The 288,358-nt window shown below is 38.3% G+C and overlaps 1 protein-coding gene and 1 long non-coding RNA gene across 4 annotated transcripts; one reads left to right on the top strand and one right to left on the bottom strand.

Moving 5' to 3' along the window:
* The first annotated feature begins 9,907 nt into the window (after positions 1-9,907).
* DLK1 (delta like non-canonical Notch ligand 1) lies at positions 9,908-21,558 on the top strand. Its single transcript, XM_071559390.1, has 5 exons — positions 9,908-10,286; positions 11,166-11,229; positions 11,657-11,787; positions 16,187-16,328; positions 20,436-21,558. Exons 1-5 carry the CDS (start codon positions 10,217-10,219, stop codon positions 21,172-21,174), a joined length of 1,146 nt encoding a protein of 381 aa, XP_071415491.1. The 5' UTR covers positions 9,908-10,216; the 3' UTR covers positions 21,175-21,558.
* A 66,028-nt stretch (positions 21,559-87,586) lies between these two features.
* LOC139672847 (uncharacterized) lies at positions 87,587-264,758 on the bottom strand. Of its 3 annotated transcripts, XR_011697991.1 has the most exons (17): positions 264,670-264,758; positions 254,801-254,904; positions 219,646-219,776; positions 218,151-218,265; positions 216,560-216,645; positions 208,234-208,404; positions 206,937-207,062; positions 195,570-195,672; positions 195,296-195,322; positions 186,620-186,678; positions 184,532-184,657; positions 183,025-183,163; positions 178,424-178,469; positions 178,187-178,344; positions 149,941-149,989; positions 148,730-148,824; positions 87,587-88,120 (listed from the first exon to the last, which is right to left on the bottom strand). It is a non-coding gene; the product is annotated as an uncharacterized lncRNA (long non-coding RNA). The 3 variants fall into 3 exon arrangements; XR_011697992.1 differs by lacking the exons at positions 254,801-254,904; positions 264,670-264,758 and adding an exon at positions 244,839-246,046; XR_011697993.1 differs by lacking the exons at positions 254,801-254,904; positions 264,670-264,758 and adding an exon at positions 222,577-222,666.
* Between the last annotated feature and the right edge of the window lie 23,600 nt (positions 264,759-288,358).

The raw sequence follows: 288,358 nt of genomic DNA, 5'->3' as shown, positions 1-288,358 counted from the left end.
TTGATGCCAGGCAAGTCACTAGAGCCAAACTACTCATGTGTAGCAATTATGTTTACTCATTATCAGGGTCTCTCACTTGAGCCTAAATTGATAAGGTGTTGTTTCATGTCTTTGAGAGCTGTGCTTTGAATATTTAATGTGCTAAATGCACTGAAAAAAGGTTTTCCACTAGCAACTCAGCTCAAGCAGGAACTGAGCTTTTTTTACTTCTTTTGTTTCTCAGTCCTCCAGATATAAAATGGATGTACAGGTGCTGCCTTATGTTACAGAGAGGTTCTGAAAATATGTTCATTTCTGTAACAGCATGAAAGTCTCAGAGAAAGTTTGATAACTCTGTCTTTAGAACAGGTTTTGAAAAATGCAAGGCACAGGAGCCACATGAGTAAAAAAACACCGAAAGCTATTTAAAAAGTTAGTACTCAATCAGGCAGATGTGCTATGAAAAGTAACGGTATTTAATGATATAGATTGCAGATGGAATTAGAAAGCATAATCGCTAAAAGCCAAATTAAGTTTGTATGAGGATCTTAATTCTTGCATTTCCCATCTGTTAAGGGCTTGACTTTTCAGTCAAAAAAATATAATAACATTGCACCTGTTTTTTAACATATTCTTGCTTTCTGCAACAGACACAAACAAATGTTGATACAATAAGAAAGGCCTATCCCTCACAGTCATGGGGATAGTCAACTCTTGCCTGAATCATCATAGTCATGCTATTTTGGTGGGTTTGTGTCCTCGTCTGTTGTACTGCTTTCATTACTGTGCTCTTTCACATTCACTCTGAGTAAGAGTGTAGCTTTCTATCTGTCTATAGAATGCCCCGTGCAGTCAGATTACAGTTGCAAGATGCAACACAAATATTGCAGCATCTTAGTATTTTACTGGGAGCCCATCACAGAAACAGGTATTTTAGAAATATAATATAAAAAGACAGTCCTAGACCTAAGGAATTTATAAATTTAAAATAAGACACAGCTATATAAGTAAGACAAAGAAACATTAGAAAGATACAAGCAGATGAAACAATAATAATAAAATACAGTGGTCATACTAAAAAAAAAGTATTTCTGCAGTTATGCAAACATGGTTGAAAGTATTGCTGTATCTTTTATATCAGACCTTCTTGCCCCTACTTTCCAGAGCTGCAGTTAAAGGGAGAGCTATTTATCCTCCTTGTCACGGGAGGCCTTTACCTATAGTAAGCATAATGCAAGCCAGTGATCACATAATATATTATAGATTCTTTGTTCTATTTCCAGTTCCCAAAGCCCTGTTGTGTCCACCATTTTATCACCATATAAAAAGTTGATTTCATAAGATACAACAAATAGGGACACTAGACCAAAATCTACATTATAATAATGGTGAACAATACTACATCAGAAAATTGAGTGATTCAGTGTTACTGCATTATGCAAGAGAGCAAGACTCAAAAGATTTATGACACATTTCTCTTTGAAGATGGAAAGGAAATAGTAGGAAAATTACACTTTTGAGCAAAATGCCTAATAATTATTGCACTTGGAAGAGAAATATCATATTTCTGCATGTTTTCAACATTCACAAACAATAAGTAGATGAGACATTTAATTAGCTCATAGAAGACCTATAAGAGTGAACAATGTATAGCTAGCACAGTCCATGCTAGCAGTAAAAATGACAACGTAAAGATATCCCTATTTGAAGCACATAAGCACACAGACCTTCCAGCAGATGATCTGTATTTCATATTAGTTCAGGAAACTGAAACTTTGCCCAGTTCTGACACAAAGGACTAGTATTTCCCTTGCCAATAGCCATCACTGGAAATTCAGAGTGCAAGGGAATTCTGTATTTAGTTCCAGTTTTTAACATGGCCTGTGCTGAATAGCTTGTTTTCTTTTTTTTCCTAATTTCTTTCTTCCTCTTTCCAAGTCTGTGGTTCACTCCAAAGGTAGCAATATAGTAAGAAGAAGAAAGAGGGATGCAGGAGACCTTACCATGCATACCTGACTTTACCATGAGTGTGAATTTGAACTAGTTACTTTGCTTTTCTCTGCCTCAGCTTTTCCAGCTGTGACATGGAACCAACCACAAACTAATCCAAAAGCAGGATCTCAGCAAACTCATTCCTGCTTGCCAAGTTATTTGTCTTCTTATGAGTTTCAAAAATCTTATCAGTCACGTCTGTTTTGGAGGGAAAAATCACAGCTAATTCAGTCTTGCCTTAGCCACCTCACTTAATCTTCACCACTAAGGAATGGAGGTGTTTCATGTACAATCACTACATTGTTGCTTAATTAATGTCTAGTTTTAATCTCAAACCTTGCTTTATAAAATCATTCCTATCACTGAGCATTGTATGTTAATACGTAATAAGTACTGGATCAGATTACTGGAGTAATTGATTTTTTTTCATTGGAAATCTTTCACTGAAAATTGTATTTCCAAAGTTATGGAATATCTTAGAACTGACAAAGGAATTACAGGGCAAAAAGTCTGGGTTTTATTGTACTTCCTGACTGCAAGTGTTTACCAGCATTAACAATTTAAAATACATTATTTTGGTACCACTAACAAACATTTTTTCTTCACTTGCAAATTCTTTCAAGATAAGGTTAGAAAGAATTAAAATTTCCTGGAAAATGCAGAGCTGAGACATGAACTAAAGCAAAGGAAATATGTTGTATATCTTTGTGAAAATTACTTTCTTGATATTACTTGTGTATAAGGCATTGACAATTTGCCAATCTCTATTTTTCTTGGCCTTGAAGCTAGACTAAGGAAAACAGCTTCTGGCTTTGGCAAAAAGGACTGCTTCTGGCATATACTGCTTTATTATTGTCATCAGATATTCCTTCTGGTTTGTCTACTTTTTAATTCTCAAATAATTATTTTTATGGCACTATTTGCTGTAAAACCTTATCTTCACATTTAAAACTGGAATGATACTCTTGAGGCAGTTCTTCATGTGTCCCTTGCCCAGAAGGTAAAAATATGTTGATAGAAAATACCAGAAATTTCATGAAAAATGACAGTTGTTGACTGATAATTATATAATATCCTGTAACAAACATTAAATAGACCTGGACAAAATGCAAGGTAACCATATTAATGCAAATAGAACTTAGTTTAGGTTTCATTTTCTAATTTAACAATATCATTAAAAAGAGCAATGAAAGCCATAATGGTAAGATGCCACATTTAAAAAAAACAGCAGCAGAAAAACTAATTAGAAACAATATGGAAAAAGAAAGAATTTTACATCATAGCTATGTTTATAATGTAAGAAGAGGGAACTTAAAAAGAAACTGTAAAATGGGACTGTGGCAGTTAACCTCATCTGGTTTCTAGAGTTAGTAAAGGCATATAAAGAAAACAGACATATAAAGAAATTCAAGCAAATAAATATATATGTTGGAAAAAGCTGAATAAAACCCATACAAACAAATAAACAACACAGAGTAGAGGAATGATCTGGTTTCTTTGTCAGAAAGCAAACAAAGCAAAAGCACAGGAAACTTTGCTGGTAATCAGCAGACAATGTCCATATGTGAATGTGTATAAATAACAACAATGGATCTATTAGGGTTTGTATAAAACGGAAGTAGACACAGCATCTTTCCTTAAAAAAGGCAAAAAAACCAGAAAGAACTAAGAGTGAAAATAACAGCTTGCTTCTGTAGCTGAGATCAAAAAATCAAAGACTGAAGAGCAGCTAGAGTTCTAACAGTCGTAATGAGTTTAGAAAGGTGTGTGAATTGTTTTTCACTTATTTTTTGCCACCTAAAGCCTCCATCAGGGCCAGTTCAAAACTTTAAAACAGCAGGCACCTTAAGTATCAGAGTTCAGGTTGAAACTGTTAGTATGAGAACATGCTAGAAGTTGCAGAGTGTAAAATTGTGTAATTTGTCAGAGTACCTTTATTTTTTACTGAAAAATGGTAATGATAATTTTATAAAAATATTTCTCCATGCATTTATTCTTCAGTTATATACCTCCATTATATCTGTTTGTTTTTCTGTTCATAAAGAGATATATTATAAAGACTAAATTTAAATGGATTCTATACATACTCAGAAATATATGGCAATGCTTTCTTTTTCTGGATTATCCATATGTGGACAATTTTCTGAAAGACTTGAACAGTGATTCAATGTTGAATTCCCCTCTCTCTGATGTGCAACCCTTGATGGCTTTCTTAGTATTTCAAATTCCATGTAGGTAAAACTAAGCTATTCATTTTGATATATATTTCTCTCACAGTGAATTGTCCATTTTTCTATATAAATATCCTTTCAGCCAGAAGACAGAATAATTTATTCTAGAAATTCAGAAAACCATAAGAACATAGTGTCTTAATAGAGAGATTGTTTCTCCCTCATTTGCTTTCACCCCTGTGTACACACAGTCAGCCCCTGTCCAGAAATGTAGTCTGGGATCCAGTTATATTTTGTGTAGGAAGTAAAATTATTTTTCTAGCCTCAGGCAAGTACTTAAAATATATTTGAAAATGCAATACTACTAACACATCAACAAAAATGTTCTGTTTACTGGCTGACTGTTAAGAATCTACATTCGCATTCATAGCACCAAATCTTTCACTTCAGGAAAATAAAGCATAACAAGATGATGTGATTTACCAGCTGAGCAGTATCTGCATCTCCAGGTTGGTGTAGCATGTTGGATATATCGGATATACTATGATACAAACTTCCTAGCTACTATTACATCTTTTAGATTGTCAAGCACCTTTTAGAAATTCCCGGGATTCAGGCTTTTTAACATCAGTTTGCAAGGGAGTGTTTGCCTAACCAAAATATATTGCAGGACCATAAATGACGGCTTTGAAAGGGACATCTTGGATAATCTAATCCAAACACCTGTTTCAAGCAATGATGGTTTATATTAGTTTCCTCATAAGTGTACTTAACCGTTCCTTAAAGACATCTAATTATTTTGCCTGTACTTAGATGATGAATTGTCAGTGTTAAAAGAAAATGTCTATATACACAGCCTAAATTAATCTTTTTCCAAATAAATTCTAGCCCTTTTTTCTATTACAAGTTTTCGCACTTCTGAATTTCCTGTTTTCACACATTATGATGCATATATCTTTTAGAATTTCTCTCTCGTTATACTAAAAAGTCTTCCCACGGTTCAAAAACTGTTGTTCAAGGACCCTCTCTATGTTATTCCATGCTTTAAGTATAGGCAGCTCACTATTACTATATAAAATTACAGTGATAGGCTTCCAGCTCTTTGAAAAATGTCTTCGCTTAGATTTCTTTAAATATATATGTATTCTTTTTGTAACAGCTTTGGATAAGATTTCATTTTTCTTTGCGTTAGTGACAGAATCATATATTCTGAATGTATTTAATTTTATTTTATGCTATGCTCCTCCAGTTTCTCATCTTTTGTGCTGTGAACACCAGGATGGAAAAAAACTACTAGAAGAATAAAGTTTTCTCCTGTTGTCTTGATTTGCTTTTTATGTAGCAGTTTTCTGACCCCATATTTTAATTGCTAAATTCTGTCAGAGTAATAACTTTGAATGTAGAATCTTACTGAATATTTCAAATTTCTACATTTATGACTCTTTCTTTACAATATCAAAGAAGTGCTAGACTTGATCGCAGGGATGGCAAAATCTCTGACATCCTTAAGACTGAGAGAGGGAAAATTGCATTCATTTTCTGATCAAGACTGCTACAGATGGTGGAAAGCTGCCCTAGTGATGAAAGTTTTGCCTCAGACTTCAGAGCAGCCAAGATTTCATGTAATGTACTTTCCAAAACAGCTGGCAGAATTCTCTGTGCTGTAGTAATTGGGTGATAGATAGCACTGAGCTACAGCTTTGACAATAGCTCGAGAGGGAGGCTATGAGGATTTTCAGTACTAGGAGAGGGAATGGGTTTGGCTTTAAGTCCTGCAAATTACTGCTGTATATTTCAGCTCTACACATTCTGGCTACTGTTCCAACAGGGAAAAATTGCCATGCTAAAAAAATTTAGTTTGGCAATCTCTAGCTCACTGTTGGTAGCTGCAACTTCTGTGTAGTGAAATCTGTTCTGTGCAGAACGAGTTTCTGGTTTGTGTACCCTGATGCAGATTGTGATGGATGAGATCCCTGTCTCCCCACAAGTAACTGAAGACATCCACCTGTTGCTTTTTGTGAGGGCAGAAATATGTGCCTAAGAAGGATATGGTGACAGCAGCAATAGTTTCATGTTTTTCTTGTCAGTCACCTGCCAGCACAGAGCACTGAGTCAGCTCACTGAGGAGCCAAGGTAACAGAAGTTAAGCTGGCATGGGGGGACAAATGCCACTGTGTACCTGGGACATAGCAAGGTGGTTACAGGGAATGGAGATGGAGGATGTTCTGCTCAACCCCAACAACCTTGAAGTTCAGTCCATCTGGTCCCAGTACACATGAGAATGGGACAGCTTAACAGAAAGAGTGAAAGGCAGTTCTCTAGGGTTCCAGGAGCATCTGAGGAGCTTTCTTCTAATGGACAGCACTACTCACAGAGTACAGTATGAAATACAAAGTTGGGAAACCAGTTGACACAGCCTAAAACTTTATGTCTGTGTATATTCATGACTACATCACTTCAAGGGAGAAACCTCTCCATTCATGATAATGTTAGAGTTTCTGATACACTCACAAAACATTCCTGCTTTGCCAGGGAGGTGGCACTGCCCTGTAACTGGTAATTTTCCCTTTCTCTTTGCAATAAGGATAGTCCAAAGTAATTAGTTATTTCTCCCACTCATGTGGAGATCTCACGTATGGTTTCTATAATATTCTGCTAATAGCCTTAGACTCTAGCCACCAGAGTTTGTGGGGACTTTTAGGAGCCCTTATACTAATTACTTGCATTGAGGTTGTTTTTACTGATGCAGATTCTCTATCTCCAGATTCTTGCAACAATGAAATAAAACTTCTCTCCAATCAAAGGGTGTTATATTGGGAGGCAAACAGGACATTGGGAGCACAAGTACTCCTAGCTGGGACAGAACATCAAGGATTTCTTGCTGTTTCTGCATTTTCAGACTTTGAAAAGTTGCTTGCATGTTGCTGACCAGAAAGTTGAAGAACTCTGTTTCTATGTTCAGTGTACTAAAAGAAGTTCTTTCCAAGTTAAATTTTCCATCTCAGTCTGCTTTTTCCAGTTCTCCATCCTTGAATATATTCTTTATTCCTATCTGAGAATGCAGGATCCTTCTGGGGCATTTTCTTGGAAGAAATGAAATATCATATTCGTTTATGGACAAGGATCCATAAAGAATTTTCTTCTGGATTCAGTTGGTGCTGTCAGTGCCTTGGATGATCTGAAGCCCCTGATTCCTGTAAAAATTTCCAAGGGAAATATCCCAAAGTTTCCATGGAACTATCTGTTTCCCAAGAATCAGACTGTTAGGAGATGACTAGACCAGCACTCCTCAGTCAGTACTGACCATTCCAGTATTTACACCTTGGATGACCTCTACGCCCAGACAACTATTACATCAAATTCTTCCCAATTTCTAATGTAAAGAGAAAAAAAAATAAAAAAAAATAAGGTTATCCTCAGTGAAATCACTAACATGTACCAGAACAGAGTTACTTTAATTTTCAAGACCTATTGTGAAGATGATGAAGATTTGGATCAGAGTACTTTTGGAAGAAAACAAGCTAAGTAAAAATGATTTACAGTTTGGTTTGCTCAGATGGAGGGAGGGGAGAGAAGAGAATTAGCCTGGATTTACAGAATGCTGGGGTTTCTGTTTTGAAATTATTTTTGGATTAGTATCTGGGCAGATTCTGTTCCAACAGACAGACTCGAACAAAAAGGATTATGACCTATTGGATATAAAAATAACAGGTTTTACTTATATGACAGTTGACGAAAGTAGTAGAGATGGAAAAACTAGATTTTCCTCATTTTCAGCAATCCAAGGGGCACCTCTGTGATGTGGAAGAGTAAAAAGCAGAGTTGCTATAAGAAATCAGCAATTTTTGGCACTGGCCATTATGAAATTGCACGTAGCCTTGTGAGAACAAGATTTTCCTAAGGATTTTTGTAAGATATCAGTTTTCAACAGTACAGCTCATATTCACTAATTAAATCAGAAAATAGAAATATGTGTCATCATATGTCAGAGTAACTATTTCCAAAGCAAATTAGAGCAGATAATTTGACATTGATGGGTGTATGGATAAAACCTATGAATTCTACAGATTCTCTACTGTTAAAGTCTGAAGAAAAAAGAATACAAGAAGAAATTTCTAGGATAGAAGGCAGAAAAATTAAAACCTTCCTTTGACTAGTTAGTTAAGCTAATGTAGGATTATCACTGAATATCACTGAAATCACAGAATGCTTGTTACTATTCTAACCACCTAGGTTACCTTTTGGTCAAAAAATGCAGGAAAGGACTAACATAAGGCTTTTACGCAAGCAAACAGAGAACTTACAACCTAAGAGAGGAATAAGCAGCCTTGGACCTATGCCAACCTGAGTGTGAACATATAACTAAGAAAGCCAGAATAAAAGCACAGTGAACAGACTGACAAAGAGCAGCTAATATTTACCCTACAAAAGCACAGGTTCATGGAAGGGCAGGGTAAAGGATTAAGTCATCATTGCCACTCCACATTTTCACTTCTCTAAGGTGTCATTGACGATACCTCAGCAAGTCTTGGTCTGGTGAGCTACAGCAAAAGCTGCGAGATGAAGTAATATTTCAGTGGTAAAAGGAAAGCCAGCCAAAGTACAGAGTCAGATAGGTGTTATGGGTTTGGCCAGGAGGTGCCTAAACTTAGGTTTTAAAGTTCAGCTAGGCCTAAGATTGTCCGCTGACTTGAGCTGGCTTAGAAGTTTTTTTAGCTGCTTTAGAAGTTTTTTTTTCCCTCTCCTTTTTCCTTTCCCCTTGGCTGGTAGGCAGGAGGAGGGATCCTTTTCATTCTGTCCTGGACAGTTGGCGTTTTGCCAGCTCAACCCAGGACAATAGGCTTATCTCAGATACAGAAACTTTTGGAGAGCTTTGAAGAAGCAGCATCTGAATCTCACCCCTTACTCCCAAGTGTTGTCTTTTAACCTACCCTTCATTTTCTACTCTTTCTGCCCTTCGCTTCCTCTATTCTCGATTAAAACTAAAAGACAGCATTACTAGCAGCAAACTTTTTCAACCTAAGTAACATCATTGTCTTAAGTACCAGTAAATGGGCTATCTGAAGCAAATGTGTGCTATGAAGTGTGTATTATTTTCAGTCAGGTAATCTTGAATTAGCCCACTGTAATTCTGGAGAAAAAACAGATGGCTGTATAGTTTTTTACCATGTTATAAGGATCTCTAGTTGCTTCACATAAAAGCAGACAAATTAGTAAATGAGGTCTGGTGAAAGAAAGCACTGCATCTTCAGGCAGAAAACAGGCCCCTGAGGAATCCTAAAAACCAGCAGAACTTCTTTAAAAGAAAACAATGAGCAAGAAGGAATACAAAGAATAAGAAATAGCCAGTCTATTTCCTTAAGGGACAGCGCAAAGGAAGAATAAAGAGATATAAAGGAAAGAGGCACAGTCACAGACTAAAATGCAGCATTTAAATTGCTTTGTGGTGGAACTAATGTTTCTTCTCGATCTGTTCTGTGGCTGCTAAAGGTAGCATTTTGAGGTGTTTAAGTGTGATCTTCTTTTAATTCTCAAGCCTCAGAAATATTCAATATTTTACCTTCCATGCTTTTGCTGGGTCTTTCCTGAAAGAGTTGGAGCTCTGATGCAAATGACTAAAGAGAGAAGTCTTTAGATTTCTGAAGACAAGCTTCAGATTAGCTCTTCGTGGACAGCCGGAGTAAGTTTTAAGGAAACCAGGGGCGTGCTTAACACTCCCTCTCCCAGCCACCAAACCTCCCTTCTCCCGCGCCCTTACAGAATTCCTCCCCTCGCCCGCGACCGCAGCAGTGGAGGTGCGCGACGTGCGCGTCTCCTCCGGCCGCCCCAGCGCAGGAGCGCGGGCTCGCAGCGGAGGCGTTGGTCGGGGGCTGCCTCGGCCGGGGACTGCCTCGCACCGTGGGCAGCTCCCTCGTCCGCGGGTGGGGGCGGGCAGCCCTCCCCGCCTTCTGTCCCTCCTTTCCCCCGCCCCGTCTCGCCGGAGCCCGGCGGCGCTGCGGGCAGGGGGTGCCGCTGTCTTCCCGGCCCCGCCGTCCGCCGAGCTCCCCTTGGGGCGGAGCGGTCCCGGCCCGGCCATGGGGCTGCGCGCCGCCGGGCTCCTCGGCTGTTGCTGCCTGCTGCCCCTCGTCCTCCCCGCAGCTCAAGGTAAGGCCGGCGCAGGGGGCGCGGACGGGGCGCGGGAGCTCGGCGAGCACCGAGCGCAGCGGGATCCTCTGCCACGGGAAGTGTCGCGGTGAGGGGAGGCGAGTTGGGAAAGTTTCGGGAGTTTGCCGAGTCCAGATGGGCAGCGGCGATGGCGGGAGCTCTCCAGCAGTCCCTCGAGGGCAAAGGGTTCTTCGATCCTTGCTCCGTCCAGAGATACTGGTGTCTTTGATGGGCTTTTCCTTCGCAGTAGACGGAGTGCGTTTCTCCTGCCACTGGCGTGTCCGTGGCTAACGGTGATATTTCAGAGGAGTATTACTTGATGCAAGTACCTACACAAACAAACACAAACTGCGACTGAGGCCTCTTCTCCTTACCTTGCGTTATTTATGCATGATTTAATAAAAGTGATTATTTTCATCACATGTAGGGTTGAAATTAATTCAACACTTTTTTTTAAGTTGTTTCAAATGGAATTTATTTTCTGAGTAAAGGTATTTTTGTGCCTCAAGTCGTTCTGAAACAACGCATTTGGAGTGTCATGTTGTGAGACATCCATAGATCAGCTCTGATGTTTCTCTTTTAAAGTGGTGTATAGGGATATTACATACACTTTGTGTATGCTGAAGTGACTTCGTGTTCTTTTGCTGTTGATTCTTTATGTCTTTTCACTTGCCTTGTAGAATGTAGGAACATTCTATAACATGTTCCAGATTAATGTTAATTTAAAATTTTGTATTTCAGAAACATGTTTGAAGAAAAAAACCCAGTACATTATGCAGTCTGTGTTCTTCTAAAACATCAGTAATGTGTATAGGGCATGATGTGATTTTTTTTGAGTGCTGATTTTTCTGGTTTGATGTTATAAATCTCTTTTTCCAGGTGTGAACTGTAGAACTGGCTGCCACCCAGAGAATGGATTTTGTGAATTTCCCAATGAATGCAGGTAAAAAGATCTGTCAGACAGGGCTATTATCACAGGAGTGGACAGCTTCAGTAATTCATAATTCTGGTAAAACAGATAGAAGCTGAAATGGCTTGCTGTCTGAAAAAATGGAACGGTAATGAAACAACACTTTATTAGAATACAGTAACTGGAATCACAGAGCATAGATGTCTAGATGCCTTTTTAATTTACTTTTTCCAGAATGAGATATTTACATTGTCTAGCGCTTTTTTTCTCACTGAATGAATTGGTTTTCTTTACATAAACTGCTTCTTGTATCCAAGAAGCATTGATTGTATTCTTTTGTTCAAATAATGCAATTTGGTATACAAAAGTTTATTTATTGTGCCTCAAAAATGGGAACATCCTTGTAATTACGTTTATTAAAAATAAACTATGTCTCTATCTTGTCTTTTATCTCTTTCAGGTGTCAACCTGGCTGGCAGGGTGCTCTTTGTAATGAGTGTGTTCCTTTCCCTGGGTGTTTGCACGGCAGCTGTGCCAAGCCCTGGCAGTGCATCTGTGAGGAGGGCTGGGTTGGCAGCCTCTGTGACATAGGTTTGCACATCCTTTCCTGTCCTTGAGCAAGTGAGGGGAAGCAGCCCCATCTGGTGCTGGAAACATGCAAAGTTCTTCTGGAGAACTAATTTAAAATACTGAATGTCAGCTCCAGATAATAAGGGGATCCTGGGCAGCAGCACATAAACCTCAAACTTTTATAATAATTCAGGCAGGACCATGCAGCACCTTTTGTAGCTGGGCATAGGTGTGAGCAAAGTGTAAACTCATTCTATTTTAAACATTGATTATCATGGTCAAGGCCAACAAATAACTGCTTTCTTGTCATATAAGGCCTTTTTACAGAAATACAAGTTGTCTTGTATACATTAACTAATTCAAAATATTTATTTTGCATATTATATATGCTATTTTCTTAATACTCCTTGAAAACAAAAACATTGTGCTTATTTCTTCCTTTACCTAACCCAGTTATGGTGCAGTGGAGTAACATCACTGTAGCTGAGAAAAAGGTCTACGTGAACAGGCTGCCACTTACCTCTGAGGTCTGAGGAGTAAGCAGAGATCTGTGTGGACTCTCTCACTCTTTGCTAGTCAGAATGAGCCAGCTTAGTGCATACAAGCTGAAGAATTAGCCATTGTTGAGCTAGTTTATTTTGGCTAACAAAGACAAATGTTCAGTCAAAGAGATCAGGGGGGACAGAAAACATGAGAACATTCAGGAGCATGCGCCAGTTCAACCCATGTAGCTGCAGCTGGAAGAAGACAGGTGTCCAGGGGCTCATTCTCTTTTCATGCCTTTCAGGCTTTTCTTAGTATATGGCTCATAATTTATAGAGCATTCCTGAGTTCTCCAATGAGTAGCCAAAGCAGTAATTAATGATAATGGTTTGAACTGGATAAGATTTTCAAGATGACGAAAAGACTCAGATGATTTTAGTTAGGTATTTCACATCCTTGCAGTGACATGGACTTTGGTGCAAGGTTCTCAGGTGCTCATTTACCTTCTCGTCAGGTTTTGCAGCTGTACTCACTGGCTGCACACATGATCATAGAGACGCATTTAGTTTAAAGCTACTCCTGTTATGTTTACAGGAGCTGTGGTAGCAGTGGTGACAAATGTGACTATAAACTCTCAGATGCTCTGGACACACCTCACATGCGCATTTATACCCAAGACAGCCACCTAGACTCAGTACAGTCAGTGAGGAGGAATGGATCCCTCTAGATCCTAGATGCTAGACAGAGCAACCTACATCTGCCACCTGAGGAGGCTCAATTCTGTTGCTTATCAGTGTATACAAATGACCACATTTTTAAAGGTACCGTCTTCTCAGCTACTTTTAAAAGCTCTAAGTGCCCAGGTGAATTTCTTAGTGCTTATATATCTTTCCAGTTCTGAGCCTTGCAATGTTACCCACTTGCAACTGATAGTTAGGGTGCAAAAGAATGCATTGAAAAATTTTACCTGCCTGTTTATGGAAAAATAATAATTTAATACCTATTCATAAAGTTACTCCTATAAAACCAAAAGCAGGTATCCCTTGCTTAAGTGTGGAAACTATTAATTTCTCTCAACACTGAGAGTCACCTCAGTGTTCTTTACTAATTTCAATCTAGATCACCGTGGAGAACTGCCAAGAATAGTCAGCCAAAAAGACATAACCATCTTTTCATCTGCAATGACATGTCATGTTGACAGTCTTTTATCTCAGTGGTTTTACCCACTCTAAGTGCATGGGTTTTCTGCAAGGGATCAAGAGAAGGGTGTTCTTGCTCCTCTTCTTGCTGCTGTAAAGTTGATACAAATTTTTATCCTGTTGCAATAAAGCACTGAAACCTCAAATGAGTTGATTACTCAGCCCTTGATCTCATCATCCCATGCCAAAAACATGATGTTAGTTTCCCGCTTGTATAAAGTCATTACAGGTAGCTACAGCTCATTTACAGGCACCATAAACTGAAACTTGATCAGGTTAGGAAAACGGAAGGAAAATCCCAGACTGGAAAAATGGGAGAATCTGAAGTTCACTGGCCACTAGTGCAAACACCTGAAGTCTTTGTTAAATACAGATGCAGCATCTTACTTACTTGCTAAGCATGGGAGTAAAAAATTATTTGGACTGGTGGTGATATCTCTTCTGTTTTCTAGAAAAGTTAATGTACATCTCCTTGTCTTGGATCATGGAAGTTCCTTTCTGCAGTAGTTTTAGATCCCCAAGTTGTTTGCTAATGACTCTTGTTTGGATAGTTGTTGCTTTTAGTATGGGCAGCCTGGTTCTCAGTTCAGGTCAAGAATGATCTTCTCAGTAATTTAGAGGCATGCAGGTTATAGATTGGGCTTGATCCACTGTAAAGATGTGGGGCAGAGTCATTTATGACTGTTATTGCAGTCACATGAGCAGACATGGAACTTGAGGAAAGAAATCTATGAGTTGGTCTTAATGTTAGCATTGCTGGTAACCTCTTTGCAATGGAGTGCACAAGCCTGTCTAACTGAATGCCATGGCACTTTCTCATCTTGTGGAAACACAGCCATGAACACCTGGAACCAGGCTGCATAGCACAGAGTTTCCCTCTGAAGCTGATACACACTGCGCAGTACAGGAACCACAACAAACACTGATCTTAACAAAAGGAAAATCAACTTAGTCAATTTATTTCCAGAAAAAAAATGACGGCCTAGTGAAAGTATATGATCCACCTTGCTAAATCAGATCTATCATCTTGTCACCCCTGGCTGTGCCTACACAGTCATTTTAGTGGTCCATAACCCCCTGCTTGAATCCGAGCCTCAGTTTGGCTAAAAAGCCAACATATGGTGTCAGCTGGGAGTATAATGTGCTACTTGTCCCTTGACTGCTTTGCAAAGGGCACATATGGGTAAACTGTCAACAGAGAGTTCAGGTGAAGCCTCTAGACATGCAAAAGGCAGATTAAAAATTCTGCTGTGACAAACTACTATTGAGTGTCTGTCCCTCATAAAAATAGTCAGTGATTGCCTCATGTACTGCAGCAAACTTAGTTTTAGGCAAATATTAATTAATTTACTGGTAATGTGATTGTGGCCATTCATAATATATGTGCAAACATAACATCTTTTTTTTAATTTGAATTCCCATCTCAGACTTGGTTATCACTTGAAGCAAGTAAGTCACTTAGTTGATGGCCTTTGAGAGGCAAAGTAGAGTAAAATAGAGAAAATGTGCTAACTGAGGCTATTTAGTAGTATGTTTTAAAGGAACCTGGTACAACCACCTTTTAAGTTGTGTTTTAAAATTAATTCCGTAACATAAATTACTGAGAGTAATGTATATATGTGTTTATATATATACATACCTACCTATATATACATATATTTCTGAGAGCTTTCTATCCTGCATCAAAGGTCATGTTTTCTCCTGCATCAGAGCATACATGCTATATTAGCTGCCTTTAGAGTCTGAGGAAACAGCTGGCAAACCACACTGCTCCAAAAAGGTTATTTAAGTCCTTGTGAAAATTGGAGCTTACACTCAAAGTGCATGCTAAGTTGTCTTGCAGTGAGAACAGTGTAATACATTAGGAAATAGAACATTTTAATCCAGGAAAGATTGTATGTGAAAGCTAAGGCTGTTGTTTTCCTGTGGTTAAAATATTGCAGTACCTCATGATATCATCTACATTTTATGTTATACTATGGGAAGTAAAATATAAATGCCCTTAAATCTCTTTTCATCCTCTTAGAAACTGTGTATGTGCACTTGGGTACGATGCATTAGATAACTTCCAGTCAGCACTTCTCTACAGCTGCTCCATTAGCTGGCTAAATACACACTTGTTTGTTTATTTAGTTTTAATTATTTCAAAAAATCAGTAATCATTTGAGTGGGAAGTGGCTCAGCAGGGAAATTTTAAAGAAAATGAGATGTGTGACTTTGGATCCAGACATCATACAACTCTTTCTTCTAGAACAGCTATGTAAGGTTGAATGTAGCCCAGCCAAAAGATGAATTCTAACAGATTTTTTTTTTAACTTGCTGATCTCTGGGGGTTTTGTTCATAAGCACATAATGATATGGACAGGGAGTGAGGAGAATTTCCAGTTCCTGATTGTTTTATTAGAATTCTGCTCATGAGAAGCCAAGATAGTGAAACGATGGCTAGACTGCATAGAAGTTATTTCTCCCATTCTAGTTTTTTATTTCTGTTATTATTTATTTATAGAATGTAGCGATTCAAATGTATTTTACAAGTGGCAGCTAGGAAGAGAAAAGCTGAAATTGCTTGCAATAGTTGAACTACCTGAACTCCGTTTTAACAGAAGAAGGAATAGATTGGAATTTATAAAATGCTGAATGAAGGACTATTAAAGCTATATTTTATTTGAAGTGTTGCATGCCATTTACTGACTCTTTCTCATTAGACTAATTGAGCCCTGTTGGGTTTTTTTAAACAGATATTCACCCATGTTCTGCAAAGCCCTGCACCAATAACTCAACATGCATAGAGACTGGTGATGGAGGATATGTTTGTCTGTGTGCCCAGGAATTTACAGGAAAAAACTGTCATCTCAAGAAAGGACCCTGCATTATTAATGGGTAAATATTGATTTCTGATGTGAATTTGAAATTCACACTCCTACTGACTAGTATTCAGAATTCTTTGCTAAGTGGAAATATCTCTGTACTAAAATACCTAATGCTTTGATAGTTGCTGATATTACTATCAAACTTTACAGAGTGATCTGTTAATATTGTAAAGATTTACAGATTATCAGTGTGATCTTAATGTGCACAATTTGAATGCTCATAAGAACAGTAGGCAACACACAAGCTGTCTGCACAAGAACATCTAGTCCAACAGCCTCTCATTTTTCTTAACTGAAAGGTAATGATATGCCCATAATTTACTGAAGGAGATAATCTCACTTCCATCAGAACAGGATGTGGGAGCCCATTGCTCTGCATTCTTTAGGAGAAGTGGTACATAAGGAACAGCACTGTCAGCAGTTTGAGGGAGGGAATCCTTCTGTTCTGCTCAGTCCTGGTGAGACACATCTGGAGTGCTCGGCCCTGTTCTGGGTTACCCAATATGAAAAGGACAAGGCCATACTGAAGTGAGTCCAGTGAAGGGCCATGGATATGATAAAGGGATGGGAACATCTCTCCTATGAGGAGATCCCGAGAGCAGGGTTATTTTGCCTTGAGAAGAGCAGGCTCTGAGGAACTTGTCCGTATATATGAATACCTGATGGGGAGAAGGAAAGAAGACAGAACCAGACTTTTGATATCACTGCTCAATGAAAGGGCAAGGTGCAATGGGCACAGACTAAAGAACTTTCAATGTACTGGTAGAACTGCTTTTAAAAAGGAAAACCTTTTGGTGAATTGGTGAAATCTACAAGTATTTACTGTCTTCTAGCTCATCAAAGATCTGATCCCATAAGCATACAGAATTCCCTCTCTGGTGAATACAAACTTGGTAAAACTGTGACCCTAAATCACAATTTTCCTTTTGGAAATGTCCTTCTTGCTCTCTAGCTATGTATTGATACCCTCTGGATCTCTTTTTGCTCAGTGATAATAATGAATATTCAGATCTAACTTATGCCTGAATATTCCTGAAGACTTGTTCACTCTCATTTTAAGGAATATTAACACCCCTCACTCTCTCTGGCATGAATTGCTATTCTTCTACAGCTTCATGTCAGTGGAATTTTTTTACCATTACTTTTAATTGGGAGATATTCACACAGTGCGGGGTTTACTTTCAGCCTCTAAGATAGCTACTCTGATTTGCCTATTTTTCTTCACTGACAATGAGGAAATGCAAGTTCCTTGAAAGTGCCATGAATAATATTCAAGCTACTTGCCTAATACAGGGGGTGTGAATAGCTTTCTCAACTTTTCATCTATAGCTCAAATATTTCAGTAATTCAATGTGAACATGTATCCCAACTATCCCAAAGAACAGGTGAGTTCCAGAAGTACAGCATAAACAAAATAACACAGATTAGATCCATGTACTTCCTTAAAATCCTCAGAGTTTTAAATTGCTGAAACTAAATTTGTGTGTTTGTACTCTGTGTTTGAACTGAACACTCATGAGCTAGTCTGGAAATCATGAACAGTTTTCCTTAAGGAAAAACATTCTTGAAACAGTGATTTTTTTTCCTATGAAGCTGTCTTTTTCAAGAAAATGAGCAGCAGGCTCTGCAAATCTGATTTTAGTTCAAGAAGACAACTGTTCTCAGCATAAGCACTCTATGTCTGTTAATTATTCACAGTCCACCAGAAACTTTCCATCCTGTAAAGGGACTGCATCAGGTGGTGTATTTTCATTCACATCTCAATTCCTCTCAGTTCCTCTTTACCTCAGTGGTGCTGTTAACAAAGTTGATATTACTAAGCATTACTGCTGGTCCCTTAGTTAATATTCACAGATGGAACCAAACAATTCACAAATCAAAGTGTTTGTTCTAGTCTGTTTATATCTATCTGCATTGATGACCTCTGTGTGATATTTTGAAGTTTTCCTTTGAAGCAGAGCAGTGACTAGTACTTTCTAAAAAGAAACAAGAGTTTCTGGAAAGCAAAGAATTGGTATGTACATGTTTCCACAATTAATCTTTCATGTGCCATGCCTTGCTGTGTTAAATGGCAAAAATGCAAAGCAACAGTATTTATTCAAGGAAATAAATATTAAGGCTTCATTTATTGAAATATATTTAAATTAGGCAAATCCAACTCAGCATTAACAATAAAGAAAATTTTCAGAGTGTTTTGTATTTTCTCTTAACTGCTTTTTATTTCAATTGCTCACATTTCTAAAAGCTTCAGAAAAAGTTTACATTTACATTCTCCAGTGATTTCTCCCCATTTCACTAGGAAGTAGTGAAATTCAAACCAGCCATGAAGGTTCAAACCTCTACACATTGTCATATTCAAATCAGCTGGTCCAATTTTCCAGGGGACCTGTACAGTAAGAGAGTGTGGCAAGACTCTCCAAGAAGTCCATAACCACTGAAACACTTTATAACTACAACTTCCATATTTTGCTTAATGCAAACATAGTGGCTGGCTACTCTGTTAAAATTCTTTATCACTTCAAGTCATCACTAACAACAGCTATGCCAAAGCCCATGGACTTTTCCTAATACTGTTTCCGGACTTCCAATATGTTCTTTTAGTAGCTTTTTTTCTCCCAGCCAACATCTACAGTGAAGGACAATACAAGAGGACAGAGTAGCTTATGTGGTAACAACAGAAAACAGACAGATTCCTCTACCACGATACTCACACTTGCCTGAGGATTGGCCACCAAGTGTTTCAGACCCCAGTGGAGCCAGAAGTGCTTGGAGTAATCTCTATCACAGCTAGTCCCAGAACAGTGCATGGGCATTTGACTAGCTCAGCCTTACTCTCACTACGGACCACTTGTAGTCAGGAGCTTATATGTCCTTCACAGTCATCTCATTCAGATATTAACAGATCTCTAAAATCCCTGTGTCCCCCCGTGGAAATCCGTAACGGCATGTTGCTACTGACCGCTGCATATGTGAAATGTCTGCATCCATGATGCTATGATATTCATTACCCCTGGGACTTTCCCCTGGAAATGTAACACTTAAATAACAGCTTGGACTCTCCAGCTATCAGCTGGTACTGTGCCGTATGTCTTCAGGAACACATAAGTATTAAAAAAAGTGTTGTCAAAGAGGCTTGTCCTAAGTTTTGCCGCATGTTTTCCATTTTTTCAAGGTAAGTCGTATAGGCTTTATTCATATATGATGAACTGCCATGAAAGTGGTGTTTAAGATTTATTTGTAAACCTGTGACGCAGGGACCCTTCACTGCCAGCAGGGACACATAAAGGACCAAGTCCAGTTTGCATAGATCCACTGAATTGATACATTTGTGCCAGTCAGTGGGTGGGCCTATGTTTTGGCATTATGCTCTCTAAGGCCCAATCGCATTGTAAAGGTAAAAAAGATCTCAGTTAATTTATGTCACTTCAAACAGAGTACCAGGGTATTAGTTATTACATTCTTCATTTGCAGAAATTCTTGGTTTACTATCGTCCTGCCAGCACATTTCCACTGCCTTTGCCAAGCCTGAAATTATTTATATTTTTTAGTATATCAAAATTTTTGGCTTAACAGCCATTTGTAAGAAAGTATCTGTTTGCTTCTAAATTTTTTGTGTCATGGAACACCAGAGAAGCAGAATAAAAACAATCAGCTTTATATCTAGCTGCTATGGCAGAGTGTTTCGCTCTGCCAATACAATGGATAGAGTATCTTTTGAATAATCAGGTAGAAAAGAAGCAGCCATGCTGTTCCTGGCTTTGTTCTGTCTGTCTGAATAGTTGCTCAGCTAAATAGCTCCAAGCACATGAAAACAGTGGGAAGCTTAATTTGAATAAATATTTGAAATCATTTAAAATCCCGTCACAGCTCTTCAGCTTGGATTTATATACTAGTGTACTAATCCTGCCTGAAGGGTCAGCAGAAGATACTATAATCTGTATTGACAAAGCTGTTGAACAAACTCATTCTTGATTCAACTTCATTGACTTTAGTGGATTTACATTTGGAATTGCCTCTTCTAAAGAAAACCAGCTCTTTTTGTTATATAAAGTGTTTCCTAATAGCTTCTTTCATTGGACATCAATTTTGTCTATTGTTTGTTTGTTATCTTTTCTAGCTCTCCCTGCCAGAATGGAGGAACATGTGTTGATGACAATGGTTTTGCACCCCATGCTTCCTGTCTGTGCCCTTCTGGTTTTGCTGGCAACTTCTGTGAAATTGATAGAGATGACTGTGAATCCAATCCTTGTGAAAATGGAGGAACATGTACAGATATTGGTGTGGGTTTCAGCTGTTCTTGTCCCCATGGCTATACAGGAAAGCTCTGCAGCAGCCGTGTCATATTCTGTGCTAGTGGCCCATGTGAGAATGGAGGTACTTGCAGTGAACATCCCCAGGGAGGCTTTGAATGCATCTGTAAACCAGAATTCATTGGTGTGACCTGTAAACATTCCAGCAAAAACACAAGTCTTTCTGGAGTGAATATAGAGACAAAACATATGCAGAATTACAAGCCACCTGCAAAAGCTCATCATAGATCAGTGCATCAACAAGAAATCCTGAAAATAACAGTGAAAGAAACCATCCAAAATGCAGATCCTTTTCTGAGTAGAAGCCAGGTGATATGTTTTGTTGTTCTGGGCTTGCTTACATGTCTTGTTGTCCTGGGTACAACTGGGATTGTGTTTTTTTCAAAATGTGAAATGTGGCTTGCTAATGCCAAATATAGTCATCTCCTGCGCAAGAAAAAGAACTTTTTTCTGAAGTCTAACAATGGGGAAAACCTCTCAGTTAATATTATCTTCCCAGAGAAGATCAAATTGACTAATTACACTAAGAACTACACTGCCATCTAGGCCCTTGAAAGCCAAGCAGCAACTTGCAACTTTTCATAGCAATATGTAAAATTTGTTGCCTGTGGTTGGCCTCAGTATTTGTGGGTATATTTGCTGTAAATTGCGCTGAGTGATAATGAAGAAATGTAATGTATCTGTCTTGCTAAAGATTTTTTCATTCCCCAGAATAAAAGGTAAAAAAAAAGGCTTAAAGAGCAAGAAATGTTAATTTTATTTCTTCTTAAGGCAGCTAATTTTTGTAAAATAAAAAGTAATTTACCACTGGAACTGTAATGCAGCCTTCTTGGCCTTCTTGTCTTGTGCATAGTTATTTGGCAAATATGGTACTTGTAAATTACTCAGTAATGTTTTTGTTTTTTTTAAATAAACAGCAGTTAAGGGCTATACTGGTTTATTTATTCATTTGTAAATGTTACACTACTGCAAAGTCCACGACGTGTCCCTGCTTAATTCTTCTGCTATATGCAATAAAGACCTTAGAGATTGTGACCAACAGGAGCAAATTCACACTGGTGTCTCACCTATTCAGTCGCTTTTGCTATTTTTATGTGCTTATAAGAGAGATTACTCCTTTTATGGAATCTTAGAGGTCTTTGGGGTACTGGTTTCAGGTTAGAGGTCTCTTACTTGAAATGCTGCTTCTATAAATTGTTCTATTTATCTATTTTAAAATGTTAAAAAGGTATCAATGTCTTTGGTCACACTTTCTTTTAGAGACCTTTTAGAGATTGAAAGAATCTGATTCTGACTTTTCTATAAATACTCCTTAAAGAACTCTGCTGAGAGAAGTATCCTTCATGCCTGTGTCATGGGGATAAATGAAAAGATATCATATGTCACCTGAAATAGAACAATTGCTTTTAATTCTTCACTTATGCTCTTTCTGTCACATTTCAAGGAAAGGACAAGGTTTTCAAGAACCAAAAGCAGCACTAGCAAACAGACAAGGGGTCATGAAAGCCACAGAATTGTCAGGGGCCTGAGGGCAGTAGTAAGTCAACCTCCCTGAGGAGCCTTACCTGGGGCTCTCGCCCACCTCCTACCCACAGGTCCATTTCAGGTCAACCCAGTGCTGTTTGTTCTAGTCTGACCTATGCTGTAGGGGTGCTGGTCTCCATCTCTGCCTGCTGGTGAACCTTGGACTGTCTACTGTAGGTAGCCCATCTGGTGGATGGACCCTCTGTGTCTGTCCTCCAGCCCTAACTCTGGCCCTATCTCCTTTTGCACCTGACTGGAGTCCATGGGCGGATCATGGACCTGGTTCAGCACTTGCTGCGTCTGGAACAGTGGATGGCCTCCATTACCAGCACCAGCTCTGGCAATGTGTTCAGCTTCTGTATGAGTGTGCTGCTAGTGGGGACGTGGGTATGTCCCACCCAGGAGCATGACCCTCCTCAGTCCCCCAGCTTCATTTTCTAACTGGTCAGCCTGACTTTAAATGTTCGCTGTAAGAAAAAGAAGAAAAGAAACAAGGGGAAAAAGAAAACAGAGCAAAACAAAAAACAAACACACCAAAAACAAAAAACAAAAAAACAAAACCCACAAACAACTAAATAATTTAGAACTGCAGCACCTAAAGGTATCTTTAATTGCTGTTAAGTAACAATTTATTTCCCCAGCCATCCTAGATAGGAACTATTAACAGCTTCTTCTAAGTTGTCTCATAACTGTGCTATTCTCAAATCCACTAACAGCTGCTCAATCAAAAAAAAAAGCTTTAAAGCACATACAGGCTATTAATTGCTATACATATGTAACAAGTTTGCTGTATTGCTGATAGTATTGGTACATACAGCCTTATAATGTAGTGCTGAAAGTGTTCAGATGTTGCTGTGGAAATTTGACTTCTAGAAAACAGAGTGAAAATTTTAAAGGAAGCAGATTCTCTCAAAACTCTTTTTGGGACGACAAATATTCATCAAACCCAGCAACTCTTCAGTCAGTTGTAGTGAAGCTTGAAGATGACTTAGAGCTCCAGATGAGTATAAAACCAGGTAAACAGAGTTGAATTTCACGCCATGAAACATGAGTCCCAGGAGTTGCTATATTTCTTTTAAAACAATATGTTTTAAACATATAATTCAGTTTTATGCATTTTAATGTAACCTATTCTGTGATTAGAAATATGTTAGACTCAGTTTGGAGACAGCTATCTGCTAGGAATCAGTGTTTACATTATAGAGTTGGCAGTACACTTTCACCTTCTCTTTGAGCAGAGTCTCCCTCAGCCCTTAAAACTTTCTGGTCCAGGCCAGAGCAAGACTTGAAGTAAAAATCTTTGTATTTTAACTATACAAAATTTAAGTAACTGTAATTTATATTTATTTGATGTTACTGATTTTTTTTGCCATGGTGACCTAGTTGGCAGTTCCTCCGTCATCGTATATTTTGTTGTATGTAGACAGGAAAACATTTTTGAAGAAAAGGTCATTTTCTCAACATGGAAAATCAGATTTCAACTCCCCATATCCTTCCCATCACTGGTGGCGTCAGTGAGCTATATAGAAGGCTGCTATTGTCCTGCTATACTCTCCAAAGGAAGTCTGGAAAAAGTAGTAGATGTTGTTAGCTTCTCTGTTCCAGAAAATAATTAAAATATGTATGCTTGTTTCTCATTTCTGTGCTGTTAATGTAGTGAATAGCTCCAAAGGTTTATGACCACATCAACCAAAGAGAACTGGGATAATAAAAAGATTTAAGTTACAGTGTTTGGATTGATAGCCTGCAACAGGTCTCCAAAGCAAGGAGTTTAAAACAAGCATTTTGCATAAACACTGACGTAAGAGCAAAGAGAAGACAGAGCATTGATACCATGTCAATTTTATGTTAATACTACAAATATTGATGGACAGAGAACAACATATCTATGATACTCATTGCCAGAGTACTGAGCTGTATTGCCTTGTCTCACCTTTCAGGTTCTCAATGCTGTCCCTTGGTCAGGCAATGATGTGGCTGAGACTCAAACTCACCTCTGTCTTACTGCCTGTGAAAGCAAAAAAATAAATAAAGACAACTAGGCTGAGGAATAGGTTGTGACAGCCAGACACTTTGTTAAACACAGTAGCTCCCTCTTGTCCCCAGGGTATGGGAGAATATATTATTATGTATTTTTATTTTAACTATCTCCCTTTGAACCACCTGAGCCTCTGTTCCTGATAGGTTAGCAAAGAAAAGACCAATATATGTTCTATAAATATCTGTTTTTTAGAGACAGGTTGTGGATGTTTTTCTAGATTGTTTCTTTGTTTTGGGTTTGTTTGGGTGGGATGGGTTTTCTGGGGGGGGGAGCTTGTTGGTTTGGTTGTTTTGGGGAAGGGGGATACTTCATAGCCATGATGGGGGAGAGGTCTGTCTGCTGTAAGAATAAAACAGAAGAATAACCACCAACTTCCAGACAAAGATATCTAAACAGAGAATACATGCATGGCTTTTGTTTATACTGCCATTTTTGATATCAGTCCATAAGCCAATAATGTATGCATTGTTTTTGATCAGTAAGTATTCTGTTTGTAAGTGCTAAACCACCTGATGATGATATATCTGCAGCAACCCAGCTAGTTTGCTCTCTGGAGTTGATAACCTGAGTTCTGTTTTCAAACAAATACTTACATCCAAGTGGAACATGATATTCCTGTTTAAAACAGACCTTCATCTTTTGAGGACCTGCCTGCAGGAAAATATACAAACCGTCCCTGAAGACAACAGCCCACACTGCACTGCCCAAGTACAATATTTTTCACAGCTATGTCATTCCCTCTCTAAGTTCTCAAATTTGCCTTGGCAAATTTATGAACCATTGTAACCTTAAAGACAAAACAATTTGCTACAAATACAGGACTGTCTCTTTTTAAAATTTTATTTAATACAGGAGTTTCCTGGCAGAACTATGTGCATGTGCATCCAGAGAACATTAAATCATTGCACATGTACTATACATACAGCGTGAATTTTCCAAAACACATTTCATTTACTATGCATTTCTTGTGAATGAGCCATGAACAAATCTTGCATTCCTGAATGTCACACAGCTAAGGAAAATATCCAGTTCTGCCTGGCTTAGATGAAGTATCTTGAGAGAAGGTTTTTTTAGTTGCTCAACCCATATTGGAGTCAGAACTTGAGGTCCATGGGCCAGTTTTGTTGCACCTTTGTGGCCTTTGAAAATTATATCAACAGAGAAAATGTACTGGGTATTAGATTTTGCTTTTGCAACATCAAGTAATATTTTGAAGTTTCTCCTAATTTTCTTGAAGGAAATGAAGATATGGTCTTTTAAAACTTTGCAAGAGAGGAAAAATGACCTTTTATAAAGGGAAACATTTCAGTCTCAAATATAAACCGAAATGTTGCTTGGGGATTTGAAGGAACCATTGAATTAATTAATTTTATTAATTAGCTCTAAAACTCAAAATGATCCTTGAGATGGTGAACCTGTACTGAAGCTCATACCTGAGTGTGGGTCTCAGAGTAGTTCATAGGAACACAATGACGAGTTTAGTCCTTATCCATTGCAATCCACACAAATTTGACAGGCACAGAACAAAATTTTTATATTTTCATGGTCTCTCAAAGGCAAGTCTGAGCAGCTTTAAAGATGCTAAAATATGAAGGTGATATAATGTAAAGAAGAAGGACTAATCTGATATAAAGAGGAGTTTTTATTAGGCCAAAAATGTTTTTATAATGTTTTGCCCCATGAAGCTTGGAGCAAAAATACTATTTTATACTTCATCTCTCTATCAACTTTCCTCTTTTAAAACGATGTCCATGCTATTAATTGCTGTCTTGCACTGTGTATATCCGCTTGATGGCAGCATTTGAACACAGAACCGTTTAAATCCCTTCAAACTGTTCCCTCCTCATTTTACATCAGAAAGTTCATAACCCGCTCCCAGCGATAGGTTATGGGGAAATGGCAAATGGAGAGAACAAGAACATGCCAGTAGTTCTTTGCTTGTAGGTAACCACTGCCCTTGACATGGTGAGCTGCAGCAAAACCACATGTGCAGAGAAAGACAGCAGTGTTTCTCCAGCAGAATTGCTGCTCTCATTTGGAATTCAACTCAGCGTAGAATTTAACCATTATTCTAACTTGTACTTGGCTCTTGATAGACCAAATGCAGACAGTATACACTTTTAAAATGTTCAAGGCCATATTGGATGGGGCTTTGTGTCCCTGCTCATGGTAGCAAGAGGTAGAACTACCTGATCTCTAAGGTCCCTTCCAACACAAACCATTCTAGGATTCTGTGACTTATAAAAAAACTACATGAATGAAGACATCTTAATTGAACAGTCACTGAGAGAAAGTTAAGAATATGGAAAGGAAAACCAATAAGTGTTTTACATAAATTCAGATAAATGAAAATATTTTGGTACACTAGTATACTCCTAGCCTCTCCTATTTTACTTGTCTATTTTTTTAACCCAAAAGGGCATGCACAGCAATTTGTCAATGATCTTATATTCATTCTTATGCTCTTCACACTGTGTGGTGAAATTTTCATTTGTCTGTCTCTGTCTTACTGACTTGCAAATGTGTTAAAATTGGAAAAGGGAAAATGCATGCTGACATTTTTAAAAATCTCTTTTGTATCAAATTCAAGGACAGAACCTCACTCAGCTTTCCAGAGCAGACACGGGCTTCTCCCAGCTTGCTGGGATTTGTGCATCTGCAACATTTTTGTCAAAAAATAGTTAATATTTCAAGAGGCTAAATAAATGCATAGTTGATTAGAGTTACTCCATTCTACCTTCCAGTTTTTATATTACTGGAAGTATTTGAAGAGTCCTGCATCTTATCATGGACAAGCGTAAGCTTTGAAGGGATTCAAGCCTCTGCTCTCACCTGTGTCTGGTTTTCTTCCTAACTAATGGGACTTGGAGGACTAAGGAGATCTGACTGATTTGGTGGCTGGGAGCCTGGATTGCTGAGAGATATGAGAGGCAGCCTGTATTCAGGGAGCATTGGAGCAGTCCCTGTAGTTTTAAGCCCAAGAAAGGGTTAGTGATGCTTCCTTACTGAGAGAGAACAAAGATTGCCTGGAAGCCAGAGATGAAAGCATAAGGAATCACGTGTGGGCTTGCTGTTGAGAAAGAGCCATAAAGGGACCAAGTCTGATGTGGAGCTCTGTTTGAGGGAGTTTTTCTTTAGACAACTGCAGGGCTGTTATACTATAAGAGATTAGGTCAGCAGGGGAGATCTTAGTTTTGTGCTTTATAGAGCATGTGCAAGGTTGCAGGAGCTAAAAGGGAGAGGCTGCAGTTTTATCAGGTTTGCTCTGCACAGCTGCCTTCAGGCCCAGTCCTGTTTTCCCTTTCAGAGAGCTGGAATTGTCCAATGGTTTCAGTGAAACTGCTGCTGTTACCTTGGGGTGTCGTCTTCCTTTTGAATATCAGTCCTTTTGATATTTGGCTCATTACTGCACAGATTCTGCACTGATCTCGGCTGGAGATTTTCTTTTTTCTATCCTACAGTCATGATCTTCACAAAAAAAAAAGTACTGGTGAATGAGAAAGGGTGCAAAAAATTCAGGCTGTCCCCCAGCCTCAAGACTTTCCTCTCCAGAGAATCCAGTAAGAAAGGTTAGAGATTATTAGCTCTGTTGACCAAGTTACAAAATTGTGATGTGCAAATGACTTTCCAGTAGCTCCCTGCAGTTTGTGAGTAGGTAGATCCAGGGCCATCTGTCCACTGACACCATTTTCAGAAGTATGAGTTTGGGGAGAAAGGGGCTTGTTTAACACTATGCATATTAGTGTCTCCAATCCATCTGTCTTTGAAACTAACTACATTGGCATGAATAAAAGCAAACAGAGTGCTGATAGAGCATTTAGCAATGGAAGATCATGCTCAAATCAATGCTGACATAATCCACTAACAACTTTCACAAAGGACTTCATGTTCTACTTACAGAGGCACACAAAAAAAGGAGAAGAAAATGGAGAAATAGCCTGGTTTAAAGAGACAATGGAATGGTGAGTCCAAGCATTTGCTTTGAGGATATGAAGGAAAACAGTGGGATGGTCTCCACAGAGTCCCATGGCAGAAGAGGAATGAAGGCCACCCAGTTAACCTGGAAACAATGAACCTCAAAGTCCTTGTCATTCTAGCAGGCGTGACTAGCTTGAGGCAGGGGAGGACATCTAAGTAGGTGGCATAGCTAGAAGAAGCAGGGAATTTAGGCTTCTTCCTTTCCTTCTGTTCCCCCTGAGATGTGCTGGTTAGATTTGCGATACTCTACCCAATTGCTTACAGGCGGCAGGGCATGTGTGACCACTACAAGATGACAAGGAACTGGTCGTCCTGTTATGGATGAGTGTCTAGCATCCATCTCACAGTTTAAAGAGAGGAAGGAAGTGAGGAGGCTGAAATGGGACTGATGATATTCAGCAAAGACTATCCTAAATGCTTGAGGTGTTGAAGGGCTGTCTGTATCCTGATGATGCCTAAAGCTAGGCAAAAATAGGGTTGTTCCATTGGCTAGAACCATGATGTAAGTTTTTCAAAAAAGCAATTGTAGATTAAAAGGATTCCTTGCAGTGCTTTCATCTATCCAGTCTTTGAAAGAACTTAATGTAGAGGAGACAAAACGTTGTTAAAGCCTGGGGTACAACTGTTGGAGCATTAAACTATCAGCCTAAATAGTTCTTCAGATGTATTAACGTAATAAACACTTAAATATGTTCTGTCTCTTGTGGGCACTGCTGAGTTTGCAAATGAGTGAGTTTCCACGGAAAAAGTTCAGCTAAGGCTGCCCAGAAACTTCTGCCCAATCAATATTTATGTTTTTTCCAACAGAAATATATTTACCTTGAATTTACCGTGAATCCAACTGATTATGTATCAATTAATAAATAAATAAATAGGAACATGGACAGTGTGTGCTTGAAAGTTTGCAAGGTGCTTTATCATGTCATGGCTGTGGTAGTGAGTGATGCTGTGACTAGGTGGTGCACTTGCTATATCATACATAGAAACTGCAAATAGAGTGATGATAGCTGCTCCTTATACAGGTATTTGTGAAAGCTCTGGTAATGATTACTGTGTGCGAACCTGTCTTCATGTTTGGGAAAGGATGTTTACAGCTGTGGGAAAAGTGGGGATTCTGAGTTTTGAGAACATATATTAAGAATATATTTCAGTATAATAAATGTAAACCCCATCTCCCCTGCAAATAGAAAAAAAAAAGAAACAAAAAAGAAAACTAACAATGCACTCCCAACACACCATAATATTTCTGTCCAATCATCCAGCAAGCCTTATTTGCTATTTGTGTTGTCTCAGTGGCACTTATACTATAAATCCTGCCTGTACTGAAACTTGTCTGACAATTGCCTTTCTATGACCCTGTGCTGGGGCTGCAATAGCAATGCCTGAAGCAAATCGTTGACATTCAGGTTTCCCCTACTTAGTATCTGGCTTGGGCTAATGTTAAGTCTCAGCAAAAAAACAGCTTGGTTTCCAAGAAGGAGAAGAGATTGTCTCTTCTACTTGTTATTTAAAAATAATAATCTGACAGTTGTGTTAAACTATTCTGAGGGCTGCTCATACACACTGGATATCCTTTTGACATGAGTTTTATTAGGCTGTCATGACTTTCTAGTTATTAATGCAATAGTTAAAACAAGTGTGAGGGGAGCAGATGCTAGGTTTATTGGAAACAACCATTCCGTGTAAATGTCAAGCCTTTTAAAAGTGGAAGTACCCCTCCTGCAGGTCAGAGATCAATCCTCACTACATCTTAGAGCTTCTGGCTGAAATATATTCTCTCAGAGATAACAAGTTATTGTGTCTTAACTGCCCTGGCTACAAGCTGCATGAAGCTGCCTATCCTGGAGCAAATAAAAAAGTAATTGGAGTTGTTTTGTCTTTCAGTGAACTCAGAATGCCTTGTGTTTGTTGTGAGCTGCCAGCTGTACATGATTACAGGATGCAGCTGCCTGTGGTGACCTGTTATCCTGCAGGAGCATGTGGTTCTCTGAGCCTGAATTGTGATAGACCTCAGATCCTTACTCTGAATTCCAGTGGCAGAAATGGGTATTTTAAGACTGTTAGACTGAAAAGCTTCATAATGTTTATTCAAAGTCTGCCTGAGATCCCTACTCGTGAAAAGGGCAAGTGGGAAGAAAATACATTTGCAGTTTGATTCAATTTTTGCAAGTGTGTGTATGTGTCTGTATAAAGATTTCAGGATAAAGTTCCTATTCTGAAATTAGAACTGAAACTGGAACCACAGAGGGCCCTAGGGTTGTGTTCTTATTTGACTGAATGCATTCTTTTCAAAGTTCAGTGAGAATATCATATGGTTGTTGGGATATGTAAGTTTAGTTCTTCACAAAGCACCATGCATCATCCGTAGGGCAAAGTTGTTTTGCCTTGGCACGCCACTACTGGTGAGGCTCAGAACTTTTGGCTGGAGCAAGTCTTCAGCAGTTCTTTCATTCTATCCAAGTGGTCAGGTTTTCTTCAACAACTACACTCTGCAGAGTCAATTTCTACTTCTGAGATAGCATTTTGATGTGAGGCAACAAAAAAGGAGCTGTGAATTACACTCTTTTATATATGCTAAAAAGTATAACTGACTGATTATTAAAAAAAAAGTACCAATTTTTCTTTGAAGCAGCATTACTAGAGGTTAGTCTTGCTGTGTTTGCTTTTTGGGCCTACAGGGAAGCTGGAGAGGGACACTTCATCAAGAACTGCAGTGATAAGAAATGGAGTAATGCGTTCAAACTGAAAGAGGGAAAATGTAGATTAGATATAAGGAAGAAATTCTTTACTCTGAGGATGGTGAAGCACTGGAACAGGCTCCCCAGAGAAGCTGTGAATTCCCCACCTCTGGAAGTGTTGGTAGATTAGATGAGGCATTGAGCAACATGACCTAGTGGCAAACCATTCTGTGATTCTTTCCACAATAACTGAGTTGCTGAGACTGGACTGTGGTGGAAGACTTTTCTTGGGCACAAGTATTTTAGAAAGATTTTTCACCAAGATCACCACAAAGGATGGGTGGTAGTGCAGGTTTAAGTTTTGAACTCTTTCTTTCTATGAAAAACTCCAATATAATACTGTTTTCATTTGTACTAGCTAGATCCAGTTGAAGCATAAGATAGACTTAGATAAACTACACTTTACTATGCACTGGTTTTGACTCTCATCCTGAATTCTGATCTGAGTCCCTTCTTTCATAAATAATACTGAAATTCTTTTAGAATAAAAACTTCAATTAACAAATGTCACCTCGTTCTCTTGGAAGTCCTGTGAAAGGGACTTACTTTTATTTTCCTCAAAATTAAAGAAATGATGCCTTGCCAGGGCCCTGACTTGTGGGTCTAATTGCTGCCATCAAGACCCTAGACCCAGGTCCTCAGCCATGGGACATGTATTTTCTATGGGCTAGGTTTGCTTCAGGAGTGATATAGCAGTATTAAGGCAACTACTAACTGTCCTCTGGAAAAAAGTCAATCTTGATCTCTCTCTGTCCATTATCTTAGAGCTGCTACTCTACTCAGCGCTTCTTGAACTACCAAAAGACATATATTCCATAATGACAGTTTTAAAAGTAATTTCAGAACTTTAATTCCTGTTTTCTCATTTGTGTACTAGTTTTTGTGTCTGTGGTCAGATGGTAAAACATACTGCGCAACAACCAGTGGTATTGCCTGCAGCTGAGTAAACCCTCTTTAAGCTTACTAAACCAAATTAAATGATGTTATGTTTTCCAGCAGGGATATAGACTCTGTTAGCATAAAAGAGTCAAAGGGCAGTTGATGATATGTATTTACCAGTGCAGGAGTGAGTTTGAGCTGGTAAAGCATATGTGCTGAGGAGGCTGAAGAAACAGAAGGTTTCACAGGGACAGGGAGGTGATTTAACTGTCATATTGTGAGAGCATGTGATCATTACTTTACTGGGCATGGTCGTTTGTCCTAGAGTCTTGATGAATATGTTAAATACTACACAGCACTAAAGCTCCAGAGATTCAAAACACATAATTAAAATAAAATAAAATAAAATAAAATAAAATAATATAAAGTAAAATAAAATAAAATAATAAAATAAATAAGAAAGTAAAATCTACTATGTAGTGCTGGCTGAGTGTTAAGCTGCATACTCAGGAGAGCGTGGAGGGGGAGAGTAGGGTAAGCTGTGTCAGCTCAGCACTGCCCCTGAGGCTATGAACTCCTTCCCTAGCTGGGTTTTTAGGTCAGGACAGTGCTGCTTTGATGCAGCTGTGCTATTTCTGCTTCCACAGCCTGTGCAGTCAGAGTGTGCTCCTCCACTCCTTCACATACTGTGGGTTACCCAGGCTGGCTGAGCTAGGGCTCCTGAGTCATTCGGCTTCCTTGAATACCACAGCCTTAAAACTGCCCTACTGAACCTAAGGAGAACCAGTGAAAGGCCAGTGAAAAAACTCAATTCTTTCTCATGTTCACATTCATTTACTCTCGTCTCTTTTTCCACAATTTTATCATTTAAAGTAAACTAAGCCAGTAGTAGTTAAATCTGAAAATCTGTGAAGTTTCTGTTCACAGGTGCGGGTATCATGAAAAATGCAAAGTAAGTAAGTCATGCCTGTTTTGACTGCCAGTAGACTGCTTTTACCTACGTGATAAGATTTAAATTGTGCAAGCTGGGAAGCAAGTGTATTTCTCACTGAGTGGAAGCAGCAAATGTTGATAGAACAGAGGACTCCTGAAGTAAAAGGACCCTCCATTTCTTAACAACTTTATGGAAGGTCTTTGAGGGAACAAAAGGGGGTGAACTCAGGTACAGCATCTGTATGGAAACATATTGTGGTACTGATGAAAATACAGTAGAAATACTTCTGCATGTCCAGATGTTTACATGAACACTGCACACTCAGAGCTCAGTTCTGCACCTTTCTGTAGTCCACTCATTCATTTCAGTTTCTTATATAGTGTTTTCTGTCTTCTAGACTAAATCTATAAAATTACACACACACACAAAATTCTTTTACTAATAGGTAAAGTTTTTAACAATGCCAACAAGAAACGAGGGTCAGTAATGATATTGCATTCATTCTGATGAGAGTAGAATATTAACTACCTTCGTTCTCTTTGGGCCTTGTCTTGCAAACCTTTTTGCGGTGTTATTATAGAAAAGATCATGAAAGATACCAGTTGCATTTACCACCTGGAGGGAGAGCATGGCAGTTTGGACATCCACCAACTGAACAGAAACTTTCCTTTGAACTCAGACAGATTTTGGTTGTCTTGAATTATTATGTTTTCTTTTGGTGCCAAGTGCAGGAGATATTGCAGAAGAAAATTAAAACCACAACCTGACTTTTTTTAGATCTCCATCTCGTTCTTGTGGACCAGACATCTGGCTGACCATCCAAGCATCTGGAAACTCCTGAAAGCATCTTCAGAGGTTTAATGTCAGGGTTTTTACAAGATGGTTTCTAATGGGCTGTGCACTCTTCTATAAATAACAGCATCATCAGTGTGTACACCTGCAAACAGGTATCATTGATCCAAATAAAGTGATAGTTGTGCCATTTTTTCATTTGAAATAAATCTCTGATTGGCTGTGTTCCCACTGACTGATTTATTTTGCCTTCTAAAGAGCTGAAAATTTTATTTTCTTATAACTTTCGGCTTGAGTGCCTGATAGCTTTTGAGAAAGGGGCAGTAGTACTGGGAATTTTATTTAGAAAATGTCCATATGTAATGAACAAAAATAATCTATGCTAATGACAACCACTCTTATAAGAAGAATTTGAAGTACATGTGGCTGTTTCAGCACTCCCCATCTCTCATTCTATTTAAAAATCCCTGGCAATATGTTCATCCCCTGGACAGAGGGAGAGGACAGACATTATTTAGCGAAGGGGCGGTTATCTGATTTCACTGACATTTAGAGAACATCAGAATCACAACAAAGCTGGGGTGAGAACTCTTCTGGCAATTACTTCAGACATACAAATTCAGTGCCTAATACTGATGACACAGAACAGATTTTCCTGTTTGTGTTGCTGAAACTTCAAAACCAGCTCAGAGCTGATTCTCTTTTCCCATCTGTACATACCTGGTAAACAAGTTGTCCAAACTTAGCCGGAGTCAAAAAGGAGTCTTATACGAGTGTCCTTATACAGACTTTATTTGAAGAGTTCAGATATTGATTTTATATATGATAGAGAAGTTTTCTAGTTCCATCTTACTGCTAAGCAACATTTAGAGTCTATTTACTTCTGTCCTGTTCCACAGGAAATCAGACTTACAGCAATCAAATTTTGTCCTCTAGGCAGTCAGGTGAGCAGAATTACATGCAGAAATCCTCAGAAAGGAGGATACATGCAGATAAACTACTTTCCCCCTTTATGTCTGTGGATCTTCACTTGTAGCTGGTCACAGAAGTCTTCAGCCTTGACTCTCTTATGTAGAACTAGCTCAGTGTAACTTGATCAAGGACCCAGTTTAAATATTCCTATTTGTCTCTGGAAATGTGTCTGAGGGTGGCAGAACAAAGTACCATGAACTGATAGCAAGAATAAAAACCAACAATCTTCAGCCTTTTCTGTTACCCTACCCATTCTACAGAATCTGCAGTTCAGCAAGTTTCTTGCCAGGGCCACCCTAGGTGATTTCAGGAATTCACACTAGCCAGTAAAAGACAGGTAGAGAAATAGCCACCAACTTAAGCCCTAGCAGTTCCAACACTTTCTCAAGAGATGTTGTGAAAAGGATTGCAGCAGCTGTGAGAGGGTACTGAAGGGTACTAATGGGGCATTAAGAATTCACTGAAGCAAGGGACTGATGGCCAGAAGCTCCAAAGATAAGGAGCCTTCCAGAGGAATCCAGAAGCCTTTTTCAGTCACCCTGATTCGTACAATAAGAAATTCTAGATGTAATTTCTGAAGGCCGAGCTCTTGCAAAACTGCAAATCTTCTGTCATAAAGTTAGACGAGAAATGTACTTGGTAATGTGGAGCTATTTGTGCCATCTGGCAGCTGTCAGCTTTCTCTATTCACTTCCCCCCTACTAATGCAAAACACAGAAACTGGACCTTTTACATCTTGGTCTGTGAAAAAGTTTGGTGTCTAGAGGCTTTTTAAGGCTAAACCAGTGCACTGTTCTGGTGCCTGCTATCTCTGCATCCTTGCAAACATTAATAATGATTTATCTTGGTCAGCAACAATCATATATTCCTCCTTTCTCTAATATTCCTTTATGGCAGTGTGTTTTCCAAGAACATTGCACATGTCCTCTTAAATACCTGAAATCCACCTCATACACTCCTTCAGAAGGATTTAACAAACAGCTGGTGTTTATCTCATTGCTATCTCCATTTTTAGCTGCAGTTTGCTGACCTCCGCCATTTTATCAGAGATTACATTTTTTTTTACTTTTTGCCAGAACACTTACAGCTATTCTCAAATCTTTTTAGTCAGTGCTGACACTTTGCTATAAGCCACCTGTGACATGAAATGATTAATTTGCTTGTTTTTCATTTGTGCTTTGTCCTATGATGAGGGGGACTCAGTCAGGCAGGACCTTCAAACAAAAGTGGAGAGGTTGTGCCTTCCCTGGAGGGGTCAAGTGGGCAAGGCAAGGCAGCAAGCATGAATAGCTTCAGCAAGTAGCCAGGAAACAGCCCTGTAGCCCTGCAGACAGACTGCTGACAAGGCAGTGAGAGACACCAGCCAGACCTTCACGGGATGGGAAAGACACAACCACTGGAGGGGGTGTTCTACATTTGGAATGGATGGAAACTAAGCTTGAAAAAACATTGTTCCCCAAAAGACACAGTGGTCAAAGAAAGTTTGGTTTATAAATGCCTTCAGCCTCTTCTGGAGCAACTAGATTTCTGTATATCTAAAAATGGGACATTATAAACCTAGTTTTTGCAGATAGAAGGTTATATTTTTCTCAGATATTTGTTTGGTTTGTCATTGTAAGGGTACAGACTACAGGGGAAACAAATCTGGACGTCCTTTCCTTAAAGCTCTTATTCTTGTGGGCATGGTCCTGCTTTGTAGCTCAAGTATGAGCAGGAGCATGATTTCTCTGGTGACATTGACTACTGCAGACTGCATGTCAGCTCCATGGAATGTGCCAGCATTTTCTTTCTATGAGTGTGGTGAGGCATTGGAAGAGGTTACTCAGAGGAGTTGTGGCTGCCCCATTCCTGCAAGTGTTCAAGGCCAGGTTGGATGGGACTTTGAGCAACCTGAACTAGTGAAAGGTGTCCCTGCCCATGGGAGGAGTGTTGAAACTAGATGACCTTTCAGGTCCCTTCATTGGAAAGGAACTTTTCTATGATTCTATTATTTCAATATAGTAAAAAAGAGTAAACTATGAGGAGCTGTGCAGAATAACATGCTCTGAATTGACATTTCATTGCTGGGATCATCCCTGCCTAGCAAAGATGCTCTGGTTCTGCTCTCTGGCGGCTCCTCTTAAGACAAAAGCTTTTGATGTTCATAATGTAAATTAAAATCTCATGTATTTCACAGACTGGCCTTACAGCACCTCTATTTGCCCTGAGGTGCTCAGCTACCTGGAAAGCCCAGCTCAATGCACAACTGAGCTCACTTTAATAGCTGGCAGAAAAAGAGAAATCTCACTGTAATTCTTCTCTGCAGCTACACATTGCAGACGAGAATAGTATAGGGCAAACAGTTGCAAACAAATCCCTGCTGTTTTGCAGCAGAAAGGTAAGATGGTGCATGAACCTTACTTTTGGGGAATTTTGCGCCTTTAGATTGGAAGTAGTATTCATGGAGCACTCCAGAGTAGTGAGATTTTCTGCATCAGGATGTCACAGTGCTGTGAGCATGCCTCACAGGCAATTGGTTGCCAACCCCCAGAACAGTGCCAGTTTCACAAATGAAAGATGTTGGTGGGGGTGCTGTTAACCACACATCTTAGGTTCCAAAAAATAACATATTACCTGGGTGAAGTCCATCTGCTGAAGCTGTAAAAATTCTGAGCTCTCAAAGGCCATAACAAACCTCACTGTGGAAACTTGATTCTCCACTATTCAAAGAAATTTTCCCTGTTCAGCACCTTGCCAAATGTCTACAAGGTTCTGGCTTTACAAATTTCTCTAAATTCTTTCTTTGTTCCATTTTACTTTTATCCTACTCCTCTAAGACACCAGGTCACTTCTGCTCATAGTAAATCCCATTTTTCCATTTTTAACTTATTTTTACATAGCTGTTCTCTGAATATTGCCATTTAATTGTAACACAGTATCATCTGTATTTCTGAACTAAGATCAGGACCCAATTGCAACACACTGTATGCAAATAGGGCGAGAGACAAATCATTGTCCCAAAAGCATATAAACAAACTATAATAGAGTGAAGGATAAGGTGGGAAGATGAACCACAAAGAGGACAAGATTTGGTTAACAGTTGATTGTGATTCAGGAAACAAGTCTGAGCTGGATAATTAGAGCTGCTGTCTTACACCCGGAGTCTGATGGCATGACCCCAGCCTTATCTACTAACATGGTGTGGTAGGTTTGAAAGCATCCCAAGGGTTGGCTGCATGCAGCATTATTTGAACCAAGACTGCAAATATGTCAGCTCTGATTCCAGGACTCCTCTCTAACACTCCTCTGTGGCTGTTTCCTCAAAAGCAGAACTAAAAGAATCAAGCTCAATAGAAATTATTTTATTCCGTTTCATATGTTTGCAGCTCCTACCTCCCAAGAATCTGTTCAGCTTGCTAAAAAATGAAATTGCTACAGATGGATATTTCTTTCAATTACTGTTAAAACATGTAACAAAGCCTCTGGCATGCCAAGAACCAAGCATCAAAGCTCAAGAGCTTACATATTCTATTAAGTGGTTTAATATTGTAGAGAAGAACAGAAAAATATAGTGTTTTGTTCCTCATGGTCTTCTTTAGGAGACCTCAGGAAGCCAAAAGGTTGCAGTTTTTCTGGTGTCCCTCCTCTAATATTAAAACACTTAATAGAATATGTAAGCTCTTGTGCTTTGATGTCTGGTTCTTGGCATGGCAAGTAAAATTCATACTGGTTTGATGATTTGGGGTGGTCTGTGGGAGATTATTCTCCCCTCCTGTTGAGATACCACAGGAAGTACAGGACTGGTGCACGGACTTTTCCTTTTTGTCATGGGTGTAGCTGCTACTTTCCCTTGCACTACTACTCATAACCTCAAAAACTTGTCATTCAAAGGGAGTAGCTGCAGCCAAGGTTCTACTCTACTCACAGCTTCTACTCTGCAACAGAAGCTTTCTATTAGGTAGACCCATCTGGGCCTGCAGAGTGATACACACATAGCACCAGAAATACAAAAAAAAAGCTGAAATTTCAATTCACTTTGACCAAATTTTATTTTTTCTCTCCTTTTTTTTTCTTACTCTGAGAAGTTTTGGTAATGATTTCAATAGTGTATCTTTGGTCCATCTCTCCTTTGAAAGTTGGCTTCTTCTCTCACTCTTATTGCTTTTATATCAGTACAACTTTAGGCATTTGGACACCTAACAAAGACTCAGAATGGTCTGCAGCCTGAAAATATGCCAATCTTTTCTAGTTTTAACAGCAGGAATAAGGAATAAGTATTTCTTGAATTCTGCCCTCCCTCTTCACCATCTCAACACAGGGCTAAATCAATCTCTCTTCAAATGCTTTGTGATTGCTATAATGAAATACTCTGGCTGTGTATTAGATGTGGAAACATGTTCTTAAGCCTTGTTTCTAATTTTAGAATGAGTCTTATGAAGGATTTCTATTCCTTGTTCATTTAAAATCTGATTTAATAGCAGTAGAAGAGGCTATTGAAGGAGATCATCAAAATACTCAGCTGAGCTTTGCTAAACCTGTGTTTCTCATTAACATGAGGGGAATAAATTGTTTGTGAAGTTTCTTTCTTTCCTTCTCCCATCTGCAGTCTAGGCAAATTCTTAGCTTGAGATTTTATTGATTTGGAGGAGTTTTTAGCTACACTATCAAGTATATCCAACAACAACAAGCATTTAGAACTCCACACATCATCCCCACAGCCTTCAAAAACTTGTAGACAAATTCTTGTCTGTGCCAGAAAATCTATGTTAATATCACACATCACAGATCACAGAATGACTGAGGTTGGAAGGACCCTCTGGAACTCATCTGGTCCAAGCCCCCTACTCCAGCAGGGCCCCCTAAAACCACATCCAGGCTCATTTTTAGTACATCCAAGATGTGAGAATCCATAACTTCCCTGAACAACCTGTACTAGTGCTCTGCCATCCTCACATTAAAAAAGTGTTTCCTCATGTCCAGGAAGCCCATTGCTTCTTATCCTGTCACTGGGTACCACTGAAAAGAGCCTGGCATTTTCTTCTTTGCACCATCCCTTGAGATATTTCTATAAATTGATAAGATCCCCCTGAAGACTCCTCCTCTCCAGGCTGAATAGTCCCTCCCAGCTGTCTCAGCTTTTCCTTGTTAACAGAGAAGCTCAAAACCTTTAATCATCTTTGTGGCCCTTTCTCGAACTCTCCAATATGCCCATGTCTCTCTTGTTATGCGAAGCACAGAACTGGCCACAGTACTTCAGGTGTGGCCTCACCAGTACTAAGCAGCAGAGAAGGGTTGCCTCCCTCAACCTGCTGGCAATGCTAATGCACCTCAGGATATTGTTAGCCTTCTTTGTGGTAGGGGCACCTTGTTCACTAACATTCCATTTGGTGTCCAGCAGGATCCCTTGGTCTTTCCAGCTGGGTGGCCCCCAGCATACATGCATGTATGGGTTTGTTCCTCCCCAGGTGCAGGGCTTTGCACTTCACTTTATTTAACTTCAGAAAGTTCCTGTTAGCCCATTTCTCCAGCCCGTCGAGGTCCCTGTGGAGTGCAGCACAACCTTCCGCTGTACCAACTGCTCCTGCCAGATATATGCCATCTGCAAATTTGCTGAGGGTATGCTCTGCCCATTATCCAAATCACTAACAAAGATGTAAAACAGGATCAGACCCAATATCGACCCCTGGTATACACTGCTAATTACTGGCCTCCAGCTAGACTTTGCGCCACAGATCACCACTCTCTGAGCCCAGCTGTTCAGTAAGTTTTCAGTCTGTTTCACTGGCTGTTCCATCAGTCCATATATAATAAGCTTCTCTGTGAGAATTTTATGGAAGACAGTGTCAAAGGCCTTACTGAAGTACAAACAGCCGGTATCTACTGCTTTCCCACTGTCTGCTAGGCCTGTCAACTCACTGTAGAAGTTTATCTAGTCAACCAAGCATGAATTTACCTTGGTGAATCCATGCTAACTACTCCTGATATTTTTCTCATCATTCCCATGTGTGGAAATGATTTCCAGGATTGGCTGTTCAACCAGGGATTGAGGTGAGGCTGACCAGCCTGTAGTTTCCTGGGACCTCCTTCTTGCCCTTGAAGACAGGAGGAAAATTTTTTCTGCATCAATTCTGTTTCCTCATAAAATTAAAAAAAAAATCCCTTGCTTTATCTATAGATGAGATTTGTAGAAGTAGAGCATGTATACCCAGAAGAGGGAAGCCTTTCATCCTCTTTTGGAACCACAGAGGTAGAAGTTGGTTCACACTTGTTGCTGAGTTAGTAAGATGCTGAATATGTGTGACTATATCCTGTCCTCTGGAAGGACTTATTTTCTTAGGCTTACCAGTAACAGCCATGGTTACAAGGCTTCAGAAACTGACTTGCAAATGGCAGGGGAGACACACAGGGACTTGAGCTTCTGAGAAGAGAAGGGTAACTGAAGATTTAGTGGCACAGTCATACTTGGTACTTGCTTGAGGTGGTAGGCAGAAAAAGTCTTAACTTCATAATCTGGAACATGAAGTCAGCTGAAAACACAGGAATCTATTTTCTTTTTTTTGTAAATGAAGAAAGTAATCTTGCATAGCATATCAAGAATTCTCAATGAGAATTACCTGTATTGTAAAACAGGAACACAAAATAGTAAGCTGTTACACCTGTAGTACCATATTTTGTAAGTTTTAAATGCTACAAAGTAAATAACATGAATTCTTTAAGACCCTTAGGTTTTTGTGTCTTTCAAGATAGTTTGAAGCTCAACAGTGTTAAGTATTTTGATATTGTTGTAGAAGAATGATGGAAATGAGATATTAGGGAGGAAAGATATTCAATGTACACTCTAGAGTGGATTATATTTTAGTACACTTCCTAGTGTACATATTAAACCCCCAGAATTTCCTGTGTGGTTGAGTGCTAGGACTGGTTATGACTATGGAAATTTTGAAGACATCCATGTACACCAGTGAATTATAATTACTGCTTCAGAATATTAATTAGTGAACATAAATATTTTAAATCATAACTTAGCAGCTTTTATGTTTGTTTTACCTGCTTCTCAGACTCACTAAAACATTTTAATAAAGCTTTAAAATTCCAGATTATAGGACTTTCATGGAGAAACCCTCAAAGCACTTCACAAATTCCATTCACAAAACCCTGTGGATAAAGATTATCCTCATTGTAGAAGATCAGTCAATTAAGAAATGGGGTTTCAATAATCTGCTTAAGGTAACTGTGGAGTACAACCCTCAGTTCTTAATTTTATCCCTTTTTCTAATAATTTCCTTTCATATCCTCATTTATTATTCCTAAAAATATGTTTCAAATGACAAGTGAAGTTAATTCATAAAATCTATAGAAGTAGATTTGAAATAAGAACCTTGTGTAGTGATATCTTTGTGTTCAGACCTGCTCTACTTTAGACTAGTGTTCCTGCAACTGTAGTTTAGGCTAAGAACTGCTCTACTTTCATCAGTTCACTTCCCTGCAGTAACTGCTCTTCTTGTCCATGATGAGAGTTCACATTAGTCAGGCAGTGCTGATGGACTCCAGTGAGGGAATAAGTGTTATATTCCAGGCTAAACATGTTCTTCGGTTACATATGTGTCTGTCCATCCTTGTTCTTTACTTGTTCTACTTACTCTCTCAAGTACAGATCTCAAACTTTTCACCTGCCAGCTACAGTTAATTTCTTCTGTCTCTCCTCTCACACTGTTGTTCTTAACACAATTTTGTTCCAGCCAGTGGTGTGTCTCCCTTTCTTTTCCATATCTGAGAAGAGAGACTTGATACGATTAAAGCCCAGCAATGTATTACTGTCATTAAAAGGGGAGTGGAGGATGGAATACCACCTTTTCTTCCCACAGTGTATCACAGCCTACCATGTCTGTAAATTCATCAGAGCAAAATCATCATTCAGTAATATTACCAGAGTAAAGCTTTGTGTATGTGATTGAATGAGACATAATATGCTGATCATAAGATATTCAAAAGAGGTACAGTAACCATGCCTTCTATTTGCCAAGATTATACATATCCTAAGCATAACATGGGAGCTGTGGCCACTGTACCAATGCCCTGGAGTACTGTAACTTTAAGGTGTCCTTAAATAACTTCCAAAATCAGCCTAGAAAGAATAAAGATCAGATAGAGAAAAAATTCCTATTATGTAAGACATTAGTATTCTTTTAGTCTAGCTTTTTTTGTGGTTGAGCTGAAACAAAAGAATACATATTTCCAGAGAAAGGAATTAAAAGAGCAGATTTTAATGTAGAAATGCAGCAAGACTAAATGGTCCTTAAAAAAAACATTCTGAAGAGTTGTACATGAGTTTTTGTAACCAATACCCCACATCCAGGCACTATCATGGGCTGAAAGACTTCAATATTTTATGTTTAAATATCGATGGATTGTTAAACATAGGATGTTACTGAATAGTCTAAATCTTTATGAAAACCCCTAGCAGCTTAACTCTGCTATCATTGCTGTTATTAGACAAAATGCTAGTATTAGAGTCCAAGGCATATTCCTCTAAGAACTGGATTCTGTTGCCTATATGTAGGACTTTGGTCTTCAATACTCCTTCTAAACTCAAGGAAAGAGTTATAAGGCCCTGACTTGACAAAACAGAAAAGCACTGTAAGATACTTATTTTGGTTTGCCATCTTCCAGGAAGGAATTTTGATCACATGATCAGAAGAACAATCCTGTTACCTGTGTGCCTAACCCCTCATCCCATCATAACCCCCCTCCTTCACCCTCAGATAAACAGCACTAACAACTCTGGGATGCTCACAATCTGCTCTGGTCTCAAAACTTTTTGGATTTTTTTTCTAGTTTCTTTGGACAGAAACATATTTAGTGCTGTAATTTGGAGAAAGTGTCTTATTGATTAAAAATAAAGAACAGTTCTTGATTCTCTATATACCTTGATTCATTAACTTGCTATATCTGGTCTCCTTGTCCGTGTACAAACATGTGCAAGGCTGCCCTAAGTAAGGACTCTGATGTGCCAAAGTACAGCATACCAGGCATTTAAATGGTAGAAACAAAATTCAGATTTTCTTTTTGGTGGAACTATACTTGAAAGAAAGATGGTATTAGTATTTAGAAGATCTGAAAGAGGCTGTATCTTCAGCAGGTGATGAAATTTTTTGGCAGAAAGCAAATAAAGAAAATATTTTCTTACATTAAAGAAAGGCTTGAGAGTTGGCAACAAGCTGAATTAAGAGACTCCCTAAGCTACACCAAACTTTTCTACTATAATTCTTCCATCCTCTAAGATTAACCATTTGAAAATCCAATTAGTCCCTCAATAATCATGACTGTTATCTAATGATGAATAAACCATCTGCAGAAAATATTGCAATCACAGGCACAGCTGTTACCATATGCTGAAATTTTCTTACATGACCTTGGTTGCTACAGTACCTACCAGCTGAAATAAGACGTGGAAATATTGCCAGCTTCAATTAGACTAGCAAGCTGTTCCTTTTCCAAGGCTGTTGAGGCACTTCAGCCATTAACATAAAACACAAACCAAGGCGTTATTACAGATTTTGATTACTCGTTCCTAAGATGAAGAGGTGAAATTCTGGAAAGAATTTCAGTTCATCCCTATTAATGTGGCTAAAAATAGAAAACTCAATACTTCATTTCAAAAGATCCCCAATTATCTGTTGCTTCTAGAAATGGAATCTTAAGCTGGGGGTGGGAAGGGGAGCAGGAAGCAGAGAGGCTCTGGCAATGATTTGCCTTGGGTTTATTTAGAACAAAGGCACAAAAGGGGATTTTTGGCAAAGAAATCTGGCATGTTTTTCCTTATTCAACAGGTAGGAAGTATGTGACCTTGTTTACTGTTTGTCTACCATGAGGTCTATTTCTAGCAACCTGAGACATTTTAATAAAAGTAATCCTTTAAAACGTTTCCAAATCTAAACTTCCAAACATGCATTTGTAGTAAGGAGGTGCCAGCTTCATTATGTATGCCTTTGTCAGGTAGTAAATATTTTAATCTGTTGGAGATTTTATGTTAGCCTTTCTAATACATGTAACCCTTTCTATACTACATTAACACTAAAAACCTGAACGTTGATATAAACCATAACAAGTCTAATGAAAGGCCAGGAAAGTTATTTTGCCTTGTAATTGCTTAAATCATCTATTCAGTTTAATGTAATACAATAAAAGGATAAAAGAGCTGGAGAGAATGAAGATTGTGGTTGAATTATAGTGCCTGGAAGCATTGCCAGACCTATTTGGTTTTATAGATTGCTCACTAACAGTTCAGTGTGTGATATCAGTATTTAAAATCCAGTTTCTCCAGTAAATTTTGTAGGATGACTAAGTCACATAGCCTTTTTTTTGCTCTCAGAATGCTGAAACTAACTTTGTAAGGGGGTCTGTGGTGAAGATAATGTCTCTTCTGACTCATTTTCCATGGACATTTTCTCATACCTACTTAACAAGTAATGGTTCTGCAAGCAGTCCAGTTGCTGAATTTATTCATTGTAATACAGACACTAGAATTGCTCATGGAATGCCCCATAATGATGTGATTTTTTTTGTTCCTTTTTCTATCTTCTAAAAACTTCTATCTGATCTTTAAAGGGCATTAAATATATAACCACAATTATTTCCATGACATACATATTTTTTACATGGTCTCAAAGGATAGAAGGGATGGTTTATACTGAGATATGGTCCAGCTTCTCAGTAGTTTTGGAAGAAAGGGAAAAGCAAAAATAATCAGTCACAGATATTTCCTGGCTTCTACCTACACCAAAATCTTATTTTTCATTCAACACATTTATGATTCTCCTCTTTTTCTCACCTGCAAAATAAACTCCCAATTTCTGTGTCAGTATCCCTTTAAAGCATGTTCCAGGTGACAGATTAAAGAAGCAGAAAATGTCTGTCCTGTGCTCAGACTATGAGCTCATTCACACAATGTGGTAACTGAACTACACTTTCTAAGTCTGTGCTCCAGGAATACACTAAAAGCACTGTAGGAGTCTCACCAATGCACCTTATTGTGTGTCCTGCTTAAAAAAAACAGTCCCACTTAGATAGTCAACAATTAATAGATTGTTGCTAATAATGTTTTGTAGTAAGAAAAACCCTGACTTAGGGAGAGCTTTGGGAGTTTTGCTACTGCCTTGCAAAAGCCAAGACTTTCCTCTCCACAATTACAATGGAATTATGCTGGTATATGCTTTTTACTCATCGGTAGTTCCTGTGATTAAAACGCACTAATTGATTATTTATAACCCAGGTATGTGGGCTTGTGTATTTGCAAATAAATCTGTAAAACCAAGCGTACTGACATTGAAATATTAAGTAAACTATATATTAACCTTAAAGCTATAGGAATTGATTGTAAACTCTTACAAATGCAACAAACTAAAACTGCAATTACTTTGTCATAGCATTTCAAGAAATCTGTATCCTTATTGCAAAGTGCACTTATCCTGTTTGTGAGGCTGTTGCAGAAATCAGTCCATGCCTACCTCAGTAGAGACAAAAAACTTCTGCCTGAGGTAGTCTAAGGTGATTTTTAATCAGAAGGGAATAATATTTTGTACATGTATGTTCCAACGCTGTCAGGGAGGCACAAAGTGGAAAAAACTCCTGAACTGTTTTCTATACATAGATGGACCAGCTTTTGGCACTTCTTAATACCTGGCCATTTGGGCTAGCACAGGGATGGCATCCAAGACCATGAAGACCTTTTCAGTCTTACGTTTCTAATTGCAATTAGTGACTATGTGTTTACAGTTGACAATTGGTTTTGCAATGGTTTTACAGATGTGTACCTTATCAAATTGCTTTCACCAGGCTTATGATGGAGGAAAAAAGCAAGACTGATCTATTTATAATATAATTTCAAGAGTTAGGACCCTTCTCATATGTGGTTGTCATTTATTTCAACAGATATCTGTAACTGTTTGAATGGCCTGCGGTTTTTCACGGATCATACGTATTTTAGGGTGATAAGTGATTTATGTTCTCCCTGTCCTGCTTATGAGAATATGGTATGCTCATCACCAGCATCTGTTTGAAAAGTAGTGCACTAGAAATTGGATCCAATGTTATGCTGATGAAGAAGATAGGATGTGAGTTACAAAACTGTTTTTTATATTTCCTTAAAACTCTTTCATTGTCTTTCTCGATAGTGTGTTGCCATCATGATGGCACCCAATTGTTTACTGCCTGAACCCGGCATCTACACTGCTGCCTCAGCAATCTTTTGTATTTGGCTGCTTCATAAAGTTATTTCTATTTGGGTGAAGAATTGGTTTCAAAGCATGTTCAGGATCTGTCTTTTCTTTCTGCATATTCCCTCCAATTCAACCATCTGTGCAAATTAGCAATTCTGAAATGCTTATTAGAGCTTTCCCCCTCCTTGATTAACACTTCCTGCATTTAATGAAGTCTCATAAATGTTCAGACCACTTATGTCACCTGACCCAGGTCTAAGAAGAAACATGATGATGCTGTGATTTGAGTCCCTTCAAACCTGGGGTTTTGAAGCACCCAAAACAGTGAGAGAATGGGAGACGTGCAATGTCAGGGTGTGACCTGGCAGACAGAATAAACCAGCCTGTGTGGGAGAGGTGAAGCATCCGCAGCTGTGTCTCAAATCCTGCCTGTCTCATGGACTTAGGCCTTGAATTGTAAGCATAGTTCAGAGGACACCATGAAACCTGGATTCACAAATCTGAGGCTTTCAGGAATGTAGGCAAGCATGCAGGGATTTAGCCTGAGGAGAGTTGTGAGTATAAAGGAGACTGAACATCAGGGCTGAGTGTGGAGGTGGAACAACACTGAGAGCTCCAGAAAGGGAGCTAAAATATGAACATGTCCATCAAAAATGTGCTCTGCAGAAGGACTGAGGGCTCAGAATCAGAGATGGGGGAGCAAGGGCCAGATTCTGATAGTCTCTTACTTAGCATTCTCCAATGTTGTTTCCTCACTCAAGGCTAGGACATCTGTTCAGACATGATACACTTTGAATAGTAGATTCATTTACCTTCTAAAACTATCTAGTCAAATCATACTTTTAGCAGTTCAGCTCGTGAAAATTCAAGTTCAATGAAAATGTGATCAAGCCTCAAATTGTTTTGCGATGCCAGATGCTTGAAATAGCCCTGAATCTTTCTTCCCTTCCTCTCCCTCTGGTAATACTGTGAAGGCAGGGGAGAGGAATGTATGGGTTCAGAGTAACACCGTAGGAGAGGCAGTACATGCAAAACAGGGGGACTGTATTCATAATTGGGTTCTTATCTACTTAGGAGCTTGGAGCATAACCCCAAGAAATTTTTGAGGGGGAGCCACTGTCAGAAGACAGGAGAGATCTATTTCATTCTTTATGTAAAAATCTCTTTAGACTCATTTTTCATTTGTGAATCTAACACTGCAGACAGTCTGACCTAGAAACATACATCTTTTATTTCCAGGTAGTGTAATTCCTGCTGACAGTTTGATTGCAAAGATCCACTCTGTAGGCCAGTGGTTCTTAATTTTATTTAATTGAATGACCGCAAGGATGTTTTTAGGAAGAAACCCCACAGACCATCTCTAAAGTGTTCCCACAATTGTCTTCATTTACAAGCAACTTAAAATTAGGGTAAAGTCTGAATGTTCCTTTATTACAAAATGAAGGTCTGGTTTCTTGGAAGTATGGGGAATATGTGTGGTTTCTTTCAAACTTCACAGACCAATGTATTAAAATCTACCAGTGATGCACAAAGCACTGCTTGAGAAACAAAACCCAAAGAGCTGTTGGAGATACTGTATTGGATGCAGACTGTATGATATCTTGGTTCCTAGGATGGCTGTCTAATGTATTAATGTGTTGATGCTCATGCTTAATCATTTGACTGCTCTCCCTGATGCATCTACTGAAAAGTAAGCAGAGTGAATTGTACCAGATAAGCAGCTTGTTGCTGTTGCATACACGAAATTTGGCTATTAACTCTCTTGTATCAACAGGCAACTGTAATTAACACTGGGTAAACTCTGAATTTTGGCAAGGCTGCCATTGCCAGCTTGGCAGACAGAGGGAGAGAGTTTTATAGCAACCATGTGAGAAAGTGCACAGATTTATTTCTCTCTTGCCAGCCTGCTCAATATTCTGAGATAAAAAGGCTCTTCACTGAAAAAGGAAATTAGGAATTGGTGACCCAGTACCTGTATAAAACTAAAAAGCTAACTCAAGCTCTATACCTTTAAAATTTAGTCACATACACCAAGAAAAGCATTTGACAGATGAAGAAACTCCTCTGTTGATCCTGGCAAAACTACTGCATTGACATGATAACTCTTCCTTAAGGTTCAAGTGCTTCCCCCTTGGAAGAAAATACCAACCAGATATCTTCTATGGCTGTCTTATATTACTGTTTTTCTTTTACACTGCTCATTCAGAAACTGATTAGCTTTGCACTTTCCCTTCCCTTGCTTAGGAAATAGATATCTAGAATTGTAATCTTCAGCTTTCTGTTTTGTACTTGTCAATGAATGTCAATCAATTTTATTTTCTAGAAATACTGGTAAGGTACTAAATATATATATTATTAGAGCTTATTTAAAATCATTGGGACAGCTGTTTTAGAACATAATTCCTTGAAAATCATTTTCAGCCTGAAAAGCAGGATTAATTAGCTTTGCCATGACCTACATAGATTGTTCGAAGTGCCTGATTGCTATCAGCCATCCAAGGAAAAAAGCTAAACAAATTGCACTTAGTTGATCTCACACAGCGAGCTTGGAAAAAGAGAGTACATTATTTACAAGGTAAAAAAAAATAACATGCTAGTGACATCAAACAATCTACTAACATCATCTGGCAATTCATTTGAATTTATATTCAAAGAAAGATATATTAGAACCTGAGGGACAAGACAATGGAATAAAATAAGATCACTGTCACTATGATAACCAGTTACTATTGACAGTCTCTGATGATTTTACTGTTGTCCGTGTGTCTGTTTAAAATGATTTTTTAGTATTAGTGTATGTAGTATGTCTCTTTCTGGTCACAGAGCACCTCTTTCTTCTTTTTTTCTTTTTTTTTTTTGTCTGATAGTCTCCAAGCAGCTCGTAACTTTGTAAACATTCTTAAATTCAGTCTTTTTTGTTGATTTTTTTGCTTCATTATACACCACAGACACACTTCACTGGGTTTGGGGCTCCACAATAATATGCATAAAGATTAATGAACTCAGTATGTGCAACACCTGTCCATTCTCTAACAGCAATAAATGATTATGGTAAAACTATCCAGTATGGAGATGGCAGAATATAGAAGGAAAAGGTATATCAAGTCTTTATGTGGACTGGACTTCAATCTCTTGTGCTACAGTATCCCAGGAAGAAAGGCTAGACAAGGTCACATTAGGAGACTGTCAGGGTGGCCCTGAGATCTGATACAGGGCCAGGAGAATTTGTCCTCCCATCACTCAGGTCAGCAAGGCTGACATAGCACCAGGATGGAGCAAGAATAACCCTTTAAGGAAGGAATGAGCTTCAGGATACACTGAATGCAAAGATTTGAAAATTCTGCATGTAGCAGTGGCCACAGGCAAGATCTCAGTGACCCTGAACAATGAGCCCATCCAAGTTTCACCTATATTATATTTCCCTCCTCAACTTTCTCCTCTAAACATTGCAGCGTTGCTCCATATGGCAGCTTCTCCATCATCATAGTCACTTTATTTGCTCTTATCTGTACGTTCTCTAACTCCACTCTGTCTTTCATGAGATGCAGCATCCAGAACTGTGTTCAATACTCAAGTGATGCAAAATGACACTGTTTTGCTCTCAGTTCACCTTTCCTGTGATGTCTACTGTCTTATTGAGTTCTTTGGGTTTTTTTCAGGCTTCTGATACCCACTGAGCTGGTAGTTGTGAAGGATTTTCAGTCATGTTTCCAAAAACTCCTTCCGGAGTTGTAGCTGCCTGTTCAAAACTCAGCATCACAGGAACATGGGCAAGACTGTTGTTCCATTGATGCCCAGCTTGATGTTTTCAACATTGCTGGGTTGAAAATCGCCTCCTCCTGACTTGCCCATTCACTCTGTTTGGTGAGGTCTTCCTGGGCATCTTCATTACTAGTGACATACGTATCTGATGATCTGAAAAAAATTCAATGTCAGCCACAAACATGCCACTTTCCCCAGGCATGTTCTTCTACAGGTAATTGTTGAAGATGATAAAACTATTACCACTCTTTTTTCAATAACAATATACATTTAAAAGAAGATCTATTTGGCAGCATATAAGGTGCACAATTCTAATGAAGACAGATCATATTCTGGATGTTTTGTTAAATTCTTATTGAATCCAGTTTGAACACTCCATGTGCAGCCATGAGAAGTAGTACAATACGGAATAAAAGATAATAAAAGATAATAGAAGACCTTTGTGAGCACTGTTATGAAGGTAAAGGCTCATGTCTCCAGACCACAGAGATTTTTCAGTACATCTGCCTTGCTTCCTCCTGCAATCTGCATGACATGTTAGTTTTTTTCACATGACTGAAAGGTACTTACAGAGAATGGCAATGGGTTTTGTCTACTGATTAAATCAGCAGAGAGAACCCAGGTTAGCACGGACTTTGTCACTAAAATCTTTTCACTACTTTACTCTTTATCCTCAGTGTTCACAAAGTTATTCCAGTGCTGCACCTCCTGGGGAAGTCAGAAAGCTTTGCTCCTTAACATTTGGAGGGTTCAGAGCTGAATATAAAAATGGTATTAAGTTACAAAGTAAAATAATAACAGCAAACGTTTCCCTGAGAAGCCAAGTCTAAACTGGATCCAAAATATGTCATCTCCCTTGAGCTCTGTGTTACATCTGTGATACCAGATACAAAACCCTTGGTAAAGCCTCTCTGAGTAACTAAGAGGCAAGCTGAAAAAGCCAAGGCCAAAGAAGATACAAAAATTACCCAGCCAAATACAGAGTCTGCGTGCAATTGCACAGAGACTAGAAGTACTAAAATCTTTAAGACTGTTTTTTGCAACTGTTAATAGGCAGCCAGCTTGGGAGATGACTTTGAAAAGGTAGGTGCTTGGTCCACTGGGGCTCCAGAGCTTCTGTCCTAGCTGTATCTGTCTCCTTCATGAATAAAACAAACTTTGCCTTCTGAAAGAAGAGAGAGGAGTTACCAAGAGAGAGTTCAGACCCCAAAGCTGTGTCTGAAAGGCACCAGAACTGGGATTCTGCAGTAAACACCATTAATCAGTCAGGATTCAGAGCAGCAAAGTTGTTTCTGCAGGTAAGCAAAAGAGGCACCCATCTGTTGCACACCAGCTCAGTTGCAGGAAGAGCTTGATTCTGGACTATAGCTCATTGATCTCATTTCAAAATTGATATGGGTAGGAGAAGTAATAGTCAAAACAGCAATTCTTTTTAAGGAAGACTGAAGACAGGCAATGAAGTAAATAAGGGCTGGCAGAAATTTATGCAAGCTGTGATTTTCCTATTCTTGCAGACAAGATGTGCAGATAAAGAAAAGCTTTTAATCAATGGCAGAATAAAACTTACTCCTACTCAGTTTGTTACAGTCTTGGAAAAACAACAGCTAATTCAGGTAGAGCTCCTCTTGTCTTGGAGCAGAAGGATGCTCCACGAAAAGATTTATTCCAGTCCTGTTTTCTGCGGCAATACTTCAGAGGAGTTACGAAAGATCTTAAAAGTTCACTCAGGAAAACTAAGTGTTTCTGTAGAATGTGTTAAATTTCATAATAGTTCGAGACACAAGAAGAAAATGCAACTCTGTGTGGTAGAATGAAAGCTCACTGAATGTTGTTCATTTGGAAATATCCTAGAGGGAATGCTATAATATAATTGGTTTATGGCATTAATAAGGAGAGAATTCAAAGGATGATTTTTGGCAGACGAGAACTTAACCTGGCACAAAACTTTGAAATTACCAAAAGTAATAGAAGCAGTACTGAAAAATTACAAGATATGTGAGTATAACACAGAGACAATCAAATTGCTTCAGTAAACAAAACATGAAGCCAGTTGGAAGGAACTTGCTCTCCTGAGGGTTGTTTCCATGTGGAGGAGCTCATTTTACATCAGGTTGTCAGCATAAAATGGCCCAACGTCATAAGTGCCTGAAGACGGAAGGCAAGGACAGGAATCATAATGGTGACTGTCAAGTAGCGTTTGAAACTCAGGGTACAACCCCTGCCAAAACAAAGGATAAAGGGGCTAGTGGTGGAGGGGGAAAAGGTTTACTTCTGAGAGAAAGGTACACATTCTAACACATGAAAATATAAAAACCGTGTTCAGACACTGTCAGTGGGAACTCTTTAAAGTAGGTCTGGAGGTGTCAACTGCAGAAATGAGTTCATGTCTATGACCTATCAATGCCCTACTGGGTGGAGGTCTCACTGCTCGCCCCTGGAATACATAAGTTTTGGTCATCTGAAGTCCAAGGCAAAGCCTGTTAGGCAGTGAGCACTCCAAAGAGCTAAAAGGTAATCACTCTTATTTTATGACAACAAGAGCATGTTCTCTCAGATGTAGAACTGGTCCAACTACTCGTAGATTAACAGTGGAAAACATGTCACTCTGCAAGGTCTTAGTTAAGGCAGTACCAGAGCTCGCAGTATTGACCATAATATATAAGGGATGGCTCTATGTGCCCCCTGGAAGAGACTGTTATGAGCTACCTCAGCCAGATTCCAGAGCAAGATTTCTAGCCAGGGGAATGAAATGGCTGAGGCAGAGAACAAAACTTTAAGGCAAAACACACATTTCAATAAAAACAATAGAAGAAAGTAATGAACAAATCTAATTCTGGGAGTTAAATGAAGCACTGTTAGCATTTAATAAATGCAAACTCTCTTTTTGACAAAACATTTGGAAGACAAGGAGAAAGGAGGGGGTGAAGGGCAGGAAAGCCATCAGTATCTAACCCACTATCAAACACTCCAAGCATGGTAATATATATAAAAATTCTGGATAGCTACCAAAATTTTTACTGGTGTGTGTGTATAGAACAAAAAATGTACAGGAGAATGGCAGTGTTGATCACTGAGACTTCTGTTGCTGTTAATGATAAAGAAGTGGACAATTTTATAAAGGAACATTAGAGGTGTTTTAATGGACCATTTCAGTTATTCACATGCTCTTGTTATTGTACTGCCCCTGTTATACTTACCCTACATACTTAAGTTCATGGACCTCCTGAAATGATGTTTTGATCCAGACTGACATGTTTAATTAGTGTATGCCCTGTGAATCTTTATTTCTTTGCTAATTTTGTTTGGGTTTGTTTTTTTTTTTAACTGAGATGGAATTGTTGCCAATGCAGCATTATCTGCCAATGACTTGTATGATGTAAATATTTAAGTCTGTGAAAGGTGCTCTTAAAATCTATTTATTTTCATTGTTTTGAAACTTCCATGTCTCCACACTCCTGTATAGAGGGAAAAGCTCAAGAGGTTTTTTTTTTATTACTTTATTGTTCATGTTTTTATAGAGATCTCCTTTCCAAGATAAAAAAATCCTTTCTTTGTAATTTCTTTATGTGAACGTTGTTCCAAACTTCTTGTTATCCTTCTTCTTCTCTATACCTTTCCTAGGTATACTTTACATATCTTAGTTCTAGTTCTACTGTATGGAATGACCAGATTTACACACTGTATTCAAAATAAGCAGCATTCTAAGCAGTGTATTGATATTTTGTCTGCTCCCAGCAATTCTGCAAACCAGTTCCTCTACCATGGAAGCCAATGTCAAGATTTCAGATTACTTCTCTCCTATGCTTTAATCCTGTTTAAGAGTTCCTGTGGCGTCTTGTTCTTTCATAAATAAGATAAGTACTCTGGCATATTCACTCTTCACAACTTCTCAAAATTCTGCAATTTTTTTTTGCCACCTTTAGTATTCTTTGCTTTTTCTTTGGTAGAATATATGCCCTTTTCTATTTCTCCCAATTATATATGACTTCCACCTATTTGGGAGGATGTATTTTTAAGAGATACTTTTCTCCTTAATTTGGCTGTTTCATGAAGCTGAATCCTTTTCTTTTTGTGGCTGGGTTTTCATTGAATGGTTCTGTTTTCATTGAATGGTTCTGTTTAATTAGTGCTATTCATTAACTGCAATCCTCTGATGTGGTGGTTTTAAACATTCTCCGTGCAAGCTATAAAAAATTTGTCCTTCTAGTTGCTCCTTTTTAGCTTCCTGTTAACTAGTTTTCTCCTGGTAATGTAGTTTTATTTAAAAAAAAAAAAGCTATTGTGCTTCATTTCCCTTTCCTTCAAATCAGTTCAACATACTTACATGAAAATATACCACAGTCATATTGCACTGCTCAATCCATAGATTGTGTTTCAGGGGGATTTTTTGTTTGTTTGGGGGTTTTGTTGGTTTTCGGGTTTGGATGGGATTTTTTTTAATGCAGATAAAAATTAATTAGCTATAAAAAGAAGGATTTCAAGAGCACTTCTTTTCAGAAAAAAAAAAGTCTTACTTGGAAAAGACAAAACCTGCCCTTTCATGTAAAGATGTAGATTTTTCTGCATGCAACATAAAGATACAGTTACTGCTCTGTGCACTCATTGTTTTAAATTGGGTTGACGTTAAGAAAAAAAAGTCTCCAGATGCCTTAAAAAAGTATAAAGATGTATAAAACATTGAAAGGCAGATGATGACTGCAGAGAACCACTGATGCCCCTAGGCAGTAGCTAGTGAGCAGAAAAAGCCTTGGTACACCAGTAGCTCTGACGTAAGTTACTCAGGAACCCAGGTGAAATGACTGATGCTTACATCTGATGTTTATCTTAGTGGAAATTATCAAAAGAGTTAAGTATAACACTTTTGACTTGGAATAGGGGAGTTACCTATGTTTACATTAAAACAAAACACAATTTATTACTATTTGATTGCTGTAAAGAGGGAAAACTGGATATCTCATATGCCTGCAATCCTTCCAGTACAATCATTGTCTTCTCATATTCTCTTTAAATTACATTTCATTAGTACTAAAGTAAATTATGGGATACTCCCTATCATGATTTGAGATTTGTCATATAATATTATGTACTGAAATTTTGCCAAAATCTCCTATTTTACAGTCCAACATAAACCCTCAGTCTGCTATGAGTACATGTTGTCCCTCACTCATATTTTTTTCTTGAGTCCTGATTTTGCCATTTTGGAAAATACTGACAGTGTAGACCATAAAAAGTGGAAATAATGTCTGAGTGAACATTTCAGGAGCACAACTTTTCCACAAGTTATATCATATACTCATTGTTCATTTTTTGTCCATATAAAATGTTTCCTGACAATCTACAACTTCAGGACCAAGACTAACTTGATTTATGGCAGCAACTGAAGCATATAATCAAAATTGAAGTCATAAGACTTGCATGGATTGTCTGTTTGGAAGGAGAAACAGACCAAGAAGTATTTGAAGATTTCTTCAAATTCATACAATTCACATCTGTGATGAAGTAAACACAGCAAGGAGCTTTTGCTAGTGACATAAATAGGATCAGATATGAAAGATCTGGATTTTAATATTCTTGGTACTTGAAAACACAAGGAAGGAGAAAATTTAGTCTGTAGATCATAAAATTTGAATTTAAAATATAGAATTGAAGTAAAAAATCCCACTTATATACATTATTCAATAATTACACTGAAAACTTTGCTTTATCTATGATCAGCTAACAACTTGTATAACTGTAAGGTATATGTTTCATACAGACAACAAATGATACATACAGTGAGTTATGATATATATCTTAGATAAGTAGGATGAAAATCACTTAAAGATGATAACTCTCAGAGGTTGTACACCTAAGTAAGGAGCAGAATCAGCAAAATTTATCAGATTACCAAATTAGACATTATGGTCAATGTGAATAAAGTGGGCAATTCAATTTTTTTTACTTGCTCTCTTGTGACATGGTTATGTAGAGGGTCAGAGGAAAAGATAACCACTCTTGGTACTGTACAACAGAATGATTTGCATGGTCCTGTCACAATGTCTTCTCTCCATGCTCCTTTTCACCCATGTATAAGAAAATCAAGATGTCAAGAACTTGAACAGCAGTTATTAAAGTCGACATAGATGCTCAAGTGAAAACCAAAATGCCTCTTTGTTACTAAAATATTTGATGTGTGCCTAAGCTTTGCAGTTCACCCAGCATATAGGATTGGACTGCAAGTATGCTAAATACTAGGCAAAGTACCTGTGTATTCTAGATCTCAGTTAGGTTTTGGTAGAGGAACCAGAGAAAAAGTACAGCGAAATTTTAAAATCAGAACATGCCTAATGACTAGTTCCTTTCCTTTATAAAATGCAGTTTTGGCTGCTGCTGTCATGTAAGATTAAGAGAAGTGTCCTTCAACATTGTTCTTCAGAATCTTTATTCAGGAGGTAGGAAATCTAGGAGGAAAAGGGAATAGAAATGATTATGAAGAATGATCAAATCTCAAAGTACAGGATGAGTTAATGAGAAGTCACATAGCAATTCTGTAGAATAAGAGCTAAGGCTGTTTTTTAATTACATCTACCTGAGAAAAGCATGAATGTGATGAAAGTGATTTGTTGTTGTATGTACTTCCTTGATTCTCACAAAATCACTCTGCTTGGATAGCAGCTGGTGGAATGGGACCTAAAATCCTGTCTCTGAGAACAATTTAATGGGCAGTTTTCATATTAATAAATATGTAGTTCACCAGACTAACCAGCAGAGAGCAACACCATTTAAATTTGAACTGAGCATGATATCTTGACCAACTAATTATTACATTACTGTGCATAAAGCTGTATAATGCAGTACAATAAATGTAAGGCTCTGTTACATTAGTCATAGCCACTCACTGCCAATGCATTCCGATGTAATGTCTAACCCAGAAAAACATGTATGCAAATCATCTGAATACTTGCTTTTAATTTGCATGATCTTGAGGGGTTCTTCTGAGGTTATGATGTATGGCAAACTTGTAAAATTAAACACAGATGTACTTTTATTTCACACACAAAATAACTCAAAGATTTGACAAGGAATTTGCACAAAGAAATTATTCCCTCTAGCCACCTTAAGGAGTCAGATGGTTCAGAATGAACTTAGTTTGTGCAGGGTATATTGGGCAAATAAAAACTATCTATCTTATCTGTACATTCTTCTATATCTGTTGGTGATAAAAATTTACCATCTCCTTTACATGGAAGCCCCTGAAATTTCCCGGTCTGGAATTACTCCGATCACTGTCTCGGTGTGGCCACTAGACAACAGCTACTAAAACTGTCTGCATATTTTAGGTTGGGGCATTGGTGAGGTGCTGAGTCCAGTCACCCCTTCAGTGGGGCTGGAGTCTAGGCAATTACTTTCTTGTCCTTGTCTCTGTTTCTTTCAGTTACCTAAAGATTTAGGGACCATCTTAAAATCCAGCTGTACCAAGAATGGCAGAGTAACAAGCTTTCCCAGATGGTGGGAAAGCCTCATTACTCTGGCACCACATATATCCCAGTATACAGGTTTATACTGGATGATGATGTCTCTGCCAAAGAACATTGTTAGCTAATGCTGCCAGTGAGCAGAGCATCTCTACCATCTCTATCTAATGCTGCCTGGGAGATGTCTTGGAACAGTTTCAAACTGATAGTAATAGCTAGTGTAAGATGGCAGTGAATTCCCTGGCAAATATAAAATTGGTTCTGAAGGAAGAAATCCTGAACTGTCTCAGTCATATAGTATCTTTAATGTACTTTTCACACATATGTTATTTTTCCACTGAGCCTCAAACAAAAACATTCAAGTACTTTAGGATGAAATTAAATTTTTTATCCTTAATCAGGTTCCAAAATGTCACAAAAATTAGAAAAAAATGTGTTTAACTGACAATGTAGTGTTAAACTTATAAAGTTAAGTGACTCATTGAGCATCTTACAGCAGCATAGTACATATATTATATACAGTGCATATAGTATACAAATACACAGTACAATATAGTACATATATTATCTTGAAGTAGAGGTAGGCAACAAATTTTCCATGAAAATCTTTCTGTTTTGCCAAATTAAACAGTTCAGTCTGTTTTCACACAGGTTCATCCTTAAAGTATTCTTGCTAAAAGGGATATTCAGAGTATATTTTAATTAGATATTGTTGAATATTTCCAGAAAGAGAATTTGAAATTGACACAGACTTGAGAGCAGGAGACTGATCCAAGAAATTGTGCTCAGCTAGTCAGGGAAAAGGAACTGTACCATGTGCCTGGACCAGTTACAGATTATAAGAGCTCAAAACAAATAGCAGACAGAAGATGTAGAGGTCAATGAGAATTAATTTTGTTTTTTCAAACAGATTAATTTCCCAAAGCATCTGAAAAAGTATGGAGAACTTAGCAACACAAAAACATTGAAATATCGCTGAATAAGTAACCTGCTTCAAAAGATCCTCCAGGCTTTCCTTTGTGATTCCAAAATCACCAGCATCCATTACAGCGGAGAGGATGTAATATACAGATTTAAAGCAAGAATGTCGGACTTTCAATATCAAGAAGTGTAACAGCACTGAGAGGAGGTAAAGAGTCATTAATCCCTCTCTTCCTTCCCGGTTGTTTTCTAGCCTGCTTGTCCTGGCATGGTTGAACAGTGAAAGCCAACTGAACTCAGTTGGTTTCCACTCTGATCTAGTGTAGCAGATGATGCCTGAGTACAAAGGGTGAGTGATAATGTCTTGAACATTTGGACTTATCAAATTGTTTCAAATGCAGCAACCAATTGAAGTGTCATATATTGCCAGGAGACATCGTATCTCATGTAAGTGTGGTATAGAATACTATTACACCAGATTTCTTTTGCAGCATTTCATGTGACATATCTTAAGTCATTCACTTCACTTGGACTAAAGTCAGTACACTTCCCTCATTACTTAATGCCACTGGAATTTATGTTACTTGCGTCTATGGGACTGAATACTCATGGGGAAGATGACAAACCTCCAAGTAGAAACTCAAGCCAAAAGCAATATTCCTCAAGGAGAACAAATGTGAACAATCCCTCAGAAAGGAAGGTCTTCTTACAAGAGAAGTTATGAATCCAATATGAATTGTAAGGATTAGAGAAAAGAGCTAAAATATTATAATTTCATGAATAGAGGGACTTTATAAGAGGCAGAAGACCCCTTTGTCTTCTCAGAAGATTGCTCAATTCCATCATAAACTTTGTGGCACTCTACCCAGTCGTATATGTCTTTTCCAGTAACAAGGACTAAGGAAAATGCAAAATGAAATGCATCTTTCCTTTCTCTTGTAATATCTCCTCTTAGGCTTTATCTTCTTATTTTTCACAAGAGCATTATTTAAATTAAAGAAGCAGTGACAAGATAAACCAGGGATTCCTTCTTTGCCACAAGGTGTAGTGCTTAGCACTCCTACTTGTGATCGAGTACAGTCCTGCCCTGCTTACTTGATATCTCCATTATGTATCTGCTTGTAAGGTACAAATTGCTATAAGATCCCATAGATTCAATCTAGAATGTAATTTTTCCAACAGCACCTCTGGCACTAAAGAAACATTAAGTCTGCATGACCACATACAGGACAAAGGCACAGTCTCTCCAGCAGGCTTCCTGCTGTCCATAAACAGCCAAAAAGTTTCAAGAATTGAGATACTTCTGTTTCTCACACATTAGCCTGATACTGACCGGTCCTTTTCATGTTTTTTAACACCCTGAGGTATCCAGAACCACATTTTAGAATGATATTGTGGTCCCAGTAGATGCATATAAGGAGATCTTAAATCATCCTCCTTAGAGGATCTGTAAAAACCTTAACTCCAACAATCATGGCCTTCTTGCAGCCCAGGTCACCTGTGTGTGGAGTTCTGGCCAGGAGACTGAGGTTGACAGTGCATCACAGTTGTCCTCTTCTTTGAAGACTTTACAATCCAGCCTGCTATATTGTCTATGCAGCTATCTTAGAGACTAATGTCTAGGTGCCAGCTGGGATGAACTGTGGGTCAACTCAGATGAACAAGGGCGCACAGGTGAAGAGCTGAAGGAAAGGACTGCGGTAGTATTTTCATTTCCAGGGCAAGGCATGAACATATCTTCTGTGAAGACATTAAACACTGCTGCTCATTACTTCTCAATCCTGGCCAGCCTCTGGAAGTTCTGGACTTTTTCTGATTAGGGCTACACAGCTGTTTCTAGGGACTTGATCCTCCCTTTGAAATCCACACACACCTTAAACAGAAGAGTCATAACAATCAAAATTAGACACATAAAGACCATAACAGTAAGACAAGCATACACCAATACTATGGAAAATACTTGCACAGTCTATATCAAGCTGCACCCCAGAAGCTGCCTGATACTGATGTAGCATTGCTGCATAGCAATAAATGGATTATTATCCCATGAACTTATCTAGAAGGCTTGAAAATGCTTTTTCATGTCTTGGAATTGTCTCCCCTGTATTTTGTCTTAGCACCACTGCTGAACATGAGAAGAAGACATACTTAATGGTAATCATATATTCCTTCACAACACATTTCAAAGTTCTAACATATTTCTAAGTTCTAGGTGAGTGAATTCTTTGGGAAATTTTTCCCTTTACACATTAGAGAAAATTCTTGAGCTGTGAGCTTTGATTTGGGAAAGTCAATAGTTAAGTATTCATCATGTGAACATGCATCTAGCAACTGAATGATCCTTGCATGCTGAAGAAATGCTAGGCACCACATAAATCTATAAAAGGGTTAGAGGGTTAGTCTTCTGGAGATATGAGCGTTTCAATCTAGAAAACAAAACCATCCATTTAAAAAGTGTACTTAATAATTAACAAACTCTTTTGGAGATTGGCTTTAATAAACATAGAAGGGTTCTGAAAGCTTTCTTTGTAAAATGGCATAATCTTCAAAATCATCCCACTGATTTCCAACAGTTATTTTAACACAGATGCTAATCTGTCATGTGCATCTTATGGAAAGATCTTCCTCTTCAATCAGATCTGTTGGCCTGCAAGCTAGTCATGGTCTGTTATGTCTTCACCTGTACTCTTTGACTGGAAGCCTCAGGATGAAAGATATTAACCTTCTTATGTGCCTTCTTGAATGACAGCAATAAAAATATGGTTGGAAAGCTGGTTGTAGCTACTTTATGCAGTCATTTTTGAAATAATTAAAATTCTAAAACCCCAAATAAGGTAAGTTGGAATACCATTTGTTGAACACTAATTTCTAGATGTCTGCCCACAAGAGAAAGAAAAGTCAGTTTTTGTATTTGTTGAACAGAAAATGTGGCATCGCAAAGACTATGAATTACATAGTGTTCTCCCTGAAAAATAGAATTGCATAATATGTTGTTTTACTACTGCACGTAGTAAAAAATCATTCTTAGGTCCCAAAGCCAGAAAAAACAACACATGAAAGGACAAACTGACTACAAGTTCACTGCTTTGGATATAAAAAGGTATCTGGCATGATGAAGTCTCTTTTAGTCCATGTGGTTTTCATTTGAATTGGTTCATGTAAGGTTCTTTCAAGAGGAGGAAAAAAATGCGATAAATCTCCTTAGGAATAGAGCTGTGTGAGCTTGGGAAACTCACTGGGCAAGCCAACTTCTTTTGTTCGCCAGATTCTAGGGGCACAAGAGCCTAATGAGAGCTTAATTAAAATTGATGTGAAAAAATTAAACACTTTAAAGTATTGTTTGGGGGTTTGCAGAGCTCATGCCAGTGAAAGTTGATCATTTTGTGGCTTTGGAATTTATTTCAATTAATTCGTTTTTTCATCTGCAGAACTCTCTATCTCTTTTCTTTCCATCTAAGAAACAAAGTAGGAAAAATGCTGTTAGGAAAGAGCTCTTCTCTCTGTTTTCCTCAGTTTCCCTGAGTCCAAGGAAGAGAATGTTTTAGTGTTCATGTCAGAGTTTAGATGGTCTTCCCCTTTCAGAACATTTTTCTACGTGGTCTTTTGCAGACAAGCATGAAATCATGCTGTGTGAGCTGTGAGCATATGTTCACTCACTCTACGCATCCTTGGACAGAGCACGCTGCTGAGCACAAATTGATATTTTCTGTCTTTCAGCAGGAGTTTTAGCTTGGGCTCAGCACTGTAAATGCAGTAACATGGCTTCCAGTTCAAGGCTGTCATACATCCAGCTGGCTCAAGTCTTGGGCAGAGAAATTTGTATTCTGCCTGCAAAAGACTATGTAGACATACTCAGATACTCATTCACATTGGGTGTGATCTAATGCCTCCTGGAATCAAGGATAGTCTTTATACTTCAATAGGTTTTGCAATAATCTTCCTTCAATGCCTTGCAGAAAGTATTCATCACTCAGAACTTCTAGGGACTTCAGGAGGCCTCATGATACTCAATAGCTAGAAGTGTTAGATTTTGCTATTTCAGTTCAGACATCCCTTTCATACAAAAATTAACACTCTTGTTCCAAGCGAATTTCCATTTTAGTGATGGATTTAGTGAGCATGAGCACCATGCATCATGTCAGTGATTCTGTTGGCACCTCTGCTTGGAGAACTTTGCACTCTGGCAAGTTCATGGACACCACTGAGCTCACTTTACCTCTAGAATTTCCTGATTAAAGCCTATTGTGCACTAGTGTAAATAAGGGCTGGGAATCAGTGGTGTTACATCAACCTGATGAACTTGAATAGTTAGACTTCATAAGGATATAAATATTATCTAGGAGATAGATAGATAGATAGATAGATAGATAGATAGATAGATAGATAGATAATTGATAGATAGATAGATAGATAGATAGATAGATAGATAGATAGATAAGTATACATATAAGGATATAAGACTCTATAAGATTGCTTGAAAGAGAAATGGCATCAGAAATTAGTGTATCTTTTTAACAAAACAGTTTTGTCTAACCCCTTAGAAGTGACACTATCCATAGGTACTCTAACAAAGTTTCAATGTCGGGCAATTAGTTCTCTATTTATTTTTATATCAAAAATATTTACTCAAGCTAGAACAGAGAAGTTCAGTCTATTGGCAATGATTTTTTGGTGTTGTTGATTTTTTTCATTTGGCAAAGGAAGCTAAAATAAACACTGCTTGTTTTGTTGGGGTTTTTTTAAATGTCTTCTGGTTTGGGGAGGAAAACACCCACTTCCTGAAGTGGTTAATCTTGAAAACACAATTTTGAGAACCCTCTGTTATAACTTTGTATTACAAACCAAGTAGAAAAACAAAACTATCTGAGAGGTGGAGCAACATGATCAGCTGGGTTTTTTTTGCTAAATTAAGCCTTTCTATGAGCCAGGCCAATGGATATCAGCTATCTCTGAACACGAATGTATCTGTGTCTCAAGGGAATATTATGGGTATTCTGATGAATAAGTCAAGCCTCTAGACAGCATAACAGAGACTATTTCTTACATATCGTTCCCAGGGAAACCAAACTGAAAGCAGAACTTTCCGAAGAGGAAGCAGCCATCAGAAAACACTGACCAGCTGTAGTGGATGTGCTTCACAGAAATACTTCTGGGGGTTTATCCCATTTTATTTATTTCTTAACAGTAAATATATCGTTTAATCCCATTGCTCCTGCAGGTATATTCAACTCACTAATTAAGAACATGCTTTTCCAGCCACATCAATTTTATTCTTACATGAAGTCCACTGCATTAAGTTCACTAAACAGAAAATTCTTTTCCTGGGACCAAGAGGTGCAATGACAATGAACAAAAGACCAACCAGATGTACTTGTCCAACTTTTGCCATGGAGACATTTCTTCAAGTGACCATCAACAAAGCAGTCAATCTCAAGCACTGTAAATTCATGTATAAATTTGTTCTGTAATAATCATCTCTACCTCTGTAATAAAGCTGGCTTCTTATATTGTATTCACTCTTATCTGTGACATTTTCTTTAGGTACTCTCATCACTACAAAGAACTTTTAAATCCAAGTTATGGCACCATTAAAGTCAACCCAGAATCTTTTGATCAAATAATCACATTAAATATCCAAAGGCAATTAAAAAGATTTCAGTCTACTTGGAGTTTTCAGTCAAGCATGATGAAAGCATTATTATTATTTTATTACCTCCCACTTTCTCAAGTCCTTCCACATGGCTCAGGTAATGTGGATACACAATTATAGGAGCAAGTTTAACTTAGATCAAAGCATCATGGAATTCAGAATTTTACTACTTTCTCTGAATTTCAGCAATACTGGTCCACGAGGTTTTTTCTGATCCATTGCCTTATAGTATAACAAATTCTCAGTTTACACAACACTTCTTACATCCACAAAGACATCCAACACATCACAATGAATTACTATTGCACTTAGATTTGTCATACTCTGTCAATTCTTTTCTTCATTTTCAATTAAATTTTCTTATCAAGAGGAAAACAGATCTTCCTTCTTTTTATATAACTGCAGTATCTGCTGTCCTAGGATATAATGTGAACAATATGCTGCTGTTGATATAATTATTAGAGATAGTTTTGTATTATATGATTTGTTGCTTACACAGCATTCAAAATCAGCATATTCCTGTGCCAGAGTAATAAGGTTTAGAGGGACACATGGCACCAGTTGCACCTGGAGGAAGTGCAATACAGAATAACAGAAGAGAGGCCTTACGAGCTCGGTGTTTGGTGGTCTGAACATGCCTTCCTCTGTGTGACTAGCCAGCTACTGCTACAAAGCAAAGTGGCTCCATAAGCTCTCAGAATTTTTATGATGCCAAGAAGGTTGACATCAGCTGATCTGAAGCCCATATTGTAGAGGTCTGTATTAGGAGGCTGAACTTCCCAATCTGCGCTCCAAATACAGAGCAAATGTAAAGAGATGGATGCCCTAAGAGGAATTCAAAACAGGATGTGCCCTGAACCACTACTGGCAAAGGCATTTTTGTCTCTCTGGTGATTTTAGGAGGAGGGAAGGAACCCTCATAACTCAGGCATTTAGCAGTTAGTTATGAGGTGATGTGAGTACTACAGTGGTACTGAGACAATGGAGCTTTATTGCACCTTTGAGGGCTCAGTCCACTTTTTTTTCCATTAAACTTCCAAAACATTTATAGCAAGAGCTGTGTCCTCTCTGCACCCTTTGCATTTCCCAAAACCCAGACCACCATCTACAGAGTAGAAGATCAGACACCAGGAGAATACAGGGGGTAGGGAGGTGGGGGGTGGGGGAATAAAAGAAAAAGAAGTATTAAAAGAAAAGATGTGACCTTAGTGTGTGTATGCATCTGCCATGATGGTTTAAATGTGCTTTGGTATTGATATGTTTGTAGGAAGGAAAGGACAGAATAATTTTGAAAAAGTATAACAACATTAAGGTGATTGTGAGAGAATGCAATTAAAGGGATGTGAGACTGAGTGCTGATACAACTCAGTGAAAGGGGAAGGAAATCAGAGACATGGGAACATAATGGTTAATGTAGGGTCTCAGAAGCCGAAGCCAAGAATTTAACTTCATAAAAAGTACATCAGGAGCCCAAGGATGTGCTCTCTTCAAGTAGACAAAAGCCAGACACAGTGGGACTTACCACGCAGCTTTGGGTCACTATTACATGTTGGTTACATTATTTCTCTCTGCATCAAGTGCTATTAACTCATCATCACCACAGGCTGCCTTTTTGTCTTGTGAAGCTTTGTACTCTGAGCAAAATGTCATTCATTGCTCACAGTTTCCCTCAAGCAGAGGAGTAATACCTTTGTGGCTGGGAGGATAGTCATGATATCTGATTCTTCAACTTTTACAGGAGCTGTAACTGTAATTTTGTCTGTGTTGCCATTAAGATGCACATTTGGGATGATTTTAATCAAATTATTTAGGTGCCACTCTTCACATAAACATTTACAAATAGGTATTGGCTACCTGTGATGAGAGAGAAACACAGCAGATACTTTCCTAGAAACATTTCCTGGCTAACTCTTTCCGGTGCTTTTTTTTCTTGCCTTATTAAGCAACTATTCATTGTTCAATAAGACCCTCATGACAGTTCAACCCTTTCATATTTTGGGTCCCTGGGCTTTGGTTTAATTTGCAGCATACTAATCTTGTCTCTTGCACTGAGTTTAGTTTACTGTGACTCCCCTGTAAAAGCAGGTATTTTCTCTATGAATAAATTATGCTTCTATTTGCTTACTCAACTTTGTGCAAACTGCCATCATTCAGAGAGGATGGTCTCCAGGTTTCTTTTGTAATCTGCTCTGTACCAAACACAGGCACCTTCTAGGAAGTTCAACTGTGCCCTGGGAAAGATGTGCAATCCCTACCTGCTCAATTTCTTCTCAAAGAAAGGGAAGGCAAAGGCTCCTGCTCGCTGTAATTTCTCCTTTCTTGCCTTGCTGCCACACAAGGTTATAAGTAGGCTGAGCAGAGTAGTGATGGTGGCCTGTTTCCCCTGTCTCACAGAAGTGCAGCACCAGTTCACCCTCAGATGTATGGCAGGAGTGTGATGTCCCTATTCCAGTAAGCCAGAGACAAAAATTTGTACAGTACATGATCACATCAGCCATTTTGCTCTGTCCTGCACTGAAAGATCTCTCACACCAGCTGGATGGGTGGCACAGCTGCAAGTTGAGGGGGAACTGCCTGGGCTTACTTCAGGCATTAAGCCAGACACCGAGCCTGACACAGTCCCACACTCATGCCTACCCCCCAAATGCTTTGCTCCCATTAAAAATCTCCATCCCTTTCTTAAAACGCATTTCTTTTAGGGAACATCTGTTATGCCAGTGCAACTGGAGGGCATATTGTGCTGGTGTAAAGGAGCCCAGGGGAAGTTTCATGCTGTCTCCTCACCACGTCCTCTTTGTTCTGCTCCCTTCTCATCCCAGTGACAGCAGTGTCCTCAGTAAAACTTGTCATTTCTGTGGAAAAGTATGGTATTTTTAGCCTGATTTCCTAATAATGTGAGAATTGTGAGGTCATGTCCTTCGTGTGGCCATAAGTGTTTGGGAAAGGAGGACCATTTTATAAGCATCCTATAACCCTTACTCTTCTCAGTAACTTTTTACCTCTTTTATCAGTATCATTGAAATATGCCAGAAGGTTGAAGAGGTCTGAAATGTCAAATGACTGGTGTATCTCCTGAGAAAAAGGTGCTACGAAAACAAAAGCACTAACCATGTTAATAGCAGCACATCAATACTAGACCTCAGAATATTTGCAGGGTTTCTTTTCTCTCTCCCCTACATTCATGAGGGACAAATGTATAAGAAACCGTAATCTTTCAGTCCTGCTGCTAGCTGAATTATTTTTCTCTGTAAGGCTCAGTGTAAACAAGGGTTATCTCAATGAACACTTCTTCCAGTCTCACTTTGGTATACAGACAAGACTGACAGTCAAGAAGAGTCTTCTGCAAGCTGAAGAATATGCAAAACATGAGGAATAGCATGTCAGAAAACAGCATTTTATATCTTCTGCACTCAGATTGCCAAAGTTTCAATACTATGAAGGATGAAGTCTTACACCCATGCTTATATTTTAGATTTGCTTTTTGTTATGATTTTCCTGCTGTTTCCACATCCACTGATGTATGTGGTAGCAGAGGCATGAACTGAGAGCAGTTTCATATGCAGCAGGCCACCTGGCCATAAACAGGAAAACTGACTTCCACTGACAGGTTTTGTATTTGCTGTTAAGGAAACATTAGTAAGAAATTACATCTATCAGCCCAGGTAGTCCTCACTGACACATGATAAATAGATAACACACCAAAGAACCAATGATGTTAGGAGTAATGAAATAGAATTAGGACCCCTCAGTCCATGCAGTCTGAAGCCTTAACCTGACACTGCTTCTTCTCCAGTCTGTCAAGAAGTTGTGCTGACTAAAAATGCCTAAATTTCAGTAACCTAAGAGTGACCTAGCATTCAAATTAAATATCCCATTGTCATGAAAGAAATGGCCTTGCTGCACACTGTAAATTCTGAAAAATTCCATTAATGCGTGTACAAAAAATGCTTAGGTTTCACACTATGAAAAACCCCAAAACCATTCTGAAGGGCAATGGGCAACTTGATCCCTTTATAAAACTGTAATTTTCTAACTCATGATAGTGTTGCGAAACTAAATTGGAACTAAATTTAAATTTAAAAGAATTGTAAAGACAATTCAATTTTTTTTCTCCTTGTCCTTACTCTCAAGTTAACTTTAGGTTTAACTCAGAGACTTACTTGCTAATAGCTACTGGCAATAGTAATACAACATTGTATTATGCTAGGATTCCTCAGAACAGCTATGGTGTCTGTGAAAGGTTCTCAGTAAATATCGGTTTTATTTATAGGTACAACTTTGGAAGATAATAGTTACAGAACTTTCCACTAAGCAACACCATCCCAGCAGCACAAATTTACAGCTTTTGGATCAGAGCTATGGCATACAGATCAGGACTGGTTGTAACTCAAACCACAGACAGAGTAAGCTGCATAACATTGTGGCCCAAAAAGAGGATGGAGCTTTTTGCTTGGCACTGCTGGTAGAAAGGGAAAAAGCTGGCTATTGAAAAGATGTTTCCTTACTTCCTGACAGAAATATGGACTCTGGGAATTCAGATAGGTATGGAAAAATGTACATAATAGAGCATGAGCAGATCTAGTTTAAAGCACCAACTTCAGCTGGGAAGATAATAAGCAATTGAAAAGCCTCCTTGTATTGTACCGAAGTAGACCAGCTAGGGAAAACATGATAATACCATCCCACTTTCAGATATCTGAATGTTCTTCCTGAAGCATCTTCCGTTTGTTTCCAACATGTGCAATTGTACTTAGAATCATAGAATCATAGAATCGATTGGGTTGGAAAAGACCTCCAAGATCATCGAGTCCAACCCTTGGTCCAACTCTAGTACATTTACTAGATCATGGCACCCAGCGCCACGTCCAATCTGCATTTAAAGATCTCTAGGGATGGTGAATCCACCACCTCTCCGGGCAGCCCATTCCAATGCCTGATTACTCTCTCTGTAAAAAATTTTTTTCTGATATCCAACTTAAATTTCCCCTGGCAGAGCTTAAGCCCGTGCCCCCTTGTTCTATTGCTGAGTGCCTGGGAGAAGAGACCAGCCCCCACCTGGCTATAACTTCCCTTCAGGTAGTTATAGACAGTGATGAGGTCACCTCTGAGCCTCCTCTTCTCCAGGCTAAACAACCCCAGCTCCCTCAGCCTCTCCCCATAGGACTTGTGCTCCAGTCCCTTCACCAGCCTTGTTGCTCTTCTCTGGACCCGCTCCAGCATCTCAATATCCTTTCTGAACAGAGGGGATCATAAGATCATCTTACCAGCCTTTCTGTAAACTTCTTGTCACACCTCCCTTCACTACAAACTTCATCAAGTCTATACCTCATGTCTGACCTACAGAACTGGCAGTCTAAACATCAGATGGATAACTGGCACGTGGCAATAACTTCTCCAACTTCAGTTAAAGGTGTATGACCAGCACCTCTCCATAGAGCCCATGGCTTTCTGTGTTATGTATACACATGTACAGTGGTACATATAAATGAGATTGCTAAAGGAATCTGTGCTTCCTCTGAGACAAGTAAAAAGATCTATAATTTAGAAGATCCAGGAGATAAGCTATGTAGCCAGATCTCAGGTCTCACAGTAAGAGAACTTGGTTGCCTGTGCCAATTAAGAAGGGAGTGTGTGTGTGTGCACAATAGGGTAACATAGAGTCCACCTCCCGTTACGGTCTATGGGGAGACTTAATAGAAGTGGGGTTGGCAAACAGCCCCTGCCCCTACTTGAAATAGTTACTCAGCTTCCCATCTTTGACCTTGTTTTCAAACATACAAGATTTTTTTAATGAAAGGAATAACGTCTTGTGTAAAATCCATTAGATTTTCTTTTATCTTGGGTAAGTACAACTGAAAGAGGATATAGCACTAAAAAGTTGCACAGACCTGTTAAAAAGGAAAACTTCTTTATGTGGAAAGTTAGAGAATGTGGAGAATGGCAAAAAAGTGAGGAGTAACAGTGACAAATTTGTAGATGAGTGCATGAAAGAAGGAATATTAGTTAAGGAGAAAAGACCAAAAATGTGTGGAGGTTTTATTAGTGCACAATCTCATTAGAATGAGTTGCAGTTGAGCAATTTTGCCTTAGAGGAGTTCCTTTGATTCATGGCATGAAACTGGGAGGCTCTGGAACAGAAGAAAACCAAAATTAATGATGGAAAACACCAAAAGTTTGGAATTTCCAATGTAGGTAATTATTCCAAACGTTCTTAATCTTGTAGCATTTCACTGTCAAATGTTAGATTTAACACTAATACTAGAGGTGGACACTGTCCCAGCACCACTGAGATAATTTCTGTAGTACTGGAGCAGGAGGAGTTATACCTGAGTGATTTCTTGGAGATATTTGATTAAATTTTTCGTTAAAATTTCAAAGGAAGGAAGTACAATGCTATCCCTAGTCTGCTCTGGTATGGATCACTGATAAAGTGGAGGGGTTCTGTTAAACAGCTGTATGTCAATCTTAGACGAAAAGCTGCTGGACTAGATTTTCATAACTTTTATGTTTCATTTTCCAGCTTTGTGGATCTCTATAATCCCCCTTTCTGTCTGAAGATGATCTGCCTGTTGCCTTTGAGGTAAGATAAAGCTAATAAAGGACCATGATAACTATTATTACTACTTTAATGGCATCAGCACTATTTTACCTTTTTATTGAGGGATTTTTGAAAAAGGAAACTAAAAATGAAGCAAAAAATTGATAAACTAGTATGTAAACCTCAGAGAAGTAAGATTCCTTCTGAAATTCAGGAAAACTTGAAGAAGTGGATTGGGAATTGTATGCGAAGCCACTTTCCTCCTCCTGGGGGAATGAAGATAGCAAGCTCCAGCAGGACTGGGTCATGTGTCAAGGGAATGTAGTAAGCGGATACCAGTACAGAATATCTGCCTTCTCCAAACACAAATCTCATCAATATTACAGATTTCAGAAAGACCTACCTCCAAGATGTCCTGACAGGAGTAGTTAGTGATACAGTGGAGAGTTAGCACTGTGCCACCAAGTAGCGCAACCGTAGAGCCATGAGAAAACACTGCTGAATTGCATGATCTACACAAGTGTGGTATGCCCGCCAGCACCCAGGACTGCAACATCCATTTGTCATCTTTCCAGGAAAATGTTTCCAACACTTTAAAATTTCCTGCGCTTACTGGAGATTTTGTTTTTTGTGGCATTTATGTCCATTTACGTAACTTCGGTAAATCTGTTGCTAATTGTTTTATTTGCTTCTTTATTTCATTTGTCCGATGCCCTTTGAGTGGTTTTAATAAAATCACATATTATGACTAATAGTCACTGTCCCCCATCAGAGAGTCTTTTTATGTCTCAAATAAAGAAGGTCTGACAACTACAGCCCACGCCTTTATTCTTTACACATCCAAGTCTCCCATCCCGCTCTCTGACATACTGGGATTCCTTCAGGATGGGACAAGGTGACACTCACACTGTGCAGGCTGGGAAGGCACTGCATCCACATGGTAGTCAAGTTTCTTACTAAGCTGGGACAATAATGAAGCACTGAGACATAGCCTTCAAGATTTGCAAAGGAAATTGTAATGTTGGTATGCTCTTCCCCACCCTGATTCCCTCTTGGCCTTTATATCCCATGACCTGCTCAGGTGATAAACACCAGTGGCAGTTTTAATGGTGTATCTTGTTGTTATGGGTTTACCCAACTCAAACTGGTTTGGGGGGAGAGAGATAAGAACACAATAGCCAAGGGTTAATTTGAGCCATGCATCCACCTAACCCTTGTACTGGTTGAGGTCCTACTCAAGCCAGCTTTGGAAGAAACATTTGTACTCAATATGCAGATATGACTGAGTCAATTACCTAACTCCATACATTGTGGATAGCCCAGGACCTGCTGAGCTGTCCTGCACAGCAGCAGACTGCATGCCAGGATCTCACCTTGAGTAGAAACACCTCTTCCAATCACTTATCAAGGTTGAGAGAATCCTTATTGCATCAGGTATTTGCTAAGTGTCTTGGGAAGAAGCATGTCAGAACATTGAAATCTTAGTTGGTCATGCAGAATTGAATGTGCACGTATACTCCTTTAGACATAAAATGTTGACCAAGTCTAGGACTAAGTTGAATTCAGCTGCACCTAAATTTCCCCCTGAAAAGGAGTTTAGAAGGTAAGGGGGTCCTTTCTGAACCTCAAGACTCAACAGGACGGTCTCTCTGACAATTTTGTCTGCCCATATCAATCGTGCCTTACCATCAAACCTTGTTGCACCACTGTCACGTTTACAATCAATCTTTTTTAAATCGCTCTAGTTTATATCAATTAACATTGCTACTTCTCTCTTATGAGTGCAATGGAACATTCCAAGTCAGAAATGCACTTCGAGCACATTCAGCAGCTACAGTATATTTGTATGTTCTAAATAAATTGGATAGATTACTGCATAACTCAACTGTATCCAAAAATAAAACAAATGACATATAGGCATCTATAGTGTTATTGGTTGCTAAAGTAATTCTACAGAACAGAGCTAGTTTGCTGGGACCAGAAATACTATGTTCTTAATAAAGCTGTTCCAGGAAAAGTTAATCCAAAAGTAGCTACTCTTTTTCATTTCCTTCACTCTTCTCTGTCTGAAGCCAAATCTGCTTGGCACTGCAGGAGCTGGCTTACAAGATAACTGTGTAAGATCACACAGAGGCATATTATGGTCTCTGTGTCTTCACAACTGTCAGCCACTTTTTTGTAATGCAGGGTTCCCCTTGTAGCAGTCAATAGTGACCTGACAGTGCTGAGCATTTGCAAAGCCTCCCTGTATGCAAACCCAGACTAGTCAGAGAAACATCTAAAAGAGTGTCCTAGTTCAGTAGGTGGGACCAGTTTATCACTGTGTGGGTGTGATCAAAGCTATGCATTCTACCCCTCTATTCATTCCCCAGGAACAATGGACCATTTGCAGCTGCTCAGGGCACACCTGCCCCCTCAGGGTGTGAGCTGGGTGTGAAAGACATCTGTGAGATAAGAGCTGTGATAACTCCCCTCCATGGGTCGTTAGCACCTTAACACCCAGCCTGAGGGGGCATGTCTGCTAATAGGCCATCAACGGTTCCAAAATACCCCATGACTCACGGGGTTAATCACCCATTGTGTGACTCCCCACCCTGGGGGAGGGACTGGGTGCTCCCACCTGGACCCAGGGGTACATATCTTGGGGTAAGAAGATCTCAGGAACCACTCATCAGATCCAAAGGAGCAGCAGAACCTCAACAGGAGGAGACCACCACTCTCAACCAAACTGGGACTGTCATCTGCACCGACAGGTTTCTTGCTTCTTTATACTTTGGACTCGAGGGAACCACGTGGGGTTTGTACCCCAGGGTGCTGGGTCATACTGGTTTTTGTAGATTTAAACCAATTTCTCTTTGTGCCATTGCTTTTATTGTAATATTGTTATTAAATTGTAACTCTGACTTATAATCTCTTTTGTGTTGTGCTCATTTCTGCTGTCGGTTTACCTTTAAACCAGCACAAGGAGAAATGTGGAAGTTTGAAAGGACGGTGCCATTAAATCCCACTATTTCAGCAGTTTCTAGTAGAACCCTGAGCAGTGAGAATACATTGATCCCAGCAACAAGTTTGGTATGTTGGTCCAGAAGGCAGTATTCATTAAGATCTCTCTATTAATGTAAGTAATTTCTATATAGATATAAATTATTAAATTATTGAACAAGCCCCTACATTTCATAATCTATCAGGTGTTTCTTCTCAGTGCAGCACACATTATAATGTCAAAACACACATTTTGATAATATTGAAGAAGTAGGAATTATTATTTTAGTCCGTCAGTAAGATAATATCTCCTCATTCAGAAATTCTTTTGAAAGACAATGATCTAAGACCCCAAACCTGACATTTGAAAAAAGTAATTTAAAAATAAGACTCTAGGCCTCACTTTTGAAGAAATGCAAGCTTCAAAATATGAATAAAATTAAGTAAAAAGTCAAATAGGAAACACTTTTTAAAAAGAGAAAAGTATTTATGATAACTATAGTATTTTGGGGCCTATATCTTTATGTGAATACCTGACAACTTGGAGGAAAGAGATTTCTTTCAGAAGTTTGTATACAGGTGTACATCTTTGAGTTCCCTAGTCCCAATCTCATTATATAGAATCACAGAATCATAGAATTGATTTGATTGGAAAAGACCTCTGAGATCATCAAGTCCAACCCTTGGTCCAACTCCAGTCCCTTTACTAAATCATGGCACTCAGTGCCACGTCCAGTATGTTACAGGTTTTACTGTAAAACAATATTTGGATGCAATAAGTAGTTCTGAAGTTGGTCAAATCTGTGATTTAGATATTTCAATTTTATATTTATTATTGTATATTTATAAAAATGTAACAGTAAAATCAGTCCAAAGTCAGAATATGATATAAGTAGAACTGTGGTATAAGTAGAAATGTTAGCAAATGGAACATCATGAAGAAGGTCAAAAGAAATAGTTTAATCCTGACAAAAAAAAAAAGAACCAAACAAAAACCACACAAAACAAACCACTGTGATTTCCTAACACTCTGATAAAAGAAATGTGATTTGGGTAAATAAGAAAGAGGGAAAAAGTCAACTTGTGTTTCTGGGATGGAAAAGAACAGGTCACCCAGTGCAGGCGTTCTGTATGGCTTTGTCAGCCACCTGCACCAGAAGGAAAATGTTCCCTTGGCCTAGGCCTTGGGGAAGCTGCAGAGGCTATTCAGCTAACCTCACAAGCTAGCTTAGAAATTGGAACAGTTAAAGAGCATCTGGAGTATGATCTTATTCTCTATTTTTTTCCCATAACTTTGTTTCAGAGCTTTGTTGCAAATTCCACATTTTCATTTTCAAGCAAATGTATTTAAATCCTGTCTAATATGAAACCAACTTTGCGTCATATGACAGACATGGGTGAGGCAGTCTTTAATATCAAACTGTGCTGCTCTCACTCCTGCAATGTCCTGGAATAGGTCCAGCATGTTAAGAGAACAAGAGCATGCCTCTGGCTGTGCTGTAAAGGCCAGTATAGACATTAGCAATGTGGGTGTCTTGTGCTGAGGATGTCAGGGCCACCAGTGAGTATGTGGCACCCGTGAGCTCTCTTCACATCTGTTACACACTGGCTGCTCAAGGCGTCTTTGTGAAAATAGAAAGAATAGAGCAGTAGCTCTACAAAAACAGAGAAATGAAAAAATGGTGAAGAGGTAGAGCCTGAAGTTACCAGGGAACACAGAAAATTTACAAGAGAAATGGCAGAGGGGAGTGGAGAGGGACAGAAGGGTAGCACCAACCTGCACCAGGGTGGGTTTCCTTGACGACAAACTGGAGGAGATTTCAGAGGGCATCAAGGCCCTGCAAGACCAAAGTAGGAGATGGGAAAATGAGGCTCCCTACCACAAGGGTCAATCCCCTGAAACCAAGCAAGGTAGGGAAAGAATTGAAGCTCAGGTCATCTGCAGTGGAATTTTATTTCTTTGCAGAGTAAGATGGTAGATCTTAGAAACTTCAGATAGTTTGAGAAGTGGCCCAAAATTTTGTGGGTGATAAACTGCAGGATACATTCTCAGAGAGAAACCTTGTAGGGTATCTTATAGGGTGACTTATGTGCAACAACTCTCAAAGTTTTCTGGGGTAGAGCATGGTTACTTAGAGGAATTTGTAACAAAAATGTGAATGGAGACAAATAGTGCAAGCTCATGTTTTTTTCACTTGATTTCAATGTACTGGGCAATTACTTAGAGAAGGCAGTGGCAATTGGTAAGAAACTATAAAGTAACAGAAGACTTCCAGTAGAAAGAAATAATTCATATTGATGTAAATGACTATCCAAGTTAGTTACTGGATATTACAACAGAAAACAATGGGCTAACAGTCACAACTAGAATGCAGATTCTGGAGAATATGTGCTCTTCAGTGACCATATGATCAAATTGGTAAAAACCGTTGTTAGCATTTTAAGTTAATGATGTGGTATTCCACAGAATGAATGGTGAAACACAATCCTTTTGGGTCTAAATTGTCTTAGGAATGAAGACTGAACAAAATTCTACTGATGCAGTCCTGGGAATCAGTCATGGGCCAATACAGTGAGAGTGGGAAACAGAGCTCTTGTTAACATTATTAAAGGCAGAAATCTGACAGTCTCATTTGGGAAGACCTTAATTTCCAGATAGGGGTTGGAAAGTAAATACAGCTTTCTGCCAGGTGCAGTAAAAAGGTCTGGAGTCAATTTTAAGAGGCTCTAAAGAAATTTAACAAAAGCAAACACAACCCAAGCTTTAAATGACCCCAGCTGAGCTCCCTCTCAGAAATTTGTAAAACTAAACTAGCCACTTGGGCACTCAAGAATGAGCAAGATTTCTTTACACATGAGCTCTGACTTTTGGAAAAGAAATAATTAAAGAAACAGATATATTAAGTGAAAAATTTGGCACAGGCTTCAGTAAGAGCAGCAGTGTTGACCACCAGGGTGAAACTGGGATGTGTGGGAATAGAAGAGAAAGAAAAATTCAGACTTTAAAATAGTACAGTTACATTATCACATGTTCTGCACTCCAAAATCCATAAGAAACACCTATATTAAATACAAGGGTAATAAATTATCATGCAGGAGTTGCATTTTGCAAGCAGAATGTCTCCCTTTAAACTAAATATAAAAAGGTACCTAGATTTTCTAAAGAAGAATCTTGCCAACCTAACACAATCCTTTCTCTGATATTTAAAGACACCAATTGTGTTCCAGGAAGTACAAACCTACCTCTGATATTCCCATGGGAGACATCTGTGCAGGTAACCATACATGTGAATTTTTTAAGGGACGCTGAACATGCCTTGCAGAAGAAGGATCCAAAAATCCAAATCAGTCTAGTGTGCAAGTAAATATCCACCACATAATATGACAGATCCATTTGACAACTAATAAAGCATTCAGACAGAGCAATTACATATTTTTAGGAATAGAATGACATTCAGTAGGACAAAACATAAGGTTGTGTGCGGAGACAGTTCTGTCCCTGAAAGAGATATATCCATTCTTGGAGATTTTCAAGACTGGATAAAACCCTGAGCAACCTGGTCTATAATCACTGTGACACTTCTTTAAGAAGAGGCTGGACCTGATCCTGAAGATTTTTCAGCCTAAATTATTTTACTATACACCAAGAAGCCAATTCAACCAGAGGTAGCAGATCATCTGTGTTTTTTGAAAACTGTTATATACTAAATGGCAAGACTGACAGTAATGCTATAGGTGCTACAGTTTGGGGGTTTGTATATCATGCATCATTCATTAAAGATAATATAAAGCCTAAAACACTGAAAAGGTAAAATCAGGGAGACAAGAACTCAGTAAACATTCCAGTAAGAGAGATTCCAAACCTTAAATCAGAACAGCAGTTTCTATTTTTGTCTGCTTAAAATATTTTTAAGGCTTTACAATTAAGAAAAGTATCACACACTAGGGACCTCCAATAATTTGCAATATCACACTGCTGATAAACTGGAAGTAAATTCAGCTGTTTTCACTTATTACCCTAAATGTGGATTAATATAAATGAGAGGAAAATAGTGCCTTTTATGGATAGCTACCTTAAAACTTATTATAGCTGTTATTCTTTATTTTTTTTCCTTTTTTTGTTCAGGCAAATTCTTTAAGAGATGCTATTTATTGGGTACTGTAAGAGAAATTGTGAAGCTGCATCAGAGGTGCTGTAAACAAAGAGATGCTGCAGCCACATCTTAAGCAAGTATATAAATAAGCTGGATGAAACAGTAGTGCCCCTATTTTGTGGCTTCAGCCACTGGTTTGACTGGTTAACACATACCCTGCTTGCAGGCAGAAGCATGATTTTATGATCCATTCTGATTACAATAGCATTCAAATTAGCATGCAATCAACTAAAATTTCCTAAACACAGACATCCTGAAATGCAAGATGGTCATGTAATTTGTAGTACATCATCTCCATGACAATGACTTGTTAGGATGTCTTATCCCACATTTAGCATTGAATCATAAATTTTTGCAGAAACTTTGGATTTCCTGGTTATAGTATAGCATGTGAAACGTGACGCACTGATAAACTTATAAGCTGAGGTTTCATTTATATAGCCTGAGAACATTGTAGTAATTATAACCATATGTCCAGTATGCTGTTCTTTGCACAGGAAAAAGAGAAAAAAAGGGGTAGAGCAAGAAAGAAAGGTAAAAAGAAGCAAACGAGAAAAACAAGGGGAGGGGAAAGGAGGGGAGGGGAGGAAATACATAGAGGAAATTCTACTGACTGAAATGATAAGGAACAGTAAAACATCCCTGAAAGTTACAGAATGCTTCAGTTGGTCTATTGATTGAACAAGCAAATTGAAAAGTTCAAGTTTCATTCTTGTTTTTCCTGCCTTTTCAGTCAAAAATAACTGGAATCTGGATGAAAGACAGTTTGACTAGGAAAAAAAGAAAAATATAGAGACCAAAATATTTACCCACAGGTCATACTCTGTCTTTTCCTGTCTATTGGAGGCATATCTGAAGAAAATGTGGGAACTGTTTACAGCTGACTCATTTCCAGTTTAAGATGGTTAGTCAGTGATATCAGTGACTGGTTGTGATGCTCTGTGCCAATTACTCACCACAATGTCAGGGAAACAAGCTGATGTAACAAGTGGATTTATCAAAGTAAAGGCTTTTCAATCACAATGTTTTATTCTTAAAAAACAAAATAAAAAATATTGGAAGAAAAATTAGTCCATGAAAGTTAGCAGAAGCTTTTGCTGTCCACAGTTTTTTTCCCTTATTACAGTGTCAGGCCCTTCAGGTTTGCCACTGCTCTTTGTATGATCACTCTTAGTGTTGTGGCAGGTATGCAACAACATCTGCAGGACACTGCACTGTTGCAACACAAAAAATATGGCCTCTCCTTAAAGGAGATTATAAAGACTTTTCAGGCATCCTGTCCTTTGCTGAGATTATATCTAATTCTTACCTTTCACAACAAATACTCCAGCATAGCAAAAACATTCAAAAAAGAAACTGCTGTGCTCAGTGGTATACACAGTTACTTTCTGTATGCTGTTAATATACCTGGATGTAGGAAGGGACCCTGGGATATTTAAAATAAAACTATTAAGTTATTGTGAAAAACATCAAACACTTGCCCAGGAAAAGATGAGGTAAAGTGAAAGAAAAAGATTATAAAAATAAATAAAATGAGAAGAACAAGCATTAAACCTAAATCACTTCTGGAGGCCCATATTTTTAATAAATTCTTCAACTTATGACTGTGACTGCCCTTATAAATAATGCCTCCTGTACAGCCAGGAGGTTTAAATTCGTGGGTGTCCTCTGCAGTATTGGTCATCCATAAATCCTTTTCAGTGAGTACCAAATTGCATCTATAGATATTTACCTAGTACACCTTCTCATACTCTTTGTTCAAGTCTTTCTTGATCCTTATCACATGGCAAATATGCACCCAAAGAAAATACCTTGTATTCTTTTTTGTGTTGCCCACCACATTCTACAAGTTCTTAAGCTGAAAAATAAATGCTTATAAGCTCAGACTGAGTCATTGTAGAACCTCCAAACAATTCTGTAATTCTTTATTTCAAATTGGGCATTGTTTTCATTATTCTAAAATTTTGTTCTCATCAGAAATCAACTTTGAAAGAGTCTCAGGGAGTCACAAACTTCAGAGGTTGGTGTTTAAGTTGCTTTGTGATGAAGTTCAAAAGTAATATTGATATAGAGATTAAAAAAAAAGTCTGGAAAAACCCCTTCACTTTAACTTGTTCAATGTGCTAATCCATTTGTTAGTGGTACAAAGTCAGGCCCTACATTCTTGTATTTTTGTTGATGTTCCCTGAAGAATTTATCCTTGGGTATTTTTTGCATGTGACTAAGTGTTTGAACCAGTAGAAAGAGAAGGTTATATGTTTAATAGAAATCAAAAGATATTACCAAAGTTCAGAACTAAATGATACTTCGGTAGGACAATGTGAATATCCCAAAGATTTATTTAATGAAACTTAAAGGCCAACAACATCAACTGTACTGGAGTAAATACTCTGGGAAATCTTGTTTTCAGTTCCTGAGAAAATTAGAAAGACTGGAATTTGTTCCTTTGAGGAAATTACATACATGTTTCCTATATAGATGTCTCCTTCAGGTTTTAAAACAGGACTAAAACTATGTACTTTGTACACAAACTGTTTGGATGGAACTAGAACCCCTTTTCACCCAAGCCAAGACATTTCTTGTGGCCAGGGTGTTTGTGTCATGTTGTTCCTATATTTAAGATCTTGAGCTATTTAAGTACTGCTTTTAATAAATTCCACTTGATATATGTTTATGATACAGACAAAAACTGATGGACGCTTCTGCTGAAATTCAGTTTGTCAGGAAATGCCTGATTAATAGAAGGAAAAGTTCTATAGAAGTGCCCTGTTTTCAGTAAATAAAATTTCAAGGTCACAATGGCTTCCAGATTTTATTTCTATGTTTTAACCTGATTCCTGTTGACAACAACAAAACAATAAATTGACAATTTTCATAAAATGGGTAATGTGGATGCTTGCCAAACTCAATGAACAAATTTCTCTGTTGTCATTGCCAAAATTAACCACTTGTTAATTAGGAAAGCTATTGCATAATTTGCTGTTGGGAGTAGTATCTGGCATCCTATCTTTACCAAAACACAGAGAAACAAATTTCCCTGTCCGGCAGGGTTAGTGGTGTATGTGAGATGACTGCAAGAGTTTCAAGCATGACTACTACAACAAAAAGTTACATAACAGAAGTCTTGTGTCCTTATCAAAGCTCACATTCCAGAAAGAGACAGATGTCGCCCTTACCACCAAGACTTTTGTCACAATTATGCTGCTACAGAACTTAATTCCTCTGGTGCTAAGAAACTTCCCTTGTAACTTCAAATCAAAGTTCATAATGCAAAATTTTTAAACTTTTTTTATTATTATTTCAAGATAGTTTTTAAATTGTTTCTTTCCCTATCCTTGTGTTAATCCACTCCACTGTGTTACAAGTAAGCAATCTTTTCTATAAAAGGGGGTTTCTATTCCTTAATTCACCACTAATAATTCTTTTCTTCATTGTTCCTGTTCATCATTCTTGAACAAAGTTCTCCAGGTTTGAATACAGCACTAAGACTAAGGTCTCCACAGATGTTCTGTCACTAACTTTGATGCTTCTCTAACTTTTTTCAAATTCCCAATGCACCACTCTATATTTGAATTTTAGTAACTATTTAGCATTGACAGCACAAAGTACTCTTGTACTTGACAAATATTACTACGTCTTTCTCAGCAACATTTAACTGCTAAGGTCCTAGTTTCTACCAGATGTTTTGATTACTTTTTCTTTAGGTTATTCAGTTGCATCCAATCTCTGAAGGACCTCAAAATCCTCTTATGCTTTAACTTGATATCATGCTGTATTAGTGATGCCTCAACTTTGAATAATTGGGACTTCTAGTTTAGCATAAACCTAATATTTGTTCAAATGGGGGAAATCAGACTGACACCTTTAAACAAGATAAATCCCTAAAGAAACAAAATAAAACCTCAAACTGTTGTCAGCAAAAGCCCATTTGTACCTTTTGCCAGTATAATAGTTAGCCTTTCACATGTATCTGTTGTTGACCCTCTGCAGACAAACTTCTCATTTTCTTTAAAATTCCTGAGAAGAGTGAAACCCCAAGGTGAGATAGAAGAGATACAGATAAAAAGAAGTCTGGTAGACAATGCATTGAAGTATTTGGTTGGTTTAGCATTTCTTCTTTGGGTAAACTTAAGTTGTGTTTTATATCTTTTTCTCTGTGTTTCTTTCAGGTACAAAGCCAAATCAAAATGGTGAATCTACTTAAGCTGAGAAGCATATTGATGCAACTACGATACTTTCAGAAACTAAAGAAATTGTTCTAAACAGTGTTGTACTGTACTTTGGCACATGGATGCAATGGTCCATTCAGAACTTAGGCTCTTTCCACTTGCAGAAATTACATAAATATTTAGGCATTCACAAGAGAAAAGTGTAGCAATTGGGCACCCAAGTTAAAAATGGAGAGTTAAAAAGCTTTACTTGGCTTATGTATAACCTTGGAATTATGTAAGTAACATAAGTTAAACAACAGCTCAATAACATGCCAGGAGAGTTTTCGCAGCTGCACCTCTGACTCAGAATACCCTGCTCCCAAGGGGATTGGGGGCTGGCATTGCAATGCAAAGACTAACAGTGTCTTGTATCCATTCTCTTATGGAATGATCCAGAACTTCTATTCTGTTCATTTTCTCTTTCCTGTATTTTTATCAGAAAATTTTCCTAGGTAGCATAATGACATAATTTGCCTTTACAAAATATGTCTTACAAGGAAGGAGCTTTTGTTTATTTGGAGATGTAGGGTATGGCTGATGTGAGTTTCCTCCACTGTACACGTTGTGTTGCTAAGTGACATTTGGCAATGAATATTGTATGTTGCTTCTGTTTCTCTGAGCCAGCAGCATTTTGTTGCTATGTTCCAGATGTCAGTGTAGTGAGATGCCATCCCTGTAAGGATCTGAATTGAACTGGAGGAGAATGATGGACAGTATCTTCAACAGCTTTTTTGGTATAAAAATTGATATTAGTTATGAAACTCATTTTATTGGCATCTTCTAAACAGAATTACTCAAAGCCTTTAATGTTTTGGGCTTTTTATGTTATGATTAATTGGACCAATATAAATCTACTTTTAAAGAAATATATTTCCTGAAATAAACAAAAAGTGAAACTTGCCTGTCCTTTATAAAATTAACCTTTTTTGTACAAAAAAAAATAAAAGGTTAGAAATTCATAAAAGACATGCACACACTGGAACACAAAAAAAGTGTTGAAGACAGCTTATATTTCATAATCATGCTCTGAAAATAAGCATGTGGGTAGATATTTTGATCTCTCTGAAATTTTATATGTAACTATCTCATAGTTTAAATTTGGCTCCTTATCCAGATGCAAAATAGTCTTAAGCAGCTTAGGGCATGTATGATATTTATGCAATGAATATCCCTTTATTTAAAGAGATAATAAAAAGTATACTGAGTCTAATGACCCAGTGTGTATGCTGTGATTTCTAAAATGCTCCTGTGCCAACATCATGAAATAAGCAGTGAATCAAATAAGTGTACTTCTTCAATATCAATCTTTGTTTGCATTGCAGCTATGGAGCCACCAGAATAAAGACAAAGAAATAGACAGGTTACTCAAAAGCAGAAAAAGGCTTATTCGAACTCTTGACTGAGTCCTTAGTTCCTATCCTCTAACATGAAGGGAAAAGGATGTTAGAAAGTGCCATGGATCACTTCATCTTCCTGGCTACATAACAGTGATCCAGAGTCTCCTTGCTCTTCAAGTCTTAATTTTCACCCTTTCAGGAGGTGGTGCAGCTTCTCTCTGGTTTTCTCATGCCATACTCCCGGTGCATATACTCCAGCATTTGCCAACTGTGTCATCCACAGGTCTGTCCCAGGCGGTAAAACTTTTGCTGGATGTTGTATTCAATGCAAGAGTCAGGACACTTGGACAAGTTCCATGAGTTTTCAGGACTTTAAAGTCTAAAATATATGCTTAGCTTGGCACCTCAAAAGCAGACCTTATAATTTCATCTTATTGTTTGTGGTCATGAAGTTGAGTATATGAAAATGTCACTTTTGCCAGACCAGGGCCCCTTAGCTGTAACATAGCCGAGAATGTATGTATGCATGGGCAGGCTTCGTGAACGAAGATTTGGGAAGGGCTCTACCCATGTGGGTGTGTCCTTCCAGCCTGCACAGTGGATGTTTCAGGTGAGGCACAGCCTGCACAGAACAGGCCTCACCCTTTGCTCCTGAGGTTCATCTGCCAGGGCCAAGAGAGCTTGGACAGTGACAGTGAAGCCCTCAGGACTAGAACCTACAGCCCCTGGTATTCCCGGGAGGTCTCCCATCCAATTACTAACTGGGTCTGACCCTGCTGAGCTTCTGAGGTCTGACGGGATCAGACATCAGGGTGGCATTTAACTGCCAGCCGAGAATACATAACTGGGCAGAAACACCTTCATGTGAAATGCTTTGGGGAGTCTTCTTTTCCTGCTATTGCCTCTAGATCTATAACAGATGACAAATGTATCCATATCTCTTGGATCACTATAAAAATAAATGTGTTTGTCTAAAATCTATCATAGGGCAATAAAAAAGTATTTAAAATGTACTCAATGCAAAATGTTATCAAGCAGGAGAGTGGAATAAACCATTTGCTTCATGCTCTTTTTCTATAAAAAGTCTTGTTTCTGGGAAGAAACTGTGCTTAAGGGAGTAAAAAGGTACATAAATTGACCAATTTAGCAGCACTGGTCAGATTAGGGATATAGTAACAAATTCTTTTTCTCCTGATTTAGTAAGAGATAAAATGTTCTGTTTTCCTAGAAAACAACATAATTTAAGTGAAGAGAATACAAAATAACAGTTTAATAAGAGAAAGGAAAGAAAAGGGATTTCTAAAACCACACTGTGCTTGCAGACTAAAATACTTCTCTTTAAATAAATGTGGCTAAGGGATTGATATTTTGTGGCTCTTGCTAGGGAGCACATCATAATTTGTACAGGTGTTTCAATCCAAAGGGCCAGAATGTGTGAAGTGAGTTGATGCTTGACCTACCAGTAGATGACTGCCTAAAATTTAGTCTTTGAACACACCAGTGAAAGTCATTGGTCAATGTCTACTTGTTCTTAACCACAGATGCATGGAGAGCCTCTACTGAAAAGACTGATTTCTCTTCTCCAATTAGAGACTTTCACCTTCTGCTACAGGCTTTGTCTGCTTACTTACTGGCATCAACCAAAAGATGATTTAATTCTGAAAGCTGATCATTCTAAAGGAAATCTGAAATAACTTTATCCGTTATGGGCAAGATTGGTCCCTAATTCCCGCTGGGGGAAAATGAGCTTTGTTTCCTTTGTTTTTTCTGGTTTAGGGTCTACTTTTTTTTTTTCTATTTTGTAAAAATTTCTACTTTCCAACTCCATAATTGCAAACCACAGTGCAAATAAAGGGAAGGTTTTGGCCAACCACTTTGAAAGATTTTGTTAGCTGTATAGATTACCTTTACACAAAATTGAAGCATACCGTTAAGTATGTGTAAATGCCTCTAGGCAATGAACAAAGTAGTAACCTTAGCCTATAATTGCGTTGGACTGCTGTTTTCTCTTCATGATACTATTTTTACAAAGAAAATGTTTAGCTCCAAAACCTGACTCTGCTACAGAGTGACTCTGGGACCATGGAGCTAACACAGTTCTAAAGATGGTGCAGGGATTGGATGGGATAAGCAACATATCAATGTCCTATGCAGAAAACAGCATATCTTATATATCTTGAGGCTTAGCTCTGGTAAGGCCTCAAAGAGGAAACAGCAGGGAAGAACTGTCTCTTTAAAATATTCTAAGGGTAGATTAATGTGACCTACACATTCACAAAACTTCATATGCAGCTAAAATCACACAAGTGAATGAGTGATTTTGCATCATTGTGAAAGAACTGCAGTAAGCTAAACACTGGCTAATGGATTTTTCTAGGTATGGCAGCTGACATATCATATTATATTTGAATTTTATTAATGTTGTTTAAATAACTACTGGAATAAAGCACTTATAAATTGTAACTGCTATAAATGTTGTAGCATTGTAAATAATTTCCCCTTTCCTAAACAGACATGTAAATCAAGTAAGACCCATATGAGTCAATGCCATAATAATACCTCCACTAAATTTTAGATGCTCATTATTTTTAGAATTCAAATTTTCCATCCCTTGAGAATCTTATTCCTACATCCTAAATCAAAATCACCAAACACATCCCAAGTTTATTCTTTAAATATACTCTTCATTCCTCCAATACTGACAAAAAGAACATTGCTTCAAAGCCGAGCCAAAACCAAAACAGTACTTATTCCAAAAGTGAAGTGAGGGAAATAGATTCTAGTTCAGGAATTTGTCCAAGTAGAATTGAGTGCAGTACAGCTGCAACATAATAAAAAGCAATGCTGGAACCCATGGCTAGCCTTTCCTCTGTGCTACAGACAACACCAGAGCTCTTAACTCTTCAGAGACTCCTTGGGAGATGCAGCACAACAGTCAACTGTCCATTAAATCCTAGAATATTATGTACATGGGTTTGTCAATTCCATGTAAAGCATCTGTAAGAGAAATCCAGATGAGATCCAAAGACTGAAAAAGCTGAAATAACTCAATTGGAAGATAAGGAGACAGTCAGAGAGAAGAGAGATAGTCAAAGAGATGCAGATGTCAATTTTTTGTTTGAGTTTGCAATTCTGAGAGGTAACTCTTTGACATGTTTGGCCATAGTGCATGTCACCACACGTAATGGAATGACATAGGCACTCTCACTGTGGGTCTTCATAATTTATTCCTTGTTTGGTGAAAATTTCCCTGAATCATTTTAGTATGTAATGACGGTTATGTTCCAAGGCATTTTGGAGGAGTAAAAGAGCAAAGGAGGAAAGAGAGAGCATTTGAGGTGGAACGGCATGTTGCGTTGTTTGCTCTGTCCTTTGATTGTGCCTATTTAGTTAGGGCATCAGATGCTTTGGTTTGCTTTTCTCTAGCACACAATTATTGTGGGAAAGCTACGTCAAGTTAGTGAGCATTTTCCTTTGATCAAAAAGGCGATGAAATATGTGGTCATTCTGATGTGTTCCGGGGCTAAGCTCCCCAGCACAGCTGCTGATCAAACGCTCATGACTTCCATAGATACTTCAGATCCCTGGTACAAGGTTGTTTGAAGGAAAATTGATTGATTCAATTGATTGAATTGGTCTCAGAATTCATTTCTTAGGAGGGTATACCATATCCTTAATTTCAGTCAGAAGATATTTTCTGGCACTTGTAACAACCTTTAACTGCAATTTTAAGGTCCTGTTTTTGACAGGCTTTGGGAGGTATTGTAAATATTTACCACAAAGGGACTTCATTGAAAGACATTTATTGCCAGGAATAAATTACAGAAACTGCATATTTAAGGAATATGCACTGAAGAAAGAGAATTGAGAGATGTTTTTATTACAGGTATTTACTACTCAGGTATTCAACAAAGGTATGATCTAGACAAGATAGTGACAAAAACCAGAACACTTTCAAGTTTCCTATATACATATACATAGTATTTACGTTTCAGTGACTGGAATCCAGTAGTCTTTAATTAACTGGAAATTAGCAAAACTTTTTGGGAATAGCTTACACAAATTGATCATAGAAATGAAGAAATATGACAAAAAATCTTGACTAGAGTTTATGTCAACCTGTTCATGAAAAAACAAGGTAAGTAAAAGGTTTGATTTGTCATCTGCTATAGAATAAAATAGTTGATGGTAGGCCAAAGGGATTCCTGTCTTCCTGAAAATAAGAACAGATTTCTTTTGGAACTGTTATTTGTTTCTTAGTCTCGAAGTGGGTTTTGGCACAGAACTCAGACTATCAGGGATGTAACTGTGACATGCAGTGACCTTACAACTTTGTGCTTCAGAACTGTCCTTGAGTGTTGTACCTCCTACTGCTTGGACTGTAGATTGTCTGTTCCAAGGTAGCAGCCTGGAACCATTGCTACATGCCTGTGGAGATAAAGTACATAGTTCTTAGAATAATGATGGAAAAAGTACTACAGGATGAAAAAGGTTTAAATATATGATGCTTGACTTCAGCAGAAAATGAAGAATGGTCCCATGTGTGCCCACTGCAAAGAATACTTATCTGGTATATTTCTATTGTTGCTACTGTCATTACTATTGCTAATTTTATAACTATTGTTCAAAGGGATAAAAAAACACATTATGCTTACTAAAGTAAAACTGGGTAACAAAGAAGGCCATCCATTGTCAAAGAGAATCTATAACCTGGGAAACAGAATTCAGTAATGCATGAACAAATAGACTAAGGTGCCTGTTGGGTGCAATGGAGTCATGGGTCTAGCTGAGGACAAGGTTATGCCTGATTGCATTGTAATTGGATGATCAAGAGTCCAGATGATGTGATGAGTCTATGTACAGAACTGTGGTTCATGAACTTTGTTCCAACAGGTCAAGACTTTTGTCATACAGGACTTGAGGATAAAAAATCAATTAGATACAAGCTATATGTATGGCAAGCAAAGTAAATAAAGAAAGAAAAAAATCAGAACCTTCTTTCTATTCAACCATGCTATGCCAAACCCTATCTTGCTGTAGTACTTTGAAAGCTGTTTTAAATTAACTATAACTATTTATGCAGCTACAGTCTAAATGGCTAACATATTTAACGCTTTCTGTAAAAGGTGCCATATCATTTATCATTTCCCTTAAGAACACTTGAAACTGATTAAACATTTCACTTGAGAAGCTACTTTATCCTGTATTTTAATTTATTTCACTGAATAATTAATTTGTAATCAAGACTTGTTTTGATTTTCCTAACTGTATTTTAAAACCAAACGTGAAGCAATAACTTGCGGATGGCTTGCAAAATAGTAAAAATATGTTCCATTAAGAAAAAAACCCAGTAAGTATTGTGCAAATTTCACACACCACAGAATTAACCATTTTTTGGCAAGCTTACTGCAAATATGATCAAAGTGTCCCAAAGGTCAGGTGCTGTGGGATGATGGTAAAGTTTTAAGGTCTACAAAGTCAAGAGAACATGAATGACTGCATAGGCACAAATTATCATCTTATCTTACATAATTGCCTGTTAAAAATTTTGACTGCAGACTTAATATAGTTGTGCTCGCCAAATTTTTGAACTTTTGACAAATGAGTCTTCTCCAAGAAAACATGCGTTTTGTTTTTAATACAAAAATATATGTAAATTTCATTCAATTTAAAATTATGCAACAAAATGTCATCACATTTCTCACAGCCCTTGTGCTCACTGGGACAGTGCATAAGCAGTGTCTAAAGCTAAAATCTCTTTTGAGTTAAAAATAATGTTTATTTCTCTTCATGTTAAAAAAAAAAATCAAAACCAAACCAACCAAACAAAAAACCGAGATCAGCTTTTGGCAGCAATCTTGGCAAAGGCATCTCTTCCAAGAATGCATTCTCTGTGCCATATGTCCACTAGACTTGCTAGAAGTGAGCAAATATTGTACCACTGACTCAATGGGCCAATAGAATATTTCAAACTGCTCCAAAGAGATAATTGACCAACTGAAAGTGTACTGTAACACTAGGACTGAGATCACCAAGTAACGTGATCTCACATTGAATGTGGGTGTTTTATTTGTTTGATTTTGAGGGGTGAGGGGGAGAGTGTATAAGCCAAGATTTTATTACCAAGAGCTAAGAGTGGGGAGAGGGAGTAGGAAGAGAGCCCCAAAGAAGTAAGTTTAGAGATGAGCCGAGATCAGTCATTTTATATGACTTTCATGTACAGAAATCGAGGTTAGAAGTAGAAGAAGGAAGATAGAAAAAGGTCAAGTCCCCCAGTGGATTGTTTAAAACTTGTTCACTTTCTCCCATAGTGCTTGCGAAGCAGAGTGAGTGCTAAGCCTTCACTGCCTTTATTTAGGTTCTCTCTGGCTCCAAAGATTGGCAAGTTCTTACTGTATTTCTACAAAGCAGACTGCTTTTCAGGCAGGTTTTCTCAAGTTCTTACTTTATGAGTTTTGGAGAAAGATTCTGGCCAGAGATGTTCAGAAGGAAAAGTGTTTGCAGTCTTTGGAGGTTGTTAATTCCTGGAAAAACTTCTGGCAAACTCCACCTCACCAAAATTTCACAGAAAATGTTTGTTAGAATTTGACCAGTTTAAATGAGTTTTTTGTGTTGGTGTCTTTACCTAGTGGAAGTTCGAATCGTGCTCGGTTTTACACACAAAGTCAAGAAATGCTGCCAACATATACAGCCCTCTTCTCTCTGAAATATTTTATTTATTTACTCTGGAGTCTGAAGACAGCTTAGAGACATGTCTCTTGCCAGTGGTATTTGCAGTGGTATTCACAGAGTTGTCTTCTAATTTTTAGAGTAAGTTTGCACTTATTTCTTAGATTCATGTAGAGATTCAATTTTTAGTAATAACTCTCCTAACTTTGAGGTTTCCACCATTGTTCTGCATGGTCATTGAGCTGGCCATCAGCCTCTAGCATTAGAAGGTTTACTAAACATCCATGAAAAACTGCCATATACTTAGAAAATAAAGAGTACATGAATACTGTGAAATCTTTATTTAAAAATATAGATCAATAATGAACTCAAGCTCTGACACAAGTTATTATAAGGATGGAGGATGGGAAGAGGTATTTTGGAACAGCAAATCCCCGTGACTGCTACAGAAGCAAATTGGACATATCATCTTTTCCAGGACTGCAGCAGGTTCCATAAGGAAACTAAATAGGATGCGGACATAGATTGTGATCTTTAGATTACTATTACTGACATCTGAAAGTTCCAACCACTTCCACTTTCTTGTAGATCCCAGTTGAAATATTGTCACAACTGACATATACTCATCTCTCCTTGTGTTGAAATAGCCTAAAGTGCCTTCTTATCATGAGCACTGAGGGAGAGGTATTGGATCTCTCCCTCAGCCTCTGTATTGCTAAGATAAACATACCAATCCCATTCTTCCCATAGAGTAGGCTCTCCAGTACACTAATCAATCTAGTATCCATTTTCTGTGTTTCTTCCACTTTAAATGGGACTTTCAGAACTGCAGTGTTTTCCAGCAGTGACAGATTTAGTTTCTTCCCTTGAAAAGGAAGTCATTGGTGAATTATACCTTGCAACAATTAACCCTGTAGTTATTTACTTAGGATGTGAAGGAAGAACCTTCCAAATTATCCATCTGCATGCAACACATAAGACAGTGATTTTGCACATATCAGGCAAAGCAAAACAATCATGAACAGAAACAAGATATTTAATTCAATTTTTTTTTTATGTCCAGTGTAATACATGTTGCATTCTGAAAAACTTTCCTTAAGGTGTTGCATCATAAGTTCATAAGTGGAACAAGAACTAATTAAATTTCTGGTGGGCATATGTGAACATTATTTTTTAAAATTGCAATTTTTAAAAAAAAATTATTATTCCACAAATCTTAATTAGGAATTTAAATACATTACTCTTGGCTTTTAGTTTATATGAAATACATAAGTATCATAGAAAACAGCTTCAAATAAGGCTCATATTCAAAATAGCTTTGGCAGTTTCTAACATCTGAAGATGTGTCTCTCTTCTGCTCAAAGACATGTTACTCCTAAAAGGTTAAAATCTACAAGACAACAGCTCCCTACCAGGAAAATGAACTATCCACCAAAACGGAAAATCAGAAAGAAAGAAGGAAAGAAAAACAAATCTACTTCACAAGAAGAAAACGAGACATTTCTAAAGCATTTCAGTGTGACCACACACCAAGTAAAAAAAAAAAATGGTTCAAAATGCCTGCCCCACACAAAGGATAACTTCTCTTGGCAGAATAAGACTGTCTCTTTTTACTAAGAACTGCTCACCCATCAGTCAACACCACTTTAACTACTTTACGTATTTTTCCACCTCTCACAGAGTACATCAAAAGTTCAATACATGCTACCAGCCAGGTAGAATATTCAGTAAGCTATATATAAATCCACATATATAAACACACACATACGTACAAACACAAATGCATAGAACAGGTATTTCATTTTAAGAAAAATAAAATCCAGATATTGACAGCACCCATATGATAATGTCCATTCTGTCATTCATTTAAATATCTCACTTTTAAAAGTTTTAGGTAGAAAAATACAGGATATTTGCTATTCCTATCTCATGTTACCAGCCACATGCATTTGCATCCACATATACAAAAAGCTTCAGGCAGCTGTGGAACCTTCAAAATTAACTACCGTGCAATGGTGAATGCTTTGTTATTGCTTCTGTTTCTCATAGTTATAATCAGAATGTAGTGAATATAGAAGGAATAAAAAAACTATGAGAGGAACTGAAAAAATATTTACGCTTCTTGTCTGGGGTGAGCAATGTATTAAAAGAAAGAAAAAGGAAAAAACCCTGACTCTAGTATCATCACTTTAAACTGCCTAACTCTAATTCCCAAAGTAAAGGGATTTAGAGAGGGATTTAAGGCAAAGAAACAATTTATAGATATTTTACAGGGAATTTGGCCATCAAAACCGCAAGGATCCTTGTCTAGGAAGTTAACAAGGAGTAGCAGGAGCTTGTACTAAGTGGCAAATGGAAGCAGGGATAAAGAGCTTTGATTCTGAAACTAGGCATTGCTCTTATTGATGAAATGAAGGAGAACATAACAGAAGGCTACCAAGGTAGAGATACATAACAGACACATGAAATATCCCTAAACTTTGAAGTAGTGTATTGTTTTTCTTCTGTTTTCTTAATAAACATTAGGTGAGCAATAGGGACTGAGAAAAATATACTGTATAATTTTTCAAGAAAGAAAAAGAGTAGGAGGAAAAGACAAACTTTTTAATAGGGGTTGTAGTGATAGGGCAAGGGGTAATGGCTTCAAACTGAAAGAGTAGATTTCTGTTGGATATTATGAAGACATTCTTAACTGTGAGAGTGTTGAGACACGGGAACAGGTTTCCCAGAGAGATGGTGAATGCCCCATTCCTAGAAGAATTCAAAGCCAGTTTGGATGGGGCTCCGAGCAACCTGATCTAGTTCAATGTGTCCCTGCTCATTGCAGAGGGTTTGGAACTAAATGGTCTTTAAAGGTGCCTTCCAACCCAAACTATCCTGTGATTCTCAGATTCTATGAAAAGAGTTTCAGCAACTTGCTTGGCTGGGAAGCCGTATGTCTCTAAGATCGTATGTTTGCTAAATTTAAGTATTACTTGGCTGTGAGGATCTAAATAATAATCAGATTAGGGATGTCAATGACAGTAAGGTCTACGGTTAGTGAGCAGAATATAGTGAAAAGGTCTGTAGTGGAAAAATCTGTCATTCAACCAAACTAAGTTTAAACAGTAAGTCATTCACAAAGGTGTCAGACTAAAAGTTTATGTAGGACAAAAGGAGCTGGGAAGAAATACATTTGTAGATCTATGAATCTTCAACAAAGATATGACAAGGGAATTTTTGGTTGTGGGTAAAATTACACAAAGCTAAAAGTCCACAATGTCTTGACCAAGAACTGGAGGATCGTCCAGAGGATGTGTTAAAAAAATGATTAGAGAATCAGCCAAGGAAAGCCAGACCTGATGAATCCCAGAGAGATTTCAAGGACAGCAGAAGGAGAGAGGCCAAGAAAAGTTACGGTTACAGCCGTGAGTCTGAGATCTGGCAAAGCAGATGCCATTAGATGTTGTGGAAAGAATGGTTTCATTTAAGGGCAGAGGAGGGAAGCCAGATTGGAAAAGCTCAGGGAAGAAAAAGTGTAAACAGCACACTCAGAAAGCTTAGACATGAAAGAGCAGCTGCAGATGGGCCAGTAGCTAGAGACGGAAGGAGTCAAAAGTGTTTTATTTATGATGTGAGAGACTTAGCATATAGTATAGCAAGAAGAATAGACTAGCAACAGTGAAAACAAGTGAGAGGAAACCAAAAAGTTAAGGACAAGACTAAGGTAGGGAAGAGAAGGGTCACATGAGAGATGAAGGGCTAGAAAGAGAAAGGGTAAGAGAATGCAAACAGAAAAGAACACATGAAGAATGTGTGTGTCCATGACCATGAAGAAGATGAAATCTACAGAACAGGGGAAAAGTCCCAAGTTAACAGGAAGAGGAAATACCATGTCACATGTTTGGGGTTTTTAAAAAAAATGCAGAAAGGAAGGAAGGAAGGAAAATGTAAGGTAGAACTTGCTAAGACGTTATGTCAAAAGAAAAGGAGAATTTTAGCAAAGACTTAAAAATGGACAGAACAGAAGGATTAAAGTACAATTAAATTTGAGGCAGCACAGCTGTGCAGCTAGACTGATAGCAGAGCAGAATAGGTAGAGTGATAATGAGGTGAGTATAAAATGCTTTTTTAAATGCAGTGAAAATTGTGGTCCTCACATTTACTAGTTTCAAACCCCTCCTTCAAAATTTACAAAGGTCCCTATCAGAAGGACCATCCTTCAGGACAGGATGGATGGTTCATGATAGTTTTCAAACAGAAATAAAAAGCTTGTTAATTGGCAGTGCTACATGAGGATAAGCAGATTTATAATAGCCTTGAAATCACAGAAAAGTCTGAAATCAGCACAGGTAATTTTATGACCTGTATATTTTACTCTCTGAGTTATTTTGCGTAAGTTTAGCCTGAACGATGGCAATAGACACATTTCCAGTAAAATATTTTCAGTAGAATACAGTGTTATTTCTCCACATGGAAGACCCAGCCCTCTCTTTCCATAGCACAGTGTTCCTTAGTGCGGTCTGAGAGTCCTACAGAGCACACGTGCAGCAGCTGCAAGGCTAATGCAAATCACAGAAGGCAGAGGCTAGGACCATAGAGCAAGATACAGACAACATTAGCCATGTTGGCTGCATTATGAACCACATTAGGAAACCAGTCCAGGTTAAAACCAACTCAGCAGAAGGTTTAGTTTTAAACTGATTCATTTCCCACTCATCTTCACTGACTAGCTGCACAAAGGCTTGCTCTTGTAGAGGAAAGGAGATGGATGGGATAGTGGCAGAAGGGAAGGGAGGGTACAATCTTACTTTAGGGTAGTCTTGGCATTTTTTGTCTCTCCTCAAGGGCTAAACTAACTTGCAGACAGGGAATGAATAACTACCTCATTTTAGTCCAGTCCTAAATGAAGAAAATTATGTTGTACATAAGTTTTCCAACCTCTCCAAGCTACACTAGGCTCTCATAGTGTGACATCTTAGACTTATTCCCTGCACCAGATGAGACAGTTTGTACCTGGCACAAGTGAAAGTGAACCCAAGTTTCTTAAATAGCTTATGCTCATAGTCAGCCAATTATTTTTTAAAAATTGCCCTTCATTTCCTTAGCTTGCTTACAGTGCTTTTTCTTGTAAGCCCTCAAATAATTGCTCTCCTTCCTCAAAGTACTGTCTGACCCTCCCAAACTTAGATTGCAACAATGCCCTCTTGCTCTTAATCTTGCCTAAGTGCCAATACTGTTTCTCTCCACTGAAGAGATGACCTTACAATACAAGGACACTAAAGAGCAAGCACAATTTCACCTGGTTTGCTGTGCAAAAGCTCTTCTATATCCCATCTCATCCATCATTTTTTCTTTCCAAGTATCTGCTCCCTGCTGAATTATTGCAATTTATAAGCTATTGGTTAGCTCTTGTTTGCAGGGAAAGTAAGAATCAAAAATGATCATGTAACTCATGCCTTTCAGCATGTTTGGGGTCAAAAGTTGTTCTAACTTCTTGTCAGGGGGAACTTTTTAGCACACACACAGTCGGCACCACTGGAAAACATTGTCTGAAATGTCCTTTGGTAGAGACTCTTTTGGAGAATCACTGGATCTGCTAATGCAGCAAATTCTGCATGGCCCACAGAAATACACTATTTTGAATTTGAAACCATCTCAGAGCCAGGGTGCAATTGAAGAGGGAGAAAGAAAATTTGCTCTGTAGCATCCAGGACCTAGTGGTCTGAGCGGTTTGAACTAGGGCTCAAATCAGTTCTCACACTTCCTAGACATATCCAGGTTAAATGTCCCTCCCTCTTTTTTCTTCAGTCAACACTGAGTTTTTCACAGCAACATTAATGACTGCAGAGAAGAGATTGTGAGAAAGACTTGTTTGGTAATACAGTGGACAGGAAAGGTGCTTAACAAGAGCTTCCAGGCCCAAAATCTCACCATTTGTCTGGTGCACCTTCTTGAATGACACCTTTTCTCGAAATAATTTTCTCAGAAAACAAAAATAGATATATGTAATTTTTACTCTGATTTCAGACAGAATAAATGTTGGAACCTCTAAATCTTTTTTCAAAAGAAAAAGAAAAAGGTACTGATTGTGTACAAGTGGCAAGTCCTGCCACCTGGATCCTTCAGTTTGGAACCTTGCTTGAAAATGTTAGCCTCTGAAATTGTGTCTGTTTCATGAATAAGACAAAGATGAGCATTATAGACATCAATTATTCCAGATCGTTATTTTCCTAACCTGTTTTAAAATAACTTTGCAATTTCAGAAACGTGATGTGAAGTATCTTAATTTTCATGTGAGAAATGGCTTTGATTCTTCATGCTCCTTACAGATCTTGTTTCCCTTTTCAGCTTGCTGCTCCAAAACACCCAATGAATTTTCTGTCTTCCCATATACATTGACAAGTGAGGTGTAACTATTTTAAGACTGTGGTGAGCAGACATATAGGTCTGGATGGCCCTTTTCTTAGAAAAGACTGCAGAGGAATGGCCTTCTGGTTCATAAAATTAATGAACAGGCAGAATGATTTGTGAAAAACAACTGGTTTATAGGACCACCACCTGCAGTATGGGTTGGATCCCACAATGTGGAAGAAATCCAAAATATTTCAGATTAATTTCTTGACATTTCAACCTTGTCCTGCACCCCATCCACCAACACAGAACATATTCAATATTAACAAAGATACTTCTGGCGACACATTGCAGCCATGGGAAATTGGAACGCAAGTCATGCCATATCTACTGACAGCTAATAAAGTACTCCACAGCACTGCAAAAGATGTATTTTCTATGCCTGAAGATCATGTAGCTTGGTCTGGTTTTTACTAAATAGTGCTGAACTTTTGGCTGTTTATTCCCAGCTCTGTGATGTAAGCTGCCCTCCCTGGGAGCCAGACTCCAAGTGTGGCAACCATTATGTACACATACACTGCATGGAAAGAGTTACCTAGTAATAAAAAACATATGAAGTTCTGAGATCAGCTCCCCTTTTTCCCTCCCCAGGTGTTCCTTTGTGGTTGTGATTTGTGCACAAGCCTATAGAAAATGCTGCACATACAAGCCAAGATATACAAAGGTTTCAGGCTCCCAACCTCTACTTAAGCATCTTACATTGGGTTTCTAAAAAAGAATGGGGAACCTAAATACCTTTGTATGTCTGACCTGCAGGATCCAGTTTGAATGTTGGGAGAGGAAGGGAGTGAGGTTTCAGAATATTGCTGCTCCCTGGCCAACAAGCCCCCTGCACCCGGATGGTTTCTAGAATCACTTGGCATTCAGCTAGCTCTGGTTTTATTACACAAATTTTAATACACAAATGCATTCATTTGCTTCATATATAGTTAACATTTTAACACTCACAAAACTGACAGTTAGTTTTGCATCCACTGTGTTTCAGAACTTCTCCTATCCCAAGACACTCTTTAAAATATTTCACACAGCAACCTTATCACAGAATGCTTTTTATAAAACTTTTTCTTATGGTCTACATTTTTTCTTTTGTAAACGAAACCAAACACAAGCACTGGATCTTTAACTGATGTTGGAGTTTGGCCTTATTCCACCAACAACAGTGTAGTTACACCGTTATGCACCAGTTAGGGATCAAAAAACACTCAATCCACATACTTATCTGAGGTAAGCAGGTTGCTGCATCAGAAATTGGTCTGAGTATTAAGAATATTTGCAATATCATGGAAATTCTGTCCTGAAGTCCTTACTCAGAACTTCCTTTCCATAGGAGGTTTATCAAAATATTTTTTACATGTTTTTCTGCTCATATCAACATGATCACTGACACTTGCAATTCCTAATCCCTTCATGTCATAAGCAAGTTTTACCAGAGTGCTACTCAACCCTTTAAAAAGTGTGGCATCACTGATTGTAATAAAAATCTCACAAAGACCCAGTAGCCTTACAGGCTCCTATCAGAACTTCCTCCCTATTTTGTTAGCAAGCAACACACAGTTGCTTTTTTCAGCTCTGTGTATATATAGTTTATTTTCTTACTTTGTTTATGGAAGAATCACATAGGCAAAATCCACCAGTTCCTAAAATCACAGTATGTCATCTCATCTACTTTTTCTTTAGTCACTGGGACTGTTCTGTCAGCAAGGAAACAGAATTGGATTTCTGATATCAGCCCATGCAAGGAATTTGGTTTGTTTTGTTCCCCCTTATCTTCTATGATTCCTGACAGAACCTGTGCATCAGATGTGGAACTCCTTGCTGCATGATTGTGTACATGATAAAAGCCTACAGGTATCCAAGAGGAAACCAGACACCCTAAGGAAATATAAATCCACTGTGGACTAGTAAACACAAAGGAATATTTGAGCCAACTTGGTTGTTGAAGATTGGAAGAGTATGCTGGAAAAATATTATTTTAAATATACTCTGTGTTTATTCTCTTCCTGAGTACTCATTATTGGTCACTGCAAGTGAAAAGATAGAGAACTCAGTGGAGCTTTGGCCTAACTGTGAAAACACCAGTCCTGTCATATGCTTTGGTTATTTAATAATGTGGAGTGATATTTTCTGCAAGGCAAATTTAAGCTACCCAGCCAGTAAGATGGACAGTGTCTTTTCCCTTTTCCAATGTTTATTCCCCATATATTCTCAAAACAATCCCTGAACTTTAGGTAGACCTTTGAAAAGTTTGAGATGAAATTTACAGATCTCTACTGATTTGAACACACATATCACATTTATCTCTCTTAGCCTGATCTTTATTTTAGTCTATCTTCTTATCCTTTCATCAAAATGTCCTTTATCATCTTATTTTAATTTTTTTATTTAGCTTTTCTTGATACTTCCCAGGTTCTCCTTTTCAAAATTTTTATTCCACCATAGTTATTGCTCCCATAATTCCTACAGATTTATACCATTTCCTACATTTGTCTGATTTCATATTCCTTTCTGATTTTCTGGTCCTTAAAGTTCCTTTAATGCATTCAATTTTGTATCTTTATGTATTTCTTAGCTCAATTTTGGGAATTATTTCCTATTTTTTGACCTTGAAACAACAGAACAATCTGTCTTTTAGATTTCTGAGAATTTTCTTCATTGATTTGAGAGAGTAGGAACAGAGATTTTTCCTTTGTCCTTACACATGTATGTAGTATGTGTGTCTACCTACAGAACCTGAACTCACTTTGGGGGAAGTAAGGACAGACCTCTGTGTTTAGGGTTCATGGCTGGCACCCAGCCTTGGCTAACCCAGACTGGCACAGTCACTGACAGAACCATCTATCTTCCAACATCTCAAACGGTTTTTATTCACAAGTTGCCTTACAGCAGCCTTTTGTTTCAGCAATACTGTACTAGCTCACCAGCAAATAGTTGGGTTCTATGTTTATTTTAAAACTTTTCTCCTCTACGCCTCCATGTTGCAGTACAAAATGTACCTGACAAATAGAACAGTTAATCAGAAAGGAGAAAAGAAGTCACAAATTAATTTAAATTCATAACATAATAGTTTGAGTGTCAGCACATGTCAGCCATTATGTGGCTGCATAAAAATTTGTAACAGAAGTGTTCATAAGTACATTGGAAGATGTGTGTCCCTCTTTACCAGGTCAAAGACATTTTATAAAAGATTAGTGTTTGTAAAGGTTGGATAAAAGATGCACTCATCAATTTTGTGCATTATGCCCATATGTATCTATAAGATATGCAAGATACTTGAAAGGAGAAGTGATTAAATTCTAGTCCTAACAGTTAAGAATGAGAGTACTGCCTCTCACATGCTTGGCAGATCAAGGCCATCATGAAAAAAAATCAAATTAATTCTTGGAACATCTAAAAAACTTAAGAAATATAATGCAGAAGTTTAACATTTTAAATTGCCATATATATATCTTTCTATTGCAGTGTAAGTAGATGTCCATGAAAAAGAAAAAGATGCTAAGGAAAGGAAAGTTTTTCAATTATTATTTTTTGTGTGTTATGGTAGTGTTTAAGTAGCATCTCTATTCAGTTATCAGTATGGCATTGTGTTCGGTACTATACAAACAGAAAATCTTCCTACTATAGCCACTTTTTGCCTTCCTTGTTCTCATTGATCACATGAAAAACCAGGAAAAGAAAGGATTAGTGCCACTCTACTTACTTCAAAAGTATCTAAAAGACCCAACTCAAGACTAGGAAAATCTTCTAGGCTACCCTGCTAGGCTGATGGAGGAGACATGAAACTTGGTGTGGTGTCTGGGGTGGATTGACCAAAACAAGAATCTTTTTCCTCCTGTGTATGGGCGAGGGGAACTTGGGCAAAGAGCTCCCCGAGACTGCTCTGGGCTGGGGGCTGAGCAATGCTTAGAAGCCTGGGTGCTCCTGATGCCTGCCCAGAACAAATCCAGAACTTAGCCAAGATTTGCTATGCTATTTTCAAGGCAGAAACCCAAGCCAAAGGTTTGAATCAGATGTGTTCAATGTTCTGTTTTTCTAATTAAAGTTTGCAGTTTTTATATTTTGTTTACCATGTTTATTTTTAGCTAGATGATGGTTCATTTTATTATTAGAGGAGATAATTTTGATTAATGGTTTGGGTTTTTTTTTAATTCTGAGAACAAATACAAAAGGAGGTTTTAGTAGAGCTTTGTGTTCTTGGTGAGGGTGGGAGACTGTTGGGTCATGCTGCTCTTCACCACATAATTTTCAGTGTGACCCAGTGTTAGCCAACATGCAGTGGAGGGAAGATGGACATTTACAGCAACTAGTGTAAGTTTTTCCAGGTTAAATATAAGGGCTTATCCCTGGTATTTTAAAGTTAAAAAAACCTATTAGCATAGACAGAAAGGTCCAGAGAACCAATCAAGTACACCTGGGGTATTTTTTATCTCATGACCTGTGAAGACCTGTCAAAAGGTTTTTTTGCTTCAGACATGAAGTTGGTCTTACCTATTGAAGGAAATCAGAATTTTCCCACTGATTTCAGTGAGAGATGAGTCAGTGTACTATTCCCCAGAACTAGTTATTGCATCCTTGTGGTTTCCCAAAGCATACTTTCAAATATTTTAGTTAATGAAAAGAAATTAACAGAATCTAAAATTCTGTGCTAGAGGCAATGGTGTCAATCAAAGGTGATTCATAGTTACTACTACTTTGGAGTTATCTCTATTGCTTTTTCATTCTGTGAGTCCTGTTGGTCCCTTTTCACATTGCTTGACAGTTCAGAAGCTTTTTCTGAATCAACTTACAGTTTTGAGACTTTATTCTTCTGCTAAAACCGTGAAATAAAGGCCCAGTCTTGGAAAGGATCTATGAAGTGCCCCAGGAAAAACAGGGCAGCCTTCCTAGGACAGGAGTATGGAACAAGCACGTGAAAAATGGAAAGCAGTACTTTAGAGAATGCATTGCTTTTGTTAGCATATGACTTTTTTTTCTATCATTTGTTTAAAGCACCCTCAAGCATGCAATTAAATCCTCATGCATGCAAATAAATTATTCAACACTTAAATTTACTCTTTAAATTATGGTTACATGATTTCCATACATAATTGTTTTAAATTAATTCATTAAACCCTTTATTGTGCATGGCTTTAATTGATTCTAATCTGTAGCTCAGCCACATCAGAATCAATATCAAATAGCTTCTGCTTGCATGTCTATCCACAGCAGGAAAACACTCTTTTGATTACAGCATTGAGATAAGAAGAGAGATTAAGAACTCCAGAGTGTTTTAATAATTGAAAGCACTACAACTGAAAGGTAGAACTTTTAAAAATATCTGGTATACTCTAGAAGCATCCATATGTTCTATCTAAACTTTCTATGCATAGTCCTTCAGATAGATAAATGGTATTCCAACTTTTTTGGAAGTTTCAGTGTCTCAGTGATGTTTACGATTTCCAGAATGGTACTGTGTGTTTGGGGTTTTTTTTCCACTGACAGTGGTGAGAATGAAAACATGAGGCCAGATACCTCTGAAGCTATTTATCATTAACTTAACCTACAACTATTGCACTTATCATGTCCAAGACATTTATTCCGCATTTATGAATAATCTGGTGCATTGTAAAAGTTTTAACCATTGACTGCAGTGCACTTTTCTTATTATATTCCTGCTGCAATTTCTTTCCCATCTTAGAAATATTCTCCAGACAACTGATTCTTTCTCTTTCAATTCTGGAATAACAATAACTGGATTTTTTTTATATTTATACAGGTATAGGCACTAGAGAGCACAGGGGAAAAAATGCTTTTTTCAACTAATTGTCTTCACATTTGAAAAAAAGGTTATCACATTGTTGACTACATACAGATTTTCTCTTGGGAGGATGCATTATTTTTCTGTGAGAGAAATTCAGAAAACCAAACTGTTTTAAATTAGTGTTATGAGACAATAACATGTATGGAGTTTTGCTTTTAAAAAAATCAGCATATATTTTTCTATAGTTTTACATTTCTTAAAAAAAATTTCCAATTTTTTATTTCTTAGCAGCCATGCTGGGATTCCTATTCTAATTTCATAAGTGATTAAAATACTTCTTTGTTTTAGCTACAGCAAATATTGTAACAATTTTTGTGCTCTTTCCTGGTACTTAAATAATTTCTCGAGCAAATAAAATGCAGAAATTCATATTAATTATTCAGCTTTTACTTATTTTAAATAATTTTTCTACTCTATATTGTATGTGTTTTGAGTTTATTCTTCAAGATATTTGCCTATACACACATATTGTTTATTCAATTAAAAAAAACCAACAATCTTTGAGCAACTGAAACCTGGACATCATATCTGCAGTTCAGTGAGAAAGACCATAGCTATTTGGCAAATGGATTTCCCACCTTTTGCATTTTAACAGTGTTTGAAATCTTTGCCATGCAAATCACTAAAAAGTATCAGGAATCTTTGATTTTGAACATGCCATATAAATGCAAATTGGTGTTGCTTGAGCTAACACATGTCTTTCTCTTCAGATAGGACTTGGGGACATAGAAACACCTTTGGCAAAGAGGCTTTGGATTCAGTCACTCATCAAATCTCCCCTTGAGAAGCAAATCTGTTCATATTTGCATTAATCACTATCAGTACTTGGTTCTTTTTCTCTCTTTTACCAAATAGAAAAGAAAAACTCTTCCAGGAGTGATCTCAATGTTGGAGCTGATAGTTGTTTTGAGATAGATCTTTTATTTCCTTCAAAAGACTTCAAAGCCTCAACCTGTCCTGCCTAAAGCCCAGAGAAAACTTCTTTGCAGTACCTCCCACTTAGCTGGGAAGCTTCCTTTCCTGCAGCCCCACCAGCAGCCCAGAAAGTCTTGGCATGGTGCACATCCCAATCCTGCATGTTACCCATCAAAACTCTGCAATAAACTTAGCAGCATTCATAGCTACCAAATATGTGCTGTTTACAGAACAGTTAATGAAACGTGCCCAGTAATGCTCTTTCAAGCTCTGTACCTGTGTCATACACATAAAATTAAAGATCTGTGTTAATAAAATTCTTCCTTTTAAATTTTTTTTAAACATGGAAAATTTAAAATTAAGTTAAATGGGCTTTCTTATTTCAGGTTTGCAAGACAGCCAGATCTTCAGATAACCCAAAAGAAGACACTATTTTTGAATGAAGTTTTGTGGGTAGGTTTTACTCAAATATTGGATTTGTTTTGATTGAATTCTACAGGGAAACCACAGATCAATTAAAAGATTAGTTATATAGTGTCTCTGTAAAGCACTGTTTTTTTCACTGAGCCCTTCTTTTATTTTGGCAACTAGCAAATTAATTTTGTAAAATTACCTTGAAATAAGAAATGAATGGTCTCCCTGTCTGGTTGTACCATATTTTGGCCTTGACACAACCAACAGTTGCCATAAAAAAGAAAAAAATCAAGTAAGATATTACATTCAACTTATCCAGCTCATTTCAGACATATCTAAATTCACTAAACGCTCCTGCATCACAGGACTAAAATGGACTAAAATGAAGATACGATTGATCTACAGACTGACTCGCTCAGATTTCTACAACAGAAGCTTTGTACCTTCGCTCAGCTGTAGCTCTTTAATTGTGTCTTTTTTAAAAGTTAAATTAAAAAGAAATAAAACACAAATTAAATAAAAATAAATTTTATACTATGCTGTTTGCCTGGCAAATCTTCTGAAAAAAGTATTTGAAAGTTTACCAAATAGATCAAGTAAGGATATTTTCCAGACTGTTTTTATCATCATGTAATTTAAGCAATGACAGATAGTTTTTGGTTAGATAAGTACCAGTCAAAGAACTGGAGCATTGTGGTGATATTTCTGCTCTTGGTTTAGTTCTAGTCTAAGTTGTTCTGTATATCTTGTAATGGTTTTCACTTGTTGAAGCACTGCTCCATTTGTTCCCCCTGTACTGGTAAACAGATGGGTCCAAATCTCCTAAACACAAAGGAATTGAAGACTGCATCTGAGGGCAAAAATGAAGCCCATGTGACTTTACAAATGAGCTTATACATTTCTTGACATTTAAGAATATATTTTATATTTTTGCATAAAAACATTTCAAAAACAGCATGAGACATATTAAAGTTGCAGATTTGCCAAAGAAAAGAGACTTGAATTTGTGTGTGTCCTTTGCACACACAATGTAAGATTTCCCTTTGAAGTTTTCCAAACCTCATATTAAAAAATAGAATAATCTGTAATGATACTTAATAATTTTAACAGACCTTACCAGTATTTGACAGTCTTCCATAGAACACATAGGTGCAGCTATTTTTTTTTTCAGAAATTTTGGTATTTATGCTACAGCTATTTGAGTTAATAATAAGAACAGGATCATACTAGTACATAAGTCCTCATTCCACTCCAAAAAGAATGAATGCCCTGGGTGTGATTCCAAATATACCTCTCTCTTGGGTTTCTCTTGTATTAACTTGAATTACGGTGAACCATAATAGTGCATATTTTCTCAAGAACTTGGCTGTGTCTCAGGTCTCTCTGATGGCTCCCTCTCTATTCTACTTTCCGGCCCACTAGCACTACTGAAATCCCTTTACTCTGGCATTGAAGTCAAATGTCAATGAACAGTTAATTTTGCAATAATGCTCAGATATGAGTTTTCTTTATCAAGCAAGATCCTCCAAGCAGATACTCTATAAATGAAGAGAATCTTGAGGTTCTGGCTAATTCTTCAATACATTAAAGTAAGACACAAAAAAAACCCTATTGCATTTTAGTCAATGGGTGTTACTTACACCTGATCACAGAGAGCATGTTCTGCCTGTTGACTGTTTAAATTCTGAAATGATAACATTATGTTACATTTTTGCAATGCTGAATTCAAATTCAGATTCTAGTCCTAATTTGGTTTCACACTAGTCTAAATGTATTTCAGAAAAATGACTATGAATGGTGAATATCCACATTAAAACAATGAGACATTATCCTTCCAGGAACCAACAATGGTGTGTAAGGAGTAATTTTCTGTGCTTGAGCTTCTTCCCTTATTATCAGGAGTAAGGCTCCCAAATTTGTGTTTGCAACAAACTAATATGGTGTATGTCATAGTACTTCCAAGAAACTCATCCATTTAGAGACTGTTTTGAAGGAGATATTATTTTGGTGCCTTTTGGAGCCAAACTAATTAAGTGCTTTAGTATTCAAACTTTGTTTTTAACAATCTGAGCTCATATTTATAGAAGAGAGACATATTAACTAGCATTGTGATGCCGCTCCCTGGAAACATTAACTCATCCATGCAGATTAAATCTTCTAAAATATAAAACCTATTATAGCAGATCCTGACCCGCAACATTATTCTTTCTTGGGATGGGAAAAGGCAAAAGTACTATTAGTTTATATTCTTTGATGCATGAGTAAAGAATGTATTTTAGAGGTTTCTTTCTTTCTCTTCAGAAAACAATAATTCCTTAAAAAAGAAAAAGTTTTAAAAAAAGAAAGAGAGATAAAGAAAGGGAGGGGGAAAAAAGAGGAAAAGGGAAAGCAGAATGAGAAACAGACTTTCCTACATTAAAGACAAATAAACTTTCCTGTAATAACAAAACTAATGCTTAAATTTGTGGGCAAAATTCAGATTATCTTCCAAAAAAATTGGAAATCCAGGCAAAAATTTTTCTCAGGCTCACAATACTCTTCAAACCTTATATTCTTGGTGAAATTTACTGTATTATTTCTGTTCTTCATTTGCTGTCACTCAGAGGTCCAGGAAAACTGATTTCATGTATATGCAGATGAAATTCATCTACAATGTAGGGCAAATGCATGTTTGCATTTTGCAAAAGTAATAAAAGGAGTTGGATTAAGTTTTGCATGCTAATATTCTAACACAGATATGATAGATTTGAATATTCTATTTATCTATTTGAAAATAGTATTAAATACTACTATAGGTAGAAACTCACTGTTGAGGATAGTTATATTACCAATAATTCACAAGGTGTGCTTTTCTATTACAGTTTAGACCTTTTTTATATGTTCACAGTACTATGAAAGTTATTTTAGTGGGGCTTGTTTAGCTTATGAAATGCTCAGGAAGCACTCAATGGAGTCAGGGAACCCAGTCATGGCTTCAGCAGAAAGTTTCACAGGGTGAATCCTGCGATGCCCATCCTGTCTTGGGCACAGATTGCCCAGACAACCTGGCCAGGCAGCCAGCACACTGCCCTGTACCCAGCTGCAAGATCCAAGCTTACTGCTCTTGGACTCAGCCTTCACCAGTCTCAGTCTTCTAGTCCTGGAGATGAGCGCTGCCATCCTCAGGAGTAAGGCAAATGGAGCTGTGAGCAGGCTGGGTTATTTGCATACGGCCACACAGCAAGTCAGCGATCGAGCAGCTCCGGCGCTGGGGAGCCGCTGGCCGGGAGAGGCCACGAGCACACCGTGTTGCTGGAGTGGTCAGGCCACGCGCCAGGACAAGCCGAGGCATTCTAGGATAAACTGGCAGTACACACTCAGCAAAGCTCCCCTCCATTTATTTTATTATGTAGTGAGTGATACAACAAAATCCCCTGTCTTAAAAGGATATAAAATAGCCGTACATATTCACTGAAAATTTATATAATTTAATGCCAGGCTGGAGAAATATAATCTGTAACAAAAAATTAATAAAGTAACAAGATTACCTGACATTCTGTCACATCTTTAAGCATTCTGAATATGTAAAATATATTTACGTAAATGGTGTTAAAATGCTCAACAAACCATTCAACTGATAGGTGGGATAGCAAAGAAAATGATGTTTTTAAAACTCCCACATGGAGAAGGAAGAAACTGAAGGAATGTTGACATGGTCATTAGTTTGCAGCATGAAAACAATTCATTGATATCTATTCCACGTGTTCATCTCTGGCCCTCAGGGAGGCAATATGACTGTTCAACTTGAAGAAAACAAGATTTATAAAAAAAAAGTACTTGAAAAATTTCCCCGGAAAATCTGCTTAATGCTGGCAATATTAAGTCATGGGCATAGGTCTGTGACCTGGGACTCTTGAAGCACTGAGCAAACACTTGAAACTGGGCCGCTGGGTCCCTGGTGACAGAGTCAGAGTAATGTTGTAGGAATGTTCATGTGTTTTGACACAGGGAACACTTCAGGAGTTGATCTCTGCTCCTTTTCTCTCCCCATTCTTCTTTCCTTTGCAGAAATGTCACTTATTTAATTAGAAAAAATGGGCTATGCTAAGTATTTGAACCAAATCTGGGATGTAGCAATATTTGGATGTGCCCTCAACCACAAACTCAGCATGCCCGTGCCTCTACAATGTTGACTTTGGACTCTTGAGAACCCAAGCACAACTGGGGCACTTGGGGCAGGACAACTGGATAAGAAGAAGAAATTTGTGGGCCAAGGAACTTGACCAAATATTGTGTTCCAAAAGGCAGCTCTGTACACAAAGAATAAGGGGAGCAATAGTTTATTCAAGTGGCTCAACACGAAACAGATGGTGAGATTTCAACAGAGCAAAGGACTGATGGGTAGTTAAAGCAGACAGACACCCTCAGAAGACTAAAACCCCAAAACTTATATGCTTAATATTATGCTATCCTATGAGACTTAAACTTCTGAAGTCACTTTCAAATGTGTATTTAAATTGACAAGTTGTGTTTCCTCACAGGAATCTGACCTGCTTCTTAAAACAATTCTGGGATCCTTAAAGCAGATTCACAGGTCAGATGTTGCCTTTTGTGGTTTTGTTTGTTTGTTTAATTTTTACATAAACATAAAAGAAGAATACAATCAACCTAAAAGCTTTCAGATTCTTCTATAGGACCTTTCCCACCTCTGGGCAAGCTTCCTGCCCTATGAGGGACCTTTTCCTCTAACATTTAGACACTTAATATCTCTTGACTTGACCTTGTTTTTACATTCCTGAGAATCACCTCAAAATGTCCCTTAGGTACAGAGGAGGAAAAGTGAACTAGTGAGCCATAAAAAAAAAGAATTAGAGGTACAACTTTGGTTTCTGCTGACAGGAGTGATGAGATTTTTCATTTTGTCAAATTTATAACAAACCCTAAAATCATGCTTTTTGGAGACAGAATAGAACTCTAAACTATTGAGTCTAAATTTCCTTTTGCTTCTGGTAAAATGCAAGTTCTAGGCCGTAGCAGGTTTTTCTGTTTTGTTTAGCTATAATTTTATTCCCCTGGTAATCCCAGAAGCAGGACAAGAATTAGTTTCAAACAAGGATCTTTATTGTTTGCATAGCTCAGTACTCCATTTAATTACAAAAATATGTTTGTTATTTTTCTAATTTAATTTACTTTGAGAAAATGATGGTTCAAATTAAGGGGAAAAAATGTTTTTCAAAACTCAACAGTTCAGTGAAACCTTAAACTGTTTTTCTTTATGTTGTCTAAAGTTTTGAAAAAACCCTAAATGCTACCAGTTGGGGTTTTTTTGTTTTTAGGGCTTATTTGAAGGATCAGAGACATAAATCAGTCACTGATTATGGCCAATTGAGCCCAGAAAAGTAACAGTGGATGAATTTTCTAATAACACTATCATGTTATCATGCATCTTTTTTGCATGTCCTGTGTGCAAAATTGTTCTGAAGATGGAGATGAACAGTTGCTAGTCACCAAAATTTCACTTACAGCTTAGGCTTCCATATTGCAACGAACAGTGTGTAGATTCTCACTGAAGAAAACAAACATCTGTTTAGCAAGAAAGGAGGGGTTAGTCAGCTTTCTCTGAGAAACAAGAATGCAAATTAAAGTGGAAATAATTTTCAAATTTAGTTCACAGTCCTGAAAACGAGGACATGTTCAAGAACACCAAAGATTCAGCCAAAGCTTGGGTGTCACATGAAACTTAACATTCATTGGAAGAAGGATATCTCAAGATGCACTTGTATGTGATCTACTTTGCCACTTGTTGCAGATAACTGGAAAGTTTCCTATTGAGTGTTAGGGAAAAAAAACTATGAAACCCTAGAATGATCTTGAACTTTAACAGAAGTTATCTGATTTGAAAACTCAGCCTAGAATACTTTATTTCCTGCAGACTTTTAAAATATTGCCTTCTTTCAATCATGAAGAATTAATTGTGATTTGTTACCAGTATTTTAACAGAAGAGCCAATAAGGTTTTTCTCCAGCGCCTGTGCTAATTCCATCTTTTCTAACTGTTGTACTTTGAAGACAAAAGGAGAGATATCCAAAGGTTTAAACTGTCTTTTATATTTTGATGATCATAGAAAACATTCCCTTAGGATTCAGGAGGAAACAAAAACATTAGAATGTACTATTACATGGGCACATAAGATCTATGTATCTTTACAAGAACATAAATGTCCAGTAAAACTCAGCTGCATACTCACCTAATATACAGAACTCCATCAAATTCATTAAAAATGAGATAAGAAAATTATGGAACTCTGAGCACTGCTTTTGGGAAACATTTCCTATTTGGTCCCATCACCTCATTCTGCAATTTGATTTTCATATTTCTCAGAGTGTTTTTCTCCCAGAAATGAGTCATCTATAGTGGGGATAATCTACCAGAACTCAAAGTTTAAAATTGTCCCATTGGACACATTGGATGGACCAAAAACTCCTGTAAGCCATGTTGTGTATAACTCATTCATCTGCTCATTTCTGTGGTGGTTTTCAAAAATATAATGTTTAATAAATGGAACAAAAATTAACTGAACCAAGTCCTGAAGGATATATAGCACAATTAATTTGATGCAGGTTTTGATAACGTGCAATTTACCATATCCAGCTATTCACCAAGCATAAATCTTTTGTCCTTGACAGTCAAGTATACCAGAAATGAAATCTCAAAATTGTTGAAGGGAGTGAGAGTTTCCTCTTTGACTTCTAGGGTCCTGCATTTTACTATAGGCACATTTTCTCTTCTAAAAGCACAATTCACATGGAATTAATTGAGTGGATAAATTATATTAAAGTAGGTTCATTGTTTGTTTCTGTCTTTAGACATGCACTGTATACTGTAGACCTGTGATGGTAACAAATTAATTTCTTGACTTCAAAGGGTCAGTGATATAAAATCAAATTTTCTATACATACAGGCTTATGATAGTCAGGGAACTAACTTCACTCAATAACGTCCTTACACATATATATTTTATTTCAGAAATGAAAATAAACTACATTCTATGACAGTATTTTATCATAAGGAACACTTAGGTACTTTATATGAAAAATATCTTAGAAATAGTTGAATAACTTCTTTGGACAGATCTGCCAATTATTCTAACTGAAATATTTCTGAATTCTGTATTAAACCAGAGAATTAAATGTGAAGGTGGGAATCTTGAAACAATTTACTCACGATATATATCCAAGATTTGTTTGCATAAGTGTTTAACCAAGTAGCCTGAAGGCATAATTTCTGCCAAGCCTATATTAGACTGTGTTTCAGCTAGGGGGCTTAAATACATGCTTTCTGCAAAAATTTGAGATATGCCTTTCTGAAACACCACGAGTATTGCTGTCAGCATCAGTTCTTGTGTCTCAAATTAGATATATTCCCAAATTCTTGCTACAATCTGAGTTTTATGGTTAACTGTTCAAAACCCAATGTTTGAATTATAAAGTCTCTGGCAGGAAGAACATCGCTTCGCTTCTTCTTTGAGCAATCTGTGAATTCTTCCATGAGCTTCCCTTTCCTTGGTGACCTGAGATGACTTAAATTAACTATGATGCACTATGTGGAAAACTGTCTCCAGTGCGTCCTTCCCTACTTCTCACTTTTAATTTATTGGCCACCCACCCCTCTTTTTTCTTTTTGTTCTTGTCCAAATTTTCCTATTTCCAGCATATGTTTTAAGATTAAAAAACTCTTATTTGGCAGACAGTATAAACGCTGTACCTCAACAGATGTTTTTAGTGTCAGTGCAAGAAGCGGCCACACGCTGATGCGGTTCTGCTTGGCACCATTTCTTGTCTGGAGAGACTGACACTGCATGAATATATTCATTTTACTGCTGGGTTCTTTTTGTCATTTTTTTCCCCTTCTTTCCCCTCTCATGACACTGTGGTAAATTTGGTGTTTCTGTGACTTGTTCTCTCTTTGCATATGACTTTGTTTTATAAGTCATCCAAGTCTTGTTTTTTTAGACTCCAAATGACCTGAATTTACCTTTGAGCACCTCTCCCTTTCCTTTAACTGTGTTACCAGGAATATGTTTTCAGGTTAACTTGTAGCCTTTACCAACTGTTTTCATGTGTCTCAATATCACTATTTCTCTCTCCAAAATGTATTGCTATGCAGGCACATGTATCAAAATAGGGCCTCAGTAAGTACTATCCACAAGTTCAACAGATTTTTATATTTACTCAGCTGGTCATGTTCTTGTACGAAGGAGGTTTTTTTAAAGCTGTATTTGAAACAGGGGACAGGTTATGTAAGGGCATTAAGAAAATATGGCTTTTGTGAAAGCACAAATATGATCCAAAAGAGACTCTTTCTAAATCTCCTTCCGTCTCCTAGTCTGAATGGATTTTTTTGGCCTCATGACAGGGAGGGTTCTTCTGTGCAAATTCATGCCAGGTAGCAGCTGAAAATGAGAACTGGAAAAGTGGACAAGAGAAAAAATGTGATGCAAAACATTATGAATTTAGAGTGCATGCTGACCATAAAAGTGCTAAGTGTTTGCAAATGGTGCCATATGAGACACCACAACATTTCCTTAAGCTTTCGAAAGGCCATGATTGTGGTACTCCAGATCATCTCATGGCGTAACTGCTTATAAAAAGTGACCCTTTCATGGCAATCTCTGTGCCATATATTTTCATTATTGCCCCTCTACAAGTGAAGAATAAGGTGGAAGAAAAAAAGAAAAATCAGGTGATGGAGCACTTGATTTTCAAAGAACAATATCTGTCACATCCACGGTCTCACTTGGGGATGTTCACCTGTCTGATGAACAGCATTCTCTCTGGAGTTCTCAAAAGGCCTTTCCAGTGGACTTCCTTGGCTAGTAACAGTGCTCTGATTTCTTCTTCACAACTAACTTGCCTTTTCAACTGTTCACAAAAGGAATGTGCTCTTGTAGGTCACCTTCAAGAAAATGGAAAACTGGAGTGTAAACCCACTCGAACTATGAGAGTAAGGGGATGGTGACCAATATTGTCCACTTTCTAGTCAATGCTTTTAACTGCTAACTGCTACACAAAGAACAGATCTGGAGTACTGGGATTTTTTTAAAGGACAAGCCCTGCTCAGGAAAAGGCGGATCCTTCCAAGGACAACATCCAGAAGTGGACGCAGTCCCTGTATCCCAAAGAGCAATGGGAGTTCACCTTCATTGCCTCTCGTTCATGCTAACTGTCTCCTGGAGCTGCTTATTTCTTCCTTACATAATGTCTGTGAGCTTTCTGCAGGCCTTGGGCACCTGTTTAATTACAGATACTTTCGTACCAAAGTCATCCCTTTGGAGCTCATTCCAACAGACAAGCAGCATATGATACCACCCAGAAGTGTGAAGTTTATCTTCCTCTTCTCCACTATGGCTTCAGACAAAATGAAAGGAGCAGTGCAGGAAGCAGCTCCAAGAGAATTACCACTGCTCATTTTGCTTTTCACTAGCTATAGATTCATGCTCGACTCCCTGGGCTTTTTATCTCTCTCTCCGCTTCATGCAAGTAGCTGAAGACTTTACTTCAAAAGTTAGGGTGATGAAACTCAGCCTGACCTTCAGTGAACTGTCGTATCTCTACTGCAGCTGGCACAAACACACAAGCCTTCAGAGTCAGGGGTACATGTCTCATTCTTCCGGCTGCTTTTGTCACAAACAAATATTTATTTTGGAGAAAGCAGGGGAAATCCAATTCTCCAGTTGTGGTTTCGATTCCTTTTGTCTGCAACATGTTCTGCTAGGGAAGTGATGCACAGCGGTTTCTTTTTCAAATTTGCTTCTGGCTCAGCAAGAAGGTGGGTGGCAGGGCTGTTGGAAGTCATCAAGCAAAAGCCATAATGTTTAGTAACTTTTTGTATAACTCTGCCCTCCAACCATCACAATGGCTTCCTTTTTCTCTTCTTACTGGGGGACAGGCCTTGGGAGGTCCTGAGCAACTTTGAATCTGTCTGAGAAATTCCAAGTCCTGAATTTACGATTCTAAACATAGAGAAAAGGCATCACAAAATATTTCTTATCCATGCTGCAAATAAAGGAAGCAGCCACAAAACTGGGGTAAAGTAAAGCAAGTCTCTTAGATGCATTGGAAGAAGGCAGCAGCAAGACAATTAACATGAGAAGGCCGCAAAGGCTCCCTCATGCTAAGAGTCAAGTCCTAAACTCCTGGGCACAAGTTGAGTAGATAGGATCTTTACAAAATATTTATATCCAGGACAGAGCAGGTGTTAGATTTCTCACCCCACCCAGTGGCAAACATAGCTGCCTTATTGCCACCAATTAAGCAAATGTCAGCATGAAAGACATGTTCAGAAAATAAATTGCTTCTAGATCCCAGTAGTTGTAACTGGTTACTTGCTAATGACTAACAGTGATGACTGGTGCTATTTATTCATGTGGTAGACTTTGAAAGCAAGAAGTGGAGCTTAGTATCCCTGGCTAATGAATGCTTTCCCAAAAGCAATATGATGACCCATTCAATGTGCTAATAACTCCATTAGAATTTTTCATGTGCAGATTTTGGCAAGGAAGAGATACAATTTACCAGGAAATATATGTAGTGCACAAATACATTCATGTCACAGAAGAAAGCAGGGAAAATATCTGCTTTCTGACCATGTAATTTTTCCTCCTGCAGTATTTCCCCTTACACTCCTTTGTGTAGAGGAAAAAAAATATTCTTTGTCCTCCTTGATATCCATTGCAAGCAAAAAAATCTATATGTATATTTTGAAGAAATTATCTTACTTTTAAATAAGCTGTTCTACTTTACAGTGATTGCACACATGCATATTGACACAACGTGAGCCCAGGGCAAGGCTGTCTATTTACCACAGAGAGGTAATGGTAGTTCTTCACACCAATAAAAATAGTAAGAATACTGCCAAGTGCAGCACCATTCCCGGATGCTCCTGGATGGACGAGGAGCTCATGAAATTGAAAAGAGCTGCACATGAATGCTCAACAGATGACAGTGAAGGTGAAATTTCTCAGCATTGCCACCCACTTAGCTGAAGAGCTAATGCCATTCACTCCAGTCATGGATGCAGGCTTGTCTTCAGTCTCAAAACAGGCCATGACAGCTTCTTATCTATGTGAATAGCCTGCACACAAAGATGACATCCCAGATCATTAAGCTGTTGACAGAAAGAGCCTCAGAAAACACCTGGAATTTCTGATCTTGTCAGAAATCAGAAATAAGGAGAGAAACAAGAAATAAGGTAGAGTTCTAATGGCACTCAAAGTGTGGAGGAAAGACATGAACAATTGAAAAAATTTAAGTCTCTGACTGAAATGGAATTCTGAGACAGAAATAAGGATGGCTCTTGAAAGAAACCTTCCATGAAGAATGGATATGATAGAGAAAAAAGCCTCTCTTACAGTTCAGGAGGAGGCAATATTCAATTATAAACACATCTTCTTTGACAGACACATCAGTGAGGAAGTTGCTGCATATTCACAGAAAGGATATAAGTGAGGGTCATTAACACCAGTTTCGAGTCTCATGGAAAAGTCCGTAAGAAATAGAATCAATTTAATCAACCATTTCAGAAATTTGAGAACCAGGAGCCAGAAGTCCATCTGCAAGAAACAGAGTATACTGCTCATTTTGTAACCACATTCCTTCTTACCATGGCCCAACAGAACAAAAAAATCATATATATAGTAACTCAATTAACCAGATCTTAAAAGGCAGGCTAGTCAGGAATTGACTTTTTCCTGAAGAATAGTAATGAAGCAGCCACAGAAGCAGAACATGCCAAACTGATGGTTTTGATGTCAAAAAGTATGAGTATTCATCCTGAGACTCTCCACATATTTGTAGGAATGAATAGTAGGCAGATATCAATAAAGGCCAAGGACTCCTTTTCTTCTGCTCTCTCCAAAGCCTATCAAAAGACCCAGCAGCAATGCAGAAAAGCATTGCCTCTGCTGAAGAATGAGCTCTCTCCAGCTTCCAACACACATTCTGCCCACCCATGGTTGTTTGCATTTATTGCCTCTCATAAAATGCACTTTTTATTCAAAGAAGAGAAACAAAGGATTTTCTACTGGTACTAAAATCTTGGTTTGGATCTCAGGGCTAATGAGGGAAATGTGCTCTTAACACCTCAAGTTCAGACAGTTGGGGCAGGAGATAGATGCCAGAAAGGCTGAGGACACTCACAGTGTCAGTGTCGAAGGGCCTGAGTTTGTGTCATGTCCCAGCAATCATGACAACGGAGACGTTGCTTCCAACCACTTGGTACTATCCATAAAGATTGTGTTAATTACAGTGCACTTGCTACTATGACAAGATTGACACAGTCAGCCCCTTAGGACCCAGAGATATGATGGAATAAAGGCATACAAAATGGCAGGCACAATTTTTTCCTTGGAATTCTTTTTGTGGCAGATTTAATGTGTACCTTGAGTCTGGAGTTAATGACCTAAAAACCAGGCAAAACTGTAACAAAATTTTTCAGGGCATAGGAACCTCGTCTCAAGCACTTGTGAATTTTGGTGCATAAGATCGTCATTATTGTTGAAGTAGAATGAAACAATCTGATCCAGCATATATTGTTTTAAAAGGCCCAAAAAAGGACAAAGCAAGACTACTGGCAGAGATATTTCTGAAGATTAGGATGTCTCACCCTGTAAGCTTGAGGCTTGAAAAGTGGACATATTAGAATAGTCTGGAATATGCCTTTCTCCTAAATATTGAAGGCATCGTGCACACCAGCAAGCAGAAGCCATAAGGAATCCAGTCACTTTATTGTGAAGGTTCAAATAAAAAATGAAGAACTGAGATAAACATGTAGAAGCTGTACACAGCTCCCCAGAGGCAGTGAAGGAAAGAACTGTTCAGGGTTTACCAAAGACAGTCTAACCCAAGATCACACACTTGAGAGCTGTCAAAAAGCAAAGAACTCCAGCACAATTGTGTCATTGAGAAGGGAAACATTATGAGCCATTTCTCATTATATATACGTGCATAAATCACAAAGCTCACATACTAAAGTGCTGAAGGAATAAAATATGTGGTCTCAAGTGACAGAGTTTATTCATATACTTTGTGTGAATGTATGTGTTTATTAACACTTTAAGCCAGGAGATGATCTTAACTATCTATTCTCATGTAGACCATACATTCTGAATATACAATTTTTTTAGATTTTTACTAATGGAACTTACAATTCTTGTTTGCAAAGGAGTAACAAAATATCAGATTGGGCCCTAATCCTTAAACTGACAAGTCAAATTTTAATATTCTTCTTACTAAAAGAGCAAAAAGTGACTTTGTAAATTCTAGAGTCTTAGTTTATATTACTGTGACTTGTAAACCTATTTTTTTTAAATTATATTATGTTGGAGGTCATAATCTCCCAAATATTGAAGCACTTGTTTATAGTTTGGTGTTTAATAACTAAATGTATTGAATGCTTTCTGCTCTAAATTAACCAGTTCTTGGATCTTCATCAAACTCGGCAGCATACAGCTCCAGGAAAACTTTATCCCAGGTCTGATGACAGTTTCAATTGCTTTATATTTCTAATACATTAATAATTTCCAATATTAGAAATATACTGAAAAGACGTGATTAATTGCTGACTTAAAGCAAAGCCTCAGACAAATATTAATTTATTCTTGTCAAGCCAATCCCAGATTTGTGTTTCATATTTACTTCTCTATTATCTGTTTTTATTTTAGATTTATGGGATATACCCAACAGAAGTGGATTTGATGCAATTGTTGTCAAGTCATTCCCAGAATGACTGATAAATGCCAACAAATACCAATGAACTTACGATACTGGACTGTGGAGGTACTAGAATTAGGCATTGTATTCCCATTTAGCCACTTGACTCCTTCACATCACTAAAAAGAAGGCCACTTGTTTAGGTGCCTTTAGTTAAGTGACTCAATTGAGACCCCATGTGGCATACATATGACAAAATAACATTAGCTTGTTCCTTAATAGGCTCCCATGAAAGCCAATGGGAATTTAGCCATGGAATTCCAAGGGGACAGACTGCACCCAGATAGTGAATTGTGTAATAGCTTTTATTTTGATGTTCAGTTTTTGGTACTTTTTCCCAGTAAAAAGATTAAAAACACAAGTTAATAAATCTTCTAATTAAACCACTTACCAACATTACATTAGTGTTGGGATAAGAATAAGCAAGAAGAAAGGCAACTATAAAAGCGGGAAAAAGACAAAGAGGGAAGAAAAAGGGACAAGTAGGTGGACTCTGCCTTTGGCTGTCAGTTTGGCTCCTTCACTCTTTCCAAGGCGTCTTTCAGGGGACCGTGGTAGACGGCAGATTTCAAAAGTGTTGACAAGCCTGGCAGACCAGTCCTTTCAATCTGACCCCAGAAACAGTGCCAGGGAGTTGTAAATGACTCTAACATTCTCTGTTTCAGGATGGTTCCAGGATTAGGGATGGTTTTGCTTTAAGTGCAGTATGGACTCCCTGCTAAGGTGCTCAAGCTTCCTCAGACAGTGAATGTTTTACTCTACAAGCTACAAGCCCAGCCTCCTTTGCCAAGATAAAAGGGACAGAGATCCTTTAAAAGTCGGAAAAGCACCTAAGGAAGTAAACAAGAGAAGTGTGAAAGAGACCCCACTCATCCCCTTTTCTTTCAAAGGGGTGTATGTTCTGAAATCCCTTCAACAGTTTGTAACGTTACAAATTCTGGTTTTGTGCAGAGAATAGACAATTTCATACAATATTGCACAAAAATAATAATAAATTACTTTGATTTTGAACAAAGGGTGAGCTTGTTTCCCAAAACACCTCTTTTCTGCTCAAACAAGCCTCTTCCAATACATTAAATGGTCTCTCCTTTTGCTACCTGAGCTCAATATGAGGCTATGAATGGAATCAGCAGTAGGATGGTATCTCTGGCAAGGTCAGGGATGCTGGTGGACAGGACCTGCCCTCCAACCCAGTGAGAGGCTACAAGGCATTCACACAGCCATGCTACTATCTATATCACTTGAGGTGTGACCAGAATCACTGGACACTCCAGCCTCTTTTTCCCTTAAAACCTGACTGTCATGGGTTACTAATCATTGGTTTGCACTGAAGAGGGACTGAAGGGACTAAAACAACTGTAAGGCAGAGTACATTTTTAGTATCTTCTTCATATACTAAAAACAGAGGGAGGGGTTCACCTACATTTTCAGCATTGCAAAACTGCAGAAGGAAAAATGAGATTTTGGCTCAAAACCAAAAACTCTTAATTTGTAGTTGTGAGTATTGCACACTTCACTCTGAAACATTAAAATAAATGAAGTTTTGTCATTGGTTTTCACTGGAAACTGGCACCAACCCTTCATTTGGTAATTTCAAGTCTGTTTTACAGCTGTAAGCCAATGCACAAAGCATATGGTTTCTGATGCATTACAACTTAGAACTGCCTAATGAACATCGTCTTAGAAGATCACTTCCTTTTATGTATAATTTATTATGTCTTCATCTGCGAAACCAATTCAGAGCACAAATGCAAAGTATTGGGGTTGAAGTTAGAGCTACAACAGAATAAACAATAGTAAATATGCAAAACACTTTATCTTCAGTAGTTCCAAGTGAAACCTTCAAAAATCCGAAGAAGAATCTACTATAGACAAACACTGTCTTCTTTCAGCAGGGTTTGCAAAGCTAATAAAGCTGGGAAAATAAATGAGTTTTAGTATATTTTTAGTTTAAAGAAAATCCAACCCTAAAGCATTATCCTGTTCAGGATTGTTCTTGAATAAAATCAAAATGGATGTTTATGTCCATAACTCAGGGGCAAAAAAATGCCAGTCTGGAAAAAATCAACAGAATTAAAATTTTATACTACTCTTTTTCACTTCCACTTTGCTGTCTTCCCAGCAAGTGACAATACAAAAACTACATCCAATTACTCAAAAACACTAATTGTCCTGAATCACATATGGCTGACTGACAATAAGAAATCCTTTTCTTACCTTATTATTTCTTTCAAGGCTTAAATCATTAACTTGCAGTGTGCCACATATAACTCAGTCTGGGAATAAAAGTATCTCTGGATATAGTATTTCCAAATTGTTGCCAAACTGGTCACTTAAAGTCATCTCACTGTTTAATCTGAGTAGAATTAAAAAGAAACAGGGGCTTTTGTATACATACAAATATGATTGGAGGAGAGCAATGTAAACAGAGTATTTCTTATTCTTCCTAGTTACGCTTTTTGTGTTTGTCTAAGTAGCTTCTTGCCAACCTTAAAATTCATTAATATGGGAAATACTGAGCTCATTGGTGGCAACACCTCTATTTTAGAAATCAGACTACTACTATCCACCACATGTCCTGGCGCAAACCCAGGTTCATTCTCTCCCTCTTCATTCTTCTTGTCCCTCAACCTCATTAAAGCCCCATAAAATTACCTATGGAAACAAAAGTAATTTCAAGGGTCATGTTCAGTGCTGCCACTTCATGGTCAGAGCCACAGCAGGAGAGCACAGAATCTCATGGAAGTCATGGGGGCTCTGACTGGGTGTGGGGATGTTCCCACATGGAAGAGATTATAGAATTTGGAAACGAGGCCAAGCAATTTGTTCATCCTTCATATGATGATGCATTTTGCATATGTTGTGCAGCAATGTACCTTTCAATTGGGACTGGTTATGCTAAGCTGAAGTTCATCTTATGTAAGGCTCATCACTTCGGCCACAGATGCTGAATTAAGTGGGCCTTCAGGAGTTGGCCTTCTTGCCCCTGAGTGATTACAGAACCAAGAGCAAAGTGTATCAGGAGTAAAATAAATCAAGAGCTGAAGGACAGCAGTTCAAACAGGGTTCTATATGGACTCTTTATCCCAAACTTCTCTTGTTTTTCTTTGCCATCTGAGCAGATTTTTGATTACTGCAGCCTGTGTCCATGTTTTCTTAGAGTTCTGCCAGAAATAAGAGCTGGGGCATGTTTATTTCTGACGGCAGATCCAAGAAAGGGGATAAGTTCAGCCAGCTAGCAGGCGCTAGCATCCAAGGCAGTGAAAGAGGGCATGGGGAAGGTTCGTAAATCCATAGCTTTAGAAACAGAAATAGACTTGTCAGTAGTTGTTGCTACAGACTTACAGCAGGCAGGGAGGGTGATAAGGTGAATGCACAGGTGGAAAAGGATTTGACTGTGAACAGAAATGAGGCACTTACACAGATGAGTATCTAGGACACAATGGAGGAGAAGAAAAATTCAAGACATAATCTGAGAAGTCTGGGGTGACTTTGCAAGGAAAAACCATCAAAAGTACCAGAGCAGATTGACCATGGGTGGGGAAGGCCTTGGTACAATGGGATCAAGGGAGATGGGGCTGCTGGCTGAGTGATATCTGGGGGAATAAAGGTTTGGGGGATTAGAGGATTTGGGGACTAAGTTTGAGGTACCAGAGGATCCTCATGCCACCTGCACTGATACTCAGTATTTCCCTCCTTTTTCTACATTGCTATGAGGAGGTCTGCAAGCACACTTTCTGGAGGCTCTTTTTTCACCAAAATAAATAAAACAGTTTTAAATCACAGTACTAAGCAGAGCTTAAAACATCCAGAAACATGGAAAACCACTGTTTCCACAGAGCTGCACTGTGCCTGAAGGGAGTTAGGGAGCAGTTAAAGAAAAATGGCCAGCATTGCAGTCATGCTCTTTACTCTCACAATGGAACTGGAGCATTTGATATTCCTCATAATAAGTACAGCACAGCTGAACAGAAACAAAGTGGAAGACCAGCAACATCATGAAACAAGGTTGAAATATATCTTTTAACAGTAGTTATAGAATGAAAAGTTCAATAAGCGAGACTTTTGGGAAGTCTGAGGAATCTTACTTGTCGTTCATAAGCCAGCCAACTTCCCAATATAAGACAAAGCCTGGGATAAAATTTTCAGAATAACATTACTGGAAGAGTTACAATTTATCCTCAGTAAGTGTTAAACCATGAAGCATAAATCAACAATTACTTTTTATTAGAAACATTGCAGAGGTCTCTTGCAATTCAAACTGGAGACTGAAGGTGCATGTCTTGAATAAAAGCATTGTCTCATTTTTTGAGTGTCAGTGCTTTGGGACCTTGTTCACATTCGTGTGTATGGACACAGATATTGTGGGTACTGCACGTAGCCACTATAGCTAACACATAACAGGAAGGTCTGGTTTTGGTTTTTGAGGCACTCTAACTTCAGGACTAGTGAAATTGTGACACAGCAATTCACCCTCCATTTACACACATTCAACAGGCACTGTGTTACTACCAGCTGCCACCTAAATATTTGAATGCCCACTTGAATGTCTGGTCCCTATTCATCCACTTGAGCAGGTAGGTAGCAGGAAAAAAGTAGTACCTGAGGCAAGAAGAGGACAGTTTTCTCTATGGAAAAGTTTGAGGCAGCTGCTTGATTTGAGGGAGCTGCTCGCAGAGGGAAGAGCTTCTTCTCAGGCAGAGGAATGAAGCTGACAGCTTCTCTGAGGGTGGAAGGTCACGTATGGCACATGTTTGTGAAAGATTACCTGTAGCTTGAGGGAATGTGGTGGCTACTGCAGGAGGAACTGAGCTGTTGGTTGCCGTGGAAGGATGAAAGGATGCGAGGCTGCTCAGCCTGTGGTGCAAAGGTATAGAGCGATAAGTATCTAGGTGGAACAGGACAGGTGTGTTGTGCTGCTCTGCAGGAATTTGGGGACACAGCTGTTTGGTACACATCACATTTTAGTTTTATTTCTGTAAGTGGACCACCTGACCTTTGATATGAGCTCTGGCCAAACACAGCAACCTTTGAGCCCTGGCTGCTAAACATGGCAGTGAGTGCTTGGCGCAATCCCAAAAAGTAATGGTGCATGCTTGCTATAAGCTTTGTGTTCTGCCGGCTTCTTGCACACTGGTGTCATTTCAGCATGGTGGGTGGTGGGAACTCAGTGAAACTTTTGGAATTAGAGATGTTTGAATTAGGAAATAAATCTGTTTCTCTTCTTTTTATTCTCATCATTTTCAGCTAGATATAGATCTGTCTAGACAGAGTGAAACTATATTAATAACTTCATTATTATTATTACTATAGCTAACAAAATACTCTAAGTGCTTTAAAAATAGGCTAACTCTTGTTAGTGTGAAGAAATTTCATGTCCAAGATTTGTCTGAGCTGTCCTTCTTGTACTGGCTAAGTACAGAAAGGCAGTGGCTGTCCTCCCACTCCTCTCTGAATGTCTCCTAAGAACGCCCTTTAGAGTTTTTGATTTACCCCTATACCATTAAGTACTAACAGCTTCCTCTTACAGTATCTGGGCTTTTTTTGTCACTGTTCTTTTTCAGGACAATTTTGCATTGTTTATTTTGTTTTGCTTCAGCTGAAAAAACAAATGGCTGTCAGATTCCAGAACAAAGATAGCTGCGGTGAGAGATTCTGAAAATACTACACAGGAATCCATTTTTGTCAGATGGAGCTAGTAAATAAACATTTATATAGCCTACTTTTAGGATCTTGTAAAAGATTTTCAACTCACACTCATAAGACCTGGACATGAGTCTTACTTAAAGTTTAAATTTTGGTGGTAAGTGATTAGCTGTTATACATTCCCTTGAAATGTCCTAAGTATTGAGATTGAACATCTGATTATTAAGAAAACTGCATTGCTTTTATCACAGCATGAAAATCAAAGAACAACAAATGTTCCTTTTAATTGCACTAGTTTACACTTAAACTAGTTTGCTTTCATGCAAAATAATATATTCTTAAAGAGAACAGAAACCTTGGAAGCAATCTGAAGCAAACCAATTTATGCTCAGATGTAATTGCAAAATCTGTTTGCCTCGACTCTCTGCTTTTCCCTAGTTCAGCCGCATAAAGCTTATTTGGCAGTGTAAAAAAACCAAGTGTCTTCTTATCCTCTAAGAAGCTACAGGTGACAGAACTGTCAGTCATATAAACAATTCATGCTGTATGGACTTAAATTTTCAGACAACTACCATTAGCTTTTCTTTTCCAGAGGAAAATATTACATTTACTAATTAATACCAGCTAGAAAATTGCAATGTCTTTTCATGGAACTGAAGAAGATCTGGCCCAAGAATCCAGAATTTAATATCTGAGTAGTGATATCATTTGATCCAAGTGAACTACATAGGCTTATGAAAACTTCTTGTGTACAGAGGGCATTGTGGCACCAGCACTAGCAGTGTTACATATTTGAGAACTAAGTCAAAGTCAGAGATTTCAAAATGAGCTTGATGCAGCTTCTTCAGGTATTTTCTGTGAGATGGACAAAAATGACACTATTGCAAATGTCTTTGATACTCTGATCTGGGTATTTTACACATATTCCTGACTCAAATATCTGAGTTAGGTACCTAAATTAGCTACTTGTGACACCTTCGTAACTAGTTAAGAGGAACAGGTTCCTTCAAAAGAAGAGAGAGTCAGTGTATGTGGTTTAGGTTTTTGGACTGAATTCCTCCAGAAGAAATGTCCCCACCCTCCACTGTTCAGGGAGGGTTTGGTACATACTCTTAGCCTCCTCTGAAGTAAAGGAAGGTCTTAAGAAGTTGTGAGTTGAAACAAGTGACGTAGCTCATCCAAAATATTGCCATTCCAAAGAACTTAAGGTTTTCTGTCTCATACTGCCACAGTTTCTGACTGCTGACTCTGAAAGGGCATGTCTCTAATCATACCAATAACACTTGTCTGCAACAAGTATTATAACACTTAGCTCAAGCAGAAGGTGATTGTTCAGGCAATGACTCTAGAGATGCCAGGGACCAACTGCAACAACAATATATCTTGTCAGGGATTCCTCACCTCTCACATTCTTATATCAAAACTGGATGTTTTCCTGAAATAAAAAAATCTAATCAAATTCAAATTGTTTGGCTCTGTCTGAGTAACTGGTTTGCATAACATAACTTCTTATTGTATAACAACTTGGACTAAAATGCATAATTTCTTGAGAAATTCTGATATTAAAAATCTTTTAATTTCTGTTGAGGTTCAGCTCATATTCATGTTCACAGCTATGGAAGTCAACAGAAAGCTGTGATGTCTATTTAAACATTTAGTTAAATCCTGAGTATGAAAGAGAGACAAAGCAGACAGAAAGTCAATTTAGAAATACAGCCAGTCATGAAAAGTCATGCACAGCAGTGGCAAAACTACTTTAAGAAAAAAAGAAAAAAATGGATGCTTTTGCAACTGTCCTGGATTCTTGCCCCAAGTTGGTGTTTGTATCAAAGCTGTGTATTTGGTTACACAAAGTGCTATTGAGCTGAGAAGCACCAAAACGAGGAGCTGTTGGATTCTAAGCTATTGATGACACAATTAATAAGCTAAATGCACCTGTGCAGCCAGACTATGAGACCAAAATTTAAGACACTCTTGTTCTGACAGTTTTGTTATGCTTTCCCTGTTTATTTTCTAAACACTCCAGCTGCAGTGAAGAATTGATACTGTGATGGAAATAAGGCTCAGGACATCTATTTGTATGACACTATTAACATTCTCTGCCCTAAGTAAAAACAGATCAAATATTTAATGAAATAATATTATATTAAGGACATTGGTATATTTTTAATGGCACAGCTTATTTTTAAATTATACATGTGTATTTTCCAAATTAAAATTTAAAAGATAAATACAGTTTATGAAAAATACACTTCTCATTCATATCTCAGCTAGTTCAATAATTTTATTTTCTGTTTTTTCAATTACAGGAAGCTCTCTGATGACATTATAACCAATAGAGGCTAAGACCATTCCCCAGAAAAGATTCTGTTCAGATATATTGTTATGGTGAATGGGGTTTAATTACTGCAGGAAAAATAACATGCAATATTTTCATCATATAGAAGTAAACTACAAATTAAGAACCTGGTTTTCAAAATTAAAGGAAAAAGCACAGAAGGGACACCTGACACTTTAGAAAATCTGTAAGAAAATTACAATTTTTGTACCATAGCAACACAAGAAAAAACTACCAGGAGAGTATTTCAATCAAGGCATTCATGTCTCTCCACAGTTGTTCTGCATTTAGTTTTTTAGTTTGCATTACTCCTATCTGTTTGTCCAGGGCTAATTCAAACTGAGAAGGAGCTATATGTCACTCACAAAGCAACAGTGTAATTAAAAGTCCCACTACTACAGCTGGTTTGAAACATTTGAGAGCTTGGAATTTCAGGGAACTCATATTAAAAATAAAAAGCATGTAGTCACAGTCTCCTGTACAGTTTAATGGGCAAAAGTAATTTCATGATTGTGGTTGGTTTGCCTGAAGCACATTGCTCTAATTATGTATATCATGTCTATACATGCAAAGACTAGAATCAATCTATATAATCAGGGTGATTTAAAATATTACTGAAATTTCAGGATTATAATTAATCTGGGAAAACTATTTACAAATCATGAGATCATTTCAGACCATGCTGTAAGATAGAGCTTTCTTAAAGGCAAATCCCAGTCGCACATTTAAATTATCCATTTTTGCACAGTGTCCAGCCATCTGGATGGATGCAGGGAAGTACATTCATATTGTAGCAGTTTCTTTATCAAACACTGAACAAGTAAACCATGTGTTTCATTGTTTGGCATGCCACTGCTGAGGATGCCTACATGTTACTCTGTTCCTCACCATACTACTCATTCTGGAAAAGTCATTCCAGACTGATGTCAGTTTGGGTACATGAAGGCTACAGATTTGTTCTAATCGTAGTACTAAACCAAGTTGTGCTTGTGCCAATACTTTCCAAATTTAATTTCAATCCTCAGCAAGTTTTGCTTACTTTTGAGCAAAATCAATTCTGTCAGTTTGTGTATTATATATTTTCCCCTATAATTTTACACTGAAATGCTTGAGATAAATCTGAAACCAGAAACATCAAATGTTAGCTATTTTGTAGATCACAGCAATGACTCAGGAAGTAACCCAAGGCTGAACCTCATCAGCTTTGTATTTTTGAACTAGATCTATTCTATATTAGCATGTTTAGACTAACTAGCTCTTAGAGTGTTGTTTTTTAAAGAAGGACTTTTGCAACTTAGGGGAAGTTTGGTGTTTTCTTAAAAAAAGCTCAATTAAGAATATTGCCATTATGCAAATACATTTTAAAATTTATTTGTTAAGAAAACATCAGGTTTTCTTTCTCCTTCTGTCTCTCTGTCTCTCTTCATCTGTCAATTAAAACAACTCTGGGAATTAAAAAAAAAAAACCACACAAAAAAAAAAAAAAAAAGCCCCTGACTCGACAAAATTCTGATTGCCTCCTGCAAAAGCAAAACCAATGGAAGGTAATCATGGTCAGTGCCTGCATAAACAGACTGACCTGCCAAATCAAGAGAAATACTAAGAAATATTGAGAAATCAAAACCAAAAAAGAGTTAGCAGAAAACCTGGTTTATATTTAGTGGAAACATTTATTTTAACACTTTGACTTAAACTTCGGAACTGAGGGAATAAATGAAAGTGTTTCTTTTATGGCAGCATACATGGTATAGAGCTGAAATCATTTCTGCTGTCCAGAAGAGGGGACATAGAGCTGCTCATGGGAGCCAGGAGGAACTCATTGTTCATAAGTTTGAATCATGTAAGTTATCCAAATGATTCACTAACAGTGTGAGTGGTACATACCTCAGAATTCTGAGTTTGGAGAAGGATACAAACTACATTGATTCACAATATACTTGATCAGAACTGCTGAATGTTTTTCTGATCACAAGGTTTCCAACCTGGTGACTTATTCAGTGTTGTTTCAAATTGTGCACTGTCATTTTAATCAGGTAGGAACTACTTAATTTGGCCTTTAGTAACACTATTGAAATTTTTTTCATTTTTCATATTGGAATTGTAGGTTTTGCACTCATTCTGCTTTCCGTGTCTTTGGAAATGAAGTCCAGGATATGACCCTATTCTTAAGATTTAATTTCAGTTCACACTAACATTTCACATTTCAGTGAGGAAAATATTTCTTAGCACAAGTGAAAACACACAATATTAATTTGGGATGTATTTCATACTCTTTCTCTGCATCAATTCAAGTAGCTACTTAGCCAAATGCTTTATAAATGTAGTGTGCTTAATTTACAAAGAAATTTATTCAATGAAACAGCAGAATAACCTTTTTGGCTTGCACAGCTGGATACATAACCAAGACATCTGGATAAATGGCCTAATTTCACATTGTAAAATAATGCAGAAATGTAAGATCTTCCCCTGTTTACTTACTGAGAATTATATCATGTAGGCAACTATTACCCAAAAGAACATCATTCCACACACTGTTGGTTTTATTTTAAGTATTTTTCTGAATACTATTTAAGAACTCATCTCTTTTATTCACTTACACCTGACATATCCCTGTTGTTATTCTGACATTGCCAATGAATGAACTATCTCCTCCAAAATCAAGGCGAGTGTCTCAAGTCAGTTTTCAGTGGTTCATTTTGTATTTATTTACTGATACAGAAAATAGACCTGCCATGTTTTTGTTTCTCTGAAGCTGTCTTGGGCTAATTCTTTTCCTACCATGGGGCCACTCTGTCTTTATTTAACTTGGTTATATTTAAATTTTGTTCTGTAACCTTTGCCACTATTTTTTTCGCAATAGAAAAAAGATGATGCATTATTAATGTGGCTAAATTTTCCATTCAAACAATTTTAACTTGGTGTGCTTCACTACTTAATATAGTTGAGATTGCCTAAGTTTTTCCCTCCATCAAGACCAAAGAGAAACATATTGGTAAAATGAGCAACTTAAAGATGACAAGTTTACTGTCAGTATTCTGCACAGCATGTAAAGTTGGCAGCTGCTTAACACATATTCCAATTTCATAAAGATGGACACTGGAAAATGCATTATTTTTCTCTCTCAAGCTTTTCCTAATTCACTCCATATGTAAGCAGAACTTACCTCATTCATCCAGATTTCTAGCACCCCCCACCTCCCCTTGTAGGGGCAGGGTCTCCAAAGCAGATAAATAAATAAAAATGACCTTGGTGGTTTGTGGTTTTTATACACACTCTCAGCCACACACACTCAGAACCACTAAAAATCACCAACTCCCCAGAGAGCCAAGATTTAATTTGGATCACACGTTACAGGCCAGACTAGAGAGTATCTTTACAATAACAATATTTACTTATATTCATCAACAGATGGTAAAAGAGCACAGGGAGAAATGGTTGAAGAAAAGTGAGTGGCTTTTCACAAAAATAATGGCCACAACATCTACAGATTTTCAATAAAAAGCAAATCAGATATGGATAGAACATTTAATTCTTGCATAAGATTAGCTTGGGTTTCCAAATTACATCATAGATTAGAAATTTCTTCCTTATGTGGCTAACACAAAACTGAAAGTTAAGTTTGCACTATTCCTTCCTCTCTGTTTTTCTGGTCAATGCCCATTTACTATGCAAGACAGAAATCAGAAACAGCACTAGTACGAGATTTGACATATGCAGCTGGAACCAGAACATGTCCTTTTAGAATTGTTTCCAAAGAGTTGACTTCACCTGCCATGCTTACATGTGGCCTTGTGCAAAACTAACGGAGAACACAAAAACCAAAGCAGAACATAACTCCCACAATTATTTAGCTGTATTTTTTTAACCATCACTATTCTTTGAATACCTGCAAGACTAATATCATTTCTAATTTGGCTCATTTCCCTCTACTTAACACAGATTAATACATTATTTTTATCCCTTTTCAAGAATCGTAGAATCATAGAATCATAGAATCGATTGGGTTGGAAAAGACCTCCAAGATCATCGAGTCCAACCCTTGGTCCAACTCTAGTCCATTTACTAGATCATGGCACTCAGCGCCACGTCCAATCTGTGTTTAAAAGTCTCTAGGGATGGTGAATCCACCACCTCTCTGGGCAGCCCATTCCGATGCCTGATTACTCTCTCTGTAAAGAATTTTTTTCTGATATCCAACTTAAATTTCCCCTGGCAGAGCTTGAGCCCGTGCCCCCTTGTCCTATTGCTGAGTGCCTGGGAGAAGAGACCAGCCCCCACCTGGCTATAACTTCCCTTCAGGTAGTTATAGACAGTGATGAGGTCACCTCTGAGCCTCCTCTTCTCCAGGCTAAACAACCCCAGCTCCCTCAGCCTCTCCCCATAGGACTTGTGCTCCAGTCCCTTCACCAGCCTTGTTGCTCTTCTCTGGACCCGCTCCAGCACCTCAATATCCTTTCTGAACTGAGGGGCCCAGAACTGAACACAGATCTGCCTCACCAATGCAGAGTACAGGGGAAGGATCACTTCCCTGGTCCTGCTGGCCATGCTATTTTTGATACAGAACAGGATCCCATTGGCCTTCTTGGCCACCTGGGCACACTGTTGGCTCATGTTGAGCTTCCTGTCAATTAGTACTCCAAGGTCCCTTTCTGCCTGGCTGCTTTCCAGCCACTCTGTGCCCAGCCTGTAGCGCTGCATGGGGTTGTTGTGGCCAAAGTGCAGGACCCGGCACTTGGCCTTGTTGAATTTCATCCCATTGGAATCAGCCCATCTCTCAAGTCTATCCAGATCCCTCTGCAGAGCCCTCCTGCCTTCCAGCAGGTCGACACTCCCTCCCAACTTGGTATCATCAGCAAATTTGCTGATGATGGACTCAATCCCCTCGTCTAAATCATCAATAAAGATGTTAAACAGGACTGGACCCAACACAGACCCCTGGGGAACACCACTGGTGACTGGCCGCCAGCTGGATGCAGCTCCATTCACCAGCACTCTCTGGGCCTGACCCTCCAGCCAGCTCTTAATCCAGGAGAGGGTACACTTGTCCAGGCCATAGGCTACCAGCTTTTTCAGGAGTATATTATGGGAGACAGTGTCAAAGGCCTTGCTGAAGTCCAGATAGACCACATCCACAGCCTTCCCCTCATCCACCAGGTGGGTCACCTGATCGTAGAAAGAGATCAGGTTGGTCAGGCAGGACCTGCCCCTCCTAAACCCATTCTGGCTGGGTCTAATCCCTTGTCCACCCTGAAGGTGCTGTGTGATTGCACTCAGGATGAACTGCTCCATAACCCTGCCAGGCACGGAGGTCAGGCTGACAGGCCTGTGGTTGCCAGGGTCCTGCTTGCAGCCCTTTTTGTGGATTGGGGTGACATTCGCCAACCTCCAATCATCTGGGACCTCCCCAGAGAGCCAGGACTGTTGGAAGATGATGGAGAGCGGTTTGGCAAGCTCTTCTGCCAGCTCCTTCATCACCCTGGGATGGATCCCATCTGGTCCCATAGACTTGTTAGGATCCAGCTGGCTCAGTAAGTCGGTCACTATTTCCTCCTGGAATACAGGAGGGGTATTCAGCTCCCTCTCCCTGTCCACCAGCTCCAGAGGCCAGTTGTCTTGAGGGCCACCTGTCTTACTGGTGAAAACTGAGGCAAAGTACGTGTTAAGTACCTCAGCCTTCTCCTCATCTTCCTTAACTATAAAAGTAACTCTCCTGCCACACATACATACTCTGCAGGGTAGTGCCATGAGGAAAAGGATTTTTTTTAATGCAGATTTTCTTAATTTCTAACAATGTGACACAGTTCTTCCTCACTTCTAGGAAGGTAGAAGCCTCTAACACTCCCCCTAAAAAGGTAAAGGAATAACTCAGAAAAGACAATTATTTGTGCATCTTGGAGAGAGAAGACTGCAAGAGCTGATGCCACAGCATTTGCACACTAGACTACATCAGATATTGTGCAAATTAAATCCAGGCTGCAAAAACCACATAAAGTTAATATGTATGATACAGAAATCTTAACCATTAATCAGAAGCTGGAAAATTGTCCAAGTGGCACACATATTTTTAGCATTTTTTTATTTTCTAGCATTTCCTCCATTCATAGAATCCCATCAGACATAGAAGGTAACCTGTTAAAAGGGTGGCAGAAAACATAGTAAAACTAGATTATCTTGCTAAAGAAATTAAATTTTATGTATTTTACTTGCTGAACCTTTTTCTTTTTTTTCTGTGATCAACTATAATAGCAATCTTTTTCATGACTCATCTGCCCACCCTAACCATGCTACTAAAAGCCAGTTTGGTTCTTTGAATCAATGTTCCTTAGGACAATTTACTACAGATGTGGAAGAAACCTCAGCCCAGCATGAAAACAAAGACTTGTTTAATAATTATTTTAAGTATTCATGTGAATTATACAGTGAATTTCTGTTTGTACAACATGCAAAACTTGTTTGTACAACATGCAAAACTTTACTTGTAAGATACATAATGTCTAAATACATGTTCTGTTTCTGATCAACTACTCATGCAAAATTTTCAAGTAGTCAAAAAATACATTTTAAAAAAGATGTAGCAAATAAAGACTACTGTGGTCACTTTTAGAGGTTAAGGTGTGTGCTTACCTGGCAGTTCACCTCAGAGGAGAGGAAAGACTGCTGCTCCTATAAACTGAGTTCGGTTGCACCATTTGCTGGACCAGCATGGAGTTCTACGTAGGTTAATTTAAATGATTTTTGTAACCATGCTGTAGACATCCCATATATAAAACTGATTTTTTTTTTAAAAAGATGGTGAGTGAAAACCTCATCTGATGCAATTTCTGAACCACTATAAGACAAAGATCCAATGATGCATTAACAATAAGACAAACTTCTCTGCTTTCCACGTGTCTTGTCTCCATATGTCTTGTCTCTCAAGAGCAAGGAGCCTATCTTGTTATGTACATTACAGCTTCTAGGCAGAACAATAGTTTGGGGAGTTTTCCTTGCTAATTTTTGTGGGCTTTTTTCCCATCACTAGTGACTTATTCCTGATATTAGGTACAGCTATCTGTCACTGATTGAAGCTTTTAATTATTAAAATACATATTTTTAAAATGCACTGAGGTCTACACTATCATAACATTCAACACTTTTTTAGTGTAATACAGTTGTGTGCTTGGTTATTACTTTCATCTGGGGTCATCCCAAGATAGTATTGCCTGTCCTAACAAACTGAGTTAATCTTGAAACTTAGCAGGTAGCAGCCTCTGAACAAATAAAACAAGGCATATTCACAATAAGCAATTATAGAGTGGAACACTGTGCCCCAGCTGCAGTTGACATGGCTTCAACAAGACAAATTTATGGAAGAAGAATCCAGTGAGGCAAAGGCACCTCAAACCCACATCATTATTTCTGGTTCAGAAAGTCCCGGACCTGCAACTTGTGGAAGTACTGGGAGAACATGCTCAGAAATATCACTGCCTGCTTCCCTGCCCTCACATGCCTCTGTAGACACAGGCTTTTTTGCCAATGTCAGGGGCAGGATGGAGTGTTAACAACACAGCCACTCCTACTGTAAACACGAGGGAGCATGTGTAGGTCAGTGCTGCTGGGGTTCAGCATTTGCTTCAGTGAAAACTCTAATGGATTGTTGACACAAAGCAACCTTTTGAGATTTATTGTGGAGAGTAGCTGCTCAAAGAAACTGTAAATTAGAAAATAAGCTTTCCTGGACAAGAGACAGCTTTTTGTTATGTGTTTGTACGGTGGCCACAAAGAGGTTTTATAATGAGGACAATAGGTTTACTGGGACAGTAAGTCCCAAACATTTCCAGTCACAGCTTCACTTACAGGGCATCATGACCTCTCTTTCTGTAACACTTTTGGGATCATGTCAATATTCCTAGTTCCTGTGCCTTTTATGTTTTTGTGATTATAACCCCAAGCTGGAGTTACAGTCCCATATTTGGGAATCAGTGTCCATGACTGCTACAAGTACAAATACAACAAAGTCCCCAAAAGACTAGTTTGTAAGCAAACAGAAATAGACTTCTTAGAGACTGAACCATAATTCTCTCCTGTAAAATGTCTGCCATTGTCATTGCAAAGAAACTGAAACAATAGACTAAACAAAGACAAGAGTTAACCAGAGTGTTTTTCCTTCTTTAAAAGAACAAACATCAGAGCCATAGATTCTTGCCAGTTTCTGTTGCCATTTAAATAGTACCAAAGACACAAGTACTTGGAAGAGGAAGGTTGAATATGAACCTGCCAAGCTGCAACAACAACACTCTTATCTGTGGTGCAATAATATGAAAAAATGGGTATAATAAAATTAGTTTATAAGGGCAAAAATAGCAACTTACCATAACAGTTAAGTTTTTTCTCCCTTTAAAAATTCTAGTAAACAAAATTTAAAGATGCGAAGAGTTATCTTTCCCCTATTTTCTTTTGTACATCTGTTATCTTCTTGCAGCCAATTTTTTCTGAAAAGTTGATGTTTTGTTGAAGTAAATCCAGTAGCTGTACAGCTGTGCTGCTGTGCAGAATAGCAACCCATTGCTCACCATCCTGAGAACCATGCAAAACTTGGGAAGAATAATTGGCTCTGAATTTCAAGGTTCTCAACAGTTTCTTCCCTCTTACAGTATTCCAGTGAGCAAGGTGATAAAATAGAGCAGCTTTATATAGTACATCAGCCACTCTTGCTGTGAATGCCAGGTAGCTTCTTCCACCTTTCATAAAGAAGTGACTTTTCATTTAATTTGCATTTTCTGCTGGGCAATGGCCTGCACATGGACAACCACCATGCCATAGCTGACATATTGCTAGCTGGCATTCTAGCTCATCTCATTCATATACACACACCTTCAGAAAAAGAAATGGGAGGGTCATTCATTTTCAACAGCAAAATAGTGAAATTTAGATTTTTTTATTTTAACCATACACACAACCCAGGTGACAAAAACAAAAAATCTAGGTGACCAGCCCTTTTTAAAGTAATTTTACTAATAATGGTCCATATGCCAAGTACAGTTTTTTAATCATCATATTGTAGTGTGTTTACATGTATCCTCAACATCCAAATTTGAATTTTAACCAGCTCCTATGCAAATAAATCTAAAATAATATTTTTAGTAGCCCTTCACATGGGAGAAAAGAATCTTTGAGAATTCAGGACCCAAGATTTTCCCATTTTTTTTACTAGCTTTTCTCTATGTATTTCACAGCTGTACAGATCTAAATAATGTTCACTGGTGGAAAAATATAGATTTATAAAGAGGATATTGAAAAGGCTTCTCTATTTATGCCAAATGTACCTCAACTCTTTTAGAGGAAGGAGTTCTTTGTAAGTATTTAGAAATTCAAATGCAGGTATTTTATTGCTACTGTTAGGGGATTCTAGGAATGCCATATCAAAGGACATACTCATAATATTGGCTGGAGTATAGACTGATTTTTATTTGGTTAATGGTTTCTTTAGTTAATAGTTAATAGCTTCTACTTTCTTACTTCCAAACAGTCTCTGGGATTGCAAACTTCTGTGCCATGAAGTTTCAATGTAATGTGCAAGAGCTCTTTGGGTTATCTCATGCTTCTGTTTATTAAAGAAGCCCACAGATGGCTTTACATGATCATCCTTTTGTTTCATATATGAAACCAATGTTCTTTTCTAAAGAAAATGACACTGTGGAGATGAGGTATGTTCCAGTTAGTCCTAAATTAGAACCAAAGTGTTCAAAAATGTTTGAGTGTTCCTGCCCTCAAGTGTTGGCAAACTCTGTAGAATACTTGTATAACTTGATCATGTTGAGTGTTTCTTTAGGAGGAGTTGTATAAAACAACAATACATCGGGTCAAAAAGGCAGTAGGAAGAAGATCTGGTTAATGACAACTAATGGCATACAGAAAAAAATTTATGAAACCCCATCAGCAAATTTTTCCTTGATGGAACAAAATATTCTGACACCAAATCATCAGGAAGTTATCACTTTTGAAAGACAATAAGAAGTGAAACACACTGAAGAAAATATGGTAATCTGTACAAATCATTTCCCCAGTGACATTCCACTCTAACACAACCTTTCTTCTATATGTTGCCTCCATGTTTTTTCCCTCATTTTACCTTGCATGCTATTCAGTTCCTAAGTGGGGGAAATACATTCAGCTTTCTCATTTCACTCACTTCATTCTCATATGTAATTTCTACATAAGTGTTATTTTCACTTCTGTATCCCCACTTCCAATTCTCAATCCACCTCATTAGCTCCTTTTTCATCCCTTTTCCTCATTGCACTAATTTCTCCTCTTTCATTCCGTATCTTTCTGTACCTTTTATTTAAGCCCTTCTAACAAAACCAGAGATGTTGTACTATTTTTCACAATGAAAAAAAATATTCCATTCTGCATCTACTGTGATTACATCATGTTTTACATTGCTTGCAGATCTACTTCCAAGCACTCACACCTATAATGTGCATTTAGTTAGATGAAACCTGTCCTGGTCAGCATCTCTCCTCACAATCATTTGCCAGATAACTCTGTACTCACTTTTCCACTCCAAAGCACAACCTTTGCCAGCAACTCCACCACAATTTACCTGCCACCTTTACTAAAGTCACAGGTTTCCAGCACAAGATTCTTTCCTTCATGTACTCTGCTCTTACTCCATATGACAAGACACTGCTGCAGACTTTGTCTGTAAACTAACAAGTTGACATCCCATCAAAAATTTCATGAGGCTGGCAAACCATTCTGGATATTTTTCCATGTAATGCTGTGTGCCTCAACATCTGAATGGAAAGCCAGTCTTCTCCTGTAGAGGCTTCACCAAAGAACATGAAACATGAAGTATTTAAATGGCCCATAATCGTCTGCAAAGCAAGCTCTAGAGAGGGACATTAGTATGAATACCCAAATATTTCCCGGGTTTTCTACACTAAAAGGCGCAGACTCTCGCACACAGACTCTCACACACAGACTCTCTGATACAGGTTCTGCTCTTAGTTATCAATAAATTTAATGGCTAGAGAAGAGAAAAAAGAAATTATGAAGAGATCTACTTATAGTTATTTTCACAAGTGGATGCTAACTGGTCATGAGTTTGATGTAAATAATGATCAGGTTGATATGTCTCATCATAAATTGCAAGTCAAACTGGAGGCAAGCCTTCCCAAGGGTCAGCCAAAGTTTTGTTCAGGCTGCCTTAAAAAAATGAAGCAACCAAAGACCAATCCATTTGGAGCTGCATGACACCTGACAACATCTAATGCAATGTAGATGTGTTCATGAAAATACCTGCCTATGGATTTAGGCATACACAGTATTACACCACATAAATAAATACACATGAATTTACTTCCTTCAGGCCAAGAAGATTTTATGTTACTGTTTCAAAAGAAAGTCATAAAGATAAGATTGCACCAGCAAAGAGACTGTCATTAAACTGGTGACAGAAAGGTTGGAAAAGTCCTAGTTTCCCTTTGAAATAGTCATGCTTAGTCTCCAGTATTTTGGACTCAAATGTCTGATTAGAGAAAAGTAGATTTTAAGCAAATCTAGCTCAAGACTATATCTCTATTTAATACAGATATTGAAATATGTGTATACCTATATATATAGGCATGCCTACCTACATAAATGTCACAGCAGCAGAAAAAGTAAAAACATAGGAGATAAAATCTTTAACTTCTCTCTGCCACTTAACAAGAGTAAGACATTTCAAAGGCATTCCATCCACCTTATTCCTTAGTTCTTCATCTGTAAAATAAGAACTTGTGTCTATCTCAAATGGAAGAACTTGATGAGCATTGCATTAATAGGAGCGTTTACTAAAGCTGACCTTCACCAGGAGATTGCCACCTATTTCTAGAGTAAAGAAAAACTTCTTGCAATAATGTTATGTTATAATGAAATACACTAAGTAGAGGAATACAAATATTTATGAGATATGGGGTAAGCGAGATTTACGGATGCTTTACAAATTATTCTTTTCAGTCACTTTAAAACTGTTTCTATTCAAATATTAATCACGATAAATGAAATACACTATACAAAGAATTAAGATAAAAAGCACTTCTCACTTAGGTATAGACTTGTAGTACTGCTAGTTTTGACCTGACTATAATGTAAACACATCACTGCTCCAACATCAGAAGAGAAATAAGGCCATTTCAGAGCGTATCTGTCTTCCTGAAGTAATTAATTGCAGAAAGACTTTCCTTAAGTATTTTTAAAGGCTCTTTCTTTAACCTGCAATAAGTTGCACATACTTGCATCTCCTTCCTGTGGATATAATTTACTATTTGTGATGTCACAAGAATGTTCTTACAGCATGTAGATTTTAAAATATTATTCATGGGAGAAAAGAAATTGTGTCTCTTTCATATATATCTTACCTTACAAGAGTAGAAAGAGGGTATAGTTCCCAATATGGGATGCTCCATGTTTTTGAAATTACAGCCCTTAGAGATTTTTTTGGCATTAAATTAAAACCACTAACAAATTGCTAGTGGTAAAACATTGCATGAACATTGTTTCTTGCAAAATATTGGAAATAACTATTGTAGCATTACTCAACAGTTAAGCAACCTCTGTTTACTGTAAGTATTAGCTCCTTGAACAACGTGTCCTGCATACGTAAATTCGTTCCCTTTGGAACCGAACTCCCAACTCCTAACACTTGGATCACAAAATAAAACAAAAATATATGAACAAGTCCTCTTGCTGACTAGTCTAATATGCATAGCTGAAAGAAACTGTTTACTTCAAATAAATAGCTAAATAAAACATGGCTAAACAGAACCAGGCTTACTTCTCAAATATTTCCCTGCAAACAATTCTAAAGGATAAATTCCATTTAGTGAAAAATATGATTTTGTTTTACTTCTTGTATATACATTTGAGAATCAATATGTGTAGCTACTTCTCTAAGAAAAAGTAACTAGAGCACTGTCCATCATACATCTCAATATCTCTGACTGGTCAATGAAATTTCTATTTAATCAAAAGATGATTAACATGTTTCTAGCTGTCCCCATCCATGAAGGAAACCATGTACTAGGAAAAAAAAATGAAAAATTTGAAGAATTTCCTCAATAATCATTAAGTTCAGCAGTGTGATGGGAAAATATAAACTCATTAAATTTCTCTCCTTTTCCTCCATACAGAACTAGATCCAGCAAACTAAACATTAGCACTTCTTGGAGGGCAGAACGAAAACTAAGATTTATTCCATAGTCTCTCTAGCATACTACTGTAGGGTTATACAGTAAATGCAAACAACTTTGATTTGTAACCTTAAGTCAAATTTCCTATTTTTCTCTCTCTGATTTTTTAGACTGTTCTTGGATTTTGTGAAGATGGATTGGAAGAAGTCTTCTGGATTGAAATATTTCCTGTTCAAATCCAGCCTTACTATGGACTGTCCTCTGAGTTCCAAGAACATTTCTAATTATTCTTTCCCTTTTTATTCAAAACATACATTGTAGCAAATAAACAAAAAGCAATGCCTTTTTATACGTGTCTTTCATTTTTATCTTTTTTTTTCTGTTTTAAGCCATCATTACATGTAATTTATCAATTGTAAAAACACAAATCTTGGAGGACAGCTTGTTATTTAATTACCTCTACTGTGGTTGACAACTAACATGCAGAAAATTAATTTACATCTTACATTAATCCCAGAAGCTTAACAAAACCAGAATCTGGGAAGGAGCACAACCATCTTTACCGTGCAGGGAAAGGAAAGAATGTCACAACACATTTAGCACATACTATGCCAGCAGTAGTAAAGCAGAGATGGGAGTTAGCACCTGCTTAAGAAGAGAACAAGCATGCTAACACTGGGAGTCAGGGGAATTTCTCACTAAACTACAACATATAGAAAGTAGGTCACTTTTACTCTTTTGAGAATGATAAAAAGCAACAAAATTCTGAATTATATATGAACCATTACATTTAATTTTCTTCATCTCCAGCAGTTCCCAAGAGTCTTGAAGACAGAAAAATCTGGATTTTATGACTCTGGCAATTATCTAAGTTAATACCATAGAGTTCTCTATAACCATTTTTATTATAGTTATGGGTCTGTTAACCTTCCTATTTTACTCCCCTTTCCACTTCTTTCTGTTCTGCTTGCATCTGATTTAGTTTTTGCTGTAAAATTCACTCCAGACATATCTTGGCACAAAAACATCTTACAAACACCCTTTACTTAAAATAAATCTTGAACATATCTGCAATGTAACTTGTCTAGCTCTCTTGCCAGGTGTTACTGGCAGAAAACAAGGTCAAGTTCAAATGTCTGAGAGGTCTTCTTAAAGGTAATAAATGTGATTGGTTAACATGCCACACCCAGAAACCTGGGAAAATTAAATATCTTCCCTGGGTGACCTTAAAAGTCAATTATTTTCTATTCTGAAACATGGAGTCTATGCAAAACAAGAAAAACTTTATGTGGAGAAAAGGAAAATTGCAGCTTGACAGCATACAACAAAATCTACTGTCATTTATAAATAAGTATAGCAAAGTTATCTGATAGTAGAATTGAATTTAGGAGTCATGTTTTATTGAGTATAACATAGTAGGCTAAATGTGAAAATCTGATTACAACACTTCCATGGAAGAGCAGAAACACTGGAGGTCAGCACCCAAAACAGAGGCCCAATAAAACAACCAACCACTGCAATTTTCTTTAGGGACTAAGTTCAAATTCAGGGCAATGAATGTTGTTCAGTTGAGCTATGCACAAAGGATGAGAAAGGGCAGAAATACAGGCACAGATAGAGCAGACAGCAGGAAAGCCCCAGAGACAAGTAGAGAGCATGTAGGATGATGCTGATAAAGAAATTAAGCAAGAAAGAGGGGCTTAGGGTAGACCATTGTCTGAGGAGACTATTATAGCAATGAGCCTCTTGCATTTACTTGTTATGGCATTCAGGGAAATGGGAGTTCATAAATATAGACAGAATTGCAATGATTACATTTCATCATCAATTGTAAAAACATTGCCCCCAGATATCAACTAATCATCATGGGTTAAAAGGAGTGAAACGCCCTCAAAAGAGCTCAGCAGCTTTGCACCTGAATCCCCCCTCTCCCAGTGCAAACACCTTTGTAACAACATCTCCCCTTCACCTGCAGAGCACCACACTACTGCCAGCATAGCATTAGTCTAAAGGCATATTTTGGCAAGTCTATTCCCACTGGAAATGCTTCCTTGAGCTCGTGTTGAGATTGCTCCAAAATGAAGCCACAGAGAAATCAGGGGCACCTGGTGCTGAGGGGGCACTGGTTAGCTCAGGCCTCTCCATCCCTGTCAGCCATCAGGATTCATTCACACTTTATTCATTCTTTGCAGCCTTTAAAAATTAATAGCACCAAAGGCCTTAAATGTAGTCTTTCCCATCTGGGAACACTGGCTTGCCACAAGGCTTCTGTTCTGTTACAGTTCTCTCAATTTAAAACCTTAAGAAATGTGTCATTTTCTTATGTTACTACTCGGCATGTGGCATATGGAAGATGACAGCAGAGGTCAGTCTTGCAAGTTCCACAATAATATAGAAAACACAATTTACAAAGACACAGAATAGGGGTGAGAAACAAAGGGAATCATCAACATGGAGTGATGCCAGTTATCAGTCATGGTGGATTTCCAGACAAAATCTGGGTACAAATATTAAAACTGTGAAAGTGAGTATTACATCTCTATACAGAATTTGTAATGGAAGGTGAGAAAAGTCATCAGTATAACACTGATGGGCTATGGAGGGAGAGTAGGGGAGGGAGGGAGAAGATAATCAGGACACTCCTGTTGGAATAATGCCCCCCAGATGCTGGAACAGATCATCAAAACATTCAATGAGACCAAAAAGTACAGTAGATATAGAAGTGTCTTGTTTTGTCTTCACCTGAATAAATATTTCTATTGAATAGTGAGAAAAAATGAAAGCAAATCAGTTTTACATTTTTAAAGCCATAGACCTAGTCTTAGAAACATGCCACTCATTGAAAGAGCAACTAAAGTGATCAGTGAAAGGAACATAATGATAATGTATTGGTACAGAATAAACACTGGAATTCCAAAATAAGCAAACAGAATGGAGCATGCAGGTGCCATGTATTATAGATGCCATCTAACACATATGCTACAGACTGCAATTTGACAGAAAAATTAATGGCCAACCTATAAACTGCAGTGATAGAAACAGAGGAAGCAGAACCAGTGTATCTCCATACCACTGATATGCCAGGGAAAACAACCACAAGCACCTATTCTTGCTGTTTCTGAAACAATTTGGAAAGACCTCCACTGAAGGGAAAGCAATCTGCAGTGTCAGATGGCAGATGCAGAGATTCTTCATGCACATTTATTACAGAAAAAGGCAGACAGACGCTCAGCTGCCTTTTTTGCTCTTATGTTATTAAGTCAGCAGTCGATCCAAATCAAACTAGACAGCAGAGCCACCTGTACTTCAGCTTCAGCCTCATCATAGCTTAGCTAAACCAGGTGCTGATGAGGTGTAATGAAGCTATTTCAAGACCAATAGGCCAAAATTAGCTGTTGATAAGAAGCCCATGAAACAAATGATAATAACTCTTCGATTCAGGAGCAGATGACAAGTTTAGATTTTATTTAAAAGGGACCATAATCCTGTTGGATTCAGTAGTTGACACCAGGAAATGGATAAATACTTCACAACAGCCATGCCAAACATAATTCAGAAAGCACAGCTCTTGCCAGAGATAAATTCCAGTTCTGAGTGTATATGATGCAACACGAGGTGTGCAGAAATTACTGTGATCTTTGCAGCAGAGGGAGATTGTAGATTTGCTCAGTTCCAGCTTCAGCTTGGTCCAGATCAAAAGAGACCTACCCAGATTTACTCATGTAACTCCATGGTACAACTGCATCACTCCAAGTTCTGAGAGAAAGACCATCTGAAGGACACTGAGACAAAAAGTTTGATTTGGAAACTGAAAGCTCAGCACAACTAGCAGACTGGGCACAAACTGCTAGTATGTCAAATCTGTTCATGCTGTAGTCCTTAAACTCCTCATTTTAAAATCTTATTATGCAACAAACATAGTCAGAAAGATAACAGTAAAAGAAAGGCATGACCTTTATACTATACATGTCCCCAAAACAAGGGACTTTCACACATCAACATGTATCACACAACTCACTATAAAGATAGCTCTAAAATCTTCAACTTATTCTGCCTTGTTGTTATTTTAATGTTGTAATTTTTACCACCTTCTGTTTATTAATGTATTCTTATATTAAAAGACCAAACCCCTTTCTTATACAATTACTTTATTCTTGAAGGTCTCTTCAGGTCTTCAATCACTACCTGTGTAAGACAGGAAGCAGAAGCAACATACCTTTACTAAAGATAAAAGAATATAGGAAAGGAACAGGATATGAAGCTCTGGTCTGCTTTCCTCACATATCTATGTCTGCTGCTGATGACCATCATGTAAAATCATCCCATAATTTATTTACAGCTTTACTGGCGTTCAAATATTACTTAAGTAGCACTTGATTTATGACACTAGTCAAGCGTCAAAAGTGATACATTCTGTATATCACAAGCTAATCAGGTTGGTCAAATCACAAGCTCTTAAGGAAATCTCAGTTTTACCCCAGTAACATCAGAGGTTTGGCAGCATAGCAACATTTCCATATTATACGAAATATTGTTTTCTAAAGGATTGCAGCAGGTCCTCAACATAAACTATAACTTTGAACATCAAATGTGATGTCTGCACCCAACAGGGATCACATTTTTGCTTCTCAATCCAACTCTGGCTAATGTGCCAAAAGGAAGATAGGAGTTGCCCTTCCCTCAAATGGGCAAACACCTCACCCATGTCAGGACAGTGCAAAGAGAGGTGCAACACTTCTGTCCAAGCACATTCTACTGTCATTTTGCTTGTGAGTTCAAATGAGATTTCCTTTGAAGTGATATGATAGTGATGAAAGGCTGGTGATAGGTTTCCATTAGCTTCATGGATTGAAAAAAGCCCAACACATATTAGCGCTTTAAAATTTCTAATAGAATCCTGCCTTCTGTCAATCTGTTTAAAACTGTATAAAGGTCACAGCACTGCTGATGCCCACAATTTTTCCTGTTTTTCACAGCTGAATAGATAGAATGACTCATGACAGCCAAATTCTGAGATCAGGCTCTAAGCAAGTATGACATCAGATGCTGCCAAAAGACATTTGGTTTCTGTATTGTGAAATGCCAGGTTGGTTCTGGGACATGGTGAGAGGCCAACTCTAGTTTAGAAAATTCTATAGTGAGCTATTGTTTGATACTGAATACAAGATCACCACTCCTGCTGCTGCTGCAAATCACAGGGCATCCAAGGACATGTCTAACAATATTGCTACTTTCTCCTGTGTTTGCAAAATACTGCAACAAAGCTTCAAGCACCCAGACTATAGAAAATGTCTGTGAGAGAATGGATCCAAGACTAGATGCTGAGAGCTCAAATTAAGAAGCTGAAGTTAATGAAGCTAATGAAAGCCTATCACCAGCAGTGTACAGCATATTTATTCAAAGGGAATCTCATGTCCTGAGCATCTACAAGTTTCTCTGCACCTTACAGTTTGCAAAATTTTGCATTTATTTCTGAGTTATATGGTATTTTTATTAGGTTCAGCATGCTATTTAAAGGATCAAATCTTCCTTTCTGATACTCTGATACTAATTGAAGTGTCTAAACAGAACTATTGCCAATTTCAGTCAGTGAGGATCCTGTCTGAAAGTGTGAGTGATGACACTGTGGCCAATTCACTGCATTCACAGCAAAAGCAGTAAAAGATAGCAGAAGGCAGCTCCTTAAACCTGAGTAGTCTGTGCTTAGTAGACATGGGCTTGCTTAATTGGCAACTGTGCAATTTATGTTGCAAGACAGCTCATGATGTATAATATGTATTATGCTCTTAATTAACTTATTTTCTGTCAGTTTGGTGAAGAGAACAGTTATGCAAAAGGAAAAAAGACACAATTTATTTGACTCCAAATAAAGTGATATGAAAAGGTTTTCAGAGTGCCTAGAACCAAATTAATCTTACAATTGTCTTCTCTTTTTAATCATACAGAAATATGACAAGGATAGCAAGTGTTTTGCACTGATAACAGCAGTATTTTGAAAATTCAAATAACACATATGCATATTCAGATACGTCAAACATTTGGTTCTTTTTTCACAAGATGCATTTACAGAGACCCTCCCATATTATATTTGGTCAGATCAAGCTTCCAATTTACTCAGCAGCCTTTCCTGAGAATGACCAAAATGGGTTCCACAGAATAGTATAAGAACAATTTATTATATAGCACTAATTCCCCAGAATATTTTTCAGCCTCCAGGCATTTGTGTTGGCTGAGCAGTTCCTGAACCAGATACAACAACTCTGTCTTTAATGGTTTCTTCTCTTCATCCAGGACTTTTCACATTCAAGAACTTCTACTGTCCACAACATCTTGTGGCAAGAATCTTGAAAGCCTAACAATGCTACATGAGGCAAAAATACCATTTTTTCCCTATTCTGAAATTGCCTCTGTGTGGTTTCACTTTACATATTCTACTCCTTTCTATAATTCTTTAAAGTAAAGTCTTTATGTATTCACCTCTGTGCCTGGGAAGCTCATGGATCAGGCCCTCCTAGAAGCTATGCTAAGGCACATGGAGAACAGGAAGGTGAGTGGAAATCCCCAGCATGACTCTACCAAGGGCAAGTCCTGTCTGACAAACCTAGAAGTCATCTACAATGGCGTGACTACACCAATGGACAAGGGAAGGGCTCCAGGTGTCATCTACCTGGACTTTTGTAAGGTCTTTGACATGACCCCCCCAACATCCTTCTCTCTAAACTGGAAAGGGATGGATTTGGTGGATGAACTGTTTGGTAGTTGAGGAATTGGCTGGGTGGTCATATGCAGAGGCTAGTGGTCAACAGTTCAATGTTGGGATGGATGCTCAATGTCCACATGAAAATCAGTGGGAAAGGATGTCCCTCAGTGGTCTGTACTGGGACAAGTACTGTTTAATATCTCCAGCAATGACAGAGACAGTGGGATTGAGTGCACTCTAAGAAAATTTGCAGACACCATCAGGCTGTGTGATGTGGTTGAAATGCCTGAGGGACCTGGACAAGGCCAAGAACTAGGCCTGTGCCAAGCTCACAAAGTTCACTAAGGCCAAGTGCAAGGTGCTGTACCTGCGTTGAGCCAACCCCCAGTATCAGCCCAGGCTTGGGGAATAACACATCTAGAGAAGCTCTGCCAAGAAGGACTTGTGGGTGCTGGTGGATGAGAGGCTGGACAAGAGCTGGCAACATGTGCTTGAAGCCCAGAAAGCCAGTTATGTCTGCATCAAAAGCAGCATGGGTGGCAGGTGAAGGGAGGTGATTCTGTCCCTCTGCTCTGGTAACACCCCACCTGAACTACTGCACCCAGTTCTGGGTTCCTCAGCACAGGAAGAACATGGACCTGTTGGAGAAATTCCAGAGGAGAGCCATAAAAATTATCAAAGGGATGAAGCACCTCGGCTACAAAGACAGGCTGAGAGAGTTGGAGTTGTTCAGCCTGTAGAAGACAAAGCTCTGGGAAGACCTTATTGCAGCTTTTCAGTACTTAATGGGTTCTTATAAGAAAGATGGAGACAAACATTTTAGTAGGGCTTGTTGCAATAGGGTGAGGGGTATTGGCTTTAAACTGAAAAAGGGTAGGTTTAGACTAGATATAAAGAAGAATTTTTTTACAGTGAGGGTGGTGGAACACTGGAAGAGGTTGTCTATCCAAAGCCACCGTGGATGGGGCTCTTAGCAACCTGATCTAGTTGAAAATGTCCCTGCACATTGCAGAGGGTCCTTTCTAACCAAAACTATTCTATGATTCCGTCATTCGATTCAGAATAATTTTGTATTGCCAGCAAACTAAGATACCTCAAAAATTTCTCCCTCTCATTTCTAGACCTTCTATTAATACTGGGAACATTGCAGGCCCCAGGACAAATCCCATGGATACTTCACTGGCAACCTCCTTCCTCTGTGAAAACTGACCATTATTGCTGACTTCTGTCCTTTTCTTTTGTCCTCTGACTTCTTAGATTCTTTAAAAGCTATAAGCAAATAGGTTATATCAACCATAATTCCTTTATCCACAAGCTTATTGCCTTCTTTGAAGAATGCTACTAGATTTGTGAGTCATGACCCACCTTTAAAAATCCATATTGATTGTATGCCAATGCACAATATTTATTCCTAAGTCCACTGGTTCTCCAAAACAATTTTTTTACAGTAACCCAGTTTCCAAGTTTTTCTAGAATTCATGGGTGAATATCATATATTGTTGTTCATTGTTAACAACTTCTTCTGTAAACACTTCTATCAAAACCAGCACTATGGAGCCATAACAAGCTTTTTGGAAACAATGTGCTTTTGAGTTCCCAAGTACTTACAGAATCACAAAGTTATGACTATAGCAAGGTAACCAATAGCTAGAGCAAAATCTAACACAAATTAATGGGATTTGGTGAAACAGGTATTCTTATCCCTTAGGAACATGAGGAATAAATAGAACTGACTTCTTCAAGGCTTATTTTCTACACTCAAAACTTAAATTATTTCTAACCTAACCTGAAATGTAACTGTAGACATAATCTCTCCAGGAATCTGTAAACATGAAACATTAGCTGTTGATACCACTCATCATCCTAAATATCCAGGTCAAACCGGTTCTATTTCGAACATGAAATTAGCCCCAACCATAATCCTACTTAATATATGGGCAGTGAAAATGCATTAAAGACAGTAGCTGTATCATCACAATACAGTAGTGTCTCTAAATATCCACCCTTCCCACTCAGGTGAATAAACTCCATAAGGTATTGGAATAACACCATTTGCCTATCAGGATACTAAACTGCTTCCTACCACTGAAGTCATTCCAGACCCAGTGACAAGCTAGGCTCAATGAGCACTTTTTTCTTAATTCCTGCTTTTAAGCCAAAAAACTGAAATCAAACCAAGTTACTATTTCATTACGAAAAATTGACTGAGATTCATTAGAAAACAACATTCTTTCTAATCTTTGTTGGTCCTAAACAATCCAACAGTGAGCTTGGCTGATGAGTTTTCCCTCTTTTAGGTCATAATGTCACCCTAAACCTAAGTTTAATTTTCTTTCAATTCAAAATTACTAATTTGTATAGTAAATACAATTATAAAGCATTTGTTCCTAATTATGCAAACTTTCAGCCTATCTTTGACAGTATTTCAGAATGCAAGAATAAAAATGCTTTCTACCTTCTTTTCTGAAAACCTGATTCTAGCCCTAGCCCTAAAATTAACATGTACTGTAGAGAGGGAAGAATCTGTACTTGAATACCTAATATGAAGCATATGCTCCTGCCTACGCCATAGTACTCTCTCTGACATGTTTTTTCCCAGTTCCCTAGCCTTATCCCAAGCCTTCCTTAAATGGAAGATATGTCCAGGATAACTGAAAACAAAATATTTGCTTATGACTACACTAGCTGCCTTCTAAACCCTTATAAATCCAGCAAAAATCCAACTTGCTATAGCCTTCCTTTCTGATACCCTAACTCTTTATTTCACCAGTTTCTACTGAAAAATTAAAGATATTCATTCCAGTGACATCAACATTCCTATTCCTGCCAGTCATGTGGATCTGACATAAAAACAGGTTCTCAAGACTTTTTTGGTTTTTTCCAGTTTTAAATCTAATCTCTATGTTGCCTACACGCAAGAGCCCTCCAGAACAATTGAACATTATCCATTCCCTCTTTCCTTCTTGATGGCCAGGCAAGTATCTTATTATAAGGTGACCTTTTCAAAACTTATTTTTCAAATTTTAATCTACATCTACTCTTTGAAAATCAGTAATCCAGAATGAAATCAAAGACGGTGAATTAAACCATAGTGGCTATTAAAAGGACTATTTCAAAAGATTAAAGAGAAGTTAAAGGACAATATTAAGACACTGTGTACATTGTCTGAAGTTTAAGGTTAAAGACTAGCCTTAAAACAGTGAAAGAGTGTTTAGCACTGAACAAGCCTAAAATAAAGATAATACTTTTCCCATGGTACTCACCATCTAAAAGAGAGCCTGGAAGAAGACAGGATGCTGTAGAAAGCTTAGAAAAGGACACTAGAATTGTGATTTCATTGCAGGTCTGCCTGGCCCACCTGATTAAATAAATGTTGACAGTAAAGAGATTATGTCACTGATGTTGTTAAGTATTAATGTGCCTTACAAAAACACATTTTGAACGAGATAGCAGTATCTGGTATATCAAATTCAGAGGTTAGTTTGCACTTGGAGCACTTGGTAGGCAATTCGAAGATGGGAATGAGAGATAGAGTGGGATGTGAGAACCTCTGTGTATCATCTGTGCTTTTGCTCATTAGATGGAAAAAAGGTACATTATATTCAGCAACATATTTGTGGTTCTGGCACACAGACAACCAGATTCAGATGTTGCCACATCATGCTGCTTTATATAACCAACAGTGATGACAGAAGACACTGACAAGGTCGCTGCAAAAGACTGGTCAGACTTTTACTTTGGCTGGCTAACAACAATTGACTATCTCCACTGCTAGCATCTGTCATTCCAGAAATATCTATTTTTAAAGGGATTTAAAAGAGCACTAAAGACTGCAATGCATATTATCTGTAGGCAATACTGCAAGTGAAATTTTGGACATTTCTTGTTAAAAGCATAGCTACCAAGATGTCATCTAACAATTGCTCCAAGTTAACTGAGGTGGCAATTTAACTGCAAAATGTGGATAAAATTGCAGAAAAATACATGTATAATTAATGTTATCTTTGAAGTAGTCTCTTTCTCTGTATATTTCCCTCAATATGTATGTGTATTTTATTACACATAAAATCATTTCAAATACTAGAAAAAAGTAAAGCCAGATTCAACTGGAAAGACAAAAATCCATTCAAACAGCTTTTACTGAATTACTAAGCATGCTCTGGAAGAAAAGTTTCCATGGTCTTGTCAGAAGGGGAAGCAATTTATCACTGAATCCAGCCCTTGGGTACCTGAACAGAACTTCAGATCTCAGAAGTGAGCTCTATGGCTTTCTTTTACAGGTTAAAAATACTTGTTAAAGCTGTTTAACTGTTGCTAGGAGAAGTGACACATTTGGCAAGGATATGTGAGTGATAGTTGGAGATTCTTGAAAATAAAGTAGATTTGGCTTACAGGTTGATTTTTTAATTTACATCAGAATCTTTAGTAATAGGTACTGATCAAATTATATAACACAAATTCAGTATATACTCACCAAAGGACTTTTATGTTTTCTTCAGAGTCATCCTACGGAGCCCCATCAGCTGAGACAGAAATACACCATTTAGAAGTATACTTTAAAACCTTTGCAGAAGTTTAAAATAAATACCTTCCATGTCATATATGGATTTAAATACAGCTTTCCTCCTGCAATAGGGAATACTGAGCCAGACTCTCAGCTCTTCACACTTCTCTATGCCAGTGTACCTTGCGTGTTAGTCATTCAGATTGCTCTTAACATACGCTAGAGTAAGTGAGCTCCAATTTAGGTCTTATCAGGCTTAGCTGGAGGAAGAACATGATTAGGAACCAAATTCACAGGTTACACATTTCTATGAAATCTTTAAGAAAATGAGAAGTCTGATTTATTTCCTGTGCTGTTTGGAAGAGAAACATTATGTTACCGAAATACTCTGTATGCTGCTAAATAGTACTATAGAAATATCCAGGGAATGACTTAATTGAAATTAAACTGTTACTTCAAAACTCTAAGCTCTGAAACAGTGAAGCTCTAAACCACTTCTTGACTAAAGCACATGACCTCTCATCAGCTTCCCCTGGGTTTCCTTGATGGTTTATGAGCTCTCTGTCGAACTAGATCACGGTCATGTATAGTACTCTGAAGCTCAAGAGCAGTCCTCTAATTGTGTTCTTAGCACTAACACCTCAGACTGTCCTTTGGATTCTTAAAGTGTTCTGTATTTTTTATAAAAATTGAAAAAAAAAAACCACAACCAAAACCAAAAACACCCTGATGTTGTTCTGTAGGCATTGTTGACAGTCCTAAACAGCTCCAAAATTTTTAATAGAAAGGAGCATTACTTGAATTTTTCATGCATTCCGATGCCAAACATCTTTAAGAACCTTTGCATTAGTTGTAGCCATGACCTCAGCTAACCCAGAGAAAGCCACAGGCACGTCTCCTTCCCTATTGGCAGCTACTTTAATTGGCAGGTTCACAATGAGCACTTTTGTTTGCATCCTAAACATGCACAGTGAGATTAAAATGTTTAATACTTTCATCCTGAGAGTGCAGCAATCAATATGTTGGGTGTTTTAACAGACAAAGTCATGACATATTTAAATAGCATCATTCAAACACTTCAGAAACTTGTTTTACAGGGACTAAAAAGGTTTCCTATTGAAAATTATATGGATTTAACTCAGTTTAAAAATAGACATTTTGTTTGTTTTCCATTCAGTTGCTCTACTATTTGCTGCTCTTTGCTTGATCATGTAGTCTCTGAGTATTTTACTACCCCCTGCTGTATGGAAAGAAAACTGTGCGGTAGATGTGGACTATGCTACTAACACCTCTTGAGAGCTTCCCATCAGCTGGAACACCAAGAGGATGGATTCAGAGTAGTTGTAGACACAGGATTCAGTTTGGGTTGTCCCATGAAGTTCCTAGTGGCTATGGTGTGGATAACAGAGAACAAAGTTTTCTTGACAGCCCCGAGATCACAGGCCATTGCTGGAGCAGCATGGTTACTGCATTTGTATAGTGCATGTCATCATGTTTCCCAAGCAACTAGAAGTGCTTTGTGAAGCAATGAGTCAGATGCTGGTTGTGCAGTAACCACACAGAGGGATTTACGTTTTCAGGAACTATGTGACCAAGAGCAGGATATTGTTATATAGGTCTCTAGCACTAAACCTGTTGGGCAGTCTCTGAAACAGACTGACCACCTCTAAAGCACGTGAGCAACATTTGGTGTACTACTGTGTACCAAAACAACCCACATAATATTCGCTCACTTGAGCTGCTATATTCGGTGGAGAAACTCTCTACTTCCAACTCATCTGAACTGCCACTCTTTATAAAAGGCATAATACTAAATCGCCTTCCACACTTGCACAAGAAAATGTACATTCCACATGCAGTTTGTAGGTCAAGTGAAGTGCTCACTCAATTCTTGCTCACCTACCATCAGAAGCTAGAGACAAATATTTCTCTTACATGTTTTTCATAAAAAAGATTTTTTCAAGAAAATCTCCTCATTCTTCTACCATCAGTTCCCTGTGCTGGAAGAAAAGGGATTTCAATTTGTGCTCAGTGGCATTTCCTCTCCCACTGCTATTCATACTGGGTTAACCTGATGTTCACACAGGGTAAAACTTATTTCAAACTGAGCATCCCCTGATGTCGAGGCTGGTTGGTGGCTGGTTCACCATAGCCCTACCCCACCTACCTGGCTGAGGAGTAAGATGGTCTACTCCCTGGACTCCCCATCTATTTGTCCTAATTGTGCTGCCTGGAATGCCAACACGGCTTTTTCAGTGTTTCCAAATTCACTAAGACATTCCCAGATCAGGTTTTGGGATTTTTAACACACACCTTGATGAAAACATCACATACTGGTATTCTTTTCTGATTTGTGATCAAAATAACATAATTAGAAATGTCAAAATTGCCTATGAAAGAGGAATTGCATTTCCCACACAACTATTTGCCAGTGACTGCAAGGGTAGTTTGCACAGCTTGCCTGGTAACCTTGAGAATAATATACTAGAAATATTTTTCCCACATTAAACTGTAGTTCCCTTAAAAAACTGCTTTTAGAAGGGCAGTACAGGTTGGGCTGTAAGCTACCATCATGCATAATGGTCATCTAATATATGTATTCCCCAGCAGCAAAACAAGTCATAAATGGGAAGTCCTAGAATTTGTAGTCAATCCCTTGGTCCGCAGGGGAAATGATGGGCTCCAAAACCTTTGTTGGCAACAGTAATTTCCTGCTTTGTGCCAAAAGTGATGAATGTTGAGTGATGAACAAAAATTCTGCCAGGTCTTCAGGCCTGTTTTCAGTCTAACATTGCCTGCAGATGAGACAGCCAGCAGTTTGGCATTGCCTGTTCTTCCCCTCCACCTTTGACAACAGGTTTAGGCAGAAACAGGAGCCCCTTACCATCACTTTTTCCTTTGGGAGAGCAGGAACCTTAGTCCACAAATCATTTCTGTTGCTTTGTCAGAGTGCCTCTGTCTCTGAGTAAACCACCAGACTGCCACCCTCTCTTCAGGACAAGCCCCTTGTAAAGGGTACACATCAGTATGGGCACATGATTTCAGCCACTGCAGCAAAATGGGCTCAGCAGGTAGAGGCAGATACCAGTCCGACTTCCATTTCAGTCCGTAACACAGAACTGATAATCACAGAACCACAGAATGTGTCAAGTTGGAAGGGACTCACAAGTGTTATCTAGTCCAACACTTGGCCCTGCACAGGACCATTCCTAAGAATCACACCATGTACCTGAGAGTATCTTCCAAACCCTTCTTGAACTCTATCAGGCTTGGTGCTGTGATCACTTCCATGCGGAGCCTCTTCCAGTGCCCAGCCACCCTCTGGAGGAAGAACCTCTTTCTAATATCCAACCTATACCTCCCCTGACACCATTTCAGGCCATTCCCTTGAGTCCAATCACTGGTCACTACAGAGAAGAGATCAGTGTCTGCCCCTCCACTTGCCCTCACAAGAAAGTTCTAATTGCAATGAGGTCTCCCCTCGGTCTCCTCCAGGCTGAACAGGCCAAGTGACTTCAGCCACTCCTCATACAGCTTCCCTCAAGGCCCTTCACCATCTTCATTGCACTCCTTTGGACACTCTGTAACAGCTTAATATCTTTCTTACATTGCAGCAACCAAAACTGCCACAATATTCAAGGTGAGGCAGCCTCAGTGCAGAGCAGAGCAGGACAATCCCCTCCCTCGACTCACTGGTGATTCTGTGCCTGATGTCCCCCAGGACAGGGTTGGCCCTCCTGGCTGCCAGGGCACTGCTGACTCAGATTTGACTTGCCATTGACTAGGACCTCCAGGTCCCTTTCCATGGCACTGCCTTCCACCACCTCATTCCCCAGTCTGTACAAACATCCTGAGTTGCCCCATCATCCCAGCTGCAGAATCCAGTACTTTCCCTTGTTGAACTTCGTGTGGTTGGTGATTGCCCAGTCCTTAAATTTGTCAAGGTCTCTCTGCAGGGCCTCCGTTCCCTCACAGTAGTCAAAAGTTGCTTGTCATCAGCAAACTTGCTGAGTTTACCTTCCAGTCCTGCATCCAAGTCATTTATGAAGATGTTGAAGAGCACAGGGCTTGAGCTGGAGCCCTGTGGATCCAGTCTGATGTTGCCTCATTCACTACTACATTTTGTGCTCGACTTGGACCTTGGGTCCTCTAATGACATTCAGCAATGAGTGATAGCGGTGGATGATAAAGGTGCGACAGGCAGAGGCTGTGTAACACATACCGTAAAAGAGATGGATTAACCAGAGTTTCAAACAGCCAACTCTTTATAAATCTAGTCATGTCCAACACAACTGACTTCTCTAAATTTCTATTAACAATTCTTATAAGAAATAATGCATTTAACTGTATTTTGCTGTGATGTCAATTACATTATTTGAAAAATTCTTTTTTAATTTAATTTTTTTAAGACAGTTCAACTAGCTCTAATAATAAAAATGTCTTATTCAGTCTTCACTTTATTTAATTCACTTCTCATTTCAGTAAAAAGAAATCAAGACTAAACATCAACCAAATGTTATTCCTCTCCAATTGAATGTGATGGATGGTCTGAGGATCACATAAAAATTAAACAAAAAGTGCATTGTTCCTTTCCAGATTTTTCAGCTGGTGTAAATCAACATAGCTTTGCTGATGCCAAGTTGCAGAGATGTACATCAATTGAGAATCTTTCCCTTCATCTTCAGAGAGAGATATTTTACCTACAGTTTAGTTTCTCTGTCTTTTCAGACTCAGGAAAACTTCAGCCTACTTTCCTTTCACGGTCTGCACATCACCAAAAATAATTTCCATTTTGGTTTAAGTTCATTACTGCTCCTAACCTGAGAAGAGACCCCATGGAGAAGGCACAGAACAGATGTGACTGGTCAGCCTCTCTGTCCAAAACTGTCTGGCTGAGATCTAGGCATCGCAATAACTGTGTTTCAGTTCTGATTTGTGAAATGCATCCTCAGCAAACAGAAATATGTATAGGTTTGTCCACTGATCAGGTCCCATGATGTTATAAAACCTATAAAAATTAGTATCAAAATAAAATAATTTCAATTTAATTTAAAATGTAGTCTCAAAGGTACTACCACTTTCTATTCAATTTGATCCTTCTAAAGCCTTTATTCCCTCTCCCTGAAATCCAGAGAAGCCCACCCACAACAGGGATCAGGTATCCTCTTCAGATCATCTGAGAAGTTGCAAACATGAGAGAGAAGGAACCTTTCTAAGGCGAAGTCCCAGGACTCTCAGGCTACTAAAGCTTCTTGCTCAGGGTGCCTCACATACAGGCAGAAAGGTACCTGCAGTCCAGACTCAGGAAAACAACTGCAGCACCACTACACCCACTCACTTCTCCAAAGGAGCTGTGAGGGACCCAGCTCTTAACATCATCTCTGAAATGCTGCTTCCAGACTTTTTGCCCTCACTTGCTGTAGGTTATTTGGTTATTTGTCTTCCTTCAGCCTTCCCTGCCTCCCTCCTCATGATCCTTTTCTCTTTCCCATCTTCAACCACAGTCCCTCACATATCCGACTAATGAAAGCTTTGTTTTCATTATATAAGCCCAGGACATAATCAAATACATTTAAAAAATAACAAAACTGTGGAACTGACAAGACATGTGTCTACCATCACCTCATATCCAAACACTGAGGTTTGAACTTGGCTCAGACATCTCTGAAAATGCCAAATGTAGATTTCCACAAACACAGGGAAATGGATCCATAGCTGATGTAAACAGAATAAAGGTGCATTGTTCAAATTTGCCTAGCAAGCATACACAGTAAACTCTAGATGAGAAGAAAGGTGCACACTTCAGTCTGATATGCTCTTACATATATGTTTAACATTAAGCAAGTGAGTCCCACCTTCAGACAGGACACTCACAAGCATAAAGGTAAGAAGCTGCTCAAGAACTTGAAGAACAGAAGTCTCAGTCCTGTAGGCTCTTTTTGTACTGAAAACTAATCCACATTTAGACCTTAGATGTTTCTGTAACAATTCAAATCAAGCACCACCAGGCAGACTTCTTTTTTTAATTGGCTTAATTGATTAAAAACACGTTAAGCTCCCCTATAATTTATTTGCTTAGGTCTACCAGTGCACATGAAAACAGAACAGAATATAATGGATCATCCACTCTAAGTTACAGGGAAAAAAATATGAAAAATTCAAGATTTCTCACAGGCAGTTTTCAAATGGAGGATCTGATTTATATAGCAAGCACTCAGCCCTGCTCTGGTGTGCTTAGCCAAAGACAAAACAAATGCCAAGTCACCTCTTGTCCCAGGGACCTGACAGAGTTGGACAACAAAGCACATTGGCAGACCCCCTGGAAGCCTTCAGATATTTTCACACCACAGAGATCTAGCATCCAGTTTAGGCATTAGCAGAAGCACAGAAGTGGCATTCCCAGCTGCAGAGTATTCAGCATAAACTGAGCTCTGACTTGGTGCATTCGCATTGCTCATGGCAAGTGAGTTGGCAAGTTTGCAGCTAAGCCAGATCATGTCTTATCACAGCAGAAGGCTGAACCATAGACATGTCAGGATGAGAAAAGTCAATACAAAGGAAATGTGGGGATGGAATAGGTTTGGGGAGCAAGAAACAAATAGAGAAATAAGGAAGCAAATTAACAGAGAATTAGAGATGTTTAAAACTTCAGCTTTTCCTGTTGAGCACAATTCTCTTTGTGTTTGGGGTGTTACTGTTGGTTTTCTATTTAGGCTGTTTTGGGTTTTTTTAATGTCAGTACATCTAATTTTGCTTCCAGAACAATCTTCTATAAGGTAATAAAATGGTTTTGTGTAGTCCATTCCTCAAAATGATTTTATGGAAGAAGAAGGCAGCAAGCAGCACTACCCCTATTTCACAATAAGTAAAACTGTCCCATTGGGTCTCTGTTCATGATAATATACAATAGGGAAAAAGGGCTACAAACATATTAAAAGCAGTATAATAAATAGCATGTGCAAAATGTACAGTATAGTAAATACACTGCAGGGACTACTTACAGAGTCTCTTCCACTCCGTAACCATCATCAACCATCTTCTGTGGTTTGACATATCAAATATTTGCTATGTACTTTACCATTAAAAAGCATTGCAAATTCTTGGCTGGACACCAAACAAATGCTGTATGTTACTTTGTCAATTGTTGCCTTGTATATTCAATGTCTGACCTTCCCTCCCTCTGCAGTTCAATGTGTAGAAACACAAATAAAATACACAATGTTCATTTCCAGTGACACATAGTACAAAATGGGTTGGTCATGCTGAGGAAGCAAAGGTTTTCTCTTTAGGGGGGAGTCTCAGAGGAAATCTACCCCATTAGGAGACAAAGACTTCAAAATTATATTTGAGTAGCACTTCTCTCAAAGAACTATCTTGCAAGTTGTGTAAGCACATATAGGTCCATTATATGAAGAATAATAACAGGACTTTCTGCACCTGTGGAAGAACAGACATACAAGTCATCCTTATCCATCCCTTAGATACAATACTGAGAAAAATGACACTACCTATTAAATGAGTATGACACTAATGCACATACATGCATAGCCCATATAGAGCCACCTACACAGGTAAGGGAAGAGAGAGAAGAAATTTTAGGCAGTCAAGATAGAGACACATCCTTGCCAGAGGCTTGGCTGGGCCAGATCTCAAAAGTCAAATTCCAGAGCAGCTCCCAGTACTAAAGATGGATCAGTTCATCATCTCCTAGCAGGCTGGACAACCTGCAAGGGCTTTCTCACTTCTGCCGACCATAGATATGTCAAAGAAATCAGCACCATTATAAATTACAGAATACTGTATCTTATTCAAGAAGAAAAAGGAAAAATGAAAGAAATCAAAGGACTCCAGGTGAATGGAAATACAGAAACAAATGACTGAGATCCTGCTTATACATGGACTAGAAATGAGACTACTAACAAGGCTGTAAATTGTGGTATTATACAGATGCTGGCAGAAGAGTGATTGTCAGCTTACTGAGTACAACCTAGATATCAGGAGCAATCTGGCATAAGTAGAAACCAGATACTGGGAGGTTGTCAAGTGGCCCTGGGTCAGATCAGTAACAGGAGATTAGAAAATATACTGGAGGGTGACCATGGTTCCATGATCCAATATGTCCAGCTTTTTATCAGCACATCTGACACTTTTTTACCAGTTCTAAAAGACTTCTGCCACTGGCCAGGCCTGGATTCAAGCTGAAATCTGCAACAAGGTTTCTTTCTAGTACAAGAAAGTCACAAACTTTTCAGTCCCCACTTCTTTCTAAGTTAGTTTTCTGTAAATAATAAAAATGAATTTGCAGAAACTTAAGATGGCACATTTGAAATTAATAAATACATTCCAGATTTTGTTCTGAAAAATAATGTCAGGAAATCAAAAGACATACAGCATACATTAGGATGATACAGGAACTATTATTATTCCTACTATATGCCAATTATAATGTCACTACAAACCTTGTCAGTTCTCATGGATATGAGTTTGTATGGATACAGTTTTTATTAAGTATTGCTTTTAAAAGACTGTTGTGCAGCATATTATCATTCCTCCTGGGTCACTGAGGCTTTTTTCTAATACATTAAAATCTAATAGGAATACCCCCACAGTCCACCACAAAAGCTTAGAATTTTGCACTCTCTTATAAAAGAGGACACACCTAAGCATTACATTAGCAAAGTGTTTACCTCACTATTCTGAAATTGTATCAATGAAGAACACAAGCTCATCAAGAATACAAGGGCATCTAGCTGTCTCTATTTGTACTCAATGACAATCTTTCAGCAGAAAGTGCATCCATAGTAAGAGCATTTCTGGAGAATTTAAGTTATCTACTTCCTATGTGACATAATTACTTTCCTTAAGGTCAGATGAAATCTAAAGTCTCCCCTTCCCCTCAGACTATTTAGATCCACAGATGGTCAAAATAACTCCTTGTAGAAATGTGCCCAACTCAATTTACAGATTGATACATATAATGACTACAAGTCTTGGTTTGAGTTATTTAACCCAAGGAAAGCAGCCACTCTATCAATGTTTTTGTCATAAAATTGATTACCAATGGACACTTGCCAATGCTAAACTGATCCAACTTGAGAATGGATGTTAAGTCCAGACATTTCTTTCAGGAGATTTTTTCTTCTGTGTCAGCAGCTAAGTGTTCATCTCCAAAAACTATGTGAATATAAAGAGTTTGGTGTTTCAAGGATAAACTATAAATTCCAAATCAAATATTACCTGATCCCACAATGTGTGACTGAAGCTGCCAAAAAAAAGCTTCTGAGAAGTGGAACTTGAAAGTCACCTCAAACCATGTTAGCACTGAACCCTAGTAATGGTCCATATCTAGTGAAAATTGCTATTTCTCATATATTTTAGATATATGTATATTTCACATATATGTCTTAAGCATGCTACAGTGACTTCCACATTCTTTTGAGAATGACTTCTCATTTCACTGTCTCATTACGCCAATGACTATTCAGCATTACTGCCAGGGGGATGGTAGCCCTCAAATACTTGCTAACTTCTCTACAGTTCCATAGGCAATTTTCCAGAAAGGTTTTTGGCTCCCCAAAAGTCTACAGACTTGGTTTAAAAGCAATGAATATAACCAACACCATGAGACTGAAAAAGTAAGACAAAGAAATCACTATATATCATTACATGTTGACGTCCAAAAAGACATCTGATTGTATAACAGAGGCCACAGAGTTTCATCCAGGTACTTTTGCACTGAGCCATATAATTTCTGTTTGAACAAAATATATCTTCCATAAAGGCATTTAGTCTTATTTAGAAATGTCAAGACAGAGAAAATTTGCTCCTTTTCTGGGTAGTTTGTTCCAGTGGTTTACGCCAACATTTCCAGAGCCTACAGAATGAAGAGATATTTTCTGCACTTATATAATTCCAGCTCTCATCTAAGCAGACAGAAATTCATTAAAGTCACCACACCTCAGTCATCACTGATTTAAGGCAAAAACTTTAAATTCCATTGATTGTCTTTCTTTTTAATATCACCAAACTTCTTTTTTTTCAAGCCAAGAACCCCAAAGATGTTTACTTGTTTGACCAGGAATAGACATGGACGAATTTCTCACATTGTACTGATTCCATCAGAAGTGGACTGAGGAGATTTGGATGAGCAGACAGCATGGTAAATGTGGATCTTCAAAAATTTACTCAAAAAAACATGGTCATACCTCACTGGCAAACAAACTTCTGTCAGGTACAGCTTGGAAAGAAAGTCAAACATCTGTTAAAGAAACGGATGATCTAAATGAGGTAGCATGGCCCAAGAAACACAGAGGGTTGTTGTACTCAATGCAAAATCATCCTTTTCCTCTGCTGTGGAAATCTCTTCCCACCAACACATCTACTTAAGTGAACTGATATTGCATTGTCTACAATAATGTCTTGTTACCACTGTCTTCATTCATTACATTCAGATGTTTGCAAAAAAGCTGTTGCAGTAATGGATGTGTGGGGTGGGTTCATCACCATCACAGTCAGCAGTTGCTGCAAAATACTCTGACCACAAAAACTGCCACAGGAGCAGCCAACTTCTGCTAGTCTTGCATAGCAAACAAATGAAAATGGCACTGCTTCCCTGTAAAGAAGCACAGAGTAACAGTCCTTCCCATCAGCCAAAAGCTCCAGTTCAGAAAAGAAGGAAAAGAGTTAAAGATTGGATGGGACTTGCAGGATGTAAGAATAGAAGCACAGGAAAGCAAAGGCTCATGAGCAAGAACAGGTGGAAATAAGAAAGGACCATGAAGGAATTATTAAAAAAAAATGTAATAGTTAATGTCATCTTCACCTAAGTTTTTCAGATACTCCTGTAAAGTACTCCATTGTAGGCTAAAATATCGTTCCATTAAATTTCTGGAGCACAACACACCACTCCTAGAAGGTGTACTACGGTCTGGGCTCATGAAGAAAATTAATAGGGAGACCAATACCACAAACATAGGCTCCACCTTATCTATTATGGAAGTAATATTAGTAATCATTTCTTCTGGAACCTCATAATACTGTTCTGCTGGGAATACGCTTGGGGAATGCAACTTTTAACACCTGATCTGCCACTTGAGTATTTCTCACCAAAAATTCACAGAATCTCTCTCACAAGCTGAATTACACTTCCCCATTCTTCTCAAGGGCAAACCTTGAAAACTTTCATATTAGGACTAGTATCTCTCTATGCTTTGATATTTAGAGGAGGAAGAGGAATAAACAGAGTTGAATGTAAAATCGGCATTTGGAACTCTAGAAATTTCCTTGCCATTTAGCCTTTAGACACAAGATGGCAGCAAGAAATTCATTTCAAGCATTTGCTCCCAGTAACTCAGTGTTACCTGGCAGTAACTGTTAAGTATATGGGTTTGTGGGCTTGGTTATTGCGAGTATTTGGTACTAGTGTCCACAAACACTCCTACCCTCACACTGCTCTCCTGTCACTCATGACCCTTGAACTCTCTGTTAACTCTAACCATAACGACCAAGGACTTATTGCCCTGGATAAACAATCATGCACAAAAATACTTCTAGGGCAAACTCTGTTGTCTAAGGTGTGTCAAGCACAGCCCTTCTAGTGGACATATTTCAGTAGAAAACTTGTTCAATGAGTCTTATGTTATTATCTGGCCCTTGCTTCTTATTCTTTCTCAATGTGATACTTTTCCTGTTTCATAGTTTTAGCTTTAAGAATCTAGAGTCTTTAATAGTACCAAAAATTTCCTTCTTTTTTTTGTTTAATATTTCCTCAACTGTGATGTTCTAGAATTCATCTGGTACAAATTACTAACTTTAGAGCTATTCAAGAAAGACTTTGTAAGTTCCTAAATACTCCATGTTAGAAGGATTTTCTGCCCTTTAAATTCTAGTGAAAAGTCATTACACAGAAAATTCATCTAATTTTCCCCCATTAGAAAAAGAACAGTGGAAAAATTCAGATCTTTAGTCTATGTCACCGAAGTTCCTTAGTATTTGTGGATCATTCACAATTTTTGCTGATATGAGGAACTGCTCCAAGAATTCTTATGACCAAAGCAATGCTCTAAAATTAGAGGTTATGAACCAAACTTGGCACCTCCAGCCTACAACAGACTCAGATACTCTATGGGTCAAAGGAAAACAAATATAATACACACAAGTCATAATACTTTGTATGAATTCAAAAAATAAAGCAAGCTAAGGAGGACCCAGAGCATATCCTCAGAGCCAGCAACATTCCAGAGAACATTCCTCATGTTGACAGTAAGCTATAGATGCAATGACATTACTCCATCTAATGTTAAAGTACCATCACTAAAGCAGACTGAGTGAAAAAAATAGTAAAAAACTATAATAAAGCTACCCATTTATACATCTGATTTTATCCATCCACCTCCTATATTGATTAAACTTCCTGGTAAAGAAGCCACTGATTTTAAATACCCAGCCCATCAAGTGATATATACCTGTTTATTTTATTACATATTTTCATTGTCTTTCTTTAAATTATTTCCTCCAAACTGTTAAAAATTAATTTTTTCAAGTGTCTTGTTAAAATAGGATGGTCCAGGTTGGTCTAATAATGCATGTTTAATGCTTTAACATCTCAGATTAAATATTCTGCTTCAGAGGAACCAGATATTGCACTTGACATTACAAGGACACTCTGGTATTGTAATATCTTGTTTGGAACATGTGATACAGAAGTTTACAGAAAATTTGCCCTTTGTTTAAAGCTTGTTAGTGTTTTTTCCCCTCAGAAATACGTATCTGCCTTCCAAAAAAAACATCTCACAAGATTAATAAATATTCTCTTTGTTAAAAACTTTCATATTCTCTCTTCAAGAGGAACAATGTCCAGCTAGTAATTAATCTGTACTCTGGTTCAAGGACAGAAATATTTACTTACAATCTTGGAATGCCGGAGATTGAAAACACATTTTCATCAGGATATTAACAATAATGAGAGGGTTGGTGAGGTCTGAAGAACTCAGGTGAAATTCTTAAAATAGCTACCAACGCGAGTGTTTAACTATTTACCCTTATTAACATTGAAGTTTTCAATGGGGATTAGTGTGTCTTTCTCAAACTAAATAAACCTAAAATGACCCCTAAAATTACTTTATTTTTTTTTTTGTTGGAAGCAGTCACGATGTTCCCATTAATACTAAGAAAATGTGCAGCATCTATTATGTGATGGAAATCAATTCTTTTCTTCAGGAACATTATTGTAGAATAACATTTTAGAGACCCTGTACTTACCCTTTTCTATCCACAAAGTTCTGAATAGCTTGTCATTTGACATGCATTTCAATAGCTGAAGACTGAATTGCATTTTAACTTTTCCACACAGCAATTCCTATTTTAAGAACATTTGTTCATTTGTTTTTATCTGCTACATACAGCATTCACTTCAGAAAGCAAACACCGCAGGAGCAAAAATCCCTCTCAGCAATCTACAGCAAACAAATTCCTGAGGTCAAAAATTCACACAACATCGTCTTCCTGGCAGGACAGGCAGATGTTGTCATGACCTTAAATTTTCACACCTTCTTCTGGTAAACTACGGGCAAAAGGTGGAAGCACAGATGTCATTTTTATTTGTCATTCTGGGAGAAAAATCCTAGAACTTCCAGTGAACTGCTGCCCAGTTTCAGGGAGAGTGAGAGTTTTGATTAATCTCCTTAAGCTGTAGACCATGCAAGGAGAAGCACAGACCTGCTACAGGGATGCCTCACACAGATTAACTCTCAGATAGTCAGCTTTCCACTGATGCAACACAAAGCAGTGAGACTGAGAAGAAAAAACAGAGCCAAAAGGTTCAGCTGGTGGAGCAGAAAGTTCCCACATTGTCACCCTGTTCTGCACTTGGTACAAATCTTTCCTCCACTGAAGTGGGCAGATCTGAATTGAAAAGGATGAAACTCTAGATTACATAATTTATAAACTCAGCCAAAATACTATAAAATTAATAGTCTCCCCTCCCCACATATTTATAAACAAAATCACATTTAATACATTCAAATACTGTTTATGTGTGTAAAGTGAGAATCTACATTTATCAAATAAATTATTCATTGTGAGATTAGTCATTCTATTCTGCCAATACATATCACACAAACAGATTCAATTGTTGGAATCATGCTTTGAGAAGAAACCTTGGCTGATCTTAGCTTCCAGTTTGGACAAAATCTCTTAGTCAAACATGGGACCTCAGCATAGAGGCTATCATTCAGATAATGTCACATATAAAAGAAAATTAATGTAGTCAGAACAAACCACTTAACCTAACAACACATGTTAAATTAAAAACAAATAAGGTGATATGACACCATTGAAGTAATAGGCTGTTCTGGACAGGAAAGGGTATTATAAAATTTTTAAGAAGAATTGGTTTATTACAGACAAATATTGTAGGCACAACATTTTTGAAAACTGATATAAAATGTTGCAAGAGAGTAGGAGCCTCTAACTTGGATTGTAGTCTGAGACTCAGACACTTGAGAAACCATGACACAAAGAAACTTTGAAAAGTAACTCTTTGAATACTTTCATAAATCTAGAGAACCAGGTGCCTTAGTACAGATGACCTGCAACAGAATTACGTAACACTATTTTGCTGGAAAACCATCATTTTCAATCAACTCAATAAATAGCGAATATAGAAACAAGACAAATATTTCAAACCATTAGGCAGCATTAAAGATTTATGATATTTAAACTGAAGAGACCCCTTATTATTTGTGCATGCTATAAATCATAAATGTTGTTCATTTAATTTTGCCTACACATTTTTATATTCAAGAGATATAAAGACAGTTCAAAATCAAATAAAAACTGAGTTGCAGACACAAAAGTAGAACACAAAGACCAAATAGGTATTAATTTCAGGAAATGCAAGTATTTCCTACCAGGAACTTGACGAAAATATAATAGTTGAGGAAAGTATTAGACCATGGAATGATTTGCAAAGATTTCATGTTTTCCTTCAATCTCCAGCTCTTAAGAGTCCTGCAGTTACTAAAGAATGGGGAATTTCATTTAAAATTAAATAGCTAAATCTCTAGCTTCCACAACAAGTTTCACAAAAGGAAGAGAATGTGTTTTAAAGAATTAGAAACCAGAACACAATTAAGATTAAATAATAATATATTGTTGGGAGAAACATCCTCAAGCTGATATTAAGACTATCCTGGTTCATGATTTTTAATGTCTGTTACACAGGTTACTTTCAACTGTCTGACCAGCTTTCATTTTATATATCTTGTCTTAGAATCACAGAATGGTTTGAGTTGGAAAGGACCTTAAAGACCATGTAGCTCCAACCCCTCTGCCATGGGCTGGTACATCTAAAATTAGGAGCTGAAACAAATACTGTACACTAACCTTCCTGATCATTATTTTATTTATATTAATAGTCATATCCTGTTATTCAAACCTTTTTACAGTAATGCCTTACTCTACAAAATCACCAAAAAAATAACTAGACATATCTATCTACAAAACTAGAAAATATTCCAGCACTATTGAAGTCAATGGTTCTTTATCCAGAAGCTTAAATGGAAGCAGGGAAATTAATATTTATGAAAATTACAGTAGATATATTCCTCTGTATTAAACATATTTTAATATCACACTTGTCTTGTGGAATTTTACTAAAATCTGAAACTTTGTTGATGCTAGGGGAGAAATACATTATCACCTCCATCTTATCAGAGGTGACTAAATTAAATAGATAAGTAGACAGACAAACTAATAAAACAATTTTAAAAAGCTGAAATATTTCAAACCCAGTCATATTCAAGGAAAATCTGGGGGCTATTCTGATAACTATGAAAATTTAAACCTTTCAATCTAGACTGCCTATTTTAAAAACAAGCTGTTGGAATGCTAGGCTTGAAAGAAAACAAAGCAAGCAACAAAAAACCCTGAAGGACATCCAATTAAAAAAAAAAACTGTAAACTAGACAAAATTGTATAGTCCTAACTGAATGAGTAGAGAAAAGATACTGTGAAAGACAGGCATGTAATATTAGAAATAATAAACTTCCCTTTGTATAAAGTTTCCCCTTGGCTTGTCAGTGTGTAAAGAACAAACACCAACCAGGAGTGATATTCGTCAGTTAAGGAGTTGTGTTATAGCTGAACTCGATTAAGCACCACCTGAAGAATTTGATCCAGGAACCTGAAGATGCTCAGAAACAAAATGTGTAAAATGATAACAGTTTTTAAATATTTCAGAATAATTATACTCAAGAAAAAAATTAAAGGATAAATTTATGTAAATTAATATAAAATTTACCAATATTCTCAAAACCAATTTCTTCTCTAAGAAAACTAGTGGAACATTATCTAGATATTATTGCTATAGGGTAAGTGTACAAGTATGTGGAAAAAAAGTGACTGCCAATGGCTCATTTTCAAACTAGATGATTATCCTTGAGAAAGTCTCAGCACAGTTGAAGTCATTAATAACTTGGTGGAACAGGAAATAGTCCTAAAACTTGGGCAAAGACAGAAGTGGAAGAGGCTGCAAGCAATTTGAATGAAAAGATCCAAAGTAAGTGTGATAAATTAGTGGGGAGAGGGGAATGAAATCATTTAGATGAAATTTTATAAAGTGCAAAGTTCTGCATTAAAAGAAAAACTCAAATATACGGTATCAGAAAGGGAAGGCTGGAAAAAAAAAGAGCTGGGTAAGTTGGATCACAGACTGAATATGAGTCAACTGCAGATGAATGTTTCAAAACAGAATAATATAATTCTGTGTTTATTAAAAAGAAAGCTCTACATAAAACATTGAAGGAAATTAACCACAATACTAATGACTGGTAAAGCCTCTACTTCATCTATTTTTGTCTCTCAATTTTAAGAAAGATGTGGTAAAGTGGAAAGAGTCCTGAGGAGAACAAAGAACAAGGGGAAATTTATAAAATGAGACCTATCAGGAAAAAAAAGAAGACTGAAGACAAAATGATAAACATCAGCCAATGTTGACTTTAAAAATTTTGAAGTCATTGCATATCCTGTTTCCATCAAAGAATAGCAAGAATAATCAGCTTCATGTGTGAGAGAAGACTTAGATTAGATGTTAGGAAAAGCCTTTATAGAAGGGAGATAGGCCACTCTAGGGTGGGTGCAAGAAGGCTGGTAGGGAAAGTAACCACAGCATTACGTTGCTCCAAAGCAAAATTTTCATCTGAGAAGGGAATAAGGAAAATGACCGCAATGAGGATGGAGGCGGGGGTGGGGGGGGAAGGGGGGGGAGATGCTGGTTCTCCAGCAAATAGCATCTTTCACTCTCAGTCTTGGTCTGCCATGTCAAATACTCAGGGCTAATTTCTTTCCTATTTAAAATTGGCACAGCTGCAAGGGCTGCCAGGTTTTCTTGGTCTTTATTATCAGGTGGCATCAGACCATGTCCTTTGCCTATGAAATGAGAAGTGGGAAAAGCTTTTAGCGAAAGACAGCTGTGCAAAGCTTTGGATGGTGGCATTGCACCAGTGGTCGATTCCCTGCCATCTCAACAGAGCGAGTTGCACAAGAAGCCGTGTTTGAACTTCAGGGAGGTGCCATACCAGGTTTTTAACTATTTTTAAGTTTCTGATACAGCAATGGTTGTATCTAACATCTTCCTCCTGTCTTTCCATTACACAGACCATCCAGGTTTATGGTCAGTCTCTAGCACATAAATGCATTGGACAGGAAGATAAGAGTAGCAGCAAAAGAAACTCTAAAACTCCCCAAATGAGGCATAAGGATATGAAATCTGTAACTTCGCATTTGCACAAGAAATATTTATTTGCCTCCATGTTGGTATTCTGGCCAAGCAGATTTGTTTGTATTTGTAAATAGTCTGGTTCAAATGAGATGTTTTTCTGAATAGCCAATTTTAAAGTTTCCTCTTGTGAGGAAATTTTCTTGTTGTTTTGCAGATAAAAATCAAATATATTTTGAAAAGACTGTCTACATCCATGGGGGCAGAATAATATTTTGACAGAGGAAATGCCAATGTTTCTCTGCTTCATTCTTAGCCAAAGTCATTCACCAAGGTATGGGAGGTGCTGGGCTAAGGTCAGGCCTTTGAGTTTACGTGCATTTTAGCTAAGTTTCTTCCTGGCTTAAAAAGGTTATTTGGGAACTATTGGCTTCAGAGAATGCAGATATTTTCTGTGATTTTTTTTTGGGGGGTCATCAGTTTGCTAAGTGCTCTTACCAATGTGGAAAACTATTTTTAAAGAGATAATGGTTGACAATCTGACTTATGCTCATGTCTTTTAAATCTGCTCTGGCTATAGTCACTGCTGAGAGTGATGTAAGGAGCAGACTGCATGCAGTGCAGGACAGGATGCTGTTCAGGTGAGAGCAGTTGACTGTTCCACTTCAGAATCTCCTTGGAAGTAAAGGCATTATCCAGTCTACGCACAGAAAGTAGTATCATTGTGAGGTGACTGGCTTTTTACACAAGAGCTACTGATAAGATTGATTTTCATGTTGCTGCTCCATGCTTGGGATGCAGAGTATGGTATTGGCCAGCTGCTTCTTCGCCTCAAACCTGAGGTTCCCCAGGGTGGCACCTGACTAGTTCTTCTCACACTGTGCAGGATCTGAGGGCCCAAACTACTGGACTTCAACAGCTTTACTCAAAAACTCAGCTGCCTGGTGTGCAGTCCCACCCTGACCCAAGACAAAACACCCTTCTGTCCACATTCGACCCAGCACATTAGAGAGAATGAGAGGGTTTTTGTCAGATGCCTCACCAGATGCTGTCAGATGTTGCCAGACGCCTTGCCAGAATTTATCCTGCAACTGTTAGGCTGTCACAGTTCCTTCTCTAATCTATTCCCAACATGGTGTACCTACATTCCACCCCTCTCCTGGAGCAGCTTCCCCAGTTCCAGCCAAGGCAGAAGCTTTGAGTAACAGACAGTAAAACTTTGGGCATTGAAGTGCAACACAGGCAAAACAGCAACAGACAAAACAGACTGACAATTTCTGAAAGTATTCCACCTAAGAGCAGACATTGACTATAAAAAAGCACTGGAGCACTGCATCAGCAAAAGGTTCAGAGATAAAATAAACACTGTAAACATAATACAGCCTTTCATAGTAGGAGAAAGACCGAGGGAGGAGGAACAGTACAGCCTTTGCTGTTTTGACTGGCATCACTGCTTGTCTCGCTCTGACAGGTTGCCAGGTTAAGGTTTTGTTTTGAATCAGTCATTTCCCTTTGAACAGTGGCAACTGTTACCATTGTTACCCTGTTACACTGAATATAAAACAAAATTTCCACCAGCAGCTTTCCTACCATATGCTTGTTCTAGGAGGCAGCAGGCATCTAGGATTTGGTAGCAATCACAGTGAGGAAACATTTGCAGGACCTGTCTCAACAATATAATTGCCTCAATCACAGTAATGTCATACAGAAGGAGATACTGAATTCACAGTTCCTGTCCACAAGACCTAACCTAAGAAATCTCATAATGTGAGGGGGTTTCTCTGTTCATTTCAAAGTTTACTATTTTGAGAATCATCCCTTTAAAGTGTAAAGCATACACTTGAAACATTAGTGTTTAAACTGTGTCAATCATATTTTAGCTGCAAAATTATTTATTAGACTTTCTTGAAACACTTTCACTTTTTCTCCACAATTAATCTAGCCACATCCTGGTAAAATCAGTTTCACATAGAAAAGTGATATGAGGGGTTTAAAATAGTGTTTCATACGTTTTTCATATTAGCCTGCCCATAATTAAGGTTTTTCGTATTAGCCTGACTATAATTGAGATATCCTTGAATACCTCCAAAAACTATGATGAATTACTAATTACTTATGGAAAATATTATTATAAAATAACTCCTGTTTACTTATGATGCAGGTTTTTTCCTCCTAATCATTTAGATATGAAGATCTAGGTATATTACAAATTATGAAATCTCTCTTTATACTACTTTTACAGTCAAATCAGATTATCCCTATAGTGCTTAGTAGTTCAATAAAGCAGTTCAGTAAATAATGAGGGCCTGCTCTTTGCCTGAATTCCTAGAATGAATGCCAAATTACCAGTGATCTCTCACTCCTAAACAAATTTTCTTAAATATTTGGTAAGAAAGCTGGAAGTTACTAGAAGTTGTTGAGAATAAACTACCCATATGGTCTCCTGGACTTAAGAAAGCTGAAGTCTGATGTAATGTTACAGGCACTGGATGATCCTTTATTAATAACAGCTTGTACTTTTGAAAGAACCTAGAAGAATTAGACTCCCAAATCCAAGTGCCCCTTAAAGGGATATTGTTGCTAAGTTCCATAGCTTCTTTTGAAATCCCAGACATTAAAAACCGGGAGATGAGAAAGATACGTTATTTTGATCCTGGAAAGAAACTACTGTCAATAATGTCAGCTGCTTGAAATTGAATGGAAGAGATATTTGTTTTAATGAATGAGAATAAGTGGTCTTCTCCAATCACAAAAAATAGCTAAATTCACATTCACCTTCTTGTAGGTAAAATAAACTTATATCAAAGTAGTGTAGTTATTTATTATTCTGCAAATAGTTAGATAATCCCCTTTGAGTTGTTTAGCTGCACTTCATTTTTTGAACATTAACAGGAACAGTTTATACCTGTGAGATTTGTGTCATGCTAAGACAATTTTTACAAGATTTAGAGACCAGAATGTGAAGAAAGCAGAGATTTTGGAAGGTAAGACCAGCAAGACAAGGATGAGAGTGTTGAGCCCTTAGCAAAATATAAATGCAGTGTATCATTGCAAAAATAACTACAGAAGAAAAAAAAAGTCTGATCAGCCAAAACTCATTGTTACTGCAATGGATCTGCCCCAGTAGGATTTACCTGTCCTTGTTTTAACAAGTAATTTGTCATTTCTCAGTGCCAAATTAATTCCCTGATCATGGAATTTGTTGCCTTCAGTGTTTCAGCTGGAGGCAGTAAACTATTAAGAAAAATTACTATGAAAGCAGATTAAAAATAAATTAAAATATTGTATCGGACGGAGGCCAGTCTCCACTTTTTCAAGTGGTTGAATACAAGACAGAAACTCTTTTTTCTAAATCTACCTCCTCTCCCCTCTACCTATTTGGTTCCAAGTTCACAGAGTACATCAGGAAAAGCACAACCAAAAAAAAACCAAGAGGAGGTAAGAGAGGAAGAACACATAGTAGATTTTAAGATATGCACAGAAAAACATGGAAGTGAAAAACATGCAAGTGAAAAACACTCAAGTGAAAAACACAGAAATTAAATTCAAGGTTTTAGAGTGGTTTTCCTTTATTTACTTGTGCTGAAGACTAATGAGCTTATCATTACATCACATTATGATCACATTATGTATAGTTCAAGTGTGTTACATTTACAGATTCTGAAAAACTGATGTAAAGCAAGTTGCTGGAAAATTCACATAAAGACATTTGGATTGAAGTGTTTGTATTCTTTCACATAGCAATGTTTAGTTAAATAAAATTTGACAGCTTACTTCTTAAAACTATGAAGTGATGCAGGACATCCTTCCTCAAGGACTCCTCAAATGTGAATAAACAGTATGTAAAGAGGGCACACTTTTCTCTCTCCACAAAATGTTCCCACCTTTTTGCTGAAACAAAGAAGCAGCATAAAGTTAGCTACAAGTCCCAGTAACAAGGGAAGGAACTGGAAAATAACCCTGCCAATTGAAACTGCAGGAGTTCTTTTGGCCAATGAAGTGTCAACACAGTGTCCCTTTGGCCAACCAAGAGGTTATTGGAACAGCAACAAAAAAAAACCAAAAAACATAGAGTTGTCAAAAATGTCCATGAATAGATAGGGTCAAATTCTCCAAAGACAGAAACCTTTTTCAAGCAGACAAAAAAATCAGCATGAATTATACACCTGTACTTGCCAAGATGCCATGTAAAAATGTCCAAGGGCAACTAGATGGGAAGGAAAACAAATGAAAAAAAAAAGATGGAAAATGTCCAGTCTCACTTATTTTCCCCTCAGAAAGAAGTACAAGAGGAATTTTTTGTTCTCCAGTGTTCTAGATGTCAAAACTTTCAAATCTGTAAGAAGTGAAAATCTATGCAAATTTCATCCATGATACAAACTCTCAACTTGGATCTGCTCCAGCAATTTGGACCCAAGGAAGTCTAGTTGTGTTCAGTGATAACAGTTGCACTTGCAAATGTAAGCACAAGGTTTTGTATGAATAAACCAATTATTGCAGATAGTAATGACAGCCAAAAGTGATCATAAAGTGCCAGAATCTTCTATTGCAGAATTTTTGTAAAAGTTGATGACCCACTGCTAACATTGGTAGAGATGTAACATCTGTTGAAGCCAATAACACTTCTTGCAACTAGTTAGCTGGAGGGCTGGCATTCAGATATTTCAGGCTGTTGCAATGGTAGTATTCTCCAGAGACTTGACTGGATTTATGGGATGAAACCAAACATGACTTTAATCATTTTACTCTGATGAACCCCTATAACCTTTAAGCCCCTCAAATGGAATGGAAAAAAGTTATCCAAGACAGAAGACTTCTGGCAGACTAATGGAATGCATTGATTGTGTTCAATGACATCTGCTCCACAGAAAAGCATTACCTGGCTCTGTTCAGAATAAACCAGCTGTTCAGTCAGCTGGAATGAGCAGTCAGAGGTGTCTAAAGAAATCACAAATACAACAAATACATATTGCCTTGAGACTAATCAAAAATGGTCTTTCTTGGCAAAAAGCCAGGCATCCAAAGAAAACAGGATTGCCGGCTGAAGGCTGTATGTCTGTCTAGAAATATTTCCATAGGGACATTTCTTTTGATCAAGATGATGGGAAAGAGAAGATTTGTCAACATATACTCTATATCCACAAGCAGCTTTCTGAGAAGTGGCAGCCAAAATGGCTTTGTGGCTTACATGAGATTTACATTGAATAACTCTGCTGCCAAATGCAGATTCTTGACTTTGTACACTCTCTACAGGGGCTGTTTCTTGAACTGGAGGGAATCAGTTGTTTGCATCCTTTTATGGTAAGTGATAATATTTCTACATATATTTTAACTTCTTGTCACAGGGGGAAAAAAGAATCCAATCATTGTTATTAATCTAAACCTTACAAACACTTTAAGTAACATTATATAATAAAATAAATATACAAGGAAGCATTTGGAGAAAATGTCCTCTTGAAACTGCCTCTACCAGAGAACCTGAGGGACAGATTACCTACGATTCAAACTAGCATGACCATTCAGAAGAGCTGTAAGCTAAGAGGCCCAAGGAAGAAAACTGGAAAAGAGTCATATTTGACTCTTCAAATCTGACTTTATTACACAAGTGGGGGGGTAGGGGGTAGGGGGGAGTGGGGGGGTGGGGGGGGAACAAAACCAAAAAACGCAAACCCACAGTTTAAAGGTTTCAGTAAAAAGAAAAAAAAATTGAGCTGAAAAAGCAAAGAGAAAAGTAGAAGCAGAGAATATGGGAGTAGTCATGGAGACAGTTCAGTTACTGAAAGGATTATACAGGATTGAGTTAAAGTGGTTGAGGAAACAGAGAGGCAACTTTGCTGTTTGGAAACGAATGAAAGGTGGCAAGGTTACAAACCAGGAGAAGTGAAACCAATAGAGCAGGACATGAAATTAGGCAGTAGAGCCATAACAAGACTTGGTGGACTATCGTTCATTATTGAAAAGTAGAAATTTAAATATATGATAATCTTCTGAAAGCTAGAAATAAAATCAGCAGTGGAATACTGCCATAGTTTAATAAAGACCACTTCTGCAAGTAAAAATCTGCAGTAGATCAAAACCAATTCAAATGAAGGGATTTAACATGAATTATGGTCAGAAGTTTGCCATTGCACATGGATCAAATTTGAACATGGATGAGGAACTCATTAGTATTTTGTCGGAAAGAAAATGGCTATCAGAAATTGTATCATTGTGTGGACACACAAATTTCCCAGATAAGTATCAGGAAAAACATGGTACCAAATATGGTAGGATCTACTTATTTCTGAATGTGATAGCCAATGTATTTATTCACCAAGTGTACTGTGACTAATAAATACCATTACAAAAAAGGTTCTGGTCAGCTGGAAGTGAGAGATCAAGCAGAAGAGCTGGGCATAGAACTTAATCACAAGATTACTATGAGTCACCAGTATGATGATAAAGTGCAATGTGATACTAGCCCATGGCACTAGCAAAATATTTCCAATAGAAATTAGAATGTATTAATATCATTATAAAAAGTAACAGTAAACTGAAGACAATGCTCTGTGTTATACTGTGTGCAAAGAAGAACAGAGACCAGAACAGGTAGAAGGAAGGGCTAGTCATCCTTATAGGGCATTGAGAGTCTATTTTGGGAGGAAAGACAAAATCGGGAGCACGGATAAAATGTGGTTGCTTTCTATGAATTGTGCTAGTATGAGGTAGGAATGGGAGGAAAACTATAGGATTGTGTTGGGAAGGAACTAAAGTGGCCCAAATTAATTTAGGAAAGGAAAAAAACAGTAATTTTTCTTATAAGCAGCTGCACAAAGTCTTGAGAAAGCTTTCAGAAAGAAGAGCCGGAGCAAAAGTCAATTAATTGGCTAATGAAGAAGTATAATGAGATTAGGAATAGGATTATATGATGCGGTTCATGCCCAGTGCAGAATACTGCAGATAATGATCAAGTAAAACCTTTCTCTTGTTCAATGGCCACATATAAACACTAAACACATCTGAGATGCAGCTTTTCATCAACTGATACCAAACCTCTCACACAGGACAGTTAATAGCTGTGTAATATAGCACATAAAATCATAGAATGGTTTGGGTTGGAAGGGACCTTAGAGCTCATATAGTTCCAAACCCCCAACACACCTAATACTTAGTTCTCTACATGCTGTACTTGTTTGATTTATATCAGTGTAAGACATTGTTAAATATGTTGGGGTTTGGGGATTTTTTGCACTGTATGTAATAAGATTCATAAGAGCTACACTACAGAAAATGTAGAAAGATGAACCAAATCTATGTAACACCAACTAATATCAAATGCCACTGGCTTTTCAGAATGTAAATTACATTTTTCAGTCCATTCTTTCTTTCTTCTTACCACCTTCTGTTTAAAACATGAACATTAGATAAAACAAAAGGGTGACATTTAGAAGGAAGAGAAGAAAATGGGTGTTTCCTTTGACATATGTAGTTTAGGCTATGTTTAAAAGGTAATAGAACACTACATAATATGTACTTCTCTCTGTTCTGTCTCAAAGCCAAGTTCAATACCACAGAGAACTCTCTGCAAGGGTAAAGCTCTCTTTTAGATCTCATTGTTACAAATGTTACAAAGTTTAAATACACTGAAGACTTCTTTGTGTTATCTATGGTGGACCTGTGCAGTTGCAACTGAGTCAGTGGATTTTTAAAATTAATGAATCCTTTATGACTAATAATAATTTCTGTAGCTATGGAAGATAGAACTAGAATTCAGTATCAAAATTGCATTTTTCAGGAAATAACCCAGGTGTTTGTCAGAAAATAATTTCTTCTCAATTTCAATTATCCATTTTGACAGGTATGGGGATATTTCAGTTTTCCCCAACTGCAGGGCAGTAGCTGTTGCTGTATGAAGACAAGAGGTGAGATATGGATTGAGGCTCCAATGCAGTGCAGTTTTCTTCTCTTCCATATGGAATATGAGTCTTCCTTTACATATGAGGACCAAATTCAGCAAAGAAAACAATGTACAACTGGCATGAACAAAAGAAAATTCAGGGTTGGTCTTAAAGAAAAACAGGAAATATATCCTGTGAAATTCAAGAAACTTTTTGTATGTTTTCATCAGTAACATGCAAAATGAAATTTCACAACTAGTGTCAGAATCTCAGTGCTTGAGCCTATGCCCTTCTGACCTCAGTTAAACTCAGAATTGTCATCTTGATAGAAACTTCCTCTCTAGTCTACGCAAAAAAATAGCTTGACCATTCCAGGTAATGCATCTATATCAGGTAGGTATACATGAGAAACACAGTTGGATAGAACTGAAGAAAGGAGCAAAAAAGATTCATAAATTGATTAGACTTTCCACTTGGAGGTATCTAGAATTTTAAGGTACTCACATTAGACTTTAAATATCTGGAAACCACATCTCAGTCTTATTTGTGTATTTAAATTCAGTTCAGTAAGTGACTAAGTTCAAGTAGATACGTAGAAAAAAATAATTGAGGCTAACTTCTCACTTTCCATGTTTTAGGAAGTGTGCTTCTCCCCATACATGACACACATATATCCCAACTAACAGGTCACGCACCATAATGAAGCCATATGAGGTTGCCAATATGTCCTATAACCAAAGCATCACCTCATCCTGCCTGAACCCAAGGCTCCTATTAGGTTCAGGTCACACAGGAATTAAACTCTTCCTAAAGTTATGAATTTGATGTTAAGTTTTCCAAAAGACCTGCCAGAAATTATGCTGTGCATCTTACCCCATACAAATATCTGTCAAAAAGGCTAGAAGTACCCACTGGAATAGAGAATTTAAACTTCATCTTCAAGCACACTATGCAGCTTGATTTAGTGGTAAATGCATATCAGCTGTTGCGCAATGAGCCTGACATACTAAAGATATAGACCCCAACCCGAGAGAAAGATACTTGTTTTCTGCTTCAAGATAATCAATAGCTGTGTTTTTCTGAGTTTTTTTTTCTTTTTTAACAGACAGGAAATTAAACATACAGTCTTTTCTCTAACCGGATTAAGAATGGCATTCATTTTCTAAATTTGTTAGTTTCTGTCTTAGCCACTGTCTTCATGGGTGCTGTAGAGAAAATGCTGAAAGAACTTATCTGTGACAGTAACTGGCAAACCTAGATTTCTGGGTTTAACCTATTGAATCACCTCTAAGCACTTTGGCATCCACATAAAGCCGCATTTGATATGCCACCTGCAACACAGGAATCCAACATTTCTGATAGCTTTTTTCAGAGACCAGAGTTATCTTAGTACAGATAAAGAACTGTCCATCCAGGACACTCTGGTTGTTCCACACAGCTCTTGAGAGTCCAGCCAGCCATGGAGGCATCCTGATGAATCCTCTGAGGATTCTCCCCATGCACATATTATCAGCAAGTCATGTAGCTACTTTTGTGACTAATGCTCCAACTGACATGATGGCTAAGGGATGGCATACCTCATGCACTGCAAGAGTTTAATGGTGCTCAGCCAACCATAAATTAGACATTTTTCATCTTTTTTTTTTTATATTATATGGCCACCTACTAATACCAACTTTTAACCTTCTTTTAGTCTTTGAGATTTTGCATTTTTTTGTTACCTCCCTGCAGCCTGATGGCAGGCAAAATTTACTAAAACATAACAGAATAACCTCTTTCCTGTCTAACAACTGGCACTGAGAGGAACTTTTAAGTTCTGGAAACTCTTAAGGTCTTCTTCATAAAGCTGATGAGCTTCTCAGCATTCTACAGACATTTTTGTAAAATTACCTAGGCAAGAGTCATCCTAGCCAAAACCAAGATTTATTAAAAACAGAGAAAATGGAATTCAAAGAAACAATTTCCTGAATAGCAGTGAACTTAACACTTCAGTGAACGAGGATTTTTATGATGGAAGATTATAGTGATGTGATCAGACATATAACTTCAGGTAGTTTGCAAAATAAGGGTACCTGATACAAACATCCTGTTAATGTTTTATCCTCCTCTGAATACACATTGGAGTACATATACCCCTAGTAAAATATCAGAGTTCCAAAGTTTTTGCTGTTTATTCAAAATAGTTTATATGATAGATACACAAAACAGACTACCAGCTTACAGAAGAGCATATCCCTCAGGATAGCTTCACATTGCAATATACATACAATATAGACAGTACAGTTACTTTGTCTTCTGTCTTTAAACTTAACAAATTATTAATAGTAACTAAAAAATTAGTATATTTACATTGCTGCAGATATCACTGGAGCAACTGACATAAAAGTTGGGAAAACTGACATGCTTTTGTCAAGTGAGAGTTTCTGTTTCTTTATAGTTCTACCACTTCTAGTAAAAGGCATTACCTCTCTATTAAAAATTTTGCCCTACCTTTGGTTACCTAAATATCTCAGAACTGAAAGATAAAAATATCTGCTATATATCTGCTCATTAGCTTTACCTACTGTTAGTCACGTGTATGGGTAACAGAGAAGGAAAGTGCAAAGACTGAAGTGTCACTAACCTTGCTGACCATGCCAAGGGCCGTAGGCAGCGGAAATGTTCAAACAGAAGTCCTGGCTTTACAGCATGCTAACATTTTCAAGGCCATGTCTTGTAGGGTCATTGTTGTGCTGAGCCACCCTGTGTCATTTTCCTGATATTTCCTGAACTGAATGACATCTGCCCACAGCAGGAAAGAGAAGGTCAGTGTCCACTACTGGCAGATGTGCATGAGGATGGCTGGATTTTAAAGACATACCATGTTCAGTGTCTAAGCTCTTTCTGTCCTCAATTTTTCATAGATTCTAGAAAAGAGAAAGGAAATCTATACAATACTGTACATTTTCATGGCAAATGAAAAACCATTATACATCTTAAATTATTATTTTCAAGAATTCCTCATGTAATCCTTGCCTCCATATGTTTAAATATACCCATTTATTGAATTCTTTGGCTGTGCACACCTTCATCAAAATGACTCAGCCATAATTATTTTCTCTGGAGTTAGGCACAGGTTTCATAGTTTCCAATCTAGTCCTATTCTTTGTCATCTTTCTTATTCTTAGCTCTGAAATTAAGACCTTATGTTTTAATAAGTGAAGAAGATACAAGATACACTACTTCCCCAACCCAATAAAATTTCTTTTTCTTAGGCATATTCACACAGGGCTGAGTCTTTGTTTACAAAATGGTTAAGGTTTCTAGTTATTAAAAGAGATCAAATATACACTGAACTCTATTGCAGAAATCAGCTTCAGAGTTTTCTTATGAAGCTGTAAAACACAGCACCAAGGGGAACTACAGATTCCAAAACTCTGTCAGAGAACCCCTTGGGCACTTCAAGAGAGATTAAATCTACAGATTATTCAGGACAAAATAACTTGGCATGCTTTTTGGCCCCAGAAAAAAAAATACCACCATTTCTAAGACCTCAGTTTCAGTTTGCTCCTGATTTCCCAAACATCTCAAGTTCTCACTGCTGGAATTCCTCACTGCCGAATTCCTTTCAGTTTTTGTTGAAGAGCCTTCTTTACAGAAATATCACAAAATTATCTGATGGTAAAAAAGGGTATTTTATAAACCTATATCTTAACTATCTAATCCCTGTATTTAAGCCTTCATTTTCATTTCAGTCATAACTGAAGGCTTCAACCCTGATTTAGGAAAGTCAGGGGATACAATCCCTTGGTTTAAAGTAAGAAGTAGGCAGAAGAGCAGCAATATTGTACTCTAACCTTCTGAAAAGCAGTTTCAGCCTCTGTAAACATCTCCACAAAGTCTACTGAGATAAGAACAGGAAAAATTACCACCTGAGCACCCCTTTTGTCTGTCTGAAAAGGGCAACACAGACTGGCACAAATTCTGTCACTCACACAGGATCCAGATTGATGATTAGATTGTCATTTTATGCTGACCTGATGAAACAGCCCATAAAATACACTATCCAGCAGGTGTAGCCCCAAACCCTGTTTTCAAACAGAACTGCCCCATAGAACTGAACATCTGAAACTTGCTGTGGCACCAAGACTAAGAATCTGAAGCATGTAACACTGTTGCACTGCAATTTCAAAGCAAATTAAATTCATACTTCAACCACATTACATGATCTCAGTTACCTGTTCACACCACTCCTTCATGCCCACATTAACTTTCCTTTTCTCTTATTATCAGTTTTCAGTCAACAAAGTTTCCTCATCTGACACCTTTTACACTGACATGAACACTCCAGTAATCACAATGGAAGGGTATGAAATGGGCAGCTGATCCCTTTCAGCAATAATTCAGATTATTTAGACAACTACAGCCTCTATTCCTCAGTGACTGGTATCAATGGCAATTAGCCATGATGGTATTTGCAGTGTTGCAGTGGCAGAAACACTAATCTATGCTTACATTTAAATCGAAGTGTAAGCCTGATACACAGCACTGGCTGGTGCTGCAGCAGGCAAAAACTCAGTCTTTATTTCCCTTTGAAATTTCATGATACAAGAACTGTGCTTCCAGGTACTTTTGTGCTCTTTTGCTTGTCAGAAATGTGGGGAAAAGAAAAAAAAGCGAGACCAAAAAAATGGGCATTTTTCTCTATGGAAAGTATTGCCTTTCCTTCAGAAAAGACAACTATTCAACCTTTTTGAAATTTGGTAAGAGAAAACCAAATAATTTTGGCCAAAGCCACACAAAAATAGTTTGGGGGTTTACTGCAAAAAGCCCTGCAAGTTTCTAAGAAATGTAGATACTATCTGGAAGTACATTCAAAAAAGTCTTTCTCCCATTCAAATAAAGATTCAGACAGAAAGGTCATTTGGGGTAATCTCCTCCTTATTTCATAAATTATGCTATTTGCTATTGAATCTAATTTCATCAGAAGGAAGTCTCTCATCAACTACTGTCTTTAAAAAAAAAAAAATTAGACAGCTTTCAGGCTGGCATGAGAAAAAAGTCCCAGCCATTTTCACTTGTATCTGTTGTAGTGGGAACCTTGGAAAAACAAAACAACCCAGCACTCTTGCTAATAGTTATTGCACATAAATCCTGCTGCTGATTATAAATTCTGACAATGCTAAACTGTTCAGTTCAATCTCAGATGAAGCTAAATCCAGGCAGAGCTACTGAAGGGAAAAATGGTGACAAATTTCAAGTATCAAAATATCTTACCCTGACCGAGAGGATTTATGAGCTTGAAAGCATCTGACCTCAATCTGAAAATTTTGGAAAATTTTACTGTTGATTTGTTCAGTAGTATTCAAGCAAGCAAGAATAAAATGCATAATAAACTATGGTCTGTGCATGAGAACATATCTAAACAGCTGAATATATAAATAAGGGGTTTTCTATAATCCAAGAAAAACAGCAGCATATTTGACCAAAAAGAAATGAATTTTTTGTCTTCATTTTTCTTCATTTCCCTAACAGGTTTTAAATTCACACAGAGGTATAAGACTTACATTCAGAGAAACAAGGAGAAGGACAAAGAGAAAGAGAATGAAGTAGAAGCAGAGAGACAAAACCTGATTTCTCATACAGTCTTAAATTAATTTACATGCAGAAAAAGAAAAGTGAACTAAAAATTTAGTAACAGAGCACTTAGAATCTATTATTACACTTCCCAATATCACAGATATAGGCAAAATCAGAGCATGTAAATGAGTTCATTTAAGGCTCATATTCATGATATTTTTCTAATTAACATTTCAGACTCATTTTGAAAAACACACCCAAGACAGCTTTTCTTCTTGTGCTTGCCTGAATGGCACTCTTGCCTCTGCATAAGAATGCTACACTGTTTTCAGATCCATTCCAGACCTTGTCCTAGTGTTTCACTTTGAACTGAAGAAAATGAGAATTCTCAAGGCGAACTGTTGTAGAACTGAGTCACATCAGGTCACAATGATTTGGCTTATATGGCTACATAAAACATTGCAGTTGGCACAGAGGTATCATAAACAGCTTGGTAGTTATTTTGAACGAAATGTGTATGCTTGGAAGCCTGCTGAAAGACGAACATTGAGATGTAGATTTTCAGTACTCAGTTCTGTTCTTCAGGCTGGCAAAGCACCTGCATGTTGTTACAGGCAAATGCCAAACTCTTTGTTTGGAGGCAAGAGTTTCCTCCCTCCCTCATTTATACCCACTTTCATGGCATTTTCATGTAGGCTTTCCTCTCTGTTTATTCTCAGTTTTGTGGTGTGACAGCCTCTGGTGTTCCATCCCAACAGTAAATCTTATTTTCAAAGTGCCTTACTTGTCAAGAACCACACTGTAAGATTCATGTGTCTGTCTTCATCAGAAACCCTTTTTAAGGATTAGTTGGCAAACCTGTGGTTCAGAAATTTCTGCCAGTACCAGGAATATACCCCATCTCCTCTAAGCAATGCTGAGAAGCTTCCAGCACCCACCTTGTCACAGCTGGGTATGAAAAGGACAGAACTGAAAGTATCAGTGTGGCTCTGTGGAAGAAATTCATGCAGAAAGAAAGAGGGATGCACTATTTTCCCCCAGTTTTACCATAGGAAAAATTCACTGACTTGAATGGAGTCACCCTGGAGTCGAATTAATATAATGCAGTGATAAATCAGGCCTGTTGGTACACTGACAGTGCCCCTGTAGGACCTTCTCAAGCAGCCAGCCTAGTGAACATTGCTAGCAGCATTGTCTTTCCAAGCACTGTGCCATGCCATTTCCACAGACAAATTGTTTCCTGACACAGCAAAGACTGATCTCCATGCTTCCTGCTTAGCTAATGCATTATAACCACATTGTTTTGCACTGGTTGCCCTCTAATTTGTGTGCAAAAGGGTTTCTGAGTTGAACACACAGCCTTCAGCTCTGGCAAATCCATGTGGAGTTTTGACTCCTGAAGCATCCAAAGATCACAGAAGTTACAGATGCAAAATATATTTCCCTAACTACTTCTATGATTTGATTATTTGAAAAGCCAGGAGAGAAAAGATGGATCAGAATGCTGAAGCCAAGAATGCTTTCTAAGGAGGCAATGATGGCCAAACCCCTGGCCTTGATGTCCAAGGTAGCGAAGGATGCCCTGATGAAATATTTATACAGCTCTTGGCTTTTTTTGACTCCTCAAAAATTTTCTGCCTTTTCTGTCAGATATTAAAACCAAGATTCAACTTTAGACAGCGAAATATTTTGTCTGGTCATAATTGTTTGGTAATTAGCAGCTCTCAGTGGCAGCAAGCCAAATAATAAAAACTTCCTCCAAGTATATCTAGTCACTGTTTTGATGACACCTTTCCAACTCCAGGTTTTCACTTCAGGCCAATGTCAGAAATGCCACAGGGGTGGGGCAATGTGAAATGAAAATCAGATTCCTCTTTGGAAATCAGATAGGAGGAAAAATACCTTAAGAAAAGAAAGTCCAAGAACCAGGACTGTTCCAGCCTTCTTTCAACAGCTCCAGGAGACCTTTGACAGTGGAAACATTCTGATTTTCTCCTGCAGATCCAAAATGTCAGTAGATTGTGTAGTGTTCCAGGCAAAGCTACAATGAGAAAAATCAAAATTTGTATTCAACAGACTTACTTCATGCCTACTCTGAAAAGTTCTGTCACTATTTAGAGGAGAGAAGGAAGGCAACCTGAAAAGGAAGATAAAGTACAGACCACCATCTCTACAAACTGCTCCACCACTGTAAGCAGATCAAAACTCTGGGAATGTTCATCTTGCCTATGTCTCCCATCTAGTCAATAGACACAGACACTGTTAGAGACAGAGTTCATCTGAGATTTTACACATCTGCTCTGGGATAAGTAGAGCCCTACCCTCCATTGTCTACACAGATCATAAGAGTGTGCTCAAAGACAACCATAACAGTAGATATTTGCATTTCACATGCCTTTACATTTGGTTAGATAAAGTTCCCTCCTCTTTCTTTAATCACAAAAGCCTACTGCTCTTGTGGGCTTAGATTAAGAAGTCTCCTTTGGAAAAAAATTACTACCATGAAGATAAAACACGACTTTTTGCCCACAATTTTCAGGAAACTGTCAGGGATATCAGAGAGAGAACTAATGGACAAAAACTTGCAAGGTGCTCTATCCCAAAAGGCAGAAAAAATAGAGGAGGTTCTAATACAGAAGGAGTAGTTCCAACATACCTACAGATGTTATCTTTCAGATATTCATCCCACCTTTTTTAACAAGAGAAGTTTATCTTGAGTGCGGGCTCAGAGTTCAGAAGGCCAAATGTATCCTGGGCTGCACCCAAAGCAGTGTGGGCAGCAGGGCAAGGGTGTTGATTCTGCCCCTCCACTCTGCTCTGAAGAGAAACCACTGGAGCACTGTGTCATCCCCAGCACAGGAAATATGTAGACCCATTGGAGCAAGTCCAAAAGAGGGCCACAAAAATTATAAGAGGGTTAGAGTACCTCCCCTGCAAAGAAAGGCTGAGCGAATTGTGGGTTTTCAGTGTGAAGAAGGGAAGGCTCTGGGAAGACCTCATTGCAGTTTTCTAGTACTTCAAGGGGGCTTATAAAAAACAGGAAGAACTACTTTTTAAATGGGCAGATAGTGATAGAACAAAGGGGAACAAGGGTTTTAAACTAAAAGAGAGATTAAGATTAGATGTCAGGAAAAATTTCTTAACTCAGAGTGGTGAGACACTGGAACAGGTTTCCCAGAGAAGCTGTGGATGCCCTACAGGCTTTCAGTGCCACGTTGGATGGGGCCCTGAGCCAGTCTATGATTCTCTGAGCTCTCTTTCCTCTCCACTCTTGCTATGCAAAGACATTTGGTTTAAATGTAAATTGGCTGAGAAATAACCGGGGCTAAGGTTGTATGTCACTCCCTTCTCAGGACTAGGAAAGTCTATCAAGTGGATAGAGAATATGATTCAGGAATGGGGAGAGTACCTACTGTTCAGGCACTTCCAGACTCCACGGAGCTGCTCTTCTGCAGCCCTCTACAAGCTGAACACGGTGTTTTGAAGGTTCCACTTATCTTGTATACATTTCCATTTATTTGTAAAACAAAGCAACCTCCACAAACCAAAAAAGACAGAAGGCCAGGGGGGAAAAAAAGCACAGATTAACTAGACATCCCATGTAGCTCATTTACAAATTAAATGAGCTTGAAGGAATAACAAGAGTTGAAATTATTGCAATTACACAATCTTCACAGAAATGCCAAACCAAAGTTCTCTGAACTGTAAATGAGACCTGAGGGTCAGGTCCTGTCCCAGGAAACACATGAGAAATCTCAACCAAATAAGTGAAGTAGCACTAACAGTAATCCAGTGCAGGACTGTGTGGGCTGTCTCTTCCCTGAGGAACTTTCCCCACCATTTAGGCTCCAAGTCTGACTTCAGCATTACAAGTACTGTCTTCTTGTAAGCTCAGTCATAAAACCCATCTCCCTCCTCTACTGTTTACTTCCTTGAAGGAAAACTGATCCATAGCCATGATAACACAGCATCCTGGACAGCCTGACCTGCATTCATTGAACTCCCTGACTTCACACAGAGACAGGTGCCTAAAACACCAAGGGATGCTCTGCTTTAAACAATCACAGTCCTTCTGAGATTGCTTTAAAGGGATAACCCTCATACTTTATTCTGCAGCTTTAGGTCCACATTTTAAACTCAGTTCTACTTTAACAGCCGATACAGTAGCATGAGGAAAAGTAAAGTAGAATCTCACTAAATCTAATAACACTACATTTGCTCAGCCTAAAGGTGCAACATATCCCTTTACACATGGTTGCCACAACTCCCAAAGCTTTAGGGAGCCTTTCTTGGATGGCCTCCAGTACAGGATAACCAGCATATACTTCACATACCCCTTTGCTTGCCCTCAGCCTACTGCTACACTTTGACCACTGGACTGTTCTGACTTTACAGACCTTCTGCACATCTCCAGTATGGTGTTTCATCTATTTCCCATTTCTATCTGATATGAACCCGGTGCAAATTATAACTGCTTTTTATAAGTTATAACTTGGCAGAGAACTTACCTTGTGATCTTCCAGCAAGTCTTTTATTACTAAGTTTCCCATTATGTGCTAAATTTTCATACTTTAACACTTTTCATGTGACTTATTCTTATTAGTTAAATCAATGCTGATGATATCCCATAGATTTGCAAGGGGTTGCACCTACTTATGCGTGACCCTGGAAGCCTTTTAATGAAATATCATGGAGAGTATTTTGGCAGGGCACTGAAAATCAGTTTATTTTACTTGTGAGATCTCAGTCAGCTCAGCAGTGCTGAAATGTGGCAATGAAATCCTCTCATCGCACAGAGATGATGATCAGCAATACTACCAATAGATAGGAAAAACTAACCAAGTTGTCCTAGTCAGTGGATCTTACTTGCATTTAAGGCTGACACATACATAGCAATTTGCCTCTGTTCTACAGCAGCTGCAAACTATTAACTATGACAATGAAGTTGATTTTTAAACCAACAAATATGACGGCTATTATGAAAGTTTTACCACTGTCACATGGTGTGCAGTCTTTAAATTCATCCCTTGCTGTGTGGCTGAACTTTTATTGAATTTTTTTAAAATTAAAGAAAGGTCATGCAAGGACAGAAAACCTCTTTGTCAATCAGACTGTGCAGCGCACAAAACTCTTCCAGAACTCTCATAGAAGCCAAGACCAGCATACTGTACTTAAAGCACAGTGTTGCAGAGATGCCACAACTGTATTTGACAGATAAAAAGATACTCCCACTCATTCCCCATTGCTTCTTTCCGCCTCCAAAATGCCATCATCTTTGCTGGATTCTCAGAAAATAGAGCACTGAACTATCTATTTGCCAACTAAGGGAGTTTTCAGCATAAGAAACCTTCAAAATTATACCCCTGGTCCAAAGTACACACCTTTGCTCTAACACACTAATAGAAACAAATCAAAGGAAAATCAGCTTCCAGTTCAAGAGATACACAGAGAAGAAAAAGGAGGATTTTAGCAAGAAATGCATTTGAGGGATACTTACAGTAGGATATCATATAAAATGTTTCTCATCATGCACAATTAAATTGTGGCCAAATAACTCTGTAAAAATCAAGATGTAAACTTTAGATAATGTTCATTTTTTCCCCTACAGGCCCAGTGACATAGTACAAAAAATATTTGAATTCTAGAAACCCTTATAACTATTCAGCTGAAGAACTGATTCCTCCTGGTTTCTATTTCCATTCATCTTCTTTCTCACCTCATCATATGAGCTACCCTTCTCCTTCAAAAGAACTGCAGAAACCCACAGGCAGAGCAGGGGGTGAGCCTCACTATTTTACATAACAAAATCATATGCATCAAAACACACACACAACTTCCCAAATGTCTGAGGTTAGTTATCCTTCATGTCCTGACAAGTTACACCCACCTTTCCCAGAGGAACTAACTCACTCCATAACAAATCCCAGATTTCTGTTAAAACAGCAAATAAAGTAGGACCACCTACCACCCAATCCTGCAAACACTTACTGGTAGACATCCTTGCATGCCTACTGCCATGCACAGCCTCAGAGTTTCAGCTGGTCTCTCCATGTTACAAAGTCCAGTATCTCCGGCAAATATTTCCAGAATTATGTTCTATTGCTAGGTCAAACTCAGCTCAATTCTGTAACCCCTGTTTACAGTCAGCCTCCGGCGCTGACTTATGTTGGAATAATTTATAAGAATGAAACACAAGTTTGGATTTCAGGATAAAGCCCCCAGTCAACATGTGGGAGCATTTATGACTCTGGGAGACCTATGTTAAAAAATAACTTAAAAACAGACAGCATTTCCCTATGAGTGTCCTGTTTTCCCATGTTCCAGTTTGCTCTTTCAAAAAGGCTAGTAGGCTGAGATATTGGTCACTATGTGAAAATGACAACATTCAATTAAAACAATAGCAATTTTCAAGTGACGCTTTTTTTTTCAATAGATGTATGACATTCCTAGACATTCTATTAATTAGCAGGCCCCAGGCAACACATTTGGTAAAACAGAACAATCTGGCCTTTGATTTTTATCCAGGCCTTACCCAAGATCACACAGAGGTAGCCAGGCTGCTGATAGATCCCCCACACAGAGCACACACCCCCAGCAAACAGCTGTACTAAAAACTGTATGTAAACCACTTTGAAGGGTTCTCAGTCTGCAGAGAAAGAAAGAATGATTTATTCATTTATAAAAAACTGCTGATGTTGTACTGGGCAATCAGAACTTGCTAAATGGACTCTACTAATCAGTCCTGAGTTTTTCCAGTTGTTTCAACTTACATTAAAAGTCATTCTGGATGAAAAACATATCCTGAATGTTTTCTATCTTTCAGGACCAAGAATTCAAACAAGCCATTATTTTCAAAGAAGGACATTAATATCCTGATGAGCATCTGAAATTAGTAGCACTGCGTGTTCAACACCTACATGATGGTTATCTAGGAACTGGCATCCTTGTTACATCTTTTCTGGGGGCTATAGCTACAATCCATCAGTACACGGGACAAAAAACACCATCTCAACAGATGTAAGATGCCAGCTGAAACACTCTAGCTTTTGATACACCCACCTGCATTAATAATTTCTGGTTGCATTGGATAAAGATCTGTGAGTTCCTTCATGTTCAGGAATTCATTAAGGTAACCAAAACTTTGGAATCTTTCTTACTGGTTGTATTATTGATTTCATCTGTAGACAATAATGGCCCTCTCACATTAAGGATAATTAAGGCCTTAGATGGGCTTTCAAAGACATTTCCACATTTTTCAGTGATGTAGCTGACTAAAACAAAATCCAAAGGGAAAAGGGGAGGAGTATTTGATCTTGAAAGCAGCCAGACTGTCTGGAGGGTATGTATTTTGAAGGTTTTATTGGTAACCCTCAGAGAAAGGCAGCTATAACCTAAGCTTGAAGCCTAGCAAGGCCTATGTGGGTTTGTGTGGGAGGGGGTTAGGTCTAATTTGTAAATGGTGAGTTATTAGCCCTGACATTTGAGAATAGACACTGCATTGTGGTGATGATGAGAGCAACATTAGTTTTCTGGTTAATGGTAGTGATTCATCTTTCCCACTCCACTATTGTTCCCATTTACCTGGCAAAGAGGATTACTTCTCATGTGTTCCCAGTTGCTGATTTCTGGAGGGTCTGTACAGATGGGCAAAAGCACAGGAGAAGAAATGCAACAGGCAAAGTTCTTGGAACAGCACTAATGGATCTCTGAAAGGGTGTATGGCCTTTTCACCCTCATCTACTCCCCTTTGCACCAAAGAAAATCCTGGCTCTCTTCTGCTTTACTCAGCGGTTTCAGGCTCCCTTCCTTTCAATTCAGGATTATTCCCTTAAAATCATGTTTTTAAAAAGATTTAAAATACCCTAAGATGCACAAAATATTTGGAAGCTCTAAATTGCTTTAAACCCATGTGTAGTCATACATTCGGTAACACAGTGCAACCAGCCATGAATTTTCCACTACAGCCTTACCCAACTGCACAAAAGCAGCTACGGCTACAACTGGCCTCCTTGTAACACATGAAACCACCCAGAAATCCCACAGGGGGTCTCAGTCAATTACCCTCACAGAAGTCCATACATTAATTTTTTTTAAATTCTCTTAAAGTCATGAGGTATCAGGACAATCCCTGGGAGTAAGTAAATCAAGACTCAAGCCTCCACACAGAGCTGTCTCTCCAACAGTCTGTTTTGTAACATGCCTGGCTACTGCGCTCACATTCTCTGTTTTTCACTTGACGAACTGCAAATCCAACACTTCTCAGGCTGCCTCCCCTCCTCCCCTGCAGCCTGTGACACTGATAGATGGGCCTGATCCCTTGCTAAAGTGGAAGAGCTGCATTGACGTCAGTGATGATACTTCCCTTTCTTGCAACTACCAATCTGGCCCTCCCACTTTTACAAATGCCCCCAAGGGGACAACATGAAACACAAAGCTTGGAAAAGTACAGAACCATGACTTGGGAACAGCCCATGGCACAGATTAGGGGACAGTAGCCATAAAGAGTTTGAATCCAGATGTGAAATTTCCCAAGGCCAGGACTATTCAAACCCTATCTCTTATGTGAAGCAAACAAGTTAAATTAACTCATGGTTCAACCTTGCCCATAAGACACAGCTTACTGTGAACAGCTCCACATGAAGATCTTTGGAAGCTGTTTACTCTGTGACATGCAAACAGCTATATGTGTGCCAGAAGGCTGAAGCAAATTCCACACTTGGTGCAGCCAGCCAGGACCACTGCAGTAGGCAGGGCAGACAAGCTGACTGACACACTGGGGTTTGCTCTGTGCAAGTATTTCTTATGTCCCAGGAGCATAGAAACCACAGCTGCAGCTCTGCCAGTGGAGCAGAAGGTGTCATGTCCAGAGACAGCAGTGGGCATTCAACTGACCGCAAGCAAACAAAGCCTAAGTGGAATGTGGTATCCTCAATCCCATCTTGGGTTTTAAGTAACTAAATGAAGAGATGCATGAAGTTCATATCGAGTCCCCAAACTACCAGGTGCCTACTGCATGGAGCTACAGCTCTCTCTAAGCTGCTGCAGCCAGCCATAAAGGTAGCTGGGCTTTGGCCATGCAGAATTCCCACAGATTTCAATGGGAATTTCAGTGTTCCAATCTGGACTCCAAGAATGCAGTGCTGGACCCAGAGCTCTGACGGCTGGAGCCGTATTCAATATCAGCGTCTGGCAACACCCATTTGTAAAACAGTGACTCATTCACAGGCACAGCTTTAGAGGGACAGACAGGATGACTTTAATCATACATTTCCATTTTGTTAACAAAGCTCAGTAAAACCAGATGAGCACCCTGGATGATGATAGTTGGTATTAATCTAATGACTGCAGTGATCCACTGCCACATTTAAGAATAGTTTTATATCCTACAGAATGTATTGTTTTCATTTGCTTCAAGAACGTAGCAACAAATGGGCTCTGGAGGCTAAGGACAAGATAATTGTTTAAATACTCATGAATTTTATTTAGGAACAGGGTTTTTTTCCTTAAAAACAGAGGCATGGGAAGAAATTACAGAAATTAATTTGAAAGATAACGTCTTCAAAAGTACCTAAGTGACTCAGGAATCTCGGACACCAGATAAATCAGCTGTCATTAGCACTTTCCATTCATTCTAAATAAGGGAGCAAGTGTTTTTGTAATGGACTGCATAAGAAAAAACATTTAATTGAGGCAGCTACTACTGCAAGGTGCTCATTTGTCCTGGCAGCACAGCCCTTTCCACAGAACAGCTGGGTCTCCATTCAAACAATCAATTTTAAGTCTCTCCCTCTAACACCAGTACACAGCAACCCTCAGACCTGAAAGAAATCATCTGAAAGCAGACTGTTTGTTAAAGCTGAACTTTGGCACAGTATTATTACTCAAGGTTTCTTTAAAAATAATGGGCAACCTTTAGGGCACCATTTTTCCAGATCATCATGTCTGGCTAACCCTTCTTACATTTTCAGGAGGTACTTCCACAGCAGATTTGAAAACAGATGCAATTCCCTCTGCCAGTGCTCAAAAAAAGCCCTGATAGAAACTACCTCTGATTCTAAAGTCCTTTAACAGCAGCCCTCTAATCCTGATCCCAAGCTAATATACCCTCCTTTCCAGGAGAACAAATTAGTTCAGGCTCAGCCACATGCTATTGATGGCTACACAGTTTCCCGTTCCCAGGCAGCTTTCATGAAACCGTCTTGGAGCATGGACAGAGTTCATAGAGTTCACATCTGCCAGCCAAACCCTGAGTAGACACACCTTCACTGACTCTAGCAGTTAGGAGTAGAAATGCAGGATAAATCTTGTGCAATATTCTCACAGTCCAATAAAGGCTGGCATTGCTCACTAGTTTGAAAAGGCCTGTTGGAGTATGGAAATTTCCTTTGCTTTCTCTATCGATATGACTATTACTTTCTTTGTGTATCAAAACTTCTATGTTGACACTTTCACAACTTCACAGTAAGTCCTGTTCCACTAAGACTGAGTGCTCTCCTGCTCAGAGACACATGTTCCTTCAGGATTCACCTCACCTCCTCAGAAAATATGAAACCAACATGTGCTCTACCAAACTCTTTTCATTAATTTAATTTCCCATATTCTGTAAGGTGACAGGTCTCCCAGGAATACCAACACCTCACAAAGTACTGCTGAGTGATGAGACAGACAGATTTAAATTCAGCATTGCAGTCTGAAAGCCTTCTGATTAAGGTCATGGCAAAAAGCCAACACATGAGATTTCCTATAACTGCACCCATCCAAGAAATGAGATAAACATCAGATGCTTTGAAATAATCAAACTTTCTACAATGCACATAAATCCTATTGCCTTGTCTTTCTATAGTAAAAAGCATAAATAGAACTAAAACATGGTTTTCTTCTGACTATTGTCGCTTTCACCTACAACCTCAGTCTCCTGTGCAGTTCCATTGTGTCTCTTAGTCACCTTCCTAGATCTCGGGTTAATTTTCATCCACTATTTTTATAGCAAAAAAACTTAACAGTAAGTTTGTTTGCTGCCTATGCCCAGTGCATGCCTAGGTTAATGCCCTGAATTAAGTGGAAACTACCTTGAAGATTTGCAACACTTCTGAACTCAGCATGCATCAGGAGTCAAGTGTAAGACAGAAATTTCATACAAGCCAGTTCTCCTTACCCTTCCTAACGGGTTTTCTTCTTTATTCTCAGTTTTCTCCTTTACCATCCTCACACATGCAGGAAAAAAGGTTCCCCTGTCCTAACAGAACTTCATCACAGAACTAAACCAAAAGATCTATTCAACATTTCAACCACAACTCATCTAAAATTGTTGTTTGATGACCTCAATAGGTCATTCGTTTACCAAGTAATCTTTGTAATCAGACATTGGTTTTCCAGTAGCGTATTGGTCCAGATTCATTATTGTCCACACAAGTATGTAGTTCATTTATTATTTATATTTTTAAATCATAGGGACAATTTTTCCAGGCTCATACAACACTTCTAGTTGGGCAACACCAACCTGTCAACACTTTTTTCTCCTTTTCACAGAAACTCTTCAATCAGGACTGTAGCATCCATACATATTCCAATGTTTGCATAACCTCGTCCACTAAGTCTCTAATATTCACTTACATTTGAGTTTGTAATTTCCAATTTATTTTAGACAGAGCCTGTCCCCCCAGTTCAGTAAAATCTTTCTGACCTTTAAGACTAGTAATGGTGTTAAGACACTTTGATTTTTGTGCTTTGCTTAATGCATTTTGTCCTGCATCTCTTAATTTCAATCAACTTCAGCTAATACTTTCCTACTAACCTCAGCAGCAACCTAGTGGTAGGTCTTACTGCAGCAGCATAAAAATATCTCTCGTTGTGACAATAAATTAACAGGTGGGAAAATTCAGGTGTGCAAACTCTTTGAACACATTTTAAATCTACTTACTCTTCATATTCTCAAGGAAGACATCTAGGAACCCTAATCAGAAAATGTGCAAGAAATATAAAGACAAAACACACAAAACTGTTAATATCCTACAAATACATGTTTATTTGTTGGAGAAAAAACAACACTGCCTTACTGTTCTACTGTCCTATTTAGCTCTTCCCTGTCTCTTGCCTCAGTCAATACTAAAAGACCTGTGATGATGAAAGCATGATGCCTGTGACACTCTCATTCATGGCCCAGGTGTAATACACACTGATCTTGGCTGTGTAAGCATGTCTTCCTCTATTGCACAGTCTGAGAAACTATCTAGCCTACAGCTACTTTGCCAAAGGAACTTTCTCTTTGCTCTTGGCTTAATAACAATGATGTCACTCAGCATTCATAATCACAGTTTGTTGTATGTAGCCCATTGTTTATGTGCAGGACTATAAGGTGTGTAACACATACTGCCTCACTTATTTTCCTAAGCTGAAACTAATTAATGTCATTTTGCATGCCAAGGTTAAGAGGACAGCTGGAAACCATCAAGGGGAAATGCAAGCACTACATGAACTGTTTCTTCAGTCAACTGTTTCACTGCTCAAGGGACACACATGCACTCATGGCTTCCTCTCTCAGGTCCAGTCCTGCTCTATCTCTACCACTGTCACTCAGAATTTAATACAGTTATCCTAGTTTTACAGTGGCATAACAGAGAACAGGTTTGGGCCTAATATCCTGTTAATACTTCCAACATTCCTGTTCTATCAAAACTTGATACTTAAAGCGTTCTGGGGACATAGACAATCAGAATAAACCAGCAATTAATACTACATAATTACCTTAGACTATGCTCAGAAGTCTCTTCCAGTTCACAAATAGAAATCCACACACTCAAACCACAAGCCTCAGCCTACATACTCCATCAATATACATATCTTTGTCATATCTCCTGGAGGCCAAACACAGGGTTTGTCCTAACTATGAGGAATAGAAGCAGAGAACTGAGGTTCACTGCAAATACCATCTTACTGGTCTTCATTTTCTGTGACAGTACTCAGGTCTGGTAACAGTTATCCAGAATGCTTCTGCTGACCTCAGCTTCTGGGACAGTTCTCCCTCACTTAACCCTGAACCTTTCAGATACACATGAAGATAAACACCCAAAGTACTACATGCTAAGACTTAAGCAAACACATTTTGTGCCAGATGGCACAGACCAATAACCTGCAAAGGTCCACACCCACACAGTATTACACAATGGACCACACATAATTTGGAGTATGTCATTTGCCTATCACTGAGAATTATCAAGCATCAGTCATTTCCAGAAACAGTTTGCTGGTCTCAACAGATCAGTTACACTGCATTTATTTTTGCTCTGAGCAATACCTTCTATGCCAGTCATTCATACCAATTTGGGAGTTCACCCAGATCCATCCCTAACCCTTTTCCAGGTCCTAAAACTCAATAACATTTAATTCACCAAGTGGAATTCTTCTGGCTCTTTTCTGAAATCCTAATTTCAACTTTGTCCTGATGAGCTGCCAGAGACAGAGAGAGTCTTCTCCACAGGGATTCCAAATTCTACAGTCCACTGCAGCCCAACACTACATGACAGCAAATCTTTCAAAAGAAAGAAAAGACTCCATAAAACATCATAGGAGCTTTAACACTTCAAAATGTGAAGTCATAAATCAATTGTAACATGTTCAAACCTCAACACTCAGCTAATGCACAGACCTGTTCTGAGTCACTGCTCCACAAATGCTGAGCACGAGGTACCTCACTGGCATTTTGGGTCTCAGCTTTAATCTACTGAATGGCAAGTGGGTTGAGTCCAGGAAAACCAGCACTCCAGGCAATAGTGGCACAAGAACCTTTCTCCATACACAGTAAACAACATCAGATTGAACTGATACCCTCAGTGATTCTTTCAGAACAGATACAAAGAATAGAAGTGAATTTCCAGGAAGTAGCTCCTGAACTCACCCAGAATATTAAATTACAAGGTATTTTGTAGATTTTTAACTGACATCAGAAAGGCCCAGCTAACAATCCAATTAATCTCAAAACAATAACAGCCCTTAATCTAACATATATCAGCAAATTCCTGTTTCTCCCTTTTCTAACAAAAATAACAACACTGTAGTTGCCAGTGCATTAATAAGATCCTATTTCTGCTTCAGAGACTGAATCGAACCTTTGTTTTTCACAGCAAAGGATTAAGAAGGTTGCTATTTTGGTAATGAGATGTGAAGAGGTACTTACTTTTCAGCTGAGATCCAGGCTGGATGCCTGAGAAAGGAATAAACTCTGTTACCTCAGATGAACTTTATTTGTATAACCAGTATATCAAACTCTGTTAGTGTGATGCATATAATTAACAATAAAGAGAGACTATTCACGAATAATTACAATTTGATAGAGTGTTTAAGCTTATTTACAAAATATGCCTTATGCTGTAGATAAAGTCATGAATGTAGATTTTAAGATAGCAACACACGCACACACACAAAAAATTAAAAGAAGAAAAATTTCTTACTTTCTAGGCAGTTGATTGGTCAGCTGCTTCTGTTTTTTTCACACAGAGCCTAATTTTTTTCCGAATATCTCACCTCTTTTAACAAGAACATCATGGAGAAACACTGTCATAAAGAGGCACAAGTAGAAAAAAAGTGTCAGAAAAACAGCACATGGACAGGCACAAATAGGAGAACACTTTGAAAAGAAGATCAAATCATAGAACACAGATCCAAGTGCTGAGGCACCAACTCAGTGCCCAAAATGATTGAGAAAACTGTTTGTGAGGCTGGAAAAGGAAGCAGTGACCTGTGAAAATGAAACCAACTTTATGAAAACATTAGTCATACAAAAAATATGTTGTTTATAGTTATCATAACAACACTTTTATTAAACAAACATGTTTGGTATATAAAGTTGTTGCAAGTAAAACATTTCGAAAGGACTAGGGTAGGTAAGGTAGTGTGGTTAGAACCTGGCATGACTTCATAATTACATAGGGATCAACTTCTTGCACTTAGAAATGGAAATGTTTGGGGCTTACATCAGAGGTCCAAATTTCTAAATGAAAAGTATTTTTGTAACAAAATCTAGGAGCATCTTCAGATATAGCAAATACAAACAGAAGTGAAGGCAAACAGAGTCTCAACATTTTGCTTGCATCCTGCCTATTGGCTGGTGACACAATGAAGAACTTTGAAAATATGACAAAAATTAAACTATTTACTAACTCTTATTTCCAGTCTATCAGGGCAGTGTATTTTAAACATATTTTTGAAAGACCTACCCTGATGCAAAACAACCCCAGAAACAGACAGAATGTCAGAAGGAAGTTGCTCCATTGGTTATTACTGATATCCTCTGGGAACGCTGTTTTATATCTGATAAAACTGCATTATTTTCTCCTCCTCTAATGAACAATAAGAATAGAATAATAAAAATCCACAGAGGTTCAGGTATGTCTAACAGCATAGGTGCCAGATTTCCTAGGGAAACAAATCTTATGCAGACAAGCTCTGTCCTCATGGGTGCTCACATGCATATTACCCCTTCAATAATTTTTTGGACACCATTAGCAATTTGAATTATATCTGATGAAAGCAGACATCTCAGAAACAAGTTCTTAACATGATGCAGGAAAAATTTTGGTTGGGTGAACAGAATGGCCTTAGTAGTGGTCCCAATAAATGAAAGGTTCCGGTGTGAAAATAACCTACTAGGATTCAGAGAATCCCCAGTACTGGGCCATCAGGAATTTCTTAGTCTCTGGAAAAGCTCCAGTTGAAGCTTGTGCCTTGTTAGAAAACCAGAGAATCCAATGCTATAGGAAATGACACTTTATTCATTCTGAGCTCAGAGTTTTCAAAATGAATATCAGTAGAAAAGCAATTGTGCTCTTAAGTTTACCTTACAGGTAACACTTTAATCAAACATGAAGGAATTGGGCTCAATGCAGATGTGACACAGGAACATTTTTTTGGCCTGTAATATGCAGGCAGTTGGAATGTACAAACAAGCAAACCTCACTCTTTGAGTTTACAGAACATGTTGACTTCCTTTTAAATCCTCCTGCAGGTTAACAAAACAAAATATCTATTTAAAACAGAAAAAAGGACTACATTCTTCAAGTACTGACATCTGAGTATCATCGTGAAGTTATGACAGGAATATCTACTCTCTGAAGCTTTCCACTTCTATTCTTTCCAGAAACAACAGTATTGAGAATAATCTTAGTTTATAAAATAAGCCTTTCTTTGAGTACATTAAGAATTTTCAGCATGGTTTCATTTTCATACCATAGTAGAAGTGCTTTGTAACTCAAGTGTTAATTTTCACTGAAAAGTCTTAAAGGCCTCAACTCTGAAGCTTGATCCACATTGGTGCAACTCTGACAGGTCTCAAAAACTGTGCTTACAGAAAAAAGAAGGATCACATCCATGCAAATGTGGAGACTCAAATTTAACTTACAGATTTTTCATAGACATCCCTAACTCTTAGGTATTCAGACACTTAATGGATTGGACTGATCCTTAGGAGAAAGAGGCATTGTGGCTGAACAAGAAGGTTGAATAAGAAATTCTGGAAGTGGAAGTTCCATTAGGGAGAAAAAGAGCATATTTGAAAATTAAATGCAGAAAATTATTTGGCTGCTTATGGTGTGTGGAAGTTAAATGGAAAAAAATTGTCTTCCACGCTTTAGCTGAGCTCTCTCTGATAGCTGACTATACCTGCCTCATGCAGCCTATAAACAATGAGTGGGCTGAATGGACACCTGGAGGAGGAGGGAAATATTCAGCTGGTGACAACTTTAACATCTGACTTCGGTTTCTAAAAGTACAATCTGAGTTCTTATGGATGGATAAATGGATGAGTGGATCAATGAATGGATACATAGATATATGCATATACACACATTTTTCTTTTAAAATGGAAAAATCTTCTTACAATCACCTGAAATGCTCTCTCACTGTGTGCATAATAGGGCTACAGACTCAGGTATTATGATGACAATAGCATTCTATGTTTAAATTATGTATTATCTCAGACTTCAAGACTTCATAGAAGTGTAAAAAACTTAAGCCTCTGCATTTAAATGAAATGGTTTAGTGATCAGCATAGTTAGCAGATCACTCAAGTTTCCCAAACTTATAGGAAATGCCAAAGTCAAAAGTTAAAGAATATGCCTGGTTGGTATCAGGGAAAGGCTCAGGGTTCCAGACATCAGTTAAAGGTTATACCACTGTCAGAGCAAGGAAAATGCAAGTTATATTTATATGTATAAATAGAATAACCATAGCCTTTCTCTGGCTTAGTGACCTTTTGCAGAACCTGCAGAGCAATGCACTGATGCTCACAGGGTTACAGAGGGAGAGGGACAGACCTGGCCCTGGAGCCTCGGCACTTGCATTAGTTTGGGAACACAGGAAGGAGGCATCCTAGGTCCTTCTTCCCTTGAACAGTCACTGTAAAATCAGCAGGTGTTTAGAGTGCCCAGACTTGCTGAAAATGAAGCTATGGTTGTCTCGACTTGGGCAACCACACTTAGAAGCAATTTTTGAAAACATACCCTGCAGGGAAATGAGGGTTAGACCGAAGCTGTCCTAGCTCCCAGGCCTCACACAGAGGCAGCTCTTTGACTGTAGGACTCCTTTTTCCCTCACTTCCCCTAGTCCTTTGCATTGAGGTGGGGCCAGAGGGAGGCATTTTCAGCCTTCAGAGGACCTTTATACTGTATTAAAAATATGGTTTCTTTAATGTTTCCTTTCTCAAAAGTAGTAATATAAACTAACTGAGTGTGCTCTTAGGAGAGCTTTTGGCAAGGGTACGGGACAATCCTGTGCCAAACCTCATCTTTGGCATGAAGAAATAAACAGACTGCGGTTCTGCATAAAGACAAAACTTTTGGAAAGCCTTTAGAATATTTCTCATAATGAAACAGTGGGGGGGTAGTTTTCTTGAAATTCTGAATATTCTCCAGAATACAAATCCAACCTTTAAATGTTTTGGTCTCTTCAATTATGAACTGAGTATCTTCACTAAAAAAAATGAAGCAATTAAACAATGAATGACAGATAGGCTTTGATTTTGAACAGAATTCATTAAGGCTATTTCCATACCATTTCATCTGCCTATAGTAAATAAAAATATTGTGTCAGATAAGAATGAAATTATTCTCATTGCTCTATATTACAGAAAGGGAAACTGAGATTGAAAGATCATGTGTTCTGCTTGCCCAAAGCCACAAAGGATCCACTGCCCAGAATAGCAGTGCCAGATTAGTTTGCTCTAGACCCTGGCTGTTGAACCCTACACTTCTTGATGATGTTCCCATTCAGGATACCTGAACAAAATATCACCAAAAATACAGGAATGAAAGGCCTAGTCTTGGATTTTATTTCTGGGTGCTCCCAATAGTTTTCCATAATAAACTGAATGGTGAGGTAGATTATATAGATGATTTAGAAGAAAATTAATCACAAGGTTTCAGAAATAGTTCAGTAAAGAGGTTCTGACAATGAGATTTCTCATTAGCATCATGCTTAAGAGAAATACACCACAAGACAATTAATAGTCAAGAAATCTGACATCTCTATATCATTTTGATTTATTACCTGAAGATAAACAACTGCTGTTTTGTAGTGGATCAAACTCCCATACTTAGCAAATGAGGTTTATCACACATAGGTCTGAAACACACTTAGATGAAGATTGAGTATACAAAAAAACTACTGTGCTTTGCCAATACACACAGAATCATGTTGGACTGCACAGTGTATCATGAGTGTTATTAGAAGAAACTAAATACTTTAAGAACAACTTTAAGAACATTTTAATAGTGTTCCATTTTGATTTGGGGTGGAAAGGGAGGTTGTTCTCTTCCTTTTCAGGATTATTTTTTCTAAGTACATATCTAAATCCTACTTATTTCTGTTTAACTCCAGGCTTGTAAACCCTTTGTGTGTTTCCTTTGCTCTCAAGTCCCTTTAAGCACTTTTGTATCTCTCCTTCCAACAAGGATTTTGCTGCATTTTTCCTTTCTGTGCTCTCAGAAATCAAGTCTCTGACTATAATTCAGAGAACTTCTCCCATGCACATCCAAGTCCACTGCTGTAGGCAGCAGAAAGGTTTCAGAATTAATAAACTATGAAAAATCCCTGAGGCAATTCTCAACTCACACAGCTTTAATGTTCTCTGCTTACTCCAGCAGATACCTCTGTAGCAGATTCATTCATGCCATATCTTTAGCTTTTCTCTACTATAAAGGCTAGAAGAAAATAATGTTTAAACATGGATGACAACATTCTGATGTCATCACAGGACTCTTCAAGTTGGAGGCAGAACCCTGATGGATGTCAATCTAGGCCTTGACATCCATCTGTCACTTTGAGAAAATGGACATACCTCAACTCCACAGCCTTCCATTACAGCTACATAGTTGACATTTTTTCAAGCACATCACTGCAAGAAGCAGTGGTTAAGTCCAAAGCTTCAAGAATTTCACTAAGGAATGTACCAGTATCTGGTTATGTAAAGGCCTTTGGTTAAAGAATACATAAACTCCAAATGCCACTGAGGCTTGTGGGTTGAATTTTTGGGGGTTTCGAGTTTAGGAATTTAAGTCGCATCTAACTGTGAGAAAAGAGAAAGGAGAAACAACTGAAAAATTGTACTAGTCCACTAAAAACTCAGAGCCATATTCTGTCATACCACAATAATAAAGAAAAGGTTCATGTAGGACAGAAAGACAGTCTGTGACCTCCTTTCCACTAATTACCACAAAGCTGTTTGCTGCATTTTTATAAATGCTTTCCTATCTTCATGCTTTTTGTCACAACATGGCTCTTCCTCATTATTTAGACCCCAGGTTGATCAGTCCAAGCTCTGATGTATGTCCGAGTGCTTTCAAACAGAATTTAGTGCCTCTTTTGCAAGAAGGTAAGAAGCTTTTCTTTAAAAAATCCTCCTTGTTTTCATCATAATTCATCATAGTGTCTGTAGACATGATGCTACTATACAGAATAGGGTAATATGGGTTTTTTAAAGCTTAAGATGCATACAGCAACATTTTAGGCACTAAGCAATTCAGAGACATTACTGAAGGGGTATTTCCTAGAAGTAGCACCATAAAATCAATGGTTATTTAAAAGGGATTAATAAAAAAACAGTGTGGAAGTGGCTGACCTACTGGGAGGTGTAACATGAAGATGGCATGAAGCCAAGAACACAAGACAGATGCATAGTACCTTAAGAAGCCAGACACTGAGATCAAACTGGATTTATACAATAAAAAGAGAAAAGGTTCAGTTGTGAAGAACTTCTCCTGCATGGGTGAGAAAGTTCAAGGCAATATTTTCAGCTGAGTAAGCACTAGCTAACAAAGGGGAATTCCCAGGCCTGTTCCAAGTTAATGAAAAAGGCTTTACTGACCAGGCTCCCCATTACATGATAAAGAGCCCAAGGCATACAGTGAAGTCTGATTCAAGCAGACCGAGGTAAACCCTATCAATAGAAGTGCTGCTGGTGTTCAACTGAAATGCAAATGTGTAAAGGATGTTTCACAAATGTTTGTTGGGCAAAGCTTCTTGCTCTATCATGCACATGCTCTGAAATACACAGGCAAGTACAGACTTCTATTTGGTAAACATCTTTAAGGCAATGTGCATGCACAGTAGCTCTGAGGACCACAGCTTGTGTTCACTCACTGACCTCATTCTCATCCAGCTATGTTTAATGTAGCCCACCACAGCAACTGAGTTTTTTACTTGCTTAATACACAATGTGGATAAATTCTGGCTTTTTCTACATTGCCACAAAAGGTAAATTTATAATTTTTTTTCAGGATAAAAAGGTGGGGTTTATGTAAACTTCCTTCTTAGCAGACAATTGAAAACACATTTTAAATATGTTTGTCTTCTATTTACAAAACAAAAAAAAATCAGCAGATGTTTTTTGGATGAGCTACATTGTTTATTATTTTCCTAAGATGTCCAAAACATGATACTCATTTAACCCCTAGAGTAGTGACACAGAAATGACATGATGTGCATCATACATCAAATAATAGTCACTCCTGCTGTTCTTCAGATATTTGGGGCTTAATTTGCAATTACTTGCATTTATAGAGCAAAGCTATACAACAGAAATGGGAACACATCTCCTAAGTTGATACAGAATTAATTTTCAAAGGGGGACATGCACCAAAAAATCCTATTGAGTGATTAGTATAAACATGTAAACAAAAGAATGAGGAACAGCGCTGTCTGCTAATGGATTTTCAGTTATGAATTTCCATTGTTACAACATGTGATTAATTTACATGTTCAAATTAAGTCTCCATTTTTGCATGTTTAATTATGAGGTATTTAAAAGCGTGTATGGGTGTGTTTGATTATAAGCAGCATCTAGGAAAAAGCTTGGCACTTGCAATTTGCTTGTCCTGGTTTAAAATGTTCTCATTACATCATGGAATGAACAAGTTAAAAAAAAAGAATGTCTCTGTTCCCAGTTAACAATGCACACAAGTAAAGAGCTTTCCTCCTAGTTTTTCCCATAAGGATGTACATCAGAGGTATCTTTTTGACAAATGAATGAGAGAAGGAATTTGTGAAAGTAACAATGAGTCTTTGGAGAGTCCAGTAGTGCACATACTGTGGATGCCATTATTCAATCTCATTTTAGAGTTCTCCATTTCCAAAAAAATTCCAACAACCCTAAATTTTAGTAGGATTCCCATTTCATGTCTCTGTACCATGCATGAACAGCTCCAGGGACTAATGCTACAATTTTCCTAGTAAAAACACAAGGGTCCAGCTGCAAAGGAGGGCTTAGGGCTGTCCAATAACTGTTTTTTCAGTTAAGCTGTCAAGCGAAACAGTTGAAAGAGAATGTTAGTTCAAACTGAACCAAATTCACAATTTTTCCAGGTTTCCACATTAAAACCCCCTACCATCCCCACCCAGCTCACTGCACTTTGTTTAACATGAAATGTTCCATGTTTTCCAAGCAGAAACATTTTTGGAAAATCCAAACATTTGGTAAATGTAAACATAAAAGACAAGGAAATATGATACAAGATATACAAAACTGTTGCAAAAGGATTGTTCTCTCTGTGCTATACTAAGGAAATCTCCTTCCTACTGTGTTGACTGTAGCAGGGTTTGCCACAACTTCCAAAGTGAATGCCATTAACATCCGGTTGGAGAATTATTCTTAGTCTATTGCTCATTGACTCTCAGCTATCACTGAAGTAGTTTGTATGAAGTGGTTTATTGGACCAGATCCATTCTGGAATTATACAAAGAGTAATTGTTAGGATACTCATGTGAGTTAGGAACACAAATTCAAACTCCTGTCTTGATTGGACATGTCAGGGTTTGAACTACGATCCAACTTCCTTTGTGTTATTGGAGGACTGTGAGGCATGTTCTTATCCCTTGCATTGTAAATGGTTCACTTCATGTGCAGCACTGAGAACACATTTAAAGCCAGTTGATTAGCACATGCCCCTAGCAGAAAGGACATCAGCCTCATAGACTGCTCCTCTGAAGCAAAAATTGTAAAGAGGAACAATTGAGAACACATTGCAGTAGATCTCAGTGCTGCTACTTGTTCATGTCCTGTCATAAGAGGCAGGATAGCAGGATCTAAATCTCCAGAGCAGAGACCAGAATTTAACCCTGGCATCCATCAATGCAGACAGGAGGTAGAAGGTCTGCCTCCCTTCCCAGTATTCTCACATTAAATTTTCTGGTAGATAAGAATCAAATTATCCTAAATAATTTGCTCAATGCCAGAAGTGACCATTTTGACACTAATATTCTCTCTTATTGTCCAAGAAAATATACACACACTTTTGAGACAGAATAAGTTCTTCAAACAGGAATATCCTGGCAAAGCAAAATATCTGGTAAATGCAATACCAAGCTTTTCTAGATAAAAGTTATTATGTACTAAGAATAGAGTTGGTCACACATATACCCATGGTAGTACTCATATCTGAAAATGCTTATACCTAAAGCCTTAAGGCGCTGCAGCTCAGAAGATCAGCTGTCTGGTTTACAGAAAAGTTCTGGAGAAAATCCAGCCTTCATGCCATTCCCATTCATTTCTACAATCTATGCTCTTTTCTGCATCTTGGCACTATTTCCACAAGACATTTGCTGGACAAGCAGCAAAATGTAAAGTCAAATACCTGAATTCATGAAGGTTTGAGGGAAATGTTCCTTCTGTTTGGTAAGCATTGTAGATCGGTTGAGACGCCATAATCATAGAATCACAGAATGTTAAGGAGTTGGAATAGATCTTAAAGATATTTTTCCCAACCCTCCTGCCATGTGCAGGGTCACCTCCCACTAGACCAGGTTGCTCAAGGCCTTATAGAGCCTGGCCTTGAACACTACCAAGGTTGGGACATTCACAGGGCAACCTGTTCCAGTGTCTAAGAACCCTCACAGGAAAATATTTCTTCCTAATACCTAACCTAAATTTCTTCTCTTTCAGTTTTTACCCATTACTTCTTGTTCTACCCCTACAGTTCCTGAAAAAGAGTCCCTCTCCAGCTTCCCTGTAGGCTCTCTTCAGGTACTGAAATGTTGCTATGAGGTCTCCATGCAACCTTCTCTTCTCCAGGCTCAACAGCCCCAACTTTCTCAGTCTGTTTTCATAGAGAAGGTGCCCCAGACCTTTTATCATCTTTGTCGCTGCCTCTGGACTTGCTCCAACAGTTCCATGTCCTTCTTATGTTGGGGACAACAGAGCTGGAGGCAGTACTACAGGTGGGGTCTCACAAAAGCAGAGAAGAGGGGGAGAATTGCCTCCTTCAACCTGCTGGCCACGCTGCTATTGATGCAGCCCAGGATTCTTGGCAGTGATAGTAGCAGAAAAATGTATTTTAAATACATTTATCAAACACAATGATTTCTAATATGACACAGAAGGAATACTGGGCATTTTTAGGTAATTTTAGTCACACTTGCTGAATAACTGGATTAATCAAAGCTGTTCCTGTCCCAGAAGACACACATCCTACCTCCACAGAATCACCAAATTAAACAGGTTGGAAAAGACCTCTGAGATCAAGTCCAACCCTTGACCCAACTTTGGCTTGTCAACTAAATGCCATAGGTATACACCTGAGCTTGTTGAAATTTTAATTCCAAGTATGGTTTTTCCAGGAAGAGACAGAGAAAAATCAATTAAAACCAAATAAAAGCCAACACCATCAGCCATATATTTTGGCAACATTTTCTTTGAATGTACCAAATAAGTTGGGGGAGACATCCTATTTTCATCATCACAGGTTAAAAGTATGACAGACAGAAATTTCATGAAGTAAAAAATTTTTCTTCACAAGACACCTTTTAGCAAATGGCAAACTGGATTAAACCAAGAAAAGACATTTTTACAAGTAGTGGAGATTAGAAAGAAATATATTGAAAAGAAAAAAAAAGAAAAAGTGACAGTAGTGCTATTTTTTGTTTGAAAGTATCAACACATGGAAATGTTTTTTAAATTCCATGGAACTAAAATTAATTTTAAATATTACTAAATACCCTTGAATTTCCTTTGTTCTTTTTTTATGGAGGCTTAACTGGTAATCTCCCACAGTTACCATTATAGTTGAAGCCTGCATCTATTGCTCTGGGGCAAGCAGCTATTTGCAGAAGCTTATTAGGTTTATTACTAAAGAGTAGCTAAGTGGAAAAATCACCATGGCTTTGAAAGAACTGGCATGTAGATAACATTTATGACTGAATAAATTCCATTAATACTTCTATAAGCAATTGTCATTGTTTTCTGCCATGTTTTTGCGAGTTTTATTGTGCTTTTCACTTCACTTTAGGCATTCAAAATGTACTGGCAAGCTTCTTGACTGATGATGAATTTCAATTTCCAAATGCTGCAAACGCAGTTGGTATTCTCAACACCACTTTTCCTACCAGGGGACCTGGCTATGCTGAGGACATAGCTGGAGTGCTCAGAACTTTACCCATTGCCCAGGAGACATAAATGGTTTCAGTCATCGAGCTACATTCAGAACATACAGGATAAAGATAGAGAAGATGCTAGCTAACCAGCAACAGCATTTAAACTATTTGTAATACCACACTCGCACAGTCACAATGTTTCTTGTTGCAGCTACCTTGTTAAGCACCATCTGAAGACATTGCCTCTCACTGAACTGTGGCACAGTGACCTTCTCAAAAAACCAAACAGATCATGAAAATGACCTGAAACACAGCTGGATCACTTGTAGGCAGAGTAATACATTCAGAAAGCATTGCAAGATCTCTAGAGTACACAGCATTACTGTGGGAGGGCTGTAGCTGGAGCTTTTAAATACGAGCTAAAGAAAAGGGCTGTTTATATCATTTCAGCACAACTCTCCATTCATTCCACTTTTTAACAGTTGCTTTGCTCTTGTTCAGTTAGGGGATCATCAGAAATTTGCAGTATTCTGGACATTTTCAAACATTTCACATATTTTTGTGTCAGAACTGCAGTGGATCACATGACATGCAGCTGTGTTAACATATTTAGGGTTTGGATACTTACAAGCTCTTGCACTCTGGAGTATTATTTTTCCAGTTATTTACATTTGAGAATTATTGGATTTTGCTGGGTTTTCTAACCACAAGGTTAGAATTTATGGGGAAAAATTAAGCAGTAAATAGGTACAGTGTCTTACCTTCGTTTTTCATGTCCTGTCTGCCAGCAGAAGGATTAGAGAGATAAAGCTGGTTTTCTTCTGTGAAACTGCAACTAGTCCAGTCATAGACTCACAAACGCTCCTTTCCGTTTCAGCTATACTTTGACCACATAAGTGTGGTTTAGAGATTATGGGAGTTACAAAAACACATGGCAAAGAGCTCTCAACAGCCCGACTTACGTATCAGCAGGAAGAGCTTCCAAGGGACCTCTCCATCTCTGCAGTGCTGAAAAACTTCCAGGGAAAATTGTTCTGGATACTGATGATCTTGTTTAACTCAGGGAAAGCTGTACTCTCAGACAGATGCTTCATTATGGAAAAGAATGAATTCACAGAAGAATGACTCATAAACACAAAACTTTACCTTTGAAACACATACACTTACCTGCATAAATTCTGATAACAAAACCAAGTCTTTACCAACAGATCACAGACACACTTCATCACTTAATTTCATAGACAGATGGACAGACCCCATAATTCTTTCTAAAGGTGCATGACGGCACCATAAATAAATGTGCCATATCTTATTTGAGATTTTTTTTTCTTAACTCTGCAGCTTTTTTTAAAATGCCAACAGCCTCGATGGTGGAATACAAGGCATGCCTGAAACTGGATGATGGTAACATGATTTTTTTTACAGATAAATTTGCAATTAGGCATATAAAGAAAACAGTAATTACACTATCTTTGAGGGAAATATCTGAAATTGCATAGACAACACTTCCTAAATGGAAAATTTACAATGATATTTTTTCAGAAGGAGTTTTGAAAGTGATCCCATTAAAACAAGATGAGTCAGTTAGTTGACTGAAGATGATTTAATGGACAGTTCTTCCAAATCAGTGCTGTGAAGTTCAGAGAGGTAACAGCAAATTCTTTGTTTGGAGAACTTGGAAAAGTATGTCACCTCCAGTCTCAAAGCAAAAGCACTTCAGCAGACACTCAGTAAAGGAGTATATTCCACCTGCCCTTTAGCCACTACTATGGGTGCCTTATAGGTGCTGGCTTATACCTGCCAGTCTCAATGGCAGACACAGTTCAGCATATGAAGTTTGTATTCAAATGCCATCCTCAACTCAATTTCAAAGAATAAAAATACACTATTTTGTAATGCCCAAACCGTTCAGATTCCTTCTTTGAGCTTAAGGGAATGACACAATGATGGTTCTTAAAATTGCCTTAACTGAAAATAAGAAGCACACTTGTATTATAGAATGAATGGCTCACATTAGTTAATCTATTGTTCAACACTTACAACTAAGTTAGAGGAGATCAATACAATGCTAGGGCATAATTCTGACTTCACATACTTGCAGATATTTTAGCCACCTTGTTTCAACTTCAGTGGCAAGATAATTACTGTATGCTCACTAACTTGCTTTAGGAAAAGAAAAAATACCAATTTTTTTTAAAATGCAATCATTTGTTAGGGAAGAGCAAGCCTACAGGAGAAGTTGTGAGATGGTCTGCTTACATGACTTGATGTGTCTCTCTTGCCCTTGAGGCATTGATCTGGCGTGCAGTCTCCACTGCCAAAGAGTTCTGCAACAGCTGATAAAAACTTGAACATTCTGCTCTGCAGGGAGGAGCTTATCACATTTCCAAACAAGTCTTCATTTGAAGCAGGAGTCAAAACATGGCATCTCTGTTTCCAGCAAGAAGGAAATTTTAACACATTCGGTGTTAGGAAAAGTAAGTTCATTTCATTGTTCAGCAACAAGCTGCTCCAGGGGAAACCTGAGATTGGCCCAAGACCTAGAATTGCTTGAAGAACACCCCTTCAGAGTAGGCTGTACTCAGTCAGGGCAGATTTTTGACATCCTGAGAAGCAGAATTGTTTCAGCTACAAACCCATCTGGTTTCACACACAGACAGCTTTCATACACTACACATTCTCTATATTGGTTGGGTTTTGCTCATATATTCAAAACTGAATCTGCATTTGGACTCTATTCTTACCCAATTACAGAACCACAGAAAAAGCTGAGTAGGAAGGGACCCACAAGGATCATTGAATCAAACTCTTAGTCCTGCACCCATTCCCAAGAGTCAGACCATGTGCCTGAGAGTATCTTCCAAATGCTTCTTGAACTCTGTCAGGCTTGGTGCTATGATCACTTCCATGGGGAGCTTGTTCCAATGCCCAGCCACCCGCTGAGTGAAGAACCTCTTTCTAATATCCAACCTAAACCTCCTCTCGCACAACTTCAGGCCATTCCCTCAGGTCCAGTCACTGGTCACCACAGAGAAGATATCAGTGCCTGCCCCTGCTCTTGCCCTCATGAGGAAGTTGTAACTGCAATTAAGTCTCACCTCAGTCTCCTCTTCTCCAGGTTGAACAGACCGAGTGACCTCAGCCACTCCTCATACAGCTTCCCTTCAAGGCCCTTCACCATCTTCATTGCCCTCTGTTGGACACTCTCTAAGAGCTCAATACCTTTCTTATATTGTAGTGCCCAAAACTACCACAATATTCAAGGTGAGGCCCCCCCAGTGCAGAGCAGAGCGGGACAATCCCCTCCCTCAACCAGCTGGCGATGCTGTGCCTGATGCTCCCCAGGACACGGTTGGCCCTCCTGGATGCCAGGGCACTGCTGACTCGTATTCAACTTGCCATTGGCCAGGAGCCCCATGTCCCTTTCTACAGCACTGCTTTCTAGCATCTCATTCCCATATACAGCCTTGTTTGCCCTTTTGTTTCTCCTACACAGCACTATCTGTCTGCACAAAGAACCAGATGTATAGCAGATATGATCAATAGAACTATTTTTTTCTGAGCCAATGCAGAGGTTAGTCTAGTCTTCCCTTCAGTCTCAGTGACAAATGATGACTTTATCAAAAAAGAAAACCAGTCTGGTATGTTCTCATGAACCTAGACAGAACTGGTTTCTTGCCAAATATGAAGGCATCACCAGGATCAAAGCTTTGCCATCTATCTCCTTCTACTCCTGGTCAAACCTCTATTTAAGTGTGGAGGGGGAAAAAAAGAAAAATAAGAAACCTGTCCAATCAAAGCCACAATGTCTTAAGGCTATTTAATTGAAAATTGTGGTGTTACATACATTGCACACACTTCATCCCAACCCATCATTGCATGTTTTCTGATCCTCTACTTAGCAGTATATCCTTATTATTACTATAAATACCACCCATCAAGGATTACACCTCAGCTATCCAGTTACACTGACTTTGCTTCTGCTTTGCACTTCCGCTTAATTGCCTGATAACGGTCTAGATGCCTCTTCTGATTCTTGACAGACAAGAGAACAACACAGTATCCTAATAACAGGACCCTAATTAACAATTGAAAAAGAGATGAGCTGCCACAGGAACTAGAAGCACCAGAAGGAGCTAAGAACCAAGATATACAGGAAGAAAGGAGCAGAGAAGCATGAGCAGAAAGAGCCTGGTGAACTTAGAAGGCAGCCAAATTAATTGTAGCTTTATCCATCATGACTAGATTTTGTTCAGAAAGAACAAAACACTTGCCACAATAACAACTGTTGGAAGACACTTTAAATATTTTTGCTTCCCTAGTAGTCCTATCCTGTATGCCCCATTGAGCAGGGAAACAATGTGACTGCAAATGGACAACAGGACCACAGATGGGAAGCAGTGATGTAAGCAGCTGTGAACAGAAGGGATGTGTCCAACAGGAAGCTTTTCTGTTGAGAAATGGGTCATTCTCTGAAAGTATTTGAAAACCTTGCAGCACACTGAAATGATTTAACAGATCTCAGAAATGTTTAATGGTCTGTACAAAACAGTGTCACATACTATCAGCCCCAACCACTTTGAATGAGGCAAGTTAAAGAAAAAAGGCCTGGATGATGTAAATGCTAGAAATATAGTTTTTGGATTCCAAGTGCCAGAATAAGGGACAGGTTGAATGTTCAAACCCATCCTTTTCCATCCTATTTTAAATCCGTATTCCACATTCTTTTCTATACCACTCACTAACCAACTGGAAGTAACTCAGTGTCAGTATAGGTGAAAGTGTTTTGAATAACCATCTGTGTAGAGATGGAAGAATAGCCATGGCTTTCACAGTCAGTGTGCAGCTTGCTTTGTGTTCAGGAATACACCCTATTGGAATCAGTTATCAGAAACAAATTAGTCTGGGGTTTGCAAGCCATTAACTTGACTGAAGATTAAAAGTGTTTACAATGTAGTCAAGTCTGACAATCAAAGTGCTGCTCTGTGATTGACCTTCACAGAACTGCGTGCTTCTCACTTTGATTAGCCATCTCCCGGAAAGCAAGGATTCCTTTTTTCACCTGGAAGGCACAGCTATTAGTGTAGCATCCACAATGGGGGAATAAAGGCAAGACAGAAACCATAAAGCACTGACTCACTTTTAACACTAGAGTGGTTCTGAGGCCGAGCACTGAACACTGCTAGTGCATTAAACGAATCAAAGATTCCCAAATCACAACAGCTGTGGAGGAAATCAGCCAATATGCTGGTAAATACACAATTGCCATTGTGTCCTGTCTCAACATACCAGCTTCAGTGTAGCGCCCTGCGTTCCTGCCTATAGTCAGTGCCTCTAGGAGGCACTATGGAACTACAGTCTAGGGCACCAAAGGCATTTAGAAAAGCAGCCACAACCATAAATCCTCTTTTCACATGTTGTTGTTCATCTGCTCTGCATGAGGAGATGATTTATTTCTGTGGTAGGGAGCTACTCAAAGGAAAGCCTCAAAACATCCCAACAAGGATAAGTGTGACATATGTGTTATGTCAGCCACTACCCATTAGAAGGTCTATTTCCTAGAACTGACATAAATGCAAGTATTTTCTGTAAAACAAAGTGCTGACACCTTCTTTGATATCATGGAGGTCATTGCAAACTAGGAAATGCAACTTTTTGTTTGGTCTAATTTTTCAGAACATTCTTCGAGGAACGTGCCATGTCATGTCAGGATACATCATGTTGTGTATGTGATATACATATGATGTGAAATACATTCTCCATCTCAGTATTCTGGGCCAAGTTTTTCTTCATACTCTTGATCCCAATGGATAATGATTCTCTCTCCACAACTAATGACCAGTGCTCATTCTCTGAAAATCAGCATTCTGGTAAGGGTCAGAATGAGACCCCTTCCTCTCCAACAGTATGAGTGGTAAAGCTCCATCTTTGTTCCGTTGAGCTGATCTAGTGCAGAACTGGAGTAACATAGTGGTGAGTCAAGCTCACTATGCTTGCCCGTAGAGTATTTTATTGTGTTCTTTTGTCTGTGGTTCATGTACATAATCGAAAAGGTCATTCTACACTGAAAGCAGTTGTTTTGCCTTTGCTAATGGAAAAACAATTCCCCATCTCACAATCCATAACAATAAAAATAAGAACAACAAAACTCCACCCACATAAAAGAACCAGTCAGCAAGAACATGCCATTGCACAACATCTCCTCATCTCAAAGAGGCCAAACGTTTCCAGTTCTCCCTAGATATCTGTTCAAGAAGCTGGGCTATAAAGTGCGTCCTGAAGGTGAACAGCTCCAAGAGTTTTTGGTCTTCTGCTTGATCCAAGCAATTACTGTGACTCATTGTTCATAGTTCATGAGTGACTTTCATTTAAGGTCAGTATGACAATGAGGTTGTCATGCTTTGACAGAAAATGATACACAGAAAACAGATGTTAACAGGTGTCTGCATATTATTCCCAGTTGCCACTCGACTTATATGTTTGCTGCATATTATGGTACAGAAAATATGGGATTCTGAGCTCATTAACTTGTCTTTTAAAAGTTCTTCAGAATTGTTCTACTGGAACTCCACTTTTACTGTGAGTGGTGGCAGCCAATAGAATTTTATGGGTTTTGTTATTAAAAGGTCAAATATGCATAAAGCATGTAATCTAATTGAAAAGTAAAAATCTCTCAATTTAAAAGAAAAAACACAAACAATGTTTCTCAGTAGCTTTTAAAAGACATTCATTTTCGACAGTTCACTTCTGATTTTTCTTCTAGCTTGTTTTGTTTTTTAACCAGAAATTAGTTCACAATCTTTCAAAAGGTAAAAGGCATTATCTGGAGAGGTAAGTAAGAAAAGTCCAATTTTTATCAGCTTGGGAAAAAAATTTCAGTACTTTTTCACTTTTTTTCCAAAATCTTCTATTTTTGACACTAACAGAGTTGACATATATCACTAGCAGTAAAGGTTCAGTCTATTTGGTGAAACACTTCAAGTCTTTATGAAAATACTGTCAAGTTCAGCACTACCTCCTGTGAGGGAGAGTCCAGGGTAAAGTCCAAATATAGCATGAAGATTACTTAGAACCAGAGGTCTGATTTACTGCTTGTTCATACAGAATTCTGCAGCCCTTTCATGGCATATCTCTCCCTTTCCTTCATCAGGAAGTGTTTTGCCAGGGCACAAATCAAGCTCCTGAATTCTTCATTGCAAATCAAAAATTAGGACAGCTTAAGGCATATAATTTGGGTTATGATTTGCAATATTCATTAACAGAACAGCCAATTCTGGCAAAGAAAAAAATGTCCCGAGCTACAATAATGAATACAGGGTTTGTTACAGCACCAAGACTAATGGTCTCATCTGTAATGATCTAAGAGTGGCTGCTTTTTATATGGTACCTTGTTTTGATTTTCATATCAATAATTACATTATGTGCCTCAAAACATCTGGATGGTTGGGTTCATGTTAAAACCTGTTTGAGGATATGCATTGGGATAGGAGCTATTAGAGAATCACATAACATTTTAAGAGAACTAATGATTCTTCAGAATTTTGTGCTACACCATGACTGGGGACACTCACTCTGATCCCTTCTGCCCTTAGAAGTTCCAACTCGAATGCATGAACTGAGCTTCCCAATGCCAAATAAATGCACTATCACAAAACCTCCTCTTTGTGCTCTTCTCCAACAGCTTTCCCAAGGCACAAAGTCAACACTTGAGTCAGCTCTCACTTACTGCGTGGTGCCACAAAAATTTCTACTGCACCTTATACTGACAATTCCAGGTTAGCATGGCCATGCTGAATTATAACTTTCAAATAAGTTGCACTACTCTTTTGGCAGTAAGGGTGCACATGGCTGCCCATGTTGCATTCGCTACTTCATGTGTGACATCAAGTATGTATCAGGTAGCCTTCTACTAGGACAGCCAGTCTAAAATACTACCATGGACTTCTGTGGCTTTTTCACTTCTTGTTTTTAAGTGCACTCAAATAGCTTGAGGGACTAATGGATATTTCTCTAATTTGATTTGAAACTGTGATATACTGTTTCTTCATATGCAAAGCTACAGAATCTCACTACGAGCTAACATGCAAAGTAACTTTAAAGCAATCATCATGAAAAAGTCTGTCCTTCCTTCTTCCCTTTCTTGACTCCTAGACTCCAACCTATACTCTCAGAACATCTTCTGCTAGTTCTAGGACCAAAGCACAGGTTTCTGTAGGACCAGCTTTTAAATATTTCCTGACCTAAGTGGAAAATGTAAATTTTCAAAATGGGAACCACAAGCAAATAATTATGTCATTTGCACTTTTCCTACAATAACTATTTTTATTTAAAAGTGTCAAATTTGCCAGACCAACATTTCTAACTCTCTTCACATTTTTTAATGGAGCTATAAAGTGAATTGGGAAGAAGAAAAAATAATCTCTACGTACTTTACAACTTGCCTTTTAAGATGTTTTCAAAATTGTCTTTCATGTTTACAACAGAAATACTTTGAATCCACATGCTCCCTGTTCTGGCATCTCCATTAAAGCAAATACAACTCTTTACAAAGCTCAATCTACTGTCACTTGTGTTTGCCCAAGGTTGCCATCCAGAAGACTTCCAAGAGCTGCTCTGTGTGCATGGGCCACTCCACAGGACATGGCCCAGGGAGAACACTTCAGGGTCACAGAGGTAGTTAAGTCAGTTGAGCACCTGCAGCAATGAGTTGATATACTGGGAGGAGATGGTTGACTGGAATCTACTTTATTCCTCTCTAAAGCCAGGAAGGAAAGTATAACTTTCAAATCACCACTAGATCCCTATTCTGGCACCAGTGGTACCAAGTACTTGGGACAGAGTGTAAAGACACACAGTGGGTCTAAAGGGAAACATTTTATTTTTTGTGGGACTTATCTGGTTACATAATTTATCTGATGGATCAATGATCAGTCATCTTTTAATATAAACTCACTGCTAGTTCCAAAGTTAACTCTTTGCTCGAGTTCTGATTTCCATAATGATTTTACAATATGAGGCTTGAAGAGTTTCGATTTTCTTAAAGGACAGACTGTCAGTCTATGACTAAGAAATGGTTATAGCCATCCGACTCAAGATTCTTTCCTTTTTGTTTTGGTTTGCTTTTTTGTTTAAAAAAGACATACAGCTTACTGCAAGTTCACAAGTTTCTGACATAGTCTCTCTGATCAAAATCTCTACTACTCCTCCATTATATTTTCCACTGCCTATCCCCCACTCCTCCCTGCACCCTAAGGCCAAATTATACAAATGAATGTCTTGCTTTTTATGCCATGGACACTGTTGAGAAATATTAACCCAAAGTCACATTAAGTTTTTCTTGCTTCAAGTTTTCTTACAAACTTGACACACAGAGTAAGTTTTTCAAAAGCCTCACTAAGATGCAAGTGTCTTCCAAATAAACTCTAATGCCTAAGAAGGCAAAACAATTGTATGATTTTGTACAGAGAATTGTGCAAGTCATGCCTTTTTAATGATCATTATTTTTTTTCATTATCTTTAATTCTGTAAGGTTCTGGTTAAGCATGTAGAGGCAATAAAACTTTTCATTTAAACTCCTTAACATATGAAAATTGTCAGTTATCATGGATGAAGTCTTGGAAACCTGACTCACTAGATCTTAATGTTCAAAGAAAAAGTAAGGTCCTAAATCCACATAGATGAAAAGCAAAAAAATTCTAAGCCAGCACCCTCCTGTTAAACTACAGAAGACCAAAGGACATACTATCTTGTCAATATTTGCAGGGCTATCTGCACCACCTGACTTCATTGTGCAAATCACTGATATAAAGTCACAACCCCTATCAGATATATGTATGAAAATATATGCTTGCACATATACCTATATATACAGCTGGTCAGAAAATCAGGCCAGAAGAGCTAACAGGGATTCATATATTTAGTTAGAAACTAAATATCATACAAAAGTTATAATTTAACTTTGCCTTGTTCAGAGATACAATTATGCTAAAGAGAACATTTTTGCTGCACACTGTAGCCCTCATATTAGCATGTTTTTAAATGTGACTTTCTATTAAAAGTAGTGTAATTTCCAAGAAGGAATTTCCGTTCCAGCCCTCACTCAGTAAGTATCCCCACTGAAATCAACTTGATCTATATTTGCAAAACTTAGAGTAAGACCATCTTTCAGTATTGAAATGAAGAAATACCTGCACAGAGAATTTGATCCTGCTTCTCCTGCATGTAAACAGCTTAGTTAGGAACAATGAAACCGCTAACATAGCAGAGGCAAGAAGTCCTCACCTGAGAAAGATTAGTAGGAAATCACAGGAAAAAAGTTTTGAAAACCATTCCTTAATGCTCAAGGTATGAGACTATTGCATAATGTAATCAAGATCTTTAAGAATAGCAACCAAAGACACTTGATTCAGTTGCAGATTACTGATTGCAATTGGCAGTCTGTTATATGTCAAGACAGAATGCCATAAAAGGCACCTCTCACTTTAAGTACAGGTAACCCTAATAAATTATTATGGGCAGCTGTTTTTCTTTCAGTTTCTATTAGTAATAGAAAACATATTTCAGGTTACCTCTATTCAATTCCTACCTGTCTACTGCACCAAAAGTGCCTCCTCCTTCCATTCATCAGACTACACAAGAGATCTTCCAGGATGCAGAAGGACTGTCACAGAACTGTAATGGAAGACAAGACCAAAGTAAATTTAAGTTGCATTTTTCATTCTTGATGGTCATTATTACCTTAATAGTGCATTCTGGAGCTCATCAGTTAATTTTCTGTCTGGTCACTGCCAGCTAGAGATGAATATTTACCATAACAGCAATGATTTTATGGTAAAGACAAAAGATTTATCCTTCTTCCAGGATGAGGGCCATGAGGTTTTGAGTTGGGGGATTCTGTTGGGGTTTTTTAACTTTTTGAGACAACCAAATTTTTCTCATCATATAAACAAAATAAGTCAATAATAAGTAATAACAACTCTTTGTCCTCATTAGTTCTTCACTAGCAACATCACTATGATGTTTTCTGGGATACTCCACTTGCATTAGGGCTATTTTGTTGTTTTTCCACTTCAAAAGGAGAACAATAATGACAGAAGCATCCAAAAGAGTTTCTTGTAATTGCCTAAATTGTACACCACCTTACCAGGATGTCACTAAAACAGCCAAAGAATTCCGCATTACAAAACTGGGCATATCATCTGATATAGCAATTTTGAGCACATTTTCATGCTAGTCAGAGTTTATAAGTTTTTCCTACTCTAGTTTATCCAAAAGTCTTTCATGGACCATCTGGTTCTAATGATACAAAACTAGAATCTTTGGTGTCCTTTTCACTATACTAAACTAAATTAAAGCTTAAAATATCAGTAAAGTAAAATCCATTCTTTTTATATTATGTTTTTTAAATGAAATGTTAAGTATTTTGGCTGAGCAAATGCATTTACTTCAGTTAAATTTTACAACATATACTATTTGATACAGTCAGCAGAAACCTTAGTCCAGTTACTCTTGCGTATTCCTGGTCCACAGCCAACTGAGGAAAAGGGAAGTGTTTCCATTGACATCAAGAGGCTCTAAATGAGGCTTCTACTGTGAGTGATAGCACATCATTACTCCTCCTAAAACGCAGATGAGGTTTCAATGCTTCTCTTGAGAGAAAAGGTTCAAATTAAGCTTACAGCACCTCTTCCTATATCCAGTGATAAAAGGACTCAAATGTGCATCACAAACACACTTATAGTGGAAAGGCATGGAAAGTACATCATCTTTGTATGCACTCTAGCTAGCTATAAATAGGCTCTTTGGGTTCAACCTTCACAAGTGCCTGCAAGTCTCTATCTTTCAGCAACTGTTGAAAAGCAATGCGGTTTTGGAAATCCCACCCTAAATGAAGCTCATCACTTCTGAGCTCAGCCACAACAGGTTACAATTCCCTGAATTTCACCACCAGTCCTAGAATTTTGTTCTGCAGGTGGAAACACAGACCAAGATTTCTGAAGATGTGTAAGAGAAAAGTACATTTTTAATATCAACAATGCCTAGCTACTGTAAGGTCAGAAAAGCCAAATGATTCTGGAGGTCTAATCAATCATGAAGATCAACCAGCCACTGTCTCAAGAAGCTGGCACCTTCCACTTATCAGTCAAGGTCAACCAACAGCAAATATGATTTCTTACCTTTGAAACCAATTTATGTTTTACTGTAGCAAGTGGCCATCATCTTTTCTGTATGTTTTGATTTTCTTTGCAGTTCCTTTCACTATAACCCTCATTGCAAAGTATCATCCGTCTTCTAAGAAACACACAAAGCCATTATCCCACATATTTCACTGATATTAACAAAGATATAGGTACTATCCCAAGGGGCCATCACAGGCTGTTCTGTTTGATTCATTTCCCCAAATCCAAATATGCTAGTAGGATAGACTTCGCTTTGTTTTGCCTTTCTTATTTTTTTCTCCTCTCTCCATGGTAGTTTCTGTGTTATTATTACAAAATAGTCAGAAAAGAGAGTTCCAGCCCTGAATTCCTTACAAAGCCCCCTAAACAGGAGGTTTTCTACAGTAAGAAAGGACTGAGAGAGAACTGCATGAATTGGCCCATACGGAGTTACATGCTAAGTGTTGTTATTGTTCTCTGAGAGTGCATTTAAGGTTTTGGGAACAAACAATAAAATGAACAGCTGAACAATTTTAATCATGGCCCAGTTCCTAGTTACAATTATTTTTAAGCTGTCTCACCATTAGCTAGACTGATTTTTTTTCCCCAATGAAAAAATACATTATATAAAACTTTAAGAAATACTGGTTTTAAATGACAGAAAAAATAAAAAAGAGATTCTGAAATGTAGCTGGCTATGACTTCTGTTCTGGGCCCAGTATTTTGGTATGGATTACACATAATTTTTAAAATGTTCCATTTTCTATATACTTCATGTATAAGCCAGTTCTCTAGGAAAATATTCTTTCCTAGATAAGTTGAAAGAGTGGCCTCTGAACTGTGACTAGACAGAGAATATCAGATTTTGACCACAGACATGTCTGAAAAAAACTAGAACTCATACACATATGAAAAACATATTTCATGCATTTTGTATTTCAAAATGCTACAGCAGGGACACATCAAATCAGAGTAAGATGACAGCTCACACAAGCAAATGAGAATGAGAGAATAAGATGGCACAAGGATGTGAAGACATTTGGAGAGACTACTGACCAAGAATACTCTTTTAAGATCCCTTCTTCATTCACTGAAGGCCTGATTCAATTACTTCCACTGGAGTCAACAGGAAGACTTGTGGTCTTCAGTGTCTGTTATTGTGGCTCATTACTTGTGTTACAGTAGCACACTGAACATTCAATTAAGTTCAAGCAGTGCAATACCAGGTGCTATACAAACACTCACAGTGGCCTAACCCCTTCTTACCAGAGCTTGCATCAAGCAAGACTTTGAATCACATAGTGAAAAAAAAATACAACAAACAAAACATGGGAAAGAATCCAGGGGATTTAGTCTGGATTACAAAAGCAATCAGTGGCAAAGCTAGGAAGACTAGTTGCCTGACTGTGTCCAGTGCCCTTTCTATTAACCCATTCTGCCTGTTGATGAACTTTGGGTCAAACCCACACCACACAGTATGAATTTTAATTGAGTGAATGAAGCAAAAATTTACCTGCTAAATACAGTGAACTGCCACAGTGTTTCTACTCCTGGAGATGCTATGCACGACAGTAAAAATACTTTGCTTGCAGAAGGCAGGAATCACAAGCGCTCCATTTGCAGCTCTGGTTTTTAATAAGAGTTCTGCAGGAAAAGTCATAAACAGAAATAAAGAATCACTCCAGAGGTTACCCACTTCTCCTCCTCCCACACTATGGCAGGCTCAGTCATAACCATGTCATTCCTAACAGATGTTTGTGTCATCTGTTGATGGATGCCCCAAGCTATCATTAGGCAATCTCTTACAGCACTTCGTCTCCCTTGCCATTAGAACTGTTTTTCTTACTTTTAATCAGAATCTTTCTTTTTACAGCCTGTGGTATTAGTTCTTCTCCCACTATGTCTTCTCTTCGGTCTTCTTCTCTTTAGGTTAATCAACCCAAACACATTCAAATCTCTCCTTTCACTCATTTAGCTTGAGATCCACTGTTATCTTAGTGTCTCTTCAATAGTTTGTACTTAGGTTTTCCATCCTGCATTTATACAGTTGATTATTCCTGTCTAAGTGCAATAACTTCCACTTGTCTGTCAAACAATCCTTGAGCTTCATTTCTAAATGTAATTTTGAATTCCAGTTATTTCTTTAGTGTACATAGATTTAGTGTCAACTGCAAATTTTATAAACCTGTTCAATACAATCATAATGGACACTACTTAAAATCATGAAGACCTTGACAGATATTCATTCTATACATCAAGAAACTCCTGAAAAGTACTAATTGGACACAGTAAGCCCATTTTTCACCCACTCCATGGTAGTTTAATTATGAATATTTTCCTTGATTTATCATTAAAATGCCATATGAAGCAATATCAAAAATCTTGCTAAAATTGACATAGACTTGTTAATTCTTCTGCATCCAGAGTCTGCTGGTCTGTTGTAGATTGGCTTGACACAGTTTGACAACTGACAAAATTCATTTCTCACTGTTATTCATATATAGGTTGTTGTTCAACTCTTTATATTCTATGTGTTTAAAATTAGGTTGGTTGTAATTTTTTCCAGAATTTTGGGGGGAATTGTATATATATTGATCAGTCTATTCTAACTGTTCTTTTCCTTCCTTTCTAAAGGTCATCACTACCTTTTTCCCTTTCCTCACCTATCTTCAATGAGTTGTCAATTAGTAATTATTCTGAGCTTCATTTTCTTTAAATATCTCTAAAGCTGTTACATAAATTCCAGACAATCTGAAACCAGTAACTAGGTTAAATATCATGCAGTTAAAACCTGTAACTTAATGAAAGTACACAGAGAAGCATGAAGGTTCATTTTGCAATTTCCTGAGTTCTTCAAGAGTTTTATTTTTCAATTTTAATTGACCCTTCAATAAAAGCTTTTTCCCCTTTTTAAATGATTGGGAGAATTGGCTAGTTATTTTTAACATGTGTTATTGCCTAGGAACAAAGCTGGATCATTCACATACAGATTTGGTCTTATGGCTCTGAGGAATAAATGTCCTGGTTTAATTCTCTGATGAATAAAAAAAGGATGAGTTCACATCTTCACTTTTCAAACAGTATAGCACTATGCAAAAATAACAGCCGAATTCCGAAGAAGTGTAGATACATCAGTGAAATGCTGCATCTAAACTAAGTAAACCTGTACTGCAGAGCTAGTTAACTCTGACACAAAACAACGACATAAGCATCAGTGCTTTCAGATGGTGATGAATGATCTTCCAAGACAATTCAAAGGGGTTTTTTGCACAGTGCTGCATCATTGACTTCAGCTAGAGCTAGGTCAGATTCAAAAGTGGCAATGTCTTCCCTCTACTGCCCTTCCTCACCAAGACAAGCTAATACAAAGCCAAGGTTCATCTAAGTATATTCTTAAACAAATAAAATGTTGATTGCACCATTGTATGTGGCCTTGACACCAGATTAGTACTAAATTCCATGACTATGTAATTATGAGACTCTAAAAATTCCTACCCACACCATTAACACGACCCATACATATAAAGTGGAAAAAGAATCAGCAGAAATAGTCATAGTCATCCTCATCCTCATCTGGTACTCAGCTAGTCCCTTTTCCACCCCACATTTAATGTGGACACAGTAAGTTGACATGCCACTTATTTCTCAGCAAATTTATATTTCCAAGAATTTTAAGAAACAAAAGAGAGTTTGTTGTGAAGACTTAAATTACTGTCATACTGCACAGTGAGAATGCTACATGGGAATATTTAAGTGGAATTGCCTCATTTACTTTAATCTCTTTAAACTGTTGATAAACATGTGTCTAATGGTTCTAAGTTCTGTGAATCTTCTGACCACTAACCACAACCTTTCAATGCAAGGCACAAACTACTTAATAGCATCCCTGTAAGTACAGCTGTTTTCAAAATGAGAGAGCATGGAAGAAACTCTAAGCAGGAGGACAAACCTATAAAAAATTCAGACTTTTTTTTAATGCAAAGATTGGTTGGAATATCAAACAAACTGCCAGGAGTTATGCAGCCAGCAGTTAAAGTGACTTGGGTACATTAATTCAAGAAGTTGGATTATACCTTGGAAAAGAAGGAAATATTACAGTGAAGCAAGTGAAGCAGCCACTACCCTTTTTTTCACTTTTTTTTTAATGCAGCTGGAATTATGGTTAGACTGTTTCACATAGTTAACAAAAATACTACAATTAGCTAACTTTCTTCCTTCATTTTCTGTAATCTGCAAGAAAGTTTCCCATGGTTTTACAAGGCTGACCAGTTGGTTCCCTTTGCAAGACTACATTTCCATCTCTACTTGATGAAGTAAACATGTCTTCTTTTTTGGCTTAAGAATGCCTAGCAGCACTTTAAAAAGAAATTTAAGCCTGAAAAAAACAGATGAGGAAGACCAGATAAAGTAAGACATCTTAATGAGTAGATAATTCAATAGATACCTGGAAAATAGAAAAATTGAAATAAAGAGCATCTTCATCTGTTACATGTTTCTGTCATGTTCCACCCTTTTGTGGTCATCAGGTCTTATTACACAGCAGGAAAACAATCAGATACAGGATAAATACTTCAGGGAAAAGGAAAACAACATGAAAAGTCAAATGTAAATTCATTTTTCACCAAACCTTTGTGTCATAATAAAACTGATAAAAATTGTTTTCATTGGAGAAATGATTGCTAAGTTTGCCAGAAAGCTAAACCACTAAAATTATCAGCAACACAGGAAAGAAGAAAAAGAAAAAAAAAGGAAAGAAAAAAAAAAAGGAGGTTTCATGAAGCTTCAAACTTTTCATTGGAACAGGAAAAATAAGAAGGTTTAAAGGTTGCTGGTAACAGTAAAGTTCCTTCATCCACACAAAATGTCATCCTGGTGCCTGGTGCCATGAACAGAGGCAGTAACAATGCTGAACACAGCTGTTCCACCTGGATGAAAAAAGGGATACTATCCAGTCAGTTTCCTGTACAGTGTTTATTGTCATGTATGCTTATTTCCTGTGGCACTTCTCCTAACAGTTTGTACAGCATATTTTTTACAATTCTCAAAGGATCAAGTTTCTACCATCATCCTCCAAAGATGCTTTTGTGACTTAGGAACAACTAGAAATTTTACAGCTGGGAATTAACACATAAAGTAACAGTGCTGATCAACACAGGCAACATAAGCAACTGCTACTGGCCACCTGATTAGGAAGAAGCAGACAAAGCCTTTTTCAGACAACTTGGCCTTGGTCCTCACTGGAGACTTTAACCACCCCAATATTTGCTGGAGCAAAAGACAGCACAGCAGAAGTTATTCAGGAAGTTTCTGAAATGCACTGATAAATTTTCAATGCACATGTTTGAGGAGCCAATGAGGGCAGGTACTCAGCTGGATCTCACACTTGTAAATATAGGAGAACGGGTCAGAGACATGAAGGTTGGGTGGAGCCTTGATTGCAGTGACCATGAGATGATGGAATTCAGGGTCCTGAGGGAAAGCAGGATCACAACATTGGACTTCAGGAGAGCAGATTTTGACCTATTCATGAACCTGTTCAGGAAGAACCCTGTGAGATACAGTCCTAGAGGGTTAATTTTCAAAGATCTATTCATCTCTGCCCAAGAACTGTTCATGCCCATATGCAGGAACTCAAGCAAAAGTGGCAGGAGGCCTGAGTGGATGAATAGGGTGCTCCTGACACAACTCAAAGCCAAACAGAAAGTATACAAGAGATGGGAACAGAGGCAGGTAGACCAAGGGAAATACAGGGACACTTTAATTGTGAAGAGATGGAATTAGGAAAACCAAAGCCCCTCAGCAGCTGGATCTGGAGAAGGATGGGAAGATCAACAAGAAGCAGCAAAAGGAAACCTATGGAAAATGTGGGCCAGCTGCTGGAAAGATACAGGGTACATCAAAAAGGCCAAGTCACTTACCTTGATATAGGAAAGACATTTTTGACAGTAAGAACAATCAATCACTGGAAATACCTCCTAAGGGATGCAGTGGAGTCCCCATCACTGGAGGTTTTCAAGACACAAATGAATAGGTATCTAGATAACCTCCTCTAAACTCCCTTTTCTACAAAAGCTTGGACCATACATGTTCTTTCAATGTCCCTCTCAACATGTGCTGTTCTGTGATCCTCTGACTCTGTGATTTTATCATCAATGCCTTCTTCACTTCAGTCTGTACTAGGAAAGAAGTTTATCTTCAGGAACCCCAGACACCAGGGAGAAAGTCTGGACAAAGGAATGGTTACACTTGGTGGAAGAGTAATATTGAGAAACATTAAACCAAATTGGACACCTCTGAGTCCACTGGGCCTAGTAAGAGGCACAGGTGTGTGCTGGCCAATGTCATTTTGAGATGATTCTCAATTACCTCTGAAAGCTTATAGTAGTCAGGTGAGGTCTGTCAATGGGAGAAATCCCAATGCCTGTCTTCAAAAAGTGCAAGAATGAGGTTTTAGAGAACTACAGGCCAGTCAGCCTTTCCTTGGTCCATGGGAATGTGATGAAGCAAATAAGCCTGGAAGCCATTTGCAAACCTATTAAGTACAAGAAAATGATAGGAAAAAGGAGTTGAACATGAGCCAATATTGTGTCTTTGTGTCAAAAAAACCCAACAGCCAGCTGGTCTACATTAGGCAGAGTGTTAACAGCAGGTCAAGGTAGGTGATATTTCCCCTCTACTCAGCCCTAGCAAGACACATCTGTAGTTCTGGACTTCCCAAGACAAGAAGGACAGGGCCATATTGAAGCAACTCAGCAAAGTGCCCCAAAAACTTTTAAGGGATGAGCTGGGACTATTTAGTCCACATAACAGAAAGCTCAGGGCATCTTACTCATGTGCTTAAATACCTGCTAGGAGGCTCTAAAGAAAACTTCTTACTATGACAGGTGTAGAATGGTGGGACAGGTTGTCCAGTGAGGATCAAGACCCTTTGCAGATACTCAAAATGCAACTGAACACTACTCCAAACAACATGCTGTACTTGACCTGGCTTTGAGCAAGGAGTCTGGACTGCATGATGTCCAGTGATTCCTTTTATCCTCAACCATTCTGTGATTCTGTGCTCCATGTAAAACTCTCATGAAAATTAAAATATCTTACATCTTTAAAAATATTTTGCTTTCCTCAAAATCCAGTAAAAAGGAAAATTAAGATGAAGAAAACAGAACTCTTGTTACTACAGCCACACTAATTAGTAAATAAGCCAGAACCAGAATAGGACAAACTCTGTCAGTTAGTTGTAGTGCTATATCATCAGATGATGTTCCACATGATGGAAGTAAAATCTATGAGATTTAAATTAGGACACAGAGTAAATTTACTAGAAAGCTTTTGTTTTCTTTATTCAAGCATTTATCATTATTTTAGACTAGCAGCTAGAGTTCATCTTTTGTAATGATAAATTATGGCTGGATGAAACTCATGTGGGCCTGCCCTTTATTTCATTCTTAGTTGCATTCTCTTGGTCTTTGAGGAACAAGTAGTCAAATTAGGAAGTCCTCTTACAAAATGGTTTACAAGAAAGCAGAGTTATTTCTATGAAGGAAAAGTCCAGTTTTTTAATATCTACTAATGAGAAATGAAAATAAAATGAGGTTGACACAAAAAAAAAATCAAAAATCATATCTAAATGTCTTCACAGTGATGGAGATGTCACAGTGACAGTTGTGATCTACCTTGGCATGAGGTAAAAAATTATACACCAAAGTTCCAGAGAGTAAAATATTCACAGCTGCTCACCCACGATGCTACTAGAAGAAATGTTTTGGAAGAAAGTAAAGACCAAATACTAAACTCAGGGAAAAGGTCATGGACAAAGGCAGCAATTCTAAAAGATAACGCTTGAGATAGTATTTGTAAGCAATGCTAGTGACAAGGGAGAAAGGGAGGAGGATTGTGCATGTACATAATTATTATTGGCAAAAAGGCTGAAAAAACTCCAATATCACTGCTATGGTATTTTTTTCACTAGACCTAAAGGACAGCAGCAGTGGAATCTGCTGTTTGTGTTAAAATGTAAGGAGGGGAAAGATCAAAGACATGGAAACATCTGCTTTTAGAAGCCACTTGAAAAATAATTATGCAATAGCCTGTGAAAAACATCTGTTAGAAATGTTGCTGTCCACCCATCACATAGAAGGAAGACACTTAAGGAAAATATAAGCAAGACCAGAAGAAGATCAGGGCTCATTTTTATCTTGAGAGACCCATTATCTCAGATCTAGACTGAAACCCAAGGGTAAGTTTAGCCAGAGAAACACGACAGAAGCAAGCAGCATGATATACCACTGCCGAACAGCTGGTACAACCTGTTGTTACTTAATCGATACAAATCAAACCAGAAACCATGACTAATATGTGTGCACTTTCTGAACACAAATTGCTTCCTGAGAATTCTCAGCCCTCTCATTCACAGAATCGAAGTCCTTGCTTTTAGTCATGGAGCTCTCTGTTTCACAACATCAAGGCTCTTCCAGCACAGAGCCTCACTGCCTATCACTCAGAGGAACCTGAGGTTTCTGTAAATCTCATCACACCACATCTCCACTCATTACACATGATTGATAGAACATCCAGATCTTCCAGGAGGACTAGTGAGTCCATTGCAGCGTTGTGTTGGCATGATGCTACCTGAATCATAAAGAATGCTCTATCCTTATGACTTTAATGTACTGTACACACTCAACAGTTCATTCAGTACTAGAATACATGTCCTGAAATAGCTGATTTTATCTAAAAAACTTTCATCAGCAATCAATATAGTGTGTATATGCTGTTCCCATGATCCTGCTGATGAGTAGAAACCGGCTGAACTACGATGTTTTACACTGTTCTACCCTGTGCCTACAACTTTAGTCCAAGGAAGAGTTTACATTTCAGTTCTTCAGAAGGCAAAAAACAACACCTGACACTTTCCAGCTTCTGCATCAAATACTGAGCATAGCTAACTTCATCTATATATCAAATATCATATTACTGATGAGATTCTACATTGCATGTAACAGAAAGAGGCTGGATATGAGAAAGGATACACCTTCCCCTCCTGTATCCTCAAATTCATCTTCAAACAGTTGCATAAGAAATTCTGCCCTTTAAAAAAAAAGAAATGCCCCTTGAGCCTCAGAACAGACCCTTAAAATTCATTGCCATGAATTGCTGCGGTTCCCTCAGAAGTAGATATTTGTCAGCAGGAAGCAAACCACTTGCTTTAAATACAGAAGGGTATGTAAAATGCTTTGAGATCCTCTGGTGAGGAAGAAGATAGAATAATGTAAACAAATAATTTCTAATATCAAAAAACCAATTATTTCAATACATGGCTGCTTAAGCTGTCAGAAGAAAATAGAACAAAGGTGGGACAGTGTGGTTTTAAACATGCCCAAATAACTGTAAACCAGATTTTCAATTCATAGAAATTCACAGGAATTGTATTCTCAAAACAATTGTTTCTAAGAAGCATCATTGCAATGTTTCCTCTGATTATTTTTGTAAATAAAGAATTTTTATGAAAACTTTTAGGATCTGTTAGTAGCAGCTCTTTCCTGAACTATCAACAGTGATTAATGCAGATGGTTTTCTTTTCTCTGAATTTTTTTAAAGGAACATTAAATGAACCTAAAATCTCATCCCCAGTCTTCACGGTTTGGTAAAGGCCATCCAAGTTTTGCTGCCTAAAAGCATTTACAGATGAGGAGTAAAACACACTGAGTATGACAGATTTAGGTATTTGTCAAGGAGTGGGAGGGCAGGTGGGAGAAATCTATGAGTATGTGCTGCTGTCCTCAAGTGTTTCCTTGAAATCCACAGACTGCCAGTAGTGTTCCAAAACAAGATCAGTGTCAATCTTAAACATTCTCTTGCACATAGAGGATCTCTCTTCTAATTTTCATGGAAGAATACATGTTTTGGAGATCTAGGAAGGGAATTTATGAAAATACAGCTACACAGCAAGAGTTTTGTTATATTCTCCAGGTTAAAATTACAGAGGAAGAGCTCTGCCTATCACTGCACTTCAAATTCACTGATTAAAAGAAGAAGATATTGAACTATACCATTCTCTGAATATTTCTCCAATTAAACACCACAAAATCTGGCTCAAGCAAGCCATCTTCAAATTCCTCTCTCCTGCGGCTGGAATGCAGTAAAGCGACCAAATGAAGACAAAGCTAAATATTTTAACTGAGCAAGATACATTCTGCTTTTGCGCTCGAAACTACATGGAAGTCTCTATTATGGAATGGGATTACAGGATTAGTGCAGGTTTACCTGTGGCATTTGTAAAGTGTGGCAATTGGCTTCAGCATAGAATTTCCACAGCTAACATAGATCACGTGTGTCAGACCCATTTCCATGTCAGTGCAGGACCACCATAAACATAGAAATGCTATATGGTTGCTCCCTGACTGTCAATGATCTAGTAATAGTTCATTACAGTGCTGCCACTGACTTCTGGTGCCAGTGTCAGTGTTACTTAATCAAAACCTTGAGTATCATGTAATCTGTATTAAAAACAGAAATTGCCCTCTCTAGTGACTATTTCAAATGCCTTGGATGGGGGGAAGGGAAGACAAACTAGAAAAGGAAATTCAAGGGCTTGAAAGATATTAAGACTGACCTACACAGAGAACATAATTTGTATTACAGTAGAGTATAAATTTAAATGTAAATCTTCCTGATTAACCCCTGATCAGATAATAGCTTCTGGTAATCATTTTTCTTGCACAGACTTGCCTAAGAATTTGTGCAGAAAATTAATCCGGGGCAATCTGTCAGGAGAAGCCACTCTGGAATAATTTCCTGTGACAAAATCCCTGAGACTGCTTGTTCAAATGCTTTTAGTCTGTAATTCAGGTCCTCTTCCACATCTGACTGGGCTGTCACCAACATCAGTTGCTCAGCTCCACTGGATTCTGCTCACCAGGTCTACTGGTGAAGAATCCTAGAAATGTGATGGAGGTTACCCTGTGCAGGAGGTCACACTAACATTGTCACCCGGCAGTGCTGTCTTTACAGTTCAAATGTACATGTGTTAAAACAATTCCAAGAAGACACTCAAGTAAAAGAATTAACCATTTTCTCACATGTGAATGAGATGCAATCAACACATCAGGCAAACAAATCGTGTAATTCCTAACATTCTGAGTGGATATTGCTCCTGTCCAGCAAATGGAATGGACTTTGGCCCATGCTATAAATCAGTGCAAGCAGTAAAAAACCTGGAAAGCCTTGGTCTCTCTGGAAGAAACAGATTTGATATGGTCTTCAGACATTTGGGTGAGGAAAATATAGTGTTTAAAGCTGTTCAGAGAAGGCAATAAACCACTTGTATTATGTCATGTACTGAAAGTAGCACCTGATAGTTAAATCTACACAGAACAAATAAAATCAGGCAGGTTTGATTCCTGTTAGCTGCCTCATAAATCCTCTAGTGCTAACACCTGCTCATCTTATGGGTCTCAAAAATATTTTTAAGTTAATCATCATTCAATTACTATTATGCCCATTTCCACTCAGAAATCTTGTAGGATTTTCCAACTTGTTCAGGTATGCTCCAAATTATCCATTTTACAGCAGAAGAAAACAGCTCATCCACTAAAGAACTATGACATCACCAATTTTTATTATTACATTTTTTTACTACCCAACATATAAGTTCATTTAGGTTGTTTGGAGTTTTTTTACTATAAAGCTATCTACAATAAACAAAAATATGTAGTTCCATGTCTGGGACACTAAAGATACGAATATAAATGTTCGATAACACACAGAATTTCACGGAAACTACTACAGGATAGAATAAAAATCAATGCATGAGTGGAGCCTTGCCAAGGCACTTTAGTCCCCCAAGTGGACAGGTAAAATTTAAACTAACAACATTTAGAATTTAAAGACAAAAGCCTCCACCAAACTGAAATAAAGTTGTAACTGCATTCAGGTGTAGCAGTACCAAATTCTTGTCCTCTGTGGACTGTGCATGTTATCTGTGCACAGGCTGGACCGGCCACAATGCATTTCTGTGCCATACAGTAGCTCTTCCAACTTTTTCATGGCTAAAGACAATGGTCATGTCCAATCGGATTATCACATATGTGTCTGGGCTACAGTGAACTCTCAGAAGTTGCAGTGGATTAAGTTCATGCTGATTGCTGACACAGAATCACAGAATGGGTCAGGTTAGAAGGGACCACAGAGGGTCATCTGATCCAACCTCCCTGTCAAGCAGCATCACTCCAGAGCACATGGCACAGGATTGTACCCAGATGGTTCCTGAATATCTCCAGTGAGGGAAAATCCACACCCCCTCTGGTCAGTCTGTACCAGTGCCCAGTCAGTCACACAATAAAGAAATTCTTCATGTTCAAACTTCCTGTGCATCAGTTTCTGTCCATTTCCTCTTGTTCTATTGGTTGACACTAGCAATAAGAGCCTGGGTCCATTGCCTTGATATCCCTCACCCTGCCTCAGATGTTTATACACACTAATGAGGTCCCCTCTCAGTTGCCTCTTCTTGAGGCTGAACCAGCCCAGCTACCTCAGCCTTTCCTCATCACATTTTCCAGACCCTTAACCAACTTCATTCTCTACTGGACCCTCTCCAGGAGCTCCCTGTCTCTCTGGTACTGTGAAGGTCAGAACTGGACACAGTCCTCCAAGTGTGGCCTTGGCAGGGCTGAGCAGAGGGGCAGGATCACCTCCCTCGATCTGCTGGCAATGCTCTTTCCAATGCATCCCAGGATTCCATTACCATTCTTGGCCACGATGGCACACTACTGGCTCATGGACAGCTTGTTATCCACAAGCAGGTCAGTCCCCAGCCTGTACCAGTGCCTGGGGTTGTTCCTCCCCAGGTGCAGGACCCTACATTTGCCTTTGCTGAATTTCAGAAGGTAAGGACATGGCCACTTTTAGATCACTGTGTCTGGTGGACACTCTATAGTAGGAGCAGCAGCAGCCTGCCTGATGATATCACACTTTCATGATTATGTTGAAGAAAGGTTCCATTATATTTTCAGGATATGTTGGAAAAAAAATTCTATTATCTTACTGCATGCAAGCACCATTGTTACCTTCCTAGTACTACTGACTGAACCTTAGCATTACCAGTGCCATCTCAGTATTATCCTGTTTGCCTCCTGACTGCTGTATTTTTGGATTTGTACTAAGTAAAACCTCAGTAAACTCATGGATTGCATAATAATTCTTGCAAACATTTACTTGCAACATACATAAAAAGACATATATGGGCCTGAAATTTCATGGTGTTACCTTTTAAGCTTTGTGGTATCTGTCCACTTTCCTGTCTACTGTCTGCGAGAGAAAGGCAGGAACATAAGCAGATATTTTTATGAAGAATTTATTTCCTGGACATACTTGTGCCAGCTTCCCTCCTAAACATCTGAAAATGGATTCAGTTTCTATAAAATACCAGCTTTCCCAACAGTGAAAATACATACAGCTGACACTGCTCATAATACTGCAGAACAGACTCAGCAGGCACTTTGTCACATGAGACACAGAAGCAAAGTTCTGGTTCTAAAAATTAGTTAAAGTGTGATGGCAATCTGGATCTCCCAATTTATTTTAACAAGACCTCATATACTACAGAACTACTTGACCCATCCCAGTAAAATTATGCATGTTGAGCGCTGCAGATTGCCTTTAATCCTTCCTCCTAAGGTCAGAAGCTGGGAGTTGGGAAGAGAAGGGATTTTTTTCCTTTTTTTTTTAATCATCTGAATACTGCAAGGTAAATATAACCCTTAATGTAAGTGTATTAATAAGAGATCCCCAAGCCTTGATCAGGAAATAAATTTGTTGCTTTATCTGGCTGGTGAAACAAAATATTTTGCCAAAACTACATTTCTCTTCAACCATCTCATGTCAACACCAGAAAAAAGTCATAAAAAGAAGTGACCTCTTTGCAGTTGAGTTAGAAGTAAAACCACAAAAACAGAAGATGGAAATGGAAGTAAGAGATAATGGGTTTGTAAGGCTTTTGCCAGTATCAAAATCATCAAATGTGGTGGGACCTTTCATTCAGATAGGCAAGTTCCAGTCTGATATTATTATTAGAGTTAGCATTTATAAAGAGTAAAGTAACCAATTCCAATAAAAACACATGAATATAATCGGTAGGATCAAGACAAATTCTGAGACAGGCAGCATGCTAAAAAACTACTTACGACTGTTATTAATTGGTTAAATTATTCAGCTCTGATATAGATGGAAAATGTGGTTGCTATTGATACAAAGATACAATACACGTCTCTAATAAGTAATAAACCAAGTTGGAAAACCTATTATATTATAGCAACAAACAAGAGGCCTCCATTTTGAAAGAAAATTAAGATTGTTTTTGTGAATTCCATACTACTGGTACATAGATGACAAGTTGATGTGTAGCAACTAGATTTAAATTCCAAAAAGGGAAGTGTAGGTAGCAGGACAATTGGTTTATCAACATATTAACTCAGAAAGGGAAAAGATAACTCAGTCCAGCTCCAGAGGAACAACGCTGTGGAGCAGATGCATTTGCAGAGTGTTGGGTTCTCAGCAACATAAGAAGCCTCAGCAGTGCAGTCCCCGGGTCTCTGCACAGAGAATTTTAATCACTCCCTTGGATTTGGGTATCTAGATTCTGCCTAAATTTTTCTTTAGGCATCTAAGTGCTTTTTTGGATCTCACTCTAAAGTCTTACATATCATAGAACCTTTTCCAAAAACTCCATTAATTTCTCCAGCAATTACCAGAAGACTATGAGATTATTTCACCAAACAACAAAATAAAGAATGAATTAAATTGCTTTTCTGGTTTTAAATGAACTATGAAAGAAAACACATCTGCAAAGTAAACTTAAAATGCTGGTTGAAGTGCTTAAACCACTTCATAATAAAATATACACGGAATGATTCCTGAGACTCTACTTCTGCAGATCATAAAATCTATGACTTAATTGCTATCAACAAATGTATAGACACCTAATTAACTACTTATTATGCCCACACCTTGTTTGTCCATCCCAAGAAACACAAAAACTGCACAAAATTCTTTGCAATGTCCTCCACACTATTGGGAGATTACTCAGCATCTATGTGAAAACACACTCCTTCTGCAAGAGAACACAGGATTAAATAAATACTGCATGATCTAGAAACAGCAGGACATCTAATCCAGGCAAGTATAACGACTTCTCTGTGTTTTCTTGAGAAAGACAAACACTCTCTTTCTTCCTTCCAGAATACTAAGATGGAGATAACTAGTAACATTTCACAGGGCTGGTGTCATAAAATCAAATAAAAATAGTAAGGACAGCTTGCAAATTTTAAATAAACCTGCATGTTGGATGAGTAAGACTCCATACCCATAGGGTTTAATCAACCCATTCTCCCCTTCTCTTTACCATGTAAAATAGGAAAATTCTAAAGTTTTTCAACTCATCACCCTTACAGGAAGTATCTTTTATTCCTCCTGGCAGACTTTTAGTATTCAAGCTGAAAGATGTGGGTTCTACTTTCATCTTTTTTTGATTTATATAATGATCCTGTTTGTTTTTATGAGCTCAGTATACTGTCAACAACAACGGGACTCTCAGCTGGGCTTTGTGGATGCCAATGCTGAGTTGCAATTGAATTTATACGGCTCTGAAGTTTGTCTGAACCACAACCTTCAGATTCATGACCAAACTTAGCATGGAATGAGACCCATGTTCTGTCCCAGGGCCATTCCTCTTTGACATGGTTGTTGAATTCCCTTGATGCTCCAAGGAGAGATGGAGATTTCACTTCTCTCAACAGCAGAAAAGATGTACTACTGGGAGAGACATTCCCCTTGAAACTGAAAAAAGTGGATATATAGACAATATCAGCCCATGTTTCTGATCTTTTCAGGAAAACAACAGAGCTAGCTGAGCATGTCAAATCTCTAACCACAAAATTAAATTTCAATGTTAGTATTTTGCATCAGTATTTTAACCAAAAGAATGCATAAAATATACACTTGAAAGAGAAAAAAATAATTAAAGTAACATACAAGATCTATAAAAAGTGTCCTCTTAGGGGAAAACATCCATTCAGTCTTTATCGCTTTCCAAAAAAAAAAGTCCTGTAAATATAGAAAACATCAGGGAGGAGGCAGGGAGAGGAGGAAAACAAAACAACAGAAAAACACAAATCAGGTAATTGCATGAAGCAGCTCTTGAAAAAATACAGTATCCAGCTACAGACCTCCAGCACTATAGCCATAACTAATGGCTAACATTGGTAAACTGATGTTTGTACTAAATATAATAAAACACTTTCAAAGGTCCTCTCAAAACATCTGTAGTCCCATCAGAAGACTCTACCAGCATTATAAATAAAATTACCATTGTAATTTAATCTGTTGATAAAGTCATTGTAAACTTCACTTTGATGATATTAATTGCTGTGGATACATTTGTTAAAACTCAAAATACCTTTCAAGATCAGAGGCACTAACAACAAAGGGAATTCTATGCTCTTCCAGACTGGGACACCTGAATACAAAAAACTTGTTTTGCTTTTTTGCTAAACAACATTTCAAGCACAAGTTCAACCTGTACGTGCCTTTCTTTAAGTTAGGGGTTACCCCTCACTGATTTCAATAGCACCAGGAGATGCACCTTCAGAAAGCTTCAATTAGCATAGGATGTTCATGTCCGTATGAAACCAAAGGTTTTGTCTCCATTCCACACCCAGCTCTGACATACCTCTAACATGCTTTGCTTACTTTTAGCTTCTAAAATGTATTACTTTTTAAGATGAAGGGTGTGGGCGAAGCAGAGAAACAGGGAAGGCCAGGCTAAATTAAGATCACAAAACCACACCACATTCTCAGCAAATAGCTGATCTCCTGTAATTTTAAGCTTTCTTTGGATTCCCTAATAAACAAATCCCAAGAGCATTCTGTGCTTGAGGATAGCAAATTTTCCTTTTTTAAAAAAATTATTCTTCCAAAAGGGCACAAACTGATCCTTTGGAGAGATAGTACTTTTTATCTACAGGAACTTTGTAAACAAATTGATCCAGATGTTTTGCTTTAGAACTCTCCAGACATAGTAAATTATTTCTTAGTACATCAACACTTCATTTCCTCTATTTGCAACTAACATCTCAAAACAGAACACTTTTCAAAAGACAAATAATTGAAATGTTGTATCAGCATTAACAAGATAATTTGGACAATTTTTAAAATAAAATCTGTCTTCTATATATGGATTCATTTGGTTACATATAATAGTTTCCAGAAAAGATCAAGATCAAATATATTAAGAACGTATTTGGATACTTTTCTTAAGCCACTGAAAATTTATCAAAGAAATCTCAAGAATTTAATTTTTCCTTATCTTTGTTACATGATTTGTCACATTTATCTTTAAAAAAGTCATGAGGAATGGTAATGGATTCCAAAGTCTGAGTAAAAACTCTATCCCATTAGAATGCAACTAAAGTGGGACAAAGTAAGAGAGGAAATATGTATACAAATTGGATAAAAGATACTTATGAATATTTGTCAATATAGACACATATACATTCAAATATTAATGGAGAAGAAAGAAACCTGCTCCCTGTATTTCATAGTGGCATGCCCAATAAACTGTTCTTCAGAAATGCATATATAGATTTCTTTTTATTTACATTTTTTAAAAGCAGGATTAAAAAGTGTTAATTTACTTCACAGATGTAAGGGTCTTTCAGAAATAAGAACAAAACAAATATAGTATCTATACAAAGAGCACCATTAAATATATCCCAGCTGAATATATGGTATCAAAACATATTTTAGCTGACTTTCTTAGCTATCTTTAGATGTTTTTATTCCATTTTAAAATGTGACCAATTTCTCTATAGCATTGAAATAATCTTGCCTATTTCCACGCCTTCTGAAGAGCTCATGCTGTCAAATACAGCAACCAGATTTCCATCTTATGCTTTCTGAATCAGAATATTTTCTTTAAAATGAAATCACTGGTAGCTTTCCAGTTACTATAAGGACAGCAGGATCAACTGAGTGCACAGCAACAGATTACAAAGCAGGTGGCTTGAGGCTAAATCTTAACAGTTTCCTCACATAGCTTTGTAAAGTGGAGTGCAGATAACTCCTAATGAGTGTTAAGGGCTGTCTAGTCACTTAGTTGTATACAAGGTCTAGACAGGTCAAGGTCTAAGGATCAGAGCTTCTAATTACATTCTATTAAATACTTGTTAGTTGTAAAAGATGTCACCAGAAGACCCATCAGAGCCATAGTGTCTAATTATTAAATAGTAGTGCCCTCATTAAGACACTCAGGACTTGAAAAAATTATGATAAGATACTGAAAAAGTAAAAGAGACAGCCAAAAAGGAGGTGAATCTGAGGACACAGCTGAATTTGAGGTCATTGTTCTATATCACATTCCCCATGTAAAAGAGGAATTTGAAACTCATCGTCTATTGACTCAGTCGGGATTTGGCAGCATCCTTTCTAATGTTGAGTTAAACCATTTAGGAGACAGATTCAGAGAGCCCTTCATTGCAACATGAGCAAGTAATGAAATAAAATTTATTTCATAACCTGTATTTGTTACAAACACTACTCACTGAGCTGTTGCTCATTCTGTATAAGCTAATAAAAAGGATAAATTAATATGACTAAAACCAGCATGGTTTTTTACTTCCTTTAAATAAAAGCCTCATATAAAAACTCTTGTGGTTTGGTGATACTGTGCTGACTGGCAGGGCAGGATTTGGTGATGTAACCCCCCCAAAGACTGTTGTTATGCTGTTTTTCTCCCAGCACTCACACTGGGAGAACACCCCAAGTCACACAACTAAAAGGGGAGAGCACCTGTTAAGCATGAATTCTGCAATGACATGTTTTAAAACAGCAACAACCCAAGTGGGTAGTAAATAAATGACAGGCTCAAGTTTTGGCTAGTGAAGAGCCACCCACATGCACGCAGCCAACACTACCACTCGTAAGTAAAGGTAACGCTTGTGTCTCAGGACAAGAAATGCTAGTAGGCAGCACTCAGGACTGATCTTGCCCAGCTGGAAGGATGATCTCAGGAGACAGAAATATGGTCCCCAGGGTCAGGAAACAAATTCCTGAGGTTGCCTTTAAAGGCAGCACAGCAGTACTGGAATAACTCCAAAGTACTCTGACATTTCCCTTCTTCTCTTTCTTTCTTTCTGTTTGAGCACCAAAAAACATGACATTGTTCAGGCCTCCTGGACCTATGAAACATTTTGGAAAATGAAAGACTCCAGGTTTTGTCATGACCTCTGGTGCTTCTCAGCCTCCTGACAGCCCTTGAATTACCTGGACTGCAGCCTTCCTTGCAATATCTTGGCTCTGCTGTTCCCTGTCTGCCTGGAACCAATTAATGCATTAGAAAAAAAAAAAAAAAAAAGGAATTAATCATCCTTTTCTGAACCTCAAAAGATTCAAGTTTTGGACAGGCCCTTATGCAGATGGGGTAAGATCTGAACCGAGTTACCCCTTCCTACCTGACAAAAAGTCTTGCTATTTATTTCCATTCTTACCAGCTGACATCTAAGCTGTGGAATTGCATTTATCAGGCTTGCTTCCCTTACCTCTGTCCTATATAGCACCCTGGTAGAAGCTAAAAAGGGTACCACCTTCTACTTCTATTCCCTCTTTTTTCCCTCCCAGGACTCAAACTGTCCAGTACAAGGTGGTAAGAAACTCCACTTTGTCATCTCAGCATTTGGTGAATGTCTTTTAGCCTCAAGTCACAACATAATGCCAACAGGAACACACAACCTTTATTTTCTCACTGTTAAGTGGACTACCTTCCTTCTACCACCCAGGAGAATCTCATAACCTCACAAACCTCTTCAGTTCCTTATAATCCTATCTATTCAGAGAAGCCCCTTTTAGTACAATTCTCTTCTCCTGACACAGTTAACCTGCTCACTCACGTCTCTCATATGTGACGTAGCATTTCATCCTCCCTGGGACTCACAATCACTCCTCCTGTACTGACAACCCTCCACCAACCCCTCCCACAGGCTCAGGGCATCCCTAAGCATATACTAAGTTTGAAGGAGTTATTAGACCCAAAATCTGAGGATACCCTCACTCCTGACAAGCCTCTGCCTCCTCCTCCTCCTCCCTTCTATTTCTGGCCCTTGATAAGAAGAAACGGAGGCTGCAAGGGAAGCCTGTAACAACAACTCACATCAGCAGTGCACCAAATCCTGCCTTTGTTCCATAGAATCAATCTGTAGATGCTACTCAGGTCCAGTATCATTTAATAAACTCACTTCATGCCCATGCCAAGCAGAGAGCAACACAGGCATGGCAGGATGGAGTTCAGTCACAACTGGTGCCAGGACAATGTAGCTGAGACTCAAGCAGCTTAGCCACTCTTCAGGCCTCCATGCCCTGCAATCCCAGAATTAACAGACGGCCCTGATCCCAACTAAACCCTCTTTTGATTTTTTTCTCCCTTTACCAGATTTTCATTTCTGTCCCAAAATACTATTGTATTTCTTTTTTTACCCTTAAAAACAAGGGCAAAACAAGATCTGGCTTTTAAAAATGTCAATTAACCAAGTACAGAGGGGAAATGACACATCAGGAGTAAAATGGAGCACTCAATTCTCTGGCTTGCTAATTAGGATTTATGTACTGGAAAAATCCAATTCCTGGCACCGGTGAGTTAATAAAGAAATGAAAAAATGCCTGAAAAATTGGTATAATTGTCTAAAAAACTAGTGCATCTGGTCATTTCCCCACACATTGTTATTAGCACCACAATTATTTCAGCAGGAGGCAAACTGGGAAGAAGTAATACATGACCAATGAAGAAAAGCAGTAGCAGGAAAACCTACCATTCAGGCACTGACTCCTGAGAGAAAACAGACTTGCTGCTAAACAGAAAAGTCTACTTTAACATGCATTTCTTTAAACTGTGATTTATGGTGTTTAAACTGGGGATAATTATTTTCACTAGGGTTATTACAACTGCAGGATTACCCAGTTCTTTCTGTGTAGTCATTTACACTGGTACATGAATTGCTAGTATTCTGATATTTACCTGATTTTTCTAGTGGTAGGAGGGGAAAGATGAGGTGAAAACAAGAGAAAACAGACCTCTAGATAGCAATTCATACAGCATGTATGTGAATATGAAGATAATTCACTTGCATGCTCTTGAGACTCAAATGCTCACCATAAAGATTTCCCAGACAGTAACAGTGAACCTGGTAAGTTACTTGCCCTTCTTTCATCATTGTTTTCATAAGGAAGGCAGAAAAAATACCAGGAATAATGCCAATAACCACTGCACTTTTTTGATTCACCTTTGAGTTTTTTGCTTTTATATTTTTGCATGGTGATATTTCATGATATGATCAGTTTGACATTTTAATGGGGTTCTCTTGTTTATTCTGCAGCTTCATTCTTCAGGAATCTTACACACAATGAACCTCTTCCTAACATATTGATTACTAAGACCTTTTGCTTTTTTAAAATGCGCATAAAAATTATCAGCCATCTTTCAAAAGTAAAGTATGTTAATTTACATCGTAGCTGAATTGGATAAGATCCAGTAAGAGATTTTGCCACTTCAGTGCTAGGCAGTATAACATCTACCTTTCAGTACCTCAGACTCCACAGGAGGAAATGGAGTTCCAGCCAATTCACAAGATACTCTCATGCCTCAGAGTTTAATCCAAAGCTTCCAACACACCATGCAAGCACCCAGTGGCAACATATTCAGGAGGTAACCACCTAGAAGTGGCCAGAAGAGAACTGTGCCTTGAATCCTGGTCATTCAGGACACCAGTTTGATTTACAGAGTATCTGTAGCCCAAAAGTCTCTATTCACATTACATATCTATCTCTGCAAAAAAACCCCAAACAAACATGGTTAATGCTTTTATATTAAAAACAGGTTGGGAAAGCAGGTGCTTTGTTTAATCATCCAGTAATTGCCCAGGCAGTGAAGGATCTCATTTCTTCCTTTAGCTCAAGGGAATTCAAAATCACATCTCCAAAGAAAGCTTCCTATTTACAAGCAGGATCAAACCCTCAAGAACAATCAAAAGGCTCTGGGCTCAAAACAGACATCAAAAACTGAAGGACAGCAAGATCAGTTAAGTTTACTGGTAAGTAGGGAGGCATCTCCTTTCCTCTTCTACCAGGATGTTTTCCTTACTTTATCGAGCAGCAATGCAAAATGCACAATATGTCTGGGAGCAGGGAGAAGAAGCATTTCTCTATGTGTAATCTGAGCCCTTCTTCTTTACTTGCGTGCTCAAGTGAACAGTGAAGCATGACAAAGTGAGCAGTTGACTATTGCCTGCACAGTGGCAAAGCTTCATGGAGTAAGATGACGAATGCCCTGCCACACAAACCAAGACTAATCGAGAGCCTGGAGGCTACATATAACTCAGTCAGTGGATGGTGCAGGATTTCACCCCATTAGATAAAGGGGACTGAAGCATTCACAGTTGTTCTGCCCAAGTATTTCAACTGGCAGGCTGGATGAAACCCCTTGAGGTGACCTCAGAAATAAGTCAACAGCTACCATTCTTTTCTTTCTCTTTTTTTTTTTTTTGTGAAATGATTGAATGCCTCAGCATGTGAATATCCCTCACAGATTAAGCCTATCCCAAAATTTACAAACCTGCCAACTTTGCCCTTTCTCACACTGATGTGTAATCTACCTCCTTAATTTAAACTTCTGCTTACATGTCTTCTGACATTACTCAAACACCAACTAATTTATTTCAAAATATGTTGCTTAAACACATTTGATTTTATTCCTTGAAATTAACAAAACATTCTTCCCTATTCAAAAGAAGTAGTCAACAAAACCCAAACATATTTAATTCAAACATGTGAAATTTTCACTGTTAAGCATACCAAAGAGACTCAGGGAATGGGCAGAAGGGTATGAACTTGGACTAATGGATTTGCTGGACTTCACCTTTGAATGCAAAGAGCATTTGAGCAAGTCCGTACAAAACACATTTCTTTGCTGTTTATAGCTACCAGATATTATGTTCCAATCCACATACAGAACTGCTCTACCTTTTTGTATTCTGTACTGGTAGCAAAGACATAATTATAGGAATACTCTATTCCTAGGTCCATTTCAGGTCAGTATGTGATTCAGATACTGATGTGCTTTGCCATGTCCATATTAAGGTGCATGTACAAAAGCCAACCCTCAGGCTCCTGGAGAATATGTAGACAACACAGACAGTGACTGGTGATCCCTGGATGATGGTGAGTCATAGCTGGATGGCAAAAATTCCCTGCTATTACTGCTCCTTTCTACCCACCTTGTTTGTAAATCAATGATTGCCTATGGTGGCAGAGATGATCAAACTGCCCATGAAGTAGCTCCACAACTGCAGTTATCTATAGTCTGGTATGTTCTGGTACCTGGAAATTTCTGACCCATTGCTTTCCCAATGACCTTTGGCTCCTCAGCAGAAACTATCCATGCACTTCATCAGTTTCTGAGGTCCAGTAGGACAGTAACTACCATGAGAAAAGTAAAGCACAGGAGTCAGCTGGAGATGTCTATCATTTCACCATTCAGTTTAATCCATCTATGTTCATAAATCAATGCCCATGAAATATAGAACACTTCAGTTTCAGATGGGAGCAGAGAGGAAGAAAGAGTTAAAGATCTCTAGATATTTTTTAATTACTATGGATTTAATTTTTTTAATCTTAAAAAATATCATGAAACCATATACCAGCAGTTACCTTAATGTCTGCAGTATTTATAATTAACCTTTGGTCTCAGATGTATCACAGTGAGTTTTGGATCCCTAAGGCATTAATTACATGGTAGTTATGCTGCAATTAGTTTGAAATCACTCTCTTTGAGACACTTACACTAAAGATCCATGTCATCAGAGAGTATCCATACAGTTGAATCACCACATTTTATGAGGAATCCTTTTGTTGTCTCCAGTGGTGACTGCTGCCCCATTCAACCTTTACAGATTCTTATCAGCTCAAACTGAAAAAAACCAGGATCATCAATAGCCAAAAATGCACTTTTCCCTTCATTACCCTTCCTACCATGACCACTCTTGCTCACAACTGATTACTGGCCAAGATTCTGAAAACTGATCTTTATGTCCTCTTCTTCATAGGTGGAACTGAAAACACCCTTTTTTATTTATTTATTTTCCACTCCTTTGGTAACCTGTGAATAGAAGATGTTTCAAAGTGACCAGATATTGGAATCTGAAGTTTTTTTATTTTTATCACTACAATTAAACTAGATTACCTAAGGAACACCATTTAAAATTATCATATTTGTATTTCCCCATTAATATAACTTCTTTACTATGTGTACTTCAAGTGACAACAAAGGCTAATAGCTTATGAAACACTCACACAAAACCAGAATCAAATACCACTTCTCCAACACACAGGAAGACTAACTTGTGAAGAATTTTACATCCTTGCATCTCAGTGCACTTTGACAAAATACAGCATAATTGTTCTCATCCATACTTCACCTAACAAGGAACTGAAGTACAAAAGGGTCACCAGGTGTGTTAGATGCAGAGCTGGAAGCACAAAAAAACAGCTTCTCCGCATTTTTTTTCTTTCTCCTTACTTTTCTCCCTTTGTATTAGAAGGTCTGCAGTCAACGACTCATGATTGACCACATGATATCATAAAAGTCAAGAGAGTGAAAACTAAACAACCGGGGAAAAGAAACTGCAAAGTGAGCCAATTCTGAAGTCTTTGTTTCTTCTTTCTGTTTTAAATTACTCTTTATTTTTCAGCAACTAACACAGGCTTTGATTAAGATTTTCTTTGTTAAAGAATCAACATTTTCACTCCTGCTGTTCTTTTGAGAAAGAAAGCAATACCTATCCTCTGAGATATCCAGGAAATCACCGGGAAAACCATAACATAGCAGACTTGGCAATTCTTAAATGTCTAAGTGAAAATCAAACAAACAAACAAAAAAAATCAACATTCTTTATAGAACATAAAGCTTCAAAGAAGACTTAAGCCACAGTTTAAATTACATTCTTTCAAATCTTCCTAAAAATGGGGGAGGACAAGGGGAGCATCATTAAGCTGAATTCCATGGAAAGAGAGTTGTTGTGCTTTGGGGTTTTTTGGTTTGGACTATTTTTCTTTAAGAGCTAAAAGAAATTTCAAGGCTTACACTTGCCTTGGAGCCTCACTGGCAATTTTTGTGGTTTTACAACCACAGTTTCTTATTTTTCTTTTTTAATTTACTTGGGGTTTTTTTTCTTTTTTTTTCTTTTTTTCTTTTTTTTTTTTTTTTGGAGAGGGAGGAGTTGTTTGTTTTTCTAAAGTATTTCTCTCTTTCCCATTGTCATGTATGATACCCACACACTAAACAAGGGAAACGAACACCAAAGGGCATACAGAAAAACTGCTTATTCAAACCAAATTTCATTTTCCATTCTTCATCACCAAAGTCTAAATGTGGGACTGCTAAAGTGAGAAGGAGATTTCACCTCTGTTCCCAACCTGATATTCAAATCCTGCAGGACCTTAACTCCACCACCAGTTTGTTTTCTAGCCTATTACAGAGGCCGGGCCCAGTATGGAGTTAAAGCCAGTAGTCAAACTCAGCCTTTGGGGAAGGCACTCTCTGCCCAGTGTCAAAGGAATGAGCAGTTATGTTTCCAGTGCAGTTGTTCCTGGGACAAGCAGATCTCAAGTGTTTTGCCCTCTCTATCCCATGGAGACACAAAAAGCAGACAAGGCAAACACAAGGGCCTTCTTAGGAGGATTCCAGCACCTGTGGGCTGCCACACTGACTCCAGAGGCCTTGCAAGGCTGGCCTCTTGGGCATGCAAAGTGATAGACTCTTCTTGGGCACCCTCGTTAACACACAGTCCAGACTATCAACGAAGGTCTTGCCTGCAGAGGTTCTTTTATATTATGTAGACAGAATGATCCCATGCCTATCCAGCCATGTTTTCTGCCATATCCGGTCTTATTTTCCCCATACGAGTGCGGCTGCATCATTTCCAAGAAGGAATTCTACCAAAAATGCATATGAATGTAAAAGACAAAAAATATGAGGGCACAAAACAAATTTTTTTTCCCTTCCTCCTTTCCTTTCACTTGCAATTAGTCTGATATTACAGGTACTATGTCCACTATGAAGTAGAATGTGTAAATAATCATTGTCTTTTATAAGTACTTTGCCCGCTATTGCCTGGCACCAAATAAAATCAAGGAATTTTCTGCATGCACAAGTCTTCTCTGCATCCAATTTGAAAAGATTTACTATGAGGGTAGTCAAGGGAAATCCAGATTCTGCTAGTGACACTGCAAACTTCTCCACCTACAGTCCTGAGTAGATTTAATATTTATAAGCTTTATTCTTAAACACCTCTGCGAAGAAAGAGCAAAAGTTTGGGGGTTTATGGTTGCTGTAGGCCCCTGCTAATTTGTCATACTGTGGTTTATGTTATAATAGGAGAAAGAGAACATCCTTTGCTGATTTTTATATTTATGATTTTGCAATCTTGTTTGAAGTTTTAAATAAACAACAGCTTCTTAACAGTAGCTCAAAATAAATGGTGACTTTGTCCCTGGTCTGTGTATGGTATTTTTTGGTTTTGGTTGTGGATTTGGCAAGGGGAGGGAGATAACAGCAAGATTTTTCCCTCTGCCATTTTTCTTCTTGCACACTGTGAGAAAATCTAGTCTTACCTGTCAACATCCCAAGGTTATAAGGACTATTTCCTCCTATTTCCTGATCATCTGAGTGAACCCAAAGCAACTAAGAGGGGAGACAGAAAATAAGGTTTTAGAGATATACCTACTTCAATCATAAGACCTGCTTGGACTCACTGGCTTCAATATCTTTGGACTAAGAACCATCAAGACAACCATCCTTCCCAAAGGCCAGTATAGAGAAAAGGCAATTCCGTTCCATATCATGTTGTATGGATTGCCTGAGATTCAGACTTGCATGACACAGTCTGTGCTGTTCTCACAAGGGAAAATCTGAGTTGTTGCTTGCTTCAAGTGACTTAAGTTTTGAAAACAATAATAAAAGATTTTAAAATTTCTTGGGATTTCTTTCCAGAGTATTTGATTATTTTCAGTTTAAACCATAACACTTTTCACCACAGAGGACATTTAGGCCAATTCAACTGATGCTCACTGCATCACAAGCTAGTAACCAGCAGAGGTGTTAGTTTCCCTCTTTATTCTAAGGACTTCTCATGCTTTTTATAACTAAGTCAAGGTGGGAATCTCAGAAGAGCAGTTTAGAGTTAGTTGGCTTAAAACTTGTTTAATTCTTAAGCCCATGAAAAATTAATTATTCTAATGAAAACAAAGTGAAAATAAATAAAAAGAGCATTAAATTAAAAGAACTTAAAAGAACTCTGACAAACTTGATTAACCTTACCTCCTTATATGACAAGGTACCCCACTTGTGAATGGCTGTGGATGTTGTCTACCTAGACTTTAGTAAAGCCTTTGACACTCTGTCCTAGGTTGAGCTGGCAAAACGCCAACTGTCCAGGACAGAGTGAAAAGGGTTCTTCCTCCCCCCAACCAGCTAAGGGAAAAAGAAGAGGGGGAGGAAAAAACCCCTCAGAACCAGGTTTATGCTGGAAAACTAACTACATGTATTTATACAGAAAAGAGAAAATTAAGAGGATACTACAATGTAACACACTTACACAAGTCATGTATAACAAGAAATAATTTCCCACTTCTCAGTAAACACAAATTCTACCATTTTAACTACAAATCATTCTAGAGAAGTTGGTTCTTCAGAGACAGACTTAAGCAGAGAGAAAAGCTAGGAACAAATATTTTACTTCCCTCAGATAACATGATGTTAAGCCGGTGCTCTGGGCTTGGGCCTCCCCATCCCTCCTGGGACAGCAGAGTGTCTTGCTGGCACCACAGTTGTGAAGCAACTGCCCAAGCCACACCCACACACCAGCTCTTACCCCTTTTGAGATGATGCAATATGGTATGGAATACAATATTATTGGCTAGAAGAAGTCAGCTGTTAGCTAGCTCAGCCCAGCTCAAGTCAGCTGACAATTCCCAGGCCTAGCTGAACTTTAAAACCTAAATTTAGGCCCACCTGGCTAAACCCATAACACACTGTTTCCCACAGCATTGTCCTGGAGAAATTGGCTGCTCAGGGCTTGGAAAGCCATATTCTTCACTAGGTAATAAACAGGCTGGATGACCGAGCCTAAAGATTTGTGGTGAATGGAGTTAAGTGCAGCTGTCAGCTGTTCTCTAGTGCTGTTCCTAAGGGCTCAGTGCTGGGACCAGTACAGTCTTATACTGTTATCAATGATCTGGACAAGGTACCCTAAGTCTGCAGAAAACATTAAGCTGGGTAGGAGTGTCAGTCTGCTAGAGGGTGGGAAGGTTCTGACGGGGAATCTGGACAGGCTGGATTGATGGGTCAAGGCCTGTTTTACGAGGTTCAACAAGGCCAGGTGCCAGGTCCTGCACTTGGATCACAACAGCTCCCTGCAGTGCTACAGGCAAAGGAAAAAGAGTGGCTGGAAGGCTACCCAGCAGAACAGGACCTGGGTGGGGATGCTGATCAACAATGCTATGATTCTACTATAAACCGGAAGAGATGCAAAGATGTTACAAGTCTTAAGGAACGGGTGGGTTTATTTTGTATTTTGCAGTATTTCTAATGTTTCTTGAATATAAACAATGTGTTTTACTCACCAGCACCACACACTTTGTTCCACAGTTTGAAAAAAATCCAAATTCTCCTTGTAGCCATTGCTTTTCCAGACCACAGGAAAAGACCAACAGTGAATTTAAAATTCATGTTCCTGAAAAGGTATACATGTTGTTATGATCTGGCATATGCTACTGCCTGAGAGCTTGGTTAAACACTTTAGGACTGTTTGTGGAAACAGTGGCATTTGTATGAATTTTCCATCAAAGGTGAGGATTTATTTCAAGTGAAATGGGTTGCCTTGCAGCAGGTTACTACCCAAAATTCATTATCACAGCATTGAAAGGCTAGAAATAGACATTTTAGAAGAGAAAAATAAGAACCATACTCTTCCCATTTCTCTCTCCCATTGCCACTCATTCCCGTCTTCTGTAATATCTTGCCATTTGTATCAAGTTTCTGTTTTGCTCCCTCATCAGAAAATCAGCCTCTGAACTTATTAGCCTTTCTATTTTTTGCCTTCTATCTTTTCTTTCTTCCCCTCAGCATCCTTTGGCTGTTGCTTCTCTTCTCGGTTTCTCTCCTCAGCATTTCTTGTGGAACTGACTTTGCATTTCAGGCTCCTGAGTCAGTTTGCTCTAAACAATAGAGAGGGTTTATGCCCAGGTGAACATTTGTCTGAGTACTGAACAATCACTAAACCCGGGCATAAAAGCATCTATTATTTATAAAAACACAAAGTTCTTCTGCAGTTAACATTCCTATTATAAGGACCTAGAGTTTAGTTCTGCAGCAAGAAAACATGGAGTGAAATTGTCATCTCATATCTTTAAAATGGGGACTCTTCTCTAGGTTCACTGAAGTATAGCCTGATCTTGAGTTTAGCTTTTTTCTTTTGTGCTGAACACCACACGTGGTTCACCAGCTGATTACTAGTGCTCCCCAATTACAATAAGGATTATCTAATCTTTAATTGTACTCCATTTTTCTTATATTTTTAATATTTACCTACATCTTTGTAGGATTTCTCCAGAAGCTCCTGCTGAAGTTGTCAGTAATTCCACTACAGTTCTTTCTCAGATTCAGATGGCTCTGTCTCAGAGAACCCACAATTATTGTCAGAGATTTTGGCAGTGTGCCTCCATAGACACTTTAACTTGTTTTTTTATATGACCTAAAACCTTAGTGCTTAAGATAGCCTACATAATACAAGTGTTCAGTGACATACATATCTATCCCCCCTCCAACATAAGCTGTTCACTGGAGTCTTCTCTGGGCTGATGTCTTCTGCAGGATACATGCCTAGAGTCAGTGAAGACTGGCACTTTGAAAGTTACTACCATGCTGTGGCTTATCTAACCTTGCTTCATGATTAGTAACACTATTTAGGGATGAAGATGCCTTTATGCTGGGCATTGTGGTAACATACCTCCTTTGTCCCAATGAAATTACATTATAGACATAGACAGGGTGAGAAACAAATACCAAAGGCAACAACACAGCACCAGGTAGTCCCACCTGTAGGGATCAATCACTAGTAATCCAGTTTTTGCAAAGGTTTCTTTTAGCTATCCCACCCTCAAAAAATAGAGGTTTTAGAGTCTGGAATAAGACTACATATTTGTTTAGTGGCTTGTTACAGGAAATTCCAAGCATTAGGACCAGCAGAATGGAAAAGCACAAAGAAATTGCTTGAAAACAAAAACAAGAAATGAAGGCTAGCATCAGCAGCAAACTAGACGGCCAGCTTGGAGACAACATCTGAAGGTGACACTGAAGATACAAAAGGCCACAAAACCAAAGCAAAGCAGTTTACATTTGGTAGGACAGATTTGGATGAATGTGGATGGCAGAGAATGGCTGATCTTAGACAATTCCAAACAAAATGCATCAAGATCTGAAAATGATGACTTAGAAGGAAGTTTATGTTCCATATGACTTTACAGGTCAAAGATCAGAACAATAAGAAAGAAGGTGATCCAGTAGGAATATAATGGAAAAAACGTGGGTGAGAAGTTAAAAAGCTCAAGTCTGGCCATAGTGGACTTGTGCTGGTGGCTAATACCACTCAGGAATCCCTAGATGCAGGCTAACATGTTTGTTATCCACTCTGCTAGAGGAAAATATGTTAATCATCTGGAAAAAAAGTAGAAGTCAAATTCAACCCTGCATAAAGAAAGGGTACTTCTCATTTCAGTCTGTTATTTTATAAGATTCTTCTGCCTTCATTTCAAAATATATAACTTCTATTCTATGATCCTCACCATTGCTACATTCATTCCATGAAAATACCAAAAGGAAATCAAAAGGATGAAGTCTGCTGAAAAAAACAGTCAGTGGAAGCATGGCATATGCCATATGCCAGTGGAAGCAAAGCATGGCATATGTTGGCAGTGCTCCATTGGTTCTAATGGAAACCTGCCTATCTGTTTCCAGGCATTGACTTCCTTCTGTTTCCAAATAAATCGAGTGTTTCTGACCCACAGGGTAACTCTGATCTTTGCAGTATTCATAAAAATGATTGATACCCTAGCCTTCTCTGTGTCTAGATATGTATGACAAGTCACAGAAATGTCTTACAGACAGATCGTATCTGGAAAAACTGGACAGCTCAAGAGGATTTCAATTGCTTCTGGTTTTTTTCTCTCCTCAAAATACCTGCCAGGATGTATGGTAGAGAGCAGAAGATACTTACAGTTATGGGCAAAGACAGTGAATCTTCTGGGGAAAATCTGGGGTCTTTTTTTCCTCTTTGACATATACAGCTTCAGAGATCAAAAATTGTTTTGTATAAACAGAAGAGAAGCAATTGCAGTATACATGGTTCTGGTGTTGTTATCTCTCCAAACATCTGTAAAGCTAGTTTTATTTGCAGTATTGGCATTTTGAAGCTATTGCCTTCTGAATGATCAATGGAACAATGGGAAATGAAATTGAGTTATTCTTTTTACCCATTGTATATTGGAGAATATATTTCCCTTCAACTTACTTAAATAATAAGGTTCTCTGACCAAGATAATCCAACCAAACAATGAGTTAGCTGACAGTAAGTTCCATTAGCCTCTAGAAATTAATAGCCTAGTCCTGAACATATCCCAGCAGTGGTTTGGAAGAAACACGGTTGAACCATACCTTGCTGGCCAAACGCGAAAAGTTGTCAAAAGCATCTACCAAACAATAAACATTAGGACAGGGTGCTTTGAAAGCATTTATGAACAACATGAATCTGCTACTCCACAATCCTGCATGTTCTACAGTTGCACACTTCTGTGCAAAAAGATTGTAATATGTACAGATAAGATCACTTTGCACTGGTGCTAAATACTACGCAATATGTAAAGGAGCAAAAAATGAAGGCGCCTGTCTCCCAGTCACCCAATGTGAATAACCAATGGTGTTTACTCACTGACTATTCTCCTTAAAACTGTAATAAATTTGTGAGACTGCTATATGAAAAACACATTCCCTGGTGGCACTATACTTTAAAAGACTCAAAAAACAAATAAATTAATTTAGCATGTTATGAAAGAATTAAACAATACCAACATATTTTTACTGTTCCCATGAGAACTACTATTTTCTTATGGGCCTGCTCTTTGCCTCTTGCCAAAATTCAAGATGGCCCCAGAGAAAGGCAGGATAAACCTGCTAGTCATTTACGTGAATGGCAATTGCCATTTCGGAGCTTACATCTGGTAGAGACCATCTTCCTAAAAAGGACAATACATTTCTTCTGACACCAAGTCCTCTGGGATTTAACTACAAACACATTTCCACCTTGTTTTAATACTGTTTTAACAAGCAGAAGCAAAGTATTAATCTTTTAAAAATATATTTCCTTAATAAGATTAAAATTCTTTTGTGATAGTTCTGGCATATCAAATAACACTAGCAAAAAAAAAAAAAGTGGTATTTAGATCATCCTACAAGATTTTAAAGGGTTTTGTTCCACAGAATCAAGCAAGATAATAAAACGCAACTGTACTACTTCTAAACCAATGCGGTGACATGTCACTTAGTTAAAATATTCACGTATTTAGTGATAAATTCTTAAATACTTAATTAGAAATTATAAGATATACCAGATAGCATGATTCATCTTCTTATTGGCATTTTCAGAAATGCCTGTCCATTTTTATGGCCCAGAAAGGGAGTTTTCCATGAGCTGCTCTTGAGTCCTTGTGAACTCCCTCATCCCAAAGTCGAGAGTCCAGTCTCAGACCCACTGGCTCTGAGAAAGTTTGAAGAGGCATAACAGTCTGAGAAAACAGATCTTATGACATATTGAAGTAATTCTTACAAATTCTGAAGCCATCAGAGTTAACAGCAAAACCATCATTGACTTTAACAGGAGCTGGATTTGAAGTCTCTTTACTACAAAGCAATTTTGCCAGCTCACCAGAAGTGGCTTCTATGAGATGCCTAGCTTGACTATCATGGTCATAATGCCAATACACCAGGCAGTTCACTCACAGGTGAGTGGAATTCTAACAGTTTTAATTGCATGCACTGTTTGAACAGGAGTAGTTAATCTTAAAATAGGCAGAAATTAGTTGGATTTGGATTTGGTAACATGTGAGGAAGGGGCCATGAGTCCACAAGGGAAGTATGCTACAACATGATTCCCCTTGTCTCATCTATTCAGCATGTACACATCAACCAAGTGTCACAGTGATATTCTATAAAAACATAGTGAAATGTGAATTATCTTATAGAAATGCTGGTTGCAAACACATTTGTACTTTGCTCCTAATTCACTCCAGTTTGCCTGTTGTGCTGTTGAGAAGATAGCCTTGACACAATAGTTAAACTTTTACTCAGTGTGATTCTGGCAAATAAAGGGCCTGATACAGTTGGGAGTTTTTAGCTGGAGACAATGTTAGAGCTACATCTGTAATATACTTTTATTACAAACTACTCACAGAACCACAGGAAATGTACTGTTCATTACTCATGGCATACTGAAACTATGAGTACTACATTTTCTTACTTTGATTGGAGACAAAAGTTGTTTTTGTAGCCCAATACAAGTCACAATGGTAGAAGGGAGGAAGGAAATGGAAGCATACTGAAAAAAATATTACTAATACAGTGTAATTTGATACATATGTCCTGTAACTGTTATGAACAGCAGTGATAACAAATTTTAATTTGATTAGTGTGTTTAAAGGGATTTTTAGCCTTCCATTGACTGAATATACAATAATGATCAGAACTAAATGCATAAGTAGAAAGAATATCATCACACAAAGACCTGGAATCCTACAACTCAATCCTACAATTTCAGTTTGAAATATCACTACAAGACAACCCCAGTAGTAGCATTAAGTGTATTTCCTATGCAAGAAGACGTGCATGATGCACATAAAAGCAAAACAAGAATATTTACACTTAGAACAAAATTAAATACTTTGAGCTGCACAGTCACTGAAGGACTTTTCTTTGCAGCAGTAGCTCCTACCTTCATTTAAAAAAAAAGCACGATAAAACTCTCTTATCAACAGCTAAGTCTATCTGAGCGTGTAAGTTGTATATTTTAGTCTTTCAAGAATGTATAGATGTAAAACCGCAGGTATTATTTATAGAACTCATGGAAGAAAAACAGTAACTCATACAAATTTTTGCAAATAGGAAACAACATAGAAATGCAGAATATTTACACCAAATGGGCACAGGGGAAAAAACTGAATGTATTAAGCACATGAGTGCCAACCTCTCTCCCAAACATTCCTTCACTACAGGAGCAATAACAGAAGAATAGAGAAACTTCTCTGACTGAAGTTGGAGAGAAGGCAGAAAATTGGTTATGTTTCAAAAACATGAACATTTTTCACTGGGCACAATATAATTAATGGACACCATATTTTTGAACACATAATTCTGTATCGTTGAAAAAGATGGTACAAAGCATAGCACAAATATCTGTGAAATAATTTTTAATAAATTTTAATAATATGAGCAGTTATTTATATCTGAATGTTTTGGAAATCGGGATAGCTTTGGCATTTCTGAACCATGAAAAATAATTTCCTTTCCACCAGTCTAATTAGACAGCCTTAAAGCAGCAAAACCTAAACAGATAAAATCATAAATTAAAAAAAGGACATTATGGTGTTAAATCTAGTGAGCTGAGCAGGTAAATCCCCATTAAAACAAAAAAAGTTTGTCACCAGTTTTGACAATATGGTGGCTACTAAGCAGAGAATTAAATATTTTTTGGCATTCACAGGAAGACTGTTCTTTTCAACGGTTGCTACATTCTTGTAATTAATTCAAAAATCCAACCACAGAAAAAGTAAAAAAATTAAAGTATTCTTTTGAAAAAAGCCATCAGAGAAGAAAGATGTACTAATTATTTAAGATTTCTGCCTCATCGATGACTCTAGCCCAGTATAAGGAAAAATGAAGAGTGCAAATGAAATACAGGAGTGCTGGGCTTGGCTTCCTGCCCACTATCATCATAGTTAAACTCCATTTCCAAGATCCACCATAACACTTTCCTCTTAAGCTTTCTCTGGGTCACAATGACCTTTGTTAAACGCTATAACAAGTGATAAAAACGAAGACTGGGAGTACATTTGTTGTACAGTTAAAATTAAAAGCAACCAGGGGATCTGAACCAGATTGCAGATAAATGTAATATATTGTCCCTTCATTCCAGATGTATGATTTGTTACTAGTTATAACAGAATCCAAGTTGTATTTTGTAGAGACTAAAACCAACACATTAAGAGAATGCAGAAGCACTGTCTATCAATTTTCTAAAAGGAAATTGCACCTGCCTGCAATCTTGTCCTCATTCGACTGAGCCCTCTGAGTAGCACAATTATTTAATGTAACAGCTCTTCACATTTGAAGGGTGGGGTTCAGCTCTGACTTCACAGAAATGAGTCTAAGTCTAAAATTAGTAGGTAGTGAAAGTTTATCCATGGGAAAAAAAAAAAGCCAAGACAGAAAAACTCTCTTCACATAACTATATACACGTGTATTTCACAGACTGAGCCCTGCCACTTCCCTGGGACTGACCTACATCAGTTGTACTTTCGGTCTTGCAGGCAAAGTGGGCAGCATATCCACTGCTTTGTATCAATGCCATCCTTCTCACACTTTCAAACATATTGACTTTTAAATTGTTATAAAGAAGCATGGGAGTTAAGCCATGTAGCTGGAGCCCTGAGTACTGGCCCTGATCACTGCAAAAGTAAACAGTCATTTAAAGTTACTCTGTTAAAATGTTCCAGTTTATCTTCAAGCAAAAATGTGAAGCAAAGCTTTGTTTTTATTTGCTCTTTCCAAAAGACAAAGATAAGAGATGCAGTAAAAATAATCATACTGCAAAAGGAAACAAGGCCTGCCATTCACAACAACCCAATGTCAGGAAAAGGGAGACAGGTGACATGCAAAAACTGGTTTCAATTGTTAATGCTGTAGATACTGTTACAATTTTCATTCTTCTCTGGTCTCAGCTTCTGACGTTTTTTGATGATTTAATACAGTCCTCACCCAAGCAAAATTTCTGTGGGGTTCAGTAACATTTTTGTGGGAGTAAAATTAAGTAAAACAAGGAAGAGCTGTGTACGCAGATGACTACGGTCCGGCAGCAGCTGGGTTATGCTCAGAGCTGTCTGCTGCAATGAATGGGGCTATTTGTACAGCAAGAAACTGCTCAAAAACCTGTGTTGGCGTATTACCCTGCATCCTCAAGTAAACTTCAAACATACACATGCTGTCTCCAAAACACAGCAGGAACCACCCGCAACACCAATACAGCTCAGTTCCTATCCATCACAACTCTCTCCCGTTGTGTGCAGTGCTCACACCAGGACAGGACCTTCTATTTTGTGTCCCAGCGTGTTGCCACTTTGCAGGGAGAAGTGCTGCACGCAAAACACTCACAGAAACTCAGCAGGAGTCACTGCCTCATGCAGAGTCAAGAGACTGGCTAACAGTGGGGCTCACTGAGCAGAGACTTGCAGAGTGCTTTGCAGCAACCCACCTGTCCTTTTCTACAGGTGCAGAGAAGCAGAGGTTCATGAGGAAATCTGGAGCCATATTTTGAATTCCCATTATTCTTCAGAGTGTCATTTTCCAAAAGCTTTGCTGTGGAAAGAAACACACAGGTGATCACATATTAGGGCAAGCATTGTGCAGGACAAATTAGGTAGAGCTACCTTTTGGGGAGCCCTGCTGACAGACCCTCAAAAGGGCTGCCACAGGAAACTACATGGGATTGCTCACATCCTGCATGAGGCAGATGCTTGAACAGGAACTAGAGAAAGAGACAGTAACTCTGAGAGAATGTGGAAGTCTGTTTCAACCACAAGAGATCAGCTGACTGGTGGCATCATGTATTGGTATGAGGCAAAGTAAGTCAGTTCTCACCAAACAAAAATCTCAGCAGGAACACACAGGCAGAAACCCCTGAGCTGAAGAACAACACACCATGTCCCATTAAGATCCCACATGGGCAAAAGTTGCTGCATTATATAATGGTGAGCTTGGCTCCTACCTCTCTGCATGGCAGGGATTCTCAGCTCCCAAGGAGCTCACAGCTTGGAGGAGCTGCGACATGTTGCCTCTGGCCATGGGTGTGGCTTTAGCACCACCATAATTTCCTGGCTCTTCTGTCTCTGTTGTCCATGTCAAGCGTTTTGAAGTGGCATTGTTACTTATTTCTAAGTGCAGTTGCCACTGATGCTGAACAGTGATCCATTGTTCCCATTGTTACTTCTGCACTCAGTGGTTCATAAAAACAATGCTCAAGATGCAACTTCAGCACAGGGAGTCTCAAAACTGCTGACTGTCAGAAGCTGGAGGAATCACTCTGCTCTGCTTCCTAGGCTTCTCCATGAGCACCTTCTGCTGGCTGCTATCAGGAAAAAGTTGCTGAGATGTTTGGTACAAGCTTGTACTGCTCCCCTTGGGCTCTTCCTCTGACGTTGATTTCCCTGTTTAAAACTAATGGCTAAGGTTCAGTTATTTTGACTGACAATGTTAATGTCCTTTCTACTGTTGTTTAAAAACTGCTTTCAAAGTGTAACACACTGATCTTCCATGTCAACAACACTTATTTTTTCAATACCCTTTACCCATAAAAAGTAAGAGCATAAAGTACTGTATGTGGAATAGAATAAATAATGATCAGAACTGCACAGCAATTCTGAATTTTGAACATATATAATAAACATATACAATAAAACTTACTAAAATGACTTGACAATTTTAAAGGCAGAGACTTCAGATGAGAGAAATCAGTGCCCACAGGACCCAAAGGTGCACACCAGCCAGTGTGAGGGCTATGGGGGAACTCTGTATGGTTTCCAAATGGAACTTTTCTTTAAGCTATTTAGTAGAACAATTGTTCAATATATGCTTGCCTTTTTCTTGAGTAAGTTATTCCCAAAGGAAACCAAGTTCAATAGCATTCAAAATATTGGTAAATTTATTTATTTTGGACAGACAGAGATATTAGTTTACTAAAGAATGGGTAACTTATGCATAAGGAACAACTAATAAAATTTTCTATATCATTTCTTATCTAAATAAATGACAATATATTTGAATACAGAGTCTGACCAAATCCTTTGTCACAGTATTTTCGACAATGTAACTGTAAACTTCAAATGTTGCATCAAATTGATTGAAAAGGATACCTACGTTAATTCCTGAACTAGAAAAGAAAGTTCATTTCAAATAATATGTGAAGTTAGCAGCATGCTAAATCTTAAATCTTAAAAAAGGAATTCATAAAATCCCACATCGATTTAAGACTTTTTTAAACAATTAACTTTGCACGAAAGATACTTGTAAACGATACTACATTCAAGATTTTATTACTGAAGTTGTCTCTACACCTTTAAACACTTGCAGAGGTCTGTTTCTGGCTAACAATTTAAATCATACCTCATGCCACAGTTTTGGATAAACAGTGGTCGAAACAGACTAGAAGAGCAGTCATGAAAGGGCTAAACAACAGAGAGAAACGATAATGATGAAATGTTGATTTGCCCCTCTGTGTCAGATTAAGGAACCTGTGCAGAGTGGATGTCACATTTTCTTAGCAATGCATGTACCCAAATTTGCTTTTGGCAAACATTGCTTAACTGCTGCTGTTTTTCATGAAGTCAATGAAAACTGAGTTAGATAATGAGCTGGCATGCACTTTTGAAATGTTTACTGTGTTCCTTAAAGTAAGCGGAACATGCTGGTTCTTAAACTAATTTGTTTTTTGTTGTTGGCTTCCCCCATCTCTCCCCTACTATTCTGTTCTCCCTGTCTTTGGAATAAACAGAAAATTACTGAATCGCTTTATACTTTTTTTTTTACAATTATACAACTGAAGAATCAGTAGTTTCCAAATGGCAAACAACTGAGCCATGTCAAGAGCCATGTTAATCTCATGTGTTCACTCCATTGTTAACAATGAAGGAAGGGGGATGGGGAGGGCAAAATATAATCTGCCTGTTCTGGCCTAAATGCAGGACATGAACAAGGAGACGTTCCACAAACAATGCAGTCTTTTTCTTCTGGCAGGGGGAGGTGAAGGGAAAGATGATGGCAGCAGGACCTTTGTGGAAGGAGAAGCTGCATCCATCTTGTCAGTCAATACAGCATTCAGAAAGCTTGCATGGTGGGAACAATTTCCCACCCATTGTTAACTAGGAACTTGATTGGAAAATGCAGTTTTTAATTAAAATTGGCACTTCTAAGCTTCATGCTGGCATCTACCATCTTGCTAAACACTGAGCTCATTTGTGGTTCCAGCAGTTTGCGAACATGGTCTCAGAGGTGACAAACCATTTCCCATCCTGCCACCCTTATTCAATCCTTAGTCCCCATCTTATCCTGAGTAAAGGGCAAATTTACTACAGTAAAACAAAGCAAGGACTGTAGAATGTGGCCTCATTTGGCTAGAATGCACAGATCCCAGAATTTATTACTTTTAAGGCGTTATTAACGGACCGGAATTCTTCAGAAATGTTTGGAGGAAAACGGTCAGTTATTTTCCATGCTTCTGTATGCTTCAGTTCACTCAGACATCCACAACCATCATTATGGACAGAGATGCTATTGCTCAGCTTACATTTTATTCTCTTCCCACCTATACTTCCAGACAATAGAATACAAAGATAGAAATTCTAAAGTATTACCACCAACAACAAAAATCTCCAGGTAGATAAGATCGAGAATATATCTGTTTCACATGGACAGCACAAAGTTAGCACAAAGTGTCTAATTTTTTTTATTTAATGAATATATTTGCATACGTAATACATTCTTACTTGAGGGATCTCAAATAAAAAGCCTAGTTACAGCTCTGTTGAAAAAAAACCCCAACAAATATTTTCATAATATCTTCATTAAGAGATCACTTCTCATTATTTAGGACCTTTTTCTAAATAGTCCTCTGGTGAAAAAAAAAAAAAAAAAAAGAAGAAAAAAGTCTCCTTTTTCTAGCTATGCATATTCTGAGATGTTGAAGGACAAGCTGGGAGGGTGATTTTTCTGGTTTTTAAATTTTATTTGGATTGATGTCTTTACAATGTCTAACATTGTTAGGTTCACTACAAAGGATTTCACTTCAGCTTACAGTAGAAGGAAAATATTATGCAAATTGCATAAGGGACTTCACAAGACTATCCAGTTCATGTGAATACTAGCTAGCAAAGCAAGCTGTTGTTGGCTTTTGAAAAGTCTGTCAACAATTAAGCTCATCAAAAGGAAATTCATAAGCCGATTTAGCAGAAATGTCTCACAAAGCCTGAACACTGTAAGGTACATTCATGTATTCAGTTCAGTTAAAGTTCTATTCATGAAGTAAAATAATTGCCAAAGATTCGTATATTTGTACTAAAAGCTTGCCGAATGTACAAATCCAAATATAGAAAGAACCTCAGGATTTCTAAATTACTGCAATTTGGAGTCATTTGCAGAATAATCTTCCAACAGGAATAAATCAGTGTTCCAAGCCTTCTCACATTATTCTGAGAAATACCATCTTCCAAAAAGTAGTACAAAAAAATGAAAGATATCTAACACCTACACTCAGTGTCCTTTTACTTTGGAAAAAAAACAAATCTTCATTACTGCATTTAGAACATTCTATAGTCTTTATTTAAGCCAGAGGAAAAGGTCTTAAGAGGGTTCTACAGAGTATGAGAGTTTCTCATACTGACACCAAAGCAGATAAACCAACAAAAGACTATGTCTGCACTGCAAACTGTCTGTCCAGCTCCCCAAACCCTGTTACGGAGCACACAGAGCCCTGCGGGGGAAAAAAGGGGATCTTTTGTCTTGTGACTTGCCCAAACCATGCTTAGCAATATAGAGAAATCTCTCCAGGAAATTACAGGATTCATTATGGAAATTGTCTCTTCACTGCATGTTAATTTGATTATTTTTATTCAGAATTTTGCACATATACACCACTTGACCAGATCTGAGTCATCACACTTGCTCTGTGTTTAAGACTTTATTCTAGCTTCTTCCAGTAATGAATTGGTGTTGATTTTGTAAGATCCTGTTCATGACCTTAAAGCTAGTTCATAGGGTCAGACCTTTCATTTTTCTGTGTTCAGCTATTACTTTCTGCCACTGCACTTTCATTATTCAACCTCCAGTCTTACAGGAATAGGACTTGGCTGATACTTATTTTTGCGAAATTCTTTGCTTTCTGATCTCAGGAATTTTGAAACTCTGAGCTTCAGAGTGTCTGATTAAATCTGGATTAGGACTCTGTCCTTAATCTAGAGTTCAACAAATGTTTCAGCTTTGGTCTGAGACAATTTATAAGAACAATTTTAGATACATTTTCATTGCATTGGAAAAAATCTATTGGGGAACAACTGCTACAGTCTCATTCCACATTCCTAGATGACACTTAGTTATTGGCTACTGTTTGTTTCTTTTTACATATAAGCAGAGTGCAGATATTGCCAGGAAAAAAATCAATGTTAAAATGAATTTAGGGTTGCAAGACTGTAATAGAAGTTTTAAAACACAGTAGTAATTGTGCCATTACTCCTGAAATAAATAGTCTATACTTAACTTTTTTTGGCTGAATTCAAATATTAAGACAGAAGCTACACAGGTCTGAAACAAGCAATTTCCACCCCATCCTGTAAAAATACTACACTTTAGCTGTACAGCTATGATTAATCACAATACTGTTCATCGTTCCAAATCAGACTCAGTGATTTTTATAGACATCTGTTTTCTTTCACATTTACCACATACATGGTTGTAGTGTCACTGTTACAGAGATCTGACTCATTGAAAAACATCACAAATCAACCACTAAATTAGTGAGGAATATGCAGTCCATCAGAAGCCATGATTAAAATGGGCTTGGGGAAAATTACTGAATTTGTCAGGCCATCAGGCTCCTTGCACACTGCCAATCTGGAGACAAGGTGGTGCCTAGCAGGCAAGCCTTCTATCAGCCACAAAACTCAGGGAAGCTGGTGAACATAACTATCTTCTACTCAGCCTAAGCGAGGAAGCAAGAAAATACTCCTTTTGTTTAGCAATAAAAATAACAATAGAAGCTACGGGCTAAAGCACGAATCAGCATGACAAGGTTGGAGGAGGAGCTGGGCGGTTCAGCCTGAGGGATCTTCCCCAGAGTCAAATGCAGATGCAGGAACTGGACTTGCTTGTTATAAAAACTACTTCTTTTTAGAAGAAAAAAGCATACAGGAACACAAGAAGAAAGACAGTCCAGAGATGGGTCTGCAGAGACTAGTTAAGACAGCAGTACAACACTCAAAGAAAAGCAGAAGGCTTTTTGGGAAAAGTGATGGCTGCTGGAGGACTTGGAACTGAATAAAGAAGGGTGCTCAAAGAAATTAAGACTAATGGAATATGACTTTAATTAAAGAGGACTGTGTGAAGGACATATCTGACAGTTATCACAGTCTCCTCCCTGCACTAGCAACCTGTGAGATTCATGCACAGGGTGACTACTGGGGCTACCAGGAAATAAGTGGGAGGGTAAGACCCTATAGGTCTTTGCAAAGTTAGTGTCAGTGGGGCAGAGATGCTTCCCTGACACTAAGTGACCTCTTAGCAAGTTCAGTAAGGCACTCACCAAGCAGTAGAGTTACATGACTGTAGTTGCTGTGGCTGAAAGCACACAATGGAAAAGGGTATTTCAAACCCATGCAGGAGAAGGGAGAACACACACGCTGCCAGCTAGGCACTAAAGAAGGTCTCAGCCATTTTAATAGTGGGTAGATGATACAAACAACAAAAATTGTAAAATTTGGATATCAAACTGCACTCAGCATTTGCCTGTGAGAGAAAAAACCATGCCAAGGCTGAGGAAGAAGTGACCCACCCTGGGATCACCTGATCTGACAACCAGAATACTGCTAATGCCAGTTGTGACCAGGGGCTATGCTCTGTTAAAGCCAGCAGAATAGTCAGTGGAGCTACTGCTCCAGCCTCCACAATGCTGGTGATTCTCCTCTGCCATGAGAGAGGGCCTGGGCTGCAGAAGTGGGACACTAAAGATACAGGTAATTTATACCTGACCATTCCTGCCACACATCTGCCATCACACCTCTCCATTCTATACAAGAGGATAGAGCCAGGCTTTTCTCAGTGTTGCTGATCAATGAAACAAGAGGCGATGGCCAGAAACTGGCACACAGCAAGTTCCCCCATGAACATGAGGAAGAACTTTTTTACTATGAGGGTGATTGAGTACGGGAGCAGGTTGCCCAGAGAAATTGCAGAGTCTCCTCTGGAGATATTCAAAAGCTGCCTGGACACAGTCCTGAGTAATGGGTTGTGGGGGACCCTGCTTGAGCAAGAAGGTTGGACTAGATGACCTCCAGTGATCCTTTCCAACCTTACCTATTCTGTAACTTCCAGACTAAAAAAAGTTATCACAGCAGGAAGAGGACCTGGCATCAAGCATGTGCTTCAACTATAACTGCTCATTGGGGTTCAAATCTGAATTTGACATGGGAACTCCACCTTTGGAGTACTCCCCTCTCCAGGGAGAGAACAGGGCTATTACTGGGTCTGAGACAACCATCTGGTGCACAGCAGCAGGGACTACCTGTGTACATTCTACTTGGGGGCATCATATTCCTCATGTCTCTCAGTGGGTCTAGTTGTTATTTTGTGGAGTTTGTGCTTGATGCAATTGAAAGACTCTCACTGACTCCACTAGGTTTAGATCAGGTATTTAATGGAAATTCATAATGGAGAATGATTGACTAAAGGCTGCACGATTTAAGAAGTATTTTTATGAGGGAATGCACAAGAGTTACCTGCTGCATACCAAAATGTCCACCTGAGTTGCTTAAAGTAACAAACAAATTCTTAGCTCCAAACCCCTAGTTTATCTCTGAATTTAGGTATTTTAACCCAAGAGACAGAAAGCAAGGCTGAATTTCTTTTCTCTAGCTTTTCTTACTGACTTCTCTGAATTTCTCTGCCATGCATCCTATGCTATGGGAACTTTCTCTGCCCCCAGTCAAAGTAGAGTGCTGGATACCTAATTTTAAGATGTTACATTTGTGATGCTTTAGTGCCATAAGTTTCTTTCCAAACAGGTTAATGTACTTATATTAGTATGATGGTATACAATTTCTACAAAACACCTGTTTGACATTTAAGCTGTGTGCAATTGTTGGCAGCCTACTGACATAGTAGAGAGACAAAATTTGCAGAGAACTGCCTCCTCTTGAAGATCTTCCAAAAGTATCTCATATTGAGCATATTAAAAAAAAAGCTCTGAACATCTTCTGAAAGCTGAGCAGTTATGAAGAAAGGAAAACCAGACTGGAGTAACTAAAGAACATAAAGAAGGCAAATAACTTGTGCTAAGGCAGTCAGAAAATCACAAGCCTAGAAAGACTATGCAGAAAACTGGCTGTATTCTGCCAGTGCTACTGAACAATACCCCACTGCATGGCTTTTTAAATAGTTTTTAACATTTAGCCCTTTTTAAACATGTAATTGTGTTGCGGATACTAATTTTCTCAGATCCAAGTATAATTATTCTTCTAAGCATTTTGTCCATCTCTATTGTAAGCTCTTCTTAAGACAGCTACAAAATATTGCTAATATTTTTTAGTTAATAGGGTGTTTAGAAGGTCATGTCAGGTTATTGCTGGGAGGATTAAAAGATTTTCTTTCCTCCAGAGCCCTTTGTTATAAGAAAGCAAGGAAATTTAAAACAGGATTTATTCCTTCGAACCAGGATAAACCAACAGAGTACCGTGGCAAGAGCATGAAGCAAGAGCACTTTGGGCCAGGAAATTTACAAAGAAAACTGTTTTCAAACTCAAAAGTTAAGCTGAAATTTTAAAACTCTTGATGATTCTACACTAAGGGCAGCAAAATGACAACTGATTTCACAGTCATTCCCACTTGCAAGTCCTCTTTTAAAAGATCCTGGTACAATAACTGGTAAACTAGTGGCTGTCACTAACACAGCTAGACATTCCTGGCACATATAAGCTTCATTTGGTACTTGTCAAGCCAAGCACTGCTGGCTGCTCCCACTGCCACCGGCAGGAAGAAAGGATAGTGATGAGTATCCGTTCAGTGGAAAAACAGGAAAGATTGGCAGGAAGGAAGAAAAGAAAAGAAAAAGAAGAACCAGGGAAAGTTTGGTCTCAGATGTCAAAATAAATGCACTGAAAGATATAATGGATTTTCCCAACAGATGTTACTCAGAACTAAACAAGACTCTCAAGCCATAGGATCGTGCCTGTTGGAAGTTTCAAGTAGGTCTGCATCTTTATATAAGTGCTGTCATTATATTAGTCAACTGCTAATATAGAGTAATGAGATCAGAGTGAATGGAAGGTCAATTGAAGTGGATGTGCTCTCTGACTTAGTCAGTTTAAAATTGGAACACATCAGCTCCATGAAGTGATTGTGGATGTTCCAAAATTCAAACCCCAGCAAATCCTACTCTTACCAAGGCATTAGGTATCATGATGTTTTCTGTCCTTAATCTTTTACAAAAATCATTCAAATACACACAGCTTAGACCTTGCTTTCTACACAGACCTTATCCTGAAAAAAATTCTACTTAGATTTTTTTTCTCTCTGTCATTAACAGCAACTTAGCATGACATTCACTTCTCAATGTTGCATCAAACCATTTTTTAGAGCAACGGAAAGGAAGAGCATTGATCACATACTCATGTTCTGCTGGAACTGGGCCTATAAATCATTTGACCATTTCCAAATGAATGTGTAATGACATAATAGGCGTCATGAAAAAGAACTGATGCAACTGCACCAACAGAAATATTTATATATAATTTTTAAAAACTCCATCAAGAGGTGGCTTTCATCTATTACACAATATTGCTAGCTTAGCTACTGCTACATTTTGAACAGATGTTTTCAAGCATCATCAATAGGATTACTCTAGAATTTGCTCATCATAAATCAGCAACTGCAATGTCCATTCTGGTAGGTAGTTAATATATCCTGCTTCCATCAGTTCATCTATATGATAGTTCACGGGAGGATGAATGAGATCACTTCTATTTGAGATGACAGCTTGATGCAGCATTTCAAGGCTTAGCCTAACATGCCCTTACTTGAGGTCAGCCAGCAACCAGTACCAGAAAACATGTTTGTTAGATGTGACTGAAAAGACTGAAAACAGTTTAGCACTTGCATTAAAGTAATAATTAAACATGAACAGTGTGCCTTCATGTTGTTTAAATGAATGACTCATTCCATGCCCAGAGCAGTTTTCAACCCAGTTCTGTGACAGACAAAACACAAAAAATGATCCAAGAAAAAATTAATAAAAAGAGTACCAAGAGGTTAAGCAGCTATCATTCTGACTGAACCATATATTATAGTGTCACTTGTATAATATACCTCGACAAAGAAGGTGGAGCTCAGTCACATCCAGCATGCCTCCACTAAAACAACTGGCACAAACCATCCCATGGGCTTGCTAACAGATTTCTTTTGAGTGCTGTTATATAAGCATGGAGACTGTAAACAAGAAAAAGAAATAAATGGAAAATAACTAGATAGAAAAATTCAAGGGAAAAAATATTTATATGCATCTACCTCTGTAATTCTAACGTGGACAGAAAAAGGAAACTTAAGTTTTCCCTCAACTATGTAAACTCTCTAATTTAAAATAGCTTTTCACAGAGATTTGTTTTCACAGTTTATATCAGCTAGACATCTCCCAGAAACCCAGGACAACTGATGCTGTTGACATCTCTACCAAGAACCATCTCTTCTCTCTCTAAATCATAAAGCTGAGCTAAGAACCCTAAGCCAAGTGATTCTAGATACATACAGCAAAAAAAAAAAAAAAGCCACTGAGGTATGGGTGAGCAGTTAGAGAAATTAACTTTTATTTTGGTGCCTAAGAGGAACTGTGCCTTTTTCTATATGAGCTGGAAGGAGCTGCAAAAATGGGCCAGGAATGAAGAGGTTAGGATGCCTAGTTAGACCAGAGTGCACTTCACATTGGTTTAAGTACCATAGAGGGGAAAAGAGAATCCCGGGGGCAAAGTACAGTGGCCATGCCCCAGTGCCCCAAACACCTAATTGTATGCATCAAAGCAAAGGGAGACGGCAGAGGCTCAGCAGGTGCAAACACTCAGGACAGATCCCACACCACTGAATCTCCAGATAAGCTTCTACTCAGCTCAGTTCCAGTTCCTGCAGCAGAGATCCATCTCATCTCACTTTGAGGGTCTGCCATATATTGTCTGCAGCTGAGGGAGGTCTCTTGGCTTCTGACAGGCAAATGGGTGTCTCCCAGACACACTTCACTTGGCCTATTTGAGTCATTATTTTCCAGAGATGCTATGTACTGTTAAAGAGTGTCCATTTCTTCTGTTAGAGTTATAAAGAGTCTACACAACTGGTCCAGAAGCAGAGACATAATTATCTAACTGAACCATAGTCTCTGATGTCTTCCTTTCCAGGTGGTATTCCTGAGGAGCCCACTTCCAGGTTTACTCAGAACGGGCTTCCCAATTTAGCATCTGTCAAATGAGGCTCTTCATTATGCATAGAGTTTAGGCATTTAATTCAGAACAGTATACTGTAAGGGCTACATTCAGCACTATAAAATATACTTCTTGTGCATCTAAGCTAAATTCAACAGGGGGACATGGTCACAGAAACTCTTCTTTGTACCTGGCCTGTGCCGTGCAAGGGGACACTAGCTCGAATGGACAAGAAGACATGGCTCAGCTCCAGACAGCTGAGGAGGTTACTGTGCCCAAGTGTCCCTCTCACCATCCCTGCACTGATATTTGAGCTGTTCATAAACCAGCTGTTGAACCACTGGAGTTATTTAGCACTTTAAGGGTGGGGTAAACAGCTAGAGGTGATAACCACATTAGCTGTCTCAAGCTGGCAGCAACACATAAATCAACCAGAGGCCTCTAGGCACACTGGAATGAGATACGCAGACACTAGCAAACTAAGCAGGAAGCTGCTTAAACTAGCCAATAGGAAACACAAATACAAGTCTAGTATAAGATTGCATGCACACACATACACACACACACTCACACACACAGATACACACTTATAAACTGCCTTGAAGACTGTACTTTGTAACACAAGCAGTAAGGGCATTCATCAGTCTCAACCTTGGTTTTCTGTTCTTCCTCTGCTGAGAGACTTTTAACCTACATCTTCCAGAAGAATGTCAGATGCCATGATTACACAAGCAGGTTCCCACTGTCCTGCCCACCATCCGTAAACACACACATTTTTATTTTCCTTCTTTTTAAAAAATACTTTTCCACTTTCTAGACGCCTACAGTCTCAAGGGATAGAGACCTACCTCTCCTTCCTCTGTAGTAAATGTCCTAAAACCAGTTTTCTAGAAACCATTCTTTTTCTCACCCTCTGGATACTGCATAGGGAAAATACAGCAGGAGCACCAGTAGGAGGGCACCAAGCACAAAAACCCTAACCCTGGATAGTGTTACAGCATTCTCCTGAGTAAAAGATTTTTTCATCCACCAAAACAGGAGAAAAATCTCAACATCTCATGACTGAGAGGTAAGAGCCCCAAGGAATGTTCAATTCAACACCACAAAACAGGCCTTTTTCTGATGAAATTGTACATACCTTTTTTTTCTATAGCCACAAGTGAGACAGAAAAGAAAGGCGATAAGAACACATTTCTCTCAGTTTAAGCCATGGGTTGCAGACCCAGGGATTGATGTGGTCAGGACACAGGCAGGTGGCACAAACTCAGACAAAAGATTGATAGCTTGTGTGGGTATTTCTCTAGCAGAAACTAGCCCAGAAAGAATTGGCATAGCAGGAGAGAAGGTCGGTGGGAAGGCAGGTGAATGCCAGTGACACCTAGTGACATCCTGAGTGCTAAAGAGGCATTCAGGTATAATTCCTCATATTAATCTAGTCCACTAGTTCTGGTGGTTCAGTTGTCTGCAAAAAGAATTATTCTGCCAGAAAGCTGCATATCCATGGGAACAGATGGAGAATTGCAGCCATCACCTTATCTGCACTGATCAGTTATTTTCTTGAGATAAAAGCAGCAGCTGTAATGGACAAGAAAGTTAAAATATTATGCTTGTTCATATATTCTTTTCATACAGTTTGGAGAACACTTCCCCTCTTCCTTATGCTCAGCATTGGAAGATAATGTGACTCCTCTCTAGGACCATGTGCAGTGTGTCTACAGGTTAAGTCCAACATTAACCTACAGAGCTACATTCTAAGTAAAAACATAAAGAAGAAAAGTATCCTTAAAAATAGAGTCACAAACATGTTCAATACTCAGCATGTTTAAACAGTGTATGTAATATAGTTCAGTGTAATAACCACTCACTACTCAGGTTTCTAACATGAAAGAAGATACAGAATGGAATTACAGTTCAGCCTGCAACTAATTCTGGAGTACAGCCAGTCCCACATAATCCATAAAAATTCCTGCGTCAATATTATACATCCCATTGTCTTGATGCTTTGACCAAGGTTTCTGAGTTTCTCATTTTTCTGACATCCTCCACATTAACAAATTTAGAGTGAGTATGTGTTTATCTAACTGCACCATTACTGAGGTTCTGATCAGGAATATACTCCTTTGCAATTTTTTCATCAGCATATGTAGTAATGAATGCTGTCCTTGCATAGCTAGCTCTCTTCAGCACAAATTAAAGAGTCTCTCAAAAATTTAGTGTAAATGCAAACACTATTGCAAAAATTCACTTCACCTGCAATCATCCTACCAAGTTACATTCCTTATTTATGAGCCACTGATGACTGACTAAAATACAGTAATAGTAATATTTAGACCTCCTTTACATAATCCTAGATCAGAGAGCTCCCAATAACGATAAAGGTCTTCAGAAAATAAATTGGAACCCTCTCATCATATACTTAAGCTGCTTCCAGACTTTCATTCAGGTTTCCATTTGAACTGAGATATTCAATTTCAGTTGTTTCTAAAGGGGTTTTTTTAAATTTATTTTTCCTTTGCCTTCAGTTATTTGCATGGGAGAATGATAGTATGCCAGAGTGAATGGAATACAGGTAGAATGCACAAGTGCCTTGCATTTTCATAAAGTCTTCCCTAATTTTCCAAAAAGCTACTGAAAGAAAGAGAAAAACTATTCCACATCATAATATAGTAAACCTTCTTAAAATTAGTGAGTAACCTCTGCACTCCTAGAGGGCTATGGGTTCTTCCTTCCTTCAGCTGTAAGCTCCAGCCAGCTGATGGTAGGTGCCCTCGACCAGAAAAGCAGTAACATGCACCTGACAAGGGAAGAGTCTTGCCAGAGGATGCATGCAATGACATCCTTTCTTTCCCGGACTGGTGCACCAGACAGTGAGGGATTGGACCCAGATAGATAGGAATGTATGGTTAGAGACCTCCAGTTCTTAGACACTGAATACATATGACAGCTATGACTTTTGAAGCCAAATTCCTATTAAAAACAATAGAAATTTGGGTATACAGATCCCTTAGTCTGTCCAGCCAAAGCAATTTCTCTCCCCCCAGTCTCTAGCTGCTACCCATTGGTTAGCACTGCTGGTGCAATTTTTTAGAAGGATTTGTTGCACAAAGAGAAATACTTATTAAAAACAGAAAAGAATGTGTTGTGCCTCTCTAGCCAGAATCACAGTTTAAAAATCTGTGCGCCGGATTTTCCTGAATACTCAAAAGATACAAAACAGTTACAAGCCCATATGAACCACCTAAGCCCAAGTATATTATTCATATTATATGTTATTCATCTCCAGTGATTCAAAGGAGGGGTGTTTACTACTGCACCTGGTACAGCAGGCTTCCAGAAGAGAAAAAAAGAAAAAAATCATGTTTCATTAATATTTTTTCCCTTTTAAACCCTTTTAAACATTATTTATTGGTTCAGAGATCATGATTTAATTTATGACGGCATAAAAAAAATATTTTGATCTTATTTTATGATTATTCTCTTTAGCCATAAATAGCTACCATGCCAACAATCTTGAGATTCCTCTTCTGCCTTTCCACTTCCTTCTCCAGTTGGATTGACTAAATACAAGGATAGTTACCTTTTTTGACCTAAGAAGTTGCAATTCTTATCTGTTCAAGGTGAGTTCATCCCAGAAGAACTACCAGCTTAGTGCATATTTGTGATCAGATCCTGGAGTACTTGTACAACCATCTCTTGTATTAGTTTCTATTTAAGTAATGTGAGTTCAGTTAGATACTTGTGCCTTTGCCAAGAATGAAAGGCCGGGGGAAATAAAGCAGCCCTTTAAAAACTTTCTGAAAGTCGCTAGAGGACAAGTCAGCTGATGAGCATGTTTATTGCTCTTAAATAATTTGGGAAGCAAAGAGGGACCATTTCAGCATTAGGAAACCTGTTGCTGAATAGACCAGACACTAGGTAAATTGCTGTGTTTTCTTTTTAATTTTTTTCTGCTTGGTTGATGACTATCACAAGAACTTTTTTTCTGTTACAATTATTTCTGAGATGAACAGAGATGTCCATTGTCAGCCCAGTGTCCTAGGGTGTCAGCTGCCTGCCTGCCAGAAGCCCAAATCCATGATATTACAGACATACTGCCAAGCTTCAGCTAGTGATCCAGCCATTGCCCAATGCTGTTCATGAGCACTAATAAAACTGTCAGGTGTGACTCAGACCCGACCAGCCAGAAGTGACTATTGGCTCTAGGGAAGGGCTGGGGGAACAGGGACACAGGTAGTATCCTAGCCAGTCTTCTTAATGGAGATGAAAAATAAATCATCTCAGACTATTCCATTTTGTTCCATATGTATTGCCCATAGGTGAAGAGAGAAACAGAAAATAGGATCTCCAGTTTAGAAAGATTGTGATGCAAGCTGCACAATATGTCCTTAGTGCTTTCATCAGTAAACCAGTAGAAGGAAGTTCTTCAAAACACATTACTATATGTGTCTTGGATGAAAACTATTATTATTGCTTTGTTTTGAAAAGATTGACTAAAGCCCAGCTAGAAGAAGAATGAGGGAATACTGAGGTGCACTTCAAATTTGCTGAGCATCTGGTTGTGAAGAATAAAAAAACCTTCACAGGACAGGTTGGAAGTGTTGTCAATTAAGCATTGCCTGTGAAATTGGTGGGATGAAATAAGAAGACAAGTTCTGCACTTCGGCAGGAAAATCAAATGCACAATTAGAAAGTAGAAAAAAGCAAGTTAGCTACAGAGATATAGAAAAATCTTTGAGTTAGAAGTATGATTCTTTGGCAAATATAGCGTTTCATGAGAGGTAACAGATGACACCTTTTGGCACTAGTGATGCCTCAAATCAAAAATAGAGTCCAGTTTGAACTATATGTTTCAAGATTTATGCAGACAACCTGAAGAGTCTGAAGAGTAATGAAAAAAATAAATAAATAAAACCCCAAACCCACACACACTGGGTTAGAATATACGATCTAGGAAGAAAAGCTGAAAGATTTGGGTTTGTTTAGTCTAGAAAAGAGACTGAGGAAACACATAAGTCTTCAAATATGCAAGATGCAGTTATAAATATGACAGTGATCAACTGTTCTTCAGGTTCAGCAAGGTTAGAAGAATAGTTCCGCTTGCCGTGTGGTAAAAGATTTGTTAGCTATTAAGACAAAATAACTAACAAAAACAGCCATACACTGGAACAGCTCACCGAGCCTGGTCATGGAATCCTCATCACTGGAGTCCATTATGGAAAAGTTAGACAAATCACTGTCAAAAATAGTCCTTGGCTCAGCCACTAAACAGAGAGATGGACCACTCGCCTGAGCTCTCTCCCATTCCTACACTTCTATGATTTACTAGGGAATATGAAGTTTCTTGCACAAGCCACTTTTTTAGGGGTTTAGTAAGTCACACTGACTAATATATTGCATGCAAAAACCTCTATCCTGATGCCAAGTATTTAAAACTCTATTTAAAACTTTACCACTGTAAAAACTGTTATGTTCTAGCAGGAAAATCCAGGAAGTAGTACTGCAATATTATCGTACCAAGGGAGAAGCCAAGTCATTTCAAAAGACCTTTCAAAATCTCATGAGTGACCACAAGGCAAGGTCAAAAAAGGCCAATGACATTTCTGTCAGAAGGTAAGAAAATCCCAACACAGTTGGGGTTGTCACAGTCTGACAAAAAAAAACACACAGCAGTGGCTGAAGGCTACACAGTAATTGACTCAACACACTCCTACAGAAGGAACTCTCTAAAAAATTAACGTTTAACTAGCTGATACATTTCAGAATCTGTCATCCTAAAGCTACCTGGGGATACTTATAACTGATAAACCTGGTGAGTTTATTAAGTACACCAGACACATAATATGGAATCCCTGAATACTTAGAGAATAGCATTAGAGAAGTAAATACTATAGTCTGGATCCAGTTTTTACCTGTTCTTTGCAGAAGGGCATAAAAAGCACTTGGGGATTGTAAAACCCACCAATGAGTCCATTACAGACCCATCGACAAAGACATGGCTTCATAGCATGTGTGACACACCTACCACAAAGAACGAAACTCCTGTCTCAGACCTTACACACCACAAGAAAAAAGGAAAGGAAGACTACTTCAAAACAGTTGCCAAGAATCAGAAGATAAGTTACAGACAGCCACACTACGGGGTCTGGCAGGAAATACCCTTGGAAGAAGTAAGTGTGGTGGCTACTCTAAAAACAAATGAAAACATTAAGCCCAGGAAAAGGCCTGCATAGGTACAATAGCATACTGTTAAATTCTAGGACAAAAATCAAGTTAAAATCTTCAACATTTGAGAGAGGCTATCATCTCCACAAAAGATCCACTGAAAACTCTATGATGACCTGACAAGCCATTATTCAGAAAAGTGCTTAATCTTCTGAAGTCTTGCAAACTGCAGTGGTATCCAGGCAATTGGTGAATGCTGCCTTGGTAAGAAAGATTCTCCTGAATTATTTGCCCTCAAAATCATTTCATGGAAGAGTCTGAAGACAGCCTGGAAGAATGTGAGCTATCTGCAAGGATAATTCATAAAAGCAACAGCCAAGGGCATGAAGGAGCACAGTTTTCTTGCTAAAGTCTTTAAGGCAAGTTTCTGCAAGACATCTTTCTGTTTTAGAACATTTCTACATATAGATTCTGTTTTTCAGAGATCCCATCCCTGCATTCCTTGCAAACCCAAAAACACCCGCTGACATCATTAAGCAATGCACTGGCATCAGAAACACAGGCCTAAGCCAAACAGAGGCTGTGGGTAGCCAAAACTGCTAGAAACAGTTCATCCTGGTTCGATCAAACCAAATTTGAAATCACAGCTAGTTCACAAATTGTGAACTTCTGAGGGTCCCAGCAGATCCCACCCGCTGTTATTGCTTCCAGGACTTTGAGAAGCTGAGGCACCCACAGCCGGCACAGATGACCACGCTTCTTACTCCCTCAACCTTCACAAGCTAGGACCCAAAATCCCCTTCTCCTACAATTAGGGAAGCAGTTATTCCTGCTTCCTGGCCCAGCCCCATTCTCTTGCTCCCTGGCCCCCCTCTCCGAGAACCAATTCATTTGCAACGGGCTACACATCCTGCTCATGGAGAAGGGCTAGGAGGGACTGTCTTGAAAAGATTTAAAACCTTATTAATGATTACAATATGAACTTCAAAGTCCTACTGGGGAGTGCTATTTGTGTAATGGCAAGAAAGAAAAACAAATGTATCTTGAATCCTGACACTACTAAAGGCAGTAGAGAGAAACACCCAGGGAACTAGGACTTCAACCAACAATTGATTTGAGTACCCATTCTTGTAGTGGATGGAAGGAATCTACTTAAGCGAAGCGTAGAAAAGGAAACTCTGGATGGAAGGAAAACAGATCACAAAAAGCAAAGAGCAATGGCTGAGAAAAAGCCAGAGTGAATTATAACAAAAGCAGCTAAACCAAACTTGAATACATGTTAGTTAAAACAGGAAAAAAGGCTTTGTTAGTATTAACTAAATAGACCTTCCATAAACAGTAAATGGGTCCTTAGTTTTCTGTTATTTGTACTCCCTTTAAGAACCTTAACCATCCTTCTACAACACCCACACACGACCACCATATAACCCAATGTATATAAAGTGCAGGGAAGCTTCAGATTCAGGACTAACTCTACTCTCAACCTGGCAAAATAATTTTGGCCTTTTGCCTGCAGTCCTTGAAGTGAAAATCTCTTCTTCACATAACAAGGGTCAGTTGATCCCATGCAGCTGGCAACTTGGAAAGTTGAACCACCTCTCTGGTCCTGAGCATGTTATGATCTTCAACATTTCTGACAAAACCCAGTTCTTGGATCTAACAGATCTCATCCAGCTACTTACTGCTGAAGGTTAGGGATGTGTTGTGGACCCCTTGAACAAACCCTGAGGAAAATGCAGACCCTCAAATACAACTCTGCTCAGAAAATCCCTTTCTTATGGAGGGATAACTCTAATGCAAAAATCTTTTTCCTTTTCTATATTAGAAAAGAGTTGGAAGTGCAAGATTAGATTGTAAACTTGGTTTCTCTGTATTCTGCACAGCACTGCACCAGTCTTTTGACTATAGCACACTCCTATCCAGTGAAGCAGCAAGATAGAACCATGATTATTATTTTCTTTACTTTCCAGGCAATGATACTATATACAGGGAGGAAAGAGAAGACAGGACAATATCAGTATGACTAATATCTCTAAATAAGGCAGTTACAGGTCTGAGTATTCTTTATGCAAAACTGCCACTGAAATACAAGAACCAATTCTTGGTAATACTTCTTGTTTTCCTAGACAGCATATCACTGGTACAAATCCTTCATCAGACATTCTGTCAGTCTCCTCAGCATTGGATGATGTTCATAGACTGAGTCCTCTGGACTACAAATATCCATGGGAAGAAATCCCATTTTTTAGTTTTTCTCCTATTTGACTGCTGTGCAATTCCATGTCTTCTGTTACTCAGTCACTCATCTACCACCCAAAGAACATTAGTCTTCCTGCTTCAGTAAAGCCAGTGTTCAGATATTCCAAGGAAAGAAGCCAGGAGCTCTAAACACTCTCCAGATTTCTCCATTGTACTGTTTGACACACAAGAAAAACAACTCTTGACACTATGAGCATTTTTCATTATGATGGGCAGAAAAGACCTGAAACTACATTTCCTATGAGACATCACAAATTGATTTTGATGATGCAGAAGACTCTCATTAGCTAGCCACTATATTATGGTACTCATGTCATAATAATCATTATTACAAGTAGATAAAAAATAAATCACCTAAAAACTAACTAAATAAAAAATCTCCACGCCTCAAAAGCCAAACCCAAATCAGCAGAAGTAATATCATACTTCAGCAGCCTTGCTTTCTATGAATACATTTTATGCTTAATTTTCCGTTTCCAGAATTACTTTTACTTCATCGCTATATTCACTTGCAACTGAAGAATGTGAAATGGTTCTTCAAGCCTCCTTAAAGTCTACAATGAATTGTGCAGCCAGACTAGATTGCTTCAAGCTTAGCTTTTAACCTTACATTTGGCTTTGGCGTCACATATCAAAACTTTAAATTAGACAGTCTCATCTTGGGATCTAAAAGAGTCTGCAGTTAATATTCACTACAGTTAGAATCCTTTATCTTGCAGTGGAATCTGTGTTCAATGGCATCAGAACATGGTTCAGTTAGAAAGCATTTTAACATAGATTAAGTCAAAATGTTCATGGTGTGTTTGATAGTCAGAGGAAAATATTTTTGAGTTAAACAATACATTTAAAATTTCATAACCTTCTCTGACAGTAGATGGAATTCACCTTGTGCATTCTTGACCAAATCTGAAGTAATTTGATTATGAATGAAACTCCTGTCAAAACTCTTGGGGCAGTCCTACCTCCTTTGAAATCAGTTGCAAAACTCCCGCTGACTCCAGATCCCATACATGTACCTCACAGACGCAGCGTTGCTCTTGGTTGGCCTACTAACCTTTGTGACTTCACACATGCTACGCTTCCCGTTCACAACCTCTAAGGAAAATCCTCTGTGCTGCTGTAGGTTCCTGGCCTAAGGTATCATTTTCTTTGTTTACTATCTGGCTGCATAGATGTCTGGCACAGATTTCAAAGTACAGTAGCTCAAAAATGCACTACATGCATAAGTGCATACATCCTGTAGTGGATTGCATCACACATGCTGCATCTGAAACTAAAATCTCTTACCTGGTTCTTTCTGCTATTCATGATTTACATGAAGCAGGCAATAAAATGCAGCCATATCAGTAGTCAGTGGGTGGGGAGCACCTGTACTGTAATCTCTCAGATTTTACAGAATTACAGAATCATAAAATCACAGAGTATTCTGAGTTGGAAGGGACCTGCAAGGATCATTTTATTCCTCTCTCTCTCCTTTTCATTATTATTATTATATTTTACTTATTTTTTCAATTATTAAAGTGTTCTTATCCTAACCCATGGGTTTTACCTTTTCCACTTTCCCCATCCCACCAGGGAGAGGAGGAAGTTAGCAAACAACTCCATGATACTTAGTTGCCAGCTGGAATTAAACCATGATGACAAAAAAAAATGTTTTGTCCCTTTTCATATTTTATTGCTGATTTTGTACTCCAGTCTACCATTACTTACCTACCAGCCCTTCTAAAAGAGTTGGTGCAGCCATGGCACAGTAGCAGTACTGAAGTCCCCGTGAATCCCAAGCTGTGATAGACCCTTGAGACTGGTGTCCCTTCTCAGGCCTTAAATTTCTCACACATCATGAATCTTGTCAATTTAGACATAGTGAGAGGGGAGTTCTACCCTCTTTGTTCCAGGCAAAACAGGACAAACAGAAATAACAAGGTTCTGGAAGGACTAGGCAGTTCCTCCTTTACAGAGGACAGTATGTGCTGCTCCATCAAGAAAAAATTAACCCTACAAGGCTGAAATCTGTTTTTTAACCACTCCTAGTGAAATCAAAACCATTATACAGTCTAAAGAGCTGAATATATTTCTTCCCAATCAATTAGTATGAACACTCGATAGTAAAGCGCTACCTCAACACAGGTTATTACTACTGTCAGACAAAAATCTGGTGTAACTTTCACGGAATCAGAGAACAGGTGGTGTTAGGAGGGACCTCTAGAGATCATCTAGTCCAACCCCCATGCTACAGCAGGTTCACTTACAGAAGATTGCATAGGATCATGTCCAGGCAAATTTTGAATACTTCCAGGGATAGAGACTCCACAACCTCTCTCAGCAGCCTTTTCTAGTGTACTGTCACCCACACAGTAAAGAAGCTTTCCTCATACTCAGATGAAACTCCCCATGTTTCAGTTTTTGCCCATTGCTCCTTGTCTTGTCACTAGGCAGCACTGAAAAGTCTGGCCCCATCCTCTTGACACCTGCCCATTAGATATTCCTATGTATTGATAAGATCTCCTCATCCCCTCTTCAAGCTAAGCAAGCCCAGCTCCCTCAGCCTTACCTTATAAGATTGATGCTCCAGCCCCCTGATCATCTTTGTAGCTCTCCACTGGACCTGCTCCAGTAGTTCCTTGCCGTTCTTGAACAGAGGAGCCCAGAACTGGACAAAGAATTCCACATGCAGCCTCACTGGGGCTGAGTAGAGGAGCAAGGACCACCTCCCTTGATCTGCTAACAATGCTCTAATGCAGACCAGGATACCATTGGCCTCCTCGGCCACAAGGGCACACTACTGGCTCATGGACCACTTGTTGTCCACCAGGACCCCCAGATCCTTCTCCACAGAGCTGCTTTCCAGCAGGTCAGCCCCCATGCTGTACTGGTACCTGGGGTTATTTCTCCCCAGCTGCAGTACCCTGTACTTGCCTTTGTTTAACTTCATTAGTCTTCTCTACAACGAAATCTCCAGCCTGTCCAGGTCTTGCTGGATGGCAGCACAGCCCTCTAAGTTATGAGCCACTCCTCCCAGTTTTATATCATCAGCAAACTTGGTAAGGGTGCACTCTGTCCCTTCATCCAGGGCAATGATTAATATAATAAACAAGACTGGAACTAGTACTGACCCCTGGGTAACACCACTGGCTACTGGCCTACAACTGTACTCTGTGTCACTGATCACAACCCTCTGAGGTCTGAATTCATTCAGATCACAATCTATCCCACTGCCCGCTCATTCAACACACACTTCCTGTACTTTTCTATGAAGATGTTATGGGAAATAATGTAAAAAAACTTTGCTAAAATCAAGATAGACAAGATCCACTGCTCTCTTATCCACTCAGCCAGTCATTCCATCATAAAAGTCCATCAGATTGGTCAATCATGATTTCCCCTGGGTGAACCCTTGCTGACTACTCCTGATAACTTTCTTTTCCTCTGCATGCTTAGAGACGACACCTACATCTACGATGAGCTTTTCCATCCTCTCACCAGGAATGGAGGTGAGGCTGAGTGGCCTGTAGTTTTCTGAGTCCTCCTTCATGCCATTTTTGAAGACTGGAGTGATACTGGCTTTCTTCGAGTCCTCAAGCATCTCTCCCGTTCTCCATGACCTTGAAGAATGGCCTGATCTCAGGCACCTCTCCAATTCTCAATGACTATGGAAAGTAACGTAGCAATAACATCTGCCATCTTCCTCAGCACTTTTGAGTGCATCCCATTGGGGTCCATGAATTTGTGGGTGTCAAGTTTGCTTAAATGATCCCTAATCTAATCCTGCTCATCCAAGGGGAAGCTTTCCTTTCTCCAGACTTTCTCTTTTGCCTCCAGGGTTATGGGATTCCTGAGGGATGTCCTCAGCACTAAAAACTGAAGCAAAGAAGGCATTCAGTAACTCCATCTTGACTGAATCCTTCAACACTACAGCACTCACCCCATGCAGCAGTGGGTCCACATTTTCCAGTCTTCCTTTTGCTACTGACATATTTGGAGAAGCCCTTCCTGTTGTCTTTGACATCCCTTCCTAGATTTGATTCCAAATGGACCTTTCCATTATCTCTACTACTGGCTCTGAATTTGGAGAGAAACACAGTACATATTTGTGAGTGGACAAGTATGGATTTCTACAGTTAGAAAGGTAAATCATGTTCAGTTTCCCATATTTCTTGATCAGCTGATCCTAGAGAGGAGCTCTAAAGCCTGCAGTCCAATTCTAGCTTCAAAACTTTGCCAGCTTGCCCTTGCTTGTTTGGCAAGAAACAGCAAAATTGTGTTAACAGTTTCTTTCAAGAATACGTTAGTAAGTGCCAAATGACAGTTGTAATGACCCTGATGCATTTGTCTCCTTAGGGCTTTTTTGTTTAGAAGCTGGTTGCCTCCCAAGAAGAAAAGATCATTCTTTGTCATGAACTCTCCCACCACCCCGAGCTTCCTCTGCTGACTCCAGCACTATACCTAACGAGACTAAAGTAAGAAGCCAGATCCTGCCTGACAAAGAGCTGCTCCCACCTGAGATTGTAGACACTAGAGCATCCATTAAGGGCTTGAAGCAGTGCCTACTAAAATTCAAGGAGTCTTACCATCAACTTTAACAGACTCTTGGTCAGGTCTTGAGAGTCTATTTTTATAGATTCTCATTTTTCCCTTGTTTATGTGAAGAACTTTTTTTTCTGAAATCCATGAAGAAAGATTCTTTTGGTGTTGTATCAGGGCATGGTTTAATCATAAGTTAAATTAAGAAGTGCCACTATCTGCAGCCAAAAGAAAGAGGCTAACTGCACCTGTGCACTGCTTCTCTGGCTCGGCATTGACCTTGGTTGACAGGAACATGTGCCTGAAAAATGTACCCAAGAGGAAACTCATCACAACATGAATAATCACAGTAGAATGATAAACACCACACTGAACAAGAAAGCTGCCAAACCCTCACAGAAGCCAGGACTCCAACTGCACCTGGAAGGAAGTGTACCAAAAGAATGCATGTGTGTATACACAAGTATGTATGTATGTGTTTACACACACTCTCTTGTTCCATTTTGTGCCCAGAGCACCATGTTTCTTTTTGCAGTAACATGCATGTGTAAAAATATACTTCTGCTCCTATATGACAGAGATAACTAAGATTATCAGGTTCCCTATATGCAATCACAACAGAAGGTTATGATGTCTTGCAGTGATTTAATCCTACTGATGCATTCAAACACATTTTTCTCCTTAACAAGACAACTTATGTGTTTAGCTTTGGGCAGCTTAGATTTCCTTTTAATAATTTATTATTACATGCTCCCACAAGATCATCAAAGCTGTGTGAAAGCCATAAAAAACACATTCAGTAAGAAATTAGTCTGTGTTTCCCCTTAACTAATGGAAGAAACAATGGCGTTTAAATGTTGCATGGATGATTTTCTTGCACATGTGGTCTTATGCAAGATTCTTGCTGTAAAAGTCAAAGGTTGGCAAACATCTTCAAAGATGAAATGAAGAGCCAAAACAGTTTATGGGCTCAGATCTGTTCACCCACACAGGTACTTGCACAAGGAGAACACAATACATTCATGCAGAAATCATTTAAACCATGAAAGATCAGATACATTCAGTGTTCATACTGCCAGAATAAGCCTTTCTGCAAAAGTGTTTGAAATGCAAAAGTGGGCTGGTGTGCCAATGAAGACTGAAAACAATTCTTGCTTTCTTCTGTCATCTTTCACATAAAATATTTGCTGTCTTCTGTCATATCTAGCTATCCATAGACCAAGAGGAATGAGGCCAATAAAAGGAGTTGAAGGTGCTCAGTTCTTCAGCATACTTGTAGCAACACAAGCAAGACTGCAAAAAATCCATTCTGCGACGTGACCTGCATGTCAGTCACAGAAGATCTGTATCACTCTTATAGGAAGTAGACTCAGAAAAAGTTGCATTCTGGTGAAATGTATGGATATTCAGGGCTTAAGAATAGGTGTACTTGCAATCTGCTTGTACAAATGTCTGATAAACTTCGATTTGGAAGGCCAAATCTGACACCTTTTAGGTAGCTTTCACACTGCAAGCATCGACTGTGCTTAGGATATGTGAAACCGTTGGTATGGCTAGAAAAAGCTGGATCAACTCAAATAGTAGATCTTGCAGGGTGCTGAGTCACTACAGTTCCTTCACAACCACTGGTGGAGTGGATTCTTCCTTCTCTTGCAGCATTAAGTCATGTAAATATGGGAAGAAACAGCGGTGAGGATGCATGGTTTTGTTTTTGTTTCAAAGACTGTCTGTGCCTGCAGACTTGCCAAAGCCAGATGCTGTAACTCTGCACAGTGCTATTCTGCAAGATGGGCTAGAATCTTCCAGTCTCTGGGTGTGGTGGGTGCGAGGTCACCTCATTAGCTGTTTGAAGCTGCGTGGGTAGTTTCCATTGTGGTCTAGCAGCCATGCAGGACACACCCAAAGATGCTGGGTAAACTGCATGCAGGAATTAGCCCACGCTAAATTCCATGCTTCCACAGCTGGATTTCTACACATACTCCAGCAAGCCAGTTGAAAGCAGGGTAGGTACATCTCCAGCAAGAGGAGATGGATGAAACATTCAGATAGGAGGCCCTTCTTTATGCATCCTACAGCACAGAACACCATTCCCTGATGCTGGAGAACAAGGTGTGAAATGGCTTACTTGAAATAAAGGTAGGTTTAGTGAGGAATCAGGAGGCAGATATGCTCAATGGAGGGTCCCAAAGAGGGAAAACAGCAAGCTTCCATGGGTTCAGCCACCGAAGCTGGAAATCCTGGAAATGCTGACCTTAAAAGGAGTAACTTCCTAATAGGGGTAGAGAAAACATGGAAATCCCAGTATTTTCCAGAGTTTCTGGTTGCCTAACAGTAAATGCCAACTGCAACAGACTTCCAGTCAGCCCACAAAGCAGGGCTGCCAAAGCACCACTGATAGTGTACAGCTTTACAACTACTCTACAGAGCTGATAGTCAGTCACCTGTCAAATACCATTTTAGCTGAGAAGCTGCAGGAACCAGGGAGCACATTTATTCCAGAAATAAATTGTTTGTTGAACATGTAAAATGTTTCCAGAAGCAAATTATCAAAAAATTTCTGGTTGGCAGAAAAATTTCTTTTTATTTCCCAGATCAGTTTGGACCAAAATTCCTCCCACCAAAAAAGGAAAAAAAAGAAAAAAAAAAAAAAAAGAACAAGATTTCCCATGAACCAGAATTTCTGTTCCTCAGACAATTTAAATCAGTAAGAAGTGGAAGAGAGAAAAGGACGGAGGAGTACTCTTAGCCTGTATGAATCTTCTTGAGACCTTTATGTTGCCAGACTTTTTATCCTGTAGCCGTAGATGTGGATACCAGAAGGAACAACAGCAGTTTCTTATCTCAATCTTTATATGAGCTCAGATCAAATTAGTAGGGCTTAACAAGTTGGCACATGTCACCTGAACCAAGCAGTCTTCATACATCCTTGGCTCTTAAGTAGCACAAGACAATGTGGTTTAACGCAAACATTTTTGTTACAGGCTAAACCAAGTTTCACTGACTTAAATATGCCACAGTCTAAATGAATAAACAGTTACCACATTTAACCTATAGAATCACAGAATATCTCAAGTTGGAAGGGACTGATACCTCATTAATCTCCAGCAATTTGAATATATATATAAGAAAAGAGGTAATTATTGACTTGCAGCGCCATTACTTTGCAGTGGTACTGCAGTGCCATTAGGAGCACCACATGAGACCAACAGTCACACCTTCCTTATTACAGGTGCCTTTCCAAGCCATTCTGTGATACTATGATTCCCTTACCCAACAAGCAGGAGAAACAGCTTTTACTCTACCAGTTACTAACTAACTGAGCTAATTAACTCATAACTAATTAAGTATTAATACTATTTACCCAACTGTTTCAAGTCAAACTTATGCCTGAGTGCTATAAGAAATCTCTCCCAGTCACAAAATGTGCCACAGATCCCTACACCCCTCTTACACACTGATACCTCTTCAGCAATCTGTCCTTTGAAACTGCAGTCTGTCTCCCTTTCCCAAGTTAGTTTCAGGAGTGTTAGCTTATGATCATCAAAAGTAATGAGATTGCTCCTATTGCTAAATAGGAGCTTTGCATCTAATTTTAACAGGAAGAGGCTGATTAACTTCAGAAATTAAAGATACTACAAAGTTTCCCTCATATTGCAAATAGAGTAGTAGATTAGTTAGTAGTTAGAGGGACAATGTATATATGTATGTATGTATGAAATAATAGAAACATGTATATTTACAATATGTATGCTGCTGTAACAACAGACTTAAGTTTTAATTCCACAGTCCCAGAACAACTTCAGACTCATGAAACATCCTGTACCTGAATTCTGCCTTGTTTACCTTCTCAAGGTCTCCATTAACTTATATCTTAGACCATAAGATTGCAAGTCTGACACAGTTTCAAACTGCTACCATTTAAAAGGAATGAATAGCCTATGTCTATGGAAATTATTATTTTGCTTCAAAATAGACATGGGGTGGGGGGAGGGGAAGGTACATGTTTCAACACTGAGGTCAATATACAAGACCACTAGCTCCAACAGGACTGTCAAATATAAGGATCAAATATCCCACGATCTGCTGGGATTAAGGACATGCTCACTTCCCAGCATTTGCTGCAGTTCTGGCAAGTCGTGAGACAGCAGACTTTAAATCTGTAACATGACTGATAGAAGTGTTGTTTTTAAAGGTTGAAAATTTTTTAGCACTAAATATTAAGTCACTCACTCAGAGATAGGAATATGTATGGGATCAATTTTTCACCACATATCATCAGACTTTTGTACTGTGAAAAACAGTGGGGTTGCTCTGGCATGAAACCAATGCAATGGAATCGAGACTCATACCTGTGGTCACTAATGTGACCTACTTGTACGTACAAAGGGATAAGGGGGAAAATATATTAAGAAAGGGCATCAAAAGCCAAAATATATTCTAAAATTACTTTCCAATGTGACACTATGTAAAATCAACATTTTTTTTGATAAACACTTTGGTAGCATTTGTTGGAGATGGCCTGTGAGTTTCACTTTTCACTCATCATAAGGACTGCAGGATTTGTGTCCACATGAATTACAGAGATTTGCACCACCTTGCTAGCAAACTGCATCTGTGTCTGCAATAGGACAAACTGTGACACAGAAGTCACATGCCATGCAAAGTTACAGATAGAAGCATATTCCAGCAAAAAATCTGACATCATTCTAGCTGTTAGGCTATGCTGTCTCCATTTCAATTCTATCTCAGACAGTTTCTTACTGAATCCAAGACTATCTTTTAAGTTTTGCCCTTAGTTTATGTTCTCACAGTAATTACACTCATTTAATGGCAGAGAAGACTCATGGTCACAAGAAGAGAGATCAAGCAGTACAGAAGAAAATTCTGTGTTAGACAAAGCTATGAGACACAAATCATGTAGGATAGTAGTCTGGAGAAAAATGGCTTGGCAAACCAAAATGAAGACTGTAAAGTCACAGGATCATTTTGGTTGGAAGGACCTTAAAGATCACAGCCTTCAGTGAGAAAATTCACTTAAATCAACCAAACGTGAGAAGGTCCACACTGCTCTTTGCTCCTTTGGGTTTGTTTTTCTCAGTTTAGATCAGATCTGCCTTTGAGATCTTTCTGCCAAGCTCTTGACAAGTTTAATTTTGAAAACTGACAACAACGAGGAAGCTTTTAACTGTTTTTATATTAATCTACTTCAAATTCATTTTTATCTAGCTAGAGGCAGGGTTTAATCAATTACAGGTTCTTTCTCTAAAGAAAGCCTTAACTCAACCACAGTTTACACTGTGGCCTACATTACTAAATTCCAATGGCATTTAACTTTTCAAGGTCTTTCTTTAGAGTGGTAACACTAAGTTTTACATGATACACAGACAAGGGTTTAGGAAATGCCATATGGTTACTCCTGAAAGGATTCACTGATGGACTACATCACCACTAATGGAAAACTGAAGAGCACACTTAGCCAGAACATTGTCAGGCACTAGGATTTCTTGCTACCCATCAAACACTCACACACAAAAAAAAAAAAAAACCAAAAAAAACTCTTTCATGCTTACTGGGAAGCTCCTGGAAGAGCCCGATTTTGCATTCCCTGCAAACCTCCAAATTCCCTTGGATTTCTCTAACAATTTTGAGTTGCACAAACATAATTCCCTCTCCAACTAGTAACTTCTGCCAGAGCCACAAAAGGCATGACTCTCCTACAACTGTTAGCCAGAAGATTTAGCCTTTTTGAGCTCAAATTGTCAAGCTATTCTCTAGCTCTGCTAATTCCAGGTTCAATTCCTGGTAATGATTAGGACAACAGTTACTTCATGGAGAACACAGAATCCATCTCCAAGTACTTCAAAAATTCTTAATATAGAAGAATTTAGGGTTTTTTTAGTAGGCATAAATGTATACCCATATACTCTCAAGATATGATGGGGGGAAAAGCGTTGAAAACTGATTTGTAAGAGGAGATGCAGATTAATAATAAAAGGTTATATAACACAAAATGGCACATAATATTAGGAATCATTAACTGCAATAAAAACCAGATGTCACTGTGTCTGTAACAACCCTGCTAAATTCTACTTGTCTGCTACCTCTGAGATTTTTCCTTCAGATATACACTTACATGTTTAAACTTCCAATTTCCATGGCAAAGACCAGTCAAGGAGCTTCCACATCTGAGCTTATGAGGTCTGATAATAATTTTCTAAATTTGCCTAGCATAGAACAAATTGATAATAATTTTCTAAATTTGCCTCACATAGAACACATAACAATTGCAAGCAAAAAAATCACATTATATTATCTGTGTATGTATTTACAGCTTGTGTTTAGGAGGAAAAACACATTCAGTGAGAGAATAACATCTTTTCAAGGATTTAAACAAAACACACCAAAAAAAATCAGAGCAAAATTAAGGCTTATAGATAGAAAGACATACAGCAATAATTGCATAACAACCTCCCTTATTTTCTGCACTGGCTTGAGGAAGCTAACTGTATGAACACATACTCTTTGCTTCACTGTAGCTTAACAGAGACACTGCTTAAAATCCCAACCCTGGAAAAACTTCTGAAAGAGCTTGATTTTAAATTCTGCTGCAGTCAGTGGGACATGCTTATCCATATTTATATGCTTGGCAGCTCAGGGCCCAACAGATCTACAGCAGGTTCCTCTTTCCCCATGCACGTTGAGGTCTTTTCAAATCCCACCAACCACTTACAGAACTACAGCTCTCAGCTGAATAAAATGTTTACAATCATCTGGAGTGCACAGTCTAGACAACCCTCATCCTGAGAACATATTTGCTACCACAGGGCACCAAAAGTCTGCAAAACATTGCAAAGTAGAGAATTTTCTTCCCTTTGGAAACAGTGAAGGGCACTCCATGTATTAACTTGTACTCCCTCTATCAATTGCTTTTTCCTACCTCCACAAAATCTATTAAGAGTCTTATAGCATATTCCATTCCTGTAGTGATCAACTTTTACAGACAACAAATTAACAAATCTCAGCATGTAAACTAGTTACAGTCCTTGTTGTCAGGAGCAGTAAAAGTCTACATGTTTACATCTTTCATCAAGCTGAAAATGATAACCAAAGCAATAGGATTACTTGACTTCTGTCTTCATAGAGAAGAAAGTGAAAGCTGTTGCAGAAAAAACATTTACTGATGATACACAATTTTTAAGACAGAAAAGTGTGAACAAACAAAAGCTGTTTCATCAAATTCTGTAACAGAGATGCTCAAAGGAAATGCCAATATGCCTTACATTAATAGGATGCAGTTTCTGGCAGGTAGTTGACCCTTTTAGAATCATAAAATCATAGAATGTTTTGGGTTGGAACGAACTTTAAAGAACATCCAGTTTCAATCCCTGTCATGGGCAGAGACACCTTCCACTAGACCAAGTTGCTCAGAGCCCCACTCAGCCTGGCCTTGAACACTTCTAGGGATGGAGTATCCACAACTTTCTTGAGCAGTCTGTTCCAGTGCCTCACTACCCTCATAGTGAAGAATTTCTTCCTAATGTCTAATGTAAACCAGCCCTCTGTCAGTTTAAAGCCATTGCCCTTTGTCCTATCACAAGATACCCTTGTAAAAAGTCCTTTTCCAGCTCTCTTGTAGTCCCTTTAGGTACTGAAAGGGTGCTACAAGGTGCCCCCTAGAGCCTTCTCTTTAAAAGGTATCAGTGATGCTGAAAACCATGAGACTGAGTTACCTCATTTCCCTGCATAGTACATTCTGTTTGTTCTATCATGGGAAAATCCCCTATTTTTTAGTCAAATTCAAAGTTTATTTTGGTGCAAGTTTCCACTCAGATACAGCAATGTGACCACCTGACCTAAGCTGTAGTGTGGTAATATGCATGCATACTACCCTTCCTCCTGCAGCATCTTTTGCAATGTGTGCTGTTCACACGCCAAATGCTCTTTCACCAATAGACCCTTTATTGGGAAATTAGGTAAACTGGCCAAATAAGTGCACCAATTAAAGGTAAAACACTGATAAAAACTGACTAGAGGAACAGACAAGCAAGAGTTTATAGGAAGAGAGAGAAAACTTGATGGAGGGAAGAGCGCGAAAAAAGATAAAAATGGTCTCTGAAAATTAGAACTATTTAATTTAATTAATGTGTGTATACATCATGTATTTACATGTCACCATGATAATAATAGGATCTATCAAGAAACAATAGCCCAGTATAAGCAGAAGCCCAAACAGTCCAACAGTTTTGTACAGGACTCTGTGGGGAAGACTTGCCCAGAGAAGGTCTTAACCAAGACCCTTATCAGAACCTGCAGGCAGTTTGTAACACGCTCCCTGGCAGAGTCAAGACACTAAGAAAGTGGGACGACAGCTGGGCATGGTTTATGGAGCCTAGCAAGGCCCACACAGTGCAGTTGCGTGCCTATATCCCTTTGTAGACCTATCTGCTAGAATTTTACTCAAGTTTACACAGGCCATCTGTGTAACAGCCCAAGTGACAATGCCAATGTACCGCCGCCCACTGCACCAGTGGCTGAGCAGCAACACCGTCTCGCTCTTTTCAACCACCTTCTGCCACAGATCTCTCCACTATGAGCCACTGATTTCAAAGCAAAAATACATGCAGGGACATTTCTCATGGAAAGCAGCATTAAACACCCTGGGCACCAATCTGCAAGGCAGTGGGGGTCTGAGAGGCAAATGCCTCAGGAGGAGCAGATCTGGTACTGGTTAGAGACACGGCTTTGAGTACATTTTGAAAAGCTTACATATTGCACAGTTCCTTAGCTACTCCACACTGTGCTTCTGTACTCTGCACTACAAAATCTCCCAGTGCAGTAGGTGGGCTGGCTATTTTTAAAGTGCTTTGGATGAGTTTAGGCTGATTATTATGCCTCTTCGATTTTCCTCCTTTTTGCAAAAGAGACTGAGTTTTGACTCAGAAATAAATACGTCTAGCAAAAGAAAACAAAGTCAGGTTTTATATAAAATTTACACAGAACATAAACCTAAGTCTAAATACAAGACAAATCATTTTGATAAGTGGTTAATAAGTTAATAAAGATACTATTCATCAACACACTGGAGTTGAACATTATAGTGATTTATAATTCTCTGAAATGTTTGTTACTGGTGTATTTATAACTGCTTACACCACATGGTCCTCACATGGCTAACCAGCTTTGCAGGATCTGTTTGTTATTTAAGAAAAGCATATTAATGAAATCTTAAAGTGAGTGACCAAATAATATAATGAAAGATATTATATTTTACAATCTACATGAACTTAAGTATTTACCAGATCATTCTTTCAATAACTGTTAACATATTAAGCCAGCAGCAGTGATCCATAAATATATATATAATAAACAAGAAAATAAAGGTCAAAATGGAAAATTCTTCAATTGCTGTCAAAAGGGGAACCTAGGGAGCTGCAAAGCTTGCTAGATGCTGCTGAAACCATTGTCATGTTAAAGAGTTTGAAGCTTAGCCTCAGGAAGTGGTTGAATAATAAAGTGTCTTATCAATTCTTTCTTGCAGAGGTGAGAGAAGGATGTTGTATGCATTATCTGTGTCCTTTGTCATGTAGCTGGCACTGCTGCACTCCCTTAGGGCTCTGCCAGAACAGCTAAGGAAGACCTTACCACTTCTT

The sequence above is a fragment of the Pithys albifrons genome, chromosome 6, assembly GCF_047495875.1.
Source record: "Pithys albifrons albifrons isolate INPA30051 chromosome 6, PitAlb_v1, whole genome shotgun sequence".
NCBI lineage: Eukaryota > Metazoa > Chordata > Aves > Passeriformes > Thamnophilidae > Pithys > Pithys albifrons.
Note: the sequence above shows the minus strand (reverse complement) of the source record. Positions and strands in the feature narration are given on the sequence as shown.

Excerpts from the sequence above, each read along its gene's own strand:
- DLK1 (XM_071559390.1), top strand. The coding sequence starts at position 10,217 with ATGGGGCTGCGCGCCGCCGGGCTCCTCGGCTGTTGCTGCCTGCTGCCC. Across the intron at positions 11,230-11,656 it reads GAATTTCCCAATGAATGCAG|GTGTCAACCTGGCTGGCAGG; the intron begins GTAAAAAGATCT and ends TATCTCTTTCAG. Across the intron at positions 16,329-20,435 it reads GGACCCTGCATTATTAATGG|CTCTCCCTGCCAGAATGGAG; the intron begins GTAAATATTGAT and ends TATCTTTTCTAG.